The sequence below is a fragment of the Ursus americanus genome, chromosome 4 (assembly GCF_024610735.1).
Source record: "Ursus americanus isolate L20-20 chromosome 4, mUrsAme1.1.p, whole genome shotgun sequence".
Lineage (NCBI taxonomy): Eukaryota > Metazoa > Chordata > Mammalia > Carnivora > Ursidae > Ursus > Ursus americanus.
In genome coordinates this window covers 45,109,655-45,398,012 of record NC_142130.1, presented here as the reverse complement: position 1 = coordinate 45,398,012, position 288,358 = coordinate 45,109,655, and the positions used below count along the sequence as shown (strand labels likewise).

Below are 288,358 nucleotides of genomic sequence, written 5' to 3'. Positions count from 1 at the left end.
AATTTTCCTTTGTAAGTATCTGAATCAAGTTTTCCCAGCATTTGGTGACTAATCTATATATAAGCTTAAATACACGTAGGGTCTTCACATATATAAGCATCAAGTGTGGTGATCCTTGTAAAATGTGGGTCAGTCTATTTAGAATCTACAGCTTGACTGCAGATTGCTGACTTCTCACATAGGGGCCATGGTTACCTAATCACTCAATTTATGTGATAAATATAAACAGCCAAACTGAATAGAATTCACTTCAGGGACAGCATCGTCTAGTTTGGCTGTCTGCATTGATCAGATTTACTGTATTATCATAAAATAGTAATTTCAATTTGTGTCAGGTCAACATAGCATTTGGTATATTTCCTTGTTCTTTAAGAATTATAAAATTTTTGAGCTAGAGGAACCTTAGAGATTAACCCCTTGTATAACAGATGAAGAAACAGAGGACTCAAAATGTACCCAATTCAATCAGTGTAGCTAAATCAGGAGCAAAACACTTTTTGGAATCTGAATCATCTCAATTCAATTTTTAAAACCAGTGTAGTAAAATAGCATGCCAGGCCACCTGGGTTCTAATCTTGAAACTATCGCTAATAAGCTGTTGGGATTTGGGACTAGATTTTCCCAAACGGGATGGCATATATGGGTGAAGAAATTGATCCTTTAGGCCCTAGCATGCGAGGAAGGAGCGGAGGCAACCTAAACTCTTGAGTGTGTCACCCATCAAACGTGACTATTTACCTAAGTGTGCCACACAAATGCTCTCATCTTCTATTAGTGCAGTTACATGAAGGGATTGGAAAGAACTTAATCGCTACTACTTTAGGCAATTCAATCTAACCTGGCTATACCTCAGTCATCGCCTGTGTAAAGTTATGAGCTTGGACCATATTACTTGCACAAATACTTATCAACTGGTTCTTTCATTTATCACATTATGTTACAGTCCTGGGAGGATATAGTTGTAGGTAAGGCACAGCACGATTACATTGGTCAGAATAGGCAAGGCTATGCTGTGATAGCAAATAAATACTAAAATCTCAGGGGCCTAACCCAACTCAAACCAATGCAAGTCGAGGTGCCCTCTTCCATCTTATTGTTATGCCGTCTATAACATGTGGCAACGGGGATCATGACAGTGGAGAAAAGGAAAATGCAGGAGACATCTCAACTCTTAACTGCTTGACCCAGAAGATTTACACATTAATTCTGCTCTCATTTCATTGGCCAGAATTAATTACAGATTCCTATCGTAACTGCCAGGTTGCTAGAAAAGTAAGATATCATATAGATATTTGGTGACCACTAAGATCCTCTGCTTTATTCATGAAGAAAAAGATCTCCAAATAAATTTTATTTTATACCAACTTTATTCTAAGATGCCATGCTTCCGTTTTTTCTTATAAAGCTCTTAATAGGCATGTTTGTTTGCCAAATGAACCCTGATTAAGTCGTAAATGATGGCAGTTGGGGGGACTCCTAACATTAAAAACCCAGTCCTTTTACTCAGATGAAATATGACACTAATAATTATAATGGCTCACATCACTATAGTTCTCTGATTTTTTAAAATGATTTCACGCATATGAAAATAACACCCATCTTGTATGATTGATTATGTAAAAATTAAATTTTCAAACACATTTAAGACACTTAACACAGTACCTAAATGGAAGAGCTAAATACGTATTAAATATTATCATTGCCACCGTGACATCATTATTGTTTTATTGTTAAGTCTTATTTGATTCCCTGCAAGCCATGTTTAGCCTCAGCAAGGGAAGTCAGATTCAAAAGGCTAAGTCATTTGCCAAAAATACACAGTCTCAAGTACAAGAGTCTATCTACTCTAACACCAAGTCCAGTCACCTGGGCACTTTTTAACAGGAAGAAGTAAAACAATTGTTCCTTTGCAGCCCCAGTTTACCTTTAATTTCTGGACCATCTTTTAGTTGCACAAGACAGTGAGTTAAGTAGGAGATAGCTTGAGCCCCTTCCCTATTCTAAAATTTTAGAAATACCCAATTATTTTATAACTACATGACTGACAGCAAAAAAGTTTAAATAACTTTAAATGTAGAAAGGTAACCGATTTGGAAGTGTCAATTCTTATGCCATCCCTGCCTAAACTGATGACAGTAGAAGTCCCTCTCAATCCTAAAACTTGATGATTTGGCATTAATCAGGGGCACCAGAAAATCTCTTTGATTGTTGTACTTGTGTGTGACTCTCGTACTCACTGGGAATAAAAGTGTTTGCTTAATCTCTGGTAATGAAAGATATTTGTTACTTTTTTAACGGAACAACTATCCAGGATTCATACACTGCCATATCTTTACAACTTTCCAGACCCATTAAGTTCATCCTTTATACTCTAAATTTCTTAAGCTTACCTAAGTATTTTATCCCTGCAGTGTTGATCAGTGCTTCTCATCTAGATCTTTCTAGTTTAATAGTCACTAACAGTCTGCTATCATTTTATACATTAGAAGACAAAATTAGCCCAATATAAGGTTAATGTTCCCACCGTTTTCTTTTTTTCCTCTTTATTTAAGAATGGTCTCGTATGTCTTCAGGATCAAGATACCAGAAGACCAGAGAGTAGAAGTCCTCCTGACCATCCTCTTTCCTTAAGAAACAGAATTGGCCAAGACAGTTAACTGCAAGAACCAAATAAATTTTTAGTAAATTTCCATATGAACAGCCAATCTTAGCAGCCAGTTCTTGGTAATTTTGTAGTTCAGTCAGTCCAAAACATTGAATTTTCTCTTTATTACTTCACAGGTGCTTTTAATACAAATGGAGACTTTAGACAATATGGAGGAGCCAAACTCCTTCTTGTATATCCTATGGTACAAAGAAAAAATGCGTGTAATGACCTATCCTATTCAATCTTTGCATCAGTGACTAAGGTGAATATGTAGAAGGTATATCCATTCTATAGGTGACATTAAGAAGGGAAAGTTAGTTTTTTAAAGATTAATTAATTAACTAATTTATTTATTTGAGAGAGAGCACAAGCAGGGGGAGGGGGAGAGGGAGAAGCAGACTTCCCACTGAGCAGGGAACAATGGGGGCAGGGGAGTAGGGAAGGGGCTTGATCCCAGGACCCCAGGATCGTGACCTGAGCCAAAGGAAGACCCTTAACCCACTGAGCCACCCAGGCATCCTGGGAAAGTTAGTTTTTATGGTGAAAGACAGAATCAAATTCAGAATTATTTCAATAGGTTGGAACAGCATACAAACACCAACAGGAAGAAAGGTAAGAGATACCCATTATTTGTTTATTCATCTACCAGATATTTATAAAGCACACCTACACATTATGTTCTCTGGGTCAGGAGTAGGGTAATACAAAGAAGACATGCTTCCAATCTCAAGAAATTATAGTCATGGGATATTTGTACCACATCGCCCATTTTATAAATAAAGAATATGAGAACTAGAGTTTACATGATTTGTCCAACCTAAGACAGCAAGTCAGTGAAAGTGCCTAAACCAGATCTAACATCAAGGGAAATTTCCCACCACTCCACATAACTAGGTAAGAGAAGACAGGTATAAAAGAAGGACTCTAAAAGGAGTAACAAGCAATGGTCTCCTCCACTTCACCTGCTCTTCTTCCCCATACCTGTGGAATGAGATATGATTAGGTTGACTGTCTGGCACACAAGGGACAATGGCCAATGCAACAGTGGCCTAAGATTGCTGGGGCAGTGTTTATCAGGAAAAACTCACAAAGGCAGGAATTGCCCATTTTTTTCTGGGATAGTAGACAGAGCCCTTGACTATGCAACATTAAATGCATGATTATGGATATGTCAGTCCCTCCCTGGTGTGATCAAGAACTACAGTACGATGGCACTGTAATGACAAAGGATCACTGGGCATAGGAAGAGACCAGGAAACAATGCTGTTAGTCATGGTTAGCCTGTTCTCAACTCCCACACTGAAGTACAGATAGCAGTCCTATTACACTTTCCAGCTAGATACCTCCAGGACTATTCAAATTAATAGCCCTTTCCATTCTGCCTTAGATAAACATGAACTGCTCTTGGCAATAGTTATTCATCCATTCCTAACTGTCCTCCAGTGTCAACCACAGTGATGCTGTCACTGGCCACACAATTCCTACAGGTTCAAATGGTAGATTATAATGCCTAAAGGCCACTTCTTGATTTGGAGAAAGAGGGAATAACTGAGTAAAAGATTAATTTGCCTGATCTGAAAGAAAGCTAGTCTCATAGAAAGTGTTGATCTCTTGCAAAGCTCCATGGAAACTGGCTACAACCCAATGATTAAGGCAGTTAATCATGATCAGCTGCAGTGTCTGGACCCCAGGCCCTGAACAAGTCAGGGGAGAGGCTAAACTACAACCAGCCCAAAACTCACAGGGGTGGTAGAATAAGGCTGTAGCCAATGTGCTGCCATGTCATACAGCTTTGGTGTCTCAGCATCCAAACGCACTTCACGAAGAGGAAGCTGGAGCTGGCACTTCACTAATCAAGCAGCTTAGAAATCCACAACCATAGGGACCGAGGTCTCTCTCATGGAGTCCAATGAAGAACTCATAGGTTTTTGTGCACTGCCCTAAAAATGATGGGTGTGGGAGGGGCATAGCCCGCACATCTGCTACTGATCCTGCACCAGTGAATTTTCCAGAACACTAATCTTGTAGGCCTCGTGCGAGTGCTGTTTTGCAATTCATCTTTATTTGTAAAACAGGGACATTACCATTTATCATCGAAACAAGAACACCATAAGAGTAAAAGAGAGCATTGTTATTATTTACACCTGGACAACAGTACTGTCCCTGGAAATCCAGGGTATGTGGTTACCCTAGATACATTGTCTTTTAGAGGAAAAAAAATCAGTCTATGAAAGGCCTGCAATTCTGGAAATCATATGAGCACACTGAAGATAGTCAGCTTGAAAAGAAACCTGATATTTTGAGGCCATGTGTGTGTATTTGTGTGTATCGGAGGCCTGTGGGGGGCAACACAAACTTACTCAAAGAGCCATCATATAGCAGAGTGAAAGGATTATTCTCTCCTGCTCCAAAAAGCAGAATTGTAATCAAGGAGCAAATTCAGGTTCAATATAGGAAAGAGCTTCTCATCTGAGCTGCCCAACAGAAGAGGTTGCCTTGCCAGAACCTCCCCGTACTCCGGAAGCATTCAAGCTGATGAAGGATGGATACAGTGAGACGTTGTCCACAATGAGTGAGAAATTGTATATCTAGCTGCTAAGAGTCTTGGAAGATTATAATTTACAAATGACTATTATCATGAAAAAATTATGATTTCTTGTTGGTTTTGGAATACCAAGAATTTCATTCATTGGCAAATAGTCTACACTCAAACCAAGGCAGAGAGATAACCTAATGCAAGAAAGCAAACTTAGAAACTTAGAAATTTTCCAGTGTGCGACTGGTCATCCCAAAGATAATACAATTCCATGCCTGATTTGTGTGCCTGAAGGAAAATCATAGCAATATACTGTTACCAAGGATGTAATTAACTGGTATTACCTGAAAAATGTGAAAGTTCGGAATTCCATTCCTAATCTCTATTTACTTACATGCAATTGAAAGATTGAAGCACTAACTAAACAATGGTGAAATTTTATTAGCTCTTGAATCCTTTGGAAAATGGCATAAGTTTGTATACCAATTCTTTTGAAACAGGGTTGAACTTTGGCTAAATTATTAAGGTGGTAAAATTTGTCTTCAAATAAACTGCACCTCCTTATTCTCCGCCAGCTCATCCTTAGGGCAACCCTTTTTCATGGTAAAACTTCCTACTGTTTGCTACCTCTCCTCTTTTCTCTTTTATTCTCAGGAAAGGGTCAAATCAAATCAGGTTTCCTACAATTACAATGACTAAGAAAGGGGACATCTATATCTACCAACTATTTTATACACATTTGCGATATCTTAATTTGGTGTGATAAAATTCTAATCATGAAATTCCAGGAATCAGTCTTATCAATTAAGAATTGTTTGGAGGAGCATTATTGGCTCCTGAATGTTTGGCATATAGGAAGCTACCAGTTCTTCAACTAGTCATCTTCTACATTTGTCTACTCCAGCAATATCCAAGGAAGACTGGTATTGTGGTCTTGATCTATTAATAATAATAGCTGGGTATTTATTCAGGATTCTATGTGCCAAGCCCTGCACTGATCACTTTACATAGATTATCTCATCTTTTATTTATTTATTTTTTTAAAGATTTTAATTATCTTTTAGAGAGAGAGCACGTGCGTACAAGCAGGGGGAGCAGCGGAGGGAGAAGGAGAAGCAGGCTCCCCACTGAGCAAGAAGCCCAGCTCGGGGCTTGATCCTAGGACCCCTGGATCATGACCCAAGCTGAAGGCAGACGCTTCACTGACTGAGCCACCCAGGCGCCCCTTATTTCATCTCTTAATCTTCACAACCGTATAAATTATACACTATTGTCACAGCACTAAAGATAAAAATTTTGGTGCAAAAGGTTAACAAATTTCTTTAAAATTATATGGGAAAGTGAGTGTGCCAAATTCCCATGCCTGGGCTCTCCCCCTGCAGGTGCTATTCCACATCATATGGGGAAACTAATGCCACAAGTATTTCGCACGTGCACACTGAGAAAATGCATAGAAACGAGAAAGCACCCTTTCTTTACAACTTGTCCAATTGTCTCGTATCCTGTTTTCTTCCGTTGATACTTATGGCCTGTGGCAAATTTAATCAGAACTTACCCAAATATTTCAGCACCAATTAGAGACTATTAAGCTCCTCTCAAGCTTCAGTGCCTTCTCCTTCCTACCTCTTTTTTTTTTTCCCCAGAAATACATGAGTTTAACATCTCATCCTTTTTGATTAACTTCTTAGGTAAAAGTGATTTCTTCCTCCTGGAAACTGAAACTTAGGATTTCCTTCCTTCCACTGGTCACTTTAAACAGAAGTTGGGGTGATTTAATGGGAGAACAGGGTCAATTATCTCCATATTAACTCAGAGCGGAAGGAGGTTGAAATGGAAAATTTCTAACTGATCAGTATGGAACATCTAACCGAATTGTACAGTCAACTAGGCACTAAATGGTCCTCCGTTTTATATCCTGTTAATGAAGATAAATTGGAGAGATGGTTGCAGGTAGAAGACAAGAAAGTAGGTTCAAAGACAGCGACCCATGGTGGAGGAGGGAGACCTCCTGGTCAGTCTCACAGCCAACCTCAGGTCTACCTCCCTGTAACAACTAGTAGTAAGATTCATCCTGGTAAGTGTAATATTGTGTCCCCTGTGAGACAAGTTTCCGAGAAGCACACCTACACTGAGCATGAAAGGAGGGAAATTTGCAACCACTATAGAAAAGAAAGCAGGCAAATGGTTGGAACCTTGGCTGGTTCAGTTGGGAGCTGAAACAGGGAAACATATGATGCTTAAGAAAGGATGGCGACAGCTGGGCTGTCTACGGCCCAGCCCCTCCTGCAGTCTAGCATGGCAATCTTAGATCTGGATAAATGTTTGCTGTCATCTCCGCTGCCTCGGAAAACTCCCCTAGTCCTTGGTTGAAATCGCATGAGTGTTTAAGAGCTGTTATCTTGGTGATGTGGCAGTGGAGTAGTCCAGAATAATGTGTGCCCCATTATAAAAATTGCCTTGTAAGAGTAAAGACCAAGTCAGAGAAAGGGCATAAATCCTGAGATTCCAAATAGAAATCAATGTGGCTGTGGCTGTGGTTGTGAAGGGGTCTCCAGAGCTGACTTCGAAGATGTTGGTTATGATGACTGTGCTACTTGAGATTGGGTTTTGATTGGAACAAAAACATGGGAGGTTCATTTAGTTGAGCTATGAGCACCTGCTGCACCACTCAAAATGGAAAGTAAATATGACCTGTTTACTGGAGCTGTGTCACCCTCTCCCTACAAGGCCCCTGATCCTCTCTCCTTCTCTAATCTGAGCTCAACCGTTTTAAAGAAAAAGCCATTTGGGGTGGAGCCAAAGTCTCCCTGTCCCCAAGGAGCACCAAACGCCATAGGCACCTGCCCAAGTGTTCTATGGAGAGGGAAGGCCTCAAATTTGAAGGCTCTGTTGAATACAGGAGGACAAGTCACCATTCTACCCCATCCCAAAAGGGGAGGAAATGCCCAGATTCAGTTCATGGGATTTGGGCCACATGCACAGTGAGGAAGGGACGCTAACCCGACCGTGCAGGTGGGGCCCTTTGGGATAGTTCAAGGCACTGCCATTGTGGCTTACACTGATGAATGTATAATTGGTATTGATTTTTGGCACGCCTGTATTGCCAATGCTTATAAGCGCCAGAGGGATTCTCCCATTCAGGAACTACTGCAGTGCAGGAGAGACATGTACGTCACTCTCTAATCCGCATTCCTTCCCAGGCAGTGCAACAGAAACAGAATACAGTCCCAGGGGAAAGAGAGAAAAGAGCGTCCTGTAAGGACTTGAAAGCAGCAGCCCTGCATGCCTAGTGAAAAGGACACCAGGGGCGTGGAGTTTAGAGTGGCTGCAACATCGGTGACTTTAGTAGCTGCTTTCCTAGCCCGGCTGTCACGGACTTTGTGCCTGGAACCAAATCCGTTACATAAACTGATGGCCCCTGGAATGCTGCCTTGGACATTGCCGGTGCCTTATTCCTGGCGTGCCTGGTTACCAAGACCAATTCTCATTCATGTGGCAAGGTTTCCAATGGAGATCTGCCAGGGCTACCTAAACTCCACTGTTATTTGCCACCAATGAGTGGGTCAGAATTTAGCACAAGTACCGCTACCCCATGGTGTCCAAAGCTTTCACTCTATAGTTGATGTCCTGTGGGTTAGCAAAACAAAAGCCTCAGCCTCAGTGTCCCTGACTGCATTGTTATCATACCTCCACCAGTAGGGCAGCTGAGAAACCCCAAGGACATTCGAGAGCTTACTCACCATGTAAACTTTCTCAGGACTAAGGGGACAGATTCTCAACATTCAATCTCTCTGGCAGTCAAGGAAAACTGTTGTCTCTTTGCCTCTCCTCTCCCCCAGCAAAGAAGGCTCTGCACTTTATGATACTCTGAACACTGGAGACAGTACGTACCTCACTCGGTCTGTTTTATCTGCCAATCCGCAAACAAGTATCCTTTGAATGGGGAACAACCAATAGGCTGAATTGGAGGCCTGTACATCAAGCTGGAGCCCGTTCTCTACTTTGGCGGCCCCCAAATCATAATGACCTCTTTGAGCTACATTTCTCTGTGACTGACGATTTTGCTGATTGGATCTTCTGGCAAAGGGCATCTTTAAAACCACGACCAGCTATCTTGTTAGCTTGCAAGTGGAAGAAAATTTTAGGCCCTTCACAGTTTTTGACCCCCAAATGATCTTGAATTCTCTTATTAAAAGTTTGTGAAAATATACACTATACTGATTTCTAGTTTTGCAGAAAACACTGCTTCTTTGGGCAGAACAGTCAAGTACACATTTTTTTTTTTTTTCAAAGCAACGTTAGCGCAGTCACTCAATTACCGAATTTAAATAAAGCTCCCAACTCCAGTCTCCTCTGGTAGAAATGAAAGTTAATGTGTCAGAATAAATGAAGAAAGATGCAGAAATGGGTATTGAGAATAGACAAACATTTCATCTTATTCTATTTTTCAAAAAGCATTACTGAAGATAAATGATTAAATATTTTATAGAAATTATCATTTTAATTTAGATGCAGACTAGAGAACTTAGTATATGAAGAGGGAACTCTGGGGGCTTACAGTCCTTAAAAACATCAGAATTTAAAGCTATTAGTTTTCATATTATCTTTTGAGCCATCTATTCATTTCCCAGCTGAAAATTTAAATATATTAATAAAAGAACAAAATATCAAATCCCTTCATTTAGTGAATAACGACAGATTATAGAGTTGAGAATACACAAGTTATTTCTCCAGTTCTACATGAAACAGTGACAAGGATCCAGATGATTTTCTATCTTATTTTATTTATTTTATTTTCCAACAGTAAAACTCACTTTTGTTGATGTACATTTCTGTGATATTTTAACATGTATAAATTATTTAACCGTGACCACTGAGAGGATGCAGACATGTGTCGGCTCCCCAAAGAGCTCCCTCAGGCTGTCTCTTGTGTTCTGACCCTCCTCACTCCTAACCCCCAGCAAACAATGATCTGTTTTCTATCCTTTTTTTTTTTTTTTTTTTTGCAAAGGGGAAGGACATTTCCAGAATGTTATATTAATGAAATCATACAGTATGTAACCTTTTGAGTTCTTTGACTCAGCATAACTCTCAGGAGAGTCATCCAAGTTCTGGTGTGTATCAGCTTATTCCTTTCTATTGGTACATAGGATTCCATACTTAGATTACCATGTTGTGTTCATGCATTTACCCACTGAAGGACATTTGTGATGCCTCTGACTCTGGGTGATCATTAACAATGCTGCACAGGTTTTCATGTGAATATAAACTTTCCTTTCTCTAATATATATATATATATATATATATATATATATATATAGAGAGAGAGAGAGAGAGAGAGAGAGAGAGAGAGAGAGAGAGAGAGAGGTAGAATATATATATATACCTAGAGGTAAAATTGCTAGATTATAGAGTAAGTGTATGCCTAACTCTGAGAAACTGCCAAACTGTTTCCCAGAGTGGCTGGACCATTTTGCACTCCTATCAGCAATGCATGAGAGTTCCTGCTGCTCACCGTCCTCATCAGTACTGGGTTTCATCAGTAGTTTTTATTTTAGGCAAGATAATTGGTGTAAATGCTATCTCATGGCAGTTTTAATTTCCATTTCCCTAGTGACTAATGATGCAAAACAAAGTTTCATGTGCTATTGCCATCTGTATATCTTTTTTGGTAAAGTGTCCATTTAAATCTTTTGCCCATTTTTAAAATTAGGTTGTTTATTTTCTAATTTTTTTAATTTGGAGAGTTCTTTGTATATTCTGATACAATCCTTTGATATGTGATTTGCAAATGTTTTTTCCCAGTCTGTGGGTTGTCTTTTTATTCTCTCTCTCTCCCCTTGTCCTTCTATTTTCTTAATAATGTCCTGTGTTGAACAAAACTTTTTGATAAAGTCCAATTTATCAGTCATTCCTTATGGATTGCACTTTTACTATTGTATCTAAGAACTCTTTTATGACCGAAGGTCAGGAAGATTTTCCCCTATAATATATGGAAGTGTTGAATCATTATATTGAACACCTGAAACTAATATAACACTGTATGTTAACTACACTGGAATTAAAATTTTCAAAAATTTAAAAAAGAGATTTTTCCCCTGTGTTTTCCTCTAAGTGTTTATAGTTTCCCATTTTCATTTATATCTCTGATGCATTTTGAGTTAAGTTCTGTTTATGGAGTTAAGTGTAGAAGAAGGTTCATTGTTTTGGATGTGAATTTCCAGGTGTTCTAGACTACGTGTTGAAAAGACTTTCCTTTATCCATAGAATTGCCATTGCGCCTTTGTCAAAACTCTGTCACTTCTGTATGGATCTATTTCTGGATTAATTCTTTCTGTTTCAATGTTCTATTACCACACTGACTACTATAGTTCTATAATATGGCTTAAAATTCAATAGTGTATTTCTTCAACTCTGTTCTTTTAAAAAAAAATTGTTTAGCTATTCTAGTTCTTGTGCCTTTACACATTCATTTTATGATCAGCTTGCTGAAACCTACAAACCAAACCCTATTGAAATATTGATTGGGATTGCATTACATCTGTAAATAATAATGGAGACAATTGACATTTTAACTGCTGAGTCTTCCAACCCATGAACATATGTTTCTCCATTAATACCAGCAGTATTTCATAATTTTCAGCATACAGATCCTGCACTTATTTTGCTATATTTATTCCAAGTATTTCATTCTGGAACAACCGTAAGTACTACTAATTTTTTAAAATCTCAATTTCCGACTGTTCATTGATAGTTGAATTTTATTGCTCTTTTATCCTACGACCTTGCTAAACTCAATCAGTAGTTCTGGAGGGTTTTTTTTATTAGATTCCTTAAGATCATTTACATAGACAATCATATCATCTACAAGTAAAAACTGTTTTATTTTTTCCTGTCCAATCATTTGGGAAGAAAAGGCAAGTGCCTTTTATTTCATTTTCTAGACATAATGCATTTGCTAGAATTCTAGTACAATATTAAATAAAAGTGGTGAGACTAAACATCCTTGTCTAGTTTCTGATGTCAGGCAGAAAGCAATCAGATTTTCACCATTAAGTACGACGTTAGCTATAGGTTTTTCATAAATGCCCTTTATCCGATTATTAATGTTCTCTTTTATTCCAAGTGTGCTGAGATCTTTTGTTACATATTGGATATAGAATTTTGTCAAATGTTTTTTTCTGAATCTATTGATATGATCATTTGTTCTTTTTGTCATTAAGTCTGTTAATGTGGTTATAAATATTAACTGATTTTAGATTGTGAAGCCAGGACTGGTGGAATGATCTGTCATTTCTAATTATTTGAGAGTTTCCCAAAGATAAACCTTCACATGGTTGTGATTTATTATTCTTTTTTATACATTGCTGGATTTGACTTGCTGATATTTTTTGAGGATTTTTTCTGTCTGTGTTCAAGAGGAATATTGGTCTAGTAGTTTTCATTTCTCATGTTGTCTTTGGTTTTAGTGTCAGAGTAATGCTAACCCTATAAAATGAGTTGGGAAATGTTTTCTCCTTTTCTAACTCAATGAGAAATTTGAAAAGTTGTTGTTATTTCCTCCTTAGATGTTAGTAAAGTTCACCAGTGAAACCATCTGGGTTTGGAAATATTTTTTGAAGGTGTTTAACTACCATTCGGATTTTTTTCAACAGGTAAAGGATGACTCAACTTATCTCTGTTCTTGAGTTTTGATATTTGTGTCTTAAAAAGAATTGATTTATTTCATCTAAGTTGTAAATTATGTGCATAAAGTTGTTCATATTTCCATACCCTTTGAATGTCTTTTGGGTTGTTAGTAACATTCCTTCTTTTATTCCTGATCATTTGTGATCATTTGTGTTGACCATTTGTGCCTTATTTTCTTTGTCAGTTGCACCAGAGTTTTATCAATTTTACTGTTTGATTTTTAAAGAACCAGATTTTGGTTACATTGATTTTTATATTTTCAATTTCATTGACTTTGCTTTTCTATTTATATTAAGTATATTTTGTTCTTTTTTATGTTTCTGTAGGTAAATAAACAGAGCCATGTTGGGTTAATAGCCATTGGGTTTATTCCTTTTCGTCAGGCAATCCCAGTGACTATGGAGATATGTAGACGTGAAATAGGCAAGTGAAATGAACACCTCTGCTCTGAATGCCATAGGGAAAGAAATTTTAAAAATTTTGTAACTAAAAGCAAACTATGATGTTGAATATGGATATTAGCTTTATTCTACACCTTTTAAAAAACATTTTATTTATTTATTTATTTATTTATTTATTTATTTATTTGACAGTGAGCTAGAGAGCACAAGTAGGCAAAGCCGCAAGAAGAGAGAGGGGGTGAGGGAACCCGACACAGGGCTGGATCTCAGGATCCTGGGATCATGACTTGACCTGAAGGCAGACGCTTAACCATCTGAGCCACACAGGTGCCCCTTATTCTACACTATTATTCTGAAGATTAATCAGTCAGCTTCACATAAATGAGTATTGACCATAGTTATTCTCAAATATTAAATTACTGATTTGAGAACTTTTTCTCATATAAATTTTTAATGCTATAACTTTGCCCCTAAGCACTGTTTTAGCTGTATCACTTAAATTTGGGTGGTTCTATTTCTATTTTTATTTAGCTCAGAATCATTTCTAATTTCCCTTGAGATTTCCTCTTTGATCCATTATTTAGTAATGTTTTGTTTAATTTTCTAATATCTAGAAAATTAGTGATTTACAGATATGATTCTGTTATTACTTTCTAGTTCAATTTTGTTAAGTTCAGACAACATACTTTCAAAATTTAAACTCTTCTAAATTTAATGAAGTTTGCTTTATGACTCATAACATGGATTCTCTTGGTGAATGTTCCATCCATGCTTGAAAAGAATGTATATCCTGCTGTGACCTAGAATGTTATATAAATGTCAATTAAATAAACTTGGTTAATGGCATTGTTCAAGTCTATACTTTTGGTTTTCATTTGTTTGCTTTTTCACATACTTTCTTTTCTCCTTCTAGAACATATTAGACCTGCTGATATTGTCCCAAAGCCCCCTGAGGTTCTGCTTCTCTGTGTGTCCCTGTCACTGTCTCTCTCTCATTGTTTAAAATGGATAATTTCTATTCCCTGTCTTCAAGTTCACTGACTTTACTGACTCCTTCCTTCCCATCTACATTCTGCTAATAAGCCCCTTTGGTGATTTTTTTAAATTTCCATTATTGTATTCTGTTCTAAAATTTTTCTCTGATTTTTTAATAGTTTCTATTTCTTTGCTTTTATGTATCTATTCTTTCCAAGAGCGTTTTGCCTTAATTCTTGGAGTATGATTATAATGGCTGCTTCAGAGACTTTTTCTGATAATTTCAACACTTGAGTCATCTTGTGGTTGGTGGCTGTTGTTTTCCATTTCCCTTAACAGCTGTTTAGATATTCCTACTTCTTTGTACGTTGAGTGGTTTGGGGTTGTATCCTGGACATTTTGAATACTATATTATAAGACTCTGGATTCTATTTAAATCTTCTGTAGAACACGGATTTTTGTTTTCTTTTGTATTAACAGGGAGTCAATACATATCCTGGCCCACTTTCTATGCACTGTCTTTACAGCGTCAACTTGGTTTTTTTTTTTTTTAAAGATTTTATTTATTTATTTGACAGAGAGAGAGACAACCAGCGAGAGAGGGAACACAAGCAGGGGGAGTGGGAGAGGAAGAAGCAGGCTCATAGCGGAGGAGCCTGATGTGGGGCTCGATCCCATAACGCCGGGATCACGCCCTGAGCCGAAGGCAGACGCTTAACCGCTGTGCCACCCAGGCGCCCCAGCGTCAACTTGGTTTTAAAGAATCTGCAGTGATACCTGGTTTGCCCAGCTTGTGAGCCACCCGAAGTTCAGATTAACCCTGAGCAGTGGTCCTCACCATAGGTCAGTGTTCAAAACCTTTGCTGAGCTGATTCCATTTAGTTTCAAGCTTGCACAGCTCAGGAGTTAGTCCAGGACTTAAAACAAAGATTTAAATGGTCTCTTTCTCCAACTACTTCCTCTCCATTATACCTTCCCCACTTTGGTTCCCAGGGCTCCATCTTTCTGGTGTTATTATTAGAAAGATAGAAAGTTAGTCTCATCACACTACTGCCAGGGTGCTGATCTTTAGGTCTGCATCTGTCACAGTAGTGAGGAGGGAAAAGGGCTCCATCTCTTCACTGGTATTCTGAAGGGTAACAGAGCTAGGCAGTTCTGCAGAGCTTGGCCTCACAGTGTTTCTGCTGACATGCTAGCAGGGAGGTGAAGGGGTCTCACCTCTTCGTTGCCACTCACTTGATGTGGGGGAGGGAGAATTCACAGGGCTCCTCTCCTCAGACTGTGTCACCATGTGCTGGTAGGGAGAAAGAGCTTTTGGAAAACAAAAGTTAAACAGGAAACTCACTTGCCAGATCATTCCAGCCTTTGGTTTATTTATTTATTTATTTATTTATTTATTCCTTCATTTACTCTGTGATTTACCACCTTTCTTGTCAATTTATTTCCTGGGTGTGTGGGTGTTTATACATATATATTTGAATACACAAGGCATTTAAAAAGATCGACAGCTAGACAATTAAGAAGTTTTTCTTAAAAAAAAAATAAGAAGTTTTTCTTACTATGTAGCCTTTTTACATATTATCTGCTAAACCTCAGCCAGCAGGCAACAACAACAGAAAATTGTGTTGAAATCATTGAAGAAATACTAAAATATGTCATGTGCATTTGCTTCAAAAACATCTTTAATAGCTCTGTTAATACTTGTCAATCACCATGTGTGCTTGATCTTCTTGGTTATTTAAACATAATTTCTAGTTCCTTGTTGAAGTATTTTTCTAGTACCTTTAGTATCTTCTACATAACTGCACATTTTCCATATTGAAATCAAAATTGCTTTCCATTTGATTTGTCTTCATAGCCCTTCAGTTGCTAAAGTTAGTACTACAATTCACCAAATATTCAAATTTCAAACTTTCCTGTCATTGTTGAATCAAAACACTCACCTGAATGCTTTTTGGGTAATTTTATTGCATGTTTATTTCTGCGAGACAAACCATTTCGGAGTGCCTAACAATAAATTACCACCTGTCTAAAGAAGTCTTGCTGTTTGAAGGGTTCTTCTAAGCTTCACTCCTTGAAGTAGATGGTAGCAGGATCATTTAACGTCTCTTCAGAAAGAAGAGCGCACACAATGCAAAACTAACCTATTTATAAGGTACATGTCATATTAGTATCTCAAGACATGTTACAATGAATTTTCGGAAAGCAATGGTAGTCATTCAGAACCAAAAGTGGAACTTAGGATATAAAGGGAATCAAACTTGACGAAAGGAGACAGAGCACCGAGCTTCAGAATAACGCTTTCAAAACATGCTTCCAGACACAGTATTAAGTGCATTCAATCAGTTCCAACCAGAGATTGAAGAATTTGTGGAAATCACAGAAAATGTCTAATTCTCAGCCCCATCTCTCCCTACAAGGAGATGAAATAAAAACTACAGGCTTGTTTTCAAATTCTGCCTAGTGTCAAGGGGACTAACCCCAGCTGCAAAAAGCCGTCCCGTGATGTCTATGCCGTGGCAGCATGAGAAGGATGGAAACTGAGGTGCTGTGATCAAGGCAATGCCTTTAATCCTGCACATGACATTGTCTAGTCTCAGGAAGTTATCAGATACTAACCAGTAAGAAGGCTTACTTGGCACAGACAGCCCTGTTAATGACCGCCCTCCTGGGGCTCTGCCTCAACTCTCGGTGGTAAAGGAGCCCATGGCCCTGTTCGTGGAAGTGCCCAGGGAAAGAGATAAAAATCCTGCTTTCATTCTGCATCCTCAATTCTTTAGGTCTAGTAGTTTCCATTCTAGTCAAACTTCCCAAGAGTCCCTATCCTGACAAGAGTGGTCAGATATAAGTTACACATAATTGTCACAAATGCATCAGCATTTAGCTACCCGAATCTTCAATAGAAGGCCAAGCTATTAAACAAAAGAAAATTACTGAAGCATATGGGATCAGCTAAAATAATATAATTGTGGGAAATGAATGACGGAGTACTTCTCGGACGCTAGTAAAAGACCAACTACCACGATCCTCTCCTTTGCCAGAGCAGATTCCGTTGGCATTCCAGAAGGAAAAGAACTTCCGTGTTCAATCGTGACTGGGCTTTGACAGTCTCCTTTGGATGGAAGGAAGCAAGCTGATAGTAATAGAGATTTTGAAAAACAAAATTCATTGTCTATGCTCTCTCTTTCCCACCCCAAACCGGAGACAGAGAAAGGCTATGGCGTTGGGGGAAGCTTGGTCACTTGTGTGCTACTGCTTCATCATACAAAGCAATAGCAGTTCAGTTGTGAATAGAACGGATGCGGACAGAGACTATGAAGGCACCTGGGCCAGCTGGTATAGATTTTAGCAAACTGATTTTTCGGGGTTTCCATAAAAAGCCCTAAAATAGATCATTTTTAAAACTATTTAAATGCCTCTCCTCTGGCAGAGAGGTCAAAGCTGCTGGCATTTCATTTGTTGAATACCGTTCTCAGCTGAGCTCTCATCTGCCCTAAAGGAAAACTGCAGTCATTATTTCTACTTCACCTGTGAGAGCTAAATAAATATTTACTAACAAAGAATGTTGATACATACTTCAGGGATAGATTTCCCTACGACTTTCCTGTCTACTTTCAATTTGCTGGGTAAGATTTTTCTGAGCCTCTAGTCATGATGGAAGATTTTGTTCGGTCACAGAGAGAGAAAAAATAGGTTCAGCTATGCACAGAGCTGAAGGTCCATGATTGTTCAGAATATCCCCTTCTGCTGGCATCAACAGGACAAGGTGAAGTTTCCTTTTATTTTTTAAAATTATTGACACTCTGCTCTTCCTGTGAAATTACCTCAATCAGCTCATGCCCCATCCAACCCTTTGTCCTCTTTATATTGTTTATAAATTTCTTCAAAGTATCATGACACCTCTTACGTGTAATTAGAACCATCTTTTCCAAACTTTCACAAAGATATCTCCTCCCTTTGAATATGCTTCTTCCAGAAAATATCTCCTGCATACCAGAATAGTCTTGTCACTCTGAGGAACTTCAGAGGTATCTGAATTGGCATTTCTCTAAATAGGGATTATATTTTCCAAAGCGGTCACAAGATCTCCCATTGCACACACTCCAGTGTGATACTCACACTCCTCCCTGGGGCAGGAGGGGGTCCACATTTCTTCCCCTTGAGTATAGGTGGCCTGTGACAATAGCAGAATTGACACCGTGTGCTGAGACTAGATCATAAAACCTGGGCTTCTATCTGGTCCTCTAGGAAACTCACTCTTAGAACACAGCCACCATGCTGTGAATGGATTCTAGTCTATGAAGAGGCCCCATGTGGAAAGAAACTGAGTCCCTTGCCCACAGCATGACTGAGCAAACAGATGACAGTCAGAACTAACTTGTCAATTATGTGAATGTGCCATCTTGAATGAAACCTTCAGTCAAAAATAGAGCTGTCCCAGCTCTGCTGCACGGAATGCAGATGAGCCTGCCTGCCAAACCCCAACCAAATTGCAGATCCATGGGCTAAACGAATGATTGTCACTGTTTTAGACTACTACGTTTTCAGGTAGACTGTTAGGCAGCACTTACCCAAAATGAATAAAGCGGTATAGTAACTGATATATTTTCTGTTTCGGGTGTGTGTGTGTGTGTGTGTGTACTGAGACTGCTGAGAAGGGGACTATGTTACTTCTTAATCACTGAATATAGCAGTTCTTTTTTTTTTTTTTTAAAGATTTTATTTATTTATTTGACAGAGATAGAGACAGCCAGCAAGAGAGGGAACACAAGCAGGGGGAGTGGGAGAGGAAGAAGCAGGCTCATAGCGGAGGAGCCTGATGTGGGGCTCGATCCCATAATGCCGGGATCACGCCCTGAGCCGAAGGCAGACGCTTAACCGCTGTGCCACCCAGGCGCCCCTGAATATAGCAGTTCTGAATCTACCTTTTTAAAAATCAACCTGATGCTGATCCATCACGCCCCATCCCACTTAACTGAGGAAAACTTCCTGTTGAGTCCCTCTGGGGCCTCTCTTCCTATGTGCCGTGATCTAAGAGTTGTGTTTGGTGCCAAAGCACTGCAAAAGCTATAAGGGAGTGAAACCCACAGAAAATGTTGTTTCTGTGAATGGTACATTTAATTTTACACATACTGTACCATAAAATGCTACACATGCTGGAATTCTGTTCTTCACTGAATTGTTTACTCATTTACTTGACAGACATTTGCTGAGAAGTTTTTATGTGCTTATTGTGCTTGGCACCGTGCTAAGCACCGAAGACAAAAGATGAGTTAGACTCCTTCGCAATTAGATGCTAAGAACATGCCCTATAGTCATGTAACAACTGGGTTCTGTGTACAGAAATAACCTCTGTCTTACCACACAGAATCTGTTTAGGTATCGTGATTCCATTATCTCTGGGCCATGCTCAGAATATTGAGGTTGAAACCCCCAACATTTAGGGTCAGACTCCCCAGGTACCTCATACAGTCTCACAACCTCTTCCCCCCAGAAGCAATATTTCAAAAAAGTGCCCTGCTTACCTGAGGACAGCAAATGCGTATTTGTTGTACTTGCATTCTGTGGACCAAGTTCTCGTCTAATTTCCTTATATGTGTTATTTCCTCCCTTAATGCTCACTGAAGCCCTAGGAGGTAAGTAAACTATTCCCATTTTTCAGATGAGCAAATTGAGCACAAAAAAGTAATTCGTTTGAGGTACACAGTTATTACGTGGGAAAGCCAGGAACTGAACCCAGACTCTGTCTGCAGAGGTATTCTCAAGTACTAGGTTGTACTGCTCTGTTGCCTTAAGAACAGATAAGCATTTAGGAGTTCCCACCAAATTTATTCTGTTCAACTTTCATGTTTAATTTCTGACTAACGTAGAATGCGGAACCGTAAGTCAGATCATGACTTTCTACATTCTTCATGATACAGACTACTACGTGTGTTCACGTAAGGGTTTCTTTGTAATTGTTCCTTTAATTTTATCCACTATTCTTACAAAAATATATTATTTGTAAGCAAGTGATAAAACAAAACAAAACAAAACAAAAAACAAATGGCAATCATCTGGCCCAGATATACAGTGGAAGGAAGCCAACCAAGCAGCATATTCTTAAAGGTCATTACTGACTCCGGGTCAATGCCCTTGCACACCTCTGTTCCTATACTTTTTCCTTTTGTGGTTTGCTAACGTGGGCAATGTTATCTCCCTGGAGAAGATTAAGAACTTGACCTCCCTCTCAACTATGAGTCAAAGCCAAGTATAAAATACAAATATGGAGTTCAGTTGGCCCCAGGCTATTTCTCACTACTCCCCACATGTCTAAGTTACTCCATGTCTCCAACATGTAACTTAACATTGCCACATCTGTACCTTTCTTCATGATATTCTCCATCGGAATCATCTGTTTTCGTGTCCTTTGGCGTTGTCCACCATTTTCCTTTGGAGGGGACCTCCTCCTGAAACTTGACATGGCCAATCCCTCACAGGCCTTTCTGCTGTTCAAATAAAAGTCCTACCCCCTCTCTTTACTCTTTCCCTTGTGATTGTCTCAGCACCATCTCTGCCTTTATTCAGCACCTAACTTTCTAGCCCTGTCTTCTGTTCCTGACCCATCTTGAACTGCCTACCCTTGGGCACAAGGACTCATCCATGAGAGCTACAGCATTTCTGCCAACTTTCTATTGGATCTGGTTACACTTGTGCTCTGGCTCCAATCAGCCTCCAGGACTCCATCCAGTAAAGCAATTTTGACCCTTTGACTGTGGGACTGGATAAATCTAGAACATATTCTTCCTTCAAGGCCCACCTTAAAATTTACCTATTCTGAGAAAGCACCTCCTATATTGACCTTGCAATAATCTTCACTTTCAAGGCATTCTGTTAGTGCTTACTTAACACTGCCATCTTCAGAGCTTGTTTGAATACTTTTGATATTGTTCAGTAGTCACTATATGAGTGCTTCACTTATTTTCTCTGAACAGTCTATAAGTGTTTGATAGCACAGAGTGGTTCTTCTATGTTTTATGTATGTTTCCTTTGTTTCATTTTGAGATAAAAAAGTTTCAGTTTAGGCACAGATATTCCATCCATGCTTACTGAGTGGAACAAAATAAAATTCCAGATCACAAAACACTGGAACTTAGTGACCCTTTGCATAGTAAGTCTTGGTGATATATTCACAGGTAGGTAAGGGAAACGGTGAGGGGGTATCAAAATACAGGGAAGGGGTTTACCCAAGATAATTTCTTCAGCATTCTAATGCATCTGGGAGGTGCTTCAATCATCATTTCTTTAAAAATCTTTGCCACAGTGATGCATTGAGGTGTCTCCTGCCATTCAGAATGAGGCTTTGAGCAGAAAAAGTTTAGAACCACTACTCTATTACAGTCATTGAATAAACTACCTTTAGAATTAAGTTTTCTTAGAAAGTACTAATGACTTAGTAAAAAAGATGTTGCATTAAACCATGGCGATTTAGGACCAAATGACTGTCTGTTCTATAAATCAAGAATAAAGGCCTAACTAAAACTGATTTCACAGGTTGTAAAATAAAGGGGCTTCGGCTTGCTAAGTTCTGGGGTAAAAATTTTCTCTAGAGATACTCAAATTGGGAATAAACAAATAGTTAATCTTTTTGCTCCGCATGATGCCCCCCAGAATAAATTTAGTTCTCTTTGAAATAAAGATTGACATGAGTAGCTAACCCTTGTATAGCACTTAGGCAGTTAATGTCTTGTTTTGCTTTCTAAGAATTCAATAGGCATGGCAATGTCAAAAGCTCTCTACTACAAAAGAGCCACTAGGCTTTTTCAGCAAGGTAACCTCAAGAAATCCTCAAAATCACCAATGGGGTGTTAGCATCCTCCTTTTTTAGATGAGGAGACCAAAGATTAATGAGTTTCAACAAATAGCCAAAGGTACACAATAGCAAATGGCGAAACTTGGATTCCATATTTCAGTTTTTTTAAGTCCAGGCTCAGACAGATATTTCCCAACTACTTATTAAATAATTACATAACACATTGAATTAGACACAGAACTTTGCTTCATAATTTTAACCTTAAACTGAAACTAATCTTTAAATGAGGATGAATGGTAGCTCTTGAAAAGAGATGGTGGGATGACTATTTTCTATTCCATCTATTATGTCTTATATATAAGCTTTAGCCAGAGATTTTTATTGATCATCACAGACCAAGTGGGAGTTTGGGTGCTAAATGCTGATTGAAATGTGTTCTTTTTTTTCATTGTACCATTTCATAATTCTGCTTTCTTCCATGTAAAGAGACAGATATTCAGGGGATATTTCTCAAGGTAGTTATTAAAAATCCCAGTTACTGTTTCATTACTGTGTGTGAATGGATCTATTGTCCTGCTCACTGGAAGGGTTACCATTGTAATGATCCAGCACCATGTATTTTCACAGGCATCCTCGAATCAAAATGGTAATTACGACTAGAAGAGAAGTCAAGTTCACATTAGAAATCATTTGTAATAGAATTTCAGAATTTGATGTATTCATTTAAAATTATGTAACTCGTGTAAAAATTCTTTTAATCTACGTTGAGGTTCCCTCTTCGTGTACACTATTTAAACCTCTGTTAAAATAGCCTTTCCTGGGCCTCTCACCAACTGCAGGATTGACTCTAAACCAGAAGGTGGGGAAGAGGGGAGGGAAACAAGGGTGGTCGTCAAAGACATCCTCTAGCACTGGGAACCAGGAGGATAATACCGTGTTTCTGAAATAGTTCATCGCAAAAGTTCTAGGATGGGAGCAGTGCTACAATTCTTTATAGCTGACAGAATACAGCTCAGGAAATCTGCCCCAGTCCAACCTTCCATGTACAGCAGCTGTCCTCGTGTCTTGAGTTTAAAAAAAAAAATGAAGAACATTCCTTGACCACACCGTCCAGTGATTTGAATCTACCAGTTTTGTTGTTCTTTTATTTTGTCCTGAAAGAGGCCTTGTCAAATCAGAATGAAAAGAATGTTTTGAAGCGTGAGAAAATTCAAATTTCCTATTTAAAGCCTGGAGTTCATTAGCAGGAGTAGACCCACTTGTTTCAAGGGTCACTGGGTTACCTAGAAAAAGCCTGTCTCTCTGCTACCCAAATCCCAAACCATTCACCTGAAAACAGTTTAGAAACACTCTTAAGTCTATTAGCTTTCTATGGGACCTAATTCATTTTTGCTGTGCTTTGTCGTGTGATCCTGTCAAGTCGAGGGCCCTGCTTTGATTATGTGCTATTCCTTTTTCTCTTGATCACTTTTCAGTTAAGTAATTGTCTCGGTTTAATTAGTTGTAATGATTAAAACTTTGTTTATATTACACTGCAATTCTATTTTATCAACGACACTTAGGTTAACTATTTTATTATTTACTTCCCAATACAGAAATTTTACCTGGAAGAAATAATCTTCTTAACTGGACTTTTTTTTTTTTTAATTGAACTATATTTATTATATATGCGTTAAGGCTAAAACATAAATTTTGGCAAATAAGAGAAACTGCCTGCTCTTGACATTACAGGGTTAGACTGGAAACAAAGAGATTTTATAACATTGTAATACTGGGAGGTGGAAAGTAATGAGTACGCATTTCAGAGACTAACAAACCTGGGTTTGGATTCTGCATCAGGACTTACCAGGACATTTCTGAACTTAAATGGTCTCATTTGTAAAATGAAAATATTAATATCCAACCCATGCAGACGGCTTGAAGATTATAGAAGATGGGCATAAAGTATAACATCGAATTTAACGTTAGTTATTGTTTGCTTTAGCTTTGCCACTAACCAGCTCGGCTATCTTGAGATCGAGCGACTTCATTTCCTTGTGCTTCAGGTTCCTCTGATAAATAAGGACTAGATCATTTCTACTTTTTCTGTTAAAACTCAGTTAATAAGTAAACCCTCTCTATTGGTTCACTGTAATTCTACATTAACCAGAGTTTTCTCATGTTAACATTTTCCAGGTGAGTAAAGGTGGCATCAGTTGGAATTTGAACAGTGGTATGAGAACAAGGTGACAAAAACAAAATGTCCAACAAGAAGTGTTCCCATACAGAACACTGGGACAAGAACCAGAGTAAAAACAATCACATTTAGAAGATAAAACCACAGGTGAGTGGTTAAATAATCGGTTTAAAGAACTTGTATTAGGATTCCCTAGCGGATGTAATGAGTATTCTTAGAAAAAAATCGCTGGAAAAGTTTAATCAGCCTGTCTAATCTCAGCTTACTCAACTTGTAGCACGAGCATCCCTGCCACCCACCTAGTTGTGCACGTTCCCATGAGAAAAAAAGGGAATGAAATACATTAAATGTGATATTTATACTCGCCTTCTGTTTACAACACATTGACAGTATCTGTTTATCTGCCTTGAAGGGAATCAATTTTTTTTAAATGACCCCTAAGCTTTATCTCTCATCAATAGCGTAGGTTTTATTTTTAATTTGTTTTTACTTTGATACAGCTGTACTATTTTTCTAAATATATTTTGCAAAACCAACTTTATTTAAAGACATAAACTATGTTTAACAATTCAAGGTATAAAGACAGCAACACAGAATGTGAAACCTGAGAACACATACTTTCTTCTTTACAAAGGCAGCGGAGGGGGCATGGACACCTTTTCCCCCTGTTTGTGAGCAAGGGGTCAAGACACATGAGCAAAAGAGTTTCAAAACTAAGTGCTTATCCAGATCTTCCCTTATCTGAAATCTGTACCCTAAATTTGGAATAAATAAACTTTAAATGAAAATCAGCATCATAGATGGGAGTGGGCAAATGGCTAACTAGGCTGGAACGAAGTTTTTCTATGATAGAACAGCTCATCCTGAAACACTTATGCTAAGAAACAGTAACAAAGCATTAATGGCAATGCTAATATCTACCTTCTTTTGAGCTTTTAATAATAGGCTCCATGACACAGGTTTTTTCGTACATTATGGCTTGCCTGGCAGTATGTTTCTTATATTACATTGAGAAAATACGTGCATAAATATAGTTTAGATACTGTGAAATATCATGTAATAGCTTGAGCCCATTTATATTGCTCAATTAGCTCTATTAAAATTCCATACTCTCTAAACAATCAACCACTCTTTAGACAACTAAAGGTATCAAAGCTTGACTGACTTGAGAAAGTTGTCCCATTTTGCTCCAAGCACGGAGTATGACATTTTACAAAATTCCTCTTTCCAACTTGAGATCCTCACCACATCACAAGACATCTTCCAGGGCAGTTTTTACCAATTACCCCCAAGGGAGCCTTAAGGATCTTTGCCACTGCTCCTGCAAGTCATTCTATTCCCTTTCCAACTTCATTCTTCCAACAGTACAAAGGCCTATTCCAGGCAAGAAAGAACAAAACAAACACATTGGTTATCTTATCCAATTCTAGTGTGGTAACCATCAGGGTCAGTCCTAGGGAAGGAAGAAAATAAAGTATACAATTTCCTTCTAGGGCAGATACTTTACACATTTATTTCTATTTGTACCTGTACTTATTATTCTTATATGAATTGGGGAACCGGGACAAGTAGGAAATAACAACAGGTAATTAAAGCTACAGGGAAACTCTCAAACTCTTCTTAAACCTACTCTCTCAAAGTAGGGTATAAGATTAATTTAAACTCTTAGTTTACATCCTGGGAAGAGGATTAACCTAGTATGCTGGGACAACAACGGGGAAATGAAATAATCTTGAATTTTTTTAAGTACTTATTTTCTTTACGGTTCTCAGAAGAGCCTGGGATTCTGTGAGAGTCTGGCTAAAGAATAACGAGGAAGGAGTCCATTACCTTACATGACTAGGTTTCCAATACGTATGGCTAGAGAACACCAGAGGCACATTCAGAAGAAAGAACCAGGTAACTTACTAACAAGTGACAAAAAGAAAACCAAACAAAGTCTAGAGATGGGGAGGTAGTCGTGTTACCCTATCCAAGAAAAGTAGCCACCACCACCCCTGAGGCATATCTAAATCAAGTAGAAAGTGGCCGAATTTCAGCAAAGTACTAAAGATGAAGAATTCAAAAGGAATCTCTAGCCAAAGGTGAAAGACAAGGAGAGGAGCTGGACGTGAGACCTCTCCACTTGGTAGCTGACATGTGGAGACATGACTCAAAATGATGGGATGGGATGTCTTCCATCCTTGGAGAAAGTAGTGAGACTTGAGCTAACTGAAGACATGAGTGACAGCCGCATAAATTTTGGGGACCACTGCTCCGGAGTGAATGCTACTTCAGCCTGATAGGAGGAAGTATAGGAAGCTATCCCACCACTGGGGTAAAGTGTTAAAAGTTTCAAGGTTACTTTGCTTTTACCGCTTCTTTAGGCTTAAGGATCTCAGCATAAGAGCAGCTCTCTTTTTGATAAACAAGAACTCAACCAACAAGAACAACGATATGGAGAAAACTATAAAACTAAACACAGGGAGAGCGTCTACCGGCATCAACTTGCTACAGGCCCTCATGAGGCTGCACTCTGTTTTTGCCCAGATCCCTCAGCAGGCCAGGTCTTAGAGCCTTAGCGTCACCTCCTGCCTCAGCCAGCTCAGTGCCCTGTCTTCTGGGGGGCTTCCGCTTCCTAGACCTTGAGAAGGTCTGGCAGACACAGCTTAAGAAGCGACCAAAGCAGAGTGGTGGTGATGCCAAGGATGTCACTGCAGAAGAGGGCCCGGGCTCCGGGGATGCTGGGAGCTCACAGGGCTGGATCTGACACTCCTGATGCATCACACAGGCACCCTCACCCTGCTGACTCTGCAATCTGTCCTGCAGGTAGAAGAAAGACGTTAAAGCCCTCAAAGCCAACATACATACGCAGAAAGGGTATCACCCTCTGAGCCAGCTCATGCTTTATCTGGGCCCAAGGATCCCAGTTTGTTCCTCAAGCTCTCCATCCCCACCTCCTCCCACTCCAGGGGAAGAGTTGTCATTATTTTTCTTAGGCAAATGTGGCAAGCCCAGACTTTTGACACCCCATGCCTCATCCTTACCTCATTGGGAAGTTCAGGATCATCTTCCTGAACACTGAGTACAGTCGGCTTCGTATCTACCACCTCATCTTCTTCACTTTGTGGTGGTGCCAAAGGTGTTGGAAGAATTGGGGGGCAGTGGGTCTCCACTTTCTCCTTCCTCTTGCTCTTCCTCATTCTCTTTGTCTTTATGGCCTTCCTAAGATGTCTATGCTTTTTTGGAAGTGGATCTAACTTTCTCCTCTGGACTGGAGGAATGACAGGGTCTTGTGAAATGTCACCCATTTGACTCTCAGATGTCCCCTTCAATGGTTCTGATGATGATTCCAAATTTCTCTTCAGAGGGTCATTCTCCCATAGGTGGAAGCTCTCCTCTGTATCTTGAGTATCTGGTGATATGTTCAAGTCATCAGTGACATGTTTTGGGATGGAGATTGGAGATTTCCAACCTCTTTCATTGAGGGTTTTTTTCTGACCCACTAGGCTGACCCCAGCCAGCTTTGCACAAAAAAAAGCTCACAACAAAAGGACCAAGAGTCAAATGCAAAAGGAAACAGTTGGTACCCTGACCCTTCCCAATAATTTATCCTCAGCTATCATAGACACAACCCTATACTGATTGTAGATTTCCCTTCTGGACTTATCTAAGGAATTTAATGGTCTTCAGAGACAGTCCTCAGTTTGTTCTTCTTGGCTTTGGAGATCACAGATTTCCTAAAAGAAGAGAGAAAATCAATGAAGTAATTGGTCCATGGATAGTGGAGTTCCTCCTACTCACACAAAATGTACAGTTTAACAAGACTCTGCCGAACGTCACATGAATTCCTCAGCAGAGACAGTATTTAGCAACTTAACCGAATTTCCAAAGCAATATTTTTAAAAGTAAGAAAATTCACCACGTATATCAGAATCACCAGGGGGTGCTCTTTGAAAAAGCAGGTTTCTGGGATGTCCCCCAGACCTACAATCAGAACCTGTAAAGCTGGTTTGCAGGCGTTTGTATTTTTTCCCAGCAACCTACACTCAAAAATCTGCACTCTAAAAACTTGAAAACGACTGCTTTAGAAGGACACTAGATCCAATATTTTATGGGGCCATGGGGACAACTATTCTTAAAAACATGCCACTTTCCCCTATAGGTTTTCCCTAATCATCTCAGCCCATAATGTTCTCTCTCCTCTGAACTCATTTAGTCATTATCACTCATTTTGGTATGTTAGCCTTTATTACCTTCTATCATAATTTAACTTCAAAACCTTGTAACTCTGTCTTCTAACAAGAGTATAAGCTTCTCAAGGGCAGAGACTCTTAGAGTTGTTCATTTTCTACAGTGGATTGCCAGCATTCATGCTTTGTAAATTGAAGAAGTGAACAGAAAGACAAATAGGTTTATATCCCAGTGTACATTGATGGATATGAGGCTGCGTTGTGCAAGAGTTAGCAACAGAATGTTAAAAAGGACACAGGCCCTGGGGACAACCTAATCTAATTCCCCAAGTTTACAGATGGGGAAGCTAAGGTTCAAATAAGATAATGGCCTGCCTAAAGCTGGGGTTGACAAATTTTTCTGTAAAGGGCCAGATAGTAAACATTTTAGGCTCTGTGGCCATATGGTCCCGTCTCTAATATTCCTCTCTACATTGTAGTACAACAGAAGAAATAAACAAATACTCATGGCTGTGTTCCAATAAAACTTTATTTACAAAAACAGGTGGCAGGTCAGATTTGGCAGTAGGCCATTGTGTGCCAACCCCTGGCCTAAAGTCATACAACTAGTTGGCAGGTTAGCTAGGATTAGAAATCAGGTCACCTGATTCCCAGCAAGGGTTCTTTTTACAAAGGAGTAGACAAGCATAAAATGAGAAAGGGCTTTTTCAATTAAAAGAGGGGCTTTAAAGGAGGAAGAGATCAAAATATGTCTGGGTATGTTGTACCTCCAGATGGTTTCTGAGGACCATTAGTCATTTACACAAACACCTAGTAGATGAATTCTGACACTGGCCAACTTTCAAACAGACCCACCAACTGGGAAGAGGGTGGAGTAGACTGAATATTTTCTATCACACCTGCCTAGGAAAGCATATTATTTGGTCCCTTTTTTACTGAGCAAAAAACCCTACAGATAGGTAATGGAAAATACTTCCCTTATTTGTTTCTTAAAATTACCATGGCCTAGTGAATACAGTTAGGCAGTGCACAGCCCAGTAACCAAAAGTTTCAAGAAATTACCAGAGGAGCATGGAGGCAGAGATAGGATAGGTTATTTAAGAAGCTAAAACCTCACTTCCTAACCCAAGATGCTCTTTAATAATGAAAGTAACCCTACTATTAAAGATTAAGTACCCAAAGTCTTCAGGTTATTTTATATTCTGGGCTTTCTGAGAACTCTGAGGTCCATCCAGAACTCTCTGTTCTATTTTTATTTCCACCCCTAATGTGTTCCTCATGTCATTACTCTGCCTTCACAAAGTAGATGACTAAAAAATATTTGCTGACTGATGGATTAATAGATGGATGAGTAAATAAATGGATGAATGAACCAAATGCTATTAGAAAGTTCCTTGGTTTTGTGGCTGTAAAAAGAAACCAGAGTTGGCACATTCTGCAAGAGGAAGACTAGTATTTTTTAAGTTCCCCCTCAGTGAAACTAATAGTACCTTCACATAGTAAATGTCAAAAAGTTTCATGAATGAATTCAAGCATTTGATGTAAGCTACTTAAAGTGCACGTCAAGTACAGAATCAAACCGCCCATCACACACACACACACGGTATCCAAGTACAGAATTTACTTACTAAAAAGTCAACATGGAATTCTTTGTAATTAGCTTCAATTCCACACTGTTAGGAAAGTTTGGTACAATCTTTGAGAGAAGAAAGCTCCGTGGGATAAAAGAGAGAATGCGGGCTCAGGTTTAATCTAGCAGAAACAGCTGCGCAGGCAGCAACGACAGGAGCAGCCCCCAAAGAGGCGGGTGAGGGCTCTAACAGAGAAGTCAGCTGGGCGAATTGAAGCCTCGAAAAGTCAACCTGGCGTCTTCACCGCCTTGGCAATGGACCTGAGCCAGGCCCGCATCATGCCTCGACTGTATTTTGACAAGGCTCTATTCCCTCCAACCCCACTCTCCACAAAGAAGCTAGAATGATCTTTCAAAAACAAATCTGACCTGTCACTCTCTGCTAGCTCCCTAGGCCCCCCAACAAGATACTGGTCCTTTGTGATCTGACTCCATGTCTCCAGTCCCACCTCAAGTCTACCACTCACCCTCAGATAGCGTATGCCGTTGGGGAAGACAGACCACTTGCCACTTCCTGATGGCACCATGCTTTGTTAAACACTCTTTCTTTTGCCTACGATGCCTTTTCCCTCTTCAGTACCTGGCCTAGCTCTAAGTATTACCTCTTCTTAGAAGGCTTAGCTGACTTCCTCAAGCAGAAAACAACAAACAAACCAGATTCAATTTATGTAATATTCTGTACCCACAAAAATTACCCCATTGAATTTAAGCCGTTTAGATATCTACGCCCTTCACTAGACTAGGCAGGAACTCTTGCTTCTCACTTGATTCCCAGTGTCTCTGTGGTGCCTAGCACCTGGGAGGTGGTCAGGGTTTATGGACTTCAAAATGCAGTTGTCTGGTCTGCCTCCAGGGCCTGAGCTGTAGAGGCCCATTCACCCCTCTCTCTCTGAATGAACAAACACGCTGAAGTCTGGGGGACAAAACTGAGAAGCTATGGCCAGGACTCAGAGCCAGAAATCCAGCTACCAATTCAAAGCCTGTGTTGTGAGTGGCAGGTTTCGCTTAGGAAAGAACGAGCTGCTCAGGCAGTGGTCAGCACTACCCAGCACAATTCTATCCCAGGAGCTTCCTTCCACCCATTTCCCCTTGAGAATTAAAAGGAAAGCTAGTGAAGGAGGTCCCAGTCAGATCCCTGGCTCCCTGCAGGCACGCTTTCCTCCAGCCTGGACCACACTTCTCTGTCTTGCTGGTCGACTCTCAGCACCCCTTACCCACCTCTACTTCCCCACCATGCTCCATGTGGGAGCCCCCCCAAACTCTCAGTGAGGCCTGCGTTGCAAGTTTTCACCCACAATCGGATTCTCATTCCTGCAGGACATGCACCCAACTCCAGGCCTTGATTCTTTCTTTAAGTGCTCCCACCTGGGGAACTGTCCCTGGGGCTAGATGTGTTCATACGCAAAGATGTTGTTCAACCCACAGAAGTCATTTGCCTGACCAGAGGTGAAAGAGTTTTATACTGCATCAATCTCACTGACTCTGTCGCCCATGATTCCCCTGGATTTCACACATCAGAAATTATTAGGTGTGTAATACAAGTGAATTCACATGTTACACTCTGAGTCCATCTGTCTCCATAAACCTGTTGCACTTCAGCTTTCCTTCTGATAAGATTTTTCCCCCATTTTCACATATGACTTGAAGCAAAGCTGAGAGTATTAAAGCCCTTGGATGAATCCGCTGCCTAAGCAGACTCAAAGCCAACTGAGAAGTCCTAAAACAACAAACTCTTGGCCACTGAACTTCTGGCTCGTCCTGCAGAAGAGACGAGAGAAAAATCTCACTAATCGTCATTGACAGTGAAGTGACTATCCCTCTTTAAAAATGGGAAAGAAATGATTGGCACGAACTCACTTTGCTTCTCAGTGACTCTCTGGAGAATTAAATAACTGAAGCGTCAGCAACAATTTTCTTTGAAGACGACCTTTCATATTAAATGAAAAGCCGAAGAGCTAGTCTCAAAGGGAAAGAAAATGAATAATCTGTGAGGGCAAGTACCCATTCCTGAGCATACAGTAACAAAGAGACCAAAATATGATCATAAACACTGCAGAATGTTGCATGACAAATTAAGTATATTTTCATTTTCAGGGTAACATTTATTGAGAGCCTACTATGAATCAGACATTGGGAAAGTTGCTCTTTGATTAAAAAAAAACATACACTTGGGTCAATGTAATTCAATTGTTTTCTAATGTTAGCAGGCATGAGAATTACATGGAGGGCCTTTAAAACACCGATTGCTGAGGCCCACCCCTCATGTTTCTGCTTCAGTAGGTCTGGGTGAGCGCATTAAAATAAACATTTCGAACAAGTTCCTGGGCAGGGCTGCTGGTCTGGAGACTGCCCTTTGAGAACCACTGAATTAGATCATCTCAGGTTGAAAGAGGAGACACACAGACTCAGAACAGATCGGGTGGGGGCATTCCTAACCATGTACGATCACATGAAGAAATACAGGCTCTGAAATGATTATCTGCTGGGTTGACTCCTCCAGCCTTGCTGCCATCCCACACACCTCTTGAGCTGTTGGGATGATATGGCCAGAAGGCAGTACGCTTGAAATGTGGATACTATTGCCCCTGGACTTGCCCACGGGTTTTTCCTCCAGAAGCACCTCTGTCCCCTGACAACTCTCCTTCAGTCTCAACCTCAGACCAGTTACAAGCTTCAGAATTTGAATGTCATGGACACTCTCTAATTATTAAAAGCCTAGGAATGCACATATAAAGTAGCCATGAAATAGTTTCATTTTTCTAAGGAAAATATGTGACTATTATCCCTTTATTAAGTTCTTGCTCTTTTCTAAAATTTCATCATCTCCTTTTAAAACTTTACCCCTCTGGGCTGAAAGTCAGTGCAGAAAAGAGCTGTGGTAACCTTTGATTTAGCCTAATAAAACAATAACAACACACTCAATGGGTGGTCAAATCTGATAATATTTTGTGCTGAATTTTCTGTAATAATTCAATTAAAAATCCCATGACTGGCCAAGAGAAAGTGTACAGATCACCAAAGTTTTATAGTATTACATTTTTTGGTCTTAAAATAGCCTATATTAATTTGATGTCTTTATTCATTAACCTAAATAGTTCAAGTAGAGTTTTGCCTAAATGTAATTTAGGATAACCATTTATATCTGTACTGTTTAAAAACTTCAGCTGGCTCACATCATTATGGTGCTTAAAATTCCAATTAAAGTGGGAGAAACACTAATCAGAGAGCATATTACAAAAGCTGTATTAATATGACTGCCACAATATCACCGTTTATTAAAGGTTCTGGGCAATGAATGCATGCTGGCTCCTCTGTGTCTTCCTTCAACGAGCAAGGCCCCTGAAAAAGGAATATTGCCACTCAAAGCAAGCTGAAGCCACTCAGAGTCACTGAATCGTTTGGTCACATCTATTCCTGCCAGGGTTCCTCGCCAAAGAGTCAATGATCCTGGGCTCTCTTCATGCCTTCTCTAATGACAGACTTGGAACATTCCAGAAAACTTTAGCACTTCCTTTTTTAACCATAAATTGCACGTAACTCTTCCAAATTCTTAGTCTATAATTTCTCATAAAACTCTTTGAGATCCTTTGGTGAAGATAAATGGCAAGAGTTATTGGACTTTAAATTGTTATCCTTCAATGTTATATGCACTGGATCATAACTCTATGGCTTTGGTTCCCTCATAAAACTAAACCACGAAGCCATTCTTTTCATTTCAAGCTTAACAGCACACAGGCCCATGGGTGAAGCAATATAAACACTCTTGAGTAATTTCTCAAAACCAAATCTCTTCTGCAAAAACAGACTTGCAACTCAGTGGTGTATAATCTCTCCTCAGAACCTGTGAAGTTTGTAGTTCTCAGGCCACCCAAGTGGAATGGTGAGAATAACGTTCATGTATAGAAGCAGGACAGGACTAAGAACTGTCTGTAACTGTAGAACTTAGAGTTAGCCCCAGCTCCACCACTCTATTGCCCTAGACAAGTCATCAAGATGGTGATTATTTTGGGGGGGAATAGGTGGGGGGGAATATATACTCTTATATACACCTGAGAAAAAGTCACGCAAAATGTGCATTAGAAACATGTATGTTTACAGAGATGCTATATATTACAAAAAGCCTGGAAAAAATCCAAAGGTCCACTATCAGGATAACGTGGTAGATTCCCACAATGGAATAGTAAACAAGAACCAAATGAAGAAACCACAGCTACTTGTGATAATAGACAGTCACTGTTTCGGAGTCTTTCTTTTGCCCTCTTAAATGGAGACAACAATACCACTTACCTTATCTTTTTTTGAGGATTAATGTAAAAATCCTTTGAAAATTTTAACTCACATGTTAATTATTTTCTGTCTATATTCTCTATTCTCTGGTCCTATAAGAATAATCTGGAAACATCATAGTGAAGAACAGGAAAACAGTATAATCGGTGACACTAATTTGGAGTTACACTGCTGGGGTTCAACTCCCTAATCTAGCAATTATTTCCTGTGTGGATTCAGGTAAGTTAAAAACTTCAGTTTTCTTTCAAGTGAAGTGGAAACAGAATTAGTACCTACTTGGGAAGCCTGGGTGGCTTAGTCGGTTAAGCACCTGACTCCTGATTTCAGTTCAGGTCATGATCTCAGGGTCATGAGATCGAGCTCCGCATCAGGCTCCATGCCCATGCTTAAGATTCATTCTCTCTCCCTCTGCCCCTCATCTCTATCTCTCCCTCTCTCTCTCTCTCTCTCTAAAAAAAAGAACATTAGTACCTGCTTAAGAGGGCTTCACTGAGGTAGTCCAAGTACTTAGCACACTGCCTGATACACCATAGTAAGTGTTCACGTCATCAATAACTATTACATTAACAGGGATCCCTTAACATTTGTCGAATGGACAAAGCTGCTTTCCCCTTTCCTTATTTACCTAACTTGCCATTCACTCTTGTGATACAACACATGCACACTTACGCACACACAGATTTTCTTTGCTTTTGCCCATTCTTCAGGTCCTCGTGTCTAGATTAACACTGAGGATAATAAACACAATAATTAGGCCCAGAGTTCCTGCCTTAGACATCAGGACAGAAACAGGAACAATTTCACCAGATTATAGCACTCTTAAATATAAAGTTCTTCTCCAAAGAATTTTGCTCAGAATTTCTATTAAAAGCAAAGTTCATCTGCATTTTATTTAAAAGACCTGCAAATGGGGAAAGGCAACCATTTTCACAATCCACATAGAGTACTAAAAAAGTGTGGGAATAATTCTTTAAATGTAACATAACCTAATTAAAGTAAAAAGGATTAAACTACAGTATTTGAAATATAAACATTTTGAAGGGCATATCTTACATTTGCTGAATTTGTTAAACCAGGTCTGGGCAGGTCATAATGGAAGACGCTGGGACCTGAAACTAGACCTCCACCAGGGAAGATGGCCCAGCTGCAGGTGTTGAGAGAATGTCCAGTCTGGCAAGCAGAACAAAGTAGCTACAAAATATGGCAGTACATAAGAGCTGATAATGCAGCTAGGAAGCTGGCATCGGAGGCAAACATGAAAGAGCGGAAGTTCACTCAATATGAAAGCACCGTGTGATGCCAAGGAATTCAGTAGCAAAAAGTGCCCCAGCTCTTTGAAAAATGCATTGGTACTTTGATCGGGATGGCGTTGAACGTATAGATTGCTCTGGGTAGGATAGACATTTTAACAATGTTTATTCTTCCAATCCATGAGCATGGAATGTTTTTCCATCTTTTTATGTCTTCTTCATATGTCTTTATGTCTTTCTTTCATAAATGTTCTGTAGTTTTAGAGTAGAGATCCTTTACCTTTTGGTTAGGTTTATTCCTAAGTATCTTACGGTTTTTGGTGCTATTATAAATGGAATCGATTCCCTAATTTCTCTTTCTACAGTTACATCATTAGTGTATAGAAAAGCAACTGATTTCTGTGCATTGATTTTGTATCCTGCCACATTACTGAATTGCTGTATGAGTTATAGTAATTTGGGGGTGGAGTCTTTTGGATTTTCCAATGAAGTATCATGTCATCTGCGAAGAGAGAGAGTTTGACTTCTTCTTTGTCAATTTGAATACCTTTTATTTCTTTTTGTTGTCTGATTGCTGATGTTAGGACTTCTAGCACTATGTTGAACAACAGTGGCGAGAGTGGGCAACGTTGTCGTCTTCCTGATCTTAAGGGAAAAGCTCTCAGCTTTTCCCCATTGAGAATGATATTCGCCGTGGGCTTTTCATAGATGGTTTTTATGAAATTGAGGAATGTTCCTTCCATCCCTACACTCTGAAGAGTTTTAATCAGGAAAGGATGTTGCATTTTGTCAAATGCTTTTTATGCATCAATTGAGAGGATCATAGGTTCTTGTCTTTTATTAATCTGTTCTACAGCATTGATTGATTTGTGAATGTTGAACCACGCTTGCATCCCAGGAATAAATCCCACCTGGTCGTGACGGATAATCCTTTTCATGTACTGTTGGATCCTATTGGCTAGGATCTTGTTGAGAATTTTGGCATCCCTATGCATCAGGGATAGTGGTCTGTAATTCTCCTTTTTGATGGGGTCTTGGCCTGTTTTCGGGATTAAGGTAATGCTGACCTCACAGAACAAGTTTGGAAGTTTTCCTTCTGTTTCTATCTTTTGAAATAGCTTCAGGACAATAGGTATTATTTCTTCTTTAAATGTTTGGTAGAATTCCCTTGGGAATCCATCAGACCCTCGACTCTTATTTTTTGAGAAGTTTTTGTAAACTGCTTCAATGTTGTTATGGTTATTGGTCTATTCAAATCGTCAGTTTCTTCCTGTTTCAGTCCTGGTAGTTTATAGTTTTCCAGGAAGGCATCCATTTCTTCCAGGTTGCTTAATTTACTGGTATAGAGTTGCTGATAATAATTTCTAGTAATTGTTTCTATTTTCTTGGTGTTAGTCATGAAAAAATGTTCAACATAATTAGCCATCAGGGAAATTCAAATCAAAACCACACTGAGATACCACCTTACACCAGTTAGAATGGCAAAAATTAAGAAGGCAGGAAATAGCAAATGTTGGAGAGGATGTGGAGAAAGGGGATCCCTCTTACACTGTTGGTGGGAATGCAAGTTGGTAGCCACTTTGGAAAACAGTACAGAGATTCCTCAAAAAGTTAAAAATTGAGCTACCCTATGACCCAACAATTGCACTACAGGGTATTTACCCCAAAGATACAGAGGTAGTGAAAAGAAGGGGCACATGCACCCCAATATTCATAGCGGCATTGTCCACAATAGCTAAATCGTGGAAGGAACCGAGATGCCCTTCAACAGATGACTGAATTAAGAAGTTGTGGTCCATATATACAATGGAATATTACTCAGCTATCAGAAAGAACGAGTTCTCAACATTTGCTGCAACATGGATGGCACTGGAGGAGATAATGCTAAGTGAAATAAGTCAAACAGGGAAAGACAATTATCATATGGTTTCACTCATATATGGAACATAAGGAATAGCATGGAGGGCATTGGCAGAAGGAAGGGAAAAATGAAGGAGGGCAGGAATCAGAGGGGGAGATGAACCATGAGAGACTACAGACTCTGGGAAACAAACTGAGGGTTTCAGAGGGGAGGGAGGTAGGGGGATGGGTTAGCCTGGTGATGTGTATTAAGGAGGGCAATGAGCACTGGATGTTATACTCAAATAAGGAATAATGGAACACCACATCAAAAACTAATGAAGTACTGTATGGTGACTAATATAACATAATAAAAAATTAAATTAAGTTTTTAAAAAAGATTTTTTTTAAAAAAGTGCCCCAAGATGCAGGTAGACAGCATCAGACAGCTTGATCTGTGACAGCAGAGCCTCGGTCAGCCTATGGTGCAGGGGCTGCACCCTGATGGCCAGGAGAGAGGGCGAATGGCAAGTGTGAGGTTCTTCAAAGACCTGTGGAAACCTGGCAAATTCCTGAGACAGGAACTGAGTATAAGAACTATGGTGCAAGGTCAATACTGAACCCAAAGAACAAGGGAAATACATGAGTCTAGAAATATGGCATAAGGCAAAGGCAGACTAGAAGCTTAACTAAGTCAATGCCAAGGAACAACAAGTGTGGAGTTAGAGTTCCTTCAATGTCTTTTATCTCAGGTCTCAGGTCTGGTCACAGAAAGCCTAGAAGGCTCAGTGAACAAGCTGTGGTCATGATGATCATGATGATGGGGGTGGGGGAGGGGTGCTACAGAAACTGGAGAACCGGAAGGACTTGACAATAACAAGGTCAAGAAAACCAACCCAGCAGTTCCAAAATTACAATCACTATAATTACCTTGAAACTTCCCAAACAAGTAGCAGCACTCTTATTAGCCCAAATCCCAGCACAACAACCACAAAAATAATCAGGAAAGTCCATGTGAGTTTGTTTTAATGAACTTGACCTATAGTTAAAAAAACAGGCCACTCATCATCAGGGAAATACAAATCACAACCACAATGAAATATCACCTCACACCTGGCAGAATAGCTAGTATCAAAAAGACAAGAAATAACAAATGTTGGCAAGGATGTGGAGAAAGGGGAACCCTCCTGTACTGTCGGTGGGAATGTAAATTAGTGCAGCCACTATGGAAAAGATTATGAAGCTTCCTCAAAAACTTAAAAATGGAAGTACGAATTGGCCCAACAATTTCACTACTGGGTATCTACCTGAAGAAAATAAAAACCTGAATTTAAAAAGATATGTGCACCCCTATGGTTACTGCAGCATTATTTGTGATAGCCAAGATATGGAAACAACCTACGTGTCCATCAACGACAAATGGATAAAGAAAATGTGGTGTATATATATATAATGGAACATCACTCAGCCGTAAAGAATGAAATCTCACCATTTGCGACAACATGGATGGACCTTGACAGTAGTATGCTAAATAAGTCAGAGAAAGACAAATACAGCATGATTTCATTTAATGTGGAATCTAAAAAGTAAAACAAACAAAACAAAGCAAAACCCAGACTCATTGATGCAGAGAACAGATTGGTAGTTGCCAGAGGGATGGCGTTGGGGTTGGGAGTGGCAAAACAGATGAAGGGGATCAAGTACAAACTTCCAGCTTTAAAATCACTAAGTCATGGGGATATAATGTACAGTCTGGCGAATACAGTCAGTCATATTAATTTGGTACGGTGACGCACACACAAATGTCTGCCACGTCCATGGCCCAATGCATTAAGAATCACCACAAAGCCATCCTTGGAAGTCAAGGATCTCTGTTTAGGGTGTGAACATTCATGAGATGCAGAAAGTACTTTCCTAAGCCTAACATGCCCCATTTCTGCGGCAGCAGCCTATCCCTTACCAGCATAATGACCACTGGCAACCCGGACCTCTAGACTGTGCAGATGCAACTGATGAACAACTTCGTGGTCAATGTCAGCACGTCCCAATAAGCACGGAGTCTCTAGCTGAGTAGGTATTCCTGAGCAACTGCTCCTGGAATGCTCCAAAGCCGGATAATTAACAGCTGTGTGTTGCAATTAATTTTTATTTATGCCTTAGATATTCAGGCAAGATATTATTTCTTGTGTATGACAGATTCATATTTCATGCTGAGTCTCAAAGCAGCAATAAGAAAAACAACATCAATTTTGGTTTTGTTTTTATTTTCTTAATTCAACTGCTCTGCCATTTGTATCTCAGAACACTGCGCTGCCTTGTATTCAGTGAGCAAATGCCAAAGCCCATACAAGGGGACCATGAGGGAAAAACTGGCAAAGGCATCCAAGGCTTTCCCCAGGCATTCACAAGCCCTTAGAGGGTGCCAGAAGGCACAGTCTAAATTAAGGCGATGACACTGAAGTCTCAGCAGTCCTAATTCACCTCCGTGGCCCCTGTGGGCATGTTATTTCATTCAGCGATTGTTAATTGAATGTCCACCATGCACGCGGTAGTGTTCAAAGGTCTGCAAAATGAGGAGATTGGATAGTGTTTTTCCAGATTCTTCTAGCTTTATAATTTTACAAGTTAGTAAGTCCAGAAAACGCAGACCAGGACCTCAAGGAGTTTACATTTCTGAAGGTGAGACCAGATAACGCAAAGAAAAAAAAAAACAAAACCCTAATACAAAGCAGGAACAGGAAGTGCCAAATACAAGAGGCCGCTGTTGTAAGATCACAGAGGAGAGAGTGCTTTGAACACCAGGTTGCAGAGCTCTGCGGCAGTGGTTCTCGAAAGCGCAGCATGCATCAGGGTTTGTTCAAACAGATCAGTGGGCCCGACCACCAGAGTTTTCAATTCAGTAGGTCTGGACGAGGGCCCCGAATTTACATTTCTCACAACTTTCCAAGTAATGCTAACGTTGCTGGTTCAAGAAGCACGTCTTCAGACCCAGGGCTCCATGGGAAGCCATCAAAGTTTATTGCACAGTAGAAAACCACAATGGAAGCAGTGCTTATCTGGAGTTAATCTAGATGGAAGGTAGGACCAACTAAAAGGAGGTCAACAGATTTACAACAGGCCCCAGGGAGGGCAATGGTCAAGGCCAGAGGACTCGGATTTCGAGGATCAGCTTGACTAGCCCAGAATGGACTTGACTAGCAAACCGGCCATTTGGTGACTTGAGCTCCGAAGGATTCCTGGTGCACAGAATGGAACCCTGAATGAATTTAATTTAGCAGTGCTGTGTCCGAATCGCTCCAGGGACGGTAAAGCATCCCTTGGAAAACACATCTAGCTTTAATTTGGAGCTGTCCAGATGGCCCAGGCATGAGAAGGTCGGAAGCCTCTATTCGTATTTTCTCAAGTTTCTCACAGTGCTTGAAATCCCACCATTTGAGTCACTACTTTAGAAGAAGGTGCTGACACCCTGAAGCCTATTAAAGGTAGTGCGTATTATGCCGCACCGCAATTAGGAACTCTTGCTCCCCTGTCACTCCCAGGGGACGAAAGCGGTTTTTCTCTAAAACTTCAGCTTTATGAACTCAGCTGTCTCGTACTGAGTCATTTGGATCCTCCCACCTTCCAGCCAGTAATTGAAGACACAGGAATCTCGGCAGCTTTCCTACACGGAGAGGAATTTTGGAACAGGAGTTCTATGCGCGTCAGCAAATTGCAGGTATGTGGTGCTTACCGAGCTGCCTTCCTTGCTTCCCTTCAAAGGATCTTTGCTTCACTGTTTCAGGTTAGCCGGCCAAGGCCGCTTAGCACCCACCCCACACCCCACAGCCTCCCCAGGCCACACGGCTCAAGAGCTTTAGCTCCCTGACTCCCATCTGTCCTTCCCTACGCCTCAAACCCACAGGCCATTCCCAACCTCTGTCAGATGGTTAGAGTTTACGCTCAGTAATAGGGGAGTCTATCTGAAGTCACACTGAGCTTCTTGTCCCCAAGACCTGGCCCCTCTTTGCTTCGCTCAACGGTTCTGGTGAGTTACAGTGTATGCCAGAGTCTCCGTCTCTATTTCTTGTGGGTGTGGGACCTACCGACGCATACTTGTCACCTCGTCAGCCCCGGCCCTATCCCAACCCTTTCTCAAACATTTCTGAGTGACTTTATAGCTATCCGTGTTCCACCCCATCCCTTTCCAAAACACGCCAAAACAAGCCAAAGAGCTTAAACCATGGTCCTTGCTATTCATTGTCCGAAATACAGAGTTTCCACGGGTCCAGGTGGAGGAGAGGCCAGGCGATTCCCCAGACCTCCTCTATCTGCGCCTCCCCAGTTTGCTCCTACGATGGCAGATTCTCCTCAGTCCCCTTCTACCCACGTCTCTCTGGGTTTCTCTATCCTTGATCCCAGCACCACCACCCCGGGGAGAAGGGAAGAGAACTCTCTTCTGTATCCTGGTCAGCTGGTGCGAGGGCTTGCTTCTACCTCGCTGGGCTGGCAAGTACCAAGGGTCAGGCCTTCGGCCAGATGCTGAGGACACAGAGATGGATTAAAAACAAACATCGTTCCCACTTTAATGGAGCTTTCATTCTAATGATCAGGTGCTGCTGACCTGTCTTCCTAAGTTTAGATTTAGATAAAAGACCAGAAAATTAACGTGAAATGAGAATCCTAATACTATTCGGAAATAGGCCAGAGGGTTTTGATGGGTTTTTTGTTGTTTTGTTGTTGTTGTTGTTTTGGTTGGGTTTTTCTGAGGTTTTTTTCCTTTTGTTTTTGTTTTGTTTTGTTTTTAGTATAGTAATCAGTGTGTATCTCAGTGTGTAAGAAGTCTGCTCAAAAATGACTTTAAAGGGGCGCCTGGGTAGCGCAGTCGTTAAAGCGTCTGCCTTCGGCTCAGGGCGTGATCCCGGCATTCCGGGATCGAGTCCCACATCAGGCTCCTCCGCTGGGAGCCTGCTTCTTCCTCTCTCACTTGCCTGCTGTGTTCCCTCTCTCGCTGGCTGTCTCTCTGTCACATAAATAAATAAAATCTTTAAAAAAAAAAAAAGACTTTAAAAAAGAAAAAGGACTTACACCTGTTGCAGTCTGTTTGCTGGCCCAGACAGAAGAGCATTTCTAAAGATTTTGTCACAGTGTAATGCAATCTCCCTTGATTGTTGCCCCAGGTGCCTTTCCCTCATTGAAATCTATCATTAAAGAGGATCCTACATGTCAGATTAAATGGGGAGAATAAAAGAAGGTCCTTTTCCCATCTTCTGGAGTTGGCACCAGAAAAAAAAAATGCATCCATGAAATTTTGTTTCTAATACAAACATCAACTTTTCACCTAGAAGCAAAGTTCTTTCTTTCACTTGCTTGCTAACTTGTTTCTGATTATAAAAGCAATACAGGCTTATAATAGGAAATTTGGAAAATACAGGCAAGTACGAAGAGAAGAAAACACCTGCATTCTCACTGACTAGCGATAATCACTTTTGATATTTTGGTTTACTTCCTTCCAGTGTTCTTTATTTTTCAATGCACATAGGTATACACACACACATTTTGCATACCTCTGATCATGCTATATGGATATAATTTTGTATCCTATTTTTTATTCTCACCATTAGACAAAAAAACATGTCTTTCTATTATTATTACTTGAAAACATCAGTGTCTTCATGCTTATAATGAGCTTATTTCTCCCATTAATCTAAGCCCCAATCTTCTGTGAGAGACCTACTTCTCATTTACTCTAAACCTGACATTGAGATCGCACTGAAGAAAAAAGAAAAAAAGAGAAGAAAGTACTGATAATAAAATCTCTTAAATGAATTGAGGAACAGGACACTCTTCAAACCACACCTACCTCTCTGAAGAGAAATCCAGCAAACTCAAGAGAAGGGAAGGCGGTGTCCAATTCTCTCTTCAGACCTAACAGGTAGTTCTTTAAGATTTCACACTACCGTCTAGTCTCTTGGCTATTGACCCATATCCTGAAAGCAAGAAAAGCATTTTTTTTTTAAATAAAGTTCAGAATTCCAGTTTGCAAACTCAAGATAACCTGGCTTGGCCACAAACTATGTTTAAAAAAAATTCAAGGATTTTTATTGAATTGACATGAACTTGATATGAACCAATGTGTGATATACTTTCTATAAGAGCAAGAGAAAAAAATCTTTAAAAATCGAATACCTTTCATTTTATATGGAGTTTACAGGTGACAAATCATTTTCATTTAAAATATATCTTACTTTTTAACTAACTTATTTTGAACACAGCATCATAGCTATGTTGATTTGGTCATAAAAGTAGCTCATAATCACTCAAACCACTTTCTATTGTATTTCATCCTCGGAAAAACCCTGTGAGGTGAGTGAGTAGGCAGAGGAATATTGCCATGCTGGTTTCAGAGATCAGGTCATTCAGAACCTGGAAATGTTAAATGATTCATCCAAGGTCAGACAGGAAGTCAAAGAAGTGGAAGTCAAAATTTTCTTTTAACTTACATGCACCATTCTTTTCAGATCATCTATTTTGAACATCTTTTATAGAAATATGGTTTCTAGATTCTGTTCTGTTCAGAAATTTATAGCATTCTATCCAATGCTTTCACAAAATATATTTTAAGAGGAAAACTGGTAGTCTCCCGTTGGCTCCACAGGGTTGTGCCCAAGATTGTGAAAACTAGAGAAACCATGTTCTATGACCAATAATGGAACTTGGTACATGTAGCTTGGAAAAAGACAATCAAAAGGAGATAAGAGAGTTCTTTCAATGTTTAAAAAGGCTGTCAAAGGCGCAGGTGAGCAGACCTGTTCCATGTTGTTCCAAATATCAGACAAGAACAATGGACAGGACTTCAAAAGAAACAGATTTCGACGCAGTAAGAAATTTGTCTTTTGAACCGATGGAATTGTTCAACTGTGGAGCAAACTGCTCTCCCTCTAAGACAGCGAACTCTGCTGCACTGGGAGGTAATGAAAAAAACAAAAGCTGTCGAGGATGCTCTGATAACTTTTTGGTTTCTGTATCTTCAGTTTACGTTTCCTTTGTTTCTCTTGGCTCACTGACGCAAAGTGCACGGCATGTGAGCGAGGAGAAGCTCCTACGAACCAGGTGCTTGCCAACGATGTTTCCTAGCTGATAAGAATCTCTGGGGGTGGCTGGTGGCTCCCCTTGAATCAGGAGCCACAGAGACCTCAGAGGAGGAGCCTGGGAACTGCTGGTTTTACAAGTGCCCCGGGTGATTTTTGTCATCAGAGAAGTTTGAGAAAACTTTTCAAAACATCATTTTATCCATTTAATCCCCACCACGATCCTGGAGGCAGATGAGAAACTAAGGCTCAGAACGCTGCAGCACTGTGCCCGGAGTCACAGAGCGATGACAGGGCAGGGCAGGGATTCCCACTCAGGGAGTTTGCGTCTGGAGCCTGAGATCTTACCTGTCCTCCACGGGACTCTGAAAGAAAGACACAAAACAAGGCAATGAGTAACCTGAAGATGGGTTTCATCAGATGCATATTTGGGGTTTTTAAAAAATGGGTCGTGAGTCGTGGCTATGCACGGTAAAATGTGGAAGCGTGTAATCGGTGGTGTTCTGATACGGGCAGGGACTCTGCTGAAGTTCGCGTTTTTGTCTTTCATGAATAATTGTGGAAAGGGTGTACTAACCAAATAAATAATTTCACCATGATTACAAAGAGAACAACATTTTAATGCACTTAGCAGAAGCAATTTACATGCATACAATTAATGTGCTAATTTCAGTGATCTTTAGCTATTCATTAAAACAGGCCTGGCAGGTCCTGTACTTGGCAACACTTTGTTAGTCATTTCCTGCTATTACTTTATGTACTCAAAAGTAATCAGCCATCTATAATTTAAGACTTTTCACTAATTAAATAGCCCTTTCTCTAATTATGTCCAAATTAGAGAGGTTAGCATGTGGGTAAATACGTTTGTATTTGGCACAAGTATTCAAAGAAGGTGATTTCTCAGTATGTGACAACAAAAACCAGTGTGTGATCAACAGTCTTCAACACGGAGTAGAGGGGAATGGTAGAATGTGCAAGAAAGGCCTTCTGACTTAAAATCTCAGCAGCAGAGGAAGAGTGTTCTCTCGAAGACAGGCTTTATGCTCAGCCTTGTAAACCTAGCAAAGTCTGGATTTGTTGACCTTCAGGGAATAATACCAGGATCATCTGTTTCTTCAGGCCTTTGCCCAAGAGATGAAATGGAATGAGGGTTCAGGGAGAAAAGAGTTAAAGGTTGTGTTTGCAGGAATTTGTTTGCTGACATTGATCAATGGGTAATTTTGTGATGTAGGTTTATTCAGATAGAGGTTTCAAAAAACAGATCAATGATAAAGCAATGGGGAAGATGCCAAAGGAAAGGTGATTAATGACAAATATGGTGGAGGTGCAGTCTGCCACGTAGTATGAATGCCCCTTCATTCAGCACCCTGTAAATAAATATGCATCCGATGGAAACGGAACATTCCCTTGGAAAGTCGTTACAGCCAGGCAGAATCTCATCAGAGCCCGTGCTTCAAAGAACAGTTCCTCATGTCCACAGAAGCAAGTTTAAATTCTCTTGTGTAAAGCCTCTGTAAGCAGTTCCACTCTTGCATTATGCATGATTCTGACATCTTGTAACATGAGCAGTGTTCTAATAGTGATTTCCAATTTTATTTCCTGTGTTACATTTTAACGATCCTATTTAGGTTATCATTTTACTTTGGCCACATATCCTGTTACGCTTCCTCATATAGTATTTAATTACAGTAGCAGTACTGTAACCTAGTATTGTATAGATGCACAAGGATTTAGTGTAGCCTTTCAAGAATTTGTTGCTTGTATGCCCATGCTTTGTTCCATCATTTTCACCGCGCCAATTTAACATGTAATGATGAGTGTGAGACAGGAGCCTAGCTTCTTACACCAGGGACCTGATAATAAGTAGTAACGAGCTGTGCTGAAAGTGAGTATCAAAATCTAAGACAACCAAATATGACAGTGGGGTGTAGGTCTTTCCTAAGGCGATGACGCTCAAGTTCTTAAATGGAAAACTCCAGGAAGGGTCGACCCTAAGTGAACTTGTGAAGAAGCCAAACATTTCACTCTTCCCCTTCTTGGGTCTCCCTCCCTCTTCATCCTCTTTTTCCAGGGCCCAGGCTTTCCTCCCTGTTGATCTTTGCCCTTAAAAAGGACTTGAAACCAATCTTTAGCACCTAGATGATATCATGTCAGGAAATATCTTCTCCATATTTCATGTATACCTAAGTATTACTTATTACTCTGGGATGTCAGTCCCCTATTCAAATTATTTCAGCAGTCCATACAGAAGTCGTGGATGGTATTTGAATAAGCAAATGAGGAACCAGTTTTTTTTCCAGATCTCGTTTTTTAATGGTCCAGAGAAGATACATCTACCCTGCATTAAGGATAAAATGAAATGCTTTCAATTACTCTCTTAATTTGGTCCATGCATCACAGCATTGAGAAATATGATGATTCTTTTTAAACTTTTACCAGGCAGGTAAGCATCTTTACTGGTACCCCGATGATGACCACGTACACTCCTCTCCACGAACAGTGACAGCGACGTCTGAGGAAAGTATGTTTATGTGTAATATGTGTCATGTATGTAATACACTGCATGAAAAGCGATGGTTATATGCCAGCTGCCTTACACCCATTGTCTCATTCATGAACTCTGCACATACCTGCACCCCGAACAAAGGTGTCCAGGTGAGGAGGCAGAAGGCAGGGCAGAAATCCAGCCCAGGCTCCCCTGGCCAAATCTAGGACAGCATACAGTGTTAGCCCTCACAAATGCTGCTTTCCAATAATTGGACCCCCAGGAGGAGCACCTGTTTCTAATTCCCATAAAGGCGCTGTCTGTGGTAGTCTTAGCCCGGTCCCATTTCATACTCAACACAACTCCATCGAAAGCATGTGCTTATAAAAGACCACAAAGGTGAGAGGAGTTAAATTACTTGCTTCAAGCCCAAAAACTACTAAGACACTTCAGAACTTGAAATGAGACCTTTAAATAGCAAAAAAAAAAAAAAAAAAAAAGGAAGAGTGGGGGGAAACTCACACATTTCCTTTATGTACGGCCACTTAGCTCAACTGTTTGGAGCTCCGTGCTTATGAAACTACAAAGCCAACAGGTTTAGTTAAAGGCACTGAACTGTACTTTGTGCTGGGTCCTGACTGTACCCTCTGCAGAGTGAGCTTGGGGATGCCAAGCAGGGAGAGGAGGGAATTCGATAGCGTGCTTCAGTGGTTCTCAAACCTTAGTGGGCTTCAGAATCACCTTGGAGGGTTTGTTAAACAGAGATTACTAGGCCCCCACGGCAGACTTTCTGCTCTAGTGGGTCTGGGATTGACCTGAGAATTTGCATTTCTCACGAGTTTCCAGGTGAGGTCGATGCTGCTTATGTGGGGACTATACTGGAAGAGCGTGCAAGATCTACCCGTTACAAGAACAAAAACTAGAACCAAACAAAAATCCCTTGTCTGCAAGTGAGTCAGGAGTGTCATCTACGAACTTAAAAACAGCACAGGTCTTGGGCCTCATTCTTCCCTCTGTTCAAATGAAACTACTTGCAGGATTATGTGGCATCTTCAGCTTTCTACTTACACCCAACTTGTATTAAAAGTTAAAATAATAATAAAAGATAACAGGACATCGAACTGACTAGGTCTGGTGTTAGATGTCCAGCCTAATATAAACTATCTTTGGGAGAAATGGTACTGCTGGAAATGGCATAAAATGAATAAAGGATTGGAAGCCTGCCCTACTTATTGTGTATTTATTCTTATCCCTTTACTCATTTCTCATATATGGACAATCACAGTTAATCACAAAGCATTTCTCTCAGGATCCTTCATAAAATGTGAAATAAATTCTCCGATAAAATGTTTAGTAGAGTGTATCCAGTTTCCAATTAAAGAAACATGCTTGTATGGTGTCATGAGTTCCTTCCACAAAACATTTCCTTTGTGCAGAAACACTTTATGGTTAATCTTAAAATAACTCTATTTTGTCAGGACGACTTAAAGCAGAGTGTCTGGTGAGCCCCCCACCCCGCCTCCCCACCACACACGCATCCTAAGGAATAGTCTACACAAAATAACTTGCTCTTGTCTGTATACGCAGTCAGCCACTGTGCTGTGAAAGGCACTGGTAGTCGTCTTAATAATCTATACGTATCACTCCATAATCAATACAGCTAGCGTACCACCTGAGCGATCCCATCAACAGATTCTGTCAACACATACTGAATGATTATCTAGGGCCACCATCCATTTATCCATGGGGGATCCAGAATAGCCTTGTCATTTTTTCTTTTTTTTTAACTCTTTTTTTTTTTAGGTCCCTTCCATGCTTTTAATCTTCTTTTAAAGAATCTCCAGTCTCCCACTCTGTTAGTACCATGAAAAAAAAAAAAAAAAACAAACAACAACAACAAAAAAAAAACACAAGGAGGCAATCCATTTTCTGAATGGTGGAACAGCAGATTCACAGCATTTAATTAGAGCTAATTTAAGAGAGGTTTCTTAGGACCAAATCCCTCAAGGGAAACAGTGATGCAATTGTTTGATGTCTTTCACTCAGGGCTCATCTTTAGAGTTCTTAGCTATGTCTGGGAAAAATTCAGACAGGTGGGCTCGGCTTGATTCCCATGGAAGCAGCATGGCCCTGACAGTGTGATCACAGATCTGGAAATCTAGTTTTTCTGGCTCTGAGTTACTGACAAGTCTGTCTCCGGCTTTAAGGACAGCCTTGCTCGGAGAGCTGTTTTCTTTGATGGGGATGTCAAACTAACAGTGATCACACTGTAACAACGAGGCTTTTTCTCCCTTTTTATTAAAGCCACAGGTAGAAAAGAGGTGGTTAACCGGTTTTCATGTGAACTATGAGAAATGAGAATTTCCTGAGGCTTTTTTAAAGGCACAAATTACTAAGAAAATTTTAATTGAAAAAAAAAAAGAGAATTGTGGTCATCTGAAATGGACCTAAAGTTCAATATATCATATGAGAAAACCTCATTAGAAAGCTAAGATATCTTCTTGTATATTCAGACCAAAGCTAGCATGGTAATTGACTAGAGTGCAGGATTTTAAAAGAATCAGATTTGCCTCTTTCTCTCAGGTTGTCTTCTCAAGGGATTTTTTAGCTCCTCAATTCTGAAATGATAATAATAAGAAGAAAAATAATAGTGGAGAGGGATGACTGGTGAGGCAGAAATTTAAGTCGTCTAATGAGAGAATATGCATTTCAAAAACTGCCAATCCCTGCAGCTTCTACAAGTGGAGGCGTCAATTAGCTGTGGAAAAAACAATTTTTAATTACGTGGCGTAAGACAAATGGGCGTCCATTGTAATGGCTCAGAGGTATTACAGGTTTCCTTTTTATTTTTCCCCCACCACTGAAGATGTTCTGCCCAAATCCCTTAGAATAGGGAGCTCAAAAGGTGCTAGAATGGGAATGGGCAAATTTCTAGTGTTTCTGCAAAGAACGGATGGAAAACTGCACCCCTGTTCCCTTCGAGGTTGCAGATTATTCGGACACCTCTAACTGACAAGGCTGAGGTTAGCTGGTGGTTTAGGAGCTTAGGAGCTGCTCAGAGGGATCTCACCATGAGAAACAGATTCCAGACTAAAGAGCCAGACTCCAGACTAGGTCTGGTTGTCTCAGACAGGGATTACTTCTGTGGAAAACTTGCCTGAACCAGCCACCCTTGTACAGTGGGTTTGTCGCAGGAAAACCAGCTGTGTGAACACACGTCTGCTCGAGTGTGTACATACAAACTGAAGAGTTCGGGGATATCTGAGGCCCAGCTGTCTGCCAGCACTGGGTGACCATGGCTGGGGTGACCCTGGCTAGGAAGGCTTCTCTCCCTATGCGGATCTGCACCCTGAGGATGCAGCGGGAAGATGACACCATTTTCAACAGCCGACACCTACTCGGTGAGGCCAGAGGCCGCAGACAACCAACCAACAACTGATTTCCTCTCGATGGGATTTGATTATAATCCCAACTGACCCCAGACCTGAGATAGCCTCCGGGTTCCTCGGCTCTGCAAGGACAGAGAGTTCTTACAATGCCAGGCTGGCTGTTCCAGGCCTATCAAATGGAATATTTAAAGAAATATGACCCTATTTTGTTCTCTCCATAACTGCTAGAGAGTCTGTTAAAGAAACACACACACACACACACACACACACATACAAAACCATCACCTAACATTTATTCAAAGCGTACCATATGCCAGATACTGCAGCAAGCACTTAGCGCATATTAACTCAATCTTCACCATGCTTTATTCTAGAAAGGAACCTGCTTTGACAAAAGATCACACATTTATTAAGGGGAGAGCAAGGATTCAAACTCAGTCTCATCTGACTCAGTAACAGTTTAGATCTAGAAGAATTCAGCTAGCATGACCAATCTCAAATTCCAAATGCTATTATGAAAATCTCTTAGTAAAGAAAATAATAATTAGCTGAAGCCCTGTTCATTTAAGGGGTTAGCTACCTAATCTTCTAAAATAAATCCCCTAGAGATAGTACTGATTTATGAGAAACAACTGAATGCAGTTCCACATAAATGTTACATTTTCAGAGAATAATTTCTAGCAGATTCTCAGGGTAGTCAATGATGTTGTCCATACACTTAACACATCACCCATCTACTGGTATTACACTTTATGACCCTCCCTCTCATACTTAGTTTTACTTGTCCTCGACAGATGGCCTTTCCAGACCTGGATATTTGAATGGAGTTAAAGCTTAATTTGCCCACTTGAAGAGGTTGATTTTTTAAAAAGACATGTAGGAAGCCTTAGCAACAGTCCTAGCAAAATCTTCTTGCCCTTCTGCATTCCCCACTTCTGACTGTGGTCCCCCAGTGCTTGCTTCCAGACAGCTGAGCTAAAAAACCTTCAGGTCACTTCTCATTCTCCCTCTTCCCTCACCCGTCAAGTCAGTAAGTCATCAAAGCCTGTGATCGACCACGCATTCATTCATTCATTCATTCATCCCACAGCCTCAAGGAAGTTTTTCTTTCTAGATCAGCCATCAGTATGACAAATTCCACCAAAATCACCTCCACACAATACTCCAAGCCTCTTCATTGGCCTGCCTAGGTCTAGTCTTGCCTCCCTGACCCATCCCATACAATTCCAAGACTGACACCCCAAAACACTACTTCATGTAATCAGGTTCAATGTTGCTCTTTGTGTTGATTCAAGAATATATTAAATCCTTAGCCTGCCCTCAACAGAAAGCACAACAGAGCCCAACCTGCATTTCCAGGTTTCCTTCCACAGCTGGTCTCCTAAACTCATCCGTTTGCTCCAGCTTAAACAGTCTACTCACAGTCCCCCCCCCCCCCGCCAAAACAACTTGGATTATCTTGTCATTTCTCTAACAAAAAAGTTCCTTCCCTCTTATTATCAACCTATATTCACTTTTCCCGTCTTTCAAAGTCCAGGTTAGACTCCATATCCTACAGGAAACTCCCCTGCCATCCTAAATTAAAGGAACAGTCCACCCTGTGTTAAGTGTCTAGTCCACTTATTAAGACACAAAATTATTTCATGGAATCACCAGTTCCTTTTCCACCTGTGTATCTTTATTTGAATAGACTGTAGAAATTTGCAAGCAGGAACTACATCATATATGTTATTAATCCTTTATGCCACTTCTTGTTACATATTTTTACATACATTTATCCTCATACTACTATATATATTATATATAAATATTCATATGTCTGCTTCACAAAATTCCAATTAACTTATTTTGGGTAGTCCATTCCTTTGTGAGGATTTGTCTCCACAATCTTTAAGGAATAAACAGAGTGATGGCAGCAGATTGGAGTGAGGTCGAATTCAGCTTCTATTTTGGTTGTTACTTAACATTATGCATTTTTTTTCAGAGCCCTAAGGTGAGTTACCTGTCTGGTGGCTAAATCAGTTCTGTTCTCCCGCACGTACAGAGTCTGTAATTGGCATAAACGTTCAGCCTCTGTAGATGTACCAAGTGTCACCGTCTGACTTTGTGACTCAGATGGATTTTACAGCTCACACAAAGAACAGGGACTCTCTGATGACCAGTGACATCCCTTAAGCTGACAAATCACTTCCTTGTTATCCCTGGCATCTCCCACACCTAGCCCATTAGTAAGTGGCAGCTTTAAGAGATGCTGAAAGTTGAGGCAAAAAATGAGAGCCAATACCAGTCATTTAAATACTGACAGGTCTTAGGCAGACTGGATTTTTAAATTAGCCATTCTGCGACAGAGGAAGGATTTTGCTGTTAAGATCAAAAAGCTAAGTCCCATAGCTTTCCTGTGTGGCGGGTTTAGTGCCTGGGAGAAGTTGTGCCTTGGATGGTGGCTGGTCGCATACACTGTGCCTTACTTTCCTCCTCTTATTTTTCCAGGCTAACCATATGCGTGAACATCTCCCTTAACTTCACTCAGATGAGCATTATTGATATGAATTCTGCCATTTCAGATTAAATGACCATTGGCAAGGGCCCCACACCTGAAATTCGAACACGCTTGGGGAGATGTGGAGTGCATTTGTCTAGGGGACTGTGGAACCTCTTGGAGGAAATCCTTCCTAAGAGGGAATCAGACCCAAAGACTCAGCTGATGAACTAGCTTGGTTTCTGCCATTCCAGCCTTCCAGGCACTCCTATTTGGCTTCTAAGAAGCTGTGGGTAGAAACTAAAAGACAATGAAGTGCAAGTGGCTGCTACTTGGGTAGGACTTCTAATAAAGGTCAACCCCCAAAATGGAAGAGAGGCACTTCCCCACCCCAATTCACTACAGGATAACCCCCAGTTTCAGTGGCAATAGCAGCCCCCAGAAGAGGCAACAGTGCTGTGCAAATGTACCACCATGTGGGAAACAACCAGTGCTGCTCACGAGTGCCTGAGAGACACTCCTGTTGCATTCTCAGAAATACCTGAGCAAGGACAGTAATGCTGTTTAGAGGGCTAGAGTGCAGCAGTGGCCAGTGACAGCCAGTGAAATAGATGGATCTCTCAGAGTGACCCCATTTTTACTCAGGGTGCCTTGAATTGAAAAAATAGAGATGGTCCCCAACTTATAATGGTTCTACTTACAATTTTTGACTTCACAATGGAGCGAAAGCTTTATGCATCCAAGTCAAACTGTAATTTGAATTTTGAATTTTGGTATTTTTCCAGGCTAACCATATGCGGTAAGATACTCTCTTGAGATGCTGGGCAGTGGCAGTGAGCCAGAGCTCCCAGTCGGCCAGATCACCAGGGTGAACGACCGAAACACTTACAACCGTTCTGTACTCACACAACCATTCTGTTTCTCACGTTCAGTCCAGCACTCAATAAATTACATGAGATATTCAACACTTTATCATAAGATAGGCTTTGCGTGACCTCATCTGCCCAACTGTAGACTAAAGGACGTGTTCTGAGCACGTTTAAGCTGGCCAGGCCAAGCTATGATGTTTGGTAGTGAGGCGTATTGCATGCATTTTCCACTTAAGGCATTTTCAATTGATGATGGAGTTATCAGGCTGTGATCCCATGTAAGTTGAGGAAGATCCGTAAAGCTAATGTTTACCGAGTGTTTTGAACATGCCAGTATTTTTCACTTACTAGTTTATTTGATCCTCAAATCTATGAGGTAGGTACTAATTTTTTTTTCAGTCTTTATAGATAAGAAACCTGACCCTTAAAGGGATTAAAGTAATGGGTCCCAGGGCTGGGAGCTCATCAGTGATGGCCTGGGCATGTAGACTATCTGAATGCTGTGAGATTCCTGAGCCTAATGGGTAACCACTCAGGTATACAGGCTGCTCGCTCGCTTCGTATGGGGGCTACATGGGCTTGTCCTTGTTGTGAAAGCTAAATATAAATTCTTTGTTCCACCAAGGCCAGAATTAGTGCAACTATTTAACATGAGCTGAGAACACTACAGCTAGGTCACGAGCAGGACCCCACTCTCTAAAATGAGCCGGGGAATCTCCATAACCTAGTAAGGGAACATCCCAGAGCAGGCAGCCTGACATCCCACAGACCAGCTGAGGCCGGTGTGGGATCGTTGGCAACTCCTGCAGCTGCTTGCTGCCACACTGTCTTTGAGCTTCACGGTAAGTGCTCACAGAGGTTAGCACATTGGGAGAGTTCTTATCTCCATGATGTGGACAGGCAGGGACTAAGACAGTGTCCTACCGGGCATGTTGGGAAGGCTTATTATTGGTACTTTTTGCCTAAGCCTGGGGGGTTTGAAATTTTTCCCGATTTTTCCTGGAAAATCACTTTCTCACTTTAAGTATTAGTTACCTGTGGTATAAAATAAGAGAGTTGGAACAGATCACCTCTGAATTTCTTTGTGGGACTAAGAAAGACTCTCTGAATTAGAAAATTGGGAAAGCAGCTTTTACATTTTTACTATAAACCTTTATGCTGAGAGAAAGAAAGAAAGAAAGAAAGAAAGAAAGAAAGAAAGAAAGAAAGAGAATTAAAAAACAAGCCCCAATGGAGATAATATTTAGAAACTGTGGTCACTGTAAGAAAGATAGAAGAGTAACAGAAAATGAGAGAGAGAGAAAGAAGGCATCCCAGGGTTAGTAGCTCCTAGAGAGAGGTGAAAGGTTTTCTCCAGGTTTTAACAGAAATAGATTAAACCTTTCTTCAATGTGTTGAGACATCCTGCAGGGTATTTTATGGGCCAGAATAAGTCAGAGCCTTCTCCATTCAAGACCCAACGTACAAAGGGAATGAGGTGGAGTATACTAGAAAGTTCTGAAAGTGACTCCGTCGGCTGACAATCAGGGACACATTTCTTGACCTTGTAAACAATGGGATTTTTGGATTCATCTCCTTTAGAGGAGAGTGAAACCTTTGTCCCTTAGAACGTTTTAAACTAAGAGAGACAAAGAGCACACTGTTTTAGAAATGTTCTGTATTGTATTAAAGAGCATACCGCAGAGAATGGTCTGAGGGGGATCCTCGGTGTAAAGAACTGGGTGACCTATAACTTCTCCATTTTTGTGGATTTCTGCTATCTTAAACCTTTTGCTGCAAGCAGCCAGGTCCCTGAGGAATGGGGAATTGAAATACAACAGGTGGCTTGGCTGGCTCTTTCCAACAGATGTAGAAGAAACGTGCCAAACGTTCTGTCACCAGCATCACCCGGTGTGCTCGCATGCTCCCCGCCACTCTCAGACGCACGAGCACATGCACACTCATCAACACACCTTTTCTCTGGCCCTGTGCTTCTAGAGGGGCCTACACAGGCTTTAGTACTGTGCAGCATTATAGCTCTTCATAAGGCAGAGACCACAGAAAAGACCAGCCATGCTTTTTAGCTCCTCATGGCCCTGACGATGTACCCAATTTTGCTCTATCTGTAGGAAGTCACGGACAGAAACCTACACAAGAAACCAAGGCATCCTGAAATGTAATAACAATATAAGAAAACGTTCACTCAGGAATGATTCAATTCTCTGATAATAAATACAAACAAAAAATAAACCACCAAGCAGACAAACTGAGCTGAGATTATGTTACTCTCTATTACAACTTTAATGTCATATATATTTTATAACATCAAATCTTAGAAAAGGCCAAAAGATTAAAAAAAAGAAAGAAAGAAAGAAAGAAAGAAAAGAAAATGTCAAAAGATGATTCAGGGAAAGTCAGGGTAGGGGATGTGGGGAAGGGGAATCATGTAATTCCCATTTTCAAATGCCATCACGTTTTTACTGAATGTTTTAGTATGCAAAATAGTGTCCCTTTTCTCACGGGGCTTTCAGCTGCCAAGAGAAAATGTACATTCAAACATCCAATTATAATAAGAGAGTACTTTTAATAATAAGAGTACAAATAATAAGAGAGTGCTTTTATTACCAAGGCAAGTGAGCATAGTAACACATAGGACGGAAAGATTCCGACTGGGAAGGACTAGTTAGGTCGTCAGAGAAAGCTTCGCAAAAGGAGGAGGTTGAGGAAGAGAAGAGTAAAATACATTTTTTCTTATTTAATAATTTTACATTAACCCCAATTTCCAGATGAGGAAATTAAAGCTCATAGGGATTAAGTAAGTTTCCCAGGATAGCTAAGCTGTAAGAGACAGAAACTGTGCCCTGGCCTCTTTATGCCTGCCGTGTCCTTCCATCACACCTAGGCTGTGACCCTTGAATGGATCCATCAGGAGTGAAGGGTTTTAGTAACTGGAGACAGAAAGAGCAACATGAGTAAATCCACATGGGGTGAAAGGGCGCTGCAAACTTGGTGAAGCTTCAAGAAATCGAAGGAGGTCGGAGCGTCGAACACGGAAGTGTATACAGAAGATGAGATCAGAAGCATTTTAAAGTGACAAATGGATACAAGAGGTTCAAGTCTTAGAAAAATAGAAATCCCAGGGCACTCTTCCCATTGCTGATCTATGTCTCCCCTCCCTCAGATCAATCTTGGTTTTAGAAAATGCCACGGCATTGGGACATGCACGTTAGATACTCAATTCTCACACTGAGTGACAATCGTGACTGTTTTCTTTTAACACTCAAATGAGGGATGAATGGAATATTTTAACATTTGACTTATTATATGACTTGAAGATTGAGAAAGAAAGGGGGCAGGAAGAGGAGAATGGGACAAGAGAGGCTAGCGAAATCAAATCCACAGATTATCCTAAATCCACCACGTACTTACAGAGCCATTAGAGCCCTTGAAATTCGATCACTGGCACATGTAAACCTATTGCCAAAGCTTTAGAAAATGGGGCAGGAGGAAGAAAGGCATCCTGTGTACATAATTTCTACCAAAAGTATCAGAAAAATTAATCTCTCTTTGGCTGCTGCCAGAAATTGAACTTTGTACGGAAACCTCAAATTTCAGCCCAATCCCTAGACTTCTCAAAATACTTTATCTAATGACTCAATTTATTTTCAGGCTACGATTACACCAAATATGTGGCCTACAAAATGTACATTTAGTGTAATGTAACGACTGTAGTCAACCAGAGCCACACTACATGATAAAATCCTTCTATGCATGATAAACAAATTAACTCGGCAAATGTCCAACTTTTCCTTTTAGAAGACCACATTTCTTATTCAAAGAACTAAGTCCAAATATATTTTTCCTAAGTACTGCTTCATTACTTCCAGAATCTAGATGTTCTTGTTTGTATGCTTCATTATCTTTATAAAATATCAAACAAAAGGGCTTTTCGTATTTCCCTGCTAAGTGGAGAGTAATCCAGAAATTTACTGGGTTTCTATTGACCCAGTAAATGTAAGACAGAAATCTAAAGGCTCTTCACATTGTTCATGCTGAAAATGTATCAGATTCTATTCCGAAAGTACACTGACCTATAAAAAGTATTTGTCTTGCTCTGGTAAATAGGAGCCCTATGTAAATGGATATCTCAGTTTGAACTGAAGTTTACTTTGTTCTAATCAGAACTGATGTATCAGATTACTTAATGATGGCCTTGTTACACAGGAGATTCATCCACTCCCCAACTTGTCTACACTGCAGCATATGGTACTCCACTGAACTCAAAACGAATAAAGAAAGTAGAATTTTTTAAATCCTACAAAATTGAATAAATCTCTCTAAAGATAGATCATAACAAAGGCAAAATCTGTTGAAGTTGCCATTCTCAAAAACACATTCCTCAGAAATAAAAATGCCAAACAGCATTCACTATGGATGTTGTCCAATCATGCAGCCCAGAAGATCAAGAATCCAAAGGCATTGAGGGTATTCAGACTCTAAGATTAGCAACTCCATCAAGACTGCGGCCTTGTACAAAACTTAAAAGGGTATTAGGAACCTGAACGTTCATTTAGCATTCTTTCAGAATAACTTTCTTCACTTCCTCTTGCCCTTTGCTCTGCCAATGCCCCTTTGAAACTCAGCTCAAGTGCCATCTCCCTGGCAAGTCCTCCTTTAACCACCCAGTTCCACTTAACCATCTCTCCTCTGTGCCCCCAGAGCCCCTCAGGCCCAACCCTAAAGCCACAGCTCCTTACTCCACCTGGTAGTCTGTGACGGACTTGTCTGCTAGTCCTTTGGAACAAGAAGATGACCTATCTGACTTGGTTTTCCCGTTGCTTAGCTTGGTATCTGGGACAGAGTAGCTGCCCAGTATGGTTCTTGGAATGAATAAACGACAAATGAACAACATCTCTATTCATATAATAGGAAGATCAATTTGCACAAATGTCCAAAATTGCATCTTCAGACTTTTCTATTTATTCTCTGTCCTATATTTTAATATACAAAACATTCTAAAAGTTTGACCTCCTTGTATAATCTAGCACATTTTAACTTTCAGCATTGTGATTTCCATCAGGCAGCATATCACAGCAAAAGTGTGAAAAAATACAAAATATACACATATTTTACCTAAATATTACTTGAAACAATGGCATGGGCTTATGAGCACAGTGATGAATTTATAATCTGAAGTTCAGTGATTGTGTTCCACTGTGACTTGGGTATATAATTCTTTCTTCAGGCAAGGGGCTGTCAATAGGCAGCTTCGAAAAATAATGAATGTTTGCAGTAATAATTTCATGGGTTGACTGAAACTTAATAGCTTTTATTTCCAATTTAGACTTGTGATATGTTCCAGTAGAAACAGTCTCAAATGAAATATAGTCTAATACAGTACTATTTAACCCTCTCTTATTTTGTTAAACCTTTGTTGCTGTTTTACTTGGTTTTGTGTTTACAGTCATACAGACTGAGTTAGCCACCTCACTTTTTACTTTGCTGCCTGTCGCAGCCTTCCTCGGTCTGCTCTCCATCACCCAGAAGGTGGGTGTCTGATGACTGATTACCTGACTGGTGAGGACCCTTGCTTCAGCTCAATACTGCCAAGCTCCCTCTTGGCCCTTTTACTATTCAGTATTGGGTAAATGAGAAACAAAAAAGACTAAATCTAGATTAGTTCACTCTGCTTATTGTCAGCAGGTCAAACTGGGGACAAGGTTGAGACTCTCAAATGAATAAAAGTCTTTGGTGTCTGTAGCTATGGAAAAGTCTGACTGCCAGGAATATGGAATTTGATGGGCTTAAGTCTGCAGGCCTATGCGTGCAGAGACAACTGAACAACTTGTCATTATGTAACAGAGCACAATTTGAGCATTCTGAGGAAGGCAGAAAGGAGACAAAAACTAGTCTATACTGAAACCCTTGGATTGCTGAGTGTATGATGTACGACGGAACATTCTTTAAAATAATGACACTTGTTTGGGATATGCATCAGGTTGACTGGGATGGTTTTACAAAATTACCGACAACGTGTATCCACCCTAAGAAAATGAATCAAAAACTCCAGAGATAACCTTGACACAAGCATCTTAAAAACAATCAAACTCTTGGGTCTGATGCACATTTCTGGGTTTGGTGCACATTTCTAATAATAATAAACCACTTCTTTTGTTTTATTAATAATACTTTTTTATTATGTTAGTCACCATACAGTACATCCCTGGTTTTTGATGTAAAGTTCGATGATTCATTAGTTGCGTATAACACCCAGTGCACCATGCAATACGTGCCCTCCTTACTATTTTCCAGGTAATGCCAAAACCAAATAATTTGATGGGGAAAATATATAAAACGGTTTAGCACAGTTAAAGAACAAAAATTCTCTAGATTCTCTGTCATGGTGCTCACACCAACAATGTTACTATGTTTTTCCTGATACTGATGGACAGAGAAGTACTGACCAGCACAGACTCATTCTGCAAGAGAACAGGTCAAGTCAATAAATACAGTAATTACCTTATCTAAACTAGGCCCCCCCCCAATCACATAATTAGACAAAATTTCACCAAGAGCTTATTTTTAAACCTAATGAATAACATACGGTGGATAATGAGAGTTTGTTCAGCATTCCCCTTTGTCTACTCTGGAATTAAAGAGGTGCTGATACAAATTCAGTGACTAGAAAATCTATGAAGGGAAGCTATAACGTTATTAAACCACATCATTTGAAAATATTGTAGATATTACTAGAAAAGATGTGATGAACCAGCGGATGTTTCTTTCCTTCTAGCGTTGATGCCAAAGAAATTGAGAGTATAGGAATGAGAGCAGCAGCACCAGAAGAAAGAAATTTTCAATAGAACCATAACATCTGGGATGGGATCAATAAAAGAAAAAGGCTGGTCTCTTTGGTTCAAGTAAATGATTCCTCTGCAGAGTTACAATATAAAGGACAAGAACGCCAAAGAGTTGACCTCTTTACCAGAAAAAATGACTCCCCGGACAAAAATCAAGAATGCTTCCATGTTCTCAACAGTACTCATCATCTTGCTGGCCTTCCGTCAATGTTAATAATTATAACATGTCTGTCCCTTACTGTGACCTCTGAGAGGACCTGTCTTCCAAGTCCTTTCTCTTGAGAAGAGCATCCCACTCCCTCTGCTCCAGGGCCAGCCCACTTCCTTCGGCAGGGATGGCCTTCATCCAGATCCAGACCGTTCCTGCTGGCAGCTCTTGTCTGGATCCAATTGGTCCCAGCTGGAGGTCCAGATGGCTTGCTCCTTACTCCCCAGCAGGGCTTCAGCAGCATCCACCCCTTCCTGGTCTCTCTGCCATTAGTGCCATCAGGCCTTGAATGTTTTCCCTAAATCCTAACAGCAGCTTAGCAAAGCATGTAGATTTTATTCCCATTGAATAGACTCAGCAAGAGAAGGAAGACAGCTTCAGAAAGGAGACAATATCTTTGTAAATGAGAGCGAGGTCCAATTGTGAAGTATTCTGAAAGTTAGCTTTTATTCACGGCGTTTCCTGCGAATGTAAATTGCCTTTATATATCTGTATCAATATCTATTGATTCATCTATCAACTGACAGAGAGATCAGACTGACAGAAGAGCAGAAACTGAAACATACCATATATGGATAAAGATATAGACATAAGAAGAGATACAGATAGAGATAGAGTGTATAAATATCCGTATCTACAGCTACAACTACATAGATATAGATATCACTTTTTTTTAAACTAACAACAGGATAGATAACCTGTTTAAAATGTTGTAATAGATAAATCTGTATCTATATTCATCTACCTATACAAACATTTTGTAAGTTTCTGACAATTTCTCAGTTTACGTATGGCCGCCATGCTATATAAGTTTTCACCAAAGCTGAAGAACGTGATTGGGATGATCCTACTTTAAAATATAGACTCAATGTCATATGCAAAATTCAGTCTGGGAGATTTTCTAAGGTAGCCAAAACTGAGGATATATTTTACCTCATTTGAAGTATATATTTGGGATGGTCTGATTTAAGACTTGGGTGATAGAGGATGCCTGGGTGGCTCAGTCGGTTGAGCATCTGACTCTTGATTTCAGCTCAGGTCTTGGTCTCAGGGTCATAAGTTCAAGCCCCATGTTGGCCTCCACACTGGGCATGGAGCCTACTTTAAAAACAACAACAAAAAAGACTTGGGTTATAAGGACTCGGTTCACTTTGTGAACCCAAAAAAGCTTTCTAGTCATCTTCCGGAACACATGAAGTGAGAAAGTGTGCTAGTTTCCTAGGGGTCCTGTGACAAATTACCACAAACTGAGTGGCTTAAAACAACAGAAATGTATTCTTTTATAATTTGAAGACTAGAAGTCTGAAATCAGGGTGTTGGCAGGGCCACACTCCCTCTGAAGGTGCTAGAGAAGAATCCTCCCCTGCCTCTTCTAGCTTTTGGTGGTTGCTGGCAATGCTTCCCACTCCTCAGTTTGTGCTGGCATAAATCTAACCTTGGCCTCAGTCTTCACATGCCTGGTCTTTGTGTATCCTCTGTGTCTTCAAATGTCTCTCTCTTTATAGAGACACCAGTCATTGGATTTAGGACCCACCCTCATTTAACTTAATTATATCTTTGAATACTGAATTCCCAAAAGGTCATATTTCCAAATAAGGTAACAGAGGTTCAAACTTTAACATATCTTGTAGAGGGACACAACTGAACAAACAACAGGAACCATTTAGCCAACATGGGTGGAGAACCACAATATGGCAGGCACTAAATACCAATCTGGAGAGACAGGCCCCAGACTATAAAATGCTATGAGCACAGAAAACAAAAAGAGCTGCAAAGAGGACCCCAAAAAGGATAAAGAAAAAATTATTATTCAAACTAAGGTACTTTTTGATAGTGAAAGTGGGTGCAATGAATAATTACATCAGGACAACAGGCATAAACCAGCACCATTCTAAACAAAGTAAAATGTATATTTACCTTAGCCCTAAAGGGAAAAGTCGCAATATTAGACTCTTGAATTGAAAGTATTATTTTGCATTTGAGTTGCTTCTTAAATGGGCAACTCCACAGAAGGTGCTCTAGGGTGAGGCACAGCGAGGATTTATATTTTTAATGATGGATAACAATTTCGTTAGAGTGACACTAATTTATTGAAAGAAATTATTTACAACCATTGAGATGCTTTTATTTAATAATCTGCAACTGCGTTGGCTGTGAATGTTTTCAGGTACTTATAAATAGAGACTTAGCGACATTTAAGTCTCAATCGCATCTTCAAGGTATGCTGGTAAGCGGCTCCCAAAGAACGGTCCCCGTGTCGTCTTTCCTCAGTATATTTGATCACATCTGGCAGGAGTGTTACTGGTCGCCTTCCCTGAATCTTGTTTTCTCGTGCCACCAACATTAAAGCCATCACCTAAATCCTTAAGAATCGAGTGAGGGATTGTACAATACGTGCTTAACTCTCCAAAGTCACTGAAATTCAAATGCAATAACAGAGTGAGAAATTTTAGTTTTGTTTTGATTTCTGTAGGAGAAGAATGTAGGGGGGGGGAAACCTCAACCAGCTGATAGTTTATCTTAAAAAGTAGGTCAGCTCACAGAATGAAAGGATGACTGTTTAATTAACTAGAAGCTTGAAACCCCAAAGCGGGTAAAGCACTGTTAGTCTTTTTAGAGATCAGCCTTATCACCATCTACTTCTCTGCCGGGTCCTAGCTAATAACAATCAATTACATAGCTCGGAGCCCCCTGATCCTACCCGCAGTGTTAGCTACTAGGGCAGCTATGTAAAAATAAAACATGTCCACAGACATTTCTGTTGAATATTCAGGATACACTCACCCATGAAAATAGAAACATAATAGCAACCTGGTGATCCCAACTAAGAGTAACTTAAAGCCAGAGGCCAATCTGTATGCACTGGAATGACAAAGTAACTCTAGGAATGAGTGTTCTAAGTACTGCTCCTTGAAGGTGACAAGATAGAAGGGAATCGGCCAAGAGAGAAAGAGAGTGTGCAAGAGCACAGAGGAGAGAGGAAGGAGCTAACATTTATTGAGCAACTACCATGTGCCATCAGAGTGCTGGACACCTTACTTACATGGTCCAATGTGACCCCCACCTCAAGCCTGGGCAGCAAGTGTAAGTGACAGATGAACCATTAAAGTGACAGAGCTGGAAGGCAGCAGGGAGAACATGTGAGCAAAGATTCTCTGAATCCAGAACGTACTATTGTACCATGCTCCTCCATGGTACCTATTCCACAGGGTAAGGACACCAGCCTGGCAGCAGTCCAGGCCTCAGAGCTGGACGGGAGCAGAATCTCCTGAGCAAGAGGAAATACTCTCTGGAGCGTCTCCTCAGGAAACGTCACCACACTCAGGTGGTTTCCTATTTTAGAGGCTGGCACGTCCTCTTCATCTTCTCTTCCACAGACATTTGAAAGAATCACTCTAGGACTCTGGTTACAAGAAAATGTGTAGGGGGGGAAAAGTGACTTTACACAGCTGTCTGTGGGAGTAATTTTTAGCAGCTGAATTTATATTAAACTAAGCTATAATGTAAGTATAAATATGATGAGTCAGTATTCTGCCATTTTGTACGTTTCAGGACCATTTTTCTCTACTTGTTTGACATGATTCACCAGATTTTTTTTTTCCTTTCACACAGAAAGAATCATACAGGAAGGGATGGGAAAAATAATCATTTGACTCCTTCTAGAAGTTGTTCAGCTTAGCAACACGCTCAGGGATCAACGTTTCAAAAGTTTTCAAATCATTCTTACTCAGACAGCCTATATAAGAATGACTAATTGCCAAAGGGCAGGAAAGTCTGCTGGATTAAGAAATGCCTTGGACTAACACAGCTTTGAATGTATACTTTCTCATTAGTGGATAAGAATCTATGAGTTTCTTAGTTCACAATGATAAAAGGAGTTATTGATACCATCTCTTTACCTCCACACACGGGACCTCGTTTCCACTGGTTAATTAGTGTGGGTAAAGCCATGTGAAATCCTTAGATAAAAAGGCTATATATAGTATACGTATGAGATGTTGGCGAATGTGTCATCAGAAGCATTATTTGAATTTTCTTAAACTGAAATATGGATTCTGCTTAAGGTGCTTCATACACTTTAAGGTGAGGATTTTAGCAAGGTAAATTTTATACTCATTAAATTCAAGGTTTTAGCCAGGTGAACTTAAGTAGCTAAACAGGTGCAAGGTGTTCTCCCTTGGTTCAGTCTATGCCGTGCATTCACTCACAAACAGGTTAAGAGCAAAACAACTTTCCTTCCTCTGTAATTGACTAGAAAAAGAGAAACGGAGACGTTAAAAAAAAAGTTATATGTTTTTTACAGTGTTGTTGGACAGAGTAAAATGAGAGCCCCCTCGATCTATAATCCTGGTGCAGATAAAAAGTTTTACCGTGTCCCAGACTCTGTGCCTGGCATTCAAGGCGCACCCTGAAAACGACAGCCACAGCCTGCAGTCTAGTTGGGGAGGCATACGGCGCATCAGCAGTAAGGACAGAACATGGTAAGTGATGAGGAGACTGCTCTCAGACTTGGAATATCAAGGAAGATTTTCTGGAGACAGCGATGTCTACAGTGAGATAAACCATATGAGGTAAGTTAGCTAGCTGTCGATCTGGGGTGGACTGGGATGGGAGTCAGAGTGGGGAAAGGGCTTACTGGGGATGTTTCAGGCAAAGGTAACCATGTGTTCAAGGGACTAGGGTATACTGAGCCCATATTCAGGAAACTAACAACACAACAGTATGCCTGTGGCACAGAGATCCGAAGACAGGGCCTCCTTCATACAAACAGACTGAATGACATGGTCATGAGCCTTACCCTCAAAGGACTGAAGTCCATTTAGGCAGACAAAACCAAATTGCGAATAAAGCGACGACTGATTATGTAGCAAAGACGTGTGCACAGAAGATCAAATCACCGAGGGAAAGGGTACCTCACCTCTCTGCCTCCTCTCCTCGGCACCCCTTGTGCACCATGAAAGTTTTGTGAAATTGAAGAGCAGGATATCCATAACGACTCCAGCTCCTTGGAAGAGGTTTAACACCGGTCTGAGTACAAGTATGCTCTCTGGGTCTCTTGCAAGAGGAAGAGGTAAATCAAGAGTGTACAAGGAAATACGAGTGGGGGTCAGTATTTGAGGGCAAGAGCGTGTGGTAGAGAAACCACATGGCAAACGCATCAGGTGACCTAGGACAGGGCAGGAGCTGGTCAAGAATCTGGTGAGTCAATCATGAGGCCCTTTGATCTGAGTGGGAGTTCAGTAAGTGGACCAGAAAATTGCAAGAGGAGGTATATACAATAAAGAGAATAACTTTACTATGCTCTAGGGAACTTCTAAGGCCTAATTAAAAAACTATCGGGGTAAAAGTGGGTCCTGAGATCCTTTTAAATGTCAAATCTCTCCTAACACTATACAAGCTATAGTAGGAAACTCCAGCTGCTTCCTTCACGGAAAGAGGCAACATAAGACTGAGGCAGCCACATTCATTTGAATGCACTAGGCAATACACTGTTCAACCCACAAGGCGTATATGTCACCCACAAATGGGCCACTTTCCATAAGTGCATTGATTATCAGACACTAGAGTTAATCTAGAGGTCAGAGACTTCATGATCCTCTATGTAGCCCCCTTCGTTGGTGTGGACTTTACTATTCTTTTTCTGGTAGCTAAACCTGGGACGGTCCACCAGCAAGATGGCGGCTCGCGTTTTCTGTGCAGTTATTGCCAGCGTGCGGGTGAAGCTGTGTATCTCGAAAGTAAGAAACAAGAACAGAGATAAGGAAGGGAAAAAAAGTGAAGGCAAGAGAATGAGCCAGATAAAGATGTAAATGAGGAGAACAAACATGCAAGAAAAAAAATAAAAGACAAGGCAATGAAATTATCATAAGGGTTGAGACTGAGGAAATAGTTAAATGGAGTAAGGAGATGATCCTTTATATAAGTTTTTCCACACACGCCATTGTTTCTGGGACACATTTATAAGTAGTTTTTAAAAGACTGGAAAGATCCCCTCAAGTTCATAAAACAGTTCCCTATGTGAGAGGAGCGGGGAGGAGAAGGGGACCAGGTGAAGAAAAGGAAGCCAGTGTTATCTAGGCTTTCGGTCCGGAGCAGCATGTGAAAATGGCACCAGTGTTAAATTCCAGGTGGGTTCCTCCGTGTTTGTTATGTTATCCTCCAGTTCTATGGCGTCTGTTTAACTCTTCAAAGTAGAAAAGGGAGAGAAAGAGAGATGAAAAGGGTTTTGATGACAAAGTACAAAGCATCAAGGTACCTGGTCTACCAGCTAATTACCAGCCAAAGGAGGCAGGCAACTATTTAATGTGTCAGCATTCTGGGAGTGACTGGAGGGCAGTTTCCCACCCAGGATAAGGAGAATTATCTTCCGTGTTCCTTCTCGTCTCAGTGTGCTTTTCCTAACACCACCTCCAAGAGCCCCTCTGGCAGCTCAGCAATCTCTCTCAGTGGCTCAGCTTTGTTTACTTTCTGAGGTTGCTGATTACCTGATGTGTTTCTGTCAGCTGAAATTTACAGACACATTACCATGTTTGCCAGGCACTGTGAGCTACAAGACAAGAATTTCCTGAGGAGAAAAGTACAGCGTGCACTACTGGGGAGGCTTTTATTCCCTTCTGACTGAGGTGGGGTGTCCTAGCTCTATTAATGCCATTAGTGTGACATGTTAAAAATCCCTCACTAAATTTCTTGTTCATCAGGTACTTGCATTTCTAAAGGGCAAATTGTTTTCTAAGCCAAGATATAATAGTATAATAGATACTTGAGGGGCTGGGGAGGGTGTTCTTGTTGTTTTGGGTTTAGTTTTTTTTTTTTTTTTTTTTTTGGTTTTTTGTTTCTTAGTATAATAGATAACTTGTAACACACAATCTTAGTAATAGGTTTTGTTTACCAAGCAAGAGAAGCCTTTCGTATCTCAGAAAAGGGAGTGAAGTTAAAGCTTCTAGCCAACAGGTTACACGGACTCTGAATAATTGCAGAGCTGGGAAAAGAGAAACTGAGGAGCTCTGAAAGATAAATGAATACAAGAAAGTACATTAAAAAAGATTGATTTGTTTATTTTATTGCGTAGGGGCTATAGCAGCCTGAAGGAGTAGACAGGTTAATCAATTTCCTGAGGTCACATATGATGAAGTTACCAGCATATAGAATCAATGGATAACGTACATCTCAAGGGGAAAAACAATGCCATGTACAGTGGCTTTTAGATATCCTTCAGGCACAAAGCGAGCCTTAACTACAGAATCCATAGTCTAAGAAAGTTTCATTGCAGGTTAGAGGTAAAATGGGATTCTATGATTTAAGAAGCACCTAATATTTTTTGTCTATTTATCTAATATAAGTCATTTCAATACCCACTATCAGCCTACTGGCCCCATCTTACCAGAAATGAAACTAGGCAAAAAGTGGCTGAGGGTCACAAAACGATGCAGATTATAAATTATCACTTCTCGGCCTGTTGCTTAGCTACCAAACCAGCCTGTCTTCTTACCCTTACACTGCCGGCAAGCATCATCTGCTGTTATTTAAACATACTTGAGCAAATGCTGAAGTTAGATACCAAGAAATTATTATATAGATACAATTAACTGAAAGAAAAACTCCTGACTGCTTAAGATAAAATCTACTGCCTGGACGAGAGGGTGAAAGTACTGAAAGGGTAAATTGTGGCTTTGGAGGATTTCTGGTCCACAGTGGAAATTTCACTAGTAGAACTGGAAGCAAAGGAACAATTGATCATTCACCTGAAAGCAACTGCCAGACAGCACTGTCTCTTTGGTGGTTTTGTGCTAAAGAAGAGACTGGTTTGTTTCCTGTCTGATAGGAATTGACAGTTAAGACACCAATCTTCGAACCTAGTTATAAATACATGCTATATACATGATCCTGTGCATCCATCCATGTGGAATACACACAGAGAGAAAGATCACTCTCGAAGATATTTACATAGGTGTAAATTTAAGGAAATATTGGTACCTTGTTTGACATGGTAAGAGCCAAGTATTACATAAACATGTTATAGTTCCCCTCATTACCAAATGAGGCCAAAAAAAAAAAGAAAAAAGAAAAAAGGAAGCACAATAAAATTTCAACAAGAACTGGAGCTCTGGCAGATGCTTCTCTTGCGTGAGTTCTTTTTTCTAAACAGTATGAAATGTAGATGCAAATGCAAAGTGAATGTTTAAATGTGTTTTGTGTAAATGTGAGGAGTAAACATGTAGAGTGGCTGAATTAGTTGCATGTGTCAAGAGAGAAGTGTGATACCATCTGAAGAGCTAAAATTGGAGGTGAGCGATGACAATGACCGAGAAACAAATTGTCTAGGTGTTCGTTTCAATAAAAAAGATGAGAAACAGAGCAGAGAAGCTAGAGAGAAGGTAGAGGAACATTCTGATCAAATTAGGTTTGATCAGGGTTTGAGAAGTATGTGGGGAGAGGAAAGTGGGCTCAGTGCATGATTAAAGGAAGGGAAGAGAGGGAAGATCGTACCAATATATTTTAATAAGTAACCAAATAAGTGTAATTTTAAGTTAACTTTCAATGGTGATATTAATACAAGGTTAAAAGGACAGATGCAAGCAGTAATTAGATCAGGAAGCAGCGTGCTATTTGATAACTAAGAGAAAACTCCATGTTTATATAATGACACCTCAGTTATCCAACTGGTGTCCCAGGAAGTTCTTTCGAGTAAGTGAATATCTAGAATAATGAAAGTGTAACCCCTCCTAGCGCATTCCAGAACAATGTAATCATTTTGGTGGAAGTCTGGCTGAGACGTATAATTCTCCTTCCTGCTCAAATAAACATACGGAATAGGACTCACCCTCTTCTTGGTAACACGGAGTCCTTATCATGAGCATCAGGCTGGTGTTCTGAATGTCTCAAGGCCATTGAGGACTTGAGACTTTAGACTGGAGCCACTGAATTTCTCCCACCTCCTAGTCTGTTCTACTTGCCAGTTTTTAGCATCTCTTCCCTATGGTCAATCCAGTGGCATGGAGGGCAGCCTCTGCACTGAATGACCTCAGATTCTACTGCTCCAGTGACTGAATCCATTTCTTCCTTTGTCCCTGGGCTGGTTTCCTAGACATCCTTTGCTCACTCTCTGTCTGTAACCTAACATGAAGTAAAAATTGAAGGGGGGGGGATTAATTTTGTATTTTATGGCATATTGGGAAAAAGGGAAAATGTGGTTCTACTCTACTAAGTTGCAAAATGTATGAGATTCATGCGTGGGCTGTGTTCTTATTTAAAGATATTTTCTGCTAAATATTAAATAGCGAAAACGATATCCGACCTGACAGATAAGGCGATGGGGTGCCTTGGCATTATCTCCTTACCTTCGTCCAACTCCGTTTTCCCTTTACTCTTGCCCTTGCTCAGACTGCCCACACTCAGCCTTGGCCATTTTCCAATTTCTCTCATTGCTACTTCACTGCTGGAGCAAAGGCCCCAAAGAAGCCGTGCTTGTCTTGCAGTCCAAGGTAAGATGTACACAAAAAATAGCACTTTGATAAAACATGTTACCACTTCAGACACAAAATCTTCCACAACTACGTCTTGTCCATTTTTCCTTCTTTCAGAAAGGAGAGGCAGGAGAGGTTAGACGAAGTGAGGTAAAGCATTTCTGCCCCTGAGAATCTGCTTGCTCGATAACTTAAGCTCTCACTGCTACACCTAATACTCCCTTTGGTTTAAACGTCGTAGGTACAAGATACAGCCACAGTGAGCGTGGATGTGTCCCCAAGCTTAACACAGATGACCTGGATGCCTCACGGGGAGGTCTGCACACTTTCCTCTGAAATGAGTAGGCGTAGATAAATGCCTTATTTCAGAAGGAAAGAGAATTCTGGGTTTGTCGTTTGGCTTTGTTTTGTTTCTGTCTTTTTTTTTTTTTTTAAGATTTTATTTATTTATTTGACAGAGAGAGACAGCCAGAGAGAGAGGGAACACAAGCCCGGAGAGTAGAAGAGGAAGAAGCAGGCTCCCAGTGGAGGAGCCTGATGCGAGGCTCGATCCCATAACACGGGGATCACGCCCTGAGCCGAAGGCAGACGCTTAATGACTGAGCCACCCAGGCGCCCCTTGTTTCTGTCTTCTTATTTAAAAGGGATGCATCCCACACTCAGCAGTCAGAAAAATGTCTTCCTTGCTTCGGAGTGTCTGGACATAGTGACAAAGAACCAGAGACAAGGAGTTAGATGAAAAGTCTTCATGTATGAACAACTAGACATGAGAAAGAGACTCCAGGGGCGCCTGGGTGGCACAGCGGTTGAGCGTCTGCCTTCGGCTCAGGGCGTGATCCCGGCATTATGGGATCAAGCCCCACATCAGGCTCCTCTGCGATGAGCCTGCTTCTTCCTTTCCCACTCCCCCTGCTTGTGTTCCCTCTCTCGCTGGCTGTCTCATCTCTGTCAAATAAATAAATAAAATCTTTTAAAAAAAAAGAGAAAGAGACTCCAACTAAAAGGATAACATGGATCTCAAGAGGGAGGCAGCAGGAGTGAGGACAGAGAAGGCTAGGTAACCAAAAAGCCAGAACGAGTTACCAACCTAGACTCAAGCTAGAGAGGTACTACTCGTTCCTGAAGTAATAGAAACAGCTGCTGTTCAAAGGGCAAACTGCCTTTCTATGATGTGTTTGTTTCCCACACGACTGATAAGAAGATGCTTCCAACTCTAAGTTTTTTAACTTTCTGGGGTTACTCTTCCTGTAGGTTATACTCTAAATAGCTCAAACCTCCATCCTTCATAATCCTGTGAGGCTCTTACACATGTCACAAAAATTAGGTGAACTACCACAGTCAGATGTTCTCATAGTCACCTCTTCTTCTGCTTCATAACAAAACCAACAACCTAAAATTGAATATTACACATCTGTATTTTTAAAGTCCTTCAACTAATCTCTACTCTTCCTTCCCCACCACCATGGAAATTTCTCAGTGAAAAATCTTTCCTCTCTAAGACCCGCTTCCTAACACATTGCTGCATCACCCACCCTGAGCACCCTTAAACTTCCCCCCTTTTCAGTGTCCCTCATCTCTATCTTCCAGGCTACCTAAGCAACCTCTAGATTCTCTTTTACGTAAAGTTATTCAGTGCTTAGCTTGCCTTCGACTTCATGATCGAAACTGCACACTGGAAACACCTGAGAAGCATAGAACACACCAATGTCCAGTCCCCACCCTAAGCAACATGGACTATAATCTCTGTGAGTGAGGCCAGAATATCATTATATTTTAACAGCTCCCCAGGTGATTCTAATGTGCAGCTTGAGTTGAAAAATTTTCTAGCCCAGTGCTTCTTGAGTTTTAAAGTGCATGAAAACCACTGGGGCATGTTGTTAAAATGCAGACTCTGATTCAGCAGACTTGAGGTGGGGCCCAAGATTCTGCATTTCTAATAAGCACCCAGAACCACACTTTGAGAAGATTCCAGAAGCATGTTTTCCAAATTTGCTGTACACACTAGAATCACCTGGGAGCTTTAAAAACTGATGCCTGGGTCCTAGTCCCAGACATCAGGATTTTAAAAGTTTCTCAGGTGCTCCCAAATCTCTGGTTTAGACCATGAATACAAGAAGAGTGAATCTGTCATATCTGTCCTCTTTTCCATTTCCAAACAAAAAATCATCTCTACAATAAGAATCTGGCTGCTCCCCTTATATACAAAAGCTTCTGCAGTTGGCTCTTGTTTCAAACAGCATTTTCCATCCCAGTTAAAAGATATTGTATATGTGTCTAAGACAGCTATTTAGTAAATCAGTATTAATTATTGTCAACTAATACTCCTATTTCCAAAGACCCAATACAGTAATATAAGTATTATCTTTAGCAGATATTTCTAAACCCAGGTGGACTTTTTCACCCATTAGTTCTCAATAATAAGATCAATAGAAGATCATTCTATAATTTGTACCCTGAAATGGGCTCTTTATAAAATTGGTACTTAAACAAGAACACCAAGGTCTTACCTTGAGGGCAGTCAATGAGTTATTCGCTGCATAGGGGTCCCATTTGGATGTCAAGATAATTACTGGTGAGTTTATATGGAGAGTCAGTGGTTGACTACAGCACTGACTTTATATGCAAACACTCTGGTGTTTAAATTCTCTCTTCAGGGGCACCTGGACTCAGTCGGTTGGGTATCTGACTCTTAGTTTCAGCTTAGGTCATGACCTCGGGGTTGTAAGATCTAGCACTACACCAGGTTTTACGATCAGCAGGGAGTCTGCTTGAGGTTCTCTCTCTCCTTCTGCCTCTGCCCCTCCCCTGCGCATGCTTGCTTGCTCGCTCTCTCTCAAAATAAACAAATAAAATCTTTATAAAAATAAATAAATAAATTCTCTCTTCAAAGTATTACTTGTGTGACCTTGCACAAGTTTATTAATTTCCGAGCTCATTTTTCCCAGCTATAAAAATTAGAATAATTACACACACACATTACATTACACACACATACACATACACATACGATAGATAGATAGATAGATAGATAGGTAGATAGATAGCTGAATTTAAGAGAAACATATGAATTAAATTGTTGCTTGTCCTTAACCCTGTGCTCAAGAAAAATCAGCATCCTTCCTTTGCATATTATATCCCAGCCAGTTTGCAATTACAGTTGGCTAGTAAGATTTCTCAAAATGTCTGGACTTTCAGAGCTTGATTTTATACCTAATTCAAAGGCACACTACCAAGAAGAGCAACATACCAGATATCGTCGAGAGGTGTGAGGGGAGTAGATATGTTTTCTGTATTTGAAAAGCATATCACTTTCTGTCAGACAGGATAAATATCAATATGTAAGTATATAAAAACACATACTAAAACACACAGCTAGTTTCAGCTGTGCAAAGAATCAGACATGAGGGCTACACTGTTGCTGAGAGACCAGGCCCTGGGGCCATGTGTCTGTGAAAGCTGTATAAAAATGATGAGTTTGTATAGAATTTTTAAGGCACAGAGGAAGAGTCTTGGTGTGACAGAAAAGGGTGAGAGGACAGGTATAACAAAGAAGACTACTATTTAAGCAGTGTCACTGGCAGTGTTCCGTGGCAATATAATCCCATCAAGAAAACCTTACAGACCAGGATTTAAGGACCTGCATTCGAAAATGAATATGAAACGAATATGATTTTTAGCACTTAAGTTTCAAAGGTACTATGGGATTCTCCTTTCTCTTCTCTGACAATTCTGTAGTGTTATATACAAAAGAGACATAGTTTAAGAGATTTAAAGAGTATCCTATTACCTTGAAGATTAGCCTGATTTGCAATTGCCTTGCTGTTGTGTGTTCTTTCTGTAGAAACTGGAGACCTTAGAATAGTTTGCACTTCAAAGTACTTTTAAGTCTTTTCCTAAAGTGAAATGTGTTTGTTGTGTGTATTTGGCAGGAAGGACAGGAAAGTAGATAAAGCTTTTATTGTACTTGATACTCCGACAATTTGAATTTCATTCACCTATAATGAGATGGCTAAATTAAAAAAAAAAATAGCTGTACCATCATCCGATCAACAGGGTTCCATGCCTGTGTAACCAGACGGCATAAATGTACGTGCCAAAAAGTTAGCAGTCTTACTACATGTGAACAATGTTGAATTGATCAAATAGTCTTTAAGATTATAGGTAAATGGATGCTGTGATATGAGACAGCTGGGCTGGCCAGAAGGTTTTCCAGCACTGCTCAGCACTATTCTGAGCTCAGCTGTCTTTTTAGCAGTTTTCTTCTTCCTTTTTAAAAATCATCTATCAAAGGCACTTGAAAACAAGAATTATTGCAAATCCAACTCTTTTACTACATTGTTGCTACTCTAAAAAGGTCCAGAATCATTCTTCCGACTTCTTACATGTAGATTGTCTCCTCTACTGGAAAAGACATAAGACTTTCCAGTTTGGGAGCACCTCAAAAGCCAAGTGCTATGAATAGAACAGCTGGGTAGACTGGCTATCCTGCCTGAGTCCTTATGGCTTTATTACCCATTTCAATTCTCTACTCAAGGTGTGGTGGCTCAATATGCAAGCTCCATGTAATTTCACACTGAGTGTGTAACAATAAAATGCTAGAAAATCTCTAATATGTGAACCTGCCATTTAGTTGAGGTTGCAGGGCAGCAACAAACTACCCTGAAACCTAAGGAGATGCCCTCCAAAGACAGACAGAAAGCAAGCACTTGCTGACCCAGGGTAGGTGCTCCGGGACACATGCAATAAGAATTATACTAAAATATTTAAAGAATTGCTACAGGCTGAATATGGACTAGCCAGAGAATGTAGAACCCCTGGGGGCTGCAAACATAAGGGGAATTTGCACCCACTTGCAAGCCCAGTCTCTACAGACCTTCCCAATTGCTTACAAAAACACTGGTGAAGGTACTAAGAAAGCGTCCCTTGAGATGCAGTACTGGGAAGGCAACAGTCTGCGGGGAAAGCATGAAACCCCATTTGGATCCCTCTCTCCTATCCCTCCTAGAATCAAAGGGCTTAAAACTATTGAAAAAGGGAGGGAGGGAAACCTGTTTCTCTTTCTTTAGGGCACTGCTGAAAACCCATTCTAGCTAAGGGATTGGAATAGGAAAAAGCTCTCTACCCTTAAGGGAGGGGCAGAAACAAGTGCTGGTCCCAGACCAATAAAGGTCTTCCCCAGCAGGGTGAGAGACATCATGAGATGACCCATGAGACTCCATGACCCAGGACACAACGCCTGTTTAAACTAAATCTTAATCAGAACAACAGAAAATACTCACCACCACCACCACATACACACACCCTTACCAGGATGCAACTAAAGTTGAGTAACAAGCAGCAGAGTACTTTTGGGAAAGGAACAAGATCGTGGAAGGAGGCCCCCTTGAAGGTAAGGTTTAAAACAGAGGGTGGAGCAGCCATAAGGAAAACTTTCTGGCAAACCAGTCCCCACCCTGAGCATAAGATAATGCTAAAGGATTCAAAGTTGATGTTATACAGAAGGTAACCACAGCAACAACAAAATGCAAACAGAGCTCAACTCCTAACTAACTGACTTAACTGTCCTCTATACCAAAGGCCTGTCAGGGAAAAAAAAAAAAAAAAAAGTTTGTTACATCATCTTCAGGCACAAAAATCACTTATCTCAGTTTTTGCTACCCTTTAAAAAAAAAAAGATTTCATTTATTTATTTATTTATTAAAAACCTTTAAAAAAAAGATTTCATTTATTTATTTGAGAGAGAGAGAGAGAGTGAGCACGAGCAGGGGGAAGAGGCAGAGGGAGAGGGAGAAGCAGGCTCCCTGCTCAGCAGGGAACCCGAAGAGGGCTTGATCCCAGGACCCTGAGATCATGACCTGACCTGAAGGCAGACGCTTAACCAACGACCGATGGAGCCACCCAGGCACCCCACAGTTTTTGCTGTCCCACACAAGATATCCGTATGTCAAGAAAAACTTAAAAGGCATCCAAAAAAGTAAATAAAAAGCAATACATTGCAAAAACAAAGCAATAAAACATACCCAATCTCAGATATGATATAGATGTTAGAAATAACACACTAGGAATTTAAAAATAACTATGATTAATAAATAAAAAGCTCTAGTAGAAAAGGTGCACAACATGCAAATTCAGATAGTAATTTCAGTGGAGAAACTGAACCCATAACGAAAAAATCAAATGAACATGCCAGAAGTTAACACAGATGAAGATGGCTTCAGCGGGCTCAACAACAGACCTGACTCAGCAGAAAACAGAACAAGTGAAATTTAAGATAAGTCAAAAGAAATTAACAAGATAAAACACAAAAAGAAAAATGGGTGAAAAAAAAAATGAACAGTGCATCCAAGAGCGATGGCACAGTATCAAACAATCCACATGTGTAATCAAATTTTCAGAAGACAGAGAGAACAGGGCAGGGGAAAAAATGTAAAGAAATAATGGTTGAGAATCTTCCCAAATTGATTACAGACATCAAACTACAGATCCAAGAAGTTCAGAGATCACAAAGGAGGATAAATATAAAAACACACACACAAAAAATAACCAGACATATATTAAAACTGTTGAAAAGAAAAGACAAAAAGAGAAAATATTAAACACAGCCAGAGGTGGTAAAAAAAAGATATAGATAGGGAGATAGATAGATAGATAGATAGATAGATAGATAGATAGATAGATAGATGATAGATAGATAAACAAAGATCAGAATTGATTACAGAAAACTTCTCATCAGAAAAAATACAAAGAAGAAAAAGATTGAGTAGCATCTTAAATGTGCTGAAAGAAAAACTGTTAAGCCACAATTTTATACCCAGCATAATTCCTGTCAAATAAAGAAGAAATAAAACCTTCCTCAGGTAGATAAACTTAAAGAGAATTCATGGCCAGCAGACCTGCACACACACCAAATGTTAGTCCTTTAGGCAGAAGGCATATGACACCAATCAGGAACTTGCATCTACAGAAACAAATGAAGAGAGCTGGGAATTGAATAATGAATGAAAATATAAAATTCATTGTTTTCATTTTTTAAATTGCTCTAAATGATAACTGACTGCCTGAACCACACAATTTTATTTGTGTGCTTATAGCATATGTAAAAGTAAAACGTATGACAACCATAACACAATGAGAGGGAGAGATTGGAAGTATACTGTTGAAAGGTCCTTACACTATATATAAAGTGCTATAATACAGATTCTGACTATTCAAAGATGAATACAATGTGGAGCAACCACTAAAAATTTTTAGGAAAAAGAAAAAATAGTAAGTCAAATGTTTAAAAATGGAATTATAAAAAATACTCAGTTCAAAATAAGGCACAAAAAGAGAAAAAATAAATAGAAAATAATAAATAGAAACAACTGGAAAAATGATAGATTTTAGTCCAACCATTTAAATAATTTCATTAAATATAAAAAGTCCAAGAACATCAATGTGAAAGACAAATCGTCATACCAGATAAAATTGCTCAACACAACTATACACTATCTACAAGACACCCACTTTAAATATAAAGGCCATAGATGTTTTAAAAGTAAATGGACAGAAAAAGATGTATCATGCAAACACCAAAGGGTACTTATATTAATATCAGACAAAGCAAGCATGAGAGCAAAGAATATTGTCAGTGATGAAGAGAAACATTAATTAATAATAAAGGGGTTAATTCTGCAAAAAGATATCATAATTTTAAATGTTTATGCAGGGGCACCTGGGTGGCTCAGTCGTTAAGCGTCTGCCTTCTGCTCAGGGCATGATCCCAGAGTCCTGGGATCGAGCCCTGCATGGGGCTCCCTGCTCCCCTGGGAGCCTGCTTCTTCCTCTCCCACTCCCCCTGCTTATGTTCCCTCTCTTGCTGGCTGTCTCTCTGTCAAATAAATAAATAAAATCTTTTTTAAAAAATGTTTATGCACTTAACACAGCTTAAAATACATAAGGCAAAAACTAATACAAATAAAAGGAGAAATAAATGATATCACAGTTACAGTTGGAGATTTCAATACTCTTCTCTCATTACTTAAAAGAACAAGTAGGCAAAGAATCAATAAGAATATAGAAGACCAGGGGCGCCTGGGTAGCGCAGTCGTTAAAGCGTCTGCCTTCAGCTCAGGGCGTGATCCTGGCGATCCGGGATCGAGTCCCACATCAGGCTCTTCCACTATGAGCCTGCTTCTTCCTCTCCCACTCCCCCTGCTGTGTTCCCTCTCTCGCTGGCTGTCTCTCTGTCACATAAATAAATAAAATCTTTAAAAAAAAAAAAAAAAAAGAATATAGAAGACCAATCAACCAACTTAACCTCTATTGTATTTACACAACACACTACCAAACAACAGCAGAAATATGCATGATTTTCAAGAGCATAATGGAACATGAGTCAAGAGAGGCCATATTCTGCTTAACTTAACAAATACAAAAGAACCGAAATTATATGAGATCCTTAAAACTCATATTTAATCAAAGATAGACAATTAAAAATAATACTTTTTACCTACTCAGAAATGATTTTTTAAATACTAAGTTACAATTTTGGAAAAGATTGCTAACATAGACACATTCACACACAGCTAATGGGAGTGTACACTGATACAATCATTTAAGAGAATATCAGGCAATTTATTACAAAAATTAAATTTTGCATAATTTGACTTAGAAATTCACCTTGTAAAAATTAATGCTAAATATATCATTAAAAATCTGCACAAAAATATGTAAAATTTTCTTGCACTATCATTTACAATATTAAAAATTGGAAAAAATTTAATTATGTATTGATATACTAACTCATATAACAAATATCCATTCAGTGAGCACTGTGTACCCAAACTGCTCTAGACACTGAACAATGAGAATAAGACAATCAAGTTTCCTATTTCCATAGAAGTAGTAGGGAAGACAATAAAAAAGTAAACAATAAATATACAATATAATTTCCAGTAACAATAAGAAAATTTATTCATTTGCCAAGTAAGTTTTAGTAGACTTATACAATGGCAGGTTATGTAGCCATTAAAATCATATTGTAGGAAAAAAAATATGATGTGGGAAAATGTTTCCAATATATTGCAATCTGTAATACGCACTATGAGACATATATATATAAAATGAATAGTATGATGTTTATCACAGAAAAAAACTGCAGTCTCAGAAAAATAATGCAAGAATATACTCTAAAATGTTAATAACAACTTTTTTCTATTGTAATTTTTTTCCTTTGAACTCTTCGTTTTCACAGTTTTCTGAGCTATACATAATTACTTTTGTAATCAGAAAATAACATGTTCTTAAAAATGAGTGTAGTCCCTGAAAGAAAGTAAAAAAATGAAACAATGGAAGAGAACATCTTTGAGCTAGTGGTTCTTTGTACTTCTTTGTTTATATTTTAGGAAATTTCATAAACTGTATAGGTCTAGGAGAAAGTAAACACAAAAGGCGATGGTACAAAAAACAATGCAAGAGAGAGTGGTTGTTTAAACAAAGTCCAATAAAAGATGGCAGTTATGGAATTCTAGACACAGGAAGTAGACCAAGCTTGAAGAGGAAGGAGGACACATTTTCCTTTGAAACAGGAAAAATTAGAAAATAAATAAAACTGCAAAGACAGTCTAGATGATGCACAAAAGCACAAAAATAGCTTAAAAGAAAACAAAGTTGGAAAATTTCATAATATATATATATACATTTTCTTAACTAAGAGGTAATCAATTATGTCTGCTCACATAAACCATCAGAGATGAGTATACAAGCTCGGCAGAGTAAAAAAAAAAAAATTGCAAGGTCAAATGAGAAAAATGTGCAAAGGGGGCAACTTGGATGAATAAGGGACAACTGAATAACTACGAGACGAAACTACACTCAGAGAAAACCAGTAATAGTGAGACCAACTAACGTGGTCATATAATTCTCTCCAGACTCACTTTACAGTATGGAAACGGGAGCAAAATTGAAATTAAAAATAAATGGTTCTCTCCATTAATGCTTGCAAAACATTTTATATTCCCTAGGTAAGTTATACCATGGGAAAGAAAGTAATGTCTCTGAGTATTTCACATTTTGGAAAAGCACAGAAATGGACTGTTTGCTGGGCAGGATTCTTTTACTCATTGTTTAAATCATCTTGTCTTTAGAAAAAGAAAAAAAAACAATCTTTCCTCATGTTTGTGAATGAGGCTTAAGAAAATGTTACAACCGAGGTGGTCACCTATCTGAGACATTTCGGAATTCACATGGGTTGACTAAGTCTAGGTGGCATCAGTAGAGCCAGTGTTTTGCATTTCACCATCACATCTTCATCTTCTAAATTTAAAACTTTTCCTTATCTATGGTTAGAAAAACAAGGTAGAAAAAAATATATGCCCTTCACATTACCTCAGAAGACCTCTAATTAGCATAAAAGCCACTATATCAAATGGCAATGTGCTACTTTGATTCTTCGGGAGTTATAATGCGGTATCACATCGTGATCATGACTGACATCGCACCCTTTATCAAGCCCTGTTAGATCTTTCTGTTTGGAATCTTCTACTCCTTCCTTACATCCAGCAAGCTCAAAATTGTTAGCCTGGTATCATCTTTCTTATCCAAAGTTGCCTTATCATTTGGCCACTGAAAAAAATAAAATAAAAAAATAAAAAACAAAAATAAAACAAAACAAAAAAAAAAACAAGCAAAAAAACCAAGACTGTGTTTTGTTCACCATGGCACAAAACTTGACGTGGAAAAGTTTAATTTTTTTGTAAACACAAATTTTCAATGTTCAAGAAAAGTGTATGTAAGTTGGTCTTCTCTTGTCTGTGTCTATGGCTTACATATGTTTAGCTGGTAAGTCTTTGCTTGGACTTCTTTCTGGCTTTGTGCAAAAGTGGTGGCTAAAAACAACAGCCAAGAGAAGCACTTCTAGAATGGGAGAGTAAGTACCTCTGAAAATCTACTCCTCCATAAAAGCACCTCTGAAAAAATGGGAACATGGGCAAAAATTGTAAATATCAACATTTTTGTAACTATGTAAAGTAACCAAAGGCTTTCAACAATCTGAGGAGTGTTCCTTCAAGAAAAATGGCTAAATCTCAACAACAGTAAATTTTGTGACATTTGAATTTGTGTTATTCCTATTCTTCTCTCCCAAATGCATGATAGGTCTTTAAACTAATGAGTAGTCTTAGAACCTATGAAAACCAGCAGCCTAGCAGCCACTGGAGGGAACAAAATGGGTTTGGAGTTGCTGCAAATGCCCTACCCCAGAGAACTGTCCATATATTAGATTTATTTGGCAGCTCCCTGGAAAAGTCCCATTCACAGAGCTTGTCTTTATTTGATTTAACTCAAAATTTCTGCAGTGAAGAAACATCCATATCCCTTGGATACTTGTCAAAAATAAAAGTAGTATAAGAAAATTATATGAAAATATTGTCAACAAAAAAAAATAATAACTTAGGTGAAACAAATTCCTAGAAAGATACAGCCTACAAAAACTGATTCACGGAGAAACAAAAACTTTGAGTAGACATATAAAAAGCAAAGACATCGAATAGTATTATATATGCTAAGACCATACGATTTTACTCATAAATGGAACCTAAAAAACGAAATAAACAAAACAAAACAGAACTAATAGATACAGAGAATGGATTGGTGGTTACCAGAGAGGAGGGGAATTGAGGAGTGGGCAAATTTGGTGAAGGAGGGCAAGAGGTACAAAAGTTCAATTATAAAATAAATTAAGTCATGGGAATGTAATGTACAACATGGTGATTATAGGCAATAATACTGTATTACATATTTTAAAGTTGCTAAGAGAGTTAATCTTAAAATTTCTCATCACAAGAAAAAAATGCGCAACTTTGTAAGGAGACAGATGGTTACTAGGCTTATTATGATCATGTCACAGTATATACGAATATCTCATTATTGTGTTGTATACCTGGGACTAATACAACATCTTATGTCAATTTTACTTCAATTTTAACAAAAAGCTTTTGAAAAGCCCACACCTAGTTAGATAACTTCAGTGATAAATTCTACACAACGATTAAAGAAAAATTAATGCTAATTCTTACAAATCTTTCAAAAAATATGAGAGGACATTTCCCAACAAAAGACCTTGTTTTATAATATCAAAACTAGGGTATCAAAGAGGGCACATGTTATAATGAGCACTGGGCATTATATGCAACTAATGAATCATTGAACACTACATCAAAAACTAATGATGTAATATGTGTTGCTAACTGAACATAATAAAAAAATAAAATAAATAAATGCTGATTTCATGGCCTTGCCCCCAAAATATATATATAATGTCAAAACTTGATTAAGATATTACGATTAAAGAAAGCTACAGACCAATATTGTTGATGAATACAGATGCAAAAATTTTCAACAAAACACTAGCAAATGAATCCAGCAATATTAAAAAAAAAAAAATCACATAACATGGCCAAGTAGGATTTAGTCTAGGAATATAAAGTTGGTTTAACACCCAAAAATCAGTGTAATGCATGAGACTAATTAATAAAATGAAGAACAAAACCACATGATTATCTCTATAAACAGAAAAAAATTTTTTATAAAACCCAACCACTTTCCTAAGGAAAAACACTTAACAAACTAAGAATACATGAAACTTCTTGAACCTTTTGAAGGACATCTATAGAAAACCTTTATAGCTAACAGCATACGTAATAGTGAAAAACTGAATTCTGACCCCCTGAAGTAAGAAACAATACAAAGATATCTGCTCTCACAACTTATATTCAACGTTGAAAATTTTATCCAGGACAAACAGACAAGTAAATCAAATAACGGACTCTCAGACTTGGATAGAAGCAGCAAAACCATTTTGTTTTGCAAATCATATGATTTTGTATATAGAATATTGTAAAGAATTCACAAATAAAATAGAGTAAACAGGTTGAGCAAAATTGGAGAATACAAGATCAATATTAAAAAATCACTTAGAACACTATAAACTAGCAATGAACAATTTAAAAACAAAATTGAGAAAACAATTTCATTGACAACAGCATCACACACACAAAAATAACAATACATATAACAAAAGCAATTAAATATATGTACTCTGAAAACTATAAAGCACTACTGAGAGAAGTGTTTTTAAAAATCTACATAAATGGAAAAGCATCTCATTTTCATGGGTTGAAAGACAATTATTAGTACGATAGCAATACTTCCCTAACCAATCTACAAATTCAATATAATCCTTAAATCTCAACTGGCTTTTTTTGTAAAAATTGACAAGTTAATCTTGTATTTTATAAAGAAATTCAAGGGACCTGAAACAGCCAAAACAATCTTGGAGAAAAACAAAGTTGGAGGTCCCATATTTCAGAACTTACTACTAAGCTATGGTGATCAAGACTGTGTCATACTGGCTTAAAGATAGACATATAAAGAAGATACAACCATATATTTATGATCAGTTGATTTGGGGAAAGGGTGCTAAGACAATGTAATGGGGAAAGAACAATCTTTTCAACAAATGGTGCTAGTAGAGCTGCTTATCTACATAAAGGAAATTAATTTGGATCCCTACCTAACACCATACACAAAAATGAACTCAAAATTGAGCGTAGACATAAATTTAAGAGCTGAAACTGGAAGATCTTAGAATACAATGGGAATAAAACTTTGTGATCTTGAAAAGGAAGAGTTTCTTAAATATTGACAACAAAAACACAAACAACAGAGGAAAAATAAATAAATTGGGCTTCATCAAAATTAAAAACTCTCATGTTTCAATCAACAGCATCAAAAAAGTGATAACATGACCCAAAGAATTAGAGAAAATATTTGTAGATCATATATCTAATAAGGTATTTGTATTCAAAATATGAAAAGAAATCTTAACAACTCAATAATGAAAATACAAACACCGCAATTGATAAATAGGCAAAGGACTCTACATAGACATGTCCTGAAAAAATATATATAAATATATATGTAGCCAATAGACACATGAGAAGATGCTCAGTATCATCATCAGCCATCAGAGAAAGTCAAATCGAAACTGCAACAATACCACTTCATATCCACTAAGATGTCTAAAATTAAATTAAAAAAAAAAAAACCCAGATGATAACAAGTGTTATCAAGAATATGGAGAAATAGAAACCCTCATACATTGCTGGTAGAATTATAAAATGGTACAGCCACTTCGGAGAACTGTTCCTCAAAAAGTTAAGGATACAGTTGCCATAGGACCCAGCAATTCCAAGGTATATGTCCAAGAAAGATATATACTCCAAGGTATACATCCAAGAGAAATCATAACATATGTTCATGCAGTAACTTGTACACAAATGTCCATAAACAGCATTATTCAAAATCATCAAAAAGTAGAAATAATCCAAATGTTTATCAGTTGATAAATGGACAAATGTGGTATAGCCATACAATGGAATATTATTCAGCCGTTAAAAGGACTGATAAGTACTGCAACATGAATAAATCTTTAAAAGATTATGCCATATTAAGGAAGACACACAGAAAAGACCACATATTGTATTATTCCATTTATATGAAATGTCCAGATTAGCCAATCCATAGAGACAGAAAGTAGACTAGTAACTGTCAGGAACTGGAAGGGGAAGCCGTGTGTAGTGACTTACAACACAGGGTTTCTTTTAGTGCAATAAAAGTACTCTGCGAATAGATATCGTACGGTTGCACAACTCTGTGAATATGCTAAAACTTACCAAACTGCACACTTTAAAAGGATGAATTTTATAACATGCAATTATGTATCAATTAATTGTTCTTTAAAAAAAGAAGAAGAACATCCAAGTAGCTCAGATAGCCAGAATCAAAATGATAGAAGAGTCATAGGAAGAGACTGGCACTTGGGTGATTGGATCATGACACATCTGGATGGATGTTTGTCAGAACCTGACTATTTAAAACATGGAAATGGTACAGAATGACAGGAGAGAAAGCTATAAGCACAGGCTGAGGGTACTTAAAGGACTTGAACATTGTTATGTATATGGTATAGAGCCCAGGAAAGAGTTCTAGCAACCTGATTCCATAAACATCATCAGGATAAATCAATAATAAAATAGAGCCCTGAGCACATTCACAGCACGTTGGAAAGCAATATAAAGGAATTAAAACACATGTCCTCTGGCTGTACAGTTCTTCAATAACAACAAAGAGAAAAGTGCAAGCATGGTGAAAATTTTTAAAAAAATTTTTCTTTTCAATGCAATAAATCATAGAGAGGAGAGATCAGTAGGAATTGGAATGAACAAACTATTTTAAAAGCCACACAGAACACATGAACTCAAACTAGGCCTTTAAGGGTGAATGGAATTTAGATAAACTGAGGAGAGGAATTACCAGAGGTCAAGGTATTAGAAGGTCAAGTGCTTATGCCAAATCACTGCAAATTTGGATACAGTCATGCACAAAGTCAATTTCTTAGCTCCAGCCCTACCCCATTCAAAACTATAAGGTCGTCAGAGTAATATTACTTAACATTCTTACCTTGGCTTTGATGTCTCTATTATAAAGTTCACTTACCTGATTAGGAATCACGGCATACCCAGGTCCTTAAAGAATTCCAGTTTTCGTCTTTCAGCTTCCCACCCCAGCAAACCATGCTCCTCATCCAGCCCCTCCCCCAACCAGCCCTGTTTCCAGGAACACTCAAATATTCACCAATCTCCAAATCTGATTTTCTTTGACATGCCTCTGCCACTGCCTTGGTGTTCGTTTTTACCCATCTAAAATACTCTGCCCATCAACCTGCTGCTTCTTCTCTACTGCCAAGTTCAGTCAACATCTTCATCAAGTCTTCCTGAGCTTTACTCTACTCGCTTATGCTCAGTTAGTAATAGGCCTCTCAAGGTTGTTTCCACATTTCTACCAACTGCTTTGCTGTTTCTTCTTCACCTCCCTTCACTTTATCTCCAATACTTACTGTTGGAGTGTCCGGAGGCTCAGATCTTTGACCTCTTCTCTATCTCACTCCCTCCCTCAGTAACATAAGTAGCATGTTACTAGTAGCATACATATCATGTTGGAAGACGATGATAATGTGATTCGTTGCCTCAATTGCCTCCAGGTCCTTACTCAAATTATGCACTATTTTAAAACTGCAATTCTAATCTGCAACCTCAACACTCCATACTCAACTTTCCTATTTATTTTTTTCTCCATCACACTCATTGCCTTCTAACATACTATATATTTGACCTATTTATTTATGGTTCATTATCTGCCTTGCCCATGAGAAAGTAATTTCATTTGGTGATTATACCTCAATAAAGCAGAAAAAGGAAGAAAGGAAAAAAGAAAGAAAGGAGGAAAGTCTCCAAAAGGGTAGGGGTTTTGCTTGTTTTGTTGATTACTGTATCCCTAGCATTAAAACACTGCCCAGCACATAGAAAATACTCAATAATTTTGTTACAAAGCCAATACATAAGTCAATTTCTAATGTGAGTTGAACTCCTTTTCTTGGGCTACAAAAGTAAAGTATACATCATTTTTGTCAACCTTTCACTTTATTGAATATTCATATTCCTAACTTTCATGTTTTCTTAGGAGAGAAACAAACTTATTCTATATTTCAGTTGATAACTTCTGTATTTTCAATGTGGGTAACTTGCAAATCAAGGAAATTTAACTTAATCTCCTCATTTTCTCATTATGTAATTGACTTATTACACCAATAATGCAAAGAAGAATTTGATACAAGGTTATTAAATTTAGAATTTGTGTAAATGGTATTTATACACTGCCACCAAGCTGACCACACAAAATCCTACAGAACTGAGAACATCGAAGGAATGATAGCCAAATACCTGATAGAGTTAATGGTGAATTAGATTCAATCCAATCTAAGGACACGACGGTTGGCTAATGGAGGAACCAGGACATCACGTTTACTACTACCGAAAACTTGTGTGAAGGTATGGGGCAACAATGGACTCCCTAACTGAACTGCAGGATTTCGGGCAGACTGACCCCGCACAGTGACTGGCAGCACTGGATAACCAGCCCTTCCTCCCCATTCAAGAGCCTTCTCAGTGAAAGAGACTTTACCTGGTACAGCACAGAAGAGCAGGCCTCGACCTGCACAGCCTCTGGAAGGAGTACTCTCAAGATGAGCGGAAGGAGCAGAACCAGGCATGCCCAGTTCCTCCCCTCCCTCAGATCCACCAATAAAATAAAGTCCTTCCGCCTTGCTGGGGGAGGAGCCAAAGAGGAGGGCGGGTAGAGAATAACGGAAATGTTAGGAGAAAAGACTTCCTCTGGGAAATGAGAGGACCAGGATAGAAGGATTCCTTCTCCCAACAGGGATCCTCAGCCTTACCTCTGGTAATGTCAGTGCTGCCTTTTCAGAGAATATCCGGACTGATCTTTGAGATCACAGTAGCAGGTACTATGGAAGCCTCCAGTTTTCACTCTAGGCAACATTTTGGGGTGAAGGGATAGAGGGTGCTCTCATTTTCCCACCCCTCCTTTGGGGTACCAGAGACCTTTGGAGGCTTTAGACACCAAGGAAAAATCAATTGGCCTTTCTCATTGGAAATAAGGTAGCTCCCAATACTCAAAAAGTAACCGTTAATTTTCATATTTATCATGGTAATGTTGAAGAGTTAAAAGTCTTAAAATGGAAACAGCTCCCTACCTCCAACCTATCCTGCTACCCAAGACAGTCACTTTTAACATTGTGGCTCTATTTTTCTGGCACTTAACTTCATATTGAAAAGTAAACCTAATGTGTTATGTCTTGATTTATCAATTTAAACATGAGTTCTTAACTTCCTCGTGTATGAAGATATTAGCAGTCTTACCCTGCTTTCTCTTCCCTGGCCCACAAAATTAAAAATATAACTTTTTATTAAGCCAGTATTTACTAGATACATTAATGTTTTTGGCAGACCACATACTATTACATTTTTTAAAACAAATTTCATCTTCTTATAGTGTATGTATAAACCTTAAAACAAACAAAAAATTTCATTTTCCCCTAGAGTTAACAATTCTTTTTTGTGAATGATTTTAAGTTTTCTTTGTTATCCGTTGCTAATTTCTCCCATAGCTTCCAATAGCTCTTGTTTCACTTTTCCATGTACTTGGACCTCTTTTTCAAGATATCTATCAGTGCTTTGCTTTTTCTGAAATCACTCTGACCCCTCTTTACTTGCTCTCCAGGCTCGCCACACACCTCTCATCCTGGCGCTTGGGTTGGCCATCATCTGCAGAACTGCTTTCAATTCTCTCTAGAATTAGATCTCCTGTTTCCAGATTCCATGTCTTCCTCTTTTTCTTGAATTAACTCTTCATTTTAGAATCACTACTAAAAATTAAAAAATGGGAAGGAAACGTTTTTAGACCTTACATATGTGAAAGTGACATTGGATTTTTCTCTCGAGTTCTTTATAGTTTGTTTGTGGATTGAGTACAAGGGTTGAAAACTTATTTTCATTACAGTTTTTAAGGTATTTCTCCTTCAGATGTCTGTTGAAAAATCTGATTTTATTCTTAGTTCTAATAATTTGTATGTTACCTGTTTGGGTTTATTTTTGTGGAGAACTGTAGCATTTTCTCATTATCCTCATGGTCTGAATTTCATGAAGCAGTACATTGGTTTGGGTCTATCTTACTTGTTACTTTCTTATTTTTCTTTTAATTACTTATACTAGTCTCTTGAAAGGCGTTTTTTTTTCTTGTGGTTTTAGTTTTGTTTTTGTTTTTTGTTTTGAGAGAGAGAGTGCACGCACAAGTGGAGGAGGGGCAGAAGGAGAGAGAGAATCCCAGACAGGCTCCCTGCTCAGCACAGAGCCCGATGTGGTGCTTGACCTCACAACCCTGAGATCATGACCTGAGCTGAAATCAAGAGGCAGATGCTCAACCAGCTGAGCCACCCAGACGCCCCTCGAATGTCACGTTCAATCTGGAGATTCGTAGCCTTCATTAATAGAAATTGTCTTACATTAATTTGTTATAAATTTTTCTTCCCATTTTCTCGATACTATCCTTCTGGATCATCTTTTATTTAAACATTAAAACTAATGGATCTATCTTTCATTTTAGCTTTTTATTATATTTTCTGAGATTTTTCCTTGATTTTATCTTCTGATCAGTATAGTGAATTTTTTTATTTCAGATGCATGTTTTTATTTTCTAAGATTTCATTCTTAGATGTCCAATCATTTAATTATTTTAGCATCTAGTTCTTATTTTATGATAATAGCATTATTTTATCTCTCTGAGGGTGTTTTGAGAGTTTTGTCTGATTTCTGGTTTGCTTCTATTTTTGTCAAGTATTTTTTACGCTGTTTGCTTTGCTCTCTTTCATGTTGGAGGAATTCCCCAATAGCAGGTGATCCTTGATGGCTCATTCATACGTGAAGGTGATATACATTAAGGATTATTGGAAACTCCACGAGAGGACAGACTTGTTGAGAGTGTGCACTTCACTGTGGGGTTTGGATGGCTAGCCAGCCTTTTTGCTAGGTCATACCAAAATATCAATATGTGTAGTTATTTTCTCTGTGGCTCTTCAGTTTCCTCACAGAAAGATCCTAACAATTCTTGCCTCTGGGAGGAGGTGACTGTTGATTTTCTGGGATGTGAACAGGGGAGAGGGGTTGGGTGTGTTCTCACCATTCATGGTACACACTTTCACTTCCTCTGTTCTGCTTTGAGTTAGCCAGTTTACCCACATCTATCTTTGTGCCTGACAACCACAAGTCTAGAGTCCTTGTGGTTAAATTTCTTCTGAAACCAAATTTTTCATTTCCTCTGGAGGTGGCAGAAGGGTGGGCACATGCTGCATGGGGCCGAGGTGGGTACCTAGATGACTGTGTAATCCATTCGTATCTTAAACCAATTCATTTTTTTAGTCTCCATCTTACCCCTCATCATTCAGGTTGTATAACAAAATACCATAGACTGGGTGACTTATATATAAACAGCGGAGATGTAATGCTCATAGTTCTGGAGTCTGGGTACCAGCACAGCTGGATTCCGGTGAGAGCCCTCTTCCAGGTTGGAGGCTGCAGACTTCTCATTGCATCCTCACATGGCAGAAGAGGTGCAGGAGCTGTCTAGGGCCTTTTTCATAAGGACACTAATCCCATTCATTAGGGTTTCACCCTCATGACCTGATCACCTCCCAAAGGCTCTTCCTCCTAATACCATGACCTTGGGGGTTAGGATTTCAACAGATGAATTTGGGGAGTGGGGACACAGATATTCAGGCCATAATACCCCTCCTTCTCATTATCTGTTACCTCTAACATGTGAGCCTATCCACAGTTTGACAAATGAATAGATTTTCACTTTGTTACCTCCTTCTGCTTGCTTTTAAGATTCATCCTCCCCTACGCTATTAAGTGTTTCTTCCATCCACATGTGATGTTTCCCCAATTTTTATCTTTCTGGTTCACTGCTGTCTTCTCTCATTCTCATTATCTTGTATTGTATAAATCAGTACCTTTTCTTATTCCTTCCTGTAATTTGGCTGAAAATTTGGGAGAGAGCGGAGAGATGAACACATTTGTTCAATCAGCCATGTTTACCTGACAGGTTTCTGTGAATTTTAAAGTGCATATACAATACTAGTCATATGGGAGTACATCAAGCAGTAAAGGATTTGGTTTCTGCCCTGAAATTTTAAGATTTCAATTGCATTTTGAGGTAATAGTTCAGGAGTAGCCACAAGGCAGTAAAAATTAATGGTATAGACAAGAAGTAATATGGTCATTTAGATGAAGGATTGAGTGATATGTGACCTTGATTTGACCAACAGAATACTCTTCTTCTGGCTATTTAAGAAGAAGGAAGATTGTGTCCCAGGCCGAGAGAACTCAAGAACTACATGTCTGAAAGATTGTACCAAGTCATGAAGGAATAAGAACTCCAAGTTCCAGTACATGTTTCACCTTGATGGTTGAAGTCTATTTGCTCTATTGATCTAGACCTTTAGTTCCTTCTTCTACTCATCAACATACATAACTCCTGAAATTCTCTACTTGATTTGCTGTAATATTCAGACAACATCTGAAATTATAAAAACTTTAGCTAGTCTCTGCCTTGTATTCATATTGAAATGTTCTGTTAACACTTACTAGTTCAGCCTTATAGTCTCTTATTTTTTTCCTTAATCTTTTGACTACAAAATAAAGTAATGTAATAGGTATATTTCTGATGGCTTTCTCCCCATTCTCCCAAAGTCCAAATAAAAATCACATAAACCCATTGAATTGGTATATATGGATAGACATGCTTCCTTAAACCAAGACAGGGATGCTCATAGCTGTATTTAAGGAGGTAAAAAAGCCAGGAGTTGCTATTGTTTGATTTTACACAGTAAAAACATGAGCAATCTTTGCCATAATTTCAATTTTTCGAAGTTTTAGGATTTTGCAAAAACTTCCAGGATTTCAATCACATATTTCTAATATTTTAGAGCCCTGCCAAGTTAAACAACAACAGTTGTGAGATTTATCTGCAGAACACGTGGCTAGTGACCTTTACGGCAACTTGCCTCATATGTCAACTAGAAAAAAAACATAAGCTGTAACTATTGAGATGAGTTGCTTTTCTTATTTTTGCCCATTTATGTAACTCAATATCTGGTATAATAGATGTAACATAAGTGCATGGAGGTGTTTTTAAGGACAGTTTTTCCTCTAAAAAATGTCATTTTTGAAACTAATTATTAAGAAAATTGGAGTTTTTGGCATTTTAATCTAAAATATGTCAGTGTTCTCAACGTAATTGGGTTGAATTTTTCTACAAATGTGTATATTGGCTTATGTTAATCTTGGCTGAACAAATTGTTACCGTGAGATTGCATTTAAAACAACTGGTGGGATTTGTGGAAAATACATTTCAACCGCTAATAATTTGCCTTAATATTACACATTTCTTCAAGCAGCTCAAAGGAGGTTATAAGACATTTGTTTTTATTATAAATGTCTTATAATATCTTACAAATGCCAGACATTACTTTTATTACAAAGAATTTTTACCCTTCCCATAAGGAATGATTATCAATAAAATGTTACAGATAAAAACCCTGAAAGATATATGGAGATTTTATTCACCAGTAAGAAAGCTTTGTTCGAAAACAGCTAGCAACAATACTTACTTAAGTTCTGTGCTTATGATCCATGGTTATCACCAAAAGTAGGCTAGTGTCTAGGTTAACTACAGTCCACAGTGTAAAAACGGCAAGGGTTCTGGTACTCGAGGGTGTTTATTTTCAGGCGTTAGTCTCACGGGCCTGAGATTAAATACTGGTCTACTACCTCTGAGTTGTTTTACCTGAGGCAAATTACTTCACTTCTTCATTTGTCAATATAAGTAAAGGCACCAAATCATGGCAAATTATAAACGGAGATGATTATTAACTTGTGCAACAGAAGTAGCAGTTAATGGGTCAGGACTTGCTTGTCTGGTCAAAAAGTGAGGAATCTGCCTTTCTCGAAAGAGATGCATTTAGGTGAAGAGAAATTTTGACAGAATTCTTCCAGAGAAGTCTAGACAGTGTTTTGTAATTTTGCCTGCTAGATGATCTTGTTTTCTTTTAGTCTGTATATTTAAAAAATGGCTGCCTTCACTGTTATTAAAAATATAGATCTAACAATAAGTTATAGCAAATCTTTGTAACTTGCATTATTCTAAATAACAAGTTTTCTGCACTTTTGAGGATATGTACATCATGTTAAAAATGTTAAGTATTTTGGACAGAAGCCTTTTTAAGCCATATTACGTACTTTCATGCCTTCTTAAATAGAGCATATGAAATATAATTTAAAATCTTTTTAATGATCCATGATCCTCTCTGTGAACAACTAATGGATCATGCTGTATTCATTCTTTCAATAAGCTTTTATTGAGCACCTTGATGAAAGGAAAATTCCTTTTCTTGATGAAGTACTCTCTTGGTGTGGGAGAGAGACAAGAGAATTAAAAATTATAGAGCAACTTTATAATAACTATGCTATAGATAACCACAAGGTATTGTAGGAGCTCAGAAATGGAGCACCTAATTCAAAGCCAGGATGTGTGCTTTGGGAGAAGGCATAGGAGAGGTTTCTTCCAAACAGGAGATTTCTAAAGATAAAGAGAAGTTAACCAGCCAAACAAGAGGGAAGAGCATAGGGAATTTTAAGAACTCAAAGAAGTTTGGTTTGGCACTGTACTTGGTGCAGGTGGCAGAATTGCAAGATATTTAATGATGGAGAGGTAGGCATAGACCATAGATAACAAAGAATTTTGAATGCCAAGATTAAGAGTTTGACATTTATTGAAGGCTATTAGGAACCATTGGAGGTTTTAAGTTTAAGTGGCTATGTAATTAGCAGACAAAATAGACATCAGGACAAGAATACTACCACAGGTATAGATGGACATTTCATAGTTTAAAAATGAATCAATTTACTAAAAAGACATAATAGTCATTAATGTGTATGCACCTGTTAAGAGAGGTTCAAAATACATAAAGCAGAAAATAAAAGCACGAAATAGAGATAGAGGGTTAAATTTTAAAATTTCTCCTTAAGTCATTGATAGAACAACTAGATGGAAAGAAAATAAATATAGGGAAGACTTGAATAGTAGTTGCCTACTTAAACTAATTGATTTTATAAAACACTACATCCAACAAAGGGAGAATATACATTCTTTACAAATACACATGGAAAGTTCACCAAGACAGAGCATATGCTGGATCTGTAGCCTGTCTCACTTTTCGAGGATGCTGACAGAGCACATAACACTCCAGGATCAGAGATAAAGGACCTTATTACTCATGGCAATAGTTGTAGCCAGGTTATCAGCATTAGTACCAGTTAACTGAGCAGCAGTTCCTACAGGATGACACCAAAAGCATCAGATGATAACTGAACACACAGTAGAGTGCAGTACAGGAGAGGAATCCAAATATTTTTATTTTTATGTTAGGCAGTGAGCCTGCCTGACCTTTGTGTAGGAGGGAAACATTATCTCTGTTATATTTCTTATAGTAGACAATAAACAAGCCTGCCTTTTATTCTGGAGGAAGACACTATCTCTGATTTTCAGGACTATTTGCTATAAAAATATCTTTTAAAAAATAATCCAGAACAAAGGCCACTGGTACCTCTGCTCACAAGACATGCAGATCTGCAAAAATCCACAGAGATGTGTTTTTGAACAGTAGTATTGGCATAAAGAAAGGCAAACAAATAATATCATAGACTAGAGCATCCATAAAGAGATACACACACTTGGAGCAATTGCTTTCCATAAAGGTGTCAGAACAATTCAGTGGGGGCAAAAAAGTCAACAGGTGATGCCAAAAAATCTGGACAACTAAATGAAAAACATAAATGGACCTTTTCCCCTACTTCTCACAATATACAATGATTAATTGGAGATGATTTTTTTTTACCTCAATATAAAAGCTAGACTTCCACTGAAAATATATGAGAAATTCTTCATGACTATGAGTAGGCAAAGATTTCTCAGGACAAAGAAAGTACTAGCCATACAAGAAATTTTGGTAATCGGGCTTCATAATTAAAAACTTCTATCCATCAAAAGACACTATTTAAGAAAATGATTAGGCAAAACATAGATTTAGAGACAGTATTTGCAACAAATACATCTGATAAAGGAGTTGGATGAACAGAAAAGTTAGACTGTACATAGATAAGGAATTTTTAGAGTGGTACTTTGGGAAGACAAGGGGCAAGAGAGAAGAGAGTGCTTCATGAATGTTTGAAGTCTTGGGTCAGCAGATGTAGACTGGATAGGAGAAAAAAGTAAGAAAGTGGATTTACATATTGCAAGACAAGCAACTACTTGACTGAAGTCATTGGACTATATTTGTGAAAGCAAATACGGATGCAAGCAAAGAAAAAGTGGAGGAAAAGAAGACATAGCAGAAAGAATGTACCTTGAAATATAAGATCTCAGATGTAGAACAGATCTGGGAAAAAGACAGATCCAACATCAAGGCACAAGTCAGCCCCTGATAATGGGCTGCTGAAAAGTAGCAAAGTAATAATGGGGTAGTAATATTGAATGGATGATGTCAAGCACTGAGAAAGAAAAGAAGCCAATGAGCCAGGTGCCAAAGCTTTCCATGATTATGGAATAATCAGAAATTCATCAGTTGAGGATTACCAGAGGAGAGTGAGGGTAACTAGTTCATAATGGCATAATGGACCCTTATTGTAATATTGTGTATAGTTAGGCATGCATGTTCATAATCAATTTTCACAATACCCTGACGATAGTAAGATCTCATCCTCATTCACAGATGATTAAAACCATTCACTGGTTTTAATGATTAAACTGAAATTCATAGAAGTCAAGTAATTCATCCCAGGTTATAGAATTTGTGCATGGCAGGGTTGGATTCAGAACTGTATCTGTTTGACTCAAAAGTTAGTGTCCTTTCTACCATATCAAACAACAGCAGATAGCCTGGGCTCTAAGTGAGAAGAAACGTGAAGGAGTGGTGGTGCTGGTTAGAAGAAGGTTAGAGTGTCAAAAATGTGGACAATCTACTTCTAAACCACAGGAGACTAGAGCAGGACCACAGTACTTACCATCGAGACAGCTTGGAAGAAATCTTTTACGCTTAAAGAAGAGCAAAGAGTTGGTTAATCAGGTTGACGAATTGTTCTTTAAAGACCTTGGGTGTGTGAGGGAGTTTTTTGTGATTCTTAGAGAATAAAATGGACTGCTTAAGGAGCTGTTACTCCAAACCTAAACTGAAATTTTTGAATAATTAGGTCTGTTATTTATATAATTTTTTTTATTCTTTCCCTTTGTCTTCAAGCTCATAGTCCTTACTTCTCACAGCAGCCAATGTCTTTGAGTGGAGAAGCGACTCACCCCATATCCTAATGTGATTCTTCTCACCTTGAAAATGGTCATAAACCTGAGAGCCAAGCTTATTGAAACCATAGGCTATATAAAACTTCATAAAATTATGTGCTACAAAGAGGAAATTGGTCTTGAGGGAGGATCTGGGAGTCCTTCTACACATGAGGAACAAGAGCTTTTGTTCATATGGTCTATTTTGGTTTTATTTTTGATTTCAAGCTATGTTCCTAGGGGATGAGGTTGCTGGTTAACAAGATTCCGGATAGTCCAGTGTTTCTATACATAAGCAGCACAATAAAACTACTAAATATAACTTATTTAAACGTTATTTAACTGTTATTAAATTAATAACTGTTAATTAATAACTGTTATTAAATAAATAACTAAACGTTATTTAACTATTTTACTATTTAGTAAATCTTGAATGATATTAAGCCAAACTTTTCAATTCAGATGTCTCTTTTTGATCTATATATTTGGTCTTTATTTGGAAGGTAAATTAAAGATATTTTTAATGATCCAAAATCTAAATCTAAATTCAAACAAAATGAGTTCCTTTGGTACAACTACTGACAGTACCGTTAGATCTTTGAGCTGAACTTGGAGCTATTTTTGATGCTGGATTGAAAATGGTGGTATCGTAATTTCTAAGGAGAGAATTCAGACTCAGAATGAGGCCTAAGAAGGATCAGAAGAGATATATGAAATTTTAGGTCCACGTACCTTTGATAATTTCTGAGAAACCTAACTACATTTTAGTTTTCTAAAGTATTCTCTTTCTCTGTAACACAGATTATCATTAGACTGTATTAAGCTACATAATGAAAAGTCCATTGGTCTAAACTAAAGTCTTTGGGGAAACTTATAGGAGATGTCTTTCTGTAATATTTGGATTTTTATATAATGATCATATATAACTCATGATCAGAAAAAAAAAAGAAACCATGAAAAACATGCAAAAAAAAAAAAAAACGCTAAGAAAAACTGTAAACAGAATTTGCTAGATGTTCAAATTACACTGGAATAAAATTGAAGTTCCACTAATTCAGAAAGTATGAAACAAACTAAGTCTTGAAGCAAACCATCTTTGTCACAGGGCTAGCTCTAAATTACTGTGCGGGCCCCAGCAAACCCATCCAAGTGCCTGCTACATTTTTCTACAAATTAAAATACTTTAAAAAGAAGATCCAGGACTATCTCGAAAAAACAAAAATGACGTACGAAAGACCATCCTTGCCCTGAGGAGGATATGAAAAAGACAGAATGTATAATCCCACCGAATTTTGTATTGTGAAAGCTTTTATCTGAAGATAGGAGGGCAGAGAGAAGGAATGCCATGGGCTTTTCTTTACTTCTTTTATCCTTCTGACTGTTCTCTGGAACACTGATGTATCATCAGCTTCTTCCACCAAAGCTCTAGCATAAGTAGCAATTGCCTTTATTTTTAGGACCATCATCACCTATAAACAAAAGAAATGTTATAACTTACTTACGTTCTCTTTTTTCAGCTCGTCCAGAATATGAAGGAAAGTGAGATGAGATTAAGGCATTTTTTTTCTACTTTTCCTATTACAGGCCTATGTGATAATTTATAAACAAACCAGATTGTCGGTTTCTTTTAACTCATTATTGAGGAAGAAAATAGTTGTTTGAGGTGGTTGTTGCTTTTTTAAGAAAAATTGCATCTGTATACTTTCGAGGTAATCTTGAATTCCAAGTTTGATTCATCAACATACCATCAGCTGAAATTCTGAGGTACTGTATGAGTAAATGTTACTTTTTTTTCTCTTTTGAATATGTGTTGTATTTAAATTGGGCAATTCATATATGAAGTGATGGAAATTATATTGTAATCAACATATTGGAGTCTGTGTTTCCTAACTATCAATTATGTTGACATGCAGAATATAAAGTAGAGGGCCTTCTGAGAAGTAAATTTAACCTTGAAAAGTGTATCATCTCTTCAACTTTCTATAGCCTCTTGTGAACATTTACAGAATTCATAGAAGAATTGCTAGAGAATGTGCTGGAGAATCTAGGGAAATATTGTTTTTAAAAAATAACCTTAACATTTAACATCATCGATGTTATATTGATTTTTTTAGCAGAAGTTTCATAAAAGCCGAATTGCCTGTACATGTTTTCCAACGTGTAAGATTTGAAAAAAAACCATTCCACTGGAAACAATGATAAATGAATTTCCCTATAATTCATCCTGGCTATAGCCACTTAGTCTGGCTGCGCTAGCATGAATATTGGTGCAAGGACCAAGGGGTGGATACAAAATCAAACCTCGACAGCCACAGCAAGGAGCAGGAGCAGACACGGGACTCCCCAAACCAGATTCTTCCCTTCATGAGGGCAGAACAAATAATCACTCACAAGGTTCGATTTTGAATTAGAGAACGTCACAGTTTACGATAAAACTGAGGACCAGAGAAATGCGTGCAGCAGAACCATAACTTAATCCCTCCTGCCCTACACCTCCCAGTCACCTTGTTGCCACTGGGGCCACTCTTTGGGAAGGCTCCCACTGCTCTCTGGCTGCCAACAGTGGAGCCACCCAAAATCTCAAATACTCATTCTTTTTTTTTTTTTTAATAAAGATTTTATTTATTTATTTGTCAGAGAGAGAGAGAGCACACAAGCAGGGGACAGAGGGAGAAGCAGGCTCCCCACTGAGCAAGGAGCCCGATGCAGGACTTGATCCCAGGACCCGGGGATCATGACCTGAGCCAAAGGTGGATGCTTCACTGACTGAGCCACCCAGGTGTCCCTCAAACACTCATTCTTTTAAGATCAGAAGTTTTGAGCCAGGTGTAAGGCAGGAAAGATTGAAAAGATGTACCATCAAGTGCTTGCTTCCTCACCCTTCCAGAACCCATGTGAAAGCCCCGTTCGAGCTTTGTTGTTACATTATCTCAGAGCACATATCCTCATATTCTTCCTGCGTTGGGTGTGTGCGTCATGTGAGCCCTGCAAGGCCAGGGAGGCGGGGTGGCTTCCTCAGCGTTCCCCTTGCCCCCTCCGTGTTCATCAGTCCTTGCGCGCCTGCGCCTCCGAGGGCATTGCTCTCCAAGCTCTTCCTTGCCTCTCTGTCAGCGGGAGACGACTGTCGCTTACTATTTGATGCTAGGCTCCTGCTGGGCGCTGGCGGTGGTTCCTGAGTCTCCCAGTCCAGCCCGAGGGTCAGGCAGAGTCTGTGCCCTTGGGCCTTGGCGCTGGCCCTTCCCCTGTCCTGCCGCTGTCCCCGCTATCCCCGTGGCAAGCAGACCTCTCCGTGTTTCGGAGGCTGCAAGAGCAGCTCTGTCTGGTCTTCTGCCCGGACCAGTCTTTCTTGTGGGCATCCAGAGTAAGTCCGTGGAAAGAGTTTGCAAATCCCTGTGAACTTCCTTTGTGAATTGTGCTCTCAGTTATTCTAAAGCGATATCCTAGCCGCCACTTGGCCCACAGGAATTTGTTGACATTTTAACTGATTTCTTCCCACCTGCTTACAAGAAAGCCACCTCTCCCCCCAGGCTCTGCTAAGGGTGGAAGCGCGCGTGCGCGCGCGCGCGCGCGTGTGTGTGTGTGTGTGTGTGTGTGTGTGTGTGTGTCCTGTCCCTCCGAGGGACTTGTTGCTCTTTGAGGTTCAGTTGCCTCAGCCACCTGGCAGCTTCAGTTCTCTGAAGTTTAAATTGAAGAGAAGATATGCTTTTTAAGACTATCTGGATTATTCTTGTTGTTCGTATGGGGGAGGGGACATTTTTTATGGCTTTCTATGTCCTAAACTAAAGTGGAAACTCCAGTTTCTCCTCGTTGTCTGAAACAAAAAATTCTTAAAACTTCCTTAGATTTCTAAAACATAGTAATAGTCTCAGCGAGTGGCAAGAAAATGAGGACCAATAGCGCCTTTGCCTACAGCAGTCCCTCTGGCTTTCTCCTCCAAGGGTTGGGGGGAAAAAGATTATTATCTTAGTTCAGATTATCCGGCAGGTGAGCTAGGAGAGAAGGATATAGGGAATGTTCCCTAAAGCTTCTCATACTCAGAGCTGCAGAACTCAGGGTCCTGAACGCTCAGTGTTATGTCCCCCTGAAATTCATGTGTTGAAGCTCTGACCTCGATGGGATAGTATTTAAAAACAGGTCCTTTGGGAAGTAATTAGGGTTAGATGAGGTCAAAAAGGTAGGGCTCTCACGATGGGATTAAGCATCTTTATAAAAAGAGATATCAGAAGGCTTGCTCCCCCCTCCCCCGAACTTCAAGCACCCAAAGGAGAGGTCTCATCAGTGCACAGCAAGATGGCAACGACCTGCAAACCAAGAGAAAAGGCATCAGAATGAAACCGGCCTTGGCAGCACCTAGATCTCAGATTCCCCAGCCCAGAGCTGTGAGACACAAACGTCTGTTGTTTAAACTACGTAGTCTGCAGTACTTTGCTATAACATCCTATCTGACTCACCCAGTACTGAACATTCAAGAGTCAGCTGAGAGAAGTTCCAGTGAAAACTGTTATGGTTTGGTACTGGAAGGTGGGAATCTCTAATCTGGAGAGGCTTTAGCTACGGAGTGGCTTTCCGTGTGACACCAACAGAGGCTCATGTGGGCAAACCAGACCGTCTGAAAGAGTTACAAAGGATGGGACCTATGTGGTTTGAAGATCCAAAGTCACGGCTATGGGATGGTCAACAAAGAGAGCAGCGTTATCTTCCAAGGGCTCTGATTAAAATTGCACTTATGTTTTCCCAGATAGTATACACTAGTCGGGACTTCTCTTTCCTGTGTCTCTCCTTTGCGTATCTGAAGGCTTTTTTTGTCAAATTCATTCATTTAACACATTTTTTTTTAGAAAGGGAGAGAGAGGGGTGGGGGGGTAGAATCTTAAGCAGGTTCCATGCCCAGCACAGAGCCCAACACAGAGCTCAGTTTCACAACCCTGAGATTATGACCCAAGCCGAAGACAAGAATCAGACACTCAGCCAACTGAGCCACCCAGATGCCCCTCATTTGACAAATTTTTACTGAATGCTTATAACACGCCAGGCTTATAACATGTCCTGGGATGTTGGAGTGTATCAGAACATAAAATGGACAAAGATGCCTATTTGTAGAGTGGAGTTTTCATTCTAGTAATGGGAGTCAGAAGTAAACAATATATGTGATAAATAAGCACATTAAATAGAATAAGGAAAGTTGTAGATGTTACCGGAAAAAAAAAAAAGTAGTTGTGGAGTTAGAAAGTGGTGGGGGTGGTAAGTTACAATCGTAGTAAGATCGTCGCATCAATGTAGACTCCAGCGTAAAGGTGACACTTGAGCAAAGACTTGGAGGAGGTAAGGGAGTGAACCACACAGATAACTGGAGAAAGCCTATTCTTGGCAGAGGGAACAGCTGGCAGAAAGACCCTGGGCGGGAACAAGCTCAGTGTGTTCCAAGAACAGTACAAAGGCCAGCAAAGTGGGGAGCAGTCGGAGTGGATGTTAGAGAGGCTAGGGACAGAGGTCGCAGATACAGGGCAAGGCTTATCAGGACATCTTTCTAATCCCCATGCTGAATCCCCCTTCTGTTGGTGAATATCCCTCTTTCTGTACCTGGCTGTTTAATTAAAGACCTTATAATGTTCCTACTGGGAGTCACCAGACAGAGATTGATTGGGGAGAAAGAGGCAATCATTCAGTCCCAGATTAGTGATACAGCAGTTAATAGAACAATTGTTACCAGATAACAGAAGCAGTTTGCAGTCTAGAAACCTTGAAGTAAAGGCCAGTCAGTGGTTGAGTTGCTAATTGTGTAAAAATACATTAAGATTGTAAACAAAGAAATACAGATGATCAATAAGCAAAATGATGAAAAAGAAAATTCGGTCTTATTAATAATCACCAAGATGGAATTTTCTACTATCAACATAGATTATTTCTATATAATCGAGTTTGATAATGCAAGTTTTATGCTATTATCTACTGCTGTCAAAGGTAGGGAAACGGAGATTCTCCTATCATATAATGGGAAATTTACATAGGTTACAACTTTACTGGAGAACAGTTTGGCAGCATATCAACTGCTCCCTGGTCTCTTCTTAACCGGTATTCTGGACTAACCAGCACTCACCATTCTTTCTACAAAGTGCCTTGGCTAGTTCCCTCTGCCTACTGAATACTTTAACCTTGGGGTCTTCTCTCAAATTCTGTTGCTTTCTCAGTGTTTAACATTTGGTTTAAAATCAAAGGGATTTATCACCAAGACTGAGTTATGTTTTTCCTAAACTTATGTCAGTTCTATTCATTACTATAATTGTTATTTAATTAAATTATATAATCTGATTAAATAGAAAGTGATTTGTTTTTTCAATGGAAACCAAGTGCTTTGCAAGGACTCAATGAATGTAAGTTTTTAAAAGTGGAAAAATTGCTGTCAAATTAGATGTGGGTGAGTCAGATGCAAAGAAAATTGTAAAAATAAAATCTTGAAGAGCTACTTTTCAAGTGCTTAAGTTCTCTCTCCATTTTAAGCAAAGTGATTTATTCATTATAGTTGTAATTATATTGGCTAATTGAATTTAAATTAAAAAAAAAGAACTCCAAGAATGTGCTATAAAACAGAAAAAAAAACAAGCAAACAAACAAAACTTTGGCCCAACATTAAAATACTGAGAAGTGAAGGTATATAAAGAAAAAAAGGTGAGGGGGATATATATGTATCATTTTAAAACATTTCCTGCTTTAAACAACTTCTCTCAATTAGCTTATTGCTTATATTAGGCAAAAGGGCTTCTAACGTATATGTCAAAAATCTTAAAGCTGTATATATGGTCACGTTACCTGTCTAATAATGAGAAAACACCAGGGGCGCCTTGGTGGCACAGCGGTTAAGCATCTGCCTTCGGCTCAGGGCATGATCCCGGCGTTGTGGGATCGAGCCCCACATCAGGCTCCTCCGCTATGAGCCTGCTTCTTCCTCTCCCACTCCCCCTGCGTGTGTTCCCTCTCTCACTGGCTGTCTCTGTCAAATAAATAAATAAAATCTAAAAAAAAAAAAAAAATGAGAAAACACCAGACAAATATAAACTGAGGAACGTCTATAAAATAACTAACCAGTACTCTGCAGAAGTGTCCAGGTCATGAACAAAAATTTGGAAAAGATCAAGGAGTTATGATAACTAATTATAACATAATTTTATGGATTAGAATCTAGAACAGAAAAAAGACATTAATGCCGTAGCTTAATTTAATATTTACAGCATTGACTTAGTAAATGTACCATGGTTATATAAGACGGCGACATCAGAGGAAGCTGGTTGAAAGATACACAAGAACTTTCTGTACTCTCTTTGCAAATCTTCTGTAAATGTAAAATTATTTAAAACTTTTAAAAAATATAAGTGTATGGGTAAAATACCTTTTACCAGCTCCAGACATTCTGCTGATAATTTATTCTAAGGAATAATTTAAAATGTATGCACCGGGTGCCTGGTGACTCAGTTAGCTAAAGGTCGTGATCCAGGGTCCTGGCATCCAGCTCTGCATTGGGGTCCCTGCTCAGTAGGGAGCCTGCTTCTCCCTCTCCCTCTGCTGCTCCCTCTGCCTGTGTTTTCTCTTGCTCTCTCTCCTACCCTGTCGAATAAATAAATAAAATCTTAAAAAAAAAAAAAAAAAAGATGTGTGCAAAGATTTAGCCATAAGGTGTTAATAGGAAATAACTTAAATGTACGTACTAGCTGATTGGTTCTGTATAATGAAGCAGGACAACCAGCGCAATATTCTACAGTTTAAAATGATCTTTTACAGGTATTTTCAGTGATATGGTGTAAGAGTGCCGACAAAACTGACTCCATCTTTGGCTCTCCCTCTTATTCATGTTTGCTCGGTAACCTTTCCCGGGTCCCTTGGAGGTTAATACAGACCTTAGAAATGCCTGCCAAGGCCGTGATGCGGGGGAGGCTTGTTTTGGCCTCCCATGAATCTGATGGTGGTAACATATTCTTTTCCTTCCTAATGCACAGGTGTTGGCACAAGATCTAATTAAAGGTGAGCTGTCAGTTAGGTCCGTGCAAGCCCTTTGAGGTGTGTGTGAACTCTTTGGTCTTGCTGCCGTTCTGCGTGTCCCCTCACTCTAAAGTCTGTGGACTGAGGTCTGGATTTTGCAGAGAATAAGTATGCATGTGGAACCTCCTCCATCTGATCCCCACCCCCCACCCCCAGTAATTTACCCTGAATAAAACTCTGTGTAAACTGTATGGAGTGGCCTGCTTTGTTTTCTGGTCTCAAAGTGACCTCTCAGTTTGGGGAATACCTTACTCTTTCTTCTCCGCCTCTAACATATGGAAAAATCCTTATAAAACCCTAGTAGGTGAAAAAAAAAAAAAAAAGGAGATTTGAAAATAGGCTGTAGAGTATGAATCTATTTGTATGTATAATTACATGTACACTCCCCCAGAAACACATGTGCACACACACACACACAGAAAAATCTTTGGAATACCAAAGATGTTTACAAGGGTTATTGCTAAATTTTGAAATCAGTCCTGCTTCATTTTCCCCTAATTTTAACATATACTGCATTTTATGATCTAACTATATCAAATAAACTTCAATTGTTTTCTTTATTTCTTCCCTTTTTTTAATGCTAGTGAGGAAGTGGAAATTTCTTTTTTTTCTCTCTTTTTCTTCCTCTCTCCCTCACTTCCTCCCTTCCTCCCTCCCTCTCTTCCTTTATCGCTCCATCTCCCCCCTCTTGCCCTTCCTTCCTTTCCTTCTTTCCTTTCCTCCTTCTTTTTCAAGAGAAGCTACTGCTATTATGGACAATCTTTGAAATTGCTTGAGGGAACCATATTTGCATAAGATTAGTGACTTCCTGAGATACAAGAGTAGAGGAGCTCAAACCACTTTGCCCAAGAGTCAAGATAATTGAAATCTGTTAGAATAGATTAGGATAACCCCCACAGAGCCCCAATGACAAGAAAAGGCAAAAAAGCCACAAAACAAAGTCACCACGAGGGCAGAAAACATCTAGGACCAAGTGGCCTGGAGGACAAAAGAGAGGTTCTGTGCAAGAATCTAAAAAGCTAGATCCTGAGGGATCACCTCAGGGTGATTTTACTATGGAACACCATTGTCCTAGTAGAACACTGAGGAAGGTGTTGGGGAGAAAGATGATCCTTCTTTGAAATCTTGAAGGCTCACCAGACAGATCCACACCGGCTGATGCAAAATCTCCTGGAGCATAAAGTCCACTCTAATCCTCATTCTCTTGGCCATCAGCCGTTCTCAATGATTACTGGACTTCTGGTCGCCTCCGACTTTGGCTGCAACACCAGCGACGAGGCAGCAGCCCTGTGTGGGAGGAGGTAGTGGCTTTTTAATGAGCAACCAACATCTGCTGGCCTTTGTGAAGTCAGCCAGCTCAGGGGGTAGACTTGCCAGATTGAGCGAGCTCAAATACAGGATGACCAGTAAAATTTGAGTTTCAGAGAAACAATGAATACCTTTTTAGTATAAGTTTGTCCCAAATATTGCATGGGACCTACTTAGACTAAAAAAAATTATGGTTTATCTGAAATTCATGTTTAATTGGAAATCCTATATTTATCTGGCAATTCTATCAAGGTAATGAGTCCAAATCCCCACTCTAACAAGAAAAGCATACGTTACTTCTCATTTTTCTAACTTAAAATGTTACTAAAGAAAATATTATAGCTGGAGACATTTGTGTGAGACCACATAGCGGCTCTAACGCCTTAGCAGGTAACTATTACAAAGAAGAGAAAAGATGGCCAAAGAGTGCTCCCATCACCCTTGAGCTAGAAGTCTGTAGATTAGATTTAAAGAACTTTTCACCATACGAATTGTTTAAGGCATTGTTTAATTGCAAGAAATACAAAGGCGATAAAGCTGGCAACAAGATAGGAACAAACAGAACTGGCCCTTGGAATATGAAAAGGACCTTTGGGAGGCGATGAGTATCAGAGAAAGTGATTGATTTCTTGCTAACCTGCTTATCTACGTGAGTAAAGTCAAGCCCACTGTTTGGAAATGTGGTTCACGACCAGGGGCGGTTATTCACATCTTAACTGTAAATTGGGACATCCCCAGTTACATCTGCAAAGATCATTTGTTACTTGGGCAATAAAGAATAATGACTGTTAAGAAACAAAAGAAACAAGCCAAGCATTTGGAAGCCAGGAATTCAGGTAAGAAAAGCGAGAAAAATCAGATTGGTCACCGATGTCAGGGCAAGAAAATCTGGAATCTAGAATGCTGCATCATAATCAACACCCCTGCCGTGAGAACACAGAAGGGTCTAATTCTAAGGCAAGAAGTACCTAACCTCTTAATATTTCCTGCCAGAAGGGGAAGATGGTGAGCAAACTCAGGCTTCCCCGGGGCTGCTCATGATTGCAAGGACATTATCATAAATGACCTCGTGTTCCTAATGTCTAGGCCTTTGTAGGCATATGAATCAATCAGATTGTATGGAAAAAATTGATATTGCAACTAGAGTCTTAACATAAAGTATAGATTAAACAAAATTATTAAGCTTTCTTCAGTAACAAAGGATACAGTCCTTTTGCATTCATCCGCTCGGCAACCATGATTTCATTTGCAATCCAATGAGTAAGTGCTTGATAAAAGCTTTTCGTTGGGAGTAGGAATGGGAATGTTTTGAAAGTTAATAACATGGTCAGAAGGAGACTTGAAGGGAAAGTTGACTGCCACCCATATAGAGACCAACTTGACAGAAAAAGTCAGCTGGGCAAATATTTGACTCACTGTATTTGTCTCCATCTGTCCTTGTCCCAGGAAGCTTTAAGAGGGCTTAGCTGGGCAAATGTGTTCTTGCTTGGTGGCCTAGCAAGGAACACACGTGATGTAAATGTTATCCTTTTCTGGTTGTACTATGTTTTCTTCAGCAAGGGTATAGTTCTTTTCGGAATGGGTAAATCAAATTAAACAATATCTGAGACTTCACCTTACATTCCATCTGCAAATAAGTTCTTCATATATGTTCCTTGGTGCATGTTTGCTAGAAAATATTGAAAAAACTTTAAATCAACTATCTGATTATTGAAATTAATTCACTCAGCATTTCTCAGGGCCTACTGTGTTAAGGACCTTCTCTTTGTGTTTAAAAAGATTTTTTTGATGGAACCAAGAAATCCCTCTGATAGACAAATATCTAAGGATGCCCATGAGCATTGTCAATAGTGGCAAAAACTGGAAAGCAACCGCAAAATTCATGGATTGTTATGGATAAATAAATTGTGGAATATTCATACAATGAAGTATTATTCATCAGTGAGACGATCAAACTCAACCTGTATTGACCAACATGAATGAATCTCGAAATCATCTTGCTGAAATCTCAGACAAATTCCTGCAATATAATTCAATTTGTATAAAGTTTAACATTTGGGGGAACTGAGCAATATAATAATCTTTAAGAATATGTATCTAGGTGGCAAAGCTACAAAGAAAAGCAAGAGGAATAAAAATTTAGGCTAGAAGTTACTTCTGGGAGAGAGCATAAAGGAACACACTTGGCAAGGTGCCTCCAATGTGCTAGCAATGTCCTATCTCCAAACACTGGTGGTGAGCACAGAGATACTTATTTTACTATTATTTTAACTTTACAGATAGGTCTTACATATTTTGTGTATAGACAATATATTTCAAAAATGATTTTAAAAACAGAGGTTTAAAAAATAATTGAAAGGGAAAACACTGGGTGATATTTTTCCTATTCAGCTATCTCCGAAATACCAAATCTTTATAAAACATATTTTAATTAACTACTTTACTTACAAAGAACTTTCTCAAGTTTGTAAGTATTCAAATGTTGAGGTACAGGGGATAATTTAGATGCTCACCACTGTGGGGGGACTGTGGAGAAATGGGGAGTGTATCTCTAAAGAAAATCCATTCCCCATCTTTGACTTTAAGATGGTCACATTTTGTTAAAAAAGAAAACTACGTTTCTATTTAGTATAAATTTGAAAAGAGACTATGAATTAATTGAGATGACGTTGTACTATACATGACTATAATATGTATTAGCTGAGAGTAATCAACGAATGTCAAACAAAATTAAGCCTCAGAACTGACTAGATAAGTCAATGACCCCATTATACAGATGATGAGACTTTGATTCAGAGATAGCCAGTATTAAAATTATAATATTAAGGATTTGTAAAAATTTTATTAGAGCACTTAATTCAGAGACCGGTTTTTCTTTTACAGTGAGAAAGAGAAAAAATGAGTTTGAAATAGATTTTACCAAGGAAAAGATAATGGAATTAGAATTGCCTAACCTGGAGAAAGGAAACTAAGAAACAATTGATGGCCAGCCTCAGACCCATGAAGGGTTCCATACAGCGGAGTCCTGCGTACATGTGTCCTGTGTCTGGAAAAGAATAAACAAGAGACATTGTATTTAAATTGAGATGGGACTAGATAAGTAGATAGATAGATAGATAGATAGATAGATAGATAGATAGATAGACTAATGCATTTTTTTATTTGTAAATACATAAATCTGGAAGGCTGTGCAACAAATTAACAGGAATTTGCTTGAGGAATGGCATCAGAAGAAAGTGAAACTTAGGATACATATCGTTAACTTTAATTCCGCATTATTTGATTTTTTATAATAAGGATGTATTACTTTTTACTTTTTAAATCCAAGTTATTAATAAAGAAAATGTAATGGGAAACATTGGGGTTGGACAGTATGGTGGCTTTGATACGGAGTCTGTTATCTCTGTTATTTTATTATCCCTCCAATTGGAAATAAAGAACTTTTAACCATAAGCATTGTCTTAGTTGAGCATTGTTTGTTTAGTTGCAAGAAAGAGAAATTCATCTGAGCTAGCTGAGGCAAAGCCATTGCAGAGGATAGGAAGTGCATCCGGAATGGCCAGGAACTGGAAAGCTGGCAGGAGCTCTCCAGCCCAAATGTTCTCTTTTCCCTGCTCTTCTGTGTTAATTTGCTTTACTCTTCTCTTCTTCTACGCGTAAACAATTTTTCTCCATTTTTCTCCTCACAAGAGATGGTGTCCTCCATCTCTGAATCTACGTTATATTCTAAGACTCGCTTCTATAGCCAGCTATCAAATATTCTAAGTCACATTTTTGGACCCCAGATGGTCTTCCTGAAGTCAATCATCTGTACCAGAGTGTTAGATTTTTGTTGTGTTTTTTTCCCAGTTTACAGGGATTGAGGGAGAGCTCTGAAAATAGGAAATGGGCAGGTTCTCTAAGATGAAATGTGGGGCAGAAAGAGAAGAATAGCATCTTTTCTAAAGGGTCCTAAATCATTGCAATGGCCCACTAAGACTTGACTTTGCTATCCAATGCGTATGTTCCAGAGTTCAGTGCAATAAATATTTTAATACTCATAAATGATGTTTTTAGTAACATCACATCTGAATTTTCATCAGACTATTTTATCCATGGAAATTTCTATCCAGGTTATTCAGAAAAGATGTGCCTAAAAAAATCTAGGTTGCTTTATAAATCAGAAGCATCTCTGCAAACTCTAAAGCCTGGGAGAAGCCCAGGGAACACAAAATAGCAGTACCATCAGGAAAAGTAAAAATAACAAAAGTCACCCTGGGAAGATAGAGGACAATGGCAGGTCATCAATTCCAGATAACCTTAATGGTAGTATGCCCATGGAGATGCTGCCCGTCTCCTCTAGACAAGACAGGCTCAGGCTGTCTCTGGTGTTTTGCTAAATGTCTTAGGTGGAGAGAGACAGGCTGAGAACAGAAGACTTAACATTAGGTATTTTTGTGAAGATAACGGGTTCAAAACGAGCGATAGAAGCCTTTTTCTAGTATAGAACTAAAGAGTTCTATAGTCATGTATAGAGAGACAATTGCAATTAGGTCGAGTTAAGGAAAACTCTTTTGAGAAGACGATTTCCTTTTTATTGCCATGACCCTGGAAATGGATTTTCCACTCTTTTATTTCTCATCTTTTTTCAGCAGTACCTTCTTTCAAACTGGAAACTTAATTGAACAAAAGATAGTTAAAATGTGAGGGATTTATTTAAATGAGAATCTGCCCATAGTGAATCATATCTTAATAGTTTGGCATTGTACATCTGATCATACAATTTTTTTTTTTTTTTGCAAGAAAGATAAGTAAAAGTTCAGACTAGATCAAGGACTCTTTTGAAGTAAGCTAGGTTTGGTGCATTAATAAAGAGTTCCAGAAATCAGTTCAGTGTAAATAAAGTATTAGACAATCAATGGAAATAATTCAAACTAGAAGATTGTCATTTAATATTACCTATACTTCTCTTGAGCTAATTAATTTGATAGGTGTTAGGAGATAGAAGTCATGACCCAGGGCCTTTTCTTTCCTGATCCATTTTCTTAATCAAAGAATAGTTGACATACAGTGTTCTCTAAATTTTGGCATAGTGATTCAACATAGTGATTCAACAATTCTACACATTAGGCAACGCTTACTATGGTAAGTGTAGTTACCATCTGTCACAAGTTTATAACAACGTTACTGACTATATTCCCTATGCTATCATTTCACCCGCATGACTTATTTATTTTCTAACTGGAAGTCTGTACCTCTTAATTGTCTTCACCTATTTCACCCATCCTCCTACCCCCTCCCCTCTGGCAACCACCAGTTCTCTGTAGTTATGAGTCTGTTTTGTTTTTCCAATTCCACATATAAGTAAAATCATATAGTATTTTTCTTTTTCTGTTTGATTTATTTCACTTAGCATATCAACCCCGAGGTTCATTCATGTTGTTGTGAATGTCAAGATTTCATTCTCTTTATTCTACATAGAGAGATCACACACACACATACACACACACACACCCCACATCTTTATCCATTCACCTATCCAGAGATACTTATCGATATCTTGGCTAGTATAGACAATGCTAAAATAAACATAGAGGTGCATATATCTTTTTGAATTTGTGTTTTCATTTTCTTTGGACAAATATCCAGTAGAGGAATTACTGAATGGTATGATATTTCTATTTTAATTTCTTAAAAACTTCCATGCGGTTTTCAACAGTTGCTGTACCAATTTACTTTCCATAGGCCGACAGCTTTTTTTAACCACTGCTTAGGCCTGCAATCTTGAAAAAATGCACTGTTGGTTAGACCTAAGCAATATTAAGAAAGACACAGCAGAGAGCTCGGTGCATTTTAAAAATCATATCTGAGCAATCTATTTTAAACATTTTTGTCTTGGATGATAAATAACATCTTTTCAATTAAAGACCAGAACATGTGTTCAAACAAAATGCTTTGTGGGGTAACCACTTGCCTTAATTTAAACTAGGGCTCACTATTCTCAAAGTACAATCCCCAGACCAGTAGCATAAGCACCACCTAGAAACTTCTTGGAATATACATTTTTAGGCCCCACTCCAGACCTACTGAATCAGAAACTCTGGGGGTGGGGCCCAGCAGTTTTTACAAGCCTTCCAGATGACTCACATGCACATTAAACTTTGAGAACCACAGCTTTAAACCATTTTAGTCTGATGACCTTTATCGAAAAAAGAAAAATATCCAGGCCATTGACAGAAATGAATTCAGCATCGAAACACCTACAAATGTACCTTTAAGCCTTGATGGATTAATCATTCAGCCTGGGATATAAAGATTAACCAAAATAATTGCAATTCAACAGCCTTTAAGCAGTACCTTATTCTAGATAAAAGAAGGCAAGTTTCCATTTTCATGTGAAAAGTGTTACTAATAGTATGACAATAATTTTTCTTTTGCTACTGGAGATTCTAATCATGGAATTCTCTGTAATCAGCACTGCAGAAATGATACTCTAGTAACGACTGAGAATGCTTGTTTAATGAGGTTGCCTAATTCAAGAACTTGAATCGAAATTTTAGAGTAAGTTTTTCCCTGGCTTAAAGATTTTTAGACTGGTATTGTATGTTCCAGAAGATCATCTTTCATTCATGTCTCATTTTTCTTACCTTCATATTTTTCCCAGAAATGAAATTTCTGAGGACTTCAAAGGATGTTATAAATGCTAGTTAACATAGGGAATTGATAACTCTCTATTTTATGGCCTAATTGCTCTCTTTCTTTTTCCTACATCTCTCTCCAGGCTTCTCAGATCCCCCTCGTTGATCTATAAGAGCGCTTAGAGGCTGGTAATGTTGTCCAGGGATTAATGAAGCTAATTTCAGGTTGGAAAACCATTTTGAGTTGATAAGGATATTAACAAAACTTTTATAAGACTTTCCAAAAAATCTGTGGTTGGATAGAGTTTTAGACTTAATCAAGCTTTCCTTCAGACAAAGGGCCCATTTTAAAATAGACTCATTTAAATTACATTATTCTGAAGGAGGGTTTTAAATGCACTGTCATTTATACAGAAAATAAATTATTACGTTGATGAGAAAGGAGAAAGTCACTGAAGACAAAGACAGAAAAACACATCCACACTTACTATAAAACTGTGTAAACTACGGAAAACAACAACAAAGTCCTTTCTATTTACAAACATTTTTCTTTTCTAAACTTACAAATAGAGTAAGAAATTTTCTTTTTTTAAATTTCTGCCCCTCTTTAATATAATTCTCAGTTATTTAACTTCAAAAGAAAAAGTATATAAAATATAACTTTTGAGAAAAATTTTAGGTATAATTGAATTAAAAATGAATAGCGAAAACTTCTCCTCTACATGAATTTTATGGTGAATATAAATTGAATATCACATATCTTAAGATATTCTTAGTACAGCTACCCAGACTAGTAACCAAATTTTCCCTAAAAGGTAGTCAAGTATTTAAAGCTATTCATACAGTACCTAATATATTTTTTTCAATCACTGGTGGTTGTATTATTGTTCAATATAGTAGCTTAGAGTAATAGTAGGATGCAGTGCTATTATTATATTTAGTCAAAGATCCAAATGTATTGGAATTTTGTCCGGTAGTCACCCACCACTATAGGAGGGTCACAGATCCATTTAGTCAACACATATTTATTGAGCACCTACTATTTGCCAAGTTCTGGGGATACAGTAATGAACGAAACAAATCACATTGCTTTTTCTACTTGGAGTGACAGAACTGACCTGCTACTTGGAGTGACAGATCATAAACAAATATATCAAATACATGTTTAATGTATCTGATGGCAGAAAGTGCAGATGCGAAAAAGCCAGTTAAGGGACTAGAAAGAGTGGAATATAAGTTGTCCTCTATTTTTACAAGCTGGTCAGGTTAGGAAGGCCTCTCTGAGGAGGTAACAGTTGCAGAAAGCAGAAACTGAAATGAGGGAAGAAACTTTATGAAGATAGGGGTTGGGGCCGAGGGGTGAGTAAGTGAGGGGGAGTTAAGATGATGAAGTATTAGTAGCCAGGAGACAGATCACCAAGGGCTGCGTAAAACAAGCAAAATCCTTTGGGTCCATTCTGAGTGAGACAGAGAACATTAAAGTGTTTAGAGCAGATGCGTGACATGGGTTTTTTAACAATTACTCCAGCTGCTATGTTAGTGGCAAAGTTGGAATAAGGACACCAGGTAGAAACAATTACAACAGCCCAGGCAAGGTGTGATAGAGACTTGGATTAAGATGATAGATATGGATGGGGTGAAAACGGGTCAGATTTGGGATATCATTAAAGGCAGAGTCAAGACGGTTTACTTAAGGATTAGATATGGGGTGTGAACAGATGGCAGGAATTCGGACGACTCAGGGGTTTAGACTTGAACACTAGAAGAATGAAAGCTCAGCCGAGAATATACGTATGGCATGAGGAAGAGAAGATAGTTATTATCAATAGAAATCTTGACTTCTTGGGGGACTCCGTCACATCAATTGAAGGAAATAACTGGCCAAAGTGAGCAATGTCCCAAAAGAATGAAGGCCACTCCCAGGTGAGTAGCCTGCGAGAGGTGAACAGGACATCTGTGGGATGTCCAGACGCTCATGGGCCATCTTCATGTGGCCTCTAGACAATGGACCCCTCAGCATCAGACATTCTCAGAGGCAGGTCCGAGCTGGAGATAGGGAAGCTGGGGATAAAATGGAAGGCGCCATGTGATAATAGCTGATAAAGCTTGGGCATGATGAGGGAAACTACAGGGAGACTACAGAAAGAAGAGTGAGAAGTCTTGCAGGGGCTGGAAGGTTCTGCAATGCCACATGTGAAAAGGGACATCAAAACACAGGTCAAAGTTAGTGTAATATTTATTTCGTTCCAGTAGAGGATGGCTAACCTAGTATTTCTTACATGTTCCTTTGGTTTCAGAGACTTCATAAATGAGATATGGCACATTGCTTCCCTCGCTGCCATGTTTCACTGGTGAAATGTTTTGCAATTAGTTTCCTATGCTATGGAAAATAGAAGTTCTAAATGGTGCAGAATGGCATTTTAAATGTTTGAAACCTGTCTTTTCATACGATTTTATCAATAACATGTATATACAGCTATTAACATAAATCAGATTTCTATGTGATTTTTACTTTTGGTATTTCTTATGCAAGCTATTTGTGATCTTCTTCAAGCAGATGTATGGTCGACCAACAGTCTCATTTGAAACAGGTATGTGTTAAGATGGAGTACATCTTCACATGAACAGTATACATAGTGTACGCTGCAAATGGTATTTTAAATCACTACAAATATGGTGAAGAACAGATAAGAGGCTTTTCATATCATATCTAGGAATATAAACACCTCTTCTCTGAATATACAATATCAACTGTCAGTGAGAGCTGATGATTATTTATGTAATAAAAAAGATGCATTTTGGCTTTTGTGATACACACAGCTATTTTTCTCAATTATTCTTACCATGTCACCCAGCATACCAAGAACTACCTCAGAGATAGGAAACAATGACCATTTTCTTCCAGGAACAAAGTGAAAATTATTTTGTTTCATGATGTGATTTTTCTTTCACAGTTCTGAAAGCCTTGTTGGTGTGGAGGAGTTATTTCTTAAAATCTTCTTCACACCAGAGATAGAGTAAAAAGAGAGAGAGAGAGAGAGAGAGAGAGAAGCCATCAATATAGTGCTATTTTCATATTTTAAAGGAGTACTGAAGAGAAATTACAATCTAAATGTACAGGGCCAGTTGTCAGATTTAAATGATGGAGGTCTAAATGTAAAACTAAGTTTCGGGTTTAATTCACTTGCCTAAGAAAAAGTGAACTCTATGAATTCGGTCAGGGACGACCGATGATTCAATACAAAGCTTTGCTCTTTAGAGCAAACTTACGACAGTTAGAGACCACAGTATATTAAGAACCACTGCTTATGTGTTTTCCCGGATGATATGCTGGTGAGCTTGTCATTGTGTAAAGTAAAATAGAACTATTTTTATAAAATCTATAATTAACCCAAGGGACTTTGCTCTGCATTTATAGCTTAGCAAGGATCCTAAATGGATTTAAACAGTAGGAAAATGTTGCTGTTGCCTTTTCATGAATAACTCTCAAGGGCTATAATGGACATGAAATAAGGATATCACTTCTCCTTTCTGAATAGTAGCACTGCTTCCAAGATGTGGCGGGATTTTCGGTGAGATACAAGTAGACGTTTCCTTGAGCAAAAAATACTTGCAACATGATCTCCATTCTAGTAGGGAGCTTGTTGGTCTTGTTCACCACTGTATCCTCAGCACCTGGCACAGTGTCTGGCACAAAATAGGAGCTCCATAAAGATAGTCAACACATGATTGAACCTATTTGGGAAAACTGTACTTGTTAGCATGGCTGCTCATGCAAGGTGTATGACAATGTTAATCCCTAACATATGGGAGTGAGCCAAAAGGGAAGATTTTCTGGAAGTGTTACAGTCCAGGGCCAATTCAAGAATTTCCTGGGATCTCATTAGAAAGGTAAAATTAATTACAAGAAAAGAAGTCTACAGTTTAAGTCTTTGAACTTGTAGCATCCACCGCTCCTGTCTCACCGCTAAGATCCCTTTGGGTTTTACCACTGTAGTTCACTCTAGGCGACCAGCGTCTTCATCTCTTTGCCGGAGGGCTCGCCTGGCTGGCAGAATCAGGGCTGGCTTCTTCAGCGTCTGAGCACTGCAGTCTTACAGGTTCCTGCTCTCAGAAGGGCGTCCCACGCTGGGGGTTTCATTCTCCACAGTTGCTATATTGAAATTCTTAGCAAGCATGTCTTGAACTCTTGGGTTCTATAAGTGAAGTCCCGTGGGACCATAGAACATGCAGAGGAGGCTCGGAGCCTCACTCATACTCAGCACGCTCCTCTTGCTTTCTGCCTCTCCCCTCCCCTGACCCAGTGCTATGCCACTCTCTGCCCATGGCAGGGGCCATGGGCACAAGCTGGGTGGGAATCAGGGCCGGGTACATGCATATAACCCATGCCATGTGCCCAGGTGTGGGATGGGATGCGGCAGGGACCAGGCAACTGTGATCATCTGTAGCTGTTCTGTGAGTATGCTTGTGCCAGAGGGAGTGTGACACTAAATAAATAACGAACACACGCATGCACATGCACACACATGTATATGCATGTGCAACATACACGTGCACGCAGACACACAAACCATGACAGAGAGAGAATGAGAGAGAGAAAAAGAGGCACCTTTTTCTAGCTTTTTGAGCTAGGCCCTCCACATTCTCATTTTGCTCTGGGCCATGCAAATCTAGCAGTTGACTCTGAGTGGAACCCTCTCTGCCCATAGGCAGGGTAGACCAGTAGTGCCAAAGGATGAATCTCTGCCCCACCCCTTGCAACCTACCTTCCCTAAAGACTGACTGTTGCGGTTGGTGGGAGAATTATGAAGCACGTGTTTTGTGTTGGCTCCAGAGTTCTCCCCCAGGATTCAGCTCCTGTTCGCATGTGGTAACTTGCTTTATAAATTAGTTCCCTTCTGTGTCACTTCCTTACTTCCCCACTGGCGCATCCTAACGTCATCTTCCACATCAACCGCTTGGATCTGAATTCTTGAGTCTGTTTTTGGAGAAACCCAAAGTGAGATAGATTCAAGAGCCAACATTTGAGAGATTTCTAATATCCTCGACTAATTGAAAAATAAGTATCTCCAATAGAGTAGAGTCCTTTCTTCCACAGTCTTCTCTCAATTCAGAGGCTTTGGGATTTGTGTTTCTATTTACCTTTTACTATTTAGGATGCATAACCAAACTTAATCATTTCCCTGTTGTTTATTTCCTCCTTCTCTGATTTGAAAGCGAAGGGTTCAAGCTCCCCAGGGGTCCCTCCCCACTCTATAATTCTATGAATCTCCTGGCTTCTTTCTGAAAGAAAAGGAAACATTGTTCTGTACCTATTACTGCAAGGTACAATAATTTTCTGTGGATTTCTGAATTCTGCTGTGGAGGTATTTGTTTTTGTTAAATATGACCTTCAAATTACAAAGAAACTACACATGTCTGTCTGATCAGTTAGTCTGGAAAACAGATATTTTCAACTGAATCTGAAAATGTGACTTCAACATTCCTTTCTGGATCTGGGAAAGAAATTGGAAATACTGGAAAGGTATATGAGGTATGAGATGTATTTTAAGAACAAAATATGTTTTGGGGCACTGGGTGGCTCAGTTGGTTAAGTATCTGCCTTTGGCTCAGGTCATGATTCCAGGGTCCTGGGATTGAGCCCCATGTCGGGCTCCCTGCTCAGTGGGGAGTCTGCTTCTCCCTCTGTCCCTCCTCCCACTCATTCTCTCAATATCTCTCCCTCTCTCTCTCGCACATGTGCAAATAAATAAATCTTCAAAAAAAAGAACAAAATATTCTTTATCCTTCACTATTTCTAACTTTTAAATTTTTATTTTAGAATTTTATTTTTTGTACCATGAAACTTGATTTATTATTATTATTAATTATTATATGTCCTCAGGCACAGCTGCTTTATGCTGACATGAAAGCAAGAGAGTTTGGAGAAGAAGCTGTCAGGGTTTCAGTCAAACCTCCCATTTTGGGAATGCTTTGGAGAAAAAAAAATATGATGCTAAAAATTAGGAGTTAATTTCCGCATGTTCCCTGTTCCCTCCAGTTTTTCTTGGAGTCTTGGATAAAACTAGTTGCAATCATTGACAGAAAAGGTTCCCCTCCCTTGACGTGTCTGAGACCTCGTAGATGCACCATAGATGAAAGTAAATTAGGGCTGGTAAAGGAAATTCCAGATCATTCCGGGACATAAGTACTTTATGCAGACCTTATATTCTCTAGCTGTAACCTTGATTACCAAGCCTCTTGACTTGGAGCTATCTGCTTGACCTATCTCCCCTGATTCTTCAGTTTAACTATTCTTTCTATCTATATGTTGGTATATCCTCTATATCCATCCACTTCCCTGTCCCAACCCCTTGTCCTGGAGAAAAGTTCACTCATTCATTCATTTGTTCATTCTTTGAACAAGTGTCAGTCAGTAATCTACAGTGGGATTCGGTGACCTAGAATTCAAGTACAACTGTGATCTGCAGTATGGCAGTATCACCAGCACCTAAGAATTCTGTTGGAAATGTACACTCAGGGTGCCTGGGTGGCTCAGTCAGTTAAGCCTTTGACTCTTGATCTCAGCTCAGGTCTTGATCTCAGGGTCGTGAGTTCAAGCCCCATGTTGGGCTCCATGCTGGGTGTGGAGCCTACCTAAAAAAAAAAAAAAAAAGTAAATTCTTGGTCCCCATCCCAGACCAACCAAATCAGAATACCTGGTGAGAATCAAGAATCTGTGTTGTAACTAGCTGTTCAGGTGCATCTAAGGGTAAGATGCACACTGGTCTTGGTCTCAATTGGAACCCAATAAATTGTATTTTTAATAAGTTTTCAGGTTGTATTGATGCTACAAGTCCAGGGGCCACACTTTGAGAACCACTGACCCAGAAGTTCAAATGATTATTCCTGATACCTAACAAAAGCCTGAGTCTAAATCTCCCCAAATTATTTTTCAGCTTTAACCTCTGTTTTAATCACACCAAACCCAAATTTACTGTGAATGTTTCAGGCCCAACTTGACAACTCACAGTTTTTCAGATTCAGTGGCAATTTGAGACACTGCAACTGTCAACTATTCATATGATCACTCTCATTGTCTTCATTTTTGTCTCATGTGCTTTAAATGAAAATCACATGACATGTTGGACTGGGCGCAGGTTAGAATTAGATTCCACAAGTTTAAACTACTAATTTGTCACACTACCTGTGTAATTTTCAACTAGTCACTTACCATTTCTGAAACTTATTTCCATACTTGCACAGTGGAGCTGAGATGGATTGAAAGATATTATGTATTTGAAAGAAGTTAGCAAAATGGTCTGGCACATAGCAGGTGCTCAATAAATGTTATTTAAATTGTATATATTTTTTAAATGCCATCTAATACCAGGTAATGACATGAGATATGTTAAAATAATCTTTTAATCTTATATATGTCTTCAGAGTGCATTTAATTTCATTTAAAAATTGATTTAATTTTATTATCTATACTTTCTTCCTTCTTCATTTTGGTGACCTCTAGGAAGTGCAAAAAATCTATTTTCCTTTGATTTGTAAAAATACCTAGAGTTTTTAAAGTAAAGCACACTATAATAGAATGTTACAGTGGTAGTTCTAATGTTCAGTTTCTTATATTTCTTTGTCATTTGATGTCAAATAAAAGTCATAGCTAAAAGTACCCTAAAATTTCTCATTAGAAAAAATAGCTTCAACATTGACTAAGCGTTTCATCTAAGCACATGAAAACCCTTTATAGGCATTAGCAAATTAAGTTTTAAGACACCTCCATTGGGAAAGTCAGAATTAGAGCATGTGGACTAGAACCACATAAGCTAGTTTAAGAACTAAGGGTTCAGGGGCGCCTGGGTGGCTTAGTAGTTAAGTGTCTGCCTTCGGCCCAGGGCGTGATCCCAGACCATGGGATTGAGTCCCACATCAGGCTCCTCCGCTGGGAGCCTGCTTCTTCCTCTCCCACTCCCCCTGCTTGTGTTCCTTCTCTCGCTGGCTGCCTCTCTCTGTCAAATAAATAAATAAAATCTTAAAAAAAAAAAAAAAGAACTAAGGGTTCATACTAGATCTATCAGAATGACTGAAAAGATTACAACTCAGCCAGTCCGCTCATTCCTATCATTTTAACGACTGACATGGAACTCCAACTTTGAAATGGGTTTTTGTTTAAATATCATCTTAACATAAAAGTAATGCATGCATATGCTTACAAAAATCAAATAGGACTGAAAGGGTTATAATGAATATCAATAACATCTTTCTCCATACCTCCCCAACCCCAGGTTCCCTAGAGACGACCTCCTCTTAACTACCAGCTTTTGTATTTATAAATAGTACGCTTAGATTGCTACTCTTGATTTACCAATGTTAGATACTTTTTATGCCCTGCTGTGATAAATGAGGAGTTAGCTATTAGGACACAACCACCACTGCACCTCCCCCATTCCTTCCTCTGATTGTATTGGTTGTAATTAAATAACATAACAGTAGAGCATTTTGAGGATATGTATAGTCTCCCTGCAGAGTCATGTAGGTGTGCTATCAAACAGTTGCTCTGTGTACTTCCATTTCCTTTCACACACAGCCTTTTGGATTTGTTCCTGGAATTCCCAATTATTTTACTTTGTTTTCACAACTTCTTCATATAACCATCTTTTTTTTTTTTTCTGAAGTCCCATCATATAAGGTACTTATCAAATGAGTCCCTCCTCTCTCTCCTACCCCAACTACAGAAAGTTTCCACATCAACCTTCTGCTTCATTTGGGGCTGCTGTTCTCCAGTGTTGCTATCTTGGGACCACCCTCGACTCCTGTCCTGGGTTTGCAACCACCATTTCCTGAATTTCATGTCTTTCTATTTCTTAGTATTGCTGGAGGCACATTTTCTCAGTCTTTTCTGGTTGAAAATGTTTTTCTTCTACTCTCTACCCCACACTTGATAGGTAATTTACATAGGCATCGAATTCTAGGTAGAAAATCATTTCCAGTCAGGATTTTGAAAGGATTTCTTTGCTATCTTCTAAAGACAGTAAACAACTGATTATGAATAAGTTCAAAGGTCATGGATTAAACATACCATGGTCTAGTTTGGTATTTTGAGGTATAAGCATCTTAAGAATTCTTAGAAAATGAAAGAAGAATATAGATCTCATGATAACAAGATTTTAGATTAAGGCAGAACTCACTACATAATTTGAGGGACCCAGTACAAAATGAAAATGTGGGGCCCTTTGTTAATAAATTATTAAAAATGTCAAAGCAATGCCAGGAGAGCATTAAACCAAGCACAAGGACCCTTTAAGTGCAGGGTCCTACGCATCTGCACAGGTGGCACGCCTGTTAGGCTCGCCCTGGTCTCAGATCTAGCTCTGTAGACCATTTCCTTAATCATCAATCCCTCATGAAGCGTCATCAAGCCGTAGAGTCCCATTTACAAAATCGGACTGACAATGTCTATCCTTCTAACCATCCAGGGTTGTGGTGAGTCATATATAACATGGTAAAAATAATATATGTGTGAGCGCTGCGGAAATCACAGAAGTGTAAAGAAGAGTAAGCCTTTATGGAATATTCTCCTTTATCATTCATTGATAAAAAGTACTAGGTTGGTGTGTTCGTCATTGTATCCTCTTTTATGGCTGGATAACTGATATATAGACATTTCATGGCTTCAAACATATATTTTCGAGCCACTCCAACACTAGAGTTTTGTACAAGAAAAGCTTACAACTCATTGTTGACCATCACATCGTAATCTCAAGACTTTTTACTAAAATTTCCTACTAATTTCACCTTATGAACAGTATTTAGAGTCAGGACTTAAGTTGTGAAACATGGTGGTAACTGTGAGCATGATTTGCTGTTATTCTGCCCCGAGTTTTATCTGGTGACCCTATTAGAATAATAGACCTTTACCCAATCTGAAGCTATATTCATCAGTATGTGTGCAGGTGGCTCTGTTTTGCTGTTTGAATCTTGGATTACTTACTAACCAGCTATATGATATCAAGTAAATTATGGGATTTTTTGAGCTTCATAGGTTTGTTGTGGGAATTAGCTCATGTATGAAGATTGCAGACACATAGTAGGTGCTCAGCAAATGGTTACTGTTATCACTATCTATCTGCTGAAGAAGACTAGGAATCATAAGTCTACTTTTCAAATGACCAAGCATACCCATTTTTGTACAAGAAAATTATTTCAAAAACATCCCAGTTCAAATATACTAACGTTCAGTTTCATGAACAGAAATGAGTACTCAGCTTCTCGCTAGATCAGCACTGAGCCTTTAGACCAGGGGCTCACAGCCTACAGCCCACTGCCTGTTTTTCTCTAGCTTATGAACCCAAAATGTTTTTACACTTTTATTTTTCTTTTCTTAAGACATATTTGACATACAACACTGTGTAAGTTTAGGGTTGATTTGATACATTTATACTGCAATATGACTGTCACTGTAGCATTAGCTAAAACCTCTGTCATGCCACACTCTCATTTCCTCTAGAGTTGGAAACAGTAAAAATCTAGTCTCTCAGCAAATGCAATGTTTATAATACAGATTTGTTGTCTGTAATATACTCTCAAGTGGTTGAACAAATAAAATCACATTTCGTGACATCTGAAATTATATAAAATTTGAATTTTACTGTAACAAGCCACATTCGTTCATTGCCACCGTGTCTGTGGCCGCTTTGGTGCTACAAAAACCATTGAGTAGTTGAGCCGTAGCTGCCCCGTGGCCTGCAAAGCCTAAAATATTTCCTATCTAGATCTTTAAAGCCAGCTGACCCCCAGACTTCTCACTACATAGCCACAACCTAATGAGACCATCCCAGGACGCTTGCACTGTTGTCTCTCCATTTGGAAATAGTCACCCTGGGGCACCTAGCATTCCACCAGTCAAACCATCCTGAGACCTCAGGTCCTTATCCCTCACCCATGTCCTCACATCTGCCGCTGACCTCAGCTTCTCGTCTTAACCACAGTTCACACTTACCTCTGACGTGATAGCTCCTCTCACTAATCTGAGAGGAGACCAGCAGATCCCATTCAGGTGTAGAAGTCCACCCCAGCAGCCTACCCAGTAAGAATCTTCAAGTGTTTTCTAGATGCAATTTTGGAAAATGTAGTGCGTTTTTTCACAGTGTGTATTTTCACTCTTGGCTGCGGTGGTTATGAAGATTCTGCTTATACCTAGCACTCTACATGGAAGAGGTGGGGGGCTAGAAGATGGAAAGAAAGCTGAGTTAGGGAAGAAGCAAGGGCGAAGAAAGGTGATAACATAAAACAATGAAAACGAACCAGGTTGGCGAAAGACTATAAGGCACAGAATGAATGACTGACTGAATGAATGAATCAATGAATGAATGAGGTATTCATGGGAGTAATTAAGCAAGAGTTTGCTGAGAGGCTAGGATCTTAATTAGTTGGGCCTTAAAGGATGAGATGGATTTGAAGAATGCCTACTGGAGGGGATAGGAAAAATAAATAGGTCGGTGAAATGAGTTCTGCATCTGAACTGCCTACAATAGGGGTCAAGGGTTGTAGAGGCACCTCCCTTCTCCAATTTTCCACCCTCCATCACCGCAGTACCGCCACCCGGTCCCCATAGCAATACATTACAAAAAGGCACCTTCAATGACTAGACTAGAAAGTGGTGACTCTCTCTGGCTGGATCCGTTAGGTAGAGGCACTCTCTCCTCCAAGGACACAGGCAGGCCTGCACCAGGGCAGAAACAGGAGGGCAGGGTGGCTGTCAGTCTCCATTTGTACCCCGAGGGCCAGACACCCTCATGCACAGCACAACCTGACTAATATAGTGCAGATCTGAAATGTGTGGATCCCCAGCTGCATCTTATGTTTAGATAGGTTTTGTTGGAATTTTCCAGTATATTAAAATGGCTTAAATTAACATTTGATACTATGCTCTGTTTGGTGAGGCTGTGGCTACACAGGTGCTCTCATTGTTGGCAGGAAAGCAAAAAGCATACAATCCCCACAGGGAGGAATTTGACAAAATCTAGTGCGATCACATATGCACATTTCATGCCTTTGACACAGCAATTCCAATGGTAGGCATCTGTTATAAAGACATACTGGCAAAAATGCAAAATGATTTATGTTCAAGACTGCTCTTTAAGGCATCATTTAGAAAAGCAGTAAGGGGGCTCCTGGGTGGCTTAGTTGGTTAAGCGTCTGCCTTCAGCTCAGGTCATGATCCCAGGGTCCTGGGATCGAGCCCTGCATCAGGCTCCCTGCTCTGCGGGGAACCTGCTTCTCCTCCACTTATGCTCTCTCGCTCTCTCACTCTCTCTGTCTCTCCAATAAATAAATATAATCTTTAAAAATATATATAGAATAGCAGTAAAATGGAAACAACAAAAACTATCTCTTAATAGTAGACTGACTAAACAAATCAGGGTTGGCAAACTTTTCCTATAAATGGCCAAATAGTAAGTATTTTAGGCTTTGTGGTCATATGGCCTCTATTGTAATACTCTGCTCTATCATCCGAACATAAAAGCAGCCATAAAACATAATGCGTGTGTTTGCGTTTCAATAAAACTTTATTTGTAAACACTGAAGTTTGAGTTCTATATAACTTCTGTGTCACAAAATATTCTTCTTCTTTTGATTTTGTTTTCAGCCATTTAAAAATGTAAAATTCATTCTTAGCTTGAAGTACATACAAAAACAGATCACAGACTAGATTTGGCTCTTGGGCTGTACTTTTGTTAATCTCTGGAATAAACTGTGGTACATCCCCACCATGGAACCCTATATAATTGCATAAAGAAGTGAGGAAGATATCTATTTACTGTTATGGATCCAGAACTTAGTAAGTGAAAAAATCAAGGGGAGAAAGTTTATAGCATGCTAACGTTTGTATAAGAAATAGAAGCAAATAGTATATATGTAAAATGTTTGTATATTCAAAAAAAATGATGGAAGGATAAACCAACAACTACTTAAAACAGTTACTTACAAGTTAAGAGCTGAAACAGGGTGGAATGGACAGGAGTGGAAACCAGATTTCTGTGGATGTAACTTGTAATATTATTTTGACTTTGGAATGTATTTTTGACATAATTAATCAATAAAATGAAATCACAAAGGAAAATATTGGTTTAGTTGTCAACACTTAAAAATTGGGATATTTTGAAAAGAAATCTCAATTTCCTTTCTTCTGAACTGTTGAAAGATCTGGTTGGCATCACTGAGTCTACTTACCCACTTGGCAGCTGTCTGAGGAAGGCATGTTTTAGCAACTTCCTTTTTAGTAAGACATGTATTCTCAGATTTTGCTATAGGACCCACTCTGGTGGTTTCACTCACCCTTGCCTGCCTGGCCTGTGTGGGCATTAAGTTTGTAGCTTCCGCCCTAGGAGAGGCAAATGAATTAATACTTGATGCTTCATGGGGCAGTAGTAGGAAAGTATGCAGTATTTTGAGCGCAAGTATGCAATGACAGAAGTAGCATTTCAGGGAGATTAACCTGCCAGTGTTATAAGTAATGATCTAGAGTGGGGAAGAGCCTGATCCCAGAGAGACTAATCCAGATTTGGTTATGCTAACATAGGCATGAGAAAAATTGACCTGCATGGGTGATGGCTGCAGGATGAGGAGAAAGTCAAGAAAAAGCCATCAGGACAGGGAATCAAAAAGAATGAGGAATTACATCGGAGCTGGAAAGCACCTGAGAGATCCTCTAATCTCACACCTCTTTTTTATAGGAAACTGAAGCCCAGGGTGGTAAAAGACTATATATGGAATTTCACATCTGGTTAACATCAAGGTTAAGATCACCGTCTAGGTTTTTCAAGTTTTAATGTAATGTAATTGCCATGAAATTTTATCATTTTGAAGTTGCCACTGACAGGGAAAGACAAAACTAGTTAAAGAACTTTATGACACTTATAACCACATAAGCACTAATTGTACCGCGGTGTCCCCAGCATATAAAGCAGCTGCTATTCTGGCTGATGGCAAAGTTGTATCACTGACAGGAGTAAAGACTTACAGAGAGAATTTTCCTTGGGGAGAAGATAGCAAATTTGAGTTTTAAACATGGTGGGTAAAGTGAAACATGTAATTGGTGGTTCTAGTAGGCAATTGAAAATCTTTGCAAATAGGCAATTTTATATAAGATATCTCTCTGATTATTGCTACTCTAAATTAATGTCAATTTATTTAGGGTACTGGATCTGTTATAGCAACAAAAAAGAGTTATCACTATACATTTGTCAAAACACGTGGATTATACAACCCAAAGTAAATAATGATGTGTCAATATTCGCTCATCAACTGTAACAAATGTAGCACACTAAGCAGGATGTTAACAGTGGAGGAAAATTACGGGGGGTTTGGGGGGACACATGGGAATTCTCCAGACTTTCCACTCAAAGCAAAACTACTCAAAGCAATAGTCTATTAATTTTTAAAATTATGTTGGTGGAAAGATCCACCAATAACCTATTGTGAGGCCACAAAATCAAAATTGCCAATTTGTTCTCTCGGTAGATCTCCATTGGCAAATACATTCTCAGAAAAGACACAAAAGACTAAATGCCAACCCAGATTTATAGTGACTATTACTTTTTGCTTCTGAAAAAATAAATTGTGAGAAAGTTTTAAAGATAATTTCAAAATCAGTAAAGGAAATCGGAAAAAATAGTTTTAAAAAGACAATTGCTTAAAACAATACACAGTTTTCCAGCATTTTTTTTTTCTGCTGAAATTTGACTTGTTGGTCATTGAGATTACCAGCGAGATTGGGCTTTGTACCTGACAGAGGTTTTATACTATACTGTAGATTGCAGTACACACTCACTGATTCTACGGCAAATGGCTGAAAAATAAACATACCAAACTGCCAAAATGAACCAGCACATTACCAACCAAAATGTGTCAACCCCCTAGGGATTAATACTGGTCTCTAAAGCTATACCAATTATACAGTGGTCCACTTGGGTCATTATCTTCAAAGTAATTAAATCAACCCAGGGTTGTTCACATAATAATGTAATCACATTTTAATGACTTTAAAACAGGTAAAGAGTGACTTGTCATTCGTGTTTGCTCTCCAAGGACCTTCTAAAAATTCGTTTTTCTCTTCCTTTTTTTTATTATAATATTTTTGATATAAGTTACTATGCAACATCAAGGCAATGAATGAGAACATACATAGACACTGGGTTTGTTATGCCGCAACTTTAGAATATCGTAGTGTTAGATTTTCAAGGGATTGACTTAATTATTTTATTCACATGGGTCTCAACTAGGAAGCTTGCACCCACCTACCCCCCTGAGAGCCATTACTGAAATTCGAACTCTTTATTTTAAACTTTCTTTCTTTTTTTTAGATTTATTTATTTGGGGGGGGGAGAATGTGTACACATGCAAGCAAACGAATGGGGGGAGGGGCAGAGGGCGAGAAACTACAAGCAGACTCTCCACTGCGCAGGGAGCCCATTGTGGGCCTCGATCTCAGGACCCTTAGATCATGACCTAGCTGAAACCAAGAGTCAGACACTTAACCAACTGAGCCACCCAGGTGTCCCCAAACTCTTCATTTTAAGGAGAAGAAACTAAGGTTCCAATACATGGGTTAATTTGCCCAAGCTCTTTGGTGATTGGTCCTGGACTTGAATCTATTTGTCCTTTCCTGTATGGCACCCTTCCTTTCACATCGAGTTACCGTAGGTCTGTTGGTTCAGTTCTGTGTATCTCTCGTGTATATCAACAAAAACCAAATATGTTAAGATGGGATGATCTCTAGAGGCCCTTACAGTTCTACGATTCTATCAGTTACTATGCTGTGGGTACATAGGAGTGGGTGTGGGAAGAGGTAAGAGTATTCAGCTTTGATTCCTTTCCCCTCCTTTCCCTTAACTGTAAAGCAAAAAAGGAAAGAAAATATATTTAATCCGGCATGCATATGGAAGTTAGACTGTAGCTGGTCTGCAAAAGTGACTTCTAGGGTCACCGCATGTGTCACCCCAGGCACCAGGAGGCTCTCACGAGGTCACATCTTGTGCAGGTAGACCAATCTTCCACTTTTCACATTCTACCAACTACTCCTGTAGAAGCAGGGTTTTATTTCGTAAAATACACACACTGGCATAACCACTCAGTTTTAAATTTCTCCTTGTTTCCAGAGCATTCAAGCTATAAATAGCTGTTAAGCCATCACTCCTATTTCACGTGAATTTAGTTATACATAATTACCTTCTTTATGGCTGCCTTACATGTCTCAATTGGAATAAGAGCTCATCTTCCTTTCTGCTTGGGAGAAAGGTCTGAGAGAAGTTTTAAAACCTAGTAAATTACTCTTTCTTTTGCCCTTCTTCAATTCTATGGCTTAAATTCTCCATGAAGCAAGGAAGACCTCTTTTCAATATACCCTTCAGCTCTGAGAAAAACAAACTACCAGGAGCTGAATTGCTGTCCTGTGGCCAACAGGCAACTCCTGGCTTCTGGCTCTAACTCCTCTGTGTACCTCTCCGAATTGTGAAGATTACTGACGCAGTAGGTCACTGTGGGCTGTCTTGCCTTGTGAGAGGCCTTTGGGTACATGTATCTTCCTATACATGCCCTCAGCCAAAGACTGCATACAGCAGGAATTCTTAAGGACAAAGGTATGCTTCAAGTACCAAGCATTATAATCTTTGTATAGTGTAACAGGAAATCCTGGGGAAAGAATAAAATTGGAGGTACAATCCTTAAATCTCTAGCAGCCGTTCTTTAAATAGGATCCCATCAACAATTAACACATCTGAGATTGTTTATTTTGCAAACCTAGGGGAGAAGCTCAGAGTTGCGGTTTATGCAATCAGAAATCACATTTGCAAAAATATAGCTAATTCTTCTTACTCCACAATGTTCAATATACCCACACACACGTGCACATTTTTAAGAGGAAAAAAAATCCAGAAAACATTGCTTGAAATACACTTTTTTTTTTTAATGTTTCAAGGTAATAATCACAGCTACCAGGACAGACTGCTCGGGAGCTTCAAGAGCATCAATCAATTTCATAGTTAGTAGCATCGCCTTTCATTGGGGAACACTTTGTATAAGGTAGAATGTGCCCCTGTTCTTGCCAGGGCAGACAAAGGGAGCTGAATCTCAGGGGTAAGACCAAGTCTGCCTGTTCTCCATGAAAGATGGGGAAGGCGAGAATTAGTCAGCAGCACTCACTCTTCCACCTACTTCCCAGATGCCTCTGTTTCTGCCTTGTCTTTTTCCTTTAAATTTGGACTGTTTACATAGACAGGCAAACCTTGCCGCAAATACTGGACAATCAGACTGGGCTTTCATGAACTGCCTGACACTACTTCCTCCGGCCCGGATTTTTGGGTTTGGAAAATAAAAGAAAATCTCAGTGCAAGAATGCCTTTTAAATCACTCTTTCCCCTCTCTTTTTGGTCTTCGTCCCTGCCTCTTCTCCACCTCCCAATTTATGGAAGGAGTAAATACGTGAATAAATATGGAATATATTCATTAAAAACATTATCTGTTCTTTGTTTTTATTTATTTGTTTATTTAACAAATATTCTTTGGGGGCGCCTGAGTGGCACAGCGGTTGGGCGTCTGCCTTCGGCTCAGGGCGTGATCCCGGCGTTATGGGATCGAGCCCCACATCAGGCTCCTCCACTGTGAGCCTGCTTCTTCCTCCCCACTCCCCCTGCTGTGTTCCCTCTCTCGCTGGCTGTCTCTATCTCTGTTAAATAAATAAATAAAATCTTTAAAAAAAAACAACAAATATTCTTTGAATGCATCTAGGTGTTAGCTAAGGGCTGGGTATGTATGTAGTAGTCAATAAGATAGAGAAGGTCTTAATGAAGCTTATACTTTTCTGAGTTAGACATTAAATCAAATAATTATTTGCTAAGTGAAGAAATACCTAGGGGGGTCCCTAATTTAGACGGGGGGGGGTCAGAGAAAGCTTCTCTGAGGGGGTAACACATACAAACATCTGAAAGATATTTGATTGTTCTCCTAAGTCTTCTGGTATAAAAATCTCTAAGCATGTCTATATACTTGAAAAATAAATATAACAGAAAGGTGTGAGCATTTATTTGTAAGTGGAGGTCTCTTCATTTTTCCAGAAGTGAAACCAGTTTAATCCAGCAATCTTGCATCTTCTAGAACTATGAGAGGAGATAAAAAGATAAAAATACTTCATTATTTGATGTCAGTGGGGCTTAATAAATGAAGTGACAGAGTTAAGACAAAAGTGGTGGACCAGGTATACTTTCCTTTAAATGTGTTAGGATTTAAAAGTTCAGTGTGAATGAGAGAGGGAGTCTGCTTAATACTATGAACAAATTCAAACCCCCTTTTTGATTCCTCCTTTGTTGTTATTGCAAGAATGGGAAGAGGACAAAGAACACACAAACATGAAGGAAAAAGCTTTCTAGACACGATCTTGTTTAGATTTTGGAACTTTGTTATAAATCCATGAGATACTGTCTAGCTGATGAAATTACTGAATTAACAAGATGTTACATTTGTGACTTGCTTTCTCAATTATAAAATGCTTAACATCCCACTTGATTCTCAAAACAGATCCCCATTTTGAAGACGAGATAGAGTTCAGATATGTTTAGAGTATACCGGTGAATGGGGAAACTGAACTTCAAAAGTTGGTTTTCTAACACCAATGCTTGTGGTCTTGTTACTGTATCACACTGCTGAGCCTTATTGTAAGTCAGATACCCTGAGCTTGTCCTGAGTGGAGTGACAGGTTTTGCACAGCAAAATGTCAGTTGGACAATCATGCTTTCTGCTGTGTCACTTCATGGAGACCAAAGGGTCACAACCTCATCTCGTTCTGGTTTCCTTCAGAGACTCATTATGAGATCTCACATCCAAAAGCAGAAGGGCAGATAAATCTTAACTTTTAATATGGTTTGAGGCATCTTGTGACTAGCACCTACGGAAGCAAACATGGCTTACGTGAGACACACAGTCTCATAGCACGTTTCTGCCATGAGCGCCCTTCATGAAGAAAAATGAGTAAGTAAGAGGTATGGAGGTTGCTGAATTAGGTGAGAACTTGTAAGCATGCTGAGACCACCTCCTCTAGAACAATATTTAGTGGAGAGAGATCTTCACAAGACTTTGCTCTTTAAAGGAGACCTAAAATCCTTCTGAAAAGAGATGTGTGTGTCCCAATAATCCCAATGTTTAAAGAAAAGCAAGTTCCTGGCCTCAAGTAAAATGATAGTAATAATAGTAGTAGTAACAATAATGATGATGCTGATGATAATGATGATGATGATAACGGTAGTGTAGACAATGGGACACATTTACTAATTCTGTCTCCGTTATTCTGAAATAATTCTACCTAAGGCAACTTAGGCATTCTTGAATTATTTTCCATGTCAGAGTATTTAGGTAGAATATGGCTGATTTCTAATTATAAGGAAAATTGTTTTCTAAAATCACAATGGCTGTGTGTGATTGACATAGTTGTTTGGTCAATCCTGCAATCATTCCTAAAATGATTCTTGCAAAAGGCTAGAAAGGCCCATACTAGGCATAGCCATGTGAACTAGTCCTAGCCAAGAAAACATGAGGGAGGTCTCTTAGAAGTTTCTGGGGTGAGTTTCACTATTGTTGAAGAGATGTTATTGACTTCCAATCCTCCCTTCTTCTTGCCTTTAACTTGGCCATGATGTCTGGAGCTGCTGCAGCCCTTTTGTGACCACGAGCATTGAAGGTAATGAAGGCACAGTCAGAAATCTATAGAGACCATGGCAGAAAGACTGAAATTGCCTAGGCCTAACTGTTGTAAATCAGGTGAACTAAAACCAGCATTTGGTTACTTCTAGCCTTTCCATCATACAAGAAAGTAAATCTCTCTTTGTTTAAACTACTATTCCTGAGATTATTTGTAATGTACAGCTGAAGGAATTCAATTGATAACACTGTGTAGTTTTGAGCTAGTTACTTAAAGGGCTGGAACCTAAGTTTCCTTGTGTATGAAATTAAAGAAGGTTGAACTCTTTTAAATCTAAGAATTCTCTGATTCAAAAAGTACATTGGCTCCATTGTATTCAGAAACAATTTTTTAAAAGATACTGTACACATTTGCTTTCAATTTTGTAAGTAGCCTTACTTTTTATTACCATGGGAATATGAAATGGTACATATTTTAAACATATTTGCTATTACTTGTTTACTACTGAAATGGTTATATCACTTTAACACAAAGTGTTCTGTGTTTTCATAATTCTTCACAAATGTGGGTTCTAGTCAATGCCATGGGAATATGCCACTGGATTTATACAGAAAGCCAAAATGTACAATTTATATGTTCCCATACAAATACAGAACTATTGGCCTAACACTGAAGAGTATCTATTTTAAGAGGACTAAGACTTAATCACAAAAGGCCTGTCAATCCAGTCTTTACTCTGAGACTAGCACAAGGAAATACCTTTTTCAACGACAACTTCAAAGAAAACCTCTTTTTATTGTTGCTATTTAAAGATCACTATGGGAGGTAATGCTTGGTCACTGAAAAGCAACTATCTCCATAGGCAAAAGAATGAAAGTAAGGGGTTTTTAAAGCACTTCCTAAGTAGATTTGCAACAACAGACTTACAGGGAATGAATATTACCTTCATTTTCAATAGGATACTATCCTATCCTAACAAAAACTATTGTGTCTTCTCACATATAATTCTAAGAGTCTTAAGTGAGAGAAGGGTCTTAGCTACATCTGAAGATTAAATTCCTGAGAAAATACATTTATTTTCAATCTGAAAAATTAGGATTTTAAGAAAGCAATTCTAGTGAGCAGAATCTTTCAGAGTATAATATTTCCAGTGAAAAGCCTGAGAAAATATCAATGTGTTATTACTTTCTCATGCCTCAATTTTTTAATGGCTAGGTTAATATGTCAGAAATAGGTGATGCACACCAGCCTTCTGCTCTTCGCATTTTCATAGTTATAGATCGGCACCATCCAGGATATAGTTCTACTTCTAAGTTTGGTTTAAATGGTGGAATATTTTAAAAATTCAGTTTAGTACACTTTTCTAAGTTCCTTTTAAAAACCTCTCAAAACATATTCTTATTATATCGGATTTAACATGAGTAATAAATAAGTAAAAAAGAAGCTGACAACTTGTTTAGAGTTTTATAGATGGAGCTTAAACTAGTCCAAATCTCACCAAATTTCTGAGAACTTAAGAAATTCAAATTGAGTTCATGTTGCTTCTGTGTGAGCAAATCCTTGTAAATTCATTCTTGTCTCTGTGTGACAGATGGTGGCGAAGAGTAAAAATGAGGTATTTTTCCCTAGCGGGGTGGCATTTCCAGGCAGTTTAATCACCCATTCTTATGGTGTCCTCCAACTCAGAGACCATCTCTTCCTCAGTTTTCCTATTAGCAAGAACACAAAAGTGAAAAATTATACATCCCACTTTCATTAACCTCTTACTCCAACCGGCTAAGAGTTGCAGTCAAATCGGACAACTGGGCAGCAAGGAACCAGTTTGGATCTCTAATAACCACCATTGACCTGATCTTCAATACGGCCTTGCAATTTGACCACATTCCCATGGCCAGCTCCTTCTCCTATTCTCCCTCCACAACAATTACTTCCAAGTTCTATCTTCAATGATTTCATTCCCTCCGCACTCCTAATACTCTCAGGAGTTTACATTCTCCTTTAAAAAAATAAAAACTTAAAAAAAAAAAAAGCGTGAAACAGAAAATATCTTCAACCCTTCAATCACCTGTCACCAAATCAATGCTACTTCTTCCCTCTCTTCTTTCTGGCCCGTAAAGACGGAGGAAATCATTATTCAAAGCCAGTCTCTCCACACATTTTGTGGATTATGTTTCCTTCTGTATTTCCAGGAAATTCACAGGCTTTTTGTGCTCACAATGTCATTGTTTTGAGTGGGCATTATATATAAATGGTTCAAGGTTCAAAAATGTTAAAAGGGAATATGATGAAAAGTCTATTTTTCATTCCTAGTGCCAGGTACCTGTCTTCTCCTTGAGGCAATTGTTCTGCCAGAGATATTCTATGTACACAAGAGAAAATGTATGCAGATGTCAGGGAGGAAGAATTTCCTCTGCCCTTCAAGGTCTTTCTACCTGGATGAAGAATCAAACTGACATGAGACAGATTAACAGGAGAAAATCAAATGTAATTTTGTATGTACAGGGAATCCACATAGATATGAAATTACAAAGACAGCCAGGCAACATGACGCTCATAGGAGCTAAGGAGAGCAATGGGTTCTAGGGATACAGAGGGGAGGAAGACCACTAGCAGAAAGGTGAGAGGAGATACTTGGAGAACAAAGATTGCCCTGCTATATAGATAAGTGTCTTAGGTAGAAGAATCTCTGTTAATGGCTCCCCTCCGGGTACAGGCTAGCAGTTGAGGGGGAGGTAAAGAGTTTTCCTGAGTCTGCTGACTTCTGATCACTTTTAACTCAAAATGACGTTCATGCCAATGTGGCTCATCTTGGGGCAGTTCGCCCTTGGCCTTCACACAAGCATATTCCTTCCTAGGTCTTAAAAAAAAAAAAAAAAAAAAAAAGGACTATTCTGTACACATTGTTACATAGCTTGCTTTTTTCATTAAAGAAATGTATCTTGGAGACAGTATTAATTCATAAAGTCAGTGTCCATCTCCTCAGCTCAGGTAGAAGGAGGAGCACTGGAGGTCATATCACCCCAGGCACGGCTGGGCCGACAAAGGAGCACATGGGCCTAGGCTCAAGGGATAGGAATGTTTGTTTATCACTCACAGGAACCTGTAGGACAAGTGGTTTACCTGCAGCAATCTAGAGATAGAACCACCAGATATACTGAAGGAATTCTCTAACACAAAGAATAAAGATTTGTGTGGATTCCAAGTCTCTTGAGAAGAAAAAGACCCCTGGGGAACCAGAAGAAGTGACCACAGAGCATCAACTAACCTGACCTCGTGAGCCGACAATCACCAGCACCCACCTTCTCTGGAGACCCCTGCCACGAATTTTCCCCTTAAAACCCCTCCTTTGCAAGCCATAGGGGAGTTTGGGACTTCTGAGCATTAATTCCTTGTTCTCCTGGGTGGTGCCACACCGATAAATGGCCTATCTTCCTTCACTGCAAAGTTTCAGTATCAGTTTTTATTAACTTGCTGCACATCAGTTGAAGAAGTCTTGCTTGGTTCGGTTATAAAAGCACTGGTTCATTCTTTTTTAACTACATGACATTCATTATGAATGATCCTTATACGTTATTGAATCCGACCTTATTGACAGACATTTAACTTGTCTCCAAACTTTATTGTTATAAACAATGTGGCAACAGATAATTTTGTACTTTGAAAATATACCTGTAGGTTAAATTCCTATTAGTGGGATTGCAGGGTGAAAGGGAAAACACAATTGAAATTTTGACAGATGTTGCCAAATTATCTTCCACAGATGTCAAGCTGAACTACAGTTCCACCAAAAAAGCATGAGAGTGAAAATTTTCACCCAACAAAAGGTCATCACAAAGTTTTTTGCTGATGTCATAACATAAATGAGCATTTTGCTTATTATGAGATTGATAGTCTTTTCCTATAATTAGAAGCCATTTTTAATTCCTTGTCTTTTTTTTTTTTAAAGATTTATTTATTTGAGAGAGAGGGAGAGAGAGAGAGTGCACAAGCAGGGGGAGGGGCAGAGGAAGAGGAAGAGGGAGAAGCTGGCTTCCCACCGAGCTGGGAGCCTGATGCTGGACCCCTGGGATCATGACCTGAGGCGAAGGCCGACACTTAACCAACTGAGCCACCCAGGCGCCCCTTAATTCCTTTTCAAAGAGCTGTTCATGTCCTTTATTTTTCCATGGCGTTGTGTTTTTAAAACATTGATTTGTAGAAGTTATTTATATGTAAAGACAGCTTTTGTAATATGAGTTGCAATTTTTTTTTAGCCATGCAGAACATTTTTTATAGTCAGATTTATTAGTTTTACTTTTATAGCTTCTGGCTTTTGTGATATACTTAAAGAGCTCTTCCCTACTCCAGGTTTATGGGGAAAAAATTCGTATGGTTTCCTCTACAACTTTTATGATTTCTGTTTTAAAGTTTTCTTCATTCAAAGTTTACAGATTTCTTGTTAAAATCATTTCTAGATATTTTACCATTTTATTGATATTGTAAGTGGGTCTTATCTTTTATTAGATCTCCTAACTCATTTTAATATATGACAGGTACTAACTTCTGTATGTTAATTTTGTAATCAGTCACCTCATTGAATTCTTAAATTTTAAGAGGTTTTCAGTTAATTGTCGTGGGATTTTCAGGTGTACAATTTTATTACCTGTAAACTGTGATAATTCAACTTCTCCCTTTCTAATGTTTAAATCTCAAATTTATCTTTTTCTTTTTCAACCCTCAGAATAATGTCAGACAATAGTGTGATCATAGTTATTCTTATCTTGTTACTTGGGTAATCCTTAGTTGTAGATTATCTTCTAATCCCTAATGTCATCAGCTTCTCCCCATTTCCTAGATATCTTCCAGTCCGGAAAAACTCTGTGGATACCACACTGCACTCTAGCTACTGCTCCCTTACTCCTCTTTCATAGCCATACGACTTGAAAAAGTTACCTATACTTGTTCTTCTCACGTCCTCCTCTTGCATTCCTTCTTGTGTTAGTTTCAGTCTAGCTCCTGCTTCCTCCGCTAGGTAGACCAGGTGCATGGCCTATGAAGCATGTGGTACTCGGGAATCTCTCTGGTCATGATGGTGGCAGGAAGACTGAGTTCCTCAGACAGTGACAGCAGTATAAGAGATGGTGTCTGGGGGCGCCTGGGTGGCACAGCGGTTAAGCGTCTGCCTTCGGCTCAGGGCGTGATCCCGGCGTTCTGGGATCAAGCCCCACATCAGGCTCTTCTGCTATGAGCCTGCTTCTTCCTCTCCCACTCCCCCTGCTTGTGTTCCCTCTCTCGCTGCTTGTCTCTATCTCTGTCGAATAAATAAATAAAATCTTTAAAAAAAAAAAAAGAGATGGTGTCTGACTGGTTTCAGAATACAACAATCCGTATGTGAGACCTCCACACAGATATGATAATAATACTGTCAGATACCCAGATACAGAACTCATAACATTGGTCTATTCTGGGGAAGTAAATTTAGAGATAATCAGCAAATTAATTGTATTTCAAGCCGTGTAAACATAGGAGTTCACTTAGGACAAAATATAGAATAAGCACATAAGCCCCAACCCTAAGAAGCGGGAATATTTCAATGACATGTTGAAGAAAAGGCAGCTCTAGGCACAAGGAACCAAGGAATTGCCGGAGAGGAAAAAAGGAAACTAAAAATGTGATGTCATCAAAACTGAGGGACAAGAATGTTTCTAGAAAGAGGGAATAATCAATTAGGTTGAATGTTATGATTAAAATGAGGACATTGGTAATCTCAGGGAAAGCAAGTAACAGAAACCAACTATGGCTAATAGAAGCAGAATTTATTATATTATTAATAATATTGGTATAATTAGGGCCACCTGGGTGGTTCAGTTGGTTAAGCGTCTGTCTTCGACTCAGGTCATGATCTCAAAGTCTGGGATGGAGCCCCACGTCAGGCTCCCTGCTTGCTGGGGAGTTTGCTTCTCCGTCTCCCTCTGCACCTCCCCTCCCCGACCCCCCTGCTTGTGTGCTCTCTCTCTCAAATAAAATCTTAAAAAAATAATATTGATATAATTAATGTAACTAATTATATAATTATTGTCTCTTCTCAGTGAATGTCATCAGCACCTACTCAGTGCTCAGGTCAGAAACTTTAGAATCATCCTTAACTTAGCTCCTCTTACCCTCAGAACCCAACCAATCCTCAAGTCCTACCAATTCCTTTTCAACTCTGTCAACTTCTCTATTTTCATCATTTTGGCTCTAACTATAATGACTTCTTGCTTGATTTCCTATATCTACTTAACTTGAATTTGCTCTTATTCATGCCAACCCATTCTCTCTGTGGTAGTCAGGTTGCTCTTTTAAAAATGGGAAGTTGATCATGTCACTTCTCTATTGAGAATCTTTCAATGGCTTGCTATTACTATTAGAAGTCCAAAATACTTAGCATGACCTATAACAATCTCCTTTACCTGGACCCTTTCTACCTCTCTAGTCTCTTATGACAGTCTCCTATTCTGTATTAGTCACAGTATACAGCCAGAAAACTTCATTAATTACTCAATGAAGTTATTTTATTTTAGTTCAAGTGTAGTTAACATACAGTGTTATATTAGCTTCAGGTGTACAATACAGTAATTCAACAATTCCATGTATCATCTGGTGCTCATCCCAAGTGCCCTCCTTAATCTCCATCACTTATTTAACATCCCCCCCACCTCCCCTCTGATAACCATCAGTTTGTTCTCAGTTAAGAGTCTGTCTCTTGGTTTGTTTCTCCCTCTCTCATTTTTTTCCTTTCCTCATTTGTTTTGTTTCTTAAATTCCACATGTAAGTGAAATTATATGGTAATCGTCTTTCTCCAATTGACTTATTTCACTTAACATTATACTCTCTAGCTCCATCCACATTGTTGCAAATGGCAAGATTTCATTCCTTTTTGTGGTTGAGTAATATTCCATTGTATATACATACCACATGTTCTTTATCCACTCATCTATCGATGGACACTTAGGCTGCTTCCATAGTTTGACTATTGTTGATGCTGCTGCTATAAACATCAGGGTGCATGTATCCCTTTGAATCAGTGTTGTTATATTTTGGGGGTAAATACTCAATAATGCAATTACTGGATCATGAGGTAGTTCTATCTTTAACTTTCCAAGGAACCTCCATACTGCTTTCCACAGTGGCTACACCAGTTTACATTCCTAACAGTGTGCAAAGTTTCCTTTTTCTTCATATTCTCACCAACACTTGTTATTTCTTGCCTTTTTGATTTTGGCCATTCTGACAGATACGAGATGATCTCATTGTGGTTTTGATTTTCATTTCCCTGATGATTAGTGATATTGAGCATCTTCTCATGTGTCTGTTGGCCATCTAGAGGTCTTCTTTGGAGAAATGTGTGTTCATTTCTTCTACCCATTTTTTTACTCGATTATTTTTGGGTGTTGAGTTGTATAGTTCTTTATTTTGGATACTTCAATGAAGTTATTTTGACCGCATGTATGAGTTTAGAACCCTTAATATACACTCTGGCACCCTGTGCCTTTCCTCACACCATTAATAGAATTATGACTAAAAAGAATACACAATTACTCATTTAATATCTACCTCCCCTTCTAAACTGAAAAGTCATCAAAGAGAAGGATCTCTATGTCTTCTTTATTGCTATATCTCCACTCCATGCAACATGGGACGATCTGGAATATTTAGTGAATAAATGAAATGTAACTTCTATCATAGCACTCAAAAGCATAGTTCATTTATTGTCAATAATCCTACAGGGACAAAATATTTAATAGTTCTGAAAAGTTATTTCATCATTAGGCAAAAGGGTTATTTCTCCAAGAATTTCTCTCATGCTGTTATAAACACAGAGATTGGCAGAAATGACATATTAGTTTCCCCAGGTGAGTTGAATTGGAAGTATGAATGCTTAGATCTTTTTCAATAATATACTATATTTCATAGTAATTTAACTAACCATAGAGACAGTTAGGGAAATACATAGGAAAAGACAAATTCAAGAATTAAATAGAATTCTTATGAAATGTATAAAGGGCAGATTAAAAAGGACAAGGAAAATTAGAAAGCAAAGCCTCCCTTCAATCCTGAGGCTCTAGCCACCTAGTTATAGAATCACATATGAAAACAATAACAACACCTGTTTATTTACCCAAATACTCACCAACATTTGTAGCAAAATGATATTTTCAAACAGTGAACAGCAACAGCCAAGCATTAAAATTTTTTATCACGAAAGGGACAGAACTGATTCCCTTGGCAAACCGGCTTGTACCTCCCTGATTTAGTTCTATGCATTAGGGCAACTTCTTTGTTTGGCTTTCCATTTCCATCAGAGAAAGTGTGTAGGGTACCAGAGGGCAGCAGAGCTATCAAGCAGTGTGTTATCTTTAAAGCTGAGTTCCTGATTCTGAAGTTGGATTTTAAGAATTCTAATACTCAAAGTGTTTGATCTGTTTCTAAGAGGTGAGTATATCTATGCTCTTCCATCCTTAGCTGCTTAGAATATAACAACCACAGGTGCTGATTTGTGGGGGAGGGTGGAGATGAGGTTATTGTCAACAAGCTTTTAAATTAATGCTAAGGGAGAGGAAAGGGCGACAAGATAAGTTAAATGAGAAGGCAACTGATGTAATTTATCTAGGAGAGAGCTTTACTTCTTTCCAGGGAAATAAGAAACAATGTTATCCAATGAGTGTGCATGGACTAGGAAAAGGGATGGAGACCTGAAGAGAAAGAAATTTTGGAGCAATCACTGTAAAGGTTTCAGCAAGTATGATTGTAAGGACTGTGAGGTAACTTTGAGAACCTGAGGGGAAATTTGATACCATGAAATTTCAGGAATTAGAACTGGTATCCTTGTGGAGATTTCATCTAGCAGCTCCCGATCTGCGGCTGGAATGCCCTTGGTAGAGAGCGTCGGCAAAGCAGTCAAGGGCCAGTGAGTGCATTACTGAAATGGAGCCCAGTCTGGATAGGAAGGCAGAAAAGCCAGGATGGGAATAATGGATTTGGAAATAAGTGTTAGAGGACAAAAACAGGAAGATGAAGAGTAAATTCAATAGTGATGGAAAACTAGTAGGAAAACAGGAGGCTAGGCTAGAAAAGCTCTTCAGTGAGAAATTCCCAGTGAGACCGAAGGTCCGCAGGAGGCTGGAAAGAATGATATCGTCAAGGACTTCAAGTAGAAGCAGAATAAAAATGTGTATGCGGCTGGGTTGTTGAATGAAGGCTGCAGAACAATGATGAGGAAGTTGATACACCCAGTCCTGCTTTAGGTGGCATGGGTTGAAGAAGAAAACACCCAGAAGCTTTCTGTAGAAGGTAATGAGAAAGATAATAAATGTTAAGACAAAATCCATTTTTTCATTTAGTTTGAGAAGGCAGGAATGTTAAAGGCAACGATATGGGGATGTTTGCTCATGGTGGAACAGATGTCCTAAGAAGTCTCATGAAGACAACGAACAGACTGGTAAGGAATGGAGTTGGCCCACGGTGGTGCTAAGGGAAGCTAGATGGGGTGGATTAGAAATAGTGCTGAGTTCTATGTTAAGGTCCTTGAGTGTTGGTCAAAGAAATTAAAGTAGGGGGCTTGGCAGGTGTACTAGGAAAAGAGAACTCAGGTTTCCTCTCTACTCACACCAACTTCTGACACCAAATGTGGTGAGAGGTGTTCCCAACTCTTTATATCAACTGGGTGTCCTACAGTTCGATTATGGTGCGAACTACCTGGAGTTAGCACAGGCCCCACAGATCAACCCACTTCAGACACCAAGTACAAGTCCCCAACTGTCACCTGTAATTCTGATGGCTGGCAAAATATTGAGGGTTTCTATGACTCTCCCTCCTCGGGTTTAATAATTTGCTAGACTGGTTCTCAGAACGGAGGGAAACACATTTATTGGTTTATTACAACACAGCTCAGGCACCACCAAAGGAAAGAGATGCCCAGAGCAATGTCTGTGGAAGGGGAGCAGAGCTTTCATGCCTTCCCTGAGAGCAAGTCCTTCTCAGCCTCTCCATGTATTCACCAGCCTGGAAGCTCTGCAAATCACCTCAGAATTTTTCATGGAGGCTTCATTAAGTAGGCATGATTGATTAAATCATCGGCAGTTGCCCATTAAGTCACTCTCTAGTCCTTCTCCACACTCTGGAGGTTGAGAAGGATAGTGAGGTTGAAAGTTCCAACGCTCTGATCACGTGGTTGGTTTCTCCAGCAACTAGGCCCCATCCTCCAAGAGTCACATTGTTGGCATAAATGCAGATCTGGATGAAAGGGGATTATTAAATAACAAAACACACTCTTCTCACTCCTATCCTTCAGGAAATTCCAAGGCTTCTGGGAGCTCTGGGCCAGGAACCTGAGACGCAAAGATTAGGTATATATTTGTCATTATATCATAGTTTTCTACTGCTGCTGTAACAAATTGCCACAGACTCAATGGCTTCCATCAACCCAAATTTATTACCTTACGACTGTAGGTTAGGAGTCTAACAGGGGTCTCTCTTGGCTAAAACCAAGGCATGGGCAGAGCTGCATTCCTCTCTGGAGTCTACCTCCAGGAGAGAATCCAGGTCATGACCTTTTCCATCTTCCAAACCTTGACATATTCCTTGGGTTATTGTCCCTTTTCTCTATCTTTGAAGCCATTGATGTTGCATCCCTCAATGATTTTCCACGATCACATCTCCCTCTGACTCTTCTGCCTTCCCCCTTTGACTTTTAAGGACCTTTGTGACTGATTTCATTGGGCCCATCTGAATAATCCAGGATACTCTCCCTACTTTCAAAGTCAGCTTATTAGCAACCATAACCATTTGCACTCAATTTGCCTTTGCCACGCAAACTATCACATTCTCAGGTTTCTGGGATTAGAACGTGGACATCTGTGGGAGGCTGCTTTCCCACCTACCACAGAAGGTGCACTGCAGAGGTCTGTACATGGTGAAGAAGAATGCTGAATTAGCACAGTCTTGATTTCAAGATTTCACTTACACTTGGGGAACGTAAACCTGATCAAAATTCCACTCCCAGGTTGCTGATGATTGATAATGCAATTCCTGAATCTATACTTAAACATACTAACACTACTACTAATAAGAGCAACAAAAACTAACACCTCTTAGACTTTGTCTATCAGACCTATTCTAAAGTCATCGTACGAACTAATTTTATCCTTGAACAATACTGTGAAAAAGGAATCAACATTTCCTCTAGACAGAATTAGTAACTTGCCCAAGCAGAGGATTGGAACTGAAAACCAGGCAGTAAAGCTCTAGGGCTTTTAACCTTAAATTACAAAGCCTCTTTAAGTGCATCTCTCAGGGTCAGGAGACTTGGAGTGGCTGATCAGTATCTGTTGTGGGTTAGATACCAAAGGGTACAAGTTAGAAATACAGCTTCAGACAACTAATTAGGGCAGGATTTGTTGAAACACCCATGAGGGGGGAAAAGTGACTTTTCATTGTACTGAACCTACATGGACACCAGATTTCTTTTGTTCAGTCAATTGAAATACGAAGCCATCCACAAAACTCTTCTTTCTTTTCTCTTCCTTTCATCCAACAGATATTTATTAATGATAATATAAAAGAAACTGTACAGGCCATTACATGAATCTGAGTTATGCCCCTAAGAATTAAAGAAATCATATAAAGTGGAAGTAAATTATAAAATTTGCCCAGTAAGTTATTATACCATCAATTCTATTATTTCAACCTCTGTCATTTGATCCCCTGGCCTCATTTTCTTCTCCACGTTCTTTCTTCTTTCAATGTCCCACATGTTCATTTCCTTCTTTCGAGTGCCTCTCCTTTCATTCTTTTTCATCCTTCTGCTCATGTACCTTTTGCCTCCACAGATGCCTCCATTACTACTTGTTAGCTAGCCACGTATACTCAGACCACCATGGGAATAGACGATTTTGTCTTAAAATAGTGAAATTCTCCTGAATTCATTTTCTCCTTTCTATCTACTTATCGTTGCTTGAGTTCAGACTTTCATTTGCTCTGCTCCTCACAAAAACTTCCTTCTGGAATTTCTGCTTATTTTTCCCAAGCCCCCTGACAATCCATCCATCCATTCTCACTTTCACATACCTCTCTGATTTTTCTAGAACACCTAATGTTGTCATTGCCCTAAACAAAGTTCTTCGATTATTCCCATGATCTACCAGATACAATCTAAACTTCTTTATAAGACCTCAAGACTCCTTGACTACCTAGCTAACTTCATTTTTTACCCTTCCTTCTAATTCCCCTTTGCAGGTTATCCTCTAGCAGCACAGTAATTCTTGTGGTTTCCAAAACACACCATACTCTCATGCCTCCCTATCCTTCCATCTGTCATTCTTCTATTCCCTTTGCTGTTTTTACACCATCCATATGGAGAATTCCTAGTCATTCTTTAGGACTATTCAGATGAGATCGGGCATGTTCAGGGTGGTATGGCCGTAGACCTACAGGACTATTCAAATGTGATCTTTGATTTTAGGAATTTCCAGTCTCTTTCAGGCAGACCTGGGACTCCCCTGCTCTCTCCTACAGCGTACATCCCTCCACCGCTTGTAAGAATACTGTTATTGGTATTTGGGGTCAGGACTGGGATTGTTTTCATCCCCAACACCTAACATGGAATCCAGCACATTGTAGTTCAATCATCTTTGCTAAATTAGCCTACCCTTTTACCTGACCTTCCATAATGCTATGGCATAGCTCTTCTTTCTGCCTCAATGCCAGTTCCTCGAACTGCATTCTTTAGAACCCTGGTGCCCCTACAAAAGAGTTACACATTATAGAATTAGGCTTTAGACAGCTATTTGAAATGTATGTTTGTTTTCACTGTAGGTTTAGGCGAGAAGTCCATTTCTTCTTTTCCCAAATAATCCTCTTATCTTTTAGTTCCATAATGATTCTCAAGTGCAAGCAAGTTCTATGAAAGAAATAAATCACCTAAACCACCTAAAATTAGAAATTTCTGCTTGTTTTTACCATGATCTAAAGAATATCAGCAACAACAAAAACAAGTCATATGTATATATGACTTAAACACCAACATAATTACCACCAAATTTATTTATTTCAAACCCACCTCTGTTCATTGGATTATTGCCAATGAACTAGAACACGTTTTGTCCATATACCTTATTGTTTTTAGTTACATTAACTGACAGATTGACATTGGCTCTTATTTTAAACAGTTTGACTTAGAGAAAAGTAATTGTTACAAGGGAAGGTTTGGGAAATAGTCACTGAAAAAAAAACAGAGCACCAATTAAGTTCCAATCAGGAGCATACTATAGTACCGAGAGAATTCAAGAATAGGGTATTGTTACACACGGGTTTGGAGGGAGTCTCCACACCAAAAAGAGGAACACTGAGGTAATCCAGTGATATAAACTATAAGGAGCCATTACCACCTTTAGAGCGGGGTAAACAAAGGGAAAAGTTTGGGTTATTAGAGCTCAGAAGCTCAGAGGTTAGGGTTCCTGCTGAGCGAGGGCTCAAATCTCCGAGAAGCGGGCACAGCCTGGCCAGTGCTGAGATGGGATGGGTCTGGTTCTTAGAGTGTGAAAGCGGGAGGCTGGAACCAACCGCGGATGACAATAGAACGGGCTGTTACTACTGATGGGGTGCTGGTAGGAACAGGAAGCAAATATAAAAGAAGTCTCTTTGCCCCTATTCCTGCCTTCCACCCTCCCTCCAGGGACTTCTATTGATAGGACCCACCAGGAAGCCAGCTGGTAAGGGAGACATATAGTTTGCAAAGTCCCAGTCCCAGTATTACAAACCTGGAGTGTGGAAACGTCAATAAGGAATAGAGAGAGGATAGCTCAATAAACAGCATTAGGAGTAATTAAATAAAGAGTGTATTTTTTTTTTTTAATTATTTGAGAGAGAAAGAGACAAGCAGGGGGTGGGGGAGGAGAAGAGGGTGAAACAGACTCCTTGCTGAGCAGGGAGCCCAACGCAGGGCTCAATCCCAGGACCCTGAGATCACGACCCGAGCCAAAGACAGACATTTAACCAACTGAGCCACCCAGGTGCCCCTAAATAGAGAGTCTTTAGCAATGGTCAACTAATCATCTTTCAGCTTAAAAAACTCAACATGATCCTATGCTTGGGGCCTTAAAAAATTAATATATTAATATTCTTCTCTTGAGTTTGTCTGTGATTAGACACACACTAGAGTATGCTATGTCACCATAGTTATCATTTAGTCATCCGGTCTGGGAGTTGGCAGATCTGTTCTGGGTGGTTGGGTTTCAACAGTGAAAAAATAGATAGGTCCCTGCCCACCCTCGTGGAAGTTTCATCTAGTGAAGGGAAAACAAACAATAAATAAAAACATAACGTGTCAGATGGTGAGTACGATTAAGAAAATAAAGCAAGTTAAGGGGGATAGGAATTGGGAGTAGGAGAGCTCTATATATGGGGTGGTGATAGAAGACCTCGATGATAGAGTGAAACTTGATCAAAGATCCAAAGGAAATATGAGGGAGAAATCAGTACGAATATATAGGGGGAATCTTTTCAGTAGAAAATAGTTGCATTTGATAAATGTGAGATTGGTGAAGATTTTGCAAGTGGGTGGACTTTTTTGTGGGTTTGCAGTTTGATTTTAACTATTTGCATAGTTCTGCTTTAGAAAGACTGTGATCCTCGTAGAGTGACATCAACTTATTATCAAATATAGCACTAAGTTCAAACATTCCACAAAGCATTGCTCATCTCTTCCACTGAGGGAAAAGCTATACTTCTTCACGCAGCAGGTTATAAAAAATTTGCTGATGGTAAGGGGAATGAGCTGAGTACATAATGGCCCACCTTCACTATAAAATACTTTCTTTGTTTCAGAGTCAGCTATGAAATTCTAATAATAGTTTCAGACCTTTAATTTGGATTATTTGATTAAATGTAAAATGCCCAGTACTGTACATAATTACTTCTTTGTTAAGATGTCAACCTTTGTTTTTTAGTTAAGAGTTAATGAACCTCGATAATTGGCCAACAGTCTTTGAGGCAGAAAGTGGGATGGACACCATCAGTACTCTTAACCCCAAACAATGAAATCATTGTTGGCAGTAGGGTCATGTTGCGTTTTGTTCAGATAATTTTTTTCTTGGAAAATACATGCATACTTTGGATTTAATGGTGCCAGAAATATTAACAAGTTAGCTATAATTGTTCCTGAACCAGTTTGTCACTCAAACAATAAAAGTGAACTTATCTGTAGACAACTAAAATGGTATAAAACACAGTAATACTCTCATGATAAAGGTTTTTTTGTTTTGTTTTGTTTTAAAGTCAACAGTAATTCTGGCCCTTGAAAGAAAATGAACTGTACCATATAAAATCTCATTCTGTAGCTAGTAATATTTTCCAACAGGAATAGAATTACAACAGCTAGTGATAATAATCCAACAGGGGTGAATATGTCTTCATTTGAGAACAATGTAATTTAAGACTGGACACTTAGAAAGTAGAAATTTGAATTACCTCAGGAAATTTGTTTTTAACGTTAAACGGAATCTTGAGAGGTCAGTGATGCCCAGTGGAAGGCAGGAACTTGGGTCTGGCAGGAAAACCAACACATGTGACTTGTAGTATTTTCAATTAACCTCTCTGCCTAGGTTCCTCTCCTTGTCAGGTAGGGATAATAGTAACTGCTACCTTCCATGGTAAGTAAGCCCGTGCTTTGAAATCTCTGGCTAAAGATGCTACATCAACACAAATGATTAATATTAGAACATAATGCATGTATGCACATAAAACACCAGCACAGTGCTCTTTTAATGCTTATATAATATCTATAAATACTGCTCTTCCATGCTCTCTCTTCACTTTAGGTCAGAGAAGAATATAATCATAGCATGTCACTAATCCAATTTCTCAAAATATGGAGGAAATATATTTTTTAAAGCTCCATATCATCCTTTTGAGAATCACTAAACCTGCTAATCCCTCATGGTCTCTGTAGCAGTTGCACAATGCCCCCCCCCCCCCCCCCCCCCCCCGCCCGTGCGCCATTAAGCCTTTGGCACCTTTTCAAATGTTGGCTAAATTACTTTTTCTGGAAACTGGAACCATCAGGGGAAGACCAGGGGAATGAAATTGGCTAGTGATATTAAAATTTTGGTTGTTTAACATTTAACTGGCTCTCAACTACGTGTTGAAGTGCTATCTAAACAGATAATTAGCTAGTCGCTGCACAGTGGGCTTTATCTAAATTTAGCAGTGAAATTAGGTTTAGAGAATGAGAAAATAGGAAAAGAAATTTTCTCAAGGGAAACGGTGGTGTCAGCACAGCTGAGGAATGTCACAATAGCTACATTTCGTCAATTATGATCATCATCAGGGGATCTCCGGGAAAGACTCAGGACAAGGTTTATTCATAAGCGCATCCTGAGGATAGACGATGGAAAGGAGTGGCTGCAGGAGACAGGCTGGATGAGAGACAGAGAGAAAGAGAGAGAGAGAGAGAGAGAGAGAATGAGAATGGAGGAAGAGAGGTACTAAACCGAGCACTAGGAGACAGGATGGGAGGTGGAAGTTGAGAAAGAAAAAAGAGTGGTAGGCAGGGGTAGAATGGTGTAGGTTTGGAGGTGAGTAAAACACTGTAAACCGGTGGGTGGAGGGTGGGGAGGCCCTAGTGATGGAAGGGGTGTGATCTTGGTGGCAGGCAAGCATTAGTTTAGCTGAGACAGGCGGCTAAATCCTTGTTCGACTTTCCTTCTTATTGGGAGCACATTTCTGGCTTTTTGGTGGAGATTCCAGGACCTACATAAAATTAATGGTGTCCGGACTGAGGACGTGTGTCCTCTGCCTACAGTCCCCCTCGGGACAGTCCAAACTGTCCTCCACCCCTGCAGAACCGCCAGTGGCTGTAGCTTCAAGGTCAGGCCACGAGGGCTGTGCGTAGCTGGCGGATGAAGAGGGTAGGGCACGTAGCCACCTGGGGTGAGGGAGGGTCGTGGTGGATCCCAGACCTCTCACCGGCAAATACTTAACACTTCCCGAGGTCGCTTTACTGCGATCCGTTCAGAGAACAGGCAATGAAAATAAAATTACACGTGCGAACATGCAAATGAAACAAAACCAAAGAAAAGCACCACCGCACTCTAGGCGCTCCGATGGGGGAAATCCACGGCCTCCTGTTGCCAGTTGCCCGACGAGAACAGCGGACAGCTCGGCGGCCGGAGAAGCAAGAGAGAAAAAGCAAACCTTCTGGGGCCCCTCTTCTCGCCCGGCTCCGCTGACCCTTCCACCAAGCCGCCCTCCCAAGAGAAAGGAGCAAGAAAAACGCCTGTGCAAACAAGCCTCGGGGGGCTGGGGGAAGTGGAGCTGGCAAGAAGGGAGGGAATCGGAGAGCGCCGCTGTCCCGGGAAGCAGGAAGGAGAAAGTCTCTCCTTTCAGCCCCCAGCGTCCCCGGCGAGGAGGAAGATGACTAGTTCTGCAGGCTACGTTCAGCCTCCTAGACAGGGACCTTTAGCGTGGGCAACGGAAGGGCAGCCCCATCCTGCCTTCCCTCCTTACCCCCCCTCCTGTCCCGGCTCCCCGCCAGAGGGAGAGCGCGGCCCGGGCAAGGCGAGCCGCCAGCATGATTGTCCCGCCGCCCTCCGCCTCGGTCTGCGCCCTGGCCGCGGTGGACCCGCGAGGGGCGGAGTGGGCGAGACCATTGGAAAGGTTGGGAAGGGGGAACGAGGCGGGGACGAGGCAGGAACGAGGGGCGGGGCCTACTAACCTAGTCCAGATTTTCCTGTCCTCTTGAAAGCCCTGCTTGGAGAGAGACCCGTTATCAAAGTGGAGAGAAGAGATTTTCTTTTTTTTTTTTTGAAGGGGGAGGAGCGTGTGTAGGAGGGCGGGGTGGGAGGAGACGCGGCTTGCAGTCCGCGATCAGACGGGAGCTGGAGTTGTGCGGCGAGGGCGGGCGAGTCCCAGCGCCGGCTCTGAGGGTCGGCTTCCTCTCCCCCTCCCGTGCGGGGCGGGGTGGTGCGTTCCGAGTTCCCAGGAGTTCGAGGCGGGCGGGTGCCTGGGGGAGGGGAGTGGCGGCGGCGGCGGCGGCGGGCGGCTCCCGCCTCAGCCTCGGCAGTGGCGTCGGCGACGGCGGTGTCGAGGCAGCCGTGAGCGCTCGGCTGGGTGTCAGCCGGCGGCGACGGCTCAAGAACTGGGAGTTGGGGACCCGCGCGCCGGACCTTCTGCCGCCGCCGTCGCGCTGCGGCCGCTGCTGCCGCCGCCCAGACCCTAAAGCGCCGGGGCCGGGGGAGTCGGGGGGGCGGCTGAGCGAGCGGGCCGGGGGGAGGGTGGGGGATGGCGCGGACCCCGGGGCCGGCCCCGCTGTGTCCCGGAGGTGGCAAAGCACAACTTTCCTCCGCTTCTCTCCCCGGGGCCGGACTCCTGCTGCCGCCCCCGACGCCACCACCGCTACTGCTGCTGCTCTTCCCGCTGCTGCTCTTCTCCCGGCTCTGTGGTAGGTGAACCTCGGCGGCCGGCGCGGGCTGAGGGAGGCGCGACCGAGGGTCCCGGCGCCTCGGCCGGCCGGCGCGGGCCGTTCTCCGGGGCGGCGAGGCAGTTGTGCTCGGCGGTTGGCTGCGCGAGCGGGTGCTGCGGACTTTGGCTGGAAACTTTTCACCGCGCCCGGGGCGAGGCCGGGGAAGGGCCGGGGCCGGCGAGTGCAGCGCCGGCCGCCCGCTCCCCTCCCCTCCCCCGCTCGCCGCGCCGTTGCCCTACGCTGAGTGCTGGGTGCGCGGGGAGCTCCTCAGTGTTTGCTCCGGGGACCGTTACCTCCTCGCTCTTCCGCGGAGGAAGCCGAGAGCGCGGACTTCTGGGCTGGGGCGAAGGTGCCGGGCTGCACGTTTGCTGCCTCCGTTTTTTCCCTGTGAAACTTGAGCTCTGAGCCCGGATACCTTTAGGGACCAGAGCCCGACGGGATGAAACCTTTGGCTCCCAACCCCTCATCGCCTTCCACCCTGGAGAAGGCACCATCTCAGCCCACCCTGCGGCATCCTCTACAGTCAGTTTTCTAAGGTCGTCCGGCCGGGTTCTGCCCTGGCAGCCTCTGGATCGCGTTGCATTGAGCCGGTCGCTGCCTTCCAGTTTGTGGGACGTCTCTCACACTCTCCGTGTTTATTTTAGCGAACCCTGTTTGTCCTCGGGACTTCGATTTATGTGTTCAGTACCCGACTGCATCCACTGTGCTACGGCGTTCTGATCAGAACAAACCCCACGCCTCTTCCCCGTCTCTCTCTTCCCTCATTTTATGTTACAGTTGTCCTGTCACATTTGAGAGTTAGTCTCTTTGTAAATTCTGTTCTTAGGTATCGGAGACTACAAGTCCACTTGTTAAGGATCGTGTAAAAAAATTTTGATCTCATGCAAGAGAGATGGACGTAAGTGATCATTAATGGAAGGCGGTGATTTGGGAAAGTAAGGTCACCAGTCTTTGGGGATTAGCTCTGTCTTTTGGCAGTACTGAAATACTGCAAGAAGTTATTCATTTCTAAGACTCTTACTTGGTGAGGAAGGTGGAGAAGCAAAAACTTAACGCTTGCGTAAAGATTGGTTTACCCAAGGCATTTTTATTGGTACATAAGGCTGCTGTTGGATCTGTGTTTAATGAAATCGTAAATGAAACCAGAAGTCTTATCGGTATTTATTAAAAGGAGAGATGTGTGCAGATAGCTGGGATGGTGTGATTTAGAAGAAAGAGCGTCCTGTTCCGGGAGGTGTGTCAGGGTAGTTGGTTATGAGGGAGACAGAGTTTTCAAGAGATTGAGTGCCCCTTATAGGCTGAGAATTTCCTCTACCAGTTCACCATCACGTTTCAAGCATTGTTATGAAAGTTTCTGATTTACAGAGTGTAGTCTGATAAATGGCTTGTTATCTAATCTACATTGTTTCTGTAGCTCCACTCCCCAGCTGTTTGGTTCCACAACACAGTTTTTAATGCTGTTACCTCTTAAAATTGATGCAAGATTCTAGGTTGAATTTATGTACTGTTCTTTTCCATTAGGGAGGATTGTGGATTACTATTGGGTGGGAGAAAAGTTGGAAGGGTGTTAACAGTTCACTAGCCTGATTTAGATTGTGTTATGGACCAAGTGAATAATTATTTGTATCTCTAATAAAGGCTTATCTGGGTGGGCAAAGCCTTATAGAACACTGAAACTAGGTAATATGTGCAGATAATCAAGGATATAGAATTTGAGTAATAATTTCATAGTGCTTGTTCAAGTGAAGTGTTGATTACTTTTGAAGGACTGCATTGGCTTTCATGTGGAAGAAGAAGAGTTGTTTTTGTTTTTTTAAATCTCTTTAGTAATGTCCTATTGGAGGGGCTTGATATTTTTATTTTAGGTTCTAAAAATTGAAGTAATGTAGGCAAATGGACCATGATTTAGAGCAGGTATGAGTTCAAGTTTTTAGAGTCACTTCTGCTTGTAGTTGTGGAGACAGGCGCTAGCACTGTGTTACTGTGTGCACTGTTCTTTTAAAGAGCTTCCTTTTCTGGCTTATAGTGTTAATAACACCCTAATTTGTGAACCCTTATGACAAGTTTTTTTCCATCAACCTCTATTTTAGACAGTCTTTGAGTAGGGCACAGTTGTCCTGACTTACGGATGTTTAATAAATATGGACGAAGAATTTTCTTCATGTAACCTGTTAGTTGATTTGACATTCATAGTACTACTGACAAGATTTTGTGTGTACTCTTGTTTGAGTAGTCAGTTTTAGAGTTGAAAAGATTTTTAGGCTTTAAAGAGATGATTATCTGACTTGTTAATCAGAATGCTTTACTTGTTCACCATGTACGGATATTTTTTTCTTTTTGTTGCTATTTTTTGATAATGCTGCTTATGTACGTTTAGCATGACCTTAACTATGCTTAATATCTGCAATATCATCTATTAGTGCAAGGTAATTTTTATAACATGTTCGTTTGCTTTAAAAAAAAACAACCCTTGCAACTGGTAGACTTGATATTCTGAAAGCTGTAATAAATTACATCTATGTTGTTTTGAGGGTATACACTGTCTTATTTGAAGAACTGAACTTTTAAAATGTTTACAAACTCAGGTTTTTTGCTTTTTGTTTTTTAAGCCTAAGAAATTCCTAGGTATAAAGGTCAGGGGGACTAGATTTACAATACCATGTTAACTTCATAAATCTCGTTTATTTAAAGCTCATTATTCGGGAATTCCATATTTCTTCTTTTAATTGAAGTAGAGTTAACACACAATATTACATTAGTTTCAGCCATATTTCTTTATGATGGCAGTACTCAATTCATAGGTGATTAGATTTATCTCACTTTCCTTCCACCATTTTTCTTGAAAGTTAGAGGATACTAGCAGGGATATGGTATCGGTGAAGGAGAAGGGAAAGAGTTCTTGACCTTTGTCAATTCTTATTTGAATCTAGGATCTATGACTTTCCATTTTTATCAAGATGTTATCTGAAGATGGGTGTTAGAAGGTGATAAAAAAGAAGATCTAGGGGTGCCTGGGTGGCTCAGATGGTTGAGTGTCTGCCTTCGGTTCAGGCCATGATCCCAGCTTTCTGGGATGAGCCCCGCATCCCGCTCCCTGCTCTGCCGGGGGCCTGCTTTTCCCTCTCCCTCTGCCTGCTGCTCTCCCTGCTTGTTCATTCTCTCTCTCTCTGTCAAATAAATAAATAAAATATTAAAAAAAAAAAAAGAAGATCTAATATTATATTGAAACTTTAACAGCAATTATAGTACTTTCTGTATTCCTGGCACTTGTTAAGCACTTGGCTACATAAAACGTGAGTAAGGCAGTGTCCTGTCTTCAAGGAGCTTACAGCATTGTGATGATAGACATGAAGGAAATAGTTCCTCATAGGACAGTGCAGTGTTTATGATAGAGATCTGCATGACGCACTGTGGGGTTGTCCAGAAGGGGGGTACCTAACCCATTAGGTAGAGATATATGAATGTGAACTGAGAAAAAAAATACTTAAAAAAAAATCAGTTGAGGAGCACTTGGGTGGCTCAGTTGGTTGAGCATCCCACTCTTGATTTCAGCTCAGGTCATGATCTCAGGGTCCTAGGATCAAGCCCCATCGGGCTCCTCCTCTGGCGGAGTCTTTTTCCCTCCCTCTCCCTCTGCCCTTGCCTTTCAAATAAATAAATAAATCTTAAAAAAAATAAAATCAGTTGAGTCACATCTTATTGAGATGAGGCATTGTGGTAGGTGGTACAAGTTTGCTTTCTCTCTCTCTCTGCTCTTTATGGTTTAGATACTAAATAGGCAGTTTGATTCTGAAAAAAGGCTGCCACGTACTAGCTTTTTGAATCCTTGGCAAGCTATTTAACCTCAGTAAACGTAAGGTTTTTCATCTTAAAAAAAAAGATGTTATCACCTTGCCTATAGAATTGTTGAGAGAATGTAAAGCAAAGAATAAAATAAAACACTTAGGGTGTATGGAATATAGTAAACATTCAAATGTTAGCATTTATTAGATTGCACCTTATAAACTAACCTGTCTGGTATTTATCATTCTTAAATTCTACCCTGATGTCTTGAATAATTGGGTTTTCAAGGTAATTGACTTCCGTATTTGCACTTTACATCTTTATTTTGAGAAATGCGGTTAGCGTTCCTCAAATATTTGTTAAATTTACTTCAGATAAACATTCAGAAGACCAATTTTCAGAATATTAGGATACAGCGAAATTAACTAACTTGTGTAATTGAATGGAACCAAGTTGAATCTTCCTTGATGATGTAGAATGCATTTTAAGATTTGGTAGTTCTGTAAGGTTGCTTGGAATGTTAGTGTTTATATTGAAAATGTAGGGTTGGAGAAAAGTGTCACAATTAAGCCCGCTTTATCAAGTTACTGATAGTATCAGATTGGGGCCTATATTACATACTGCCTGTATAAATCTTTCTGCATCCTAAACAGATATAATGGGAAAGTGAACCAAATTTAGAAGCAAGCAAGAAGACCCAAATCTTCCATTCTTGCATTTAGCTACAGCATCAGAAATAGGAATTGGAAAAAGCTGGGCAATTATATATTTGTGTATGCATGTGTGTATTTACCATCTTATCTTACTTATTTCACCTGTGCTTCTGTATATTTATATATATTTAATGATTCAGAAGGTTGTACATTTTGCATCAGATGTACATTTTGCATCGGTGTAGTTAAGAAGTAAAACTTATGGTTTATTGTCTGCTATTTGAAAATTATTGAAAAGCTGGATGAGATACCCTTGTTAAAAAATAGAGTATTTTGACGTTTTGTAACTTGCCCCTTTAAAATTAGAGAGTAAATAGCGTACTTCTATAGCATATTCTATAATCTGTTAAGGTACTCATAACAATTCATAATAAAGACAAACTAGTTTGTGAAAGATGTGAGATTTAATTAATAATGGCTATTAATACATAAATGTAGGATAAAATCAGATAATCCTTAAGTTAATAATGGAATGACTACTAAAGATGATTTTTTGTGCCAGGCATTCAGGTCCAAAAATCTAAGTACCATAAATGTCATACTTTTCATTACCTTTTGTATTTTTATCTAAAATTCTTTGAAGTCTTGAATCTGTATCCTTTCCTGAATTTTATAAAACTTAAGATTTATATATTTATAATAGGATCTGACATAGTTAATCATTGATTTAAATAAAATTTGTTGTGAATCTTTATCAAGGGTGAGCTTTAAGTTTTTTCCTAAATGACTCACTTATTATATGATAAGTCATTAATTTAAAATTTTAGTGAGAGCTGCCCCTTATGAGTTTAGGTACAGCCATTTTGCAGGTGCTGTAGTTGTTTTAGAAAGGGTATTGTATTTCAGGCTTAATCTGAATTTTACATATTCTTTTTAATACAGCATCCAGGGAGATTGTTTTTCTTGCAATTCCCCAACAGTCATCTGCTAATTAAGATGAGTAGGAGAAAACTACCTGTTGCATTGTGAGTAGATATGCATAAACTGGAATTTGAGGCATGTGTAAAAATATGCCAGCTCATAACTGGATTAAGTGGCTCAGAATTGGCGGTATGCTTTTCAGCACCTCAGATGATTATTTTGTAGGTGTAAGATAGTAAATTATACATGTGGCTCTATAGATAGGAGAAGAAAGTTTAAAAAACTTTGATTTTCTTTAACTTTAATGGTTAAAAAGAATCAAAGTTGTTCTTATTTTAAATAGGTTGGCTTTGCACTAGGTGGAGGCTTTTTAGGCTCTCAGCCTAGGGTTGTTCAGAAGAAATAAATTAAAGGTGGGGGGGACTATAAATCACTGTTCTCAGCTGGCCAGGGTCAGCAAAAATGGGGTGTGCAGGTGCATTCATATTAGTTACTAGGAAATCTTTTTCAAACAGCCTTCTAGGCCCACTGAGTTCTTACCTAGATTGACAAGTTTTGCAGGAGGGGTGGATAAGGAGACTGGGGATTGGGGCATTTTATTTTGAGAGACATCTTCAGATGATTCATTCTTTCCTCGATGAGTGCTATTTATTACAACATTTTAATTTATGATTTGACCCGATGTGGTCCCTCTTTTTCTGAAAGAATATATTCCACTATTTTGTTCACTAATGTATCAGAAGTGCTTGGCATGTAGTAAGCACTCGGATTTCTTTTATTTCAAGAGTTTAACAGCAGAATCAAATTTAATCTAATCCAGCACTGCCCATCAGAAATATAATGTGAGCCATATACATAATTTTAGGTTATGCTGATACCACATTAAAAATAATAAAAGAAACAGGTGAAATTAACCTTAATAATACATTTTATTTAACACAGCATAACCAAAATATCACTTCATCGTGCAATTTGATATTAAAAAATTGAGATCTTTTACATTTTCTTTCCTAGTAAGTCTTTGAAATTTGGTGTGTATTTTACACTACCAATCATTATTTAAACTAGCTGTATTTCATGTGTTTGGTAGTCAGTTGTGGCTGGAGGCTACCATATTGGTCAGTGCAGGTTTAAACTGTACATGTCTCTGAAGTAGATTGTGCCCTTCTTTGGTCCTTACTTACAAGGCCTAAAATGACATTACTCTGCCTGCCTACCTACTCAAATTCTAAAGTATCTGGTTTAAGATTAATTTTCTCTGTGAAGCTTTCTCTCACCACTTCTTGCCTAAAGTGAGCAAATTCTTTGTAAAGTAGTCTTTATATGTATTAAGTAGTATTTAATTAAAAGTTGTTTTGTGATACGTGCTCTTCGCAGTAAAGATCTTGCCTCAGGCTTCATTGTATATATCATAACACATATCACAGAATAAACACAAATTATTTTTCAGACTATATCGATTTTAACATTTGCTTTTTTTCCTGTTTAAGAAACTGACCAAATTTGCTATACTGTAAATGACATCAAGAGAATACTTAGTTTATGATTTCATCTTTCATGTCGAAATAAAATAATAAAATAGAATAATAGCTATACTAAGTAACTATGAAGCTTTTCTGAACTTGATTTTATTTCTTATCTGATCCTAGATATTTTTTATTCCTTAGTCCCTGGATGCCTACCCTCTTCTGTGTTTAATAATGTGACATGTGGTCATTAGAGGGAAAGCTTACACATTCTGTTCACTTTTTTTCCCATGTTTTTAGGTTTAGAGCAATGTTTGCCAAGGTGTTTCTGTGGAATTGAAGTCTTAGAAGATATGTTTCTGGGAGAAAGTACCATGGTTAAATAGACTTGGGAATGGGAAAAATTAACCATCTAACCCCCTTATGTAAAGTCACTATGTGCATTAGTTTATTAATAGTCTTAAGAAATTCTTCCATGAGATATCCTGTTGTACAAATCAATTAAACATTTTTTTTGTGTAATACTTGTTATGTTGCAGAAACTACATTTTACGAAACACACTAGAAAATATATCCTTAAAGAGATTTGTATATTTGATATTATTCCTATTTTGACACTCCTATTCCTACCTTCCAAGATAGGGGGATTGAATATATATATATATGTGTGTGTGTGTGTGTGTGTGTGTATATTTAGTTTATGTTTATACAAATCTATTATATATTATTATATGTATAATAAACTAGAAGAGGTTGGTAGGTTTTAAAGATGTTGCTTGATGAGGTAGTTCTTCATCGGTTTTTCTTTTTTCTAAAAATTCCTTTTGCTGTCTTTAGTTCTCTTTATTCCCCATTGTCTTATCCATTTTGAATCTGAGATGTGTGCAAAATTGACTTCCTAGGAGGAATGCAATGCAATTTTTTTTCCTTTGGTATTGCAAAATCAGTTGTGTATTATTTATCCCAGGACATAATGTAGTTTAAGCAGCTTCTGTGTGACATACCTCACTTTATGTATAATACATCTCACTCTGGGTTTGAATTTTTGAAATAAATTGGGTAAATTTAAGATGGCCAGTTGTTTTGTAATGGAAATATGTCGGTGCTGTTATTGGGAAGGACATGAAAAAACCAAGAGGCAGTCATAAAAATAGGTGCATACAGTGAGGACTCCAACTCAGCGTTGAGAACATTGTATAAAATTAAGAGTATTCTTGACTCATCTAATGGCTTCAATTTAGAGGAAAAACAAAAATATTAATGAAATGTTAGTATTGCTTAGCTGTGGTGAGACCATTTTCATATAGTAACACTTTCTACGTGTTATCCATGATAGACATTATTGTCATTACTAAAATATCTTAGGCCCTTGTTTTTGAAATTTTTTAATATGATTTCTAATTTAGTCATAGCTATTGCAGGCTAGATTAAGATTCATTTCACAAGTGTCCTGTCATTATGAAGTCCAAATTCCCTTCTAATTTGATTTAGATTAGAGATAATCATTCATGGCTATAAGTTCAATTTAATATTGACTAAGTCACACCATTAAACTGTCTAGTTTTTAAATCTGCTTAGAGATACTCTGGTTCCTTTATTTTAAATGCAAAATTTTTAAAAAGCTTCTCTATTTATTTATTTTTTATTGAAGAGATTCAAGTGGAAGAAGGTACTTAGCTACAGTCGTATCCTTCTCATTAAGGGCACAGGGCTAGAACATCATAGCATTTTTCAATAAACCATGAGTCTGCATATGTTAATGGCTGTAGCAGCTGCTCTAAATCTCTGATTTCTGCTTGTTAAATTTAAAAGAGATTCAAAAAATTACCACAAAGAAAAGCCTTGAGTAGCATGTGCAAGTGATGCAGTTGTATCAACTTTTATAGTAGTTTCACCATTCTTATAAGCATTGTAAATATATGATTATAAATGTAATTATAAACATGATTATTTTATGATACAGCTTTGGCTAATTCATATTAAAACCAGAATGAACTTTAATATTAAAGTATAATGGTAGGAACTCCTAATTCTCTTTCAAATTGTTACCTTCTGTTGTTCACTAGTGCAATGTCCAAGATTTATTATTTTTTTCTTCTAAAGCTGGTATAGCTCCCATGGTTGCCTGACTGATTTTGAATAACAGAAAGAAGGCATATCAAGGCTAGAATTAATGACATTAATGATGACATCTCTTCTTAGCAAGAAATTAGATTGTTTATTGACATTCTTTTCTGTATTTAAGATAGATTATTTTTACACTTTTTAATGAGAAAGCATTTCAACTTTTAGATTCATAAGAATTAACAATTATGGTGGCTATTTTGAAGCCATGCATTGTTCATCAAACTTCTTTTTCCATATTGTGTATAAAAGGATCTGGACATTGACACAGTTTTGGTATATTAATAACTGATAGTGAAGATGTTTAAATACATAAGTAGTTGGTGAAATTTGTATAGAGCATGCAAAAATGTCTCATCTTCTAAAAGCTTTAATCCTAACAACATCTGTTAAAATACAAAAACAAATCTGAACTTGCCTAAGAAAAATACATGGCTGTCTTTGGGGATACTACTGTTACTTTGCTGCCCTCTACAGTCATCTAAAATAGTCACTCTAGATTTTTCTTCCATCAGATGATTAAAATACTTGATCTGTGAACTTTAAAATTCGGAAGTGGGTTGAGTAATATTTACTGTTAAAATACAATGTTTAGTCACAACAGTTGATCCATACCTGGAATGCAAAAAATAAAGGACTTAGAAATTAGAGCAGGGGATAAATGAGACGATTGAGCAGCAATCAGGAAATAGATAATACAGCACCAACCGATGGCTAGGTATTTAGAGGATACCTCAGTGAAATAAGACATGGTGCTTGGTGCCAAGTTTATAAACCCATTAGTAAGACTAACTGCATGCTAAAATATAGATGAAAAATATATTTGTAAGAACATTGCAAGAATATGATACAGCCTTATAAAAGATCAGTAAGGCCTGGAAGAGTCAAGGAAAACTAATTAGAGGTGATGAAACTTTTGAGCTCTTTCTTCAAGAATGGATTAAGTTCAGACCAGTAAAACAGGGTTATTTCAAACAGGGAAAAGAATATTAAAACACAAAGCATCTATTACATAGAAGGGACTATGTATGCAAGGGGCCTTGGACTCTTCTTAATAAATGTAAAACTTAATTGTTAGGAGATTTGGAATTACACGTGTGTGTGTGTGTGTGCACGCGCACGCGTGTTAAATCCAGTTACTTAGCCTCTCTGCCTGTTTCATTCCCTATAAAGTTGGCTAAGTACTTCATTTACAGAGCTGCTGTGAAAATTAAATGAAATCCTTATTAAACTGCAATAAAGTGTTGTGTAAATATAACTAACAATAATGCAAGGGAAAATGAATTGTCTTATATTAGAAATATAAAAGTATTGTGGGATTATAGAAGAAGGGGCAGTTTTATGGGCAATGGAGGAAGACTTAATAGAAGGCCTAATTTTGTAGCTGAACCTTGAAGGAAGAATTTAGATTTCCATTTGCGGGGAAAGTCAAAGAAAAAGGGCATTTCAGACTGAAAAAAAATAACTGGACTGAGAGCTCTGTGAAAGGAATGTTCCTGTGTGGTTCAAGCCTGAGCTTTTAGTAGGGAAGTCATGGAATTTTAAATACTTTGCTGATGGTGAGGAGAGTAGACTTTGTGTGGTAGGCAGTGAGGAGCCTTTGAAGGCAAGTAACTACTGAGTCTTTCTGTGATTTGAGGGTACTGTATAGCTCTGACAGCAATGTATAAGATACATTGGGGATATGAGAGACAAAAGGGAAAACCCTTGTAATTGTCCATGGAAGACAAGGTTGTGGAGACATATGGCAATTCGACAAAAGGCTTGAATGGAGAGATGGATCTGAGTAGATTACCTGGTGTTTGGATATCATAGTGGGTGAGGAAGGAAGAGTTGGATATATACTTAATGCTTGTCTTTTGAATGGCTAGAAAAGGATGGTAAAAGGATTGATTAATTTTAGTCCCATAACTTTTTTTTGGAGATATTTAAATTGTGTTGCCTCAGGGATATATTTTAGAGCTGTAGTTGGAAATTTATTATGAGGTGGTGGGGGTTGTATGTGGAATTGGGGATTATGGGGATTGAAGTATTTGGAATAGATGAATTGTTTGAGAGAGAGGAGGCAGAGGGGAGGAGAGAGGGAAGGAGAAGGGAAGGAAGAAGAGAGGAAAGGGAAGTGGGTAGGGGACTGGGGAACGTTTTTTAAGATTGCGGTATTTTAATTGCATAAGGGGGAGGGTGGATAATCTGGAAAAAAAACTTAATAAGTAGACCAATACATTTAGTAGTTTGGAGGAGTGCACGGATGACTCAGTAATTTAGTAAAAGTGATTAGAAGTCAAATTCAAAATATTAACAAGTGAGGGGATAGTTAAGAAGTAGTAGGGTAGGGCCTATTCTTGGGAAAGATGGAAAAGGGAAAGAGTACTTTAAAGGGGAAGAATAATGTATCAGTTGTTATGGGCTGAATGTTTGTCATCCCAAAATTGATATGTTGAAGCCCTAACTCCCAGTGTGATGGTATTAGGAAGGGTTCTTTGGGAAGTAATTAGATTTAGATGAGGTCTTGAGGTTAGAGCCCCATGATGAGATTTCCTTGTAAGCCGAGGAAGAGACATCAGAGTTTCCTGTCTACATCGTGTTGTGGATACAGTAAGAAGTCAGCTATCTGTAAGCCAGGAAGAGAGTTCTCACCAGAACTAACCATGCTAGCACTCTGATCTTGGACTTCCTATCCTCTGAACTATGAGAAATGTTTGCTGTTTAAGTTACTTAGTCTATGTATTTTGTTATGGCAGCCTGAGTGACTAAGACATCAGTCAAGGTTCTGAATTACAAACATTAGAAACTTAACTTTCATTAAAAGGAAATTTTCTGAAGGATATCAGGTGGTTCAGGTATGGAAATTAAGACCCAATGGAGGCTGGGCATCTAGAACCATATCCAGAACTACAGCCAAGATAATGTCAAGGGGCAGTCTGTCAAGGTCATTGTTTTTTGCTTCTTGAGACACTGGATGTTATAGCCTCGCCTCTTAGACTGGCATTGCTGTTCTTAGAAACTGGATATTTTTACCATAGCACAGGGGGATGTACTTTCTAATGGTGTCACTACAAAAAGTTGAAGAAAAGCTTTTTAAAAAAATTGATGTATACTTGACATACAGTGTTCTCTTAGTTTCAGATATACAACATAATGACTCGACAATTCTATGCATTAGGCTATGCTTACCACAATAAATATAGTTACCATTTGTTACCGTGCAATATTATTATAATATTATTGACTTCTTTATTTTCTATGCTATACTTATCATCCTCATGACTTATTTTATAACTGGAAGTTTGTACTTCTTGTCCCCTTCACCTATCTCACCCTTCCCTCCAACCCCCTTATGTCTGGCAACCACCCATTTGTTCTCTGTATTTGTGATTCTATTTGGTTCTATATTTGTTTTTTAGATTCTGTGTATAAGTAGAATCATATGGTACTTGTCTTTCTTTGTCTAACTGTTTTACTTAGCGTAATACTCTCTAGGTCCATCCATGTTGTCACAAATGGCGAGCTCTCATTCTTCTTTATGGCTGAGTAATAGTCCATTGTTGAGTGAGAGTGTGTGTGTGTGTGTGTGTGTGTGTACACATACCACACCTTCTTTATCCATTCATCTACTGATGGACACTCAGATTGCTTCCATAACCAGTAAATATACTGCAGTAAACGTAGAGGTGCATATATCTTTTTAAATTAGTGTCGTTTTCTTTGGATAAATACCCAGTAGTGAAATAACTGAATCATAGTATTTCTATTTTTAACTTTTTGAGGAACCTCTTGTACTGTTTTCCACAAGAGGTTTCACCAGTTTACAGTCCCACCAACAGTGCACTATATAGTTCTCTTTTCTCCACATCCTTTCCAACACTTGTTACATCTTGCCTTTTGATACTAGCTATTTTGACAGATGGGAGGCGATATATCTCATTGTGGTGTTGATTTGCATTTCTGTGATTAGTGATTTTGAGCATCTTTTCATGTGTTTGTTGGCCCTCTATATCTTCTTTGGAAAATGTGTGTTCAGGTTGTCTGCCCATTTTTAATTGCATTATGTATTTGTTGTGGTCCTGAGTTGTGTAAGTTCTTTACATATTTTGAATATTAACCTCTGTCAGGATACATCATTTGTAAATACCTGCTCCCGTGCAGTAAGTAATCTTTTTGTTTTGTTGATGGTTTCCTTAGCTGTGCAAGTTTTTTATTTGGGTGCTGTCCTAATAAGGTTTATTTTTGCTTTTGTTTCCCTTATCTGAGGAGGTATATGTAGAATACTGTTGCTAAGGCCAGTGTCCAATAGATTACTGCCTCTGTCTTCTTTAAGGAGTTGTATTGTTTCAGGTCTCACATTTAGGTCTTTAATGCATTTTATTTTTATGTATGCTATAAGAAAGTGGTCCAGTTTTATTTTTTCACATGTAGGTGTTCTGTTTTTCCAACGTCCTCTACTGAGGAGACTCACCCCCCCCTTGTATATTCTTGCCTCCTCTGTCATAGATTAATGACCATATAAATGTGGGTCTGTTTCAGGGCTCTCTGTTCTGTTTTGTTGATCTTTGTGTCTGTTTTATGCCAGTACTATACTTTTTAAATTAGTACAGCTTTGTAGTCTAATTTGAAGTCTGAGATTGCGATACCTCAAGCTTTGTTCTTAAGATTGTTTTGGCTATTTAAGATCTTTCATGGTTCTGTTAGGATTATTTGTTCTCGTTCTATGAAAAATACTATTTTTTTAAAATAGAGATTGCATTGAGTCTGTAGATTTCCTTGGGTACTATGGGCATTTTAACAATACTAATTTTTTCCATTCTATGAGCATGGTATAGCTTTTCATGTGTTTTTTGTGTGATCTTCACTTTCATCAATTTATTATAGTTTTCAGAGTACAGGTCTTTCATCTCTTTGATTAAATTTATTCCTAGGTATTTTATTCTTTTTGAAGCAATTATAAATGAGATTGTTTCCTTAATTTCTCTTAAAATCTTTTAATTTTTTATGGTGATATTTGTCTGTCTTTGGTGGGATGGGGGATAGGGGGTGGGGGGGCAGTGGGAGAAGCACCCTGATAATGGTAAGGTCCAGGAACAGAAAGTAAGTAGAAAGATTAACAATACAGATGGAGCCTTAGAAATGATGAGCAGCTCTTTTTTCTCCTAGATAGGGGGCAAAATGATGGGTGAAGATACAGAGACGACATGTCAAGGTCTAAGGGAGGTTATGGCAATGCTTGGATCTTAAGTGATGTAAGTGATGTTTTCTGAGAATAAATGAGTGTACGGTCATATGGGACTTCATAGAATTTTGGGCAAAAACGGAATAAGATATCAACCAAGAATGAATAAAATAATGGGTCAGTATTTGAAAGCATGAGTTGGCATAACATGAACTTATAAAATACAATGATGTGGAGATAGTAATAAGTTTATGTTCATGGTTAGTATTGAGCACTGTGTCTACCAGAATTATTCTAGGTACTGAGAAAAACTAGCTGATAAAGAGTAAAATATGGGGGTGCCTGGGTGGCTCAGTCGGTTAAGCGTCTGCCTTCAGCTCAGGTCATGATCCCAGGGTGCTGGGATTAAGCCCCACATTGGGTTTTCTGCTCAGTGGGGAGTCTGCTTCTCCCTCTCCCTCTGCCCCCCCCCCCCCCGCTTGTGTGAGCGCTCATGCTCTCTCTCTCTTTCTGAAATAAATAAAACCTTAAAAAAAAGAAAAATTATTACTTAACTAAATGTATGAAGATATTTTAGTGACCTTAGTTTTTTTATTTTTAGTTTAATTACATAGCGTCAAAGAACTTGTGTCTGATTTCAGTCTTTGGGCACATTAGGTCAATGTTGACAATTCCATGTATACTTGAAAAGAATGTACGTTGCCCTAGTTCAGTATTGTTTTCTCTGTGTGTTATGTATCAATTAGGTCAAGTTGGTTGCATTGTTCAATCTTTATCCCTTTTGATTTTTTCCCCTACTTTTTCAGTTAATTACTGTGAGGTGTCTTAAAATGATATTCCATGATGCGGATTTGTCTTTTTTTTTCTTCTTTTGATTCTGTCAAGTTTTGCTATGTATACTTTGAGGCTGAATTATGAAGTACAATTGGAATTGGAATTATTCTATCTTTTGGCACTTGACCCTTTTATCATTATTAAATAGCCCACTATCTCTCGCAATACTTCTTTCCTTAAAGTCTAATTTGTCTGATCTTAGTATAGCTACATTAGGTTTATTTTGGTTAGTGTTTGCATTTTATCTTGTCCCCAACCTTTACTTACAACCCCTCTATGCTTTTAAATTTAAGGTGTGTCCCTTGTAAGCAGCATTCAATTTTTAAATTAAAGCTGCTAATCTTTGTCTTTTATTTGGCATATTTAGTTATTTATAATTAATCACTTAAATATTTGGGCTTAAATATGTTACATTTTAATTTCTACTTGTGCATATGTTCTTTGTTTTATTCATTTATTCATTGCTTTCCTTTATATTACTTTTTATTCCATTTTCCTCCTTATTAAATTGTTAGTGTTGTAGTTTTTTATTGTTCCTTCAGTGGCTACTTTAGAGATTATAAAATACATTCTTGACTTTATTAAAGTTCAGTATAAATTAGTATGTGTATTATTCCTTTTTAGACAATACAGGAGACCATCTAACCCTTTAACTTTATCCTTTTTCTGCTATTAGTACTAGCATCTGTGTCTGTGTATGTTATCCTTTAAAGACCATGTTTAATACAGTAAATGTTTGTTTAGTTTTTGCAGTGTGTTTACCTTTTCTATAGTTCTTTCTCTCTGCATCTTGTAGTTTCTATCTGGAATCATTTTTCTTCTGCCTGAAGAACATCCTTTGTGTTTTCTTTAGTGAGAATCTGCTGATTTCTTTCTTTTCTTTTCTTTTTTTTTTTTGGCCTGAAATTTCTCTACTTTTGTAAAAATACATAACAGCTTTATTGATATAATTCACATGCTATTCACTAATTTAAAGTGCATAATTCATGGATTTTAGTACATTCAGAGCTGTGCAACCATAATCAGTCAGTTTAGAACATTTTCATCACTGTCTGCTCCAACCCCAAAGTAGTCATTCTCCCATTTCCCCTCGCCTCTGCCAGTACTAGGCAATCATTTATATAGTTAGTTTTTATAGCTCTACCTATTCTGTGCATTTCATATAGATATTACATAATATGTAGTCTAATACGTCTGATTCATTTTGTTTAGCATAACGATTTGAAGGTTCATCCATGTTGTATACATATATCGGTACTCATTCTTTTTTATTGCCGCATAATCCATTGTATGGATATATCACATTTTATTTATTCATCAGTTGATGGACATTTGCATTATTTATGCTTTTTGGCTATTACAAATAGTGTTGCTAATACATTCATGTATTAATTTTTGTGTGGACATATATTTTTATTTCACTTGGGTATTTACTTAGGAGTGGAACTGTGGTAATCAACCTTTTGAGGAAATGCCAGTTTGTTTTCCAAAGTGGTTGTACTGCTATACATTCCTACTGGCATTGTAGGGGGCTTTTCCAGGTCCTTAACAAACACTTCTTATTATTTGGCTTTTCTTTTTTTTTAAGATTTTATTTATTTGCTAGAGAATGAGCACAAGCAGGGGGAGGGGCAGAGGGAGAGGGACAAGCAGACCCCTGCTGAGCACATAGGCAGGCTCAATCACAGGACCCTGAGATTATGAGCTGAGCCCAAGTCAGTTGCTTAACTAACTGAGCCACACACGCGCCCCTCTGACTTTTTGATTGTAGCCATCATAGTGGGTGTGAGGTGGTATGTCGTTGTTTTAATTTGCATTTCCCTAATGGCTAATGATGTTGAGCACATTTTAATGTGCTTATTGGCCATTTGTGTATCTTATTTCAAGACATGTCCATTTAGATCCGTTGCTCATTTTTCAATTGGATTATTTGTAATTTCACTATTGAGTTGTAAGTTCTTTTTATATTCTAGGTTCAAATACCTTTGATCTATGACCTGCAATTTTTTTCTTGCAATCTGTAGACTGTATTTTTACTCTCTTGATGTTGTCCACTTAAGCACCAAAGTTTTTGTTTTTGTTTTTTGTTTTTTTTTAAAGATTTTATTTATTTATTCGACAGAGATAGAGACAGCCAGCGAGAGAGGGAACACAAGCAGGGGGAGTGGGAGAGGAAGAAGCAGGCTCATAGCAGAAGAGCCTGATGTGGGGCTCGATCCCAGATCGCCGGGATCACGTCCTGAGCCGAAGGCAGATGCTTAACCGCTGTGCCACCCAGGCCCCCCCAAAGTTTTTGTTTTTAATTAAGTCCAGTTTATCTCCTTTTTTATCCTTTTGTTGCTTGTGCTTTCAGTGTCCTATATAACTAAAAAGGTTTTGCTTAACATAAGTTCACGAAAATTTGCTACTATACTAGTTTTCATTCTTACGTTTATGTCTGTGATCTATTTTGGATTAATTTTTATGTATGCTGTGACATTTTTTATGTAGATATTCAGTTGTCCCAGGACTGTTTGTTGAAAGATTATTCTTTTCCCTTTGAATTGTACCGGCACCCTTATTGAAAATAATTGACGTTAAATGTAATAAACTTAATACTGGATTCTCCATACTATTCTGTTGGTCTCTCTATCTTAATGATAGTTTCACACAGTGTTGATTACTGTATACAATTTTGCCATATGTTTTTCATTACTATATAGTTTTGCGGAGTCTTGAAATTTAGGTGTTAGTCTTCTAATTTTGTTCTTTTTTTTTTTTGGGTTGTCTCTTCCCGCTCCCTTTAATTTCCGTATGAATTTAAGGTAACCTTGTCAGTTTCAGCAGTGATGCCAGAAACTACACAATAGGGTTAATCAGGGAAAGTTTAACTTAAAGAATTATTAACTTTGATAAAAGAAAAAACTATGCAATATAAGGAGACTGTGTGGTATGGGAAGGCTGTGAGGGAGTGTACCCAAGGAAGGACAAACTTAGAAGGGGCTCAGACTTTGTTGAGAAGGTACAGTTCAGGACACCTGATAGTAGAGAAGGCTGGAGCTTGTCTGGAGTTATCAGACAAGGAATAAACTATTTTCTGGGAGTACAAGTGGTGATATGAGTTTGTAGTGGGAGTTCTGGTGCTAGTGGGACAGTAGACTTTTGAGAACATTTGGGCTGCATGGAATCTGTGGTTTTTGTTTTATGAGAGCTGAGGAATGGTTATTGCCTGGCTGAGGCTGTAATTTCTAGGGAGACTGAGTTCTGGACACGTGGCTGGCTCTTCCCAGTATCCCCACACCCACTCTGCTTACTCGTAGTCTGCATTGGACATGGCAGGAAAGCCTCTCCCTCCTGCAGAATTCCTATAGCACCATCTTCTGAGAAAGCTTAACACCATATTTACATGAAAGAAGTGCTTAAAGGAATTCCATTTATCAGAGAGCATATATGAATGGTGCATTTGGAGTTGACAGACAATAAATTGAAACACATTCGTCTCCATAGCGTAAAGGCACTTTAAAGGTACATGAATTAGAAGCTAAATATTATGTGTTCTGCTGTCTCTTTTAAGCCAGATGATATGAAGCCTGTCTATGTTAATGCTTTTCTAGAAATTTTGAGACTAAACATTCATGTAAATAAAACATTTTAATTTAAATATTTAGAAAGTATTTGGAATATAGAAACAGCATAAATTTAATTCTTTTTAAATTTCTACTAGTCTGTTTTTCGAATGTTATAATTTGCATTAACTTTTGACTTATGTGAGATACTTATTCTGCAGATGCTGTTTTACTGCTTTAAATTTTGACAGTTATCATATTTCATCAAGTGCAAGAGGTCATTGATTAAGAGATACACTGATTTTATATACCATTAAGGAAGAAAAAAACAATGACAGTACTTTCCTATCACCTGGAATTTTTATTTTATGTGTATTGACTTATTTTATATTTATTGGACTTTTATTTCATACTTAACCAATATTCCTGGATTTTTAGAAGTCATCATAACTTGTGTGCATCCATGAAAAGCAAAATATAAGTGGGAAAATGGTGTAGATATTTCTAGTCTTCAAATTCAGAGTCCTTCTTTATATTGTTTTTTGCCCCTGTGCTGTAAAGAACTCTTTGATGCTCTCTTTATTAAAAGATGTGTTTGTAGCATAAGGAATATAGTTAATAGTATTTGATAACTGTATATGATGACAACTGGTAATACGTGGTGAGCATTTTGTAACGTATACAGTTGTCAAATGACTATGTTGTACACTTGAAACTAATATAATACTGTATGTCAATAAGACTTCAAAAAAAGAAAGAAAGAAAGAAAAAGATGTGTTGTAGAGTTACAAGACCACCCTTAGATTCAGTAATTCTCTAAGAAGACTCATAGGACTCAGCATGTATTTGTACTCAAGGTTATGATTTATTACAGTAAAGGCTCCCACGCTAAGCAAAAGGTCATGATGCAAAGGCTGGGGAATATCAGGCACAAGCTTCCAGAGCCCTCACCCAGTGGAGTGAAACAGCATATACTTAATTCCCCCAGGATGACTCATAACGACATGGGTGAAATGTTGCTAGCCATGGAAGCTTATTAGAGACTCCATGAACAGAATTTTTTTTGGAGATTGATCATGTAGGCCTAGCACATAACCAAATTCCAGATTCTTAGAAAAGTAGGCGTTCATAGTAAACCTGTTGTTTGTACAAAATAGTTAAGGCACAGTGAGCCCCTGTTACCAATTGATGGTGAGAACTTTCCTCACATCTTTTAAGTTACCCACCATTAGCCAAAGGCCATCCTTACATGAAAGCCTTTTTAAGGATAGCAGTTTAGGCTCACTATGTTAACTCTTTATTGCACAGACCATTGTCTCTGAGATTTTTTTTACAAGCCTCTGATATCCATTCTGCAAGTTTTCATTCTGATGCTGTCCTGATCTTACCAGAAAGATACAGTGGAACATATAGTTCTTGCTTTAAAGGTCATAGATCGTAGGGTTGCCTATCGTCAGTCATGCCGCCAGGAATAATAACCAAGTTTGCATATACGTAGGCCACTTGTGACCCAGTTTTAGAGGTGGAAAAGATCTGCATCTTAGAGGCAGTGAACAAAAGTGACCTGAAAACTGCTTTTTTTGAAATTGCTTGCTATATTGAATGATATATTAAAGAGCTTGACTAGATTCAAAGGATAGTGAATATTTGCTGCTGAGATGGAAATTAGGATGGAAGAGAGTATGGTGGGTGGTAGGATTATAGTATAAATCTTGGGAGACTAGTTTTGTCCATCTTTTGACAAGAATGCAGAAGAAGGGCCAAATCACCAAACAGTGCTGAAAATGACTCTAGACATACAGTCTGGTAATATTCAGCCCCCTTTTTCCATTTTCTTTCACTTTCAGTAGTTTTACATGTATAAGAGTGGAGCTGTCTGATAGAAGTTCTAAGCACTGGCCTTTGTACTTTTCCCCCATATAAACATCTTTTCTGTTTTCATCTATATTGTCAGTACTCTTGTTCTGGGCATTTATGTTTCATGCTTAGTTTAGTGCAGTAGTCTCCTATGATAGTTTCCTAGGGCTGCCATAACAAATTATAAACTCGGTGGCTTAAAACAGTAGATTTATTCTCTCATAGTTCTGGAGTATAGATGTCATGCTACAGGTGTCTGCAGAGCCACATTCCCTCCAGAAAGCTCTAGGGGAGATTCTGTTCCTTGCTTCTCCCAGCTTCTGGTGGCCACAGACATTCCTTGGCTACCTCTGATTTAACATGGTCTTTGCCACTGTCTTTTCCATGTTTGTTACTTATAAGGACACTTGTCATTGGATTTAGGCCCACTTGGATAATCCAAGATGTTCTCATCCTGAGATATTTAATTAAATTTGCAGAGACCCTTTTTCAAATAAGGTCATAATCAGAGCTTTACACTCCTAATTACTCTTTCTGTATCTGTGCTTTTTTTTTCTCCGCTCTAATATGTGAACTTCTGCTAGATGAGTTTTCCTAGCTCATTTTTTGGCTTCCTAAATTTTCACTCTATAATGTTACTTTTTTTCCTCCTGCTTGTTTTCATTTTCTCTGATTTGATTTTAAGCTTCCTGAAGGGTAAGGAACATTCCTCTTTCTTATCCTTCCTCAGCATGAAGCCTGGTCAATACAGGTAGGTGTTCAATAAGTGTTAGTGAACAAAATGGATGCACAGATAAACTGAATTAAGAATTTGCCTTTCTGGCTTCATCTGTTTTGTTTTTTGTTTTGTTTACCAATACCTGAATTTTTGTGGTTTCCCAGATTCTCCTTGCATTTTCGTGTTTCTGTGAATCTCTTTTGTTCGTTTTCCTGTAGTGCCCGTCCTCTGCTTGGAAAAACTCACCTTGCCTAAGATCTAGGTTAAATTCCACTATTCTTCCACAAATATACTGAAATAAAATTAGGATTATTAGTTTAGGTTTAGCTAAAAGAAAATTTCACCTTTTAGACGGAGCTTTTCTCACTGTACACGTCTCTCATTCCTTCTCCTAAGTCAGCATACGCTGGCACTCTTGACTGGGGTGGCTCTCATAAACGTGGTATATCCCATTTTGTCTCAGAATGACTAGGTAACTGTTGTTCTGACATAATTATCAATGATGCTCTTTAACTTCCCTTTCACTCTAAAAAATACAGGTTTTGGCTTGGATAACAAATTATATGGTCACTCTGCGCATAATATCCATTGCCTTAGAAGCATTATTTTCTCTTCTAGATTCTTAGCTCCTAGAAATCTCAGGCTATACTATTTTCTACCTGATAGTACTTAGTACTTAATATTCAGTGAATGAAACTCAGTAAATATTTGAACTCTTACTATGTGCCATACTTGCATTTTGGTCCATATTAGCTTGCTTCCTTTTTCAACCTAGAGTGGTCTTGTAATATCTAATCCTTTGCCCCAATATTTTTCACACCTGTACAGATTTTTATGCTTACCTCTCAGCTATTAATGGTGCTTGGGGAGAAAAAAATCATACAACCATACAGATTGGTGCCACTATAGAATTAGGCTTTAACTGGACCCAAAACAATTCTAGCAGAGTTTCCTTTGGTGCTTAGTACCCACTCCCATGTTTTGAATTTAAAAAAAAAAATTAGTGAAACCTCGTTAATTATGTGATAATAGTCCCATTTTATAGGTGATAAAACAGGCTGTCAAGTACCCACGGTCACACTGATAAAAATTTAGACATCTGTGTGTTCTTGAATCTAGGTTATTGTGGCTCCAAAGTTCTTGCTTTTTCGTTCCACCCTCTGATCGTTAACAATTAATGTCTCATTTTCAGGTCTGGGAAGTATCGTACTACTGAACCATAAACTCCATGTACTTGTTTAAAGATGTCTCTTTTATTTAAAACAGTAAATTTGAGATTTCTGAATTATTAATGTGTGTTGTATGTATAAATTTTTACTTAGGTCCTTATAGAAGGCTGTCCTTTATGAGAATTGATTAATAGATCAGTATCTTTGAAGCACTTGTTCTTTACAATGTCTGCTTCATCTGAGAGTACATATTCATAGGTTCTCTGTTTTTATGTATCACTTATAAGGTTAAAGTAAATTTAAGGATCAGAAGTAAATTCATTAGTATGGTTAAAAAACAATTCAGTTGAAGAATTGCTTAATTTTGATTATAAATTTTACTGCTGGAATAATAGTAAAGCTTAAGTTAATATAATTACCATTGTATTTGGGGAAATAAATGTTACTAGGATTAAAACTCATAATTTCATTAGTGTTTAAAAACTGCCACAATTTCACAGGTTGCAGTGGGATTGAAAGAACAAATTCTTAGTAATTGTTATGAAAATCTATTCTCTCAGGAGCATTTCACCTCTGGTGGGAGTAGTGCTGACTTAAGAACTACAGCCCCCCCCTTTAATTTGAAAATCACTCAGCTTTTGAATGTCCCCACTAATAATAGCCTTTCTAGATAGTCTTTCTGTGAAACATTTAGATTTTATTTATAATGTTCTCAGCATGATGGAATTGGGAAGTTTACTTTTTGAAGCCGGAAGACTTCTTGTCTCTCTTTTGCCACTAGCTATGTTAAGGGCAAATCACCTCAAATGTCTCTATAAAATGAGATTAGATCAAATGTTCTGTAAGTTCTCTTCCAGATCTAAGATTTTGTGTTTCTCTTCTGAAAATATGAAGGAACTGTGCTTTTAAGCATAAAGGAAACTTAACTAAAGAGAACCTTTATTTATGTTGGTTAAATCAAGATATTTTCTTTATTTGAAATTGAAAGGTAGTGATTGAGAATAGGTGGTGGAAACATTTTAGAGCATTTTGTAAAGACTGGAATTACTACTTCAAGATAATATGGTATACAATGGGATAAAATTTATAGTTAGTGTCAATATATGGAAATACCATAGTAGAAGGTTGCTATCTCTTGCACCCATTATTCCCTGTGTTTGCTTACATGTAAATCATCATAACTCTTTTTGGCTGACTTTTTGTTGAGTTTTGTAAAAACTCAGACCTGTAGTTAGAAGTTAACTTTTATTAAACTTCCATTGTAGAAATTTACCTCATGAAACAAATGTTATATAGCTATATTCTTCAGTACTGTAGTCATTAGCCACATGTGGCAGTTGAGCTATTCTAGGAGTTGTTAAACACTGTGCCAAAGCATAATTAGAAGTTGCAGTTTTAGTTTAGTTTAGTTCTCTGCTGTGTCATTTCTGATGACTGCCCTTTACTCATTTTGGATTCAACCTTCCCTGTAGTCTTATTTTCTGTATTTTGGCCGAATAGTGGATCTTTGATTAACCTGCATTGGTCTTCCTAGCCTAAATTAGCTTAAATTCCACCTCTTGCAAAGCTTTCCCTGATTCTACTACGGGGGATGGCATTGTCTCTTATTGTTTGTATGACCCCGGGTAAGTTTTTTTTTTTTTCTTTATGTGTCATATGGGGGAAAAATACCTATCTACCTCACAGTGTGCTTTTTTGGGGGTAGGGATAGGATGTGGGGATCAAATGAAATGGTAAAATGAAAACCCAATAAAATGGTATGTAAAAACTGACAATTTTCAGGAATGTACAACTGTAAGGTGATGAGACATTTTATGAATGTGAAAACCGAGTCTCAGAGAAATTGACTTCCTCACCATCTCACATTATCCACCTCATTTTGCTTAGAACTTTAATTCTGATAATCTTTAGCTACAGTTGGTTTCTATAATCCTTTGATCCCATTTCCTTTTCTTCCTTTCTTGACAAACTGAAAGTCTGTGGTCTATCATTGAACTCACTTCTTTTTACCATCAACCCCTTACTCATCTTTTATCTGTGCTAGCCTGGTAAAACTCTCTACCTAGGTTAAATCTTACATACTATTTGCCTCTTCCATGCCTCCACTCAGGCCTCTGAACGCTGATGGATGTCATCATAATTCACGAGTAGTAACTGCAAGTGATTCTTGGTACTACCCTGAAATCTACATTTTTCTAGTCAGTGGTTCTTTTTTCTACTCTTAAAAAAATTATCGAGGACTTCCGCAAGCTTTTGTTAGTGTGGATCTTATCTGCCAGTATTTACTTGATTAAAAATTAAAACCGAGTAATTTTAAAATGCTCTAATTCCTTCAAAAATAATCATTATATGTTAACAAATTTTTAAAGATTTTATTTATTTATTTGACAGAGTCAGTGAGAGAGGGAACACAAGCAGGCAGAGTGGGAGAGAGAGAAGCAGGCTTCTCAGCAGGGAGTCCAACCCAGGGCTTCATCCCAGGACTCTGGGATCATGACCTGAGCCAAAGGCAGACACTTAACAACTGAGCCACCCAGGTGGCCCTTGTTAACAAATACTTTTATGAAAAATAACTATCTTCTATTAAAAATAGTGATGAGTGGTATACTTCTTTATTCTGCAAATGTTTTTAACATCTACCTTAGTAACAACTGGATTTTCATACGGTTTCTTTCTGCCTTCCTGCCTTCCTGCCTTCCTTCCTGCCTTCCTTCCTTCCTTCCTTCCTCCTTTCCTTTCCTTTCCTTTCCTTTCCTTTCCTTTCCTTTCCTTTCCTTTCCTTTCTTTTCTTTTCTTGTTTTTTTATTATGTTAGTCACCATACAGTACATCCCCGGTTTCCGATGTAAAGTTCGATGATTCATTAGTTGCGTATAACACCCAGTGCACCACGCAATATGTGCCCTCCTTACTACCCATCACCAGTCTATCCCATTCCCCCACCCCCCTCCTCTCTGAGGCCCTCAGTTTGTTTCTCATAGTCCATAGTCTCTCATGCTTCATTCCCCCTTCTGATTACCCCCCTTTCTTTATCCCTTTCTTCCCCTACCGATCTTCCCAGTTCTTATGTTCCAAAGATGAGAGAAATCATATGATAATTGTCTTTCTCTGCTTAACTTATTTCACTTAGCATTATCTCCTCCAGTGCCATCCATGTTGCAGCGAATGTTGAGAAATCTTTCTTTCTGATAGCTGAGTAATATTCCATTGTATATATGGACCACAACTTCTTAATCCATTCATCTGTTGAAGGGCATCTCCGTTCCTTCCACGCTTTGGCTATTGTGGACAATGCTGCTATGAACATTGGGGTGCCTATGGCCCTTCTCTTCACTACGTCTGTATCTTTGGGGTAAATACCCAGTAGTGCAATGGCTGGGTCATAGGGTAGCTCAATTTTTAACTTTTTAAGGAACCTCCACACTGTTTTCCAGAGCAGCTGTACCAACTTGCATTCCCACCAACATTATAGGAGGGATCCCCTTTCTCCACATCCTCTCCAACAATTGTTGTTTCTTGCCTTGTCAATTTTTGCCATTCTAACTGGTGTAAGGTGGTATCTTAGTGTGGTTTTGATTTGAATTTCCCTGATGGCTAATGATTTTGAACATTTTTTCATGTGTCTGTTAGCCATTTGTATGTCTTCATTGGAAAAGTGTCTGTTCATATCTTCTGCCCATTTTTTGATTTGTTTATTTGTTTCTCATGTATTGAGTTTGAGAAGTTCTTTGTAGATCTTGGATACCAGTCTTTATCTGTAGTGTCATTTGCAAATATATTCTCCCATTCTGTGGGCTGCCTCTTAGTTTTTTTGACTGTTTCCTTGGCTGTGCAGAAGCTTTTTATCTTGATGGAGTCCCACAAGTTCAATTTATCTTTTGTTTCTTTTGCCTTTGGAGTTGTGTCATGAAAAATGTTGCTTTGGCCGATGTCGTATAGGTTGGTGCCTATGTTCTCCTCTAGGATTTTGATGGATTCCTGTCTTACATCGAGGTCTTTCATCCATTTGGAGTTTATTTTTGTGTATGGTGTGAGAGAGTGGTCAAGTTTCATTCTTTTGCATGTAGCTGACCAATTTTCCCAGCACCATTTATTGAAGAGACTGTCTTTTTTCCACCGGATGTTTTTTCCTGCTTTATCAAAGATTAGTTGCCCAAAGAGCCGAGGGTCCATTTCTGGGTTCTCTATTCTGTTCCATTGGTCTATGTGTCTGTTTTTGTGCCAGTACCATGCTGTCTTTGTGATCACAGCTTTGTAGTACAGCTTGAAATCTGGCATTGTGATGCCCCCAGCTTTGTTTTTCCTTTTCAACAGTTCCTTGGTGATTCGGGGCCTTTTCTGGTTCCATACAAATTTAAGGACAATTTGTTCCAGTTCTTTGAAAAATGTCATCGGTATTTTGATCGGGATAGCATTGAAAGTGTAGATTGCTCTGGGTAGCATGGACATTTTAACTATGTTAATTCTTCCTATCCATGAACATGGGATATCTTTCCATCTTTTTGTGTCTTCCTCAATGTCTTTCAAGAGTGATTTATAGTTTCTAGAATATAGGTCCTTTACATCTCTGGTTAAGTTAATTCCAAGGTAACGTATGGTTTTTGGTGCTATTGTAAATGGGATGGATTCCCTAATTTCTCTTTCTTCCGTCTCATTATTCGTGTATAGAAATGCAACTGATTTCTGAGCATTGATTTTGTATCCCGCCACATTACTGAATTGCTCTGTAACTTCTAATAATTTGGGAGTGGATTCTTTTGGGTTTTCCATATAGAGTACATGTCATCTGTGAAGAGAGACATTTTGACTTCTTTGCCGATTTGGATACCTTTTATCCCTTTTTGTTGTCTGATTGCTGTTGCAAGGACTTTTAGTACTATGTTGAATAATAGTGGCGAGAGTGGGCATCCGTGTCGTGTTCCTGATCTTAAGGGAAGGGCTTCCAGCTTTTCCCCATTAAGAATAAAATTTGCTGTAGATGGCTTTTATGAGATTGAGAAATGTACCCTCTATTCCTACACTCTGAAGGGTTTTAATCAGGAAAGGATGCTGTATTTTGTCAAATGCTTTTTCTGCATCAATTGAGAGGATCATATGGTTCCTGAGTCTTTTCTTGTTGATATGATGTATCACGCTGATCGATTTGCGAATGTTGAACCACGCTTGCATCCCAGGTATGAATCCCACTTGGTCATGATGGATAATCCTTTTAATATACAGTTGGATTCTCTTAGCCAGGATCTTGTTGAGGATTTTGGCGTCCATATTCATTAGGGAAATCGGTCTGTAATTCTCCTTTTTGAGGGGGTCTTTGCCTGGTTTGGGGATCACGGTAATATTGGCCTCATAGAATGAGTTTGGTAGCTTTCTTTCTGTTTCTATTTTTTGAAATAGCTTTAGGAGAATAGGTATTATTTCTTCTTTGAATGTTTGGTAGAATTCCCCAGGAAAACCATCCGGGCCTGGAGTTTTGTTATTTGGAAGGTTGTTTATCACTGACTCAATCTCTTCATAATTAATTGGCCTGTTTAAAAAATCAGTTTCTTCCTGTTTCAGTCTTGGTAGTTTATAGGTTTCCAGGAAGGATTCCATCTCTTCCAGATTGCTTAATTTATTGGCATATAGCTGTTGATAAAAGTTTCTAATAATCCTTCCAATTTCATTGTTGTTGGTTGTGACCTCTCCTTTTTCATTCATAATTTTATTAATTTGGGTCCTTTATTCTTTTGGATAAGTGTTGCCAGCAGTTTGTCAATTTTATTGATTCTCTCAAAGAACCAGCTTCTAGTCCTGTTGATCGGCTCTACTGTACTTCTGGTTTCTAATTCATTGATTTCTGCTCTTATCTTGGTCAACTGCTTCCTCGTGAGTGGATTAGGCCTGTCCCTCTGTTGCTGTTCCAGCTTCTTGAGGTGAAAATATAAAAACTGCATTTTAGATTTTTCTATTCTTTTGAGTGAGGCTTGGATGGCTATCTATTTCCCCCTTAGGACTGCCTTTGCAGGATCCCATAGGTTTTGGACCGTTGTGTTTTCATTCTCGTTGGTCTCCATAAATTCTTTAAATTGATTTTTGATTTCCTGGTTTATCGAGTCATTCCTGAGCAGGATGGTTCTTAGTCTCCAAGTGTTTGAGTTTCTTCCAAATTTTTCCTTGTGGTTGAGTTCCAATTTCAGAGCGTTGTGGTCTGAGAATATGCAGGGGATAATTTCAGTCTTTTGGTATTGGTTGAGACCTGTTTTGTGTCCCAGAACATGGTCTATTCTTGAGAATGTTCCATGAGCATTAGAATAGAATGAGCATTCTTTGGTTCTGGGGTGTAGTGTTCTATATATATATCTATGAGGTCCAACTCTTTGAGTATGGCATTCAAAGCTCTTGTTTCTATGTTGGTTTTCTGCTCCGGTGCTCTGTCTATTGCTGATGGTGGAGTGTTGAGGTCCCCTACTATTAATGTATTTTTATCTATATGTCTCTTTATTGTGGTTAAGAGTTGGCTTGTGTATCTTGCTGCTCCCCTGGTGGAGGCATATATATTTATAATTGTCATATCCACTTGTTGGATACATTCTTTAAGAATAATGTAGTGCCCCTCTGTGTCTCTAACTGTAGTCTTTAGTTTAAAATCCAATCTGTCTGATATGAGAATTGCTACCCCAGCTTTCTTTTGAGGTCCATTGGCATGAACAATGGTATTCCATCCCTTTACTTTCAGTCTGAATGTATCTTTAGGTTCAAAATGAGTCTCTTGTAGACAGCAAATGGATGGGTCATGTCTTTTTATCCAGTCTGCAACCCTGTGGCTTTTATGGGAGCATTTAGGCCATTTACATTGAGACTGATTATTGAGAGATATGATTTTAATGATGCCATGTTGCCAGTAAAGTTTTTGTTTCTATAGATTGTGACTTTCTGTTCTGTATCACTCTTGGGACCTTTTTACTTTTATAGAACCCCCCTTAATATCTCCTGTAGGGCTGGTTTTGTGGTTACGAAATTGGTCAATGACTGGCGATTCTGGAAGGTCTTTATTTCTCCATCAATTCTGAATGACAGCCTTGCTGGATAGACGATCCTTGGCTGCATGTTTTTCTCTGAAAGAGCTTTAAAAATGCCCCCCAACCCTTTCTCTCATTCCCGGTCTGTGTAGACAGGTCTGACGTAATTCTGATACCTTTGCCTTGGTACATGAGAAATTTATTTGCCCTGGCTGCTTTCAATACTGTATCCTTGGATCTAATATTTGAGAATTGCACTATGACGTGACGTGGCGTAGGTCTGTCGTGATTGAGCGTGGGATGGGTCCTCTCTGCCTCTTGGACAGGAACGTTTGTTTCCCTTGCTAGATTAGGGAAGTTTTCAGCTACAGTTTGTTCAAATAGCTCTTCTAGACCTCTGTTTCTCCACCCCCTCAGGGATGCCGATGATTCTGATATTGGAACGTTTCATTGAGTCAGTAATCTCCCGTAACCTACATTCCTGTGCGTGGATTTTTTTGAGTCCAGATTCTGTTTTAGCTTTTTCTTCTACTAACCCATCCTCCAATTCACCGATTTGTTCTTCTGCCTCATTCACCCTGGCCGTCAGAGCCTCTAGTTTTGCCTGCATTTGGCTCATAGAATTTTAAATTTCTGCCAAATTCGCTCTCATTTCCGCCCTCAGAGATTCTATATTCTCATTAACATTTTCGTTAATACTTTTTTCAAGTCTACACATCATCTCAACCATTGTTACTCTGAATTCCATTTCTGATAATTTGGTTATATCCATATCCATTAGTTCTGTGGCAGAGGCCACAGACTCATTGTCTTTTCTTTGCTGGGGGGGACTTCTCGTTCTCGTCATTCTGATGAGGAGAGGTTGCAGGGTTGTCCAGAGCCCTAAATTATTGACCGGCCTGGCGCCCTTGTTTTATAAGGATCTTAGGGATGTGGGCTTCTTGATTTTTCAGACTGCCTTCTGGGGGAGGGGCCTGCCGGGCCGATATTCAGGCAACCCTGTTTGGGTAGAGTCTCCGTGTCCCCTGCGAGGGGGGATGAGGATGGGCACACTGTGAGCCGGAATTTCCAGGCTTTTGATCTCTGGCGGCTTTCCCTGGCGGTTTGCTGTGCCTCTTCTGAGAGTCAGAGCAGCAGTGGCCGAATCTCAGCCTTTGTCTCAGAACAGAGGGATCGCGGACCGTTCTCCACTGATGTTCTGGCCATTTTAACTCTGCTACTGTTGTTGCTGCTCAACCCTGCAGCATCCTGGGATGTGCGCCCCACACCCGGCGTCCCAGCCCTCACTTCCCGGGCCGTCGTGTCTCTCTCCTTTGTGTTTCTAATACCGCCTGCCGCCCCCGCACGCTCCTGGAGCTCCCGGTCTCAGTCTGGTTCCAGTGAGCACTCCGGAGCTCCGTGAGAAGTCTGGTGGCGCGTGTTCCCGGGCTCACAGTCTCAGTCTGCTCTCTCACGGGTGCCGGGTGCCGGTCCGCGAGTCTGCCCGCTCCCCTGTGCAGGTGGCTACCGCTTCCCGGTGCCCGAATGCGGCGGCTCCCTCCCCCTTCCGTTTATCTTCCGATATCTGTGTGCGGTTTCACAGCTCCCCGCTTCGTACCTCAATACTCAGCGCTGGAGATGTTCATTTGTAGAGATCCCGATGTATCTTCCTGCGTTTCAGGCTGATTCCATGGATGTTCAGGCTGGTCTGGTACCTATCCAGCTCGAGTAGGGGACCGGCTGAAAAAGGGGTCCCCTACTCCTCCGCCATCTTAACTCCAACCTGTTTCTGTATTTATTAACCTGCTGAGTATCATATGTTCTGGAATATCCACTGTATACTCCTGACAGAAGGAAATGAAAAAGATAGTTACCTAGAAGGTGTGTGAACATAGTTTTGATTTTATTAACCACCTGAAAAGGTCTTGGGGACTCTCAAGAGTCATACTTTGAATACTACTTTAGTCCATCTACTCTTTCCCCACCGCTATTTTACACCTTATATCTTTTTAAGCCTCTAGACATCCTCTCTTATTCTCACATGAAATCCTTGCTTTCTGTCTTAAAGAGCAAATGGAATGGGATAGGCGGGTGATGGGTGGTGGGGAGGGCACGTATTGCATGGTGCACTGGGTGTTATACACAACTAATGAATCATCGAACTTTACATCAAAAACCAGGGATGTACTGTATGTTGACTAACAAAATAAAAAATATCATAAAAAAATAAAAAATAAATAAAGAGCAAATGGAAGTAGTCAGAAAAGAACTTTCACCACCATACCTACCCATCTGTAAAGGTAGACTGCCAGCTACAACTGAGGTACAATCAATGGCTAATGATATCCCTCAGAATCCTGTCCCACACTGCCGTTTCTCAAAGATACCACTTTTAACAACTGTGCCTTCTCTTATCTCATAAATTTTCCTTTTCAGTCATTGCAGTCAGCATGAAAATATGCTATAATATTTCTCACTAAGAAAAGACTTGTGGTGCATAATCTCTCTTGAGCTACTGTCTGATCTCTTTGTCTTTATAGTAAAAATCGTCTTGAGTTACCTATATACAAAATGTTCTCCAATTTCTCTCATAGTCTTGTTTTTATATAAAACAGCTTTATTGGGTGTGACATATGATAAGCTGCACCTACTTAAGGTTTACTTGGTAAGTTTTAACAAAGGTGTTGACTGTTAAAACGTCACTGCAGTGAAGATAGTGAATATTATCTGTCACTCCCAAAAGTTTCCTTGTATTGTCTGTAAATCATCCATTTCATCCCTTCCAATCCCCCTTCCCCTAAGCAAGCACCTATCTGCTTTTTGTCACTGTAAAGTAGTTTGCTTTTTTTAAGAGTTTTATATAAATGGAAATACACTTTACGTATTCTTTTGCTATCTTCTTTCAGCATAATTACTTTGAAATTTAATCATATTGTTGTATATATCAGTTTATTTCCTTTTATTAGTGAGTAGTAGTTGGTTATGTAAGTATTCTTTTTTAAAATTTTTAATAGACTTTATTTTTTAAGAGTACTTTTAGTTCATAGCAAAATTGAATGGACAGAGAGTTCCCATATGCGCTCTAGTCACCCTTCTGCTCAGCAACCCACATCAGCATCTTCTACCAGAGTGATGCATTTGTTACAATTGATGAACCTACTTTGACACTTCATCATCATCACCCAAAGGCCGTAGTTTACATTAGGGTTCACTTTTGGTATTGTACATTCCATGGGTTTTGACAAATGACATGGGGTCACCATTATAGTATTATGCAGAGTAGTTTTACTGCCCTAAAAATTCTTGATATTTTACAGCTATTCATTTCCCCCTTCCCTCCAACTCCTGGCAACCACTGATCTTTTTACAGTCTCCATAGTTTAGCCTTTTCCAACACATGACGTAATTGGAATCATTCAGTATATGGCATTTACAGATTGGCTTTTTTTTAACTTAACAGTATACATTTAAAGTTCCTCCATGTCTTTTTATGGCTTGATATCTTATTTCTTTTTAGTGCTGAATAATATTCCATTGTCCAAATGTACCACATTTTATTCATTCATCTCCTGAAGGACCCTTTGGTTGCTTCCAAGTTTCGGCAATTCTGAATAAAGCTGCCATAAACATCCATGTGTAGGTTTCTATGTAGACATAAATTTTCTACTTGTCTGGGTAAATACAAAGGAACAGAGTTGCTGGTTTGTAGTGTAAGAGTATATCTAGTTTTCTAAGAAACTGCCGAACTGTCTTCCATAGTGGCTGTACCATTTTTCATTTCCACCAGAAATGAGTGGTCCATATGTTGCTCCATATCTTTGTGAGCATTTGGTATTGGCAGTGTTTGGATTTTAGCCATTCTAATAGCTGTGTGGTGATATCTAATTGTTGTTTTAATTTCCAGTTACTTAATAATATGTCAAGCATCTTTTCGTATGCTGCTTTGCCATCTGTATCTCTTTGGTAAAGTGTCTGTTAAGGTCTTTGCCTCATTTTTTAATTGGGTTGTTTTTTTCCTTACTGTTGAGTTTTAAAAGTTCTTTATGTATTTTGGATTCTAGCCCTTTATTAGATTGTCTTTTGCAGACATACATATTCTTCCATTTTGTGGCTTGTCTTCTCATTCTCTTGATAGTGTTGTTTGCAGAGCAGAAATTTCTATTTTGATGATGTTCCAGCTTGTCCATTATTTCTTGGAACATGTCTTTGGTGTCTTGTCTAAAAAATGATCACCATCCCCAACATCATCTAAGTTTCTTCCTGTGTTATCTTCTAGGAATTTTATAGTTTTGCATTTTACATTTAGGTTCGTGATCTATTTTGAGTTAATTTTTGTGAAGGGTGTAAGGTTGGTCTAGATTCATACTTTTGCATGTGGATGTCCAGTTGTTCCAGTACCATTTGTTGAAAATACTCTTTTTGCTCGATTTAAATTGCCTTTGGTCCTTTGTCAGAATCTGTTGATTATTGTCATCTATTTCTGGGCTTTCTATTCTGTTCGTCTGTTCTTTCACCAGTGCCATACTTTCTTGGTTACTATAGCTTTATACTAAGTCTTGAAGTCACGTGGTATTAGTCCTCTGACTTTGTTGTTTTTTTCCAATATTGTGTGGCTGTTCTAGGTCTTCCGTTTCTCCAAGAATCAGTGTGTTTATATCCACAAAATAACTTGCTGGGATTTTGCCTGGGACTACGCTGAATGTATAGATCAAGTGGGAAGAACTGACATCTTGGCAATATTGAGTCTTCCTGTCCTTGAACATGGAATATGTTTACGTTTATTTAGTTCTTCTTTGATAACTTTGATCAGTTTTGTACTTTTCCTCACATAGATCTTGTACATATTTTGTTAAGATTTATATCCAGATATTTCTTTTTTTGGGTGCTAATGTAAATGATACTGTGTTTTTAATTTGAAATTCCACTTTTCATTGCTAGCATATAGGAAAGTGATTTATCCTACAGCTTTGCTGTAAACACTACTTTGAAGAGGGGTGTTTTGGTCATTTCTTTCTGATTTTCTACATAGACAATCATGTCATCTGTGAACAAAGTTTTATTTCTTCTTTCCCAATCACTATATGTTTTCTTTCTTTTCTTACATTAGCTAGAATTTCTAGTATAATGCTGAAAAGGTACAACAGAGGCGGGCATTCTGGCCTTACTCCTGATCTCATTGGGAAAGCAGCTAGTTTCTCACCATTAGTATAATGTTAATTGTAGGTTTTTAAAAAATAAGTGTTCTTTTTCAAGTTGAAGATGATCCCCTCTGTTCCTATTTGGGTTTTCCCTTTGTTGCTGAATAATTTTTTATTGTATGGCTATACTACAATTTGTTTCTTCATTCACTTGTTGATGGACATTTGAGTTGGTTTCAGTTTTTGGCTGTTAAAAATAAAGTTGCTGTGGGGGTGCCTGGGTGGCTCAGTTGGTTAAGCATCTGCCTTTGGCTTGGGTCATGATCCCAGGGTCCTGGGATTGAGCCCTGCATCAGTCTCCCTGCCCAGCGGGGAGTCTGCTTCTCCCTTTGCCCCTCCATCCCACTCATGCTCTCTTCCTCTCTCACTCTCTCTGACTCAAATAAATAAATAAAATCTTTTTAAAAAATAAAGTTTCTGGGAATATTTGTGTACAGGTCTTTATATAGACACATGTTTTCCTTTCTAGTATGTGAAGACATAGGAGTGAAATGGGTGGATGATATGTTGCTTGTATATTTAACTTTTAAGAAACTGCTGGTGTCTTCCAATGTGATTGTACAATTTTGCAGTTCAACCAGCAATGAAGCAGAGTTCCAGTTCCTCCACATTCTCTCTAACACTTAGTATTTTCAGTCTTTTTAATTTTATCCTCTATTGGATGAGTAGTGGTATCTTATTGTGGTCTTAATTTGCATTTCTCTAATGATGTTGAGCACCTATTCATGTGCTATAGGGTGATGTGTCTGTTCAGATCTTTTGCTCTTTTTTTTTTATTGGCTTGTTTGTTTTCTTTTTATGAAGTTTTAAGAGGTCTTCATGTATTTTGCATTCAAGTTCTTTATTAGATATAAATCCTTTACCAGATATGTTCTGCAATTTTTTTTCCCATTAAATGGCTTAAGAGTGTGTTTTGAAGAGTAGAAAATTTTTGATGAAGTCCATCAGTTGTGCTTTTGATAACATACCTAAGAAATATTTGTCAACCTAAAGTCACAAAAATTTACATTTGCATGTCCATGTGAATTTTAGTTGAAAAAACTTGTCAATTTTTATAAAATCTTCTTGGATTTAGATTAGGATTGTGTTTATTAATCTGTAGCTCAATTTAGAAAAAGTAAATATTTTAAGAATATTGAGTCTTCTAACCTATGAGAAAAGTTTATCTTTCCATTTATTTAGGTCTTTAATTTCTCTTAGCAAATTTTGTAGTATTAACTGTAGGTTTTTCATACCTTTTGTCAGATCTATCCCCATTTCATCTTTTTTTTTCTTTTGATGTTATTTTAAACAGCAGTGTTTTAAATTTTCCCCCCAATTTTCCACTGTTAACACATGGAAATAAAATTGATTTCTGTGTGTTGATCTTAGGTGCTGTATAAGGACTGTCCTTGCTAAACCACACTTGTTATAGTAGCTTTCTTGTAGAAAATGCATCAGATTTTTGACACAGATGATTGTTTTCTGCAAATTTTTATTCTTTTCTAATCTAGATGCCCTTTATTTCTTTTTCTTGCTTGATTGTACAGTGCTGGATAGAACTCAGGGAGATTGCTTGGCTGTTCGATTCTCTTTCCCTATGTTAAGGCCTTGGAATTCACTCCAGGTGGTAAGCCGAGGTCAGTTATTGGGCTTGCCTTGTATGTTTACTGTCTCTCAGGATCAATATTCTTTGTTGCCTGTTGATTTGAAATGGTTGTTTCAAGCAGGAGGGTAAATCCCTTTACTCCTTCTTGTCTACAGGCAGAGGTCTTTATACTATTATAAATCCATATAAATCCATTCCAGTCAGGCGTTTATCCTCACCACTCTAAGGCAGTTGCTAAATTCATTGGTTACTTACTGGTCCTTCTTTTTTGGCCAGTTGGTATTTGGAATAATTGATCACTCTCTCTTTCTAGGTACTTCCTTCACTTACAGTGCAGGATTCTTCTTGGTACTCTTCCTTCGTCCCTGACTATTCTGTCATCTTTTTTGAATTCTACTCAATTTCCAAACCTTTAAATGTTTGAATGGACCATGGATGCTTGGTCTTGATGCTGTTAATACTCTGTAGATGGTTTCATTCAGTCTCATGACTTTATATACCTTTTATGGGAAGATTAGTCTAAATTTATATTTTCAGTCTATCACTTTCTCCAAAACAGCGTTTTCTTATATATCCAGCTGCTTATTCACCAGTACACATTTGGTTGTGAAATAGGCAAGTCCAAAACTACTTCTGAATTCCTGTCTACCTCTAACCCTTAAAAATGTTCCACTTGCTAGTTCTCATTTTGGTAAATGGCAACTCTGTTGTTGCACTTGCACAGGCCAAAAACTTTGGGGTGATTTTGGCTTCTATTTCTCTCAGACCCAGTTTTTTGTTCCACCAGCAATCCTGTGTTGTGGGGTTTTTTTGTTTTTGTTTTTATGTGTTCCTTTTTTTTTTTTTTTTTTTTTTTTTTTTACAATACCGTATATCCAGCATCTGACTACTGCTTAACACTAACACTTTGATTATCCTGATTCAGATCCCATCTTCTCTCTCCTGCATCAACAAAAAGCAATGGTGGTACCCTTAAAAAAGGTATGGTGGTACCCTAAAGCAATCACCGGTACCTTCCTTTATTTTTCTGCATAGTTCTTATTATCTGATATCTTTTTATTTTAATTCTTTTTCTCTAATTAGAATGTAAACTGCATCAAGACAGGGGCAGCTGTTCAGTACTATACCCAGTACTTAGAACAGTACCTGGCACAAAAGTATGTACCTTAGTTCATACTGATAAATGAATGTCCTGGGTTTTCTCCATCATTTTTAGTATGTAATCCAGTTTCTTTTTAGGCTATAGGACCTCCTATGAGCTCAGAGTTATTCTTACTAAATAAAATATGACAAGAAGTTAGAGGTTCTCTCGTATTCTAGTGGTATTTGAGTTTGCAGTTATACTTAAGTTTTTACATTATATTATTTAATTCGCTTGGCTTCACTCTTCTATGCTTACTTCTGTTTTGAGTGTTGTTTGGGGATGTTGTTGAAAAGACTTGCATTTTTAAAGCTGATGTCACTTAAACACTTATTAGTTTAAAACAATTCAGGTTAATTATTGAATGTGCTTGTGATAAATCTGATTCATCTAAAATTTAAGAAATTGTTGAGAATACCTAGATACTGTGATTTTGCTAGTTTCTTAAAAATGTGTACTTCAATTGTTGCTTTAAAGATTATTTTAAATTTGAGGAGTCTGAAAGGGTCCATACCTTAGAGATTTTTGGAGGTTTTGTTTGTATTTGGACATAGATTACAGTAAAGTTTGATTTGTAGAATGTTTGCATATATCTATTTTGTAGATTGTTAACATTTGAAAGATCCTGGAACCTAAAATGTCCAAAATGTCTGCCATTTCCATAGTTTGAAAAAGAGATATGGTTAAAAAAAATATATATATATATATCTATAGATATAGATATATATAATCAATGTACCAAAAAAGGTAGTATTAAAGATAGATTTGTGGTAACTTCTATTACTTTTTGGTTCATTGTTGGGAGTAGGAGAGGTAAAGTGAACTGTTGTCACTTTATACTTGCATTTCAGACACTTTAATGTGATCTCTAATATGAATGTCAAGTCATTTTGTTTGTTTTTTTAAATAACCCATAGAAGTTATATTACATAAATCATTACATTATATTTTTCTGTCACAGTTCTTTTTGAATATTTCCAAGTGATTTGTGTTGTCTGTACACTCTAAATCCTGACTGACTGTTCAAATACACATGAAAAATGTGTATTTCGTGGTTCTAGTGTTTTCATGGGAGGTACAGGCAGGAGGAAAACACTTCTTTCTCTGTCTTTCTCTCTGAAAGGATAATAAGTTCAATTTAATTAATTAGTTAATGGTACAAATGGTATTATGTTTTTCTTTGTCCTCTAGAGTGTACGGTAGCCAGGAACACCTTCTGATAATGTCAGGTAGAGTCTTGCCAGATATGAAAAGTTCAGGTCTTTGTTGTTCCTTAGCCTCTTTATATTCTAGACTTCTATCGCTTAATGAAGGACTTACTTCAAATAATTTAGGTCTTTAGAAATAAACATTTATGTTTCTCCAGGATACTCTTTCTGTTCTCCTGTCAAACTCCACTTCATATGGGAAGCGGTAGTCTCAGTGTTTGGGAGACTTTGAGAAGTGAGGCATTCAGATAGTGACTTTGGTATAAGAACCACGTGGAAAATCTGTTTCTCCACAGTTTAAAGATTCCATGGGGGGGAAATCTTACTTAGAAGTGGTTTTTAACTTTTGGGTTTTGTCTAGGATTGGAAATGTATTAGACCCTTGTTTGCAGGCAACACAAACTAACTTTGGCTGACTAAAACAAACAAGGAGATGTATTATTAGAAGCTCATGGAATTTAAGGAAGAGCTAAATTATCAAAACTTGTTCAGAGCTTTAAGGATTGAAACAACAGAAAATTGTGCCAAAGTTTCCTTTTGCAAAAACTACCCAGAATAATTCCGTAGAAAAATTGGAAAGTAAAAATTACTCATTTTCTCCTAGATATTAAAACAAAAGATGAAAAAGTAAAACCTGATAGTTAATATTTATGAGTAAAATTAAGCTTACTAAAAATAGCTATTTGTAGGTTTTTTAATCTACTCAAGCTCTTTACTAGGGGGTCAGTTTTTCTAGTCAAATCTATCAACCCTTTTCTAGGTGGTTTTTCTGTCTTTTCTTTTATGCTGAGAGTGGCTTTCCCTATTTAAATATTGTAGAATATATTTAAATATTGTAAGTATGTTTTTGAGTCAGTGGATTAGTTTTTTCTTTTTCCTGTCTCCAAATACTCCACTTGAGTAATGGTGGCTCACTAGGCCATATTTCTTACCAGTTGTAAGGAGGTAGGATTTAGCACTATCCCACCCAGGTTATATTGCCATAACATAGCACTAGGGACTGGGTGGCTTGAACAACATACTTATTTCTCAGTTTTGGAGGCTGAGAAGTCCAAGATCAAGGTGTGAGCAGATTCAGTTCCTGGTGAGGACCTTCTTCTTGACTTAATGACAGCCACCTTCTTGCTTTGTCCTCACATGGTAGAAAGAGAGCTTGTCTTTCTTCCTTTCCTTATGTGAACACTAATGTCACCATTGGGGTTCTACCCTCATGACCTCATATAAACCTGATTACCACACAAGGGCCCCATCTATAGACAGTATCACTTTAGAGATTAGGGCTTCAATATAAAAATTTGGGGAAGTGCAAATAGTCCATAACACCTTATCCTATCTCTTCTCCACTTCTACCCAAGGAGGACTTAATTGTTTATTTTTATTTTTAATTTGCTTTTATTGTGAACATTACTTATAAATGATTTTGATATTAAAGAGGAACATACAGTAAAAACTGGAAGTTCTTTCCTTAATCCTCTGTATCCCACTCTCTAGGGGTAACTAATGTTATTTGCCAGAATATACAAAGTTATTGTCAGTATATGTGCAGCCATATGTGCCTCTTTTTTACAGTTTGATCTTCAGTCCGTGAGTGTGTGAGTGTGTGTGTGTGTGTGTGTGTGTGTGTTTAGTGTGAAGGCAGGGATCTGTTTCCAAGTATTTTGCTCCTGTCATTTCAGCATCTTGACTAATTCACTATTTCCCCACTCATACAAAATACTTTGTTGTATATCAGTAATATATATATTACAGTACTAATATATATATTACAGTACTTATATATATATTACAGTACATATATATATATGTATGTATACACACACATACAGACTGTTGGTCAGTTTGTGCACTTAATTGTTTTTAGGTACTAATAGTAAGCTTTTTGTTATTTTTACTTTAGCATTTCCCCTCCCTCCTACTGGGCCACTGATATTTTTCAAATATGTCTTATCTATTGTCCCTACTCTAGTTTCAAGAATTTTTATCAGAGATTTTGCGGCAGTTGCGTTGAATTTGTGTGGTGTGGGGAGATATGATGTCTAAACGGTATTAAGTTTTCCTACAGGAACATGACATATCTTACATTTATTCAAGTCAATTGCTAGGTTTATAGGTTCTTTAGAACTTTATTAATGGGCATTTGAAATATTAATGTTTTGCAAATGCTATCTTTTTTATAATAAATTTGTAAAGGTTATCACCTATCATGACATGTTGATTGTATATTTTGGATATATTTTGCATATTTTATATGCACCCATATTATTCTAATAGCTCGTTACTTGGCCTTCTTAGGTTTTTCAGGTAATAGGTTTTTCAAATAATAATTGTCTGTTCCTTTCTAATGCTTTTCTTTCTTCCTTCCTTCCTTCCTCTTTCTTTTACCTCATTGCACTGGAATTTCCATTGTCAGTTGATAATGATACTGCACCGTTTTGTCTTGATCTTTTTTTAATAGCAATGCCCCCTTTTTCTATTTTAGTATTGTTATGATGGCCACGATTTCAGAAGAGCCTACTTTATTATTATAAGAATCCTTCTTTTCTCACTTGTAAGAGTTTTTTTAAAAAATCAGATAATGAATGCTAAATTTTATAAAATGCCTTTTCAGCATCAAATGAGAAAGTCAATGTGAGCTTTCAGTGTGATAGTTTAAAAATATTCCTTACATTCTTGGAATATTCTACTTCATCATTGTGTCTTTTTCTTTAAACACAAAGCTGTGTATTATTTCATAATATTAAATGAAAATTTTAATATTCATAAATTGTTCTTTTTATTTGTATATTTTCTGGCTTAGTACTAGGCTTACGATAGCTTGCTAAAATACATTACAGTACTTATAAAATTTATATGTCTTGTATTAATTTTAAAAGCTTAGTAATTATCTACACTTAAAAGCATGATAGAACACAATGGTAAATTTTGAGGACCTGATACTCTTTTGGGGCAATGGTTAAAAAAGAATCTTTTTCTTTCATAACTGTTAAGTATAGTCAGTGTGAATTGTCTGTCATTTTTTGCAATATATCTTCACTCATCTCCTGGATGGTACAGTTGCTCTCTTGTTTGTTTACTTATTTTTTTAAATTCATTTATGATTTGAATGACACAGTTTGCCTATTTCTTTATTTATATTTTATTTATCCATTTATAGTTCTTTTTTTCTCCCAAAAGGGCTGGTGGAAATAATAATTTGTAAAGTTTTTGTTGTTGTTTAGAACTGTTTGAACATGTTTAAACACATTTTTCTTGGTTATTTTTTAAGTGATACCCTCTACATTTTTGTATTTATTTAAAAATGTTAATAAGACATAACTTTAAATTTCAAAGATATTATTTATACAGTGTATTGTTTCTACAGTTTCCATGTTTGAGTGTTTATATTGGTTTACTTCTGAATTTGAATATTTATTTTGTCAGGAGACATGTGAGCCGTAAACTCTCCAAGGGCTTATATATATGTTCTAATATACTTGTCAATGAGCAGCATCTTGCTTAACTTTAGTGTTCATAAATATTAGTCTTATTTGTCCTAAAATAATTTAGATTTGGCCCATCACTTTCAGGAAGGAAGTCAGTATTACAGGGGAGAAGTTTGATGTCATTTTATTTTAACTTTTGCTTGTGGCCTTTTTTTTTCTTCATCTACAAAATGGAAAAAAATTGATTTCACATTTACATAAATGTTTTTTAAATTAATGCTTTCTGGTAGTTGATCTATCTTAAATAAAGTTTTTTATAGAGATTCTTGATAGAGGAACCTTCCAGAAGATACTTTGGTATTATATTTGGTTTGACAGATCCTGCATGTATTAGTGATCTATTGTGAATAAAGTACCCTAAAACTCAGTGGCTTTAAAACAATGTGCATTTATTATCTCTCTTTGTGTCATGAATTCGTGCATGGCTCAGCTGGGTTCTTTGCCTAAGAGTCTTTCAGAAGACTGCAGTTAAGGTGTCAGTGAGGGCTGGGATCTCATTTGGAGCCTTGACTGGGGAATGATCTCCTTCCAAGCTTATTTTTGGTCCAATCTAGTGCTTTTTCCACTGCGACACATATTGGCAGGTATTTGATTTATTTGAGAGTCACTCTTTGGGTCTAACATTTAGGCCCAGGAACATCTACCTCTTTTGAGTCCTTCCTATTATTTAATTATAAACATATGTCTGTATGTGAATGTGTGGACATGCAGGTGAGGACCTATAGAACGGCAAGTGGGAGGGACAGAGGGAAACAAGAAGGGAGGGAGAATGATCATATATTAGTATAACTTTTTTCTATTTTAAGAACTATTTTTTCCCCCATAGGTGCCTTAGCTGGGCCAATTATTGTGGAGCCACATGTCACAGCAGTATGGGGAAAGAATGTTTCATTGAAGTGTTTAATTGAAGTAAATGAAACTATAACACAAATTTCATGGGAGAAGATCCATGGCAAAAGTTCACAGACTGTTGCAGTTCATCATCCGCAGTATGGATTCTCTGTTCAAGGAGAATATCAGGGAAGAGTCTTATTTAAAAACTATTCACTTAATGATGCGACAATTACTCTACATAACATAGGATTCTCTGATTCTGGAAAATACATATGCAAAGCTGTTACATTCCCGCTTGGAAATGCTCAATCCTCTACAACTGTAACTGTATTAGGTAGGTACACTCGAATTGTATATTTTGGTGGTAGGGGCAAGGGTCATAATAAAAGTTTTTTCAAGAATTTAAAGTAATTGTATATATACATATAGTCTAGATTTGAAATAATTCAAATGTGATTTTTCAAGTTTTGTCTTAAAATTCCATGATTCTAGGCTCTCTCAATTTAAGCAAAATTTTGTATCTACCTGCCTATCTATATAATGCCATGTGGTTCTTATTTTACTTTCTTCATGAAAGATTGTTTTTTATTTATAATACGAAGTGCTGAGTGTTTCTGACATTTTCAGTATTCTTTCTCAAAATTTCAAACTTTAAATTTCCATTTTTAAATAAGCTTTTCCTTTTATTTGAATGATTGTTGTTTTAGAGCCATTTGTATACTTCATGTTTGTTTCTGAAATCAGATTTTATTTCTGCTACTGTGGATTTCATAGCTGTTTGAATCTTGGGCCATTGCTCATAATGAGCAATCTTCTGTTTTTTCCTATTTGATAACTGTTAGAATTTATGGTAGAATTTAAAATGAACTTATTAACATTAAGATGGCCACTTGCAGTGAAAAAGGTACACCAATTTGGAAACACTGGTTTGTACTTTTAGGATAATAGAATAAATATTAAGGAGTAATAGCAACCTTAGCCATTTCCAGCCAGAGTAGGACTCCTTTAACCAGCAGTCTTTGCTCTGCGTCTACCTGTTTGTCTGTTGGGGACTTGGTTGGATCTGCCGACAGCTCCCCTCCTCAACCCTCCTTCTTCACTTTCCTTCTGTGTTACACCCTAGTAAAAAGCCCTTTTCCTTTTTTTCCTCCTTTTTTCTTAGCGTTCCCTTCCAGAGCAGCAAACAAGTGCACAGCCCCTAATATTTAAAGGCATCATTTCAGGGTCTCTGACATGCAGGAAAGCCATTTTGTCCAGCTCTGTCACGTATTTTTTCATGTTGAGAGATACTATTTAAAAATAGAAATGAAATTAAATATTTGAGGACTTCATATGTTTATGATACTGCCTGAACAGCTGTGGGGAAATATAACTCATGTTTATGAAATAGATAACTTTTGAGAAATGTTTTGATTAGAAGGCAAGGCATAAAATAAATTTCTGAAAAATAAGTGCAGGCCATCAGAGTAAAAAAAAAGGTCACAAAAAAAGTTCATTGGCTAGAAAATAATAGTTTGTGTGTGGAAGAGGGAACCCATGGGAGTAAAGGGGTTTTTTGCTTTAAATTTTAGTAATTCCGCTTAAATTGATACAATACTCGGTGGTTTAAAACTCAAGACTGTTTATAGTACAAGACTATATGATTTTACCTGTACCTACGTCTCTAGCTTCATTTATTTCATCTCTTGCTCCACTTTTCCTAACAGATTTAATAATCCTGATGAACTATTTGCAGTTCTGGTAATACCTGTTTATGTTTTACGTGTGTTTTTCTTTCTTCTTGGATTGTTTTTTCTCCTGTCTCTCTCTTCCTACATTCTTGTATTTAACTGCTATTCATCAAACCACATCCTTTTATAAGCTATTGTTGAAATATATACCCACTTGCAGTTTGATTTTTTTTTTTTAAATCTTTTTTGGCTCTTTTGCCATTGTTATCTTGAGCTTATCTATTGCAGCAGTCTCCATACTGTTTATTGTGTGTTTTCTCCATTATAAACACATGGTGGACTGCAACTCTGTGCTTTAAAATTTAACTTTACCTCTCTAAGGCCTACAAGAGTTCCTAGTATGTAGCAGTCATACGCCATTTAAGTGTTATTTAACTAGGGTATACGAATGGATTGGTGAGACTTAGTAGTCTACAAAAATTGTATAGGAAAAATAGGTGAGCCAGTCCTTGAATTTTGGGTAGGTTTGGGATAAGCAGAAGGGAAATAAGAATAGGGGGAATAAATGAGCCAGTGCAGGGAGGCAGAAAACAACATACATTAGGGCAGAGTTCTTTTTAGTGTCAGCATTGTTGGCATTTTAGGCTGGAATTCTTTGTTGTAATGAGCTGTCCTGTCCGTTGTAGACTGTTTGGCAGGCTCCGTGACCTCTACCCACCAGATACTAGTAGCAGTCTTTCAGTTATGACAACTTAGAATGTCTCCAGACGTTGCCAAGTGTCCTCTGGAAGAGATCACTCATTGTTGAGAACCCTCATTAGTGGAACTACTGAATAATTTGTTGATTGTTCAAAGGATTTATGTAAAGTATAAGAATTAAAGGTTAGAAAGGTTGAGTAGGACTGCATTAAAATAACTTGAATGTTATGATGGGGAATTTGAGCTCTGTACTACTAGAAATGCCAGGTTGGTAGAAGGTGTTATGCTTCTCACCTCGCTTCTTCTACTCTCAGACTCTTGCTATGTAAAGTGTGGTTGCTGAACCAGTAGCGTTGGCATCACTTGGGAGCTCGTTAGAAATACAGAATTTCAGGCCCCTACCAAACTTAATGATAAGTCTACATTTTATGAGGATTTCTAAGTGATTCATATTCAGAATAAAGTTTGAGAAACACTGCTTTGTTCACCTTCTCATCTTGCTTAGAGGCATATTTAAGTCATAGTAGACTAGATATAGGGAGTAATGTGATGTAAGTTGTGATATATGAAGATCAGTCTGGTGTTTTTGATGGATTGAAATGAAGAAGTCCTAAAATTATAATCCCTCAGCCATGTGGCCATGAAGGCTTGAAATTAATTCTCTGATTTCTGCCACTTGAGAGAAGAAGGGAGCTATTACAAAGGAATAGCTGTCAAGACTGTAACTGATTGGATACAAGAAACAAGGGAGGTTTGAGCATAAACAGGTTTTGAACCTTGGTGATTAAGTTATGTTACTGTTAATTACAGTGGGCGTGTCTGAATGAAAACCAGGTGTTGGGATTGAAAGGCTAAGATAATGAGATCAGCATTTGCTTTGTTAGTTTGAGAATATATAGGCAAACAACACCAGGCAGGTGGTCAACTCACAGGTTGACTGTGGAGTCAAGCCTTGTATCAAAGTTAAAGAAAATTAGGGATCATGTAGATAGTAGTGTGTATCAGATAAAAGTTTCTAAGAGAGATGCAAACAGTAACTGAAGGCCCAGAACCCAGTATTTATTAGGGCAGAGATTAGAAGAAATGAAGAGCTCAAAAAGAGCTTTGAGAAAAACTCGGGCAAAGTAATACTACTTATATCAGAAGATAAAAATTTTAAGATTACTTTAGCAGCTTTTTTTCCACAGTGAGAATTAAGCCCTACAGAACATGATTTGAATAACCATTTTTTCAGTTTTCCTAAGAATGGTGCACAGCTAGTATTCTAAATGTATAGCCCAGAAGGCAATTCTTTACTTACAAAAGGTACCTTAAGGCATTAGTACTTAATTCTTTTGGAACTGAATGTGAAGAACTGTGTCAAAATTTCAAATTCTACCAAATTAAGAGAATGGCAAACAAAAGTATTAAACCTATAGATTACGTGGTAACGTTAAGAGTTTCAGTGGAGTGGTAGTAACAGAAATCAAATGAAGGGAATGTGATGTAACAAAAAAGCTTTGGGAAAATTTAACAACAAATGCCCCATAGTAGAACAGTTGTTTCGCAATTGCTTACTTCTCTTGATGGGATATTTTATAGTTGTTAAAATTATGATTAAGAGAAGTATTGCTGCCTGAGGAAAAGAACCAAAAGATTGTAGGTATGCCATCATTATTACATCCATATAGAAACTAGAAAAAGAAAGAAGTGGAAGAAGATGATAATAACTGCATTAGGATATTGTAGTTGTGGATTATTTCCCCGTTTTCTCAATTTTTAGAAATATGCTTTTGCAATAAAAATGTAGACTCCCACTATATGTTGGCTAACTGAACATAATTAAAAAAAAAAAAAGATTTCCATTGCTGTGCATGATGGAATAGCAGGGACTGGATTTACTCTCTCTCTAACAACATGAAACCAGGCAAATAAGAAACAGTTTTTAATCATTGGACTATAGGCAGTGTAGGATTATGATCCCTGAAAGAAGGAAAACAAACACAGTGAATCCCTGTAATGTTCTAGCTTCCTCCTTAGGCAATTTCCAGGCTACAGCTCGGTGACAAGGATTTGAAGCAGAGAATGATGGTGTCAGGGAATAAAGGAGACATATTGGAATTCAGGGAGGACAGGTGATTAGAATTTGTGGAGCAGAATACCGGAAAGCAGAGAGGAGCAGAGAGAGAGTGTGTGTGTTTTAGAGATCTACAGAAGGGCCCTCTGACATCTTTGGGTTAGTACTGATCTGTGTCCACGGTAGAGGAAACATTTGAAGTTGGGGAAAGAACCAGCAGAAAGCATTAGATCTAACTAACAGTCCTGGTGTTCACACAGGGCTGGGAAAACCATGTTCCCTCCCTTCAGAGTACACAGGACATTGTAGCATCTTAAGAGGAAGCAACTGCAAAACTGCTAGACAGGGAAGGGTACAGAGAAGTTAACGAAAATATTGAGGTATATGAGAAAAGTAACTTTAGAAAGCCAATAAAGTCTACAACCAGGAGATTGATTCCCTTCAGAAGAAACAGAAATAATGTAACTTAAAATTGACTTTAAAATAAATGTTTAAGTTCCTCAAAGATAAAAGCTTCTATTAATGATGGCATAAGTTGTTAAGACCATCTCTCCCATGGGGTTGAAATACAAAGTACCACTGAAAGTTCAAGAAAGTAAGAACATAGAAATATAAGTAAAAGAAAATCTAGGAAAAGGTGAAAATAGAAATAAGGCTAGCACTGAAAGGTGCATTCAGCCTGAGGACTTTTGATAATTCAGAAGAAACACATTTTGAGAGCCTTGAGAAGAGAGATAGATTTCTAAGTGTAGTTCTGCTCAAGATGGGGGATGTCTAATAACCCTTCTCTTATTCACCTGGAATCCAAAGGCTTACATTTTTGGAATAGTAGGAAACTAGAAGTAAACCGGCCTTCTTACAGACTTACAGGTTTATAATGACTTAAGTGGTCTGATCTTAAATTCAGGAGATCCTGGACTGGTTAGTGATTTCAGGAGTTTAGCAGATGAAAACTCAGATCTTTTCTAGAGGAAAAGTACCTTTATTCTAGACCTCAGATTATTTCTACCTTAATTATTCAAACACAGACATATAGTCTCCTTGACTTGGCAGGTATACTAGTAAAGAAGACCCCACAAGCAGCAGCCAGCACAAATAAGACAACAGAGATAGACCTGCAAAGATATAGGATGTTGGAATTATCAGACACAGACTATTAAACAGCATCGTTTAACATTTGAAGAGATAAGTCAATCTATAAAATTTCTGCAGAGAACAAGAAACTATAAAAAAATCACATAGTAATTGGCCTTGAAGTAAAGAAGTAATTTTTAGTGTATAAAAGCAGTTAACCATAAAAGGGAAATTAAAAACTGATAAATTTTAGTGCATTTGAATTAAAAACTTCTGCTCATCAAAACACACCATAGGGCAAAAAGATAAGCCCTAAACTGGTAGAGGGTATTTTTACCACATACAATAAAAAAATGGCTTTCCTTCCAAATCAATAAGAAAAAGCAATTGGTTTTAATAGGCATTTTGCAGAAGAAATTCCAAATGGCCTATAAACATGGGAGGACCTTTAACCTCATTCATAATATGAGAAATTTAAAAAAACAGGCTCGACAGTACACCATTATATACATACAAGATGGATGGACATTGAGAAGTCAGTATCAGCTGTGGTGAGTGTCTGGACCGACAGTTGCTCTAAGGTTGGGAGTAAATTGTTACTTTGGAGAGCTTATTGGCATTACCTGGTAAAGCTGAAAATAAAAATAGTAGTAGCAACTCTACTGCAAGGGGCAAACTAGAGAAGCACCTGCACAAATATACCAAGATACACCACTGAGAATGTTTCTTATAAAATTGTTTATACTAAACAGGAAATAGCACCAATGTCCAATGATAAATAAACTGTACAGCAGTTAAAATTAATAATTTACAGAATTGCATGTAAATTTAAACGATTTAAAAACTAAAAGTAAAAAAACCCTGAATTCAAAATGATAAAGTAAGTCGGACTGTTCTCAAATAGATTAATCTCAGGAGCACAAAGTTGAGTCAAAAACTATATAAAAATGCATATAGTTCAGTACCATTCATTTAAAGTTCAGAAACAGGTAAAATGCAATTGTTATTTAGCTTTGCATTTGTTGCTTGTAGACCTGTCTTGAAAAGTAAGCAAAAATTTATTTCCAGAGTCAATATAATGATTTCATACTTGGGCGGGTAGGTGTTAGGATCAAGGAGAGGCATGTTGAGCGACCTGGGAGGTACTAATGTTTTTTATTAACATGTGTGGTGTTTACACAGATGTTTACTATAAAGTATTTATTACATGTTTGTATGTACTTTTCCCTTTGTTATTTTACAGTAATACATTTTATAAAATACATAAGGAAGTACATAAGGACAATATTAGTATCGCAAGTAAATTATGAAACAAAAATAGGTAGATACAAATCAAGAACAGATGGCATTGAAAACCAGTTGGAAACTTTGGAAATAAATAAGTTACTGAGATAAAAACTTAATATATAGAATAAACTATAGGCTTGAGACAAATAATTCATGAGGTGAGACTGAGGAATTTATGCAGAACGAAGCACATGAAATTTGCTGGAAAATGTGAAGAAATAGGATATATGGAAAGTAAATTGAAACGGTCTAAACATTAAGGTTGCTTTCACTTGCTGAGGAGCTTTCTTTTACTAGAAAAAGATAATGGGATATGCATCCTAATACACATTTTAATAAACATAACTATTGCAGACATTACGTTTTAACAGTGTAGGTTCTGTACTGGTAACTTAATCTATATTTTCTATAAACGTTTTTGCTGCAAAATGAAGCACTGTGTCTTAAAACTACATCTTTCCCCCTTTCAGAGTAATACTTAAAATCTCATAATGAAAATTATGATCCAATTTACAGGAATTTTTCCTATACTAACTTTGGAGAGGACCTCATCGGTCCCTATACAGAAAACGTCTCTCTCTTGGGAGAACCTTCTTTTAAGGTTTTGAAGTCCTGCTGAGTTTCTTGTTTGTCTTGGCTCATGATCTTCTCCTTTTCCAAGAATGCAGCTGACGTTGGCATTACTTAAAAGCATGTGTGTAAATTTTATATGCATTTGCCCTGAAGCTTATGAAATATGGCTAGATAAGGCTTGGAAAGATGTAAATATATTCTTCATTGAAATGTGACTAATTATTTTTTAAAATTTAAACAGTTGAACCCACTGTGAGCCTAATAAAAGGGCCAGATTCTTTAATTGATGGAGGAAATGAAACAGTAGCAGCCATCTGTATCGCAGCCACTGGAAAACCAGTTGCACATATTGACTGGGAAGGTGATCTTGGTGAAATGGAATCCACTACAACTTCTTTTCCAAATGAAACGGCAACAATTGTCAGCCAGTACAAGCTGTTTCCAACCAGATTTGCTAGAGGAAGGCGAATTACCTGTGTTGTAAAACATCCAGCCTTGGAAAAGGACATCCGATATTCTTTCATATTAGATATACAGTGTAAGTAAACAATAACATTTGCTTTTTAAACATGTCGTGTATTTTAATTTCCTTCCTGTGACCTAATTCTATGTCAGACTTGTTAGTTTGAATATTTAATATTCAGATATTCTTACATCTTTTTCCTCGTTGACATTTTTTTCTTAATTTTCTTAATTTGTGGAAATTTCATTTAACCAGAACATTTTTTTACTAGTTCGTAAAGATGGACAGTGACTTTAAAGTTGCTTTCCAACTTAAAATTGTTTAGCCTTATCCTTTTTAGACCTCAAAAATAGGCTGGACTTAAGCAAATTGTGGAAACTTATACCTCAAAATGTGTAATACTTAGAGACAAACAACTTCTCCAGTTTAGTTAATTTAACTGTTACTCAGTTTTATTGATTCTGCCCATGATTTTTTCAGCAAGAATCTTTCACTGCCTAGATGCATATTAATGAGTTTGAAAATCTTTGCTTTTCAAATACTATTTCTCATCTGATTTTACTGATCGTGTTGTAAGATTCTCATAAAGACAGTATTTTAAAGATATCATTGGGATAATGACCGTTGTAGATAAAGTTCAAAGCTCGGCTCATCTATTTTTATTTTTTTGTTAAGGGATGCTCCCTTGTGTGTAAAGTTTTATGTGTGTTACGTATGTGTGTATACTTCTTCCTGTACATTAGCTGAGTTGTTGACACGTTCTTTATGTAGCATTTAAAAATTTTGAGCAGAAGAAAAAGAGATAATGCACATTAACTTAAAACAAGGATAATGCAAATCAATACGTTTTTAAAAGGAGGTGTTAGAGTTTTTATTCTTAGTGTTTTATTTTTTGATATGACATAGGTGGAATTTTAAATTGCGCATACTCGCTACACTTAATGGTTTCTAAAGCTAATTTTAAGAATCTTTTTCAACATTTATAGGGTTGAACTTGGGAAGTTATCTTACATGAATATTACTGCCATTTTATTCTTGAGTGCAAATACCTTCTTTTCACTTCTCTAGAGAATCCGATTAAAACTTCTCTTTTTCCTTTTCCTGCCTTACTTTCACAGACTCTTAACTTTTTCCTTTTTCTTGTAAAATTCAGATCCCAATTGTAAGTACTATTAATATTTTCCTTATATGTATTTTGTCCTTCCTTGTATCCAGTAATGATTGAAATTTTCTTCAGTTTGTATTATGTACATTACGCTTTTTTGGTTGTTGTTTGCTTGAATGCCATCTTAAATATAGAAAAATATTTCTTTTAATGTAAGACTTATATAATTATGGCTTAGATTTATTGGCTTGCTCCTAAAATGTTCTTAGAGTACTCAAGATTTTTTCCGTCTTTTTAATTGGGACCTATAAAACATGTGAACAAAGTTTAAGGAGATAAAATCTTATATCCAAAGTTCAGGTCTCAAAATTTGGAGGTATTCTTTGGGGATACCTTACCTTAGTACCTATTCCCTCCTCCTATTAAAAGAAATTAAACTCACAGATATCTGTGCTGTTCCTTCAGCAACATTTTTTAGCACCAGTTACAATAGTGTTTGTTAATTCTTGGTATTTATGAGGCGGGCATTTCTTAAAATTACTAAGGTAATTAATTGTACCTTAGTGCAAGTTTAATTTTTTACTACTCTTCTTTGTAAACCTTGCTTGATACTAGATAATCTTCCCTGACAGAATTAAACTGACCAGGTCTCTCTCTAACTTCCCATCTGGTCATATAGGATTTATCTAGTTTACTGTGTAACTCACAGGAGGGTCCCTGTATCATGCATAAGTGACATTTCCTTAGGGAAGCTTTCATGACCTTCCTCAACCTCATCCCCAGTCTAAATTAGGCCCTTCTTACCTTCTCTATATCATCCTATTCTTTTCTTTCTTGGTTCTCAAAACAGGTTTTAGTTTAATACTTTTAAAATATTCTCTTCCTTACTAAAAGCTCTTAGAAAATAAATTTTATAAATACAGAGTCTATATGTACACTAAATACCTGCAACAGTGCCTGCCACTTACTAGGAGTTAAACAATAGGATGGTTGAATGAATGATTTGAATTGGATTGTATGGTTTAAATGCATAAATTTATATTGCTGGTAGATATGGACACTTGCTCATTTAACTAACTATATTACACATATACCAAAGACATCTGGGTGCATTGAATGGATAAAATATAATGTTTTACAGCAGTTGAGGCTACAGATAACTTACTTTAGTTGTAATTATAGCCTTAGAAAGTTTGTGTCACATCTCTACCTACCCGTAGAATATTAATTAATTGTAATACAGGGAATCTAATCTCTGTAATTGACTTTGTATCTCTCAGGAGATATTTTCTTTCAGATTGAACATTTCTTTAAAGACAGTTTTATATGGTGACTTGGCATCTCATCAAATTAAGTAGTATAATGTATTTCCTTTGTTCATAAATCTGTGCTTCTCATAATAGGACTCTTATATTTTGTTCTTGGTGATTATATGTTTGTGAATATCCTTATATTCAGTGTCCATAATAACTAGAACTGTACATGCTATAGTTGCCTAGTGTTTGGGTACTCATTGTCCATTCATGCACTCATTCTTTCAGTCAACTAATATTTATTAACTACTGTCTTCCACACTGGTTATGTATATTGACAGAAGGAAAAATGATTTCTGTTCTTCTAAAGTTTAGTCATTATAGTAATGTTTGTCATTATATATTGCATTTATCATTAACAAAAGATAATTTGTACGGTTATGCATTTATTTTATAGATGCGCCAGAAGTTTCAGTAACAGGCTATGATGGGAATTGGTTTGTAGGAAGAAAAGGTGTTAATCTCAAGTGTAATGCTGATGCAAATCCACCACCCTTCAAATCTGTGTGGAGCAGGTAATAATGTCAGATACTTCTAAAGGGAAATTATTTAAAAATGAAAAGTATTCTTAAATGCATATTTAAAGTTTTTTTTTTTTTTTTTTAATCAGTGTAGTACATGATGGTAGTAATGGCTGAAAATTAAATGAAGGGTTTCTGAGTGGTCTCCTGTTCCACCCCTCCCCTACCTTCCTACCCATGCAGTTCTGGTCCTCAAAGGCTACTTTTTAGCCATTTAGCAATTCCTTCTGGTAGTTACCGTCTTTGGTCTTAAATTGCTACTTCTTAATACTATCTATTGACCTCTTATAGTGACAGATGAAAATTTAATTTTATATCTACCCCTTCACACATAAAGGTACCCGTATACATATTCCTCCCTTCACAAGTTCCAATGAAATTAAGCCACTTATAGTTAAACTCTGTAATCATTGTTTGCCTCCCCATGACAGGTAAATATTATTTACTCACAGTAGTATACTGGAATTCTGGGGGTTTTTTTTGTCTAAGATCTTTGTTTTCCCTGAGGCTAATAATTCTTAGCCTCAAAGAATATCCTTAATTCTCTTTATCAGTGAAATTTCAAACTGTTATACTAAGGTTTTCATTTGTATTTCTCAGTATTTGGGGCCTCCCTTTACTCTTGAGACTTGTATCTATCAACTGTGTATAATTCTGTCATTTTTTAAAAAATCATTTCCCTTTTTTAAATTTGCTGTTACTAGACCTCCTATTTATTATATACTAAACGTCCTTTCTTATTTTTCAAACAGTTTTTGTTTTGTTTTTCCTAGGAAATTTCCTTGTTTTTTTTTTCCCCATTGATTTAATTGATTTAAAACATTTTGGAGGCATATTTTTAATTTCTTTTTTTTTTTTTTTTTAAGAATTTACTTGGGGGGGAGGGCAGGAGGAGAGGTGTAGGGAGAGAGGAGAGAAAATCATCAAGCAGACTCCCACAGAGCCTGATCCCTGGACACGGAGATCATGGTCTGAGCTGAAATCCAGAGCTGACAACTTAACTGATTGAGCCACCCAGGGGCCCCCATACTTTTAATTTCTAAGAGCATTTTCTTATTTCTCTTTCATTTCATAGCATTTTTTTCTTATTTTATGGATGTAATGTCTTGTTTCTTCCTAGGGCACAATACTAAAGTTATTTCCCTTCAGAGAGTTTTTACTGCTTCTTACTTTATTGTCTCTTCTTTTCTTCCTCTGTTTTTTGTTTGGTTTTCATTTTGTAGATATTCTTTAATTTTCTCAGTTGTCCAGTCATTTCACAGTGATGCATTAAAATATTAAAATGTATTAAAATTCTGAGTGGAAACTCTGTCTTTGGGTGGGGATTACTCATTAGTAGATACCATTTAGAGTGATCAGGTAGAGTGTTATTTACCCGGGGAAGCTTCAGATGTCACTCAGGAAGACTGGAAGTCTTTTTTGGTGGCCATTCAGTTTATTTATTGAATTCAGCTTCATTCTTGTTTTTAAAACATAAATGCCCACTATCTGCACAGAGTTGAGAGGAGTCTATTTTTTCAACTTTCAACTAATGTCCGTAATTGTAGCCCTCTGCTTCACTCTGGCCTTCTGTAGTAGTGCAGTGAGTCAGACTCCAAGTCTTGGGTTCCTTGGACCACATTGGCTGCGTTCCCATTCATATGCCTCGTGGAAGCACTTCTTCAGCCCAAAGGGGAGCTTTTCATCCTTAGTGCTGTTGACATGTTGAGCTGGATACAGCTTTGTTGTGGGAGGCCATCCTGTGGGTTGCAGGGTGTTTAGCGGCATCCCTGGCCTCATACCCTATTGTGAAAACCAAAAATGTCTCCAGACTGGCCAGTTGTCCCCTGGAGACACAATCACTCTGATTGAGAAACAGTGGCTCAAAGCATATATTGTTTCCTCCATCTGTTTTCTGTCTTCTAAAAGTTTGTTGGAACATCTTGTCTCATGAATTCTGCCTCCTTGTGGGTTTTTAATAGCCTTAATTCCTTTACTCTTGTTTTAGGTGGGATTTTGTGGAGTAAGGAAACCGTGATATTTGGTCAATCTGTTGTCTTTAAGCAAAGATACAGTTTTTAAAGTAGAGAAGGGTTTTTATTTTTTTCATTTATATTTTCTTAAAAGTGGGAAGCAGTCATTGGTTAAGATGTGTGATAGGTTATTTCTAAAAGTCATAAAATTCCAAGTTCCCTTCCTAGTATCTGTACTTGGAGATGTCTTTTTGGGTAAGACATCTAACGTCTCTAATCCTTTGTTTCCTCACTGATAATAGTACATTATAGAGTTGTGAGGGTAGAGACAATGAATATAAACCAGGTAACATAGGTAAAATGGAGTATAGAATGTGCTTAGCATATCATTTGCTGTGAGCTTAATGTGATATTTAGGTTTTTCTGACTGTGGGTTATTTGAATAAGCAACTTTAAAGGATTATAAGCCATTTATATATTTCTCATAATTAAAGGGATTAGAATTTGGGTCTCAAAGTGCAGAGAGATAATTGGCATTTATATACTCCATATTCATTCTCATCCTCCTAGAAGTTCACCTTTTGAAAGTTGGTGCTTGTACAAATGTTCTTTTCAAAGTTTTTGTAGAAGAAGGTTAGGTGTTTTTGTTTTTTTAAACCATATAAGAATATTACCTATTTTCTTCAATGCTAAATTAAAGTTCCTGCACTGTAAAAGATTTTATTGACTATTTTTCCTATTTACCATTGGATTTGCAGAACAAAATCATTCCTCCTATTGTCCAGTGTTGGTTTTGTTTCTTTCTACCTTTTTGTTATTTTTTGTTCTTATTCTCTTCGTAATTAGTTGTCAGCCTTCTGTGTACGTAGGTCATTGAAAGGAAAAACAATATCTTATTTACTTCTGTATCTCAGCAACACCAGCAGAGCAGAGTATGGTTAATATTAAGCTCCTGGCAAATAATGGATGGCTGAGTGAATGAATAAATGAACCTTTTGAAAATCTGCCTAGCTTAGACCGTAAAAGTTGAGCACCTGGTTTACTTGACTTTTTGTTCTCCTAAAAAATAACTCACGGGCTTTAAAAATAATTTCAAAATAAATACCTCTTGGTGTGTTTTTACTACTCTAAGGTTGGCAGTATGATGTATAACAGTATACTTAGTTCCATTGCAGTGAATGGCTTTAGAGTTTATGTCATAGTGGGATTTTATTCCTATTGTGGTTTATAGTAATGTATACACTAGATAGGACCTCTTAGCCAAATTAGTATAGACACCATTTTTAAGAAGTTATTGATGCAGAATGGTACCTTGGTTTTTACTGTCACAGATGCCCACTTTACAAGTGAGATTATTTTATAAGAAGACGGTTTTTGATGCTTTAGAAACTAACCGTTTTTGAATGGGGCACAGTACAGATTTGCTCAGTATGAACTGATGCTCTTTATATATGTTACAAAAGGTGCTAAAACATTATCATGCACTTAAATGGCTTTTATCTTAAAGTTCTTAAGAAATTTATAGATATGAATAGATCTATTCACTGAGAATTATTTTTAATTCTTTTGATACTGTAGGTCTTCAAATAATATATTTTTCTAATGTTCCAGTTTTCTGAATATAATTCTTTAAAATCACCTAATTTTTTTTCTTTCCTTCCCTTCCATTCTAATATGTTGGCCTACTTGTACTTATGTCAATTGCTATTTTGAAAGAAAGGGTATTCTTAATGGATTTTATCAATTAGTTCATTTTTATTGAAATAAAATTCATATCTTATATATTTCCATTTCATAGTGAATTTTACCTAAAGAATGCCAGTTCTTTCACTAACATCTCAAAAGTGTAATATCTTATTTTAATAGCTGTCAGTGAATAAAGTCTGAAGATACTTAAAATAATTTCATGCTTTTTAAAATATAGGTTGGATGGACAGTGGCCTGATGGTTTATTGGCTTCAGACAATACTCTTCATTTTGTCCATCCATTGACTTTCAATTATTCTGGTGTTTATGTCTGTAAAGTAACCAATTCGCTTGGTCAAAGAAGTGATCAAAAGGTCATCTACATTTCAGGTAAGCTACTATCTACTCGCAAAATGAGTTACTTAAATTATTCCTGTAACGACAGTATTAATAACACTATGTTGTAGTTGGTAATTTGTATTTGCTAATATGCAGATTTCTCAGTGTGAGGTTTTCCAAATAATCAAAAAGAAATATAATAGAGTAGCCCTACCTGAACCACATATGTAAAGTGGCTTTACTTAAAGAAATGTCAGAATGTCTATGCAGCAAGCTTATATACATTTTAAGATCTTTGCTTATAGTTAATTTTTCAGTTACATAGTATTAAGTATTCCTTTTATAGGTAGTGTGTACTTTTCTAAGTCCTCTCATTTTTATACCTGAGAACAAACACTGGGTTGGTTTGTTTGTTTTTTTTGGTGACTATTCAGGATACAGGTGTCTCATAAATAAAATGGGATATTGACTTTGATGACCACCTGGCTTATTAAATAACGTAGTCAGTCACTCAGTGTGGAACTATATCATACTGAGTTACTGAGAGTGAAGTAGGAATGCTAGTGAAAACTTTCTAATGAAATAAAATTTAAGATTTTTCTTATTGTCAGTCCTTAAGTCACTAAGAACTTAGGTTTTTCACATTCCAGTTGTTTTGCTATGAATGTTCTTGTTAATTTGAGTATATAAATTCGGGTACTCACAAAATACAGTTAGAGCTAAAAATACATTTTTTTCATGGGTGTGGCTATAAATTATCAATGTAATGCTCATTTATAAAAATTATACAAAATATTTTGAGCATCTACTTACTACAAGAAGATAGCAATCTTCATGTCTAAACAATGGAAAATTAAAGGAAAAAGGAAGAGAACCTTGAGGAAAGCAGGTTTGTATGGCAATTATGTAATTATGTAAACTCGAATAGTTAGATTTTTAGAGAAATTTTAAGCTGGCTTTAATGTTATATTCTTTGTCTTTGTATGATCACTCAATCTAAGAACAGTCCCCCATACTGTTTTCTCATGGCATTTCCCACAATTTGTAGTTGTATACTTACCTTGTGTACTTATTATCTGTCCGTCCTCATATTTAAGCAGTTTGTGGTTGCTTCATTTACCATTGAATACGCATCACTTAGTGCGTGGCACATGATAGGGATGATACAAATATATTTTTGCATGAATCTCACAAGAAGCTTAGAGCTGTGTACATCCCTAGCTGGCCCTTTCTGCCAGTAGCAGTGCTTTGGTGAAATCAGAATGAGATTAAATATTAGTTTATTCTTCTCCCTTTCTTCCCTTAAAGGTTTTTCTTCTGTCTGTCTGTCTCTCCCTTCCTTCCTTCCTTCTTTCTTTCCCTTTTCTCTTCTCTTCTCTTCTCTTCTCTTCTCTTCTCTTCTCTTCTCTTCTCTTCTTTTTCTTGGATCTTAAAGCCGCAGGGAATGCATATTTAGAATGTAGTTATCTAAGGACTATTTATTTTTTGTTTCTGTTGTACAAAATTTGGTGTGGGGTATTACTTGTAAATCGCAGGCTCAATGTGTTATTATGTAATCATTTAAATATTGAGGCTCAATTTGGACATTCTTGTATATACTGATTCTGTTGATGATATCCTAAATTTATTATATCTTTTGGCATTCTGAATCCATTTCCCAGTTCTTTCAACTTATGTGTCCAACTGTCTGTTAAAATCACTAACTCTGTGTAGAGGTATAATAAGCATTCATGGCTTAACATTCAAAATTTAGGTCCTGATTTTTCTTCTGCCCCCTGCCACCATACCTCTTCTTCTAACAGTTTCCCTCCTTTCTGTGATTGATAACTATCATCCTTCTGTTTGCTCAGGGTTTAATCCTTGATGCTTATTCTTGATTTCAGTTGTTGTTATCTCATACCCCATCCAGTCCATCAGCAAATCCATGGCAGCTCTTCCATTAAGAACCTTACTATTTTTCCACTTCTGCTGTGAGTAGTCTGACCCAAGCCATCAGCAACCCTTACTTCATTATTAAAACAGCCGTTTAATCTTCCTACGTTTAATCTATCCTCAAAAGAGCAGCCAGAATGATCCTTGTGAAGGGCATGTCAGATCATGTCACTTCTTCCCTGTAAACTTTTCACGCACTTCTCATTTGACCCCCAATGAAAACCAAATCTTGCTATGTCTTACAAGGGTCTATACATGCTCTGATCCTAGATGACCTCCTCTCTTACTATATCCCTTGCTCACTTGGCCTTGTTGCCGGCTTCCTTGCTGTTCTTTGAACACAGCAAGAACGTTGCTACCTCAGAGTCCTTGACTTGTTTCTCCAGCTGGAAAGCTCTTCAGACATCCTTATAGCTCTTTCCCTCATTTTCTTTAGGTCTTTGCTCAAGTTTCACCTTCATGACTATAATTAAAATTAAAAATTGAAACTTCTCTTTTCTCACCCCTTTTATTCCTTTCTCTGTCTCCTTCTCTGCCTTATTTTTCTCTACAGTATTTATTGCCACATAACATCTACATATTTTATTTATATGCTTTTCTGTTTCTACTGGAACATAAGTCCTTTCATCTGCTTTAATCACGTTTGGCATGTGATAGGTGTTCAGTAAACTTTCTTGCATGAATGAAAAAATTTGAGAAGAAAACAATCAGAAAAGAATTAAAAATCCAGAATGTGCTTTTATATAGTTTTATTTTCTTTGACAAGGGAATAACATAACACTGGTGATAAACTTCACACATCTATTGATCAACCTCCACTAAGTCCTAAAAGAGAGGAAATAAAATTTTGAGTAAATATGAAAAATCAGTTAAGTACTTCAGAAAGATAGCATTTTATGAGATGATTTTCTTTAATCATTAGAATTAAACTTTACCTTTCTATCCAGTGTCTTTAATATTAAATACAGTACACTACGTTGACTTTAGTTATCGCCACTGAGAGCTTCTTGGAGGACGTTAAATGTCCTAGATATAATACTGCCTTTCCAAAGTGACAAGTAAATCCTAATAGGCTTTTATCAGAATAAAAGGCCATAATTCACACAGAGTAAACAATCAAGCTGTTGATCTTTTTTATTGTAAATTATATGTACCCTTTTTCCTCTAGAAAAAAATTTTTTACCTCTATTAAAATTGATATGTAAAAATTTAGGAAATGATACTTTAAATTATTTCTAAAACAAATGCATCTTGTGACTGGAGACTAAAAGATCTACTCAGAACAGAGTAGAGTTAGCAGCTCTGTTTGAGGGAAATTATAATTTTACTCTACATTTTTTCCACATCAGTAAGTGTAAGATTTTGGACAAAAGGTGATTGATCCAAGATTGCAATATGCAACTTCAGTTATTCCTCATGGAGGTATAGTGAATCTTTGTCCAAACGACTGCGGCAAATTGTGTTTTTCTAGTTGATCTTGATGTGCTTTTCCCTGATATTTTGTACTTTTCTTTGAGAGTAGAGGAACAAATTTTTATATATCATGTAAGTTCTCCCATGCCTAAAACTCAAAGTATATTCCTATGCAAATCTTGAATTTTGAATCCTATTGATTTTAGGAATTAGGTATAATATCTGGCATAGGAATCCACACATAATTAGCAGTCTTTAAAATTCATAGATTTTGGTTATGTAAACAATGCATATAAATTGTAAAAGAAAAAATCAATTAATTCATTTAATTTTTTTAATATATTAGGCTAAAATACACTTTCTAGCTACAGAAGCCTTACTGGGCTATTTGTTTCCTGTTTGTCAGAACTCATTAATTTGAAAAAAAAAAATTCTTCTTTTGGTTGTAGAAAACTCACAGTCTCTACTAGTTCATTATATTTGTTATATACTCATTTATCACACATTCTGCAAATAAATAAAAAAAAATGAAATAAGGAAAGCTGTGGGGAAGGATTTTAAATTACGATAAATAAGTAGCTATCAGTGATTACAAAATAGCCCTTTTGACTCCTTATGCAAATTCTAACTCTCAGTGTAATTATCTTGGAGCAGGGCAAGAATTCGAAAACATGAATAAATGTCTTGTGTGCATTGTCATATATATGTCCATTGCTTAAAATACAAAATAATTAACAATAGTCCCTCTTTCATGGAATCATATTAATAGTGAGGGTATGCTGTCTTTATTTTGTGGAGGAGGGGATGGCAGGTTAAAGAATTTCTAGAACCACTGACAAAAAAGATTTTAAGATAGGGTTTGTTCGTTTGTTTTTTTGTTTTGTTTTGTTTTTTTGGTTACTCTCTTTTTTTTAAGTTAGATTTTCTGAAAGCTGTATTGTGTTAAATCTCAGCTAATTAGTGGCCATCCGTGTTTACATAAAGAACATTGCAAGTAGAAATAAAAAATACCAGTGTGTTTTTTTTTTTTTTAAGGGATACTTGGTAAAAATAATGAGTTATATATCTTATACTTGGTGAGAGTTCAGGCGCATACACTGTTCTGAGAAAAATAACATTTCATTAAGAGCTATCAAAAAGTTTTAAAACCTTACATGCGCAAAAATGTGTGAATTACAAATAATTATTTAGGTGATTTGTACTTATGCTTGAACATGCCGATGCCAGTTTATTGTAATGTTTTTTTCTTTGGAAATCATTGTAAAGATGACATTTAATATTTAAAATTTGACTTTTCCATTAGTCCTACCACCTCAGAAAATACATGAGTTGTCTTACAGATGATTAATTTTTAATTTATTTCTTTAATATCCTGGTTCTCTGAAGTTGCATTATATGATAGGCTTTACTACTTTTATACTAGAAATGATCCTACAATTCCACAATGATTTTTAAGATTGAATTTGTTCAGCTAGTGAATAATATGTTCTTACAAATTAAAACTCTTCTTGATTCGCTTACATATAATATGATAACTAATACTCACTTCAAAGTACTTGGCAGGATTGCCTGTTCTATTGGTTTAAATTCATAGGAAATTAGTTATACTGTACTTGTTAAATTTTATATTGTACTTGCTAAATTTTTACCACATTCTGTACATATGGCATTCCGTGATGAAACCTGTTTAAGTAAGTATTTTTCTTTAGCTTGTAATTTTAGAATAACTTACCCCATGTAGATTTAGTATTTTTCTAACAATCATTTTTTAAAAGCTCTATCAGTACCACTCATTTGAAAATTAATTATAGGAGATTACCATTCGGGTCATTTATTTTTATCAAAGAAGAAATTCAAGATTTTTTAACTCATCCTTTCTTCAAACTCTGGAGTTTTGTGTAACATGACCTACAAATATCACTTAATTGATAATTAACCAATCTTTAATTTTTACTATTTATGTTTAGTTGCTTTTTAATATTAATGGCTATTTACTTTGTAATCTAATAGCAATACACAGGATCATTTGCATCTAATATTTAAGTATTATTAGAATGTTCTCTCTAAAATATTAGCTACTCTTTGAGACTCCATACTAAAGCAATGTGACACTAAATTTTGCAGATATGGTTGCAATTCTTCAATTTCCTAAAAGTTCAGATATCTTAACCCATGGGATATAGACATGGCAATGACATTTTTATAACACTTGATAACATGGTTTTACTTTGTCTTTTTCTGTCAGTCTCATTTGATAATATAGCCCATTTGGCTAACACAGTTTAAACATATGCTTTTTATTTTTAAATTACTAAATAATGGTATGTACTACATATGTCCTTTCTAAAAATTGAAGAGTTCTCTTTACTTAAGGAAAATATTTTTGAGAGAATTATTAAACCAACAGCTTATACTATGGCCACTTAACAAGAATCTATAGTTTTTCATTCTTTTAAAGATAAGTTCAGATCTTATAAAAGTAAATGAAATTAGGTAAAGATGGATATTAAGAAAACATACTTTAATTTTTTTTTCTTTCATTTTATTTCTTTGTTCTTCTGGCTAAGAAAATGTACCTTTGGATTACTTAATCTTTTTGTATAATAATTCTTAAGCCAGCTGTATATAGGACATACAAGTAATGCTTTTTATTAAAAAAAAAAAAAGTATTCCTCGAAGTACAATACCAGGCTTAAACTTGGAATAGAATAATTTAGGATTTATAGCATAGGTAATTTTTCATTCCTTTTATTTGATTGGTAACTGGCTAAATGTCAGTTGTGTTATTTTTTAAAAATTCATAAGTACAACTACAGTCTGATCTTAAGAATGAAAAACTATTGTTACTATGAATATATATTCATTAACTATGCTGTCTTTTCAACGTGCTGCCGAATCAGCCTGCATTGACATCCTTTGCCTTTCTGTGTCTTGTCTATCTTTACTGTTTCCATTAGATCCTCCTACTACTACCACCCTTCAGCCTACAATTCAGTGGCATCCCTCAACTGCTGACATCGAGGATCTAGCAACAGAACCAAAAAAATTGCCCTTCCCATTGTCAACTTTGGCAACAATTAAGGATGACACAATTGGCACAATCATTGCTAGTGTAGTGGGTGGGGCTCTCTTCATAGTACTTGTAAGTGTTTTGGCTGGAATATTCTGCTATAGGAGAAGACGGACGTTTCGTGGAGACTACTTTGCCAAGAACTACATTCCACCATCAGATATGCAAAAAGAATCACAAATAGATGTTCTTCAACAAGATGAGCTTGATTCTTACCCAGACAGTGTGAAAAAAGAAAACAAAAATCCAGTGAACAATCTAATACGGAAAGACTATTTAGAAGAGCCTGAAAAAACGCAGTGGAACAATGTAGAAAATCTCAGTAGGTTTGAAAGACCAATGGATTATTATGAAGATCTAAAAATGGGAATGAAGTTCGTCAGCGATGAACATTATGATGACAATGAAGATGACTTAGTTTCACACGTAGATGGTTCGGTAATTTCCAGGAGGGAGTGGTATGTTTAGCAACCACTAAATGTGACTTAACCTATGTAAATGTTTCATTCATACTAGTTGATCATTTTCAGATTGTTCATACTTTTTCTTGAGGAAGAATAAGCTTTTTCAACTTGATTTTCAAGCTTACTTTTTATATTCTAATTTGACAGATGAAAATGTAAAATCTGGGTTCAATGTATCTGAGCTGCTTTACAATTTTTTTTTCAATGCTGTACTACTGTCTCAAGATTTAAATTTTAATGCAGAGTACTTTATTGGTCTGAGGCACACAGGTAAGAAGAAATGTCAACATTAAATGTATGACTTTTTTGGTACAAAAATTAAAAAGAAAAAAAAAAAGGAAACTACCTTGGCATTGTGTATTAAATGTTTACCTAAGACTATAATCTCAAGTATAATGTTTGTTAAACATATACCTCTCAAAATTTATCACCACTAAATGATACTACATCAAAATTGACTATAAAACTAATTCAAGAAATGTTTATATATATTTTTAGTATACAAAAAAATATTCAGCCTGATGAAACACCTTTCCTTTTCAAACATTATTTTCTAAGTTTCTATACAAATGGAATCTTTACCTCTGCATTTTAATGAGCCTTGCCATAATTACTGTAGAGTGGCTTTTCAAAGATATTTTGTTGCACTAAAACTGTGGTAGTAAACTCAGTGAACATGATGTGTGGAAGAGCATAATTAGCTGGTCAGTATTTTTTGTCCAAAACACGTATGAGAGTTATAATAAAAACATGCCTTTTAAACATAATTATTACAATTTTTCTCATCTCTGGAGGACAATTCTTAAATGTTGTATGAACATGGATTTTGGTATGTTAAGTGGCATAGTTTTGTTTGAATGCTTTATATCCTAAATATAAGAATAATAATGAAAAGATGGTACGCACTTAAATATAGTTCAGAGAGGGCATTTCAGGATATGGAACAACATGGGTAAACTAACATCGGAGTACTGGTTTTCAGAAATGAGACATGTCAGCCAAGAATCTATACGAAGAATTTTTTAGTCCATCTTGTTTTAGTCATCTAATAGTGATGTTGTTCAAACGGGTAAATATATAGAAAAATTAGAATAAACTTGTAAATTTGAGGTTTAATGAGAAAAATCAGATTATAGAACCAGTCACTAACACTTGCTGATGGTTATTGGCAAACCATCACCCTTTTCTTCCTAAATGTATGTATTTGTTTCAAGATTTTTGTTTTTCCAATTAAAACTGGAAACATCATAAGGTTTTTTGTTTTGTTTTTGTTTTTTGCATAATTCATTAAGTATATTCTTTCCAGAAATCATGTATCTTTTGAAAAAGAAATGTTATCTAAATCTTCAAATGTGGATCTTCTTTGTGAGGTAATTAAATTGCTTCTACAGTGGAGTCCTATAAAATTGTAATAATGACAACTATTTTGAAGCCCAAAGAATATGTTTTTTCTGTTGATGATTCATTTGAAAAAGAACTGTGTAGAATTGCCTTAGGTGTTTTGCCAGGGAATTGAAGTGGAAGTTAGTAGGAAAATCGTAAATAAATTATTTTGTTAATAAAAAGGAAAAGTAGGTTTTTTTTTTTTTTTTTTTTACCCTCCAACCACCCAAATCCTGATGATTCTCATCAAATCTAAAGGAATGTTTTATAAGGCAAAGTTCTAACATGTTCATAGAATTTTGCAAGTAGTCAAGGCCTTATTCTAAAGGATTACAACATAAGTTTCCTTTCTTTGAATTAGCAATATTTTGTGGATTTTAGGAAACTGTTTTATGTCTCTTCCCAAACATTCACACGCTTTTTCTAAAACTATAATATCAGCTAAGGATACAGGTAAGCTCACTGATACATTGTTAAAAATACCTGGCTTTAATCTAATTAACCACTGATACACAAATATTAAGACTCTTTGGTCCAAGTCGTTGGAAAGAAAACTTTTATTGGTAATACCCTGTGATTGAAGTGGACTTTATGTTTTAATTTAAATACCAGCACTGATGTGGCCACAAGAAAAATGGATCTAAAATTCTTGCCGTGGAAGATGTGAATTTGTGGCTTTTTTGTTCACAATTTCATCTTTAGAACAGTGGTTTGAAATGCTATGTGAATCTGAGCAGGATAATCACTATATAAATCTCAACTTGAGTATTATCCGAAGGAAATGAGCAATATGTTTTAAGAACTGCATTTCAAAAATACAAATACTTAGTGATTAAGACCTTCCTTTATATTGTGGCCATTATGTGTTTACGGTGGGCTTTTTTGTTTTTGTTTGTTTGTTTTGACAGGAGAGGGTGACATGGAAAACCACAACTGAGTGATACATTCTGTATCTTTAAATCATTTGGCAAACTAAAAGATTTCAAAATTGTAAGGATCTGAAACTAGTTAAGACTTTTTGAAGCATTGCACTGCTGTTTATTAGAACTTTGTTTACTGTACATAGAAACTTATTTGTGAACATGAATATTCATTTAACATTTTTGTTAAATTAATTTTCTAATATCAGTGATGTACACAGCTAATCGATAGGTACATATGAAAATGCTTCTCTTTTTCTGGAAAAGGTGGAAGAATGTTTTACTTTATTTTGACCATGTTTATTTTTGTTTCTTTATTCTTTGAACTGGCTTTTCATTTTTGTATTCACTTTAGGGTTTTCTTTCACACTGGTTAAAATATTTCAGTAATGCAGGGATGATGAAAGCAACTTTTATTTTTTCCTGCCATTTTTATTAAAATACATTAAAACTTTAATAGGCTAGGGGTTAACTTTAAAAGTGACATTTGAGGAATACATTATAGTTGAAATATTTAGTATTTTACCATGTGCCTAAAAGGTTTCTATTTGAGAAGTCTAACATTTAAAGAAACCATTAAGGTTTTTCAGTAGTAAGTATTGCTTCTGATAGCCATATATAGGAACGTTTTCTAAAGATAACCCTAGCTAAATGTGTAGCAGAAGGGCTTGTAGGAAGTATAATGTATAAGTGCTAAAAATTGAGATAAATATAACAATTTTATATGTGAAAACATCTGATTTTAGTTTGATTTTGTTTCTGGTAAAGACTAAAAGTATATGAACAAGTTATGAATGTGTGGAAGTAATCAGTGTAAAATATAAGAAAGGAAGAAATGGTACGCATATTGAATTTTTAATTCTAATAGAGGAATGATATGCAGATTTAATTGTTCTTTCTGTTTACTTGTTAATTGGAAATGTATCATCCATAAGAAGCTCCTTTCTCAAATTTTTGGTGTATTGGGTTTGGATTTAACTTTAATTTGTACCAGTGGTATTTTTTACCGAGTTATTTATCAGGTGGTAGCCCTAATAGCCATGCAACAAATCTTTAAATAAAAGTTTTTAAAAAATTCTCTAGAGGCATATTTCTATAACAAGCCTATGTCTCTGTATTACCTTCTTTGTCCTCTTTATGTTATTTGATCAGTGGTGTGTGTGTGTGTGTGTTTGTGTGTTGTGTGTATAACGTAGTTTCTTATATTTTAATTAAGTTTTTGTGGGAATTTGAAATCTGTTTTATTTCTTTTCCCAAATAAGACTATATCGGGTTAAGGATACAGGTAAAGTTTGAGAGAGCATCTTAGTTTGTAGGTTAGCCATTATAGAATGCCTTTTGATTGACCATTGAACTCCTATTTCCTATATACACATTATGAATAACATTCTCCACAGTCATGAATTATGTGTTTCTCTAGTCTTAGCAGTTAAAACAAATTTTGAATATGTTCTTGCTGTTGTGAATTTGATGTAAGTTAAATTATATATATTGGCTTTCATTTGGATGAACATATTTCACGAGATATTTGTAAGTTGGCATTTAGTGTTTTTCACTTATAAACATTATAATGGCTTTCATTATAAATGCCATTGTTTCTAACTGTAATCACCTCCCCGTTTTCTGTCTCTGGTGTTTAAAATTATACTTGTTTTCCTAAACTTTATCTTCAAGCAGCAGGTTTTTTGTTTGCTTTTGTTTTTACATAACATACAGTTTGACAGGATTAAGCTTGGCTTCCCTCTTGTTACAACCAATGGAAAGCTCATGCATGAAAGAATCTCTGGAATAGTGTACACGGCATATCACCTTTTCTATGTTCTAAAAAATGCTTTCTGTTTAATATTTGTTTTCTTCTATTCCAGTAAGCTGCAAGTTTTTTTGTTTTTGTTTTGTTTTCTTTGGTACCTATCTACTTTGAGTTGAGTAGTGATGGTTTGCTTACAAAAGCTTTTGCTGTAAATATCCTTAGGGATCATTTTCTTGAACCTTGATGATAGTTATTTTATCATGTTCATTTCAATTTATGAGGATAAAACTTGATTCAGTTTTGGGTTGTCCTAGTTCGCTTACCTTTGCTGCTGCTGTTCTGGGTGGTGCTATGGGTGAAGCAGAGTGAAAGTGAGTTTAGTAGGATAACTTTAAAATATAATCTTAAAAACTTGAGAGAATAATTCAAGGCCCCATTTCCTTACATGTATAATATTTCTATAGAGATATGATATCTGAATACACAGTTTCATTTATGAGAAATATCTCAGGAAACACCTAGTCTTGAAGGGACAGTCTGATCTAAAAGCCAGAGGTAACTAGATCTAGAAGACTGGCTTCCCTTTTTAAAAATCATTGTATTACGGGAAATTATACAAAAGTAGGATAGAATAATGAAATGAACCTTCATGTACCTGCTTCAATTATTATCAGTTCATGGTCAATCTTGTTCCATTTAAACTCCTACCCACATAATCCCTCCTGCCATTAGTACCACTGTAAACATATCAGCATGTAGTTCTAAAGAGAAGGAACATTTAGGAAAAGTAACCACAGATTTATTATTACACAAAAAATTAATATGCAGTTTTATTTAATGTCTAAATGTGACCCATATATTGTGATATTTTTCAATCTATATGTTCTCCATGAGGCACTCGCTACTCCCTTGATTTTTGCCTTATAATTTATTTGTTGAGGAAATGGCTTCATGTGTGTCCTCCAGTTTCCTGGTTTGGATTGTGCCAGTTGTACCTCTGTATTTTCTGTAAATTGTCAGGTCTAGAAACTTCCATGAGGTTAAGGTTTAATTTGGGGGGTGGGGGCAAAATTACTTAAGTGGTGGTATCTTCTGTTGGAAGGCACATCATACCTGCTTTTCTTTAGATATTCGCAGTCATTAGATGTTCAGAGCCTGGATCTAACAGGGACCCTACTTAATGTCTAGATTTATTAACTCTGTTTTTTTTACCATACCATGTGCTTTGATGTCTGAATAATTATGTCCGCGCTGCTTTTACCTGAACTTTCCTTTCCATCCTTTTCCATATTTAAGGTCCAGCTCAAACCATGTGATTGTTCATTTGTTTTTTTAAATCTTGGTTTTATACTTTTGATTCAGTGGTTCAAAGGTTTGATTCCATGTTCAGTATATTTTGATATTTGGTTTTTATTTTGATACTTGGTAGCTAAAATGCTACCTCTCAAAAACACGTAGATTCAAATGGAAGAAGAACATTGTTGGGGACCTTAACAGTTTTCATCCCAGCTACTGTTTTTAGAGCTAGTCTCCTGTTCAAAATGTTTGGTTTTTCAATGTTAATCAAATAACCTCAACCCTCATATTACCTACGCTTTGCACAGTATGGGTTTAGTGTGAGGTTTATTGTTAATAGGAGTGAATGTAAATATCTTATTTGGTCTCATTAGTTTCAGTTTTTTTGGTTGACTCGTCACATCTGAATATATGGCTATTGTTTTACTTCATGATGTAACTGATCACGTTTGTGTGTTAAGAGTAAGATGTTTGCATTTCTGTTTTGGGGGGTTTTGTCATTATATGTGTCTTCATTATTGGTGTTCTCTTCATTCTGCCAGTTCTTCGCAGGAATGACATCTACTGGGAATAAATGCTTACCAATACGTAACATGGATTAGCACTGATACCCTCATTTGGTCTATGTGTCAGGTGTTCACCTGTCACCCAGGGCACCCATGTCATGCCTCCTTTACATTTTTGACCTCTAGTTAAATCTAGGGGGGTTACTAGTTAACTCAGCTGAGCTCTCCTATATCACAGTGGGTTACAGTATGTTGACTGTGCTGAGAGGGAACAACCAAGTGTCTATTTGATTTCATTTTGGAACTGTCCCACCCCACACTTCCTATAGGATTTTGTGGGTAACTTGGGTAGCAAGTGAACTCCTGACATTCGGATTAAGTGGGGCTACCAGTGCCAGTCCACATATTATATACTAGTATACAACATTTGTTTTGTGATTATCACTTATCCTAAAAAAAAAAGGATAGGATAAATGATGATAGTCCCTATGTTAGAAAATATATGTGTATGGATTCTGTGACCCCACTTTGGGGATTTTGCTCTCTACTGTGAAGATAGGGACTGTGTAAAATTTATCCTTGCATTCTTAGCACTTACCATGTGCCTGACACATATTAGGTTACTATTGAGAATCTGTTGAATGAGATGCCGACAACACTGTTCTGACCCAAAGAGAGGACTTCTATTAAAAAGTAGTGAGATAGGGGTGCCTGGGTGGCTCAGCCGTTAAGCGTCTGCCTTCGGCTCGGGTCATGATCCCAGAGTCCTGGGATTGAGCCCTGTATCGGGCTCCGTGCTCGGTGGGAAGCCTGCTTCTCCCTCTCACACTCCCCTTGCTTGTGTTCCCTCTCTCGCTGTCTCTCTCTGACAAATAAATAAAATAAATAAAATCTTTAAAAATAAAAAAAAAGTAATGAGATCAATATTTGGATGGATATAAAGAACTAGATATATTGAAAAGGTAAGCATCAAAGGGGACTATTGAAAAATGAGATATATTTATGGAGAAAATTAGTAATACAGTGGTAGGTATTATGGGAGCAAATAGAAATTAAGATTGTAGATAATTCGCATTAATGTGTGAATTGTGTGAGGACATCACTGAAGTTTTGGTGAAGGGAATGAAAAAATGAAACAATGTTTCAGTTAATTGTTAGGACCTAGTATCTGAATGTAAATGGGAAAATGACCTGTATATTTCTATGCTTACATTTTTAAGTGGTTTTAGTAAATTGCTATATTTTACTGTATAGAATAGTATTTTTTTCAAATCTTGTCAGATGTGAATTAGGTGAGCACATGTTTGAATAGCTTTCACATTTTTTATTCATATGTATCAGTAATAAAGACATTCAGTTTAGTAGTTATAGGTATATTTTTTTTCAAAAAGTAATGAAATTTCTTATGTCTGTATTGTTTCTTTTGGTATGATGTGTTAACAGATTTTTTAACGTTTTCCCCATTAAGGCATATGCATGATATCTCTGGTTATGGGCAGTAAGTTTTTGTTGTATTGGGGAATGCTATTCTTTTTGTTTTCGTAGATGAGTTTCCAATATATGTGGGTTAATATAGCTGCCATGATAACAGGAAGCTATTCTTTTTTTTTTTTTTTAAAGACTTTGTTTATGTGACAGAGAGACAGCCAGCAGGAGAGGGAACACAGCAGGGGAGTGGGAGAGGAAGAAGCAGGCTCACAGCGGAGGAGCCTGATGTGGGGCTCGATCCGGAACGCCGGGATCATGCCCTGAGCCGAAGGCAGACACTTAATGACTGTGCCACCCAGGCGCCCCAGGAAGCTATTCTTTTGAGATACACTTGCACCAGTCCTTTAATGCCAAATATTTTAACACTTTGTCTTGTTTTCTGCTGTTGTAAGCATATTGTCAAGATTTAGTAGGCCATTTCCTTGGGTGATAGTAATGTTGCTTCATGTCAGTCACTCAGTAGATTAGCTGAATGTTTAAGAATGCCAAATTTTTATACATTTGCTTGCTTTTTTGTATTTTGTTGTAATATAGAGTCTATGTAGATTATGTGGGCAGATGTGGAGGAGACAGTGTTGGAACTAAATTCTCAATTTTCATTAAAATCCTTGGCTTGAATGCAAGAAATTTCAGCCCTTCTTTTTCATTTCATACTAGTGCTCACCTGTTAATACCCTTAAATATATTCTTATTTAGTTTTTTGTCAGTTGGTAGAAAAATCAGAAACAGAAATATGAAATATATCCCATATAAGTATTTAACGTAGTCAGTTTACCTATATAGAATATGCAGTTGGTAAATGGATTCATACCTAGCTTTTCTTTCAGTTGCTCTTTTCAGCAGTTGTTAGACTGTTCTAAGAAGAGGTGTACAAAAAAGAAAGGATAAATATGAATAAAGAATGAATGGAACCCAGTGAAATAAATATGCGCAATTAAGATAGAAGGAAGAGTTATGGGGGCGCCTGGGTGGCTCAGTCGTTAAGCGTCTGCCTTTGGCTCAGGGCGTGATCCCGGCGTTCTGGGATCGAGCCCTGCATCAGGCTCCTCCGCTATGAGCCTGCTTCTTCCTCTCCCACTCCCCCCTGCTTGTGTTCCCTCTCGCTGTCCCTCTGTCAAATAAATAAAAGCTTTAAAAAAAAAAAAAGTACAGTCTACACGCAGTCAACTCTCAGTTACAGAGTCCTAGAGCTAGGAATCGTAAGGCTAATGGGACAGAAGTAGATAAGTAGACCATAACTTAATGTTTAAAAATAGTGTCTATTTGGATTTAAGAATTACTTAAGGATATTAAAAATAGTATAGATTGGGAATTACTTTAGATTATAAAAAGTCTGTGATTACATTTTATTACAAGTCCTACCAAATTTAATATCTTTGCTAAGATTAACTGAAGGGTTTTCTTGGAGGTGTGTGGTTTGATGAAGAATGTATAATGATCTGAAGTATTCAAAGAGTTTTTCAAAAATAATTTGGAAGTATTATAAATATGGTATTAACTTTGTCCTTACCATCAAGGTAACCCTCAAATTTGAATTCAGTACACTTGGGGGAAAATGATAGGGCTGTTTTTATCCTTTAGCAAAATCAAGATTTCTTTTAAAGGAAAACCTTTGGAATAACTAGTGTGGCATAAGTAGCATACTTGACACGTTGGGATTTTTTATTTGTGCCACTGACAGTGTGTATGGCCTTGGTCACATAACCTCAGGTGCATAAACTTAATAGGTTTCAATTGACCTATTGTTAAAGACTGAATGCAAAGCTATAATTTATATAATGGGAAAAGTGATAGTGTAGAATAGAAATTATTCCTAGGTTATTCCAAATCTTTAAACATTTACAAGAGCAGAATAATATTTGACTGGCTTGGGTTTCAGACCTTTCTTCGTGTAGCACATATTCAAATGGAGACAGTGGGGATTAGAGAAATGAGCAATAATGGGAAAATAAACTAGTCATGTATTAGCGAATAAGGGTAAGGTCCAGAATAAGTAAGCTGGTTATGTTGCTTAAAATAACTGTATTATCTAAGGACACCTGGATGGCTCAGTCGGTTAAGCATCCTACTCTTGATCTCAACTCAGGTCTTGCTTTCAAGGTCATGACTTCAAGCCCCACATTGGGCTCCACGCTGTGGAGCCTACTTTAAAAAAAAAATCTTATATCTTACTATTTTTAGATTCTAATCAGTGTTTGAAATGTTACTGAAATGGGTTACTTACATTGGCGTAAGGTTCTTAGTGTAGATTGTGACTAATAAAATGACTCATTAACAAATTTAGGATTGATAGTTTGCTAAGGAAATTTTTATAATTGAGAAAGTAAAACATTTTTTAAGCAACCTAAAGCACCTTGCAACTCACATTTTAATAGAAACAGTTGGAAAATACTTATAAATATGTATTTATATGGAAATACTTGTGATGGTAACTCAGTGAAACATATTTCAAAACTGATAGTGCTTTAATTTTCTTTAAATTTGCCATGTCTGGTTCCAGCAGTCATTGCAATTATCTAGAAGTTTAAGTGAATGTCCATTTAAGTGAAAGCTAAGAGTTCTTTATTTCCAAGTAGGGGACCAAAAGGAGAGTGTAAGTTAGATATTGCAAAAACCATTTTCTACCAATGAGGGCACAAAGGTAAGGGCTTCTAGCCTACCCCAGCTAGCTTTATTTTACTCTTCGTTCTCTGCTACTAGTTGATTGAATGTCCTTAGGCAGAATATTTAACTTTTAGAACTGCAGTATTTTCATTTATGCAATATTATCTTAAACATCTTTCTTACTGGTTAGGAAGATAAAATTGTGTATATTGATGGTACTTGATAGTTACTCAAAAAGTTTAATACTGCTGAAATTATCAAAATAATATTTATACATAAGGATTGATTGTATTGTCATATCCATAATACTTACACATGAAAATATGTAGATAGAGTAGTTTTAGTAAATTCCCTTATTTGGTGGTTCATAAAGTAGAGTGACTTAATTTTTCTGGATAATATGAAGTGATAATTGCTAAATATGTTTTTTAAATCCTTTCTTAAAATCTATGGTGCAGGCTGCAAAAGAGAATTCGTATTTAGAAATTATGTAGTGTGTTTACAGCCAAGGGATAGAGATTTCCCATTTAACTTTGTAGTAAAGAAACTATCTTCAGTGTACTTTGTATTAAATGTTCATGAATTAAGGGAAATTATCTGCAACAAGTGCTGTTTTTATACCTCTATTTAAAAAACAAACAGTATGTGTCATTTTTTACTGTATTAGATCTGGGATATTTTTTATGTCTTTGGTTTACCCCTTCTTGAATCCCTTTGGTTTCCTTAATAGAATTTCTTTTATATTTTACTAGACTAAAAATGGTAAATGTATATATTGTTGGTTAATTCAGAGAATAATGAAAAAAATTGTTTTATAGTAAGAATTTAAAATAGTTTTCATCCTGTTCTCTATCGTTTCTCCTCCAGACATTCTTTACCCATAGAAAATAGATTCACTTGTTGATACCTGACTGGGAATATTATTTTCATAACTTGAAAAAAAGCAAAGCTGAAGTGCTGAGGTGACATCTTGCAAGGAAGAAGGGTATTAGCGTAATCCTACAAAAAGTAATGAGTCAAATTTGGGGTTTTCTAAGCTTGCTTTTGGGTAACATACTTCTATCAGTCCTTGAACATTTTAGAAATTAGGGTATGCAAATTCAAGAACTCTTTTTAAAATTGTTTAAAAAGCCTAATTTTTATTGCTTTACAGATGTCCCATTTAAGCAGACCTCTTCTATAGCCGTAGCTGGAGCTGTAATTGGAGCTGTCCTTGCTCTCTTCATCATTGCTGTCTTTGTGACTGTCCTGCTGACTCCTCGAAAAAAGAGACCATCCTATCTTGACAAAGTGTAGGTAACTTTCATGCTTGTGTTCAATGTTTAGTATGAGTCAGTCTTTATCTTTACAGCTACTCATATGTAAAATGTCTGAGGGATGGGAGTAAAGATACTGTTAGGTCTTTGTGAGATGACCATGGTTTCATCAGAATGTACTGTTTTTTGGTAAATTAAGTGTTAAGGGGCTGTTGGAGGCAAATATATTAGACGCCTCTTTCACTTAAAAATATATTGGACATCTTTCCAAATGATAACGTAATGACACTTTATTTTGTCCTGCCTTCTGAGTAAAACTGCAGGTCTTTGATGAAGTGTGGTTGAAAGAGATTCAAAAATATCTTAGAAGTTTAATTGCTTCTCCAGATTGTATATGCCAGTCTTATGTATGGATAGATCTTATTAACTTTCAACTGCCAAGAATTATCAAATACATAGAGTTTTAAAAGTTTTTTTCCTTGAACAATTTTGGTTTCGGTTAAGTTACAAAATGTGCAACTTTTTTATTTAAAGAGAAAGCAATATTTTGGGCCTAGTCATTGAGCTAGAATATTAAAGCATAAATTGCACTTTGCTGTAGAATCTAAAGACCAGTGTTCCAATTCACTGAATTCCGTCAACAGCTTTGTTGCTTCATCTGTGAAATGTGAATAATATTTTTCCTACCTACCTTCCATGGTTGTGATGAGTAGAATAAGATGATGTTGTTTATGAACTATGACGTTTTATACAAATGGCATTATTTCTTATGTAGTTATTAGTATTTTTATATTAGGACATGAGGCTGTCTCTCAAAGAATGTATTTCTTCTGTCTTCATAAATGCTTGGTATATGTCTCCGACTCTCTAATCTGGCACAGGTATAGCATAGATCTTTTTAGAGTAAAGACAACTGAGTGTTAGTCTCAGCTCTATCATGATCAAAATAGTGGTGTGACCCTAAACAAGTCACATCATCTCCACGGGCCTCAGTTTCTCACCCAAATGACTGATGGCACCTTGGAGCTATACATTTGCCGTGATTTTCATTAGATGAAAGGAAATAATTACCTTTAAATAACGACTGCAAAGTACCTTTTCAGTGCAATACCCGTAACACTGATTCTTTAATACTTATAGTTACAATATTTATAGTTCTTTACTATTTCAAGAGAAGCATGTGGTTAACTTCATTTTAGTTTCCAAGTTATCTCAGGCTTTTCTATAATTTTAAAAACATGATTTACTAGTAGGCTAAATAATTATATCCATGTAACCGTTTTATTTGTGGTTTGAATTCTGTTCATTTAAAATTATTATTTCATGCCCACATTGAAAAGTTATTAGACCGCAGAGAATTTGTAATTACTTTGGCCTTTATAGATTTCATTCTTTTTATTTTTTAATATAGGTAACATTTTTGTTTGATTTAGTCTTCACGTGTATTGAAAATTAGTTATCTATGAACTTCAATAGTATGAGAGGGGTGCCTGGGTGGCACAGCGGTTAAGCGTCTGCCTTCGGCTCAGGGCGTGATCCCGGCGTTATGGGATCGAGCCCCACATCAGGCTCCTCCGCTATGAGCCTGCTTCTTCCTCTCCCACTCCCCCTGCTTGTGTTCCCTCTCTCGCTGGCTGTCTCTCTCTCTGTCAAATAAATGAATAAAATCTTTAAAAAAAAAAAAAAGTATGAGAATATATAAAAAATTGTTTTCGAAAATGCAGAGAGCTGCAAGATATACTTAATTTTATTTTTATTATAACAACAATACTTAAATACATGAAAATACAGGCTTTTTTAAAGTTTATTAGGTTATTTTGGCAAAAATACATGTATTCTCTGAGAATGTAATGGCCCCTTTTTTTATTTCAGGTGACAAGATTTATAATGGTTTTTAGATTGAAAAATCTTAATCTGCATGATGGATATTCTAGGAGTAACCATGGATTTTGAAAATTAGTTTTGGAAGTATTTCCAAAATGCAGTATAATTTTTTTTCATTATCATTTTAGGATACAGTTTTTTAAATTACTTTTATGACACTTTGCCTTCCATTGCACACATTTGACTACCTTTAAATGATGGTAGGCATAATCAGATGGGAAAATGTGCAATACTGAGGTAAATGGGTTACGTACTGGGTTACTTAATAATTTTCAGAAAATGCTTCCATTTGAGTTCCTTCTTTAAATGAATCAATTAGATTGGCTTTAAACATTGGAAGTTTAAAACCAGGTTTTTCCCCCATCTGTGATGGGTTAATGGAAATATAAGGACTGAATTAAGCATGTACGCTAATATAAATATTAATGTGAGGAGAGTATCCTCAAAACTTCAGAGAACCTTGATTGTTTTCCCCCTTCTTCTTGTTTTGCTTTGTTTTGCTAAATGTTGCAATCACATTTATTAACCTTTTTAATGCAGGATCGACCTTCCGCCCACACATAAACCACCTCCCATGTATGAGGAACGATCCCCCCACTTGCCTCAAAAAGATCTTCTATATCAGGTATGTGTTCATGATTATACTTAAAATGAAGTAAAAAATACTAAGCAATGTATGTTGAGTATTATCTAGTCATTATACATTAAATGTTACATAATAGCACATAATTATTTCTCTGAAACACTTAAAGGATCAAACTTTGGCAACAAATTGGTAAGAAAAGATGTTATAGCCAGTGTGGATAGGACAAACCAACCCTGTATTGGGAGTAGAAATTTTTACTAAAAGCTTATGGCTCAGGGCGCCTGGGTGGTTCAGTTGGTTAAGTGTCTGCCTTCAGCTCAGGTCATGATCCCAGGCTCTTGGGAAGAGTCCCGCATGGGGCTCCCTGCTCAGCGGGAGTCTGCTTCTCCCTCTCCGTCTGCCTGTTGCTCCCACTGTTTGTGCGTGCACACGCGCTCTCTCTCTCTGTCAAATAAATAAATACTAAAAAATAAAATAAAAGCTTATGGCCAAAGACTTACTGTTAATACAGTTCTGTTGACATGTAGATTCATTATAAAATTTGCATTTCTATATAAAATTAAAGAAAATTGCCTTTGGTAGGGTATGATGAAGAGGTTTTTCTCCTTGGAGTATGTATTTTTTGTTTCTTTTCAGTATACCCAAGGTCTAAATTTTAGCATTCCTTTATTTAGCAAGGGAAGGTTTATATTCTAGTTTAAAATTCTGGGTATGAATATTGGTCCCCATATTACATTTATGATAACTTTTAAATTTTCGTTTGGAATCAGTTTATAATAATTCATGGGAAAGTCGATTAAATGCTTCTATCTCATGTTCTATACCTAGATTAATATGCTCTCCTTGGGAAAGTTGAATCCATCAGAATATTTGAATACTTTTACTCTTAGTGTGAGTAGTTTCGGTTTTGTTTTTTTCCTCTCACATCCATGTAACCTTTTGGGGCTCTAACCCTATATTGGGTTTTTTTTTTGTTGTTGTTTTGTTTTGTTTTGTTTTTTTAACCTGTGGGAATATTCTATAATATTTTTCTTCGAAAATATGTTTCATATCTTCAGCTCAAATAAGGCAAATTATTTGCCCACCAATTAATTTAATTTGGTGGAAAAACTCCAAGGGATTATATGTGTTATGATATCGTCAGCTTCTGTATCTTAGTTGACCAGATAGTCTCCTCCTTGAGCGTGGGGCAGGGAGGAACATTCATTGCCTGGCGTGCACAGTCATTGCCAGGGGTCACTGGCTCTGTTGTCTTACAGAAGCTGGTGTCTCAGGGGTGAAGACATGCCATCTTTTCAGACCCCTTGTTTTCACAGAAAAGAGTGTAGCCTCACATCCCTGTTGGCAAATAAATGAACTTGACAAGTAGTGTGAAACGTCAACAAAATATTTAGCTAGAGCTATTGTTAACTGCTGCAGAAAGAAAGCTGTCCTCCTCCCTCCACAAAGCTAGTAATTAATCAGGATTTCTAGATTCAGTTTTGGGAATTTTCTTAGAATGTTGTTGTTATTTTCTAGGACGACCCCAACTGCATATAATTTCCTTCCTGTCTGTAAAACCAATTGATTATATAACTTACTGTTTAATATCTTCAAATTAAGTATTTATAAATCTTATGAATCAGGGAAAAATTATTTGGTTTTGATCATCATGTGTCCTTGGTTTTAGTTTAAAAAATATGATTGCTGTATATGTCTTTGCTACCAAATAAACACAAAGGAAATTTTTTCTTGCATGATTTGAGTTGACAGTGCTAGAAACTACAGGTTTTAGAATCTTTAGAGTAAGGGAGGGCTTCCTGGCTTTTGGAGGTAGGAGTTATGATGCACGTGATGCAATTACTCAGTTGTTGATTAGAGTAATTTGATTTGTAGTAAATTGCACACCCAAAAGCATAAACCTGGGTGAAAATGAAGAGCCATGTGGAAAAGTAATGGAAAGTTCAGAAAGAAAATTGGTGGGAGAGCACCTGCAATGGGTAACAAACATTGGACTTTGGGAAACAGAGACCATTTAGTAACATTGTGACTTCTTCCTCATCTTGAAATTAAGTAGGCGAAAAACTGTTTCTGTCTTCTAGCTATAAAACTGGTTTTATAAAATATTGCTGAGGGTTAGCTATTTGGTGTCATTTTGCTTAAGAGAGTCAGAACTTGAGTTGGAGGTGAAATAATTCCTAATTCTATAAAGCTTTTAAGAATAAGGCTAGGGGTGCCTGGGTGGCTTAGTCATGTACGCGCCTGACTCTTGATTTAAGCTCAGGTTATGATCTCAGGGTCGTGAAATCAAGCCCTGTTCTGGCTCTGCTCTGGGCATGGAGCCTGCTTAAAATTCTCTCTCTCCCTGACCTGCCCCCCCCCACCAGCTCACATGTGCACACTTGCTCATGCCGTCTCCCTCAAAAAAAGAATAAGACTAAAATCATTATCCATCAGGAAGATAATTTGTTATGATTTATGCATTATAATGTCATGTGTTAATTATATGGCTCTTTATGTTTTAATTAATGTTGTGATCTCAACATGTAAAATACACAGAACTGTGTCTCGTACCAAGAAATATGTAAGTGTGTCATTACTATCTCATTAGTTTCGTGCAATGCTAACAGGTTGTAATACTAAATGCCTTTGTAATGTTCCACTTCACTAGATAACCTGTCACCTTAAAGTGATGTGGTAACTCCTGCTTGAAGTCATTAGCCCTTGGCCCTCCTGGATAAGTAGGTCACTAAACCATGCTCCCAAATGCCTCCATGGCTTTGAGGAAGAGTCCCATTGTTCTACCCATCAGTGTTCTACCCTTGGGAAGCCACAGAAGGAAGCACTTCTCACTGCCCACATTTGCCCACCTCTCATCCATGAGAAGTTTTCTTCTCAATGTACATTAGGAGAATGAGGCCTGGTATTGTGCAGAGGCAGTTTCCTAGAGTGGGAACTATCCACCCTACTGCAGAGAAGGTGCATGGAGGCATGCATAAGTATGAGGGAAAAAGAAAGGAATGTCTTGCCCGAAGGCAAAGATTAATTAAGAAATACCACCAGCTTGTCATGCATTAGGTAATAATCCTACAAAAGTTGAGTCTTCATTTAGGAAACAAATATTAACTAACGACATTAAAATGTATTTTACCTTTTCGTTATGTTGTATTAACATTATATAGGTAATCTACAAGTATATTCTTGAAACAAAAAAAAAATCAGAAACTACAGAAATTTATAGTTAACTGTGAAAGTCCCTTTTCATTACTCCATCATCAAATATGTAATTTCCTTCTCCAGCAATCACCATGTTATGAATTTAACTATTCTCTCACACTTTTTTCCATGAATTTACTTTCATGCGTGTATCATCCATATTTACATCTACAAATATTTTTTTGACACAAATGTGATCATAGAATACATGTTGTTCTAGAAATTGCTTTCCCACTCTATTATAGACCAGTATTTTTCAGTGGCCAATGTTGCTTACAGTTTTAGTGGGTTTCTTTATCTCATTCTGCTTCAAATCTAGCATGAAATACCCGAACACTGATATAAATTGTCTTTGTATTAAAATTTTGGACAACAATTTGCATTCTATGAATAATGCTGTGTTTTAGCCTTATATTGGGAGAGTTGTATTCTCTGATGTGAAAAAAAATATTTTCGAAATCTACTAAAGTGATCAAGGGATCATTTTCAGTAAAAATACACATAACAAATACAGTTTGATTTCTGATATGGAAAAAATCTGGATGTAAATGTAAATCTTTTAGAATACTCTGGTTCAACCTAAAATAGCATTTATTTTTAGAAAATTAGGTCTAGTAGATTGCATGAAATAGATACTGTTACTTCACTTTCCTGAGGACCATAGTGGGAATTTCAGTCAAGCAGTAATACTATAGGGAGTGTGGCTCTTGAAGTTATTTGCACAATGCTGACGTATTATTAAAAGCTTTCTAATCTCTTGAAATATGAGATTTTTTTTCCTCCTCGGTAACCACATTTGCAGAAGTAACAATATGTCAGTTGATTTTTGGTATTTTAAAAAATTTTTAGCAACCTTGAAAATGTTTTATGAACAGTATTTCAGGTGTTGGAATATACAGATCAGTTTTCATGATTTCCAGAACTTGTTATATATATATAAATATGTGTATGTGTGTATTAATATTCTGTGTGATTAGATGGGGTATATGCAGAAAGTGCTTGTGTGACTGAATTCCAGGCTGAACTCAGCTGCCTTTTTTGTGGAACACCATTTTTACTTTAAAAGAATGACTAACAAACTATGCCATTCAGGCTTGAGTAATTTTGCCGACATGTTCTCACAAATCAATGAACTGAACCTGTCACTCAAGACAAATAACTGACAGTATTTGTTGCCAGTGAAAAAATTTGAGGTTCCAAGTAAAAATTATAATTTCTATAAAACCTGTATCTGCAATCATGGGATTGACATTGGTGGGGAAATTGGTGAATTTTTTTTTTATATTGAATAATGAAAAGTAGCAATGTTTGGAATATCCGCATAACTTAATGAACCAGCGATTGCCAAATGACTAATAATGTATGCTGTTATAATCATGCATGGGTAAAATATCCATTCAAAGTATAAGATAAATATATGGATTTTCATGTAAGAGAGTATGAAAAGTTCATTGATAATGTTTTCAGATGGCAATTAGCAATTAACCCTAAGAAACTTCCACTTGTTAAGTTTTGGTATAGTAGCAAAGGAGAATTTTCTCAGTTGTCTGAAAGCAGTATTAAAGTATCTCTCCCTTTTCTATCAATGTATCTGTGTGAGGCCATTTTTTTCTTCACGTATTCCAACCAACCTGTTGCAACAGATCGAATGCTATAGCAGATATGAAAATCAAGCTTGCTTGTTTTGACTCCAATATTAAAAGGATTTGCAAAAATGTAAAAAAATAATAAAATGCCACTCTTTTTGCTAATCCTTATTTTGGAAAACATGGTTATTTTTTCATGTAAAAGATGCTATTTGTATCATATTATCCTTTTATATGAATTAAAAATTTTAAAAATTTCTTAGTTTTAGTGTTTAATATGATAAATATAGGTAGGTACTGCCCATGTGAATGAAAGTACTTTGGGTTCTCAAAATTTTAAAGTATAAAGAGATCCTGATGCCCCATTTCTGAGAACTTCTGCTGTAGACCTTAAGCGGTATGAAGGCAAGCATATCTTCCTTGCTTAGTTCTGTAGTCTCAGTGCACAACACTTTGCTTGGCACATTGTAGTTACCTAACAAAAAATTTTTCAGTGCAAAAGTAAAAAAAAGAATCAAACCCCTCTTTTATGTTCTTTTCAAGTCTGTGATCATGTTTACATTGTTTATTCTAGAATATCCCTGTGTCAGATACACAACTATGTTTCAGTATATTTAATGTCCGTATATGTAATATCAGTGTCAAGTATCAATATATCATGTATGAAAAAGAACAGAGGGAACCAAGAGACCGTATAGCAATATTCTGAAATATTAACAATGATTATGTATTAGACTTCTCTGTGAATATTGTTTTGTGTTATATTTTTCTGTAGTTTCTAATTTTTCTACAGTGCTTTTTCTCGCCTCTGTCAGTGACCTTTTAGTATAAGAAAATAGAGGTCAGTTGAAAACCTGAATTACTGGACCGGAATATTGTTATCAGTCATACTGATTATGGCAGTACTTCAGCAGAATTCACTATCTGGGAAAATTAAGATCCCCCCCAATAATTCACTATGGTATATTACATACTTTAGTAAATTTTTTATAAATGCTTATGGCAGAGTGTTGTAAAGGAAGAGTGTTTCTACATATTTTTTTGAGTAGATAATACATACAAAGCAATGTAAAAGGGTATTTTCTAAAGTCTCCCTTCCATTTCCATTCCTATTTACACTATGCCCAGCACCTCCTACAGAAAGTCAATTATTTAAGCATAGAAAGGAAACAGTACACACCCATTTTATTTTCTCTTGTATAAAATGTAACTATATGTACGGTTAAATGTTTTGCCATTCCTCTGAAGATATACTGGAGATCTTTTTTATTGAGATGCAGAGCATTCTCATTCTTAATGTCTATAGAAGATTCTAATGTGCATATATTATAGTTTATAATGTCAAAATATTTTAATAAACCAATAATGGCTGCAGTGAATAGCTTTATATCTATGGTATTTTGCTTCTATGCAAGTGTAATCTTCAGTGTAAATTTTTAGATTTGCTCTTGCTGTATCAAATAGTAAATGTGTTTACACTTTTGACAGATCCTGTCAAATTGTCCTCTATAAATATTGTACTATTTTGCACTCCGATGAGTAATGCTTGAAAGTGCCTATTTCTCCACATCCTTACTAACAGCGTATGTGTCCCACTTGATTATTGGTAATCTGATAGGTAAGAAGTTACGTGTGTGTGTATAAAATTGTAGTTTTACAATCTCATTAGTAGTGAGTTTTAGCATCTTTTCAAGTGTTTAATAGGCCATTATTTCCTGCAAGTTCTCATTCTTGTGTGTGCTTATTTATTGGACAAAATTACAAGCATTTAAACATTTAATAAGTAGATAATGTAGCTTCTTTTAATTCCAGTGGGAATAGTATATACACTGTTTCTTGGTATCCAAATTTGTGGTACAGAAAGTTTAGTAAGATAAATCTTATATTTCCGTTGACATTATAAAATAAGATCAAAAATGAAATGCTGTTATGATTGGGCTCCTGTTATCGAACTCTGGTTTTACACACATGATGGTCCTACTCGTTGGCAGGTTCTGGAGTTGGAGATGTGCCTGTCCTCCAGGTATCTTAATTGGTACCAGTCATGCCGTATTTCAGTCTTGAACCTGTCCACCTACTACTACTGTATAGTTTTATACATTTGCATTATTTCCTCATCTTTTGGACACATCACTGCTGTTTTCCAATAATAATAATATTTTTTAGATAAGCTGCTTTTGTTAATTATCATCAGTGGTCTGGTTTTCTCCCAGGATCTGAATATTTTAACATCTATCCAGCTACAACCAGTAGTTACAGGCTTTGGGGTCAGGGAGAAGGGAGGGAGAAAGAGGACAGAAGAATTAACATTTTTCATCCAAATTAGAGGAAACTTTGTGACCGAGTGGATAATTTTCAAGTAAATGAATACTGAGTATTTCTAGCATGGTTTTGCCCTCGAGTGGCAAAAAAGTTTGCATCTTGGATATTGCCTCCAATTAATAGGTGGTGGCAATTATTGAGACAAGTAGTCAGAGAATTGTAGGGCCTTGTTCTGGTCTGGGGAGGGTGGGAAGTTTTGTGATAATAAAGCTTGGATGAGGGGCACCTGAGTGGCACAGCGGTTAAGCGTCTGCCTTCAGCTCAGGGCGTGATCCCAGCGTTCTGGGATCGAGTCCCACATCAGGCTCCTCCGTTATGAGCCTGCTTCTTCCTCTCCCACTCCCCCTGCTTGTGTTCCCTCTCTCGCTGGCTGTCTCTGTCAAATAAATAAATAAAATCTTTAAAAAAAAAAAAATAAAGCTTGGATGAAATAATTTAGAAACTAATAATATTGAAATGATATATTCAAATGAAATATAGATGCAACATTTGAAGTATAAAGGATTGATATCTTTACTAAAAGCTCTTACTAATCAATCTTATAAACGAGAAAAAAATAAACCTACTTTATAAGGTTTTATAGGGATTAATAAATTACCATAGGTTACATCCTTAGGAAATAGAACCTCGAACCTTATACATGCCTGACACATAGTACTATGTGTTTGCTTTTATTTATTCCTAAAAAGGAAACTATATAATTCTTAATAAAAATATTAAAGAGATTAAGCAGTGAAATTATTTCAGAAGAATAAAACTGATAGCACTTTGACTCATGAGAACTCAGTGTATATTTCCTTTGCAATTGTTGATACTTTTATTATAAATTTTGTAGGGCTTAAAATGAAATTAAAAGGTATGGTGTCTACATTTTCTGATTCATAGTTCTATTTTATTCTTTCTCCATCATTCATGTATCAAACCATTATTCCTTGAGTTCTTGTTATGTGCCAGTACTGGGAATACATAGTTAATATGACAGATGAAGAAAATTACTCTTTCTGGAGCTTATATTTTAGTGATGAATAGATAAATGCCTATGATGACATCTTTTTTCCTTTTTTAAAAAGAACTTTATTAAACTTTATTAACTTTATAATTGGTATACAACAGATTGCATGTATTTAAAGCGTGAATTTGATACATTTTGCATATAATACACAAGCACAGTACACAAATATACGCATGAACATATACACACACTGCGAAAACATCACCACAGTCAAGAAAATGCATGTATCTATCATTTTCAGAAGTTTCCTGATGCCTCTTTGTAATCTTCTCCTCTCCTCATTCCCCTGCTCGCTTTCCATATCCTCAGGGACGCAACCACTGGATCTACTTTGTGTCTCTTTATATTAATTTACATGTTCTCGAATTTTACGTAGTAGATTCATATAATATGTTTTTTGGTGTCACTTCTTTCACTCCACATAATGATTTTGATTTTTGATTCTCTCATGTGTTGATCAGTAGTTTATTCCTTTTAGATAGGTATACCTTGTGGATCTACTGCATTTTATTTTTATGTAGCTATTGATGGACTTTTGCACTGGTTCCATTTTTTGACTGTCGTAAGCAGTGCTGCTATGAACGTTTGTGTATAAGTTTTTGTGTAAATATATGTTTTCATTTCTCTTGGGTAAACATTTAGGTTTGGATACATGGATCATACGGTCAGTGCAACTAAAAAGGTGTGACTTTTTAAGAAAATGCCAAGTTGTTATCCTAAGCGATTTTACCATTTATGTTCCCACCAGCAATGTATGAGTTGCTCTGTGCCCTTACCACCGTTTGTTATGATGAGACTTTTAAAATTTCACATTCTAATAGGTGTGTGCTTGTACTTCATTATGATTTTGAATTTTATTTTTTCCCTAGCTACTCATACGTGGAACATTTTTTTTTTTACTTGCTGATTTGTCATCCATTTAACTTCTTTTTTTTTTTTTTAAGATTTTATTTTTATTTATTCGACAGAGATAGAGACAGCCAGCGAGAGAGGGAACACAAGCAGGGGGAGTGGGAGAGGAAGAAGCAGGCTCCTAGCGGAGGAGCCTGATGTGGGGCTTGATCCCAGAATGCCGGGATCACGCCCTTAGCTGAAGGCAGACGCTTAACCGCTGAGCCACCCAGGCGCCCCTGTCATCCATTTAACTTCTTTGGTGACGTGTCTATTCATATATTTGCTCATTTTTTATTGGGTTCTTTTCTTATTGTTGAATCTTGAAAGTTCTTTGTTATGGACTGCATGTTTGTGTCCCCCCAAAATTCATATGTTGAAATCTTAACCCCCAGGGTGATGATATTTGGAGGTGGAGCCTTTGGGAGGTTTTAGGTAATGAGGGTGGAGCCCTCATGACAGGATTAGTGCCCTCATAAGAAGAAACAGGGGAGAACTTACTTCTTTCTCTGCTCTCTGATGTGTGAGGATCAAAGAAAATAGCCATCTGCAAACCAGGAAGAGGGACTCCACCAAGAACCAAAATCTCAGCCTCTGGAACTGTGACATGAATGTTCTTTAAATCACTTAGTACATGGTAATTTGTTATAGCAGCCCAAGTGGAACAAGACATTTTGGATACTAGTCTTTTGTCAGATATGTGACTTGGAAATATTTTCTACCATTTTCTTGCTTCTCATTCTCTTAACTGATTTTTTGAAGAGCAAAAGTTCTTAATTTTGATGGAAATATGTGATGACGGTGTGATTCCATGCTTTCTCTCTGCAGTGGGGTAGAGGAGGTAGTACCTATTTTCGCTAATTGCTATTAAAACAGTTAAAATATTTTTATGATACATTATTTTCTTTATTTTTCCTGTATAAACTTCATCACCAATTAGGAAATTTATTTAATTAAAGACAGTAGTTTTCCTTGGTCACTAGTGTTCCTTCAGCATCTGGTATCTTCAGGAGACGTACACAGTTATGAGTAATTCTCACCTCATCTGAGCAAATGAAAATTAGGAAGACTTGGCTCCTCTAATAGTGTGTCATGGCCCATAGCACCTAAGGAGCCACTATCTATATATATGTCCTATTCATTTCTGTATTAAACAGTAATTATCACAGAAAAGATGCTTGATAAAAATTTTAAAATAGGACGTAAGTAAATGGTCCGTGAAGGAAAAAATGTTTTAGAGTCGTGTTGTTAACTTATTTTTAGTAGAATCAAATGGAATCTAACAATATTATTATAATTAAGAAGGTTGAGATTGAGTTATTTTAACCTGCTATAAATTGTAGAAATACTCCATGAAAATTTAGTTTAGACTTACTGTATACATATAAGCCACCACTGATCTGGGAAACCTGGAGTGATGATTTCTAAGTGATAAAGATTCTGAGTTTAATTGCATTTCAGTATTTTTAATGGTAGTACCAGCATCAGTGCATTGATTATGTGATTTTTTCAAAGAAGTTGAAAACTTCTGACCTCCATTCCCATTGCAGTCTGTTTCTGATTTGTAGCTGAACTGCCTGAGTGAGTTAGGACTGTATTAAGAAAAGAAAACAAAAACAAAAACAACCCCCCCCAAACTGAGATATGCAGTAGTACCCTCAGAACTATTTCTCCTACTGATTGAATTACTTTATGCGCTTCAAATGATCAAAAAGAATTGGCTTCATTCTAGTCACCAATACTCAATACCAAAAAACAAGTAAATAAATAAATAAAAAGATGATTAAAGTAAAAGAATTAAAATGTTGGCCTTTTAAGCTATTCTGAGCAATCCAGAGAGGAGAACATCTAATTCACACCTTTTCATAAAACTTTGTAGTATAATTCCCCTTGGTTCTATGTTATGAACATATCATCTTTCTTCCTTTCAAATCCTTAGCACTGAGTTTTAAGAACTAATTCATTATAAAAATTGCATACTCACCATTCTTAAATATGTATATTTGTGGTTCTCACATTTTTCTTTCTGCTCTTTTGAATTGAAAACCATGACTACTATTGCCTTAGTAACCTTTCTTGAGATCTAATAAATTACTCTGTATAGAGGCTGCTCAATAATTGTTGAGTTGCAGTGATAGTAAAATTGTTTATGAAATCAGAATTTCCCAAGCTACCTGGGATAATTCCAGGAATTTTGTGGGAACAGGGAAAATATCAGAATTTATATACAGTGTTACCTCATCCTTCTGCCTGTGTAACACCTAGAAAATTTATTTTAAACAGTTTGGAAATTTTATAGCCAGTCTATTCTTGTTTTTGAACAAGATATGTAACAAGATCTCAGTCTGTAATATCTTATCATTTCCAAAGAATTATCACTATTAACTCATAATAACTGTAAATGAACCTCAACTGTTTAATGTTACCACCAAAATACCACCTCATAAACCATGTTAACGTCTGAAGCATTAACTCAGATGTAATGCTCAGCTTTGGGGAAACAAACTTTTAATGGCTCAACACTACTTAGAACTCAGGTAGAAAGGTATTATCCTAACCATTAATTTACTTAAATTGTGGTTTTTGCTTGGTTTATAAAGAATTAAATTTAGACTATTCATACTTGTGATACAATCAGAACATGAAATCTTGAGTGGTTTATTTGAGACCTGTGTTAAATTCATACTGCCATCAGGGAACTATAAGTCTTAATTAGGGGTGACTCTTGATTGACTCGTGAGTACGTAGAAGTAAAAGAACTATTGGAGTTAAATGCATTAAGCTGAGGACAGTGAAGTTTCCTCCCAAATTTTAGAGGACCCAGTAGTTGTCTTTATATAAAAGGTCATGATTTCCTTTATGGGAAGTGATTCCTTTTCTTTAAGCTTTTATTTATTTATGAGAGAGAGAGAGAGGGAGCACACATGATTTGGGGGAGAGGGGTGGAGGGAGAGGGAAGAGACTCCCTGCTGAGCAGGGAGCTTCAGGTGGGGCTGGATCCCAGGACTCTGGGATCATGACCTGAGGGGAAGGTAGGCTTGACCTCCTGAGCCACTCAGGTGCCCTGGAAGTGATTCCTCTTTGAGTAGAGAAGTTTGGACAGAGAACTGAGTTCTTTTAAATGTTCAGAACAAAGCAACTAAATTGTTTTCAGAGAATAGACTTTTGCATTATTTGTGAATTAAATTTTACATGGACATTATCAATCTAATTTTACTTTGAATTTGACTACTTAGTCTTGGTTTTAGTCCTGGACAATTGTTTTTTGTTTGTTTGTTTCCCTGAAGTTTTTTGACAAGTTACGAACAAGAAATGGGTAAAGGCTCCATATGGACTTTTGAGAGAATAATGTAAATAATGCATTATTTAAGTTAAATGTGTCTCCTATGTCTAAACTTACAGTGTTCATTCATTCATTCGGTGAATTATGGTAAGCATTGCTGAGTGACTTTGTCCCCTTTTTTTTAGACTCTTCCTTTAAAGTAGATTCAATTATGGAGTCCTTGGTTAAATCAAGCTGACTTAAATGGAGAGTTGTTTTAGGTAGTTCCCTTCATATTGTGATGTGTACAATGCCAGTGGGGTCTTGATGCCCACCACAGTGATTGATTTCCCAGCAGAGAATAGTAATAGAGATTAATAATAGAAATTAATTTGCTAATATCTGTTACTACCTGTTGATGTGAAAATACAATGGGGAGACTCTCTCAGACTATTATTATCAAAACTCTCCTAAGTATTGGCATAGCAATCTTTCATCCCAGCATTTCCAGGAAGGTCTTGATTTCACATATTTGTGCCCTAATGTTAGTATGTACATAAGTGCACCTACCCCAATTTTGAGACTGCCGTGTGTGTGAGAGATCTCCCTAGTACATCTGACGTCTGTCATTCTCATGCCTTTACCCTAGTTCTTTAATAGCCTCCTTCTCCATTTCCGATTGTTAAAATTCAAAGTGCTTTCTTCCCATAGTCAAAATGGCTCTCACATCTCAGCCTCCTCTAAAAAAATCTTCCTAAGCTGATAAGAAGAATATTTAACTTAGAATAAAATGTACCAGTGTGAACTACGGTGAAAGTACTTGTATTGCGATACTCACTTTCCAAAGTGTAATTGGAGACAGTAATCTTATTTGGAGAACTCTAAGAAATGGAGGGTAACCTAGGGTTCTGATTTTGTGATTTGCTATGAATTCTATCATTTATTTAATATTTTTGTTTCATAAAATGGTGGAGTAACTAGGGAGCAAGAATTCCTGTGCCCTCAAATGTCCTTGTAGCTGGACTAGGAATCAGATCGACATGAGACAGATTAACAGGAGAAAATAAAATTTAATAGTGTATGTACAGGGCATCCCCACAAACATGGAAGTTCCAAAGATAGGCAAAATGAGGTATATGTCATTCTAAACTAAGGAGAAAGGGAGTAGGGGTCTGCGACTTAAAAGGAAGCAATGCAATTTACAGGAAAATGAAAAAGTTGATGTTTGATAAACAAATATTTGTCCTGCCATATAGATGGGTTACTCAGATAAAATTTATCCCTTATTCTGGAAAGACTACAATTTAGATGCTTCTATCTAGGTAAGGGAGGGTCAGATGTTTCTCTTGAGCCCACAGGATCTTGAAACCCTTCAGTTCAAAATAATTCACATGCCAAAGTGACCCATCTCGGGGCAGCCCACCCTCAGCCCCTACACTAGAAAACAGCATAAGATATTTTTAGGAAAAACCAGAACATGGGTAATTTGTCACTTTGTTTAAAACCAGTTCATTTCATGACAGATTTACTGAATACTTAACATACTTTTTTTAAAGATTCATTTATTTTAGAGAACACACACGGGGTGGAGGAGGGGCAAAGGGAGCTGGAGAGAGAGAATCTCAAGCGACTCCCCCTGAGCCTGGAGCCTGATGGTGGGCTCCATGCAGGGCTCAGTCTCATGACCCTGAGATCATGACCTGAGCAGAAATCAAGACGTTCAACCAGCTGAGCCACATAGGCACCCCCTGAATACTTAACATACTTTTGATTGCTTTTGAATCTATTCAGATATCTTAGATAAAATTAGAATGAACATTTTCATTAGAATAAAAATTCATGTTTGAAACCTCTTAAATTTGAAGAAAGCATGCTTGAATGAACTAATTTAAATGTTTCTAAAGTTCATTGGTTTAAAAAAAACTTAATAATGAAACACAGGCCCCAATTTTTAAAAAAATGCTACAAGTTAGAAATCAGTTAGAAATACTAAATTAAATTCAAGATGCTTGTTGTTTTAGAAGTTTTTAAAATGCCAAAAATTAAGAAATTTTAAAAAATCTAATAGATGGGAAAACATCCAAAAGGGTTTGTTTGGGATGGTCAGGACCACAGTTTATCCTTGAGTGAGTTAACCTTACTCATTTGACCTAGAGCCACTAAACTATTCTGTTTTCTTATATGAGTATAAGAATCTTTCACCCAGTCTGTCTTGGCAACTTGTTAGATAACTTTCCATAGTTACAAGCTACCATAGTGCAAATTTCCTATTCCTAGGCCTGATAGTAAACAGAACTACCACTTTCTTTCCCCAGAGCCATGTTTTCACCACTGGTCTGGTTAAGATTGGTTGTGGCATGATTCCAAATTCCAGTTTATTTTGTTGATTCCTTTGGCACATATTTTCAACCAAGATGTTTGTTCCCTCAGTTTTATGTACAGAAGTATGTGCAGGGCAAGCAGTTAGCCTATTGTTGACTCCATGTTTTTGTTTTTGTTATTAAATATATTGCTTGCTATTTGAATATCGGATTCTAAGAAGAAAGAAGCCTCAAAGTAGCGTATGTTTCCTTGGACGTGTGAATTAAAAGTTTAATCTTACGTTTCAGAGTAAACAGCATTTTATTATTGAGTAATTAATAAGATGTTGTTGGGAGGGATGGGGAACTTATCTGAAGTGGCACTTTAGTTTGAATCATTGATGCCTTACAAATATTTTTTTAAAAAAATCATTGTGGCCTATTAAAATATTTTCCATATTTACAAACGACTCCCATTCTTTATCTTTGTGTGCTGATTACTAGCAAATGCATGTATAACACAGGGTCATTCCTTATGATGAATTCTTTATGTCTATTTCTTATTTTTTGAGACCCAGCTTGAGTTTGCTCAGGAGGAAAAATTTTTCTTTACCCTTCACAGTTCTTCTAACTGGACTAAGAATTAAATTGACTTGAGATCTATTAACAGGAGAAAATCCAGTTTAATTTTGTATGTACCAGGGATCCATGCAAACATGAAATTACAAAGACAGGTAACATGAGGTATATGTGTCATTCTCAACTGAGGAGAACGGGAGGGGTCTGGGACTTCAGAGGGAAGAAAAGCAATTCACAGGAAGATGAAAGAGAGTAAATGTGTGGTAAACAAATATTTGTCGGGCCACTTAGAAACAGTGGGACATAGAGGACTTTGATCAAAGAGGCCTTGCTAGGTTCCTCCCTATCTACCTACCTAGTTCCTATTATAATGTAGTTATCTTCCATATCTATGGTGATAGCTATCTTCCTATCTAAATTCTTTTAGGCAGCTGGAGGGGATGGGAAGGCAAAATTTTCTCCCTGAGTCTTTTGGGCCTTGATAGTTTTCAGTTTAAAATAATCTGCATGACAAAGTGGCACATTTTGGGGCAGCTTGTCCTTGGTCCCAAGTTCACTTAGCATTTCTATGATTACATAGTTGCTTTTCTGTTTTTTTCCACAGAGCTAAACTCCATGATTATTTCCTATTGTTCAACTGATCTCGGGAGTGTAGTTTTTCTTTGTAGTTTTAGACAATCTACAACTAGGATCAGAAGGTGACAGGAACGTAGATTTGAATACTTACTGGAAAGAAGACCTTTCCAATAAGTAGGTCTATCTGATACTGGGGCTGATACTCAGGAAGTCACATGTATTTCCTAACTGGCCTTGTTTAAAGGACTCAGCTGTTGTCCTTTGTTGTATATTATAGGAGTCATTTCTGCATCAGAAATCAAGTCTAATTTTAAGGCCCCTCCTAGTCCTTTCTCTTGATTCTTTCTTCCCCTAAGAAAATAATGTAGGTGGTAGATTAAAAAGTAACACTGGAGTTACTTGGGACCAGTCTTCTACATAGATATCCTAATGTGATTCTGAGAGTATATATAAAATATATGTGTGTAGTTGATATAATATATTATATATATTATATATATATATATACACTCTCTATACTATATATATACTATATATACTATATATATATATATATATACTCTCTCTCTCTCTCTCTATATATATATATATATATGATATATATTTGATTAGTTAGCTAGTAGGTTACTAAAAGTACTTTAGAGGTAGCCAACTCTATTCTGTACATGCTTTCATTGAGTTTAATTTCAAGGTCTTCTGGCATTTCCAGACATTATTGAGTCTTTATGAAAAGCAGTTTGATGTAAGCAAAAATTACTTTAAAATACTTTTTGCCTTTTCTTTTTAAAGAAGAAAAAGGTTTTCTTCTGTAAATGCAAATTATACATTGTTTTATGGTTGGTTTACAATTATAACTGACTGCTCACTTAGATACTAAAGCTTTGAATGATATCTTTACAGCAGCTTTAACTACAATGAAAATTAGATGAGGTATAAAACTTGCTAACTGCAGAATATTTCATACACATAAGTAACTTTAGAAGAATGAGAATTGTTAAAGGTCTTTAAAAGGAAATACTTAGCTTTATAATGATTCCTACTTTAAATTCATTGGCACTTACAAAAGGTAGTAATCTCAATTTCAGGTGTTTGGTGGGCAGTAATTATTTAGGCTATCAATCCTGTTTATTAAAAGAGATGCCATGTAAATGTATTTGTTTGAAACATTTTAAATGCCTCATTACTGATGTATATGTTCCCATGGAAACCACAAATATCCCTTTAGAAAAATGAAGTAAAATAGCAGCTTTACTTTCAAGTAGAACCTGAGAAATTGCAGGCTGTATTCAAGGAAAGGTAGCTACAAAGTTGAAAGTGTTACTGTGGTTCTATACCGCTGAGCTAGGAACTGCATGTAAAACCGTGTAAGCATACGTGCATGTGCGCGCACACATACCAAACATGCTAATACGAGAGCAGAAAAACATGCAGTGTAAAAGAATAAAAAGAGATGAATTCGACCTCATGAAAGTTAAAAATGTTTGATCTTCTAAAGATACTGTTAAGAAGACAAAGGGAAACCACAGATTGGGGAAAAATATTTGCAACTCATAGATCAGACAAAGGAATTGTATCCAGAATAAATAAAGAAGTCTTAGGATTCAAAATAGGAAGACAACAACTCAATTAAAAAAGAAAATGGCCAGAAGATTTGTATAAACTTTTCATCAAAGAAGATAGGCTAATGGCCAATTAACACAGGAAAAGAAGCTTGACATCATTAGTACTCAGAGAAATAAGATTAAACCACAGTGAAATGTCACTGCACTCCCATTGGATTGGCTTAAGTTAAAAACATTGTACTAAATGTTGGCATAATTAATAATAATTCCTACTTATAAGTCTGCTTTTGTATTTAACTATATAAAAGCAATTTATACTTAAATTATTTTCCATTTTTATTCTTCTAGTTAATTTTCATTATTTTCTGTTCTTATAGTACTGTATTACTATATGTGATTAGATGTCCAAACACCAAAACCTGTCTCAGAGAATATTCCCTCACCCCCATCCCCATTAAAATTATTATAAAAAGGATTTATAATGAATATGTGAAATGGTTCTTGGCTCCACAAGAAGTGACTCGTTTATATTTTAAGGCCTCTATAACTGAGTAATCCTGTGCTTGATGGTAGGTTTTGTGTTGTTTTTTCTTTCCCCATAATGAACTAACTGCCTATGACCCACATGGTACTTACTTAAAAAACAAAACAAACAAAATGGGTAATGTGACATTATGGGTCCCCTAAGTTGCCAAGGAAGAGAGTTGTTAGGCAGCATAAGGCAAACCTGAGTCGTTGCTGTGGAGCTGAAAATGTTATTTGAGGTTTCCATAGCCTGGACTCCCACCCAAGACAAAATTTCCTTCAGCAATATCTAAGAAGGTAGTCATCAGCTTCAACTTAAAACACTTGCATTAGTAATTTCACTACCTCACAAGGTACTGGATTTCACTTTCGATAGCTAAAATTGCTAGAAAATTAGAAATCTAGCCTCTTTTCAGCTCAATGAGTCCTGATTCTGATTTCTATAATTCTTAAAATTCCTTTCCGCATTTAAAGCTGCATCTATTAAGAACATATTTCTTTTAATCCAGATGCTTTTCATACGTACCTGAAATGTTTACAACAACCCTTCCAGGAACTGTTTTATAGTTTTTCCAATACGTCTAGCTCTCTGACTTACTCTGACTATTCTCTACAACCAACTGGAGTGCGTCCCAGTATCTTTCACTATTTCTTTTAGGATATAGTTTATCTTCCCTCCCTGGTCTCCTCTGAGAAAATTCTAGTTTAATATTTCTCATGAAATATGTTCTCTGGAACAAAATGCAATATTCCAGGAGGGCAAGTATCAAGTGAATTGAGATTATAATCTCTTTGTCTCACGCCTCTACAGCGGTTAAAATGGTTTGCTTCCAGTCGTGTGTGTATGAGTGTGTTTGACAGCCGGCAGTAAAGGACTGTTTTGTTAATGCAGACATCTCTCTTGCAGTTATATTGATTTTCTTAACCCAATTATTTTTCTGTTAAGTTTAACCTTTATTCTAGATCAAAATTCCAAACTATCACAAATATTTTAACTGATAGAGTCAAAATTCAGAAATTTTGGTTCTTTAATATCCTGAGCTGATGTGAGAAGTAGGTAGCCAAAGTAATAGGACTCAAAATAAATAAAAGGAGGTGACCTAGCTGGATTATCAAAATCCAGTATTGTAACATTCATGCCCCCATATCTGAAGACAGTCTCCTGCTATTTTGCTTATGGGTCACATCAACCTTTTTTTATGTGATTTTTTTTTTTTTACCTTAAATAGTTTATACTGTGTAGATTTTTCAGATAGTGGGCCCATATTTTCTGATTTAAATTTTTTTTTTCTAATTAAGACATTGAAATTCAAAGAAAAACATTAGATTGGGACATAGGGAGGAGCAACTGTTGAGAACAGAGGTAGAGAAAGAATGAATGTATCTCTAGTAATCTTGAAAGTGAGAATGCCTGGGGGTGTGGAGTAAAAGGGTGCGGAGAACTGTAAAATACGTATGGACTCCACATTGGCAGCAGTATCCACTGTCACTTCGGCTTACAGAGAAGAGCCACCGCAGGACTCTTCGGGGATGCCAGGGCTCCCCTCCTGAACGCATTTCATGCAAATGTGGGTCAAGAAACATTCTCACGATGCTCCTGGAGGGTACAGTTGAGGGTGGTTAAAACAGGACTTACGTGATAAGTCTACTTTAGTATCTGGTCTCCTTAAGCGTGTAGATCCTTTCCTCTTTGGTATCCTGAGGAAATTTAGAATTTCACCTTCATGTAATGTAGTCTTCCATTGGGCCTGGATTTCAGTCATCTAACTGAACTCTTAGAGCTACTACTAGCCGCTCATTAATACACTGAATCAAGAATCTTGACATAGTGCATCTGTATGGACACGTTTTGTTTAATTCATTATATTCCATCCACCTGATCTAAAACCCTTAAGATCTATTTCCATGTAGGTTTCTCGGGGTTTTGTCTCTATAAACTGTCAAAATCTTGCAATTTGGGAGAGGGGGGTACACTTTGCAATTTACCCTAGGGTAAATTGATGTAGAATATTAATTCCTTTAATAAAAAATAACATCTCTCTCTGTCATATGCAGCTTAAAGAAAACTTAGTAGGTACTTAGAGTATTCTGCCTAGAAATCTCCTTAGGTAAATATGCCATTTCATTATATATATAATTTTTTCCATATCATCACAGGCAGCGATGCTGCTAAACTTTATCCCACTATATGGTAGGATTCCCTTTCCTTCAGCTTCAGTAGCAGCCTGAAACCATAAAAATCCCAGAAGAGAGCATAGGAAGTAATTTCTCGGACATCAGCCATAGCAGCATTTTTCTAGATATGTCTCCTGAGGCAAGGGAAACAAAAGCAAAAATAAACTACTAGGACTATATCAAAATAAAAAGCTTCTGCACAGCAAAGGAAACAGTCAAAAAAAAAAAAAAAACCTAAAAGACAACCTACTGAATAGGAGATATTTCCAAATGACAAATCTGATAAAGGGTTAGTATCCAAAATATATAAAGAACTTGTACAACTCAACACCCAAAAAAGAAATAGGTCATTGGGGCGCCTGGGTGGCACAGCAGTTAAGCGTCTGGCTCAGGGCGTGATCCCGGCGTTATGGGATCGAGCCCCACATCAGGCTCCTCCACTATGAGCCTGCTTCTTCCTCTCCCACTCCCCCTGTTTGTGTTCCCTCTCTCGCTGGCTGTCTCTCTCTCTGTCAACTAAATAAATAAAATCTTTAAAAAAAAAAAAAAGAAATAGGCCATTGTTTTGTTCAGTGACAAAAGCTGTTGGGGTCCTCTTCAGAGCAGGTCACTGAGAACCGGGGTTGCTCCTGCTGTGTGGCCAGTATCAACCCCTGCTCTTCCTTGTTCCTAGCCGGCTCTGTCTCTCTGTTTTGCCTGTCTCTGGGTGGGGTGAAACTCAGATCCTTCCTGTGGTGCTCCAAAACCCCGGGGGAGCTGGTGGTTCATCCCATCCCCCTTTCCCAGCAAGGAGAATTCTTTCTAGCCGGGAAGTTCTTTCCGGGCACTCAGCGAGCAGGGTCAGCCTGGGCATGGGATGATGCAGGCGAAATGAAGCTGTTCTTCCTTCTATTTGTGTGTGGTTATTCTCAGGTTTTGTTTCCACTGTTACTGAAATGTGTTAAATGGACTCCTGAGCTCTCCTAGAGCGGTTTTGAGAGAACATACGTCAACAGTAATTAGAGCTTACATTTACTTAGCATTTGTTAAATGCAAGGCATTGCCCTAAGTGTTTGATATGTATTAACTCGTGTGGCCCTCGTAACAAGCTGGTGAGGCACATGCTAGGATTACTCTCATCTTTCACATGAACAGACTGAAGCTCACATTAACTTTGCCAGCGTCACCCAGCTATGAGAGGCAGGATTAGAACCCAGGCAGTCTAGCTTGAGAGTTCGCACTGGATTGCAGATAAATACTGGAAAGATCACCAGCCTGGGCGTCAGGAAGTGTGGATCTAGATTTTTGTTCCAGCTCTGCCATGAGGGAATCTTTGCAGAAATACCTTTACTTCTCTGGAATTCTGTTCCCTTCTATGTGAAAGGAGGGCATTTGTTTCTGGTTAATTCCTGAGGCCCTTTTTGCACTAACATTTCAGAATTCCTCAGATGGAGAGGGCCAAGCAAGTCGGCTGCCTCTGATTCATGTTATTAAGGACAATCAGACTTTAGTAGCTAGGCTGTCCCACAGCCTCTGGGACTGTATCCAGAAGATTCTCAGGTGCTGCAATTTACTACGTCGTCCTTTCCTGCACATCAGGGGACTTCACATCTGTGTAGAACAGGGCTCTGGACTCCAGTGCCTGTTGCCATTTGAAAGCTGTTTATAAGGAGATATCGTATGACCCCACTGCAGATATGGGTGGAACCACGTAAGGAAAAAAACTATCTTAAATTAAAAACAGTTGAAATATATAGATATGTGTGTGTGTGTGTCATCTCCTGTTAAGTTAGAAGAACAGTTTAGCTACACTGAAGTGCATGTCTTTCCCTAGAACACCTCCCTTCGTCATCGGGCTTACTCTGTTAAAGGTCTGTTGCACAGATTTGTAGCCAAGTACTTGAGTCGATGTTTTTTGTCAACATTTCACAAAATAGGGAAACATTCAGGCATCTTGCTGGCGTTATTCACCTAAATATTCTGAGCCTTTTCTTGTTTTGAACTGCGTGCGGATTGAACTAAAATGATATTCTAAAATAAATAAACTGAGAGCTCTGTATGGTTACATCCCTTTTTCTTTTGGATACCTGCCATACATTGTGACTTTTCTGCATGAATTCTACATGTAGATTTTAAGCCCTCTGCTCTTGGTGCCTTTCTTTTTGCCTGTGTGTGTGGCAGCTGCTTCTTTCCATACTTTCCTTCCTTCCTTCTTTCCTTCCTTCCTTCCTTCCTTCCTTCCTTCCTTCCTTCCTTCCTTCCTTCCTTCCTCCCTGCCTCCTTCCCTCCCTCCCTCCCTCCCTCCCTTCCTTCCTTCCTTCCTTGCCTCTCACCGTCATTCCGCACGCAGACACACATACACTCAGCGTGTACACACATCATGTGTCCTCCTGGGCCCTTTAGCTGGGTGTAGAAACTGAAATGATGCCAAGTGAAAATACCTATTCGAAATTGAGCATGAACTATCACAGATATGTTTAAGTCTAAATGAGGAAGGATGGAAATAAAAGCACCATCCTTTCTATCTAATTTTATACATTTAAAGGGTCTCAAGTTAGTCTGGATTCTATTTCACAGAAAAGAAATTTGAACTATCTAGCTTCTTCATGTACATATTTTTTAAAAATTTGTATTTCCCTAAACCATACTAAACATAAGATGGTACGGTATTCAAACTTGATTTTAGGAGGAGAAAAATAAAGTGGGTCTTTAGGTTCAATTTGAACATACTAAGAGGTGGACCTTTCGTGCCTAATGGTGCCATGAAAACTGTTAGAGAATTGTTCATGCACAGATTGTTATCAGGAGGATGTTTTTCCTGTTGGCTGTTTCTCTGATCTGCCATGTACCATGCACATGGGCTGGAGGCCTCATTTGTTCTGTGAACACAGTAGAGCGCCCAGACTTACAGTGAAATCTTGCACAAGTCTTTCTAAGAACCTTTGTCTCTTCTACCTATATTGCTGAGTTTGGCCACATCCTTTTGAACTAAAAGGAGATTCTAGCAAAGACTCTGAGCTTCTTTGGAGGAAAAGTGATAGAAGATTTTTGCAGCTTTTGAAGCTACTTGCATCGAGTATGTTCTTTCCCTCCTCTCCTCCAAGCAGCTTACATAGAAATGCAATTTAAAAAAACCCAAAAAACCCAGGCTACAATCAAAAGCAAACATTATGCCTTTTCCTTTGATACACAGATGTGCTTGCTCTCCTTGACGTGTTACCCATTCTGGGGCTGTTAAGAGAATGCGACTCCTCTTCCAAGTACGTGCCACCCTTCCTTAATACAACGTGCTTCATCTCTACGCTCAAGGGAGGTCTGTTTCTGAACTCACAGCTGCTCCTCATCTTCACGTGAGCAGCAGTGCTTCCCCCATGTGAGAACATTTAACCCCTCCCATTTTGTTGCATCTTGTCATTTTGAGGCCTCGCGGGGCTTTCACCTCTTCTAGATCTTTCGCTGGCAATCATGCATGATCCTTTCAATCAGAATCCCTTGATTCAACTCTGATTCACCTCAATCTTTTTATTGGGGCCTAGAAAGTCTTAACCTACCATTTCGGTGCGTAGCCGCCCATCCCTTCTACTCCTCCCTCCAGCCTCACAATTGGTTCAATATCTGTAACATGAGGTGCTCACTCCCTGGAGATTTATAGTCTTTGTCATCTCTTCAACTGCTATCATGGCGCCCCTTAGCCGGCCCTATAGTATACTCTCTCCTGCAACTGAGCGGGTATTTTTCTCCTTTCGCCGTGCTTTTGTAAAACGTATGTTCTGTTTTCCTGGATGAAACGTGATTATTCTCACAATTCCACTCAGTCTGTGGTGGTAATCTCTGCTATTATCCACACAGTTATCCTTTTCACAGACAAATATACCTTTTGTCCTATGAACCTGTAATGAAGTATATGGCTTGTCCTTATTCTCTTTCCCTCCTATTTTCTGTCTCTCTACAAGCTTCTGACTTAGGTCTGTAGATCTGTGGGCATTTTCTGCCTTCTCTTTCCCCCTTCTCTGCTCCCTACTCTTGGTATCCAAATCTTGGATTCTCCTGTGCTATAGAAGGACCTAGAGCTCTAGAACCTCTCCTGTGCTCAGCGGAAGAACCTAAATACCGGAGCCACGCTCACCATCGTTGTTACGATCGTTAGGATTGGCTAGTTAGCGTTTCTCAGGCCCTGCTTTCACCGCGTTGCCTCCTAACCCAGGATCTGTGTGGCTCCAGACGCTTCGGACTCCCAGTCTGGTGCCTTCTGGTTGGATCCACCATACCTAACCCAGGGCCTTCAGAGTGGTCACATGAGTCCTCCCATCCCAGCGGTCAAGTCTAGGTCCTCCCGAACACTGTTTAACCTCCCCCTCTCCATAGTTTATCTTGACTTCTAGCCTCTGAACTCCTCCTCTCTTTCCTGTGATATGTATTGCAGGTATATACAGTGTTACCTACATTTCCAAAAATCTCTGAGCATCTGAAGTTTTTCCTAACTCATTTTATACCAAAATTTGACCTGAATTGCTGACTCTCATGAGGTTAAATATAGTCATTTCTTTCTTCACTTAATGTGAAGACTCATATTTTCCCCTGTACAAATATTTATATGCTTGATTATGGGGTTCTGTACCAGACCCTGCTGGAGACGTTTTACAAATACGTGGAATAAGTAACCATCACTTTCCTAAAAATCTGAAAAATTCAGAATTCCAAAATAATATATCTGTTCCTGGATGTTTCGGATAAGAAATTGTGGACCCGTAGCTAATGGAGGTTAAAATCAGATCAGATCAGCAGGTGGTTATATGGTTTTACACCTACGTGCGCTGAGTACTGTGATAGAAAAGAAAAAGTAAAAGCATAAGATAGGTTTCCCACTTTTAAGGTGCTTGCATTCAAACTACCTTGCTTTGTTGTTTAACTGGAAGACAAGCCACATGAAACAAGACTGTAAATTCCTGGAGGGCAGTGGCCCATAAGTTCTTTTGCATCACTGTTAGTAGAGTATTGCTAATGATGAGGTGATTTCAGAAGACAGACTATTTCCAGGCCATTTAGGAAAAGACTTCACTTCACCTCTGTAGCGCTCAGTTGTCATTGACTACAGAACCAAAGTTCCCATCCCGTCTCAGGGCAGACACCCCAAACACGATGGCTCTCCTCATAAACCCCATGCCTGAACTAACTGGGACTGGGGAAAGAGATCTTGCCGCCTAGGACACCCTCTGATGGCCCCCAAGGAGGCAGTTTGAGCAGGGGTCACCCGCAGCCTGGGGCCCTCCCAGCTTGGGCAGGCAGTAGATTACTTTTGTCACCTTAAATACTGTTGATAGTTAATTTCAGTATTTTTTGAGTTCGTATTTTAAAAATTTGTTTCACTCCCTCAACTGTTTCTCCAAAAGTCCACATTTAGTTCTGAGTTTTAAATAATAGAAATGTTCATGTCATAACAGAGCTCCTTTCTTTCACTCTCAAGTGAGGGACATCATCCTGCAGTGGCATTTATGAATCCCAGATCAAGTAGGTGGCCTCTCAGCTTGTTCTTTGGGCTTATAGAAAACATCCAAGCTCTGTTTGGCCATTTAATCATGTGTGCGTGAACACAAAATGTTATTTTGACTGCTGTTTACCTCTAGTAAGCAGTGTTTCTTGCCTCAAAGAAGAGTAGCATCTACTAAGAGCATATCGCTATGTAAACATCCAGTACTGACAGCGTAGAGTGAATTGAAGACATAAAAGAGATCCTTGACTCATTTTATTAGCTAAGCAGCATATCTCCACTGGAAGGATTCCCTTCCTCTTGTATCTAACTTGCTTCGCTTGCCTCCTCACACCACTGGTGCCGTGAACCTTCCTGCCAGTCACTGAGGTATGCTGGTTGTGCTTAAGTCATGAGCTGAATTCTCCCTCCGGGTGCCTTTGTGCAGCCGGCCGAAGACCTGAGTGCCTGTGTGCAGGGAAATGCCGAGCTGGGATTACAGTTCCTTCTCTGATTCAAACAAAACTGCCTACTCTGGGTTTTATATTTACAAAATTGCTGTCCCTGAAGGTTAATATTAGTTTTCCATAGCAGATGATTTCTCTTCCTGTCTCACCTTCTTTATTGCTATTAGGTAGGTTATCTTCCTTCAGAGGAAGAATAGGGCACACTGTCTATATTTTCTATTTTCCTTTCAGGAAAATGGTGCAAAATGCCACTCAATTAAATTTAAGACCCCAAAAGAAAATACATGTAACTATTAACTAAATATGTTCAAGGGATCCCTTTGATGGCTTAAGGGATAAGTAACCATTAAGCAAACAGGTAAGACCTTTCCGTATTGTATTTTCTATTTTTTAATGACATCCTCAATGGAAAAAGAAGATTATTGGTAAGGGAGATGATTCCTTTATCTCACCTTTCAATAGGAAAGAATAAGACAATAGTGATGTTCTACATTTAATATTGCTTTTTGTCTCACAATCTAAAATATGTTCAGTATTGAAGAGTTTAGGAGGCTCTTTTTAGGTTTTTTTAAATCTCTTTTGCTAAGAATAGCATAATTATTAACCACAAAGAAACTCTTGCTAGATACCTTTTTTTCAGTGCTACAAGTTAAGGAACTTAGATGCTGGATTAAATATGAGATTGGGGAGGCCCATGTTAATAGTTTCTAGAGAGGAATTAGAGTTTGGTTCTTATTTTAGCATGTAATATTTTGACCATTACAACAACTAAACCAGAAATGGGACCATTTTTGTCCTGTTTTTCTCTGAGAATACATCTTTTCACAAGGTATATATGACAGCATGACGGATAATATTTCTGCAGAGTGGCTTGGGGTACAATACTGTGCCTGACGTTTAAAAAGCAATTAATATCTTCTTTGAGGGTGTTTGTATGTGGATGAAAGGATTACCTTGTGGGCCAATTTGGAGAAGAAGTGGTGTGAGTGGGTAATAATGGTACAGCATTAAGGCAAGGGGATGAAGAGCAAAGATGCCCATTGTGGCAAGGACAGCATAGCATTCTGATGTTAAAATATTTAGTTATGGAAAATAGTGCCTGTGAATGCATAATCATTTGATTTGTGTCCTGGAAATGGGTAGGATTTATGATCAGGGACATCTTAGCATTATATGTGGGTGTCTAGTTGGCTCACAGATAATTTTCCATCACCTTTATCATCTGTCTGCTTTAATTAGATGCTTGGCTGTGCATACATATTATAATTTAGGTGAAGTATCACTGTCTTGGTATTTTAATGTAAGGATTAAGTGAGACCAAAAACCAAGATAAGAATTTTCATTAAAATGTGTCATATCAAATTTCACTTTGAGAAATTAAAATCCAGAATGTATACTCAGTAGAAGTAATGAAATTTATTTACCAATGATAAGGAGGAACGCTGTCTCCCTTTTGGATAATACGGTACTTTCAACAACAACCTGGCTGTTACAATTCTCTGGTGTCTTGAGAAAAATCCAGTGCTACCTTGTGAGATAAATTATCTGATATTCTTCTATCATATAAATAAACCTCGTGACTTAAGCACACATTCGAAGAGTTTGCCGTGAGGACATTCTGTCTGTAGTCCTTTCTCCTTGGACCTGCCTCACTGAAGTCTTTGACATTAGATATTAGAGGAGTGACAGTGCAGTTTAAGGTACTAACTATGTTACTGAAGAATCTAGCAAACACTAAAACTGGAGGGAAGATGCCCTCTGACCTAATTTTAAAGAGTATCATCCCATAGTCAGTGACCGTTCTGTGTTCCGCGCTGGGCTGGAGCAGATTAAAAACTCTGAGAGTCCCCAGGAAAGCCTTGTCTTTGTTTTCCTTTAACGGAGGCTGGAGCCCTAGCAGGAGGTGAAGTAACAGAGGCCATAGCTTGTATCTGACCAGTTGGGAGGCAGATACCCCAGGGAAGGGGGCAAAGCTGGCAAGTGCCGAGCATCGTGACGCTTTCCTCTGGTTTGTGGCCTCTCCCCTTTCAGATGCTTAGTGTCCTCCTGCTTTGCAGTCCCCCTTCTGCTGTCTCATTAGGAAGAGACCAGATACACTCGAGATAGGAAGATAGGCAGCTTTGTGTGACGGTGTAAGACACAGACTTCGAATTACATACACATGAGTTTGCACCTTAGCTCTACAAACATGGAAACATTGCTTCTTCTCTCCAAGCCTAGCTTCCTCTTCTCTATTATGGGAACAATGATAGAATTACTTCAGAGAGATGGTCTAAGAACAGGAGCACATCTAAAGCGTCTTGTACAATCCCTAAGTTACAGTTGGTTTGCCTACACTGAATGAAACGATGTGTGTTTTCACCATGTTGGCCTTACTGGGCCAGCTTCTTTCTACACCTTCTCCTTCAGTCTTTCTTTACAAGATTGCTGAGTACTAAGGATCCAGAATCTATTTTCACGGTGCTCACTCCCTTCTCATGAACCAATGCAGATATAACTCTGCCCTGTTCCTTGAAGTTAGGAGCCAGACCTGGGGTGTTCAGGTGGCTGGCACAGGTTTCCCAACATGGGCTGGCAGCCAACACCTCTGCGGGGACCACTGACTAGGAGTAGGATTCCGCGCAGACCCTGTGCGTGGCATGGATCATACGTCAGTCTGTTTGTTGAGCATCTGCTGTGTGACAGCACCATAATGAGGCTTGGAGAAAACCTCCCTGTCTCTTCGGGGGTTAACAGGAAAGGAATCACAGGACGGGTACAGACAGAACATAGGAGTGAGCCTTACTTCCCAGACACTGGGCAAGAGGAGTTGGAAGTAAATAAATCTCACGTCTTAGGGGGTAAGTTGCAGGCTGACTTTACATATTTAACCTGTATGACGTGTAGTGGCGATCTGCGCTGATCGTGATTGATTGTAGATACTGCAGAAATAAGAATTAACTAAAAAAAAATAAGGAACTGTTTCTAAATTTCAAAGGCAAAGGTTGATTAATAATACAGCACTCCTCATTGACATTCATAGAGGATCCTTCACAAGCTTTTGAGAAACCCTACATTCTTAAATACCCCTATCTTTTATAAAACTCAGGTAAAGAGTTGAGACTAACAAAGACACATTGAAACGTGGATATTGAAATGGTTGCTAAGCTCATTAAGTAGGTGAATGATGATCCCATCACAGAAACCTCCCCGGTCTTGATTCAAGTTTGTGTCTCAACAAAATTACAAATGACAACCTTACAACCTGTCATAACCTTTTTAAATTCACTCACGAATGGTTAAAACCAGCAATGTTAAATCTGTGAATGCCAAGGGTCTCCTATGTTAATAAGAGACGTTCATGTGAACAGCTTACCCTTATGGTTAATTATCAGGGAGAACAGTAACAATTATGTATCTCATTAAACAAGTGCCTAATTAATGTTGTAAATTTTGCTTGATTAGGACACAGTCTTTGTAGTTATTGCTCACGCAACACGTCAACACTCTCTCAGTTATTAAAAATGAAGTGAAGGGAAAATTGACTCTTGGTTCACAGTTTTAGTAATATTCTATAAATTCTCTCAGAGAGGTACTTCACAGATAGGAATGGCGTATCCTTTATGCTTGAGGGTCCGTGTTTTGTGAATTATGTGTGGTAGCTATTCCTTCACGTGTTCCTCCTTCAGTGTGGTGAAATCATCTCTGTAGAATGGGGCTCGGTCACCGGAACAAAGTAAGCAGTTGTATACCACCACGACTCCTGCATCGAGCACAATCTATGATGGAGTATTTATTGAGAATTTACTAGGAACTTGTATCACAGATTCCAGGCTGTGTCACTGACTTCTCATTCTACTTTGCCTCCCCAACATGTTCCTTCAAAATAGAATAACTATGATAAAATGGAAGGTATTGGGGTTTTTTTTTTTAATATTCAGCTTTATTGAGTTACAATTTACATAATACTGTGCTCCATTTTAAGTACAATTTGATAAGCTTTGCCAAATGTATACATTCGTGTGAACACTACCCCAGTCAAGAACATTTCTGTGACCCGAAAAATTTGTCATACATACCCTCTGCCACCATCCCCCCGACACCTCCTGCCTTAGGCAGCCATTAATGTGATTTCTATCACAGTATGGTTTTAAAAAAGAATTTCACATAAAGAGAGTCACAGCCTGCTCTTTTGTGTCTAATTTCTTTTGCTCAGCCTAATGTTCTTGAGATCCATGTTGTTGCATGAATAAATGTCCTCCATGGCTGTGTAGTATCCCATTTTATGAACATACCATGATTTGTTTATTCATTCAGCTGTTGAGGGCTGTTTTCTTTTCAGGTTTTGGGATTTATGAATAAAAATCTTTAGTTTTCTTTTTTTTGTGTGATGTTTTTGGCTTTTGTACCAGGGTGATGCTAATTTCATAAAAGGAGTTACAAAGTGTTCTTCCCCTTCCCCTCATTTGCAGAAAGAATTTAAGATGCCTTTCATTGTTTGATAGCATTTACTAGTGATTCCATCTGGGCCTGGAGTTTCTCTGTGGAAAGGATTTTAATTGCGTCTTTCAAGACATTTGTCCACTTCATCTAGGTTTTTGAGATTGTCATCAAGTGGTTCATAGCACATCGTTCTTATTCTTTTAATTTATATGAGATCAGTTGTAGTGTCACCTTTTTCATTTTGATACTAGTTTGTGTTTTCTCTTTTTTCCTTTCTAGAGGTTTTCTAATTTTATTAATCTTTTAAGAACCAGCTTTTCTGGTTTCATTAATTTTGTTGAATGTTTGCCCATTTTATTTATTGATTTTTCACTCTTTCTTATTTCTTTCTTTCAACTTACATTGGATATAATTTGCCCTTCTTGTTTCAGCTTCTCAAAGAAATTTAGATCATTAATTTAAGACTTTCTTCTTTCCTAATGCAAGCATTTAAAGCTATAAACTTTTCTTTAAGCAGTTCTTTTTTCAAAATCTCAGAAGTTTGACATGTTATAATTTTATTTTATTTCAATTCAAAATACCTTCTAGTTTCCCCTACTATTTCTCACTTTGGCCGTTGAGTTATTTAGAAGTATGTTGTTTAGTTTCTAAACACTTATGGGTTTTCCAAGTATGTTTTTACTACTGACTACTCACTAAATTCTGTTATGATTTAAAAATACATCTATAGGATTTTAATCCTTTTAAATATTTTGAGACCTTTTATTGCCCAGCATATGGTCCGTCTTACTGAATGTTCCATGTGCACTAAAACAAATATATATTCTGCTGTTGTTGAGTGTGTGGTCTATAAATGCCATTTAGGTCATGTTGACTGGTCATGTCGTTCAAGTCTTCTTTATACATAATGATTTTCAGTTTACATTTTTATCAGTTACTGAGAGAGGAGTGGTATTTCCAACAATATTTGTGAATGTTGCTGTTTCTCCTTGCAGTTGTCACTCGTGTTGTCATTGGGTGTGTACACATTTAAGATTGTTGTGCTGTGTTGTCCTCTTGATCCTGTGTCATTATGAAAGATTATTCTTTTTTTTTTTAAGATTTTTTATTATTTGAGAGAGAGAGCATGAGCGAGGGGGAGGGGCAGAAGGAGAGAGAGAAGCAGTTACTTCTTCTCAGCAAGAAGCATGATGTGGGGCTCAATCCCAGGACCCCAAGGTCATGACCTGAGCCAAAGGCAGATGCTTTACTGACTGAGCCACCCAGGCGCCCCTGAAAGATTCCTATCTCTGGTAATTTTCCTTGTCCTGTAGTCACTTCGATATTATAGACATTCCTGTTTAAACTTCTTTTTAATGAATCATGCTTTCCTGGTACATGTTTTTCCATTCCCTTACTTTTACCCTAGCTATATCTTTATATTTAAAATGCATTTCACATAGCTTACATCTAGTTGATTTGCTTCTTAACCCAGTCTGAAAATCCCTGACTTTAATTGCAATGTTTAGTTTATTGTTTCTTTCTTCCTTTCTCTTTCTTTCTTTCTTTCTTTCTTTCTTTCTTTCTTTCTTTCTTTCTTTCTTTTTTTAAGATTTTATTTATTTATTTGAGAGAGAGAGAGTGCTTATGCACTCAGGAGCCGGGGGAGCAGCAGGCAGAGGGTGAGGGAGAAGCAAGCTCCCAACTGAGCAGGGAGCCAGACAGGGGAACGCAATCCCAAGACCCTGGGATCTTGACCTGAGCTGAAGGCAGACGCTTAAATGACTGAGCTGCCCAGGCCCCCTGTTTAGTCTATTCTTAGTAAATATATTGATTGCCATGGTTGGGCTTGAGTTTAGCACCTTATTAGTTGCTTTTTATTGGTCCCATCAGTTCTTTGTTCCTTTTCCCCTCTTTTCCTGTCTTCTTTTAAATTAACTGAGAATTTTTAGCATTGATTTAAATTAGTAGCTATACCTGTTTGTTTTACTTTTTTAGTGATCTCTCTGGATTTTGGCATATGCATTTTTAATCTGTCACTATTTACCTTGATGCAATATTATACTACCTCCTGTGTCCTGTAAGAACTTTAACACACATTGTATTTCAGTGTCCTCCCACCCTTCCTTAGTATTCTTATATACTTTATTTCTCCATATGTTACAAACCTAACAGTACATTCTTACTATTTTTGTTCTAACCTATAATGTATCTTTTTTTAAAAAAAAATTGAAGAATTGATGAAGTTTTGTTTGGAATCCGTTTTATTCAACTCAAAAAACTTTCCCATAACATTTTTATGGTACAAGTCTGCTGATAACTTTTTTTAGTTTTTGCTTGTCTGAAAATTTCTTTATTTCATCTTTATTTTAAAATATTTTTGTGGGATATGGAATTCTAGCTTGACTTTGTTTTTACTCAGTGCTTTAAAGTTAGCTTCGTGTCTTCTGACCTTCATTTTTTTCTGGTGAATGGCCAGTGATAATTCTTATCTTTATTTCTCTGTACATACTGTATCTTACTTTTTTCTCTGGCCACATCTTGAATTTTCTTTATTATTGTTTCCGACAATTCAAGTTTGACATCCATTGGAGTAGTTTTCTTTATGTTTACCCTTAGTGGACTTCATGGAGCTTCTTAGAGCCATCAATGTATTTTTCATCTAATTTGGAAAAGTTTAGCAATTCTTCAAATATTTTTTCCTGTCTTTCCTTCCTTCTGTGATTCCAAATATACAAATGGTAGATCTCTTGATATTATTCCACAGATCACTAAAGCTATATTCAATTTTTTTTTTTTTTTTTTAGCTTTTTTCCCATCCGTTCTTTGTATGGATAGTTTCTGTCTTCAAGTGCATTTGTCTTTTCTTTTGTGGTGTCTGTTAAGGCCCTGCAGTGACTTTTTCAATTCCGACATTGTATTTTTTCAGTTCTAGAAATTCTTTTCAGTTCTTTCATAGTTTTTGATTCTCCTATTATGTTCATATTTTTACATCCTTACCCATATTTATAATAAGTGTTTTAAAGTTCTTGTTTATTAATTCCATATTTGTCACTTTTGAGTTCGTTTCTATTGCCTTATTTTTTCCCTGCCTTTTTTTTTTTTTTTCATGTTCCGTACATTTTAATTGGATGCTGGACATGGTGAATGTTATCTTGTCAATTATGTGAATTTTGCTGTCATTCCTTAGTAAGGATTGAGTTGTTTTTTGCAGTCAGGTAATTTAAGATCAACTTGTTCTTCTGGAGCTTGTTTTTAAGCTTTGTTAGGATTGTTCTAGAATACTCTGTGCCCTAGAACTATTGTAGCCTTACTCTTAAAGCATGATCTCAGGGTCTCTAATGAATGTCTCACATGTCCAGTGAGGATTCCCCTTCTCTTCAATACCCTGTCCCACAGATTACAGTCATCTCAGCTTTCCTGAGTGCTGAACTCTGTCCCCTCAGCTCAGCAAGGCTCTGTGCTCTTCTTGGGTTTTTCTCTTCCCAAATCAGCAGAAAAATCAGATAGTCACCAGCTATTACAGGATCACCGTGTGTGTTTCCATCTCTGAGATCCCGGTCCTGTGCAGCACGGTTATCCAGTGTCTGAAAACTGTTGTTTCATGTATTTTTCCAGTTTTCTGATGTGTCTTTCATGACAGGAGGGCTAGTTTGGTATTAGTTCTCCATCAAGACTGGAAGCAGAAGTAATAAATGTATCATTTGTCATTATAGGAAGAAGCATTAGAGCAAGGAAGTCGACATGACTTAAGAAATGAGGAAAGTGCATATGGGTTGTAGCCCAACAGAAGTTGTTACAAGATAGTACATGCCAGTAAGGAAATCAAAATATGTGTCAGAGATTCAGAATAGCCCAAGGCTTTCTAGGGGAAAAAAATGTAAGAATCATAGAATAATATATGTCGTGTATCCATTAGTTAAACACTGTAAGTTAATTTAGTACCTATTATTAAGCACCAGACGTAAGTAAGGTATTATGCAAGACACTGTTCAATATACTGGTGATTAACCTTTTTTTAAAGTCAGATATTCAACATTTCAGGTAGTTTAGGGAGTGCAGAAATAGAACACGTATACCCACCCGCCATTAAATTAAATTAAATTCCTTATGTATCTTGTCAGAAATTGGGTGGCTGCACAATGCTGAGGCAAGGGCAGCTTGCTTTTCCGCGACCCCTGATCCCTAATGCAGGGCCATCTCTAGGATGTGTGGTACTACTTTGCATAGAATTTGGTTCAGTATTATATTACAAATTCATGGGTGCCTAGGAGGGGTAGTGGTTTGTTAGTGACATTTTACAGTATCGGGTAGAGAAAAGGAACTTACACGTAAGCTTGTCATCCATTCAGTGCAAGTGAAGATTATTCATAGTGTCCAGGCACCGTTTCTTCCTTCTCAGTTCTAGAAATTCTCTCTTGACTCTCTTTCTTGTCCTTTATTTTCACACGTACCGCTTCTGGCTAATTATTTATCTTCTATGAGAAAAATGTAGCAATGCTATTATTACTCATAAAGCCACGGCTCTTTGAAATCTCTTTATATCGAAACAAAATAGATTTTCTTGCCTCCATAACACTAATACTATTAATTTACTACTGGCTATATTGTTACTCAGGATGCTGCAGGGTTCATTCTGCCTTCCATGAATACTGGCTTCCAAAGGCTTACAGGTTGTTACTGTGTTTCACTGACAATGACCAAATATAAGTATTACCCTGAGTGTTTGGGAAAATCTGAGTGGTAATTTATTTTCTGGTCATATTAAATTTGCCATTTGGGATTTTATAGCATAAACATAGAACAGCACATATTCCAACCAAATGTTTTCTTGAACTCTTGAGGCTGTAATCACTGTATTTCTGGAATGTGGTCTCTTTTCAGTGTTGACTGCACCTTTGCTTTCTACACTCTGGTCCCAGTGGGAAGAAAGGCACTTGTCCTTTCTACGCAGAAGCTTCTAACTGCCTGTCTCTTGTCGATTTAGATAACAACACTGATGTAGAATAATTTCTTAATTACCTGTATTGATAGAAGGGGAGAACAGCAACCAGGATCACCTAAAACAGCAAACAAAATGCCAGTTTAATTTAGGTATTTTTTCCCCAAATCTATTTTCCTTGGAGCAGGACCAGCTACATAATCTGTGAGGCACAGTGTAAAGTGAAAATGCAGGGCCTCTTGTTGAAAGTGAACAATGTCAAGACTGTGATGTCAGGTTCGTGGGTGGGGGTGAAAGACTTGTCCTCACTGAGACGTGTCCTCTTGCCACCTGCCAGAAATACCATGATGCGGGGGACATGCAGTCCTGACCCCAGCCTTCCCTGTACCACACTCAGGCCCCTCCCAGCACAGTCACTGGACAGGGACAGGGAGGGGAAAGCGGGGGGGAGGGGGGCAAGAACCAAATCAAACACAAGCAGCAGGAGAGGACACTCTTGAGGCTACAGGTCACTGAGGCATGCTCCATTGTTTCATTAGACCGCTTACAAAACAGAATCTAAGATGGCAGCCACGAGCATTAAACCCCAAAGTGGGACCTCTGAACATAAGGCCCTGTGTGACTGGTTACACTCCATGAAACTGTCCCTGCGTTGGACTTGTACCAGTATGTACTATCCATATCACATGATCATGTGGGAAACACCCTCGAATCATGCAGATTGTGACAGGAGAAACAAATTTGTCAGACATAATTTATAATTTGGATAACCTTAACATGGGATATCAAGAATTAATAGTTTAGAGTTCAGTAAATTCATTAGTTTCCTCTGACTTCCTACTGTTCAGAGCCACGGGCTGGGGTGTGGAGCTGGAGGAGGATGGCCAGGAAAGGCTGTCACTCTTCACTAGGGTCGAAAGGTACAGGTGTTGTCCGATCAATGGTGTATGCTATGATAGAGATAGAAACAAGAACAATAGGAAAACTAGGAGTAAAGAAATGAACTTCGATGGGTCTTGTAGGAGGAAAAAAAAAAAAATGACTTCAGCCAGGCCAAGATGGATGGGGTGGTATTTCAACTGTCAGAAACTAAGGGGCAGACCTTCCAGGCCAAAAAGACAGCATGAGGAAAGGCAGTGAAAAGGAGAGCATGTTGATAGATATGCCTACATGCTGGGACTTTCGGGCCTTCTTCTGTTGTATTTATTAAACATCTATTTTCCAGACGCTGAGCTAGCTGCAGGGTGTATAGGAATATAGGATTAGGATTCAGACAAAGCCACGTGTGAATCATAACCCACCACTTCCCAGCTGTGTGACTAGAGACACCTTACTGAACCACTCTGAGCCTCAGTTTTAGTCATCTGTAAAATAGAAACATCCGTTCATAGAATTTTTAGAGAGATTATGAACGAGATAATGTTTGTAAAATACTCTAACTAGCACCCTCAATCCTAGTGAAGGAGACAAGCAAATATAAACAAATAATTGCAATAATATATGCTTTGTGCAGAGGGTTCTTGGAAGAGCTAATATTTGACCTGGGGGCTGAAGGGTAAGGATGCATTTATAAGCCAAGGGGAAACAGGGATTCTTCCTAGGGTGAGTTTTGAAAATGAGGAATCCCCTGTATGATCTGCGCTGGGGTGGGAGGCACAGAGTAGCTATCAGGAAGAGGAGGGTGACGCTACGTATATATCTATAGATAAGGACAAAAAAATAACCTTTCGTCACCACCTGCACACCACTTCTAGCTGATTCAAAGTATCAGATTCTTCTGCGGAAAAGGTAAGAGACCTTCTATGCTAAGTCCTCCCTCAAGTAAGATAAAGAAGTTTGCCTGAGAGCTTCTGCAGCAGATGTTCTGTATGTTTTCTTCCTTCCCGAAGAAGTCTGGAGTTAGGATAGAGAGAGAGACAAACTCAATGTATTTACTTATCCCCTCCTCAAATGGAACATTTGCTTAGTTGGCACACATTTGACAAGACACAAAAGGCCGTTTTAAAAATAGGCATCTTCAGGGCCTTGGTTGATGTGTTCCACTGTGTGCCAGGTGCTTTAAAGTGTGTGTCTTGTTCTGTCTTCTTCTTCCAGACCGAACACTTGCCTTTGCAGACTCAGTTCCAAGACAGAGAGGTCGGCGGTCTCCAGCACTCTGTAAGTAACATGGTCCTGCAGGGTGGGGGGGGGGGGTCTGCCCGGGTGGAGCTGGTGGCTGCCATGCTTATTGAAATATCATTTGATTTCCATGAAAATTATTTTTTTCACCTCTCTGCTATCTGAGCATCCACAGTATGATTTTGTGAAGTCCTTGAGCTTGCTTGCCTGTCTTAGAAGTAATGGAGTTTTATGAAACCAGTAACCGGGCAGAGGGGTCAGTACCAGAGACACCACAGAGCATCTTGGAGGTTCATTTGATGGTGTCAGTGGGACAGCGTTTCTGATTCTCAGTTATGTTGGGCATATGGTCAGATACCAGTTCATTTCACTGTCTTTTCCCGAATTCCCCAGCACTGAATGCCAGGGTTTCTTTCGGTTCTGTTTTGGCTGTTGGATGCGATTCTCTGTATATTTCATGCACACATCCCAAGCTTGAGGCTTGCTGAGGGACTCCGGAAGTTCACAGCCTTGTTCTTCCCTAGTTGAACGGCTACCAGTTCCGAATTTCGAAACCTGAAATTGACTATGGTCCCGTTAGTCATAACTTTCTCTTTAGGAGCTGCTGTGACTCTCACTCAGGTATTGTAAGCATCGAAGGACTGGAAAATGAGAAGTTGTTGGACTTTACCTTGCCTTTCATTAGCTTGTGAGATAACGAATCAGAGACACAGACTATAATCAATTCGGTTCTTGCCTGTTTTTACCAAAGTGCTAGAAAAATGCAAACAGCTGCTCTGCTAATGTAAGCAATATTTGAATTTTTAGAATGGACTAAATAGCAGGAGATTGGACTATGAAGATGAGAATCCCGTGGGGGAAGACGGGACTCAGCAGATGTACCCCCTTTACAGTCAGATATGCTACCAAGACCGGAGTCCTGGCAGACATCATCAAAGCAACGACCCTGACAGAGTCTACATCAACCCGCGAGAACATTACGTGTGATTTCCCTCTCTTTCTGGTGGATGTCCTGACAAACGTTTAATCACAGACTGGGGAGAGAAACTGAAGCCGCTGGTCATGATTTTATTCTCTTTCCTATAAAACCACCCCAGTTTACCTGTATCAGAAGTCGTGATGAATGGCTTGGAGCCAATAGCGAATTTCTTTCCTTCCTTAAGAGTTCCTTAGCCACCAGCTGTGTTTGTGAGCTTGACAGTAGCTTTGCGTGTTTCTGTGACGATAGTGTTTAACTACTAACATTGGGCCTGGACGGCGTGTTCATTCAAACAGAGCATCCGCGTGCGATGGCAGCCGTGATTCTCCAGAAAGAAAGGCCCCAGCTGGGAGTGTTAGCCTTGCTGGGTCTTAGGCAGGCCAGCCTATTCATCTGTAACTCAGATGAGCAGAAAGAGCTCACAATCCATCTCACTCATCATTTCGTCGGGATTTGGCTTTCCCGGACGTGCTTACTGCAGTTACAGTACCTGTGCAAACAGGAGGCCTGGGGAAAGAGGCAGAATGTGCTCTTTATCCAGAACAACAACAACAAAGCGGTGGAAACCCTCAAGCCTGTGATAACTGTAGTCCGTGTTCTTTCTTGATCACTTGGGTCCCGAGGGATACGTGTTTTGTGCCGTTCTCGGCCTGGTCTGGATTAGAGCGTGCTCGCCCAGGTTCTGCTCTCGCCTGTCGTTCCCACAGTTCTGTTCTTTCCTAGCCAGATTAGCCTATTTCCCCCCTATTAAATTCTAAAAGCCTTGTCTAAGTGGACAGCCTTGAGCCCTGTCCCTCGTTTCTGTAGTATTGTATGTGACAAGCTCAGCCTGCACTGCTGAGATTCCTCCCAAACTAATCCCACCCACACGGGCTTCGGCCACCCCTGGCTGCCTCTACTTCTCATCTGTATTTTATCTACCTCAGAAAAGCCTGCTGGAAAATCACCATGAAATAACTCCTGCTCTTAAAAGCCAGGTAGAAAATGTGAAAATTTTTTTTGAAAAGTGCCACTTCCGGATGGCAGATATGTCAGACCCCCATGTTGTCCTTTATCCCCCCACCCTCTTTTACCTGGTCAAGAACAAGAGTGAAGGCATGCTAAAAAGCAAGGAATATAGTGCCTGACTTACCAGTGCAACACTTCGGTGCCTGCAAATATCCGTCTTGAGTTTCCTCACTCCCTTTTGCCAGCGTAGCCTCACTGAGATTGAAGGTAGGACTTATAGCAGGTGAGCAGAAGTGGGGGGCCCAGGTACCGCGCAAATGTCGATCACTGTCCTCACATCTTAAGGAAAGCATTGTTTTACTGTGTGTTCTGGGAGATGAGAGGTATGTCACAGATATTAAAAACACTACAGACTTGTCATATATTAAGAAAAAAATGACATAAGTACTAATAAAAGAGTACACGTTTCCAACCTAAGTTTCAGAGGGACAGGGGCATATTAACCTCGATTTCTAATGAGATACCAAAGATACCTGGTGATTGATGTGTTGGTTCTGGTTCCTGCTTGTCTGTTTGTTTCCGTTTTTTAGTTGCCACGCTCTGAGACAAGTTATCCAGATGGTTCTGCAGTGGTCACACGGTCTGCCCCTATTGCCTGGGTCACCCACAGTTCTGGGAGAACAGATGCTTAAACTCTGACTCAGCACTGTAGCAAGTTCAGAGGCTCTGTGGTTGTATGGAATTAAAGGGTAAATCCCAAGGACCCTGTCACTGTGCTACCTCAGTTTGAGGTCACTGCCCTTTGTAGCAAGATGGCGCCGAAAGAGCATATTTGACTTTATTACCTGGAATCCCATCAGTGAATTACTGTAGCTGAAGGTGGAGGAATTCTTGCAGTTGTTTCCCGACAGAAAGATGGCTCTGGTCCGAGTTCTCCTTGACAGTGAAGTGGTTTTTTAATAAATACTAGATGTTGCAAAGAAAGAGATACGGTGGTATATCACCTCCTTTAGAAAGCTTTAAAAATGTCTTACCCGGTAAGGATGGCTTCTGGGGTCCTGCTGGGAAGCTGGTTGCTGAATTAGCAGCACAAAAACTTATGTCGGACCTTGGGGGGAGTAAAGATGTCTTTATTTGCACTAGATTTGGAAGGGCTGGGTTTTAGGAGCCTTTTGGCCTATCTTCAGAGCCCTCCCTACCAAGAAGAACCCACTATAGAATTTTTAACATTTTGTTGTAGTTCTGGAAAAGAAATTTCGGGCTGTAGACAGCTCTCTCATAGCCGGCTAGTTCACTGTCCTCTTTGCTTCTCTGTCAGCTACAGCAGTAAGTTCCTGAACGGACTGGTAGATTTTATAGCTGTTGGCCCTTTACATGGGTCAGAGAAGCGCTGTAGTTGTTTATCCTGGTGTCTCTCATCTGTTCTGAGTACTGAATGGAACAGAGAGGAGCTTTGGAAGGGTTTGATCAGCCAGCCCCCTCACAAAAAACGCCATCCGAGATTAGCCTGCCGATCTCCAGATTTGAAGCTTAGACGACTTGATGATGGCGGTTTAAATTTGGAAGTTAGACTCTTAAAGGTCAGTGAGCGATACAATCCACAGCTGATACTAGGTACTCTGGCCATAACTGGTTTACTAGAACACACGGAAACAGAAATAAATCCCCAGAGTGCTTATCCGCTTACGATGGCAGCTCAGCATTTCCAGGGGGAGTGTGCGTGCTCCGTCTCAGACACGCAGCCGGGGTGGCCTGTTGTGCAGGCAGCCCAGGCTCCAGGAGCGGGCGCCGGTGCCGTAGTAGCGGGCCGGTGCCTTTGCACACCACGCCGGTCCAGCCTCTGCACCGCCCAGGATTGGTCTGGCCTACTGGCATAGGAATTGAGATGGATTCTTAAACGGCAGTGATTCGTTGCCCCTTCTGTGAGGGTTCTCCTATCCTTGGCCTTCATATATTTTCTAAGTTTGAAGAAGTTTGTGCTTTTTGAACTCGTAATATAAAATTCTTACCTGCGGTAGACCTCCCTGTAGCACACACGTGGTAGATACTAAAGAAATAAATGCCCTGTAAGCTAAATGAGCTGGTTCCCTCATAAATCTCTTGTGGCCTCATTTACTCACGAGGCTAGCACAATGTCTTCGTCCGTCTTTTGAGGATGATTTCCTAAATTCTCTTTCATAGCAGTCTAACATTCACTTTTGTTTTTCGTCTACACTCTTTCCCTGCCCTGGGCTGGCCTCCTGGTACTATTCTTTACATACAATAGAGCCTTCCTTCCAGGTGTCAAGGACAGGCCAGACGCCAAGAACCAGAAGAACAGATTCCACTTCCAACTTCCCCCTTTCTGGCCGCGGAAACCTGGACAAGTCACCTAACCTCACTAGGGCATCCGTTGCCTATTATCCGTAAAGCAGAGATTACCTTCCCTGTCAGCCTCTCAGAAATGTGAGAGTTAACAAGATAATAACAGATGGGAAATTAGAAGTTCTCTTCAAACCGAAAAGGCCTGTGACTCCGTTGTTATTAAATGTTGAACCTAAACTTCTAAGAGCTCACCAGCACTGGGGAGAACCAAGTGGTCCCATGAAAACTTCAATTTGACCCAATTTGAGTAGAGCCAAGTGCAAGGGGACTTGCCCCTTCCTTTACTGTGACACCTGTTTTGTCTTGTGGAAAGCTTGCTATCTGGAGCTTCGCCTTTCAGGCTTTGTCTAAAGTTGCAGGTGCGAACCAAGAGCCATAACCATGGTTGCTCTTGGTTTACAGGTTACTACTACCAACAGCTCCATCACTGAGTTTGCGGTATGAACAGGATTCCCGACAAGTCCCGTACATGAATCCCCGCCCAGACTAGGACCAAACTCCTGGGTTGTCCCGTTGCCAGGAGCCCCTGTGGGGATGGAAAGGCTCCCAGTCCTGTGCCGTACCCCCACAGGCGTGCTCATCACCAGCCAGCTCTTCTTTCAGATCGGCTTCTGGGGAGTGCAGTTAGGGAATACATTTTCTTGATCGTCTTTTAAAGGAGGTCTAAGAAAATACATAGGAAAAAACCCCTAAGAAATGTTTATTAAAATGAAAGGAAGCACATATGCTCATTTTTACTTAGTTTTTACTTAATTTTGCTTAGTTTTTGAACTTCTCAAAATGCCCAGAAAGACTCTACTAGATTAACTGTAGCTGCAAAAACAATCAAATAATTAAAGTCACCCCATCCCAGTTGGGATATTCAAAATAATTTGGGCACAAACTTCTCTCTAACCTTCAGCTTAGTTCTTTGATACACTGATTGCTCTGTTTGGTGTGTCCCATCTTTACTGAACTCCCAGGGAGAGGGGGGTAGATGGCAAACTAGCCAGCTTTGGTAGAAAACCAGAAGAATAGGAAGAGTAAGAAGTAGAAATGTCAGAGCCCCCCACCTTCCCCCTCCCACCCGTGACTCAGCCTTGTGCTTAACTGACAAGGTTCTTCATTCTTGGGCTGTGTGCAGATCTAGGAGGACCAGGGACTTCCAGTTCTTCTGAGAAACCAGAAACTGCTATCTGCAAGCCTATTCAACTATAGACTCTGCCTAAATTAATTTTATTATACCTATAAAGGAATTTCTATTTCCTCCACTAAAGAAAATTGTTGTGAACTGGACTTGGCCAGTTTGGTCACTTGCAAGGATTAGGTTGTTCTGGTAGCCTTCAGGGTGTAGAGGTGGGGGAGGCTGTAGATCATCTCCCACCCCCACCCCCAACCTCACCAGGTGGTTCTTTACACTGCAATCAGCTTTTAGACCAATTTCTGCATCAAAGCAGGGGTCCTGTCAGAGTCAGGCTGTCCTGTAAGCTTGAAAATGTCCCAATTCTGTTCTTTTGGGGAACTTAACAATATCTTATGCAAAAGGTTTATTAGAAGCAAATCCAATAATATTCCAGTATGTTCAGTGTCAGGCGACCCAATTCCGTTTCACGGCTAGACACAGGTCAGTAATCTAGGGATCCGGGGCTAGTGGGCTTGCTAAGAGTCTCATACCCTATTGAGGGAAGGGCTGGAGTGCCCTGCAGTGTTTGGCCAGGCCGTATACCTTTACCATTACTAATTTGGCCATTGAACAGAATCATTTATTAACAAAGTCTCTGGTGTTAAACTGCAGATAAAGCTCTTCTGGTAGAAGCCTCTAAAGTGACTAGAGTTTTTCAAATGCTAACAACCTTTGGAGGATGTTATTCCCCCACTAGGATTCTTCAAATATTCATTAACCTCTCCCAGACTGTTTATTAAGACTAATTAAAAATTTCCAAAATAATTTAAATTACATAGAATGTAACAGAATTTGTTAAGGATTTCTCAGGATATCACACCTGCTGACATTTCTCCTTAGTGACAACCTTTTCTTTCTTGGCCGAAAGGGGGCAGGGGAGGTACCTGAGAGAGACAGACAGACAGAGGGGAGAAGGGGCCACTTAAAATTCGCAGTTGAAAAAAAATTTTCCATTCACACGCGCAAAAGAACCCTCACATCTGCAAACATTTCACTCTTTCAGGCTCATTTTATCGTATTTGCTTTAACGTTATCTCTGCAGAAAAGGTTAGAGGTGGGAACAGAAAGGTCATATTTACCTAGATGGTCAAAATACATAAAACATTAGGTTTACTTCTACTGCATTTTCATTACTAGGTGAGTTATTCTCAAGTTTCAGTTTGATTATGGCGCCGAGTAAACTAGAACGAAAGAGAATGTCAGAACTTCCGATGACCCCGCATGCTGTGTTATCACACAGTTTCACCTGAGAGCATGTGTGGGAGCTCCTTCTACATCTCAGGGAGAAGGGAAACCGCCGTGGATAAACACGAGGATTCTCCACGTCATCGCTTGGCAATAACTCCCTTCCATTGGTCCATTCCGAAGAATTTTCTAAGCAGTGTTTGGGGTCTAAGGCCATGATATGTATCAAGTTACATACCTCCCTGCACCAAAAAGAACTAGCTAAATTCTGTATTCTTTACCAAACAGTTGTCCTCTTGAGGTTTTTCCCAGCAGGATCCTTAGTATCGTAGCCTGAAGTGGTGGTATTTATCATCATGACATGGGATTGAACTGTGACAGTCAATTAAAGGACACCTCGAGGGAAAACTCCCTGGGAATCCAGAACATCAGATTTGCTACACTGGCTTAGAACTGTGACCCATCCTGCTACCAGTAGGTCTGACAGCCAGGAAGAGATGTTTCCTGCGTCTCCTCCAGAGGTTAGGAATATACCTCCAACATCCTTAACGTCCCATAATAACTCACAATAGATCTGTGAAGCCCAGGGTTGCACAGGATTTTCCAAGTGATGAGGTGTCACTGTTCTGGGTTTTAATAATGTTTCCCATAAGGACCAGTATTTTTCCTTAACCCGCCCTAGCACATTGATCAGGCTAAATTATTCCTTGCTCAAGTCATGTTCATAGCTCAGTGTCCATCATATTTTAACTATAGACAGCAGTATTTTGTCCTAAATGCGTTGGTTTGCACTTCCCTGCACTGTGGCTCGTTTATGCCTCTGCTCCTTCACGTGGTCTTATGAGAACTTACTGTGTATTTCAATACCCAGAAGAGCATTTGTCGTCTTAGGTTTCATTGTGTACTTGAAATTCCAAGTCCTTTGTAAAAAAAAAAAATGTTAAGTAGCTGGTGTGGCTACTGGATCCTGGATTATTGCACTTGTCCATCCAGAAAAGTTCCTGTTTATCCTCTACCTTCTGTTTCTATTTCTAAGCCAGTGCTTTAAGACATAACATCTGCTCCAGCCTAGTCCCTCTCTATGTGGTCTTAACGTCTTAACTTCTGTACTCCTTGGTCTTACCCTGGAAGTTTGTACTCTGTACCTCAACGGGCTTTGTGGAGGGAAAAATAAGATACTTAAGGGTTGTCTTCAAGAGAGGTCCTACTTCTAAAGTGATTCCATAAAAGCCCCTTGGCTTAGAAATGAGAAACTCTATAGCTATAATTCTTTCCCTATTCTTGTTTTGCTATTTTTATTTCTGAAAAGTGATCTCTGTCTGAATAGGCTTACTCTGGTTTTAACTTTCTTCCCATTAACCCTTTTCACACTGAAATGGTCCTCTCTACCTTATCCACGCTCTGAACTTTTAACTTACAGAGCGAAAACTAATTGTCCCGCAGCAAATCCCACCTACGTGAACTCCCATCATTAACGAATGAATGTACTAACTCCATAAACAAGCATCTGACTCTGCACCTAAGTCAGAAGCTAGTGAGACTTCACTCTGGCCCTGAGAGATCTGACCGTATGCCTTGGTTTCCCTGCATATCTGACGTTAATTCTGCTGTTTCACAGCGCCTGGGGGGTCGTGAGTCTTGACTAATAAATGGTGGAAAGCATCTTGCGAATGTCCCGTACTATATAAACGTGTGACGAATAATCTGGAGAGTCTTTAAGTAGAAATGGATTCTTGTGCAGCTCGTTCAGAATACTAATCTGCCCATTGTTTCAAATAAAATATTCTAACCTGTTTCCCCCTTTTTTTCTTTTAAAAATATTTTTAGTAAAAATTAGTTTCTAGGAATTTGAACTGTGTATAGGAAGAAACCAATAGTATATATTCTTGTCAGAAAATGCTCAAGTTGTATTTTAAGTGTTAAAACTAAAAGGTTTGCATAACAATGTAGTGGGGTAAGGAGGAGGATTTTAGCTCAACTGTGGCAAAATATAGAAATACAAAAATTAGCTTTGATTTTGAGATTGTATTATAAAAGTAGAGTTAATGTGGTTGTAATAGATATTCTTTATTTTTAAGTTACGAGAAATTATCTTTTATTTTTGAACTGTATGGTTCTTGACATGTTTTGAATAAACTTTTTATCAACTAAAGTTTTTCATTTACCTTATTATCAATAAACCAGTTATGTTTAAAATACATATAAAAAGTGATAACCTAATTACATGACTGTAATATTCAAGATTTGAAGAACATCTTTTGTAGAAATGGTAAATTTCTATATTGGAATCCATTTTTTAAAAAGATGTTAAAAATAGCAACAGAGGGCACCTGGGTGTTGCAGTCGTCAAGCGTCTGCCTTCAGCTCAGGGCGTGATCCCAGCGTTCTGGGATCGAGCCCCACATCAGGCTCCTCCGCTGGGAGCCTGCTTCTCCCTCTCCCACTCCCCCTGCTTGTGTTCTGCTCTCGCTGACTGTCTCTCTCTGGCTGTCTCTCTCTGTCAAATAAATAAAATCTTTAAAAAAAAAATTGCAACAGAAATACTTTCATACTTAAGGCAGTATTGGAAATGTTTTTGAAATGTGATCAGTTACACATTATTATAACTGCTTCTTCTGAAAATTACTTAATACTTTTTTTAAGTGAAACTAAATTTATTCCGCCTAAAGAATTCTTCATTCCTTATTAATCCTTAGGTGTTAAAATATGCTTTCTTTTATGAAATGATATTAGTATCAGATAGTAACTTGAAAAAAATTTAAGATTTTTTTTTTTTTTTTTTAAGGAGAGAGTGAGAGAGCATGAGAGGGGGGAAGGTTAGAGGGAGAAGCAGACTCCCCGCCAAGCAGAGAGCCTGATGCGGGCTCTATCCTGGGACTCGAGGATCATGACTTGAACCGAAGGCAGTTGCTTAACCGAGTGAACCACACAGGCACCCCAATAACTTCAAAAATATTACTTACCCAAAAAAAGTTGGTATCGCTCACAGGTCCCTGAATTTTGTTTTGGGAATGGATGCTTACTGGTCTGTGAAATGTCAAAGTCTGGGAACCACTTTAAAATTTTTTTAAATTGAGATACCATAAAATTCATCCTTTTAAAGTGTAAAACTCAATGATTGATTTAACTATTTTATTTATTTAAAAGACTTATTTATTTGAGAGAGAGAAAGAGACTGCAGAAGCAGGGGGAAGGGCAGAGGAAGAGGGAGAGAGAATCCTCAAGCGGACTTCTTGCTGAGCCCGGAGCCTGAAGCTGGCTCCATCCCAGGACCCCGAAATCATGACCTGAGCCAAAATCAAGAACCAGCCACTTAAGCAACTGAGCCACCCAGGCGCCCCTCAGTGTTTTTTTAGTATATTCCCAGAGTTATATAATCATCACCCCAGTCAATTTTAGAATATTTTCATCACCCCCGAAAGAAACACACTCCCATCCACTCTCCCCACCCCACAAGCCCCTTGTCCGTGGCAAACACCAGACTACTTTCTGTCTCTCTGGATTTACCTGTTCTGTACATTTCATGTAAATGGAATCATGTCCCATGTGGTCCTTTGTGTCTGGCTTCTTTCATTTGGCATGTTTTTAGGTTCATCCATGCTGTAGCATTTATCATTCACTTCTTTCTATTGTGGAATAATATTCCAGGGATGTTCCATTGTATGGAGAGACCCCGTTTTATCCATTCGTTAGTTGGTGGGCAGTTGGGTTGTTCACAATTTGGGGAAGTAATTATGAATAACGACCAGTGCTGCTATGAACTGCCATGACCAGTCTTTGAACATGTGTATTTGTTTTTCTTACATATATATATCTGAGAGTGGAATTGCTGGATTATGTGGCACCTCTATGACTTACCCTTTTGAGGAACTGCCGAACTGTTTTCTGAAGCTGCTGCCTTTGTTACACTCCCATGTATGGGCTCCATTTTTTCCACAACCACATTAATGCTTGTTGCCTATCTTTTTTGCTTATAGTTCTAGTAAGCGTGAAGTGCTAGCTCATTTTGTTTTTTATTTGAATTTCCCTGATGGCTAACAATGTTTGTTGTGTATGAGCCTCTAAAAAGGTAAAACTATTCTTAGCTCATGGGCCATATAAAACAGGATTCAGGCTGGATTTGACCCATCGTTAGCCAAACTTTCTGATGTAGAAGATAGAATTAGTAGACAGACACATTAAAATAGGTATTATAAATACATTCTTTATGTTCAAGAATCTAGAGGAAAGCATTAGCCTCTTCAAACGAGATGCAGAAAAAAGTGCTGATAAATCTGCTTGCTAGATTTGAAAAAAAAACCAAAACCTTGATGAATACCCCACTGTGGTCAGTTTTAAGCAATGGACACAACACCACTGAAGTTGGGAAGAGACATGCATAATTGGCGGCTACAAACGTGTCACTGACCCAAACCATCTCTAACTGATATGACATACGTTGATCAGGAACCGTAGCCACCCCCCTCAAGGCTATCCTTGGTTTTCTCTTCCACTCCTAGAGGCAGCCAGTGGGAAGGAGAATATCTGCCCGTTCCATTGTGTTATTAGGCTCCCAAACAGCCTTTGTCTCCGCCTTCATTACTCTGGGATCGTAGCCGCATCTCCACAAGGCAGATAAACACATACACATGCACAGTCCTTGGTATGTCAAAAAAAGTGTTGGAATAAAATGATAAAGTCACAAAGGGGAACATATTCTGATCCATCCAAAAGACTTCCTGGAAATATATTTTAGCTAGGTGTCGAATAGGTAGGAAATGACCTGGTAAACAAAAGAACAGATGTATTCCACACACATAGATGGTTTGTGCAAGGGTACAGATGCAGGGAAGATTTGTCCTGGTGGCTACATATGCAATTGCGAACTCTCACAATCAGGTATTTTCCTGCAAGTTTCTTCTTCCCAGAGGTTCTGGGAAAAGCCTCAACTTTAGATTTATGCTGTCACCAAAAAGCACAATATGAGGGGGAGAAAAGTCCTTTTATGCCTTCTGAAATTGCTGTAAGAAAGAGAGAAATTAGGTGGCGAATCATCCAGACAATAATTAGTTCGTATCTCAGACTTTAAATGGCCTTTTGAATTTCTGGTCTCACACATTTCCACACCGCTATCAGTTCATGGACTGTGTTTAAGAATAGCTCTGCCTTCTTGTCCACACTCTCCTGGGTCTCCCTCTCCCTTTTCTAACACATTCCCCTTCCTAGGATGGTAAAACTCAAAGTGACAGTGTAGGATTGGTGCTTTTGACCTCTACTCCTCAGCTCAAATCAAAGGAAAGCAGCAGCTTTGCTGGGCAGAAGTGGGCGTTATGTTACTTTGTTCAATAGATCAAGGGGCGGAGCTATTCATTGCTCAGCACTCACAATTGTCAATTACCCAAATGTGACATTTCCTAAGTGGAAACGCGGAGGTAAAGAGACTTGAAGAATCTGTGACTTTGTGTAAACTCCTGGGCTTCTGCTGGCTAAAGAGAAAGCAAAGCCTTTTCTAAAATGCAAAGAACATCCTAGCACAGGTATCCCCTGCTGTCATTCATTCCAACTTCCTGGCTTTCCTGGCACAGCCCTGCTTTCCAAAGTCGGTCAGGTTAAACCTGTGTCCTGTCCTGAGGTTCTCAAATGTTAGCTTGTGTTAGAATCACCTGCGCAGCTGGATGAAGCTCCGATTTTATCCCAGAGTTTCTGATTCAGTAGGTTTGGGTGGAGTCCTGAGAAGTTGCATTTCTAAGAAGTCCCTAGGGGCTGCTGCTGCTTCTGACCCAGGGATCCCGTAAGCTTCTCCACGACGCCACTGTCCCCCAGGTGCTCCCCGAGACAATTACATCCACCCAGCTTGCTGCAGGTGGTTTCCCACTTGGCCTTTGTTATTGGGGAGGGGGTCTTATCATTTGGGGTTCTCTCCTATCACCATTTGTGGTCCTTTCATCATTGCTGAGCATTTTAGTGATGCTGGGGCCCTTCCCACCAGCGTCTTCCTGATGGCCTTGGTAAATGTTATGTCCTCCAGACCATGTCCTCCAGACCTTTCCGTGGAATGTAATCCTTTGGTTGGTTGCTGGGCTGCACATGATATATATTATAATATATATGGAGACACTAGCTTGTCTACATCCCTGAGCCTTTTAATCCTTTCCTCCTCAATCTGCCAAGGAAATTCTGGCATTTCAGCTTCGCTTAGTAGAGGCCATTGTTCTCTTCATGCTGCTAGGAACTGTGCTAGTAGCAAGAGGACTCTATCTCCTGGGGGGTCGGGGGGTTTCCAAGGTCTGCATCCTGTGTCTCTGGAGAAAGCTGCCAAATCAGTAGTCTCCCCACAGTCTCTGTCCCGGCCACCCTTGCTCGAGCAGCCTCAGAGTCCGGTGCCCCTGGTGCTGCCCTGGCCTTGGCGGGTATATGTTGGTTAGACCTTGCAGCTCCTTTGGACCAGAGTCCCTCTTCTCCCTCACTGGGCCCAGCCTGACCCCGGGTGATGGGGCTGTGACCTGATCCTACCGTCGGCCTGCTAGCCAGCAGAGGTGGGGGTAGATCTTGAGGGGGGCGCACAGCTCCTAAGGTCGACCTTGGTGGGATACTTAATGGTCTCCGGAGATCAGCACGAGATTTCATTCTGGGCTTGGGCCTCAGCTGCAGGACGTGAGAGTCTCTTTGTAACTACCAAGGAGATCCTCTGGCTCTCATATTTGGCTTTTATTTGCCTATTCATTGCCTGTGGCTTTTCATGAGCTTTTGTGTATGAATGGCTTTCAGCAGGACTCATCCAATTCCATTGTCTTTATAGTTGCTCTTTCTCCCTTCTCAACACCTGATAAACCTCACCTGCTAGTTCGTCCCTTTCCAGGGATATATCTTTGCACTTAACCACCTATTGAACCATCACCTTGGGCCAGGGGACGCCATGTTCTGTTTATCACCAACTGGGTCCTCATTGCCTGCCGGTGGCTTGTGATTTGGCTCCCAAACCCCATCTTATTAACTACTTTCTAGGACCATGCCTAGAAGAACTGTGACAGGTTGGGGTCTCTGGAAGCAGATGCTGAGATGAATTTTGGTGTGCGGGGACTTCTTTAGAGATGAATGTCTGTGGCGGTGGGGGGGGGGGTGCAGGGGAAGAGATGGAAAAACTGGGATGCAGGTCTGGAAAGTGTCGACCCAACCCCCCAGGGAGCACTGGCGTCTGCACGGCTTGCACGGCTGGCCCCGCAGGGTTCCCCCACACTGGGTGAAATAGCCAGGTTTCCATGCCCCTGCCTCCCTCAGCCACTGGATGTGCCCCCCTCCCCGGCTCCTCGGTGAGGAGACCCCCAGCAGCAGCAGCCTCAGAGGCTGAGGGCTCAGCAGCGAGTTCTTCCTCCGTTTCCCCTGCTCACACCAGGACTGACATTGAAGGAAGCTAGTTACTTTCATTAGACGGGTTGCTCTTTATTTACAGGCTGGGAAGGCGCTGTAGATAGTAAGGTGATATTTATATTCTCTGCCTGTATTTTGCCCCTCCCTTCCCCATTCAAGGGGGTAGTTTCCTCATGTCAGAGGAGGTTCATTCTGTTCTTTTCTGAAATTTCCCCTAAAAGCCTAAAACCATCGTTTTGAGAATAGAGTTTGAAGAGAAGGCAATTTGTCTCAAACGGAAAAAGATGCTCTGGGATGGTAGGTCCCACGAGACATCTGGACGTCCATGTTGTTTCCGGTATTTCTGCATTTGGAGTAGGGCCTCAGAGGGGATGGTCGCCCAGTAAATAGGGAGCTTGGACTGTCCTGTGTCCTAGTCCTGGCTAAGAAGAGCACGGTGGCGGGCCTGGAGAGACACAGGGGCTGACACAGCAGGGGACAGAGCAATAATTTCCAAGTGCTGCCACCGCTGCCAGCACCACAGCACTGTGTAGGATCCCAGGACTTTGAATCAACCTTGAAATAGAAAAGGTAAGCAGAAGAGTGTTGCCAGAATAGCTCTGAGTTTCCAACTCACCTGTTAGGATGGAAGCCTGGCTTTAGAAGAAGTTGACTAGGGGAAAATAGATGTGATATTTCTTGCACACCTGCACGTATGGCCTGATTCAGACGTGCTGCACATCAGTAAGGGACCTGGTCATGTCGGTCCTCCTCCACACTCGTAATTGCTGTGGTCCTCTCAGACCCCCAGCTCTTCCGCACATAACTTCTATGTGCTTAGGCACACGGCCAGACGAATGCTGAGAGGATGGGGAGCCCTTCATGCAAAGCCCCGCTCCGGCTCCTCTCTTGCCCCCCCACCCCCACCCACTTGCCCATTCTTGCATTGATCTAACCTTGACTGTAGTCCTACAAATATTTATTTATAGCTGCACTTTTGGAAGAATCTTGACTCCATCTGTTTCTTGTTTTTATCTTCAGTTGTTTTCTACCTTCATATTCATGTTCCTTTCCTTCATATCGCTCACCTCATAATCCTTTTCCTTCCTTATTTTCAATTTCCACATATGTGAGGGTCTTTGAGAGTTCTAATTATAAAACAATGGATTATACTGTTTGTCATAAGAAACCTCGAAATGCTATTTTAGAAATGAACTCGAAGTGCATAGAACATGCTAATACTGACTTTAGAATTCTGAACAGTATTAAAATAGACTTTTTTTTGTAGTAACATCAAGCAGAATTAAAGATAGAAAAAGTACATGTTTCAAAACCTCATTAGGAATTTCCTGGAAAGATCGAGATTTATTCATGTAACAGGCCACTTAATGGGTCTTATTTGGATGTTTATCATGCTTCAAAGATGATTCCCCGTTATAAACTCTGGCCTTATCAGCCCAGGTTTCAGACACAGCGAGGAACAGCTGGGCTTCTGCTGAGAGGACATGCGTTTCCTTAACTCTTCCTTCGGAATCCAGCCTCGGGTGGCTTTATACAGTTGTTCACACAGTGATCCCCTTTTTCTCCATTCTTACAGCTCTCATCCACTGTGCACCCTCAACCCCTCTCAGCTTTCTGTGATATTCATTCACTTATTCATTCATTCACTCATTCAGTGTGTATGGCCAAGCACCTGCCAAGTTCTGCTCTAGATACTAAGACTATGACAATGAGCAGAACAAATAAAAATATCTGTCTCATGGGGATAGAGGGAGAGAGAGAGAGACAGTAAACAATTTAATTTAAAAAATTGTATGTTAGAAATATGAGTGAAAAAGTAGGGAAGGGAGTCAGTGTTGGGGGCATAGGCTTTACAATTTAGAAAGAGTGGCCAGGGACACTGACAAGGTGATGTTCACAAAGGTGTTAAGGGGTAGAGGGCCATGCACCTGGGGAAAGAACCATACGGCCAGCAGGAGCATCAAGTGCAAAGGTCCTGTGGCAGGACTGTGGCCACCACATTTGAGGAGTAGCAATGAGCGAGTGAGGGGAGAAGAGGTAGATGAGGTCTGAGAGGGAATGGGAGGTGGGCACTGGGTCAGGTACTACTTCGTGGGGCATTGTAAGGACTTGGGCTTCTCCTGACATGAGCTAGGAGCCATTGGAGGGATCTGTGACAGAGGAGAGAGACAATCCACTTATGCTTTAACAGGATCACTCTGGCTGCCATCTTGAAACTGACAAAAGAGGGGCAAGGACAGCACTGGGAGTCTAGTTTAGAGACTAGTTAAAGCATTTAATGGACAGGTCTGGTGGCTTAGATCAGGGTGGTGGCAGAAAAAGTGGCTTTCTATTGAGGGCATACAGTCCCACTCATCTGTCCATGCTCTGATCCTGCCCACGTTCTCCAGGACTGAACATTTTTCTTAGAGTCCATTCTTCATGTCACTGTCTTGCTCAAGAATGCCACAAGAACTCCTTGCTGACCAAATCATGTTCTGTTCTGTTTTCTAGTACTCTAACCTTTTGCAACTTGGCGTTCTTCCTCTCTGCTTTATCCCTTCCACTTCCCAGCATGCGCTCTCTATTCCCACCAGCTAATGTACTATTCCCCCAGCATACACTACCGCTGTTCTAACCTCTCACACTCTCTTCTTGCCTGGGACCTTCTCATCCTTAAAGCCCCTTTCAGATGCCCCCTCTTGATGTCTCCTCTAGTCGAAAGTCCATATGAGTGTGTTTTCCGGCCTGGCCCTTGGGGCCTGCACCTCCCGTGCCCACAGTTTAGCTTACGCCATTTTGCAGTATTTCCTCATTTGGTCTGTGGGGCCTCCATGAGCTCATAAGCACCAAAAAGTTATAACCTATTTTTGCCTCTTCCCTCGCTCCCCCAGACCAGGTGAGGCATATAATACGCATCTGTCAAATATTTGTTGGGTTGAACAAAAGGCAACATATGCTCTTCAAAACTCAGACGGCTCTTTCCATAAATGCCTCTCACAGTGATCCGGCGAACTGTCTTGAAGGTGTTAAAGACGCACGAGAAAACATGAGGACGTTGACCCTCACCTGCAATTCCTCACTCGTGCTCCGAACTACCTTTCCCTGCAGGATTTCCTGGAGCGGTCGCACACTGTCATGCCTGCCTCCCAGGGCCGTGATGAGGTTCCTCATATGTCTCTTGCATAACACCTCCCCCCGCGGCCTGCCACACGCTGATCTTCAGGGGGTTCAGGAGCTGGCTGCCTTCTCCCACCTTCCCCACTGCTCCCACCTGCTCCCCACTCGGTCTCCCCCTTTCCCCAGGTTGTGTGGGTTATTTACAGGCATGCCTTCAAGGATGAATTTGATCAAGACCCGCTGAGGAGCGTACTTACACAGTCTCCAGGTTTCCTTACCAGCTGTGCACGCTTTTGCAAACTCTACATTACCCCCTAATTGAAACGACTGCTTGGTTCCATTTTTCTTATTAAAGACAGATTAAGAAAATCAGTTCAATACCGGAGCCATTTTAAAGTCATCATTAATCTCATGCTCTTGATTTACAATCTGGCTTTAAAAAATATATATGTCCCTACAAATCCTTCTCTTGCTTTTCGGTCCCCCCCTTGCTGGTATCAAAACATACTCCATTTGACTGCTCATTCTACTCCGGTTAGCCTGCTTTACTGGCTAGTGTTGGTTCCTTCCCCATCGGGCCTTTTCTAGTACATGCTTTTTTTTTCCCTTTCACCCATAAATCTCTTGCAATTTATCATGTGAAGTTTCCAGTTGTTTAAGAGCTTGCATGGTGAGAATGAACTGCAGTATTTCAAGTTTCATTTGGGGTGTTTTCTCTGATGACATTCTTGGCCCCTCGCCACCTCCATCTGCCAGTCCCCACAGCTGAGACCTCTCAAACCCCAACTGGAGGCAGCGTCTGGTCTTGGCCCCAGGCCTTGCCAGGAGAATGTCTGGAGTTGGCACCTAGGTCTGTGGCATATTCTCGTCCAGCCAGCTCAAGCCTTGCAGGTCAGCTCTAGTAACTGGCCTCCTGGTTGGATGTCGGGGCCCAAAGATCTGACCTAACTTGTCCAGATCCTCAGATCATCCAGGATCCCCCTTGGCCTTGCTGGTCTGTCCCCTGAGCCACAGCTAAGGGCCCAGGGTCTGTCTTTGCATGTTGCAACCTTGATCCAGCTCCACAGTTGGGGCTCTCCAGGCCCTATCAAGGTCAGGGACACCCACCAAGGACCACTCAAAGAACTTGCTTAGTGCCAAGTGCTGTCCGCCTGGGCGACTGCCACCACCTTATGTTCTGGACGCATTCTCTGCCTTCCTCGATGAACGTCTTTCCACTATCAGCTCCTGGATGGGTGGGTCTGACCTGCTCCCTCTCTAGCCCGCATCTCGGTCTGACATGCGCTGCTGGAGGGTTTAATGGCTCCTGCCCGTTCCAGCATCCGCTCTAGGCTTGCCTCCCAAAACACATGTCCTCAGCGAGACAAGCTAGTAGACAGTGTTTGTCTCCACACCTTCACATCCTGAAGACTCTTCTGTCCTCCAGCACCTGCTTCCCCAGTGTTCAGAGTCCTCTTGCCAGGCAGCTCTGTCCCGGCCGCCTCACTGTGCCACTGCTCCAGGCTTGAGAACCTCCCCCTTCCTCCAAAACGGTCCCCTTCCCCTCCCCCTTTTTGCGGCCAGTGCCTGGATGATTCCATAAGGTACAGCCTCACAGACGGAGTGTCTCTTGAAACTCTATGCTGAGGATACTATAGTTATCACCACATGGTTCCATTTATGATAGTTAAGGAAAGCCCTTCGTGTAGACCTACTATAGATGTTTTGAAGAAAATACGCCATATTTTCATAGAAAAATGAAACCTCTTAGAAACTGTGAAACTGGAAACAACAACGAAGTGGCCATTTTTCACTCCTTATAGTAACAACTTTTTAAATTGTAATAGTTAGTAGTGAAAACACGATAATTATACTTTCATACAACACTTGTGGGAATATAAACTAATGCATCTTTCTAAAAAGAAGCCCACACTTTCTGACCTCATAATTTCCCATTGAGCACCCTACCCTTTGGATATAGTAAAACAATTAGATGAAGATTCACATATTAAGATTTGTGTTAGGGATGCCTGGGTGACTCAGTCCTTAAGCGTCTGCCTTCAGCTCAGGTCATGATCTCAGGGTCCTGGGATTGAGCCCCACATCCGGCTCCCTGGCAGCTCCCTCTCCCACTCCCTCTGCTTGTGTTCCCTCTCTCACTGTGTGTCTCTCTGTCAAATAAATAAAATCTTAAAACAAAACAAAAGATTTGTATTAAATTATTACTTAAAAAAACAAATATTTGGAAAAATACAAAAATTCATTAATGGGAGAAAAGAATATGAAATTATACGTTTATACTATGGGACACTATGTATGCATTGAAATGTCTTCAAAGAATATTTTAAATCAAAGGAAAATACTAACGATGTTATTAAGTGAAACAGTACGAGTGCTCTATATTCTGTGATCTCAGTGATGTCGCAGCTGCTGTGGTAGACGTGTGCGGTGTGATACCCACATATCACAAACTGCGTACGTGTGTGTCGTATAAATACAGCCAGGTAAATTCATGTGAACGTAATGTAAGTGAATGTTAACAGCCGTTCCTTTATGGGGTTAGAATTGATTGTTTTATATCTACGTTCGTGTGTTTCCTCAGATTTTCTTAACAAACACGAATTACTTTTATGGTCTCAAAACTAGCCTTGAACACACAAAGGCCATTAGACTTGAGTTCAAGGAACACATTTTCAGGGGCTGGCGCAGTGGAGGCCTAGCGCAGCCCTCACGTTGACAGGAGGGAGGTCCACACAAAATAGTGCTTCTCTCGGGGAGTGTTCCCCGCTTCCTGGCTTGAGCAATCCCACCCTTAGGTGTGTAACATATTTTCTCCTTTCAGGAGGAACAATGAACACGTGGGGCAGAGCCACCATAACGGTGTAGGCACCTGAGTGGCTCAGCCGGTTAAGCGTCTGCCTTCAGCTCAGCTCAGGACCCCAGGGTCAGGGGATCAAGCCTGGCATGGGGCTCCCTGCTCAGTGGGAGCCTGCTTCTCCCTCTCCCTCTCCCTCTGCCTGCCGCTCCCTGTTTGTGCTGTCAAATAAATAAATAAAACCTTTAAACAAATCATAATGGTATAAAATTGTATTTGTTGAGACAAACTCCACACAGGAACAAGGCTGGAACTGCAACTGACCCTCCGCCCTTGGCCACCATATCCCGAGGGTTCTTGCCAGAGATCCAGGGGCACCCCCGAAATACGAAATTGTCCGCGTGGACCGTGGAGCCTTTCACAAACTTAGCACACGTCCAGGAAGGCGGGAGCTAATTCTGAACTCCTGGAACAGTGGGCGTCTTCTGAGTATTAAAAATCAATAATAATAATAAAAAAATTGTCCCTGAAACAAACTTTCTTTGAGTGACTCCTAGAGCTACTGCCCTCAAGCCTTTTGTTTGCAGAGGACCAGAAGGGCGGAGGAGCCGAGGCAGCGAACCTCGGCGTCCGGCCTGGGTGGGCCGCGTGTGGTTTCGGTTCCGAGCGGAGCGCTGCGGGGTGAACCGCCTGCGGGAAGGCCCTGCTCGCGGCTCCGCGGGCCTGCTCCAGCTCTCCAGTTGCCAGGCTTCGCTGGGGGACTTCTGGAACTCGTGGCCTTTTTCCGCTCAGGTTCTGGGCACGTGGAGCGGAGCGTGGCTCTGCCCGCGTCGGGGCTCTAGCCGTCAGCAGCTTCTCCTCCCTTGGCGGGACCCAACGGTTCCCAGCTCTGACTGACGCATTCCTTACTACGAAGGCTATATTTTCCTAACCTCAAACCAGAACATGTGGGACAGGACACTTTTTCCTGTCTTGGGAAAGTCTTCTCAATATAAAAATTAGATCATATTTAGTTATATTTAGCCAAATGCTTCTTTTGAGGAAAAAAAATGCATGAAATCGAACCGTCCCAACATAGCTGGTTCTTGTGGTTGCTGTGTGTCTGGCTGGAGCATCAGGGGGGTCTGCCGTGGGGACCCTCTCCCCTCCCAGGTCAGGTTACTCCAACCTCAATGGGCAGCCTGGCTTTTCTCTCATGGGGCCGCTCCGGGGAGCACTTGGTGCAGAATTACTTGGTCACCTACCAACTAACAGGCTAGCTGTATTTAGCCACCTCCGAGCTTATTCCTAAAGGAACTTGAGTATTTTCACTGACTAAGCTTTTGAAGCAATCCATATATCTGAAAAAGATCTGTCCTTTCCTGTTTCAATGTTAGCCTTCAGTTTTTCAAAGGTCAACTAAAGCCAGAAACAACTGACCTCAAATTGCAATCTTCGCAGTGCATAGCTGAGCAATCCATTCTGATGGGGGCCTAGCTGGGAAAGCAGGAAACTTCAGGGGGCTTCTCACAGTCTCGAGAGCCACACCTGGTGGGCAGGCACCCACTTTGTAGAAGCTTTATCACTGAGAACTCTTTCTATAAACTGTGCTTCCACGAATTCTATGAGGGTTCAAGTGCCTCATAAATGTGCTGTGACTCAGGCTAGGAAATAGGATGAGAGCACAGAAATTTTTCTTAGGGAAGAAAGAGAACATTCTCAGGATGTCTTTTAAAGGTGGTTTCCTTTCTCAGTCCCCTTACTTTGGAGGATCCCTGAGATAAATGAGATGAGCCCCCACCCCCTGCCTTTGTGGCTTATGCTGCCTTTGAGTCCGGCTGGTCAGTAAAGCACAGAACTGTCCCCAGCATGTCAGGAACTTGACGGTGTGGACCGCCGGCTATGCTTTGTGCCGTGGCTATAGAGGAACTCCACGTGCCCCGCCTGAGGCAGCAGCCATCTCCAAGACATATTACCTTGGTCAAAGACAGGCAGAGCGTAAGAGTGTTCAGGGAGAGCAAATCCATTACCCCAACGCCAGTTCACTCAAAATACACGTCCAACAGTGTATCTTTCTCTCTGCAAAGGAGACCACTGCTACTACTCTGGGTTGTAGACATTTTTATTTAATATCACTTAATATGCTGTTTCCTAAAAACGGAAAGCAAAAAGGAAGCTTTGTAAAAGTTATCAGGCTAGAAGGGCCTTGAAATACATGACGGGACTCATCACTGAAGAAGAGAAGGGAGTAAGGGTGTCTTAGTTCCATTTTTATTACTCATTTTCCCATGGAGATTGAGATAAACTTGTTTCTTTCTCCCTAATCGTCTCCAAGAGTGGAAAAGGATTTCCTCACAGAATTTTAATGCAGGAAGGAACCCTAGAGAATGCCAAGCCTGAGGGTAGATTTACCAGAAAAATCCCCCTTTTTTTCAGATATTCAAAAGAACCTGAGAGCCAGCTTCCCCTCCTGAGAGAGACTCATAAAGGTCATCGATTTCCTCATTTGAAGCCTAATTTCACCCAGGAAGACTTGATGAGGCGGGACAAAAGAGAGCCAGATTTACTCAAGTATTTTTAATATAAAGCAATGGGAAAAGAAATTAATCTATTAAATGACTGATTAAAAAAAACAGTCATTGCAAATAATAGATAGGAGCCATGAAGTGTAAGTTTCCAAACAACACATGGTAATAGTTGTCCTGAGAGCGAGCCCTTATCCAGCACCTGCTGCAGGCCACGTGTTGCTCTGAGTGCTTTATATTAACTCATTTAAGCCTTTTGCGGTAAGGGTGCTATTATTATCCACACTTCACAGTTGAGAATCCTGCCGAAAAAGATGAAATAACATGCCCCAAGTTACATACGTAGAAAGTGCTAGAGCCTGGTGTTCATAGCTTGGCAGTCTGGCCTCGGGATCTGCCCTCTGAACCACTACACACACTTCCTTCAAATAACAGTAGTTCCTGTTCAGTGGTTCTGCTATTACCTGAGAAAATCGCAATAAAGGACTTGAGCAAGCATTTATTGAGCACC

General features: G+C 38.4%; 2 protein-coding genes across 3 annotated transcripts; one reads left to right on the top strand and one right to left on the bottom strand.

Moving 5' to 3' along the window:
* Positions 1–26,706: 26,706 nt before the first annotated feature.
* Positions 26,707–30,545, bottom strand: LOC148110244 (uncharacterized protein NECTIN3-AS1-like). The gene is made up of 3 exons (XM_087861861.1): positions 30,486–30,545; positions 27,243–27,719; positions 26,707–27,018 (listed from the first exon to the last, which is right to left on the bottom strand). The coding sequence occupies exons 1-3, from the start codon at positions 30,543–30,545 to the stop codon at positions 26,707–26,709; spliced, it is 849 nt and encodes a 282-aa protein (XP_087717987.1).
* Positions 30,546–149,889: 119,344 nt separating this feature from the next.
* NECTIN3 (nectin cell adhesion molecule 3) lies at positions 149,890–274,255 on the top strand. 2 transcript variants are annotated; one of them, XM_045785237.2, is made up of 9 exons: positions 149,890–150,131; positions 192,809–193,150; positions 200,417–200,713; positions 203,454–203,571; positions 207,454–207,605; positions 225,534–225,672; positions 228,061–228,145; positions 265,442–265,504; positions 266,273–274,255. In XM_045785237.2, the coding sequence occupies exons 1-9, from the start codon at positions 149,972–149,974 to the stop codon at positions 266,450–266,452; spliced, it is 1,536 nt and encodes a 511-aa protein (XP_045641193.2). In that variant the 5' UTR covers positions 149,890–149,971; the 3' UTR covers positions 266,453–274,255. The 2 variants fall into 2 exon arrangements, with proteins under 2 accessions (XP_045641193.2, XP_045641191.2); XM_045785235.2 differs by lacking the exons at positions 225,534–225,672; positions 228,061–228,145; positions 265,442–265,504; positions 266,273–274,255 and adding an exon at positions 213,857–217,816 and having other exon boundaries at positions 149,892–150,131.
* The last annotated feature ends 14,103 nt before the right edge of the window (positions 274,256–288,358 follow it).

What these genes read in the sequence shown, in the direction of transcription:
- LOC148110244 (XM_087861861.1), bottom strand. Translation starts at nt 30,545, where the DNA reads ATGGTGCCATCAGGAAGTGGCAAGTGGTCTGTCTTCCCCAACGGCATA. An exon ending in ACGGCATACGCTATCTGAGG is followed by an intron (nt 27,720 to 30,485) that starts GTGAGTGGTAGA and finishes TTTTGTGCAAAG; the next exon opens with CTGGCTGGGGTCAGCCTAGT. An exon ending in ATCCTGAACTTCCCAATGAG is followed by an intron (nt 27,019 to 27,242) that starts GTAAGGATGAGG and finishes TTCTACCTGCAG; the next exon opens with GACAGATTGCAGAGTCAGCA.
- NECTIN3 (XM_045785235.2), top strand. Translation starts at nt 149,972, where the DNA reads ATGGCGCGGACCCCGGGGCCGGCCCCGCTGTGTCCCGGAGGTGGCAAA. An exon ending in GCTCTTCTCCCGGCTCTGTG is followed by an intron (nt 150,132 to 192,808) that starts GTAGGTGAACCT and finishes TTTCCCCCATAG; the next exon opens with GTGCCTTAGCTGGGCCAATT. An exon ending in TTTCATATTAGATATACAGT is followed by an intron (nt 200,714 to 203,453) that starts GTAAGTAAACAA and finishes TTTATTTTATAG; the next exon opens with ATGCGCCAGAAGTTTCAGTA.